Source organism: Ranitomeya variabilis, chromosome 4 (genome assembly GCF_051348905.1).
Source record: "Ranitomeya variabilis isolate aRanVar5 chromosome 4, aRanVar5.hap1, whole genome shotgun sequence".
Classification (NCBI taxonomy): Eukaryota; Metazoa; Chordata; class Amphibia; order Anura; family Dendrobatidae; genus Ranitomeya; species Ranitomeya variabilis.
In genome coordinates, this window is record NC_135235.1 from 567,676,890 (window position 1) to 567,965,247 (window position 288,358).

Here is a 288,358-nt window from a genome sequence, read left to right on the forward strand (position 1 = left end):
ATAGAGGAAATTAGGGGAGGCAGTAGGAAGTGAAGGACTATGGGGGTGAGAGTAGAAACAAACAGAAACATTGTTTACTGTGACTATTGTGATGCAGTGACCCCTGTTGCAGCTAGGGGGCTCTGTGTGTGCTCTTCGGGATATGCATGGAGGCGTATCTGTGGTTATAATGGTGGTGAAACAGCGACTGGCAGAATTGTAAGTGGCCGATATGTGTCGCAGAGGGAGTCTGCAAGGTAAGTCTGAAGTAATGTTGTTGTTCTGGGACCTGTAGTCTTTAGTGTAGTGTTTATATAGTTGTAAAGGGAGACTTACTGGGCTAGTTATGAGAGATGGGCGGGTCGAACCAGCCACACACACACACACTCCAACCTGTGGGAGTGGTTACAGGTGTATAATGTGACCAGGGTGTGGGTCACATGGTCTCTGAGTGTGGACCTGAATGGTCTATGCTGGAAGGTCCTGGAGAGCCTATGTCTTGGGAGTGCTATCTCCCTGAAGAGCACATGGTGGGGCTTTGGACCTGGTGGCCTGGGGTGTTGGACATATGTCCTGAATAGCACCCGGACAGGTCACATGCCTGTGTGTTGGACGGTCCCCGGTAGGGACGGACGTCCTGAATAGCGCACTGAGTAGCCTGTGTTGGAAGTCCTGGGAGTAGGCTTCCTGAAGAGCACAAGCTGTGTTGGATGTCCTGGGAGTAGGAGTCCTGAAGAGGACATGCCAGTGTGTTGGACGGTCCCAGGTGGGATGGACAGGCAGCTTCCCTGAGAGAAAGGACTGACAGGAGGTCAGCGTGTGGAGCAGGAGCTCCAGAAAGGTAACACCCGGGAAGGGGGGCTATCATAACGGCAGAGACATATCTGCCAGTGGAACAGACTGTTGGTGCTTGTTGTGTTCCATGGATGAACTGTGTGGTGTCCCACAGTAACTGGATGAAGTGAGGTCCAGCGTGTTTAGAGACGGCGAACCAATGTCGTGTGCGCTATATGACACGGACAATGATACGGCGTACGGACACCCCCGGGAACTAGTCAAGGAGTGCTGGCGGTTGTAGTGTCTGAACTGTGAGTTAAAGTCGTATATGAAATATCTGAGCCAAAGCTGCAACTTAATGTCACCGGTTGGTGCCTATTGTGTTCTATGAAGTTTATAACAAACTGTGCATAACACAGCTTATGATGCTATAATAAACCGCATGGACTGTATTTGTGTTAAAAACGTGCCTGTGTGACTGAATCCTATTCCTAAGCAAGCGTCCCCCAAACACATGCAGTAAGCACAATCTTACACTATGTATCCAGTTACATAGTTACATAGTTACATAGTTATTAAGGTTGAAGGAAGACTTTAAGTCCATCTAGTTCAACCCATAGCCTAACCTAACATGCCCTAACATGTTGATCCAGGGGAAGGCAAAAAAAACCCATGTGGTAAGAGTAAGCTCCACCATGGGGAAAAAAATTCCTTCCCGACCCCACATACGTCAATCAGACTAGTTCCCTGGATCAACGCCTTATCAAGGAATCTAATATACAGTATATACCCTGTAACATTATACTTTTCCAGAAAGGTATCCAATCCCCTCTTAAATTTAAGTAATGGATCACTCATTACAACATCATACGGCAGAGAGTTCCATAGTCTCACTGCTCTTACTGTAAAGAATCCACGTCTGTTATTAAGCTTAAACCTTTTTTCCTCCAGACGTAGAGGATGCCCCCTTGTCCCTGTCACCGGTCTATGATTAAAAAGATCATCAGAAAGGTCTTTGTACTGTCCCCTCATATATTTATACATTAAAATAAGATCACCTCTTACCCTTTGTCTTCGTTTTCCAAGCTAAATAGCCCCAAGTGTAATAACCTATCTTGGTATTGCAGACCCCCCAGTCCTCTAATAACCTTGGTCGCTCTTCTCTGCACCTGCTCCAGTTCAGCTATGTCTTTCTTATACACCGGAGACCAGAACTGTGCACAGTATTCTAAGTGTGGTCGCACTAGTGACTTGTATAGAGGTAAAATGATGTTCTCCTCATGAGCATCTATGCCTCTTTTAATGCATCCCATTATTTTATTTGCCTTTGTAGCAGCTGCCTGACACTGGCCACTGAATATGAGTTTGTCATCCACCCATACACCCAGGTGTTTTTCATTAACGGTTTTGCCCAGAGTTTTAGAATTAAGCACATAGTTTTACATCCTATTACTTCTACCCAAGTGCATGACCTTACATTTATCTCCATTAAAGCTCATTTGCCATTTATCAGCCCAAGCTTCTAGTTTACATAAATCATCCTGTAATATAAAATTGTCCTCACCTGTATTAATTACCCTGCAGAGTTTAGTGTCATCTGCAAATATTGAAATTCTACTCTGAATGCCCCCTACAAGGTCATTAATAAATATGGTAAAAAGAAGAGGGCCCAATACTGACCCCTGTGGTACCCCACTGCTAACCGCGACCCAGTCCGAGTGTGCCCCATTAATAACCACCCTTTGTTTCCTATCCCTGAGCCAGCTCTCAACCCACTTGCACATATTTTCCCCTATCCCCATTATTCTCATTGTATGTATCAACCTTTTGTGTGGCACCATATCAAAAGCTTTTGAAAAGTCCATATACACTACGTCCACTGGGTTCCCTTGGTCCAGTCCGGAACTACCTCTTCATAGAAGCTGATCAAATTAGTCTGACATGAACGGTCCCTAGTAAACCCGTGCTGATATTGGGTCATGAGGTTATTCCTCTTCAGATACTCCAGTATAGCATCCCTTAGAATGCCCTCCAGAATTTTACCCACAGTAGAGGTTAAGATTACTGGCCTATAATTACCGAGTTCAGTTTTTGTCCCCTTTTTGAATATTGGCACCACATTTGCTATACGGCAGTCCTGTGGTACAGACTCTGTTATTATGGACTCTTTAAAGATTAAAAATAATGGTCTATCAATGACTGTACTTAGTTCCTGCAGTACTCGGGGGTGTATCCCATCCGGGCTTGGAGATTTGTCAATTTTAGTGATTTTTAGACGCCGCCGTACTTCCTGCTGGGTTAAGCAGGTGACACTTAATGGGGAATTTTTGTTATCACTGATCATATTGTCTGCCATGGGATTTTCTTTTGTAAATACCGGTGAAAAAAAGTCATTTAGCATATTGGCTTTTTCCTCATCCTCATCCACCATTTCACCCAGACTATTTTTAAGGGGGCCAAGACTTTCATTTTTTAGTTTCTTACTATTTATGTAGTTAAAGAATATGTGAAAGGTAATTGTCTCTCATTGTTGTCAAAAACCGATTTCCTTTGCTGAAACTGCAGGTTTCTGTTCCCCAATCTATTTCAGGGTAGTTGAAGTCCCCCATAATAATGACTTCTCCTTGAGTCGCAGCTTCATCTATTTGCTTTATGAGGATATTCTCCATTGCTTCCATTATTTTTGGCGATTTATAACAAACCCCTATCAGTAATTTAGTATTTTTTCCCCCTCCCCTTATCTCCACCCACAGGGACTCTATATTTTCATTAAATTCACCTATATTATCACGCAGGATGGGCTTTAAGGACGATTTTACATACAGACACACCCCACCCCCTCGCTTATCTGTACGGTCATTTCTGAAAAGGCTATAGCCTTGCAAGTTAACAGCCCAGTCATGGCTCTCATCCAGCCATGTTTCAGATATCCCCACCATGTCATAATTATGTAAAAGGAAAAAAAAAAAAAAGAGAAGCCAGCACTGCTTATGGTCAGAGCGCAATACAAATGGTGCATATGCACCTACTGAATTCTAACTGTAGTTCAAATATGAGACATTTAGCAAATAATTGATCAATTCTTTGAGCTACCCCGCCACTTCACGGCAAGGGAGTGATTCTGAAAATGCTCCAGGTACAGCTTGCATGTCATAGTAAAGTAATGGTGTCTTTCTTTTTATGCTTTTTTTATACATCTAGGAGGCCGTAATGGCACAATGTTAATAAAATACGTAGCGTAGGACTGCCCCATTATGAGATTGCCGTGAAGTGGCGGGGTAGCTCAAAAAATTGATCAATTATTTGCTAAATGTCTCATATTTGAACTACAGTTAGAATTCAGTAGGTGCATGTGCATCATTTGTATTGCGTTCGGACCATAAGCAGTGCTGGCTTCTCCTTTTTTTTTTTTCTATGTCATAATTATGCTCCAACAACATTAAGGCTAGGTTCACATTGCGTTAGTGGGTGATCGCTAACGGACAGCGTTGCACGGCAAAAATGTCGCAATTAACGCCGTGCAACGGGTCCGTTAGCGCACCCATTGACAGCAATGTAAATTTCGCCTGCAGCGCATCACTAGCGCGTGCCTTTTTCGGCTCGCGCTAGTGATGTGCCGTTCTTCTGTGACGCGCCTCGGACGCTGCTTGCAGCGTCCGCGGCGCGCCCGAGGTCCGTTCCCCGCTCTCGCAGATCGGGGATCTGCGAGAGCGGGGACGTTAACGCGACCCCTGAACGCGGCACCTAAATAAACATTGCGTTAGCGCAATCCGCTAGCGCTAGCGCTAAACGGATTGCCCTAACGCAATGTGAACCTAGCCTAATTCTAATTCGTCCATTTTGTTGGCGAGGCTTCTGGCATTAGTATACATGCACTTGATGTTCCTCTCTGTGCCTATCTGTTCCTTATTTGTGCCCAGGTCTCTATCTGCACTATCTTCCCCTCCTATAAATTGAAGACCCTCCCCCCAATCCCTAGTTTAAACACTCCTCCAACCTTCTAGTCATTTTCTCCCCCAGCACAGCTGCACCTTCCCAATTGAGGTGCAGCCCGTCCCTAGCGTAGAGCCTGTAGCCCACTGAGAAGTCGGCCCAGTTCTGCAGGAACCCAAACCCCTCCTTCCTACACCAATTCTTGAGCCACTTATTAACCTCCCTAATCTCCCGTTACCTCTCTGGCATGGCACGTGGTACAGGCAGTATTTCGGAAAATACCACGTTGGAGGTCCTTGCTTTCAGCTTGCAGCCTAATTCCCTGAAATCATCTTTAAGGACCTTCCACCTACTGTACCTCTAACTTTATAATTTGTGCCAATGTGCACCATGACCGCTGGGTCCTCACCAGCCCCTCCCAGTAATCTGTCAGCCCGATCAGCGATGTGTCGGACTCGAGCGCCAGGTAGGCAGCACACCGTCCGACGATCCGTGTCTTTGTGGCAGATTGCCCTATCTGTTCCCCTAATAATTGAGTCCCCCACTACCAGCACCTGTCTGGCCTGCCCTGCTCTCCGATTTCCCTCCTTACTGGAGCAGTCACTCCTCCGGCTTTCAGAGGACATGCCTGGCTGCAGCAGTGCTACCCCTGTACTGGCAGCCCCCTCATCTGCCAACTTAGCAAACTTATTGGGGTGTGCCAGATCAGGACTAGCCTCCCTGGCACTCTTCTCTCTACCCGGCCTTCTAAGTGTCACCCAGTTAGCTCCAGTTCCCTTCTATTTCAGGTCTGATCTAATTAATTGCAGTACACTTAGATGCTACACTTGGATGATGCAGAGCAGACTACATCTATGCACATTGCAGACGTATTACTCAGTATATATGCTTACAAATGCATTCAGGTATGAAACAGAGGGCCGTGGCTTGTACTCATTTTCTTGATCAGTTAATCAAAGCTGAGCCAGATGTAGGATATTTCAGCTAGAGTAAACAAGCAGTTTGTAAAGAAAAGTGGGGAGGAGGTAAGCAGCAGAGGCAAAGAAATATCAGAGTTTGGGAAAGCTGGAGAGAGGTATCATGCATACCTGTGCAAAGAATAGATATCATATTATTTGTAGGTACTTTATACTCTGAGCAAACAGCCATCTATTATCTATAATTCATTTTCACTCTTTCTCAGCAGACAAAATCTGGGGAGAAAAGTATTGGGCATTTTGTATAACATCTCCCAATCCTTTAGTGACAATGGCGTTAAGCCACCTTTACACTAGACACTATAAGTGTCTGGCAGTGACTTAGTTCCTTCTTCCCATTGAAAGCACATGCACACTTGGTCAACTTAAAGTGGTTGTCCGATCAAAACTAATAAGTCTGCAGACTTATGATTTCCCCCAGTGCCCGCACTGTGCACTGCAGGGATTTGCCGGTTTCAAACCCGGGACGAGAGGATATGTATGAGTTATACATACTCTTGGCCAGTGGGTGTGGCCTTGATAATATACACTTGTATTGAGCCGAGGCCGCACCCCGACCAGTGACACGGCGACCAGTGGACGTGTCTGACTATAGGGTGCAGCCTCCCTACATACAAGTGTATGGAGAGCGAGGCCGTGCACACTGCCCGGGAGTATGTATAACTCATAAATACCTCCTGTTCCCAAGTTTGAAACCGGCGAACCCTCGCAGCACACAGTGCTTGCACTGTGGGGATTCATATGTCCGCAGTCACACAGAGTCCAGTCCTGACCTGACAACCCCTTTAAGCTCAGTGTGCACAAAGTCTTTTTCACCAGCTCATGTATACATCTGTTTTAATATCAAATAGCTATGGAGTTATAAAATGACTAAGGTGTACAAGTTTAGATATTAATGATCTTTGCTGTATATTACTACATGGTGACAATGATCTGCAAAAGTTTTAGAAGATCATTTTGGGGGCCTAGATTATGATACAATAATGGGCCCCAAAAGCGCAGCGGAAAACACAATGTAACAGTGATTTTTGAGTAAATCACTTGTCAATGGGGTCTATTTTTTTTGTAATGATTCACTCATCTTATTGATGATATGTCCCTTGAGTACAATTATAGAAATTAAGATAACAACTTAATAATGTACAAGTTCTGTATGGATGGAGGGCAGGGTTACCAATTGCTCAGAAATTCCTGGACAGTCTATAAAAATAGGGCACTTTTTTTGCCCTGTCCTTAAAAAAATTTGAGGCGTCCATAATTTTTTGGCATCTAAGAAACTTATGCAGACTATTATGACTGTAATTATCATTTTTCAGGTCACAATGAATGCAGCTGATGTATTCATATCAGAATTATGGGCTGCAGACATGTATCACTTATAATCATAATGATTTATTATGGTTTTCCAATATGTCCATAAAAATGTTGTCTGTCCCTGATTTTTTTGCTAAGTTGTCCAGAAAACATAAAAGTTGGCAACCCTTATAGAGGATGACATTCAGTGTCATCACCTTTGGTGGACCCAATGAACCCTGTTCTGAGACTGTACACCTCATTGCATTAAGACAACTCCTATAGTCTGTGGAACATTGGATCAGAATAATTAATGAAATGTGGAAAGATAGACTAGACTTATTTTGCCTTAGTATCTTCTGTATATAAGGGTTTTGCACTGTATGTAAGCGGTTTACTCTCTCAATGACATTTGAATGACCTGAACTGAAACTTTCATGGAAACATTCAAGAATATAGCCTAAAAGAGATATGTTGGTACTTTTAATCTAAATGAGAATTTGCGATAAGGCCTAAGGCAACGTCATGGAGACTTACATTTTTTCTTCACTTACACAATGATGGTTATTGTTAGTATACTGTAGGTCAATACAAGATTCAGTATTGCCAGAATTAAATAATACCAAATTCTACTGATTGCTTTACATAATAGGGTCATAAATGTCAGGGACTACAGAGTTAATAGCTAATAGGCCAAATTTCCCTAACTATGAGTTTAGAAAGGTTGAGGGAATATAGTAGAGAATATTGACATGACTCAAGAAGGAAGTCTTAGGATGACTTGTCATCAGGACAAAAGTGTCAAGCTTTTGCTCTTCTTTTATACCTGCTGCACTTCTGAGTATTTTTACGGTTCCAGATATATGAGCCTTTTCATAGTCTTCACAAGGGGACGTTGCCCACAGGACTATACAGAGATATATCTTTAGACTGCTCTGCATAATTACCCTGTCAGCAATGCACCCTTAGAAAAGAGCATAAAAATTAGGACTAAATAAAAAGCAAAAAGCAATAAAAAGTAAAGCATTTGATAAAGTATCTCATACTATCCTTATTGAAAAAATGACCAAGTATGGGATTGACAAGGCTACGGTTAGGTGAATTCATAACTGGCTCAGTGATCGTACTCAAAGGGTGGTAATAAATGGTTGCACATCCAATTGGAGAAGTGTTTCAAGTGGGATACCACAAGGCTCTATCCTGACCCCAGGGTTCTTCAACATTTCTGTAAATTATCTAGGTAAGGTAACTGAAGGTAAATTAATCAAATTTGCAAATGATGTAAAGCAAGGTAACACTAGAGAAGACAGAGAAAGGATTCAGAAGGAGCTAGATAAGCTTGAACAATGGGCAACGACTAATAGAATGGTATTTAACAGGGAGAAATACAAGATTTTATATCTGGACAAGAAAAAGAAATTACATCTTTAGAATGGGAGGAATAGAACTAAGTAACAGCACGTGTGAAAAAGACTTGGATATACTGATAGATCACAGAGTGTGCATCAATCAAAAGTATGATGCAGCAGCAAAAAAGGCAAATACAGTTCCAGGATATATTAAGAGAAGCATAGAGTCTAGATCACGTGAAGTGATTATCCCCCTCTACTCCTCCTTGGTCTGGCATCATCTGGAATACTGTGTCCACTTCTGGACACCACATTTAACCCCTTCACCCCCGGAGCTTTTTCCGTTTTTTCGTTTTCGTTTTTCGCTCCCCTCCTTCCCAGAGCCATAACTTTTTTATTTTTCCGTCAATTTGGCCATGTGGGGGCTTATTTTTTGCGGGACGAGATGTACTTTTGAACGATACCATTGGTTTTACCATGCCGTGTAACAAAAAACAGGAAAAAAATTCCAAGTGTGATGAAATTGCAAAAAAAGTGCAATCTCACACTGGTTTTTTGTTTGACTTTTTTGCTAGGTTCACCAAATGCTAAAACTAACCTGCCATTATGATTCTCCAGGTCACTACGAGTTCATAGACACCTAACATGTCTAGGTTATTTTTTATCTAAGTGGTGAAAAAAAATTCTAAAGTTTGCTAAAAAAAAAAAAATTGCGCGATTTTCCGATACCCGTAGCGTCTCCAATTTTCATGATCTGGGGTCGGGTGAGGGCTTATTTTTTGCGTGCCGAGCTGGCATTTTTAATGATATCATTTTGGTGTAGATACATTCTTTTGATCGCCCGTTATTGCATTTTAATGCACTGTCGTGGCGACCAAAAAAACATAATTTTGGCGTTTTGATTTTTTTTCTCGCTACGCCATTTAGTGGTCAGTTTAATCCTTTGTTTTTATTGATAGATCGGGCGATTCTGAACGCGGCAATACCAAATATGTGTATGTTTAATTTTTTTTTAATTGTTTTATTTTGATTGGGGCGAAAGGGGGGTGATTTTAACTTTTATATATTTTTTATTTTTTTTATATTTTTAAACCCTTTTTTTTTAATTTTGGCATGCTTAAATAGCCTCCATAGGAGGCTAGAAGCATGCACTACACGATCGGCTCTGCTACATAGAGGTGAAATACAGATCACCTCTATGTAGCAGAAAGGCAGGTGTACTTTGAGCGCCGACCACAGGGTGGCGCTCAAAGCAATCGGCCATCAACAACCATAGAGTTCTCAAGGAGACCTCTGGTTGTTATGGCAATGCACCGCTGACCCCCGATCATGTGACGGGGCAGCAGTTCGAGCACTACCGGCCGCGCGGCCGGGAGCGCTAGTTAAATGCCGCTGTCAGCGCTTGACGGCGGCATTTAACTAGTTAATGGGCACGGGCGGATCGCGATTCCGCTCACGCTCATTGCGCGCACATGTCAGCTGTACAAAACAGCTGACATGTCGCGGCTTTAAGGTGGGCTCACCGCCGGAGCCCACCTTAAAGCAGGGGATCTGCCAGCTGACGTACTATTCCATCAGCTGGCAGAAAGGGGTTAAAAAAAGACATTGAAAAACAGGAGCAAGTTCAGAGAAGAGCTACCAGGATGGTAAGCGGACTGCAAAGTATGTCCTATGAGGAACGGTTAAAGGATCTGGGAATGTTTTTCTTGCAAAAAAGAAAGCTAAGAGGAGACTTAATAGCTGTCTACACATATCTGAAGGGATGCTAAAGTGTAGCGAAATTATCATTATTCTCATTTACATATGGAAACACGAGAAGCAATGGAATGAAACTGAAAGGTAGAAGATGCAGATTAGATATTAGAAAAAACTTTTGACAGTGAGGGTGGTCAATGAGTGGAACAGGCTGCCATGAGAGGTGGTGAGTACTCCTTCAATGGAAGTCTTAAAACAGAGGCTGGATAGATATCTGTCGGAGATGGTTTAGTGAATCCTGCATTGAGCAGGGGGTTGGACACGATGACCCGTGAGGCCCCATCCAACTCTAACATTCTATGAGTCTATAACCTATATCTTTGGAATGACTTGGCACAGTTTAAAAATCAAACAAACACAAAGTGCAATGCTCAGGGTAAAATAAGCTAAGAACAAAAATGGTAAACTTTTGACCTTTCTGACAGATCCTCTTAGATTCTTACTGAAAAAACTGAATCCTTAAACCACAAAGTTTGAAGTTAGCTAAGTTAAGGTGCAAAGTGTAGGTAATCTCCCAGCTGCATTTCCAGGTCATGTACCCTAAAGTATTCACTTATTGGTGGCGGGTATACTAGAAGGAACATCTGTAGCAAAAGTCAAGGAAGAGTCAGGAAAAAAGTCAGGGTTTGTCACTAGGACTAGTGCCAGATTGCAATAAACCAAAGAATGGTGTGAAGATGGAAGCAGAAGACCAGAAATCTAGGCAGCCAAATAAGAATTGGCCAACAAATCTGAGTATCAAAGAGAAGGCAAAGCACAGTGGTTCAGAGTCAGGCAAATCAGAAGTAAGGATTGTACATTACAAAGCTGGTGACTGAAGATTTAATCAGTGTGGGCATGTAGTCCTGTACACTTGACACATCTACGACTGCATGCGGAGAGAATTAGGTCGTGGACAAGAGAATGGCACTAGGATTGGGTAGGGTGAGTAACAGCAATATGAAAATGTCATGCTAAAGGTGCTGTGTTGTGACAATTGTATTACCCGTATGCTCTTCCATGTTGGCTCTTCCATTAAATATGACTCTGGGGACTTATCAATACCCACCTAAGTGTGTTTCCACCATATGTGTAACCAAAATCTTTAAGGCTTTACATTTTTAGGTACCCTCCTTCCCGCAGCTATAATGACCCAAGATCCTCCTTCAACTCTTGGAGACCACAAGATTCAGTGGTGGCATCTGACAAGTGCCAGTTTTGGTTTCAACACTATATTAAGTTTTGGAGCCTAGGTCTTTATTAGCTAACTAGATGGTAGCCTGATTCTAATGCATCGGGTATTGTAGAATATGTATGTAGTTTATTTATGAAGATTTTAGAATAATACATTGAATACACAGGATTCGGCCAAACGCGACCTAGTAGCGAAGTGTGGTTCAAATCCCACGCCAATTCGCGGCCGGACTGCGCCTGTCGCTGATTGTTCGCGTCCGGCCACGTAGTATATAGCACAGCCACGTAGTATATAACAGCCCACGTAGGAAATAGCACAGACACTTAGTACATAGCACAGCCACGTAGTTGTTATGATCTGGTGGCTTAGGAGCAGCATCAGACGTGCTCTGGAGGAGGTGGTACCTGTACTGACCGCAGACCCTGAACTTAACACCGCAACTAGCAGTAGCCGTGGGATGTACCTACCAGACCTAGACACCTCGACACAGCCGGAGAACTAATAACCCCTATAGATAGAAACGGGAAACTATCTTGCCTCAGAGAAAATCCCCAAAGGATAGACAGCCCCCCACATATATTGACTGTGAGAGAAGAGGGAAAAAACATACGCAGACTGAAAACAGAATTTAGCAAAGGAGGCCAATCTAGCTAAATAGACAGAATAGGACAAAGTACTATGCGGTCAGTATTAAAAAACACTAGAAAAATCCACCACAGATGCTTCTCCAGAGCTTCCAGCTTGACTGAATAAATCCACACTGACAAAGCTGGACAAGAAAAACATAGAAATGCACTGAACAATAAAGTCCACAGTATGTGGACTGCAAAAACCAAGCCAGGACTTATCTTTGATGATTTGAACTGATAAGCAGGAGAATCCAGGAAGAGATGTGAATCCACCCAGGAACAATGAACAACTGGCACTAACCAAAGGATCTGGCCAGACTAAATAGCCCAGTCAGAATTGGTAATACGTGGAAGCACCTGATGACTGCTGAAATCCAAAGGAGCAGCAGTACCACTTAAAACCACCGGAGGGAGCCCAAGAGCAGAACTCATAACATTACCACTTATAACCACCGGAGGGAGCCCAAGAGCAGGATTCACAACAGTAGTATATTGCACAGCCACGTAGCATATAGCACAGCCATGTAGTATATAGCACAGCCCACGGAGTATATAGCACAGCTCATGGAGTATATAGCACAGCCACGTAGTATATAACACAGCCCACAGAGTATATAGCACAGCCCATGGAGTGTATAACAGCCCACATAGCATATAACACAGCCACGTAGTTTATAACAGCCCACATAGCATATAACACAGCTCACGTAGTATATAACAGCCCAAGCACGCAGTATATAACATAGCCCACATAGTGTATAACACAGCCCACGTAGTGTATAACACAGCCCACGTAGTATATAACAGCCCACGTAGTGTATAACACAGCCCATGTAGTATATAGCACAGCCCATGTAGCATATAACAGCCCATGTAGTGTATAACACAGCCACGTAGTATATTGCACAGCCACATAGTATATTGCACAGCCCACGTAGTATATAGCACAGCCCACTCAGTATATAACACTGCCCACGTAGTATATAGCACAGCCCACGCAGTATATAACACAGCCCACGTAGTATATAGCAATGTGGGCATCATATCCCTGTTAAAAAAAAAAGAATTAAAATAAAAAATAGTTATATACTCACCTTCCGTTGGTCCCCGGATCCAGGCGAAGCATTTACCGATGCTCCTCACGCGCTCCGGTCCCAAGAGTGCATTGCGGTCTCGCGAGATGATGATGTAGCGGTCTCGTGAGACCGCTACGTCATCATCTCGCGAGACCGCAATGCACAGAGCGGTCACCGGAGCATCGCGAGGAGCGGGAAAGGCCTGTTCTGGATCCGAGGGGCCGACGGACGGTGAGTATATAACTAGTTTTTATTTTTTTTTATTATTTTTAACATTAGATCTTTTTACTATTGATGCTGCATAGGCAGCATCAATAGTAAAAAGTTGGTCACAGAGGGTTAATAGCAGCGTTAACGGAGTGCGTTACACCGTGGCATAATGCGGTCTGTTAACGCTGCCATTAACCCTGTGTGAGCGCTGACTGGAGGGGAGTATGGAGCGGGCACTGACTGCGGGAAGTAAGGAGCGGCCATTTTGCCGCCGGACTGTGCCCGTCCCTGATTGGTCGTGGCTGTTTTGCCAGGACCAATCAGCGACTTTGGATTTCCGTGACAGACAGACAGAAGAACAGAGAGAAAGACGGAAGTGACCCTTAAACAATTATATAGTAGATATCTTACATTGATGTTATTAAACTGACCTTTATCCTTTCTTTGCATTTAATGACTTGACTGTACAAGATAAAAAAAATCTGAAAACGATGAACCATTTTGTGTTTTAGGATGCAAAATTTGCAGAAATAATAAAGTACCTCCTTACACTATATGAAATCGAGCTATATTCCCTCTGGGGAGCTTCGTTGGCCAAGACCCAAACATATGAACATCATCTAGAAATTATGTATGGTTATCACCTGTTCGTTATTAAATGCAAGCAATTATCTAGGCTTTGTGTCAGCAACATGTTGAAGCGATGCAAGGGTTTGATCAGGTATCTTCAGACAGAAATCCAGCCAAATACTAAGGACAGATGAGCTGGTAGACCTGGGTCTCTTGAGATATAGCATGACATAACACAATAATACAGCAGATTCTCCAATGATTGGAGATGCGGAGTAGTGCTGGAGGTCTTTGAAGACATTACAGCCATTACATTGTGCGTAGCAGTGGTGGGAGCTTATAGATTGATCCCTGACACTCCAAGGGTTAAATGAATTTGATGTTCATGTATGTTATGAAAGGATGATATCCACTGGGGCTACAGATAGCTGAGGCAGAGTTAACTGTAATGGCTGGCCCAGTTTGGGAGGGGGAACTGAGAGTTAGTAGTAGGTCCAGGAAGTGAGAGGGCCAGTCAATGTGTGGACAGCAGTGAGAAAAGTAGCAGGCCTGCACAAGAGGCTACTAAGGACAACATGGGTCTAATACCCGGGGCAGTGGATTGCCAAAAATAAACTTCAATGTGATTCCGTCTAATGGCCTGGGGCCACCTCGAGATGGACATCGGGGATCTGGGGCAAACTCAGCTTGTGAAGCTACAGGAAAAGATGGACTCAGACTACATGGAGCAGAAGGTCCTGCAATCCGAATATACTGCTAATGTTGGAGAAGACTCCCTAGGACTATGAAAGCCAGTGAGAGGGACATTCTACCTATTATGAGAACCAGGGCTGAAGTTGTATCTGGTACTTGTGGGAAAGATGATAACCCATTGGGCCTTATCCTCTATATCTGCCTGTAAATACTGTACATAGTGCTATTGTTTTTATAAACCTCATGTCTCCTGGATTTATTGCTGCCCTTGTTCCAGAAAAAGGATTCCTGGACTCAGAAGAAGAAGAGGCCTGCTGCCCTAAAGTAAGTGTGCTGCACCTAACACACAGCAACACACCGGGACTGGGACACGAGATGTCTGTAGAATGTCAAAGTGAGTGGGAACAGAAGCTCATCCACAACTACATCGCTTGGGCATCTTACATGTGAATAGGACGTGGCTCCTGGTTATGCATTCCACTTGTTTGCTCTAGTGTTATTAATATTATTATCAGGTCTGAAGAGATCTACAGCCCTTTTATTCAGCTCAGAAAATTTCCTTAGTTAAAATGTCTGGTTGTTTGTTTAAGTCAAATGTATGTGAAACTCACTGCACAAAATTCAACATCAGTTCTGTCTGAAAGCCATACTAAAACTACACCATTAATGAAGGGAAAGGTGCAGAGGCCCAAAGCCTCCACACGTGTTCATTCTCAATTCTGAATTGAGCTTTGTTCCATTTTCAGGCTGTAAGAGCAGGGTCGCACTGGATTCTCCGGTGGGCCCAGGCAGTGACACCTGCTGGCATACAGGGCTGGCAGCTGCCTAGGGCCCCCATAGCTACAGGGGCCCCCAGCTAGTGGCGTGTCACTAATAGTGGCACACCATGCAGCTGCTATGGGGCCCGCGAGTAAGGGAGGCCATCCCGGTGCCAGCAAAGCTGCAGCGGGAGACAAGAGGCAGAAGCCTGTCTCCACTGCTAAAGAGAAATGAATATTCACTTTTCTCTACACCCTTATGGGTGTGGAGAGGGGTGAGTATTCATTTCACTATAATAGCTGGCAGTGTTGCCGCATCTGAAGCCGGTGTGGCTGCACTGGAGGTGGAGGTGGGCCCTGCAGGCAGCTAACACTGAGGGAAATCTGGCCTGTTTATCCGGCTTTGAGGCTCCGGAGGGCCCCTGGTCAGATTGCCCTCATGTGCGGTGGGCAGGGAGCGATGCCTGCTAGGGTTGAGCGACTTTTACTTTTTTGGGGTCGAGTCGGGTTTTGCGAAACCCGACTTTGTCAAAAGTCGAGTCGAGTGAAGTCGGCCGATTATCGCGAAAAGTCGGGGATCGACCGAAACATGAAACCTAATGCAAGTCAATGGGGAAGCATAGTCGGCAGTGAGTGGAGGCCAGGAAAACACCTACAGTGCCCATTTTAATGGCAAACACATCCATTCTTGTTACTGAAGCTTGTCAATCTTAATTTACTTTATAATAATAGATAGGCATTGGAAATTGGGGGTCATTTGGCTAAAGTTGTGGGGGGTAGGGCTGGTTCAAGTTTTTAGTGGGCCCAGGAAACGTGGACTATGTCACGGCGGTGGAGCAGTGAGAGGTAAGTATGTCAAGTTTGCAAGTGCTGTGATCCTGAGCAAGCAGGGGGGGCCCACTAGTTGGCATTGGCACTGGCACAGGGCCCCTCAAAGTACAGCGGTGTGTTTGCACGGCGGGGGCGCCTCCCACCGGCAGCGACACTTTTGCGTACTCTGAGGGGCCCTGTGCCAGTGACGTCGCCAATGAGTATGCCCCCCCATCTGATGAAGGAACCTGCACTTTCATCTGCACCTTCCTCTTTGTCCCTGTGTAAGGTGGTATAGCATGCGGGAAGGGGAACCTTACTTTCAGCAGGGTCAGATTCTGGCTGTATAGTTGCTCAGCGAACGTGAGTCTCTTTTCTGTAATCTTACTATTATATAAACTATAAACTTTTTAAAAAAATGTTTTTCTATTATTTTGCACACAGAACCTGGTGCAGCACAACGCAACCTGGATCTTCCTCTGTTGGAGCGGCCCCTCATCAACCAGCGAACGAACTGTCCCATTCATCCACCAGTGATGGAGCAACCAGGCAGGCTTCACAGGCTGGGAAACAGGCAGCCGGTCCATCAGCTTTTCCCCTCTCCCAGCCCTCTGCACTGGTTTTGTTGGGACTTCTCATCAGTGGCAGAGGGCCTGGGATAGGTCAGTCATGCCCGAGTTTATTCAGCTGAAAGTCATGGAGGCCTGCCAGGCTGCTTACAACCAAGCATTGCAGCAGTCCCGAAGCTACCATCCACAGGCCGGATTTTACCAGCAGGCGAACATTTCATTTCCAACACAGCAACAAGGCCAAGCACAGCATCAGTGGGCAAAGAAGCCAGCACCGAACTATCCTCCACCACCAACACTGGACATTACAGCTGTTCCCCCAGGTCACAGCTACACCATGGTTCAGAGTGCAGCACCCCTGCAGAATGCAGCATCCACCATGCTCCAGAGTGCATCACCCCTGCAGCAAGCAGCATCCACCATGCTGCCCAGTCCAGCACCACACCAGCACACTACTACAGAGGCCACCACTCCCACTCAGCCAACCAAGAGACGCAGAGGTAGCCCCAAAAAACAGACTACCACTAGTGCCTCTGCACAGGAAAAAGACGACATGGAGCCAAAAATGTCCAACAAAAGTGGACCCACCACCTCCCCCCTCATCTCCCAATGTGTCTATGTTGTCAAATCTATCACTACCTTCCCTTGGTACTCTCCCTTCCAATTTGTCTATCCACTCCCACGAATCAACTCCTAATGTCTCATTTACTCCCAATGTGTCCAGTCCCATCCAGGAGCCAATCCTGCAATTTATTGCCCCTTCCCCTGTAACCCTTTCATCATCGAATGCTACCCATTCATCACAGCTCAACATCCCCAAGGTCCACAATATCTCACCGTCAGACAGACCCCAAACATAAACCCAAATTTTGTTTAATGCAAAATAATCACTTGTTTGCTGTTGTTAAATAAATTTTTTATTTTGTTTGCATAATCCCTGTGTTTTCTTTGTCTCTTTATGTGAAAACACACACATGTGTGTATTGTTTTGTTGAGTGAAGTTGTAATGGGTGTTTAACTGGAGGTGTTTTATTAGTAGTAAAGTCAGCAAACATTACAGGTACATTTACTTAAAATGTATTAAACCGTATCGTCTTGCCATGCAAAACGTCCAATATCAGAAACAAAGTAAGCAGCAAATTTATCCCTCATCTGGGCAACTTCCACTGTAGTCCTCAGAGGGTGATCATGGTAATCCTACAAAGTGGAAGCAACAGGTTCGTCAAGTTCTAATTGTTGTCGCTTTTTTGCCAGGATGTAATTGTGCATAACAACACACGCTTTGACCACATCATCAATTGTCTCAGTTTTGTCTCAGATTGAATGGTATTCCCAAAATGCGCCATTGAGATGCCAGCAAACCAAAGGCACACTCCACAGTTGTTCGTGCTGTTGTCAGTCCGTAGTTAAAAATCCTTTTGGCGTGATTCAAGTCCTGACTCAAGTACAGTTTTATGAGGTTGGCACACATTTGAAACGCCTGATCCCCAACAACAATAAATGGCATTGGCGGTCCTTCAGTGTTTGGAAGAGGTTGTTGCGGTGCAAAATTGAAATTATTACCATACAAATGTTGGCCCATGTCAGAGTTTTTGAAATTCTGTGAGTCATTTCCTCATCCAAATGAGCCAACGTCAACGGCGACAAATTGACACTCAGCATCTGCAGTCGCCATGAGAACAATCAAAAAGTATTTTTTTGTAATTGAAATACTCAGATCCATTTCCAACAGGTTTCAGAATCCGAATGTGTTTGCCGTCCACAGCATCCAAACAGTTTGGAAAATTACAAATTTCATGGAATTTTGCAGCATTTTTCAGCCAGAGTTCAGTTGTGGGTTGGGGGAGGAATTCTGCACGCAGAACGTCAGATAAAGCACGGCAGGAGTCTACAACAATCCCAGAAAGGGTGGACACTTCAATCCGGAATTGAAAATGTAGAGATGATAAGGTCTCTCCGGTAGCCACAAATCTGTGGAAAAAATGGAAAACAAAATCAGAACATGGCTGTTAAAACAGTAATACAAACGACGTGTTTAGTTTTCAAAATTACATACCTCAGGGTCACCAACAGACGTTTCTCAGCAGGGAATTGCTCGACATAGTTGTGTGCCCTGCCTGTGATGGATCCTCGGACACGTTGCAGCAAGTCCTCAAAGCTCTGTTCCAACATCCTCGTGTAGTTGAAAAACTTCTCTGGATTTTCATGCAGCTCGCTGTACGAGTGGTAGGCTTCATGACTCTCTTGGACTTCAACGATGGGGTGTTGCCAGTAGCACCAACGTTTTCTCCGTCTTGCTCTTCTTTTTTCTTCTTCACAAGCCACAGCAAACACAAAAGCCAACTTAAATTCCAAATCCAGATTACGATAGCAGCTCTCCATGCCAAGATCCATCTTGCAGCTGGATACAGTATCAAAAGATGAGGATTTCTTCTGTGTAGGGTATATATGCAGAATCCCCATGAGACACACCCATTGTGTGTGGCGTTTGTCAAGGAAATTCTCTTGGAATAACAAAATTCATGGAAATTTCGAACGCATGCGCAGAAACAACGCAAATGCATGCACAAACGCATGCACAAGCAACGTAAGCTGATGCGGATAAAAAATGCAATGTAACCATGCGTTTGAATGCGTTTTGGCATGCGTTTGTGCATGCAGATGATACGCTGCGGACAGACACGCAAATGTGTACTTAGCCATATGGAGCAATATATGGGGCCCATTACAAATGGAGCAGTATATGGGGCCCATTATATATGGAACATCTTATGGGGCCAATTACATATGGAGCATCTTATGGGGCTAATTATATATTGAGCATCTTATTGGGCCAATTACATATTGAGTATCATATGGGACCAATTATATATGGAGCACCTTATGGGGCCAATTATATATGGAGCATCTTATGGGACCAATTACATAAGGTTCAGTATATGGGGCCCATTATATATGGATCATCTTATGGGGCCAATTATATATGGAGCATCTTATGGGACCAATTACATATGGTGCAGTATATGGGGACCATTATATATGGAACATCTTATGGGGCCCATTATATATGGAGTATCTTATGGGGACCATTACAAATGGAGCAGTATATGGGGCCCATTATATATGGAACATCTTATGGGGCCAATTACATATGGAGCATCTTATGGGGCTAATTATATATGGAGCATCTTATGGGGCCAATTACATATTGAGTATCATATGGGACCAATTACATAAGGTTCAGTATATGGGGCCCATTATATATGGAGCATCTTATGGGGCCAATTATATATGGAGCATCTTATGGGACCAATTACATATGGTGCAGTATATGGGGACCATTATATATGGAACATCTTATGTGGCCCATTACATATGGAGCATCTTATGGGGCCCATTATATATGTAACATCTTATGGGTCCAATTACATATGGAGCAGCATATGGGGCCAATTAGATATGGAGCATCTTATGGGGTCCATTATGTATAGAGCATCTTATGGGGCCCATTATATATGGAGCACCTTATGGGGCCAATTATATATGGAGCATTATATGGAGCCCATTCTGTTTAGAGCAATATATGGGGCCCATCTTATACTGTATGGAACAATACATGGTACTCATTATTCTGTATGGAGCACTATGTGGTGCTCATAATAATGTATGGAGCAATATATGGAGCACATTACTCTGTATGGAGCACTATGTGGTGCCCATAATACTGTATGGAGGACTATATTGTCCAGTTTCTGAGCTATTGATATCACTCATGTTATGTAAGAAGTTAAGTCTTTGGCATTGTACTATCCCTATATTTCTCTGCTGTATCTGTGCATCATGACTTGTAGTATGTGTTAAAGGGGCCTACTGAGACTCTTTTGACCTGGACCCACGAAAACCTGGAGCCAGCCCTGACTGTAATGCTGCATTACTGTTTAGCAATGCTACTGTACTATGTCGATGTTGTGACATAGCTATGACACATTAAAAATGTGCGATCCATTATACACTGCTCAAAAAAATTAAGGGAACACTAAAATCCCACATCCTAGAAAACACTGAATGAAATATTCCAGTTATAAATCTTTATTCATTACATAGCGGAATGTGTTGAGAATAAAACCTAAAAATTATCAACATAAATCACAAAGAAATATCCCACAGAGGTCTGCAGTTGGAATGATGCCCAAAATCAAAGTGGAAAATGAAGTTACAGGCTGATCCAACTTCAGTGGAAATGCCTCAAGACAAGGAAATGGTGCTCAGTAATGTGTGTGGCCTCCATGTGCCTGTATGACCTCCCTACAATGCCTGGGCATGCTCCTGATGAGGCGGTTGATGGTCTCCTGAGGGATCTCCTCCCAGACCTTGACTAAAGGATGACTTAACATGCGCTTTCGCAATTGTGCGGAAATCCGCCCACCGGTGACCCCATCACGTGATCGCGGGTCACCGATGGGTTGGCATGACAACCAGAGGTCTCCTGGAGACCCCTATGGTTTTTACTGCTGGCTTGCTGTGAGCGCTTCCCAGTAGTCGGCGCTCAGAGCAAGTGAGTGATTCAGCTACATACAAGCGAACTGATCATTACTTGTATGTAGCTGAGTCGATTGAATTATGGCAGCTTCTATTCTCCCATGGAGACTATTGAAGCATGCCAAAAGTTAAAAAAAAAGTTTTTAAAATTAAAAAAAAAAAAAGTTTCACACCATTTAAAATAAAACAATAAAAAAAAAACGTACACATATTTGGTATCGCCGTGTTCAGAATCACGCAATCTATCAATAAAAAAAGGGTTAACCTGTTAAACGGTGTATTGAGAAAATACGTCAAAACGCCAGAATTATGTTTTTTTAGTCGCCGGGACATTGCATTAAAATGCAATAAGGGGCGATCGAAAGATCATATCTGCACTAAAATGGTATAATTAAAAACAACAGCTCAGCATGCAAAAAATAAGCCCTCACCCAACCCGAGATCACGAAAAATGGAGACGCTACGAGTATCACAAAATGGCACTTTTTTTTTTTTAACAAAGTTTGGAATTTTTTTTCACCACTTAGATAAAAAAAGAACCTAGACATGTTTGGTGTCTATGAACTCATAATGACCTGGAGAATCATAATGGCAGGTCAGTTTTAGCATTTATTGTACCTAGTAAAAAAGGAAAACAAAAAAGCAGTGTGGGATTGCTCTTTTTTTGCAATTTCACTGCACTTAATTTTTTTTTCCCATTTTCAAATACACGACATGGTAAAACCAATGGTGTCGTTCAAAAGTACAACTCTTCCAGCAAAAAACAATCCCTCACATGGCCATATTAACGGAAAAATGAAAAAGTTATGGCTCTGGGAAGAAGGGGAGCGAAAAGAAAACTCAAACACAAAAATACCTCCCGGGGTTAAGTGGTTAAGAATGTTTCTGAGGTTTAATAAACCTGACTGTACATTTTTATGAAAACTGCTTCCTGTGCCTGAGTGAGTAAAACCCTACCTTATATTAATTCTTTACATCTTCAAACTTACAAAAAGGGCTAATGCAAAAGTTTGGGCACCCTGCAAGATTAGCACCTAGTAACACCACCTTTTGAAATTATCAGAGCTTGTAAACATTTTTTGTAGCCAGCCAAGAGTCTCTCAATTCTTGTTTGAGGGATTTTCTTCCATTCTTCCTTGGAAACTTCTTCCAGTTCTTTGAGATTCCTCCATCGTCTTGCATGCATTGCTATTTTGCGGTCGAGCCACAGATTTTCAATGAAGTTCAGATAAGGTGGCTGTGAGGGCCATTATTAAACCTTCAGCTTGCACCTTTGAGGTCGTCTATTGTGGATTTTTACGTGAGTTTAGAATCTTGATACATTTGTAAAAGATATCCTCTTTTCAACTTCAGCTTTATTACGAGATGGTGTTGTTTGCATCAAGAATTTGTTGAAATTTCATTGAATCCATTCTTCCCTCTACCTGTGAAATGTTCCCTGTGCCATTGGATGCAACATAACCCCAAAGCATGATTGATAGACCCCCATGCTTAATGGTTGGCGAGATGTTCTTTTCTTGAAATTCTGTGCCTTTTTTCTCCACAAAAGTTCTATTTTAACCTCATCGGTCCACAGGACTTGTTTCCAAAATGCATCAGGCTTGTTTAAATTTTCTTTCGTATACTTCTGACTAAATTTTAAAGTGATGACGCAAGAGAGATTTCATCTGTTTACTCTTCCATAAAGGCTAGATGTCTCTGAACAGTAGAACGATGTACCACAACTACAGAGTCTGCTAAATATTTCTGAAGGTCTTTCACAGTCAAGCGGGGGTTCTGATTTGCCTTTCTAGCAATCCTATGAGTAGCCCTCAATTAAACTTTGCTTGGTCTTCCAGACCTTATCTTGACCTCCACTGTTCCTGTTAATTTCTTAATTATATTTCGAACTGAGGAAAGGGCAACTTGAAAATGCTTTTCTATCTTCTTAAATCCTTCTCCCGTTTTGTGGTCTCCACCATTTTCATTTTCAGAATACTAGGCAGCTGCTTATAAGAACCGATGGCTGCTGTTTTGGGCACTTATGATGATGGTGAACCAGCCATAGCCCTAACAAGTAATTAAGGTCTGAAACCTTGGTCAAAGTTATTTGAACACACAAATCTCCAAGGGTGCCAACATTTTTGCATTGGCCCGTTCTCCTTTTGGTAATTTTTAAAATGTAAAGAATTACATTTTTTTTAATGTAAAATACAAAGGGAACATGTCATCTTTAACTTTAGGCCTTTTAAAGATCATTTCATGTTCAACTTGCTTAACTGTAATAACAGTAATTTTGACCAGGGGTGCCCAAACGTTTACAGGCCACTGTGTGCATCAGCAGCCAGAAGGAGAGATAGAGAAACCAGGAGGAGGAATGGAGACAGCAGAAACAATGCCTATTTTTCTGGACCCACAGGGTTAACATTCAACGCAGGAGAACTTCAAAAGGTTTTTGAGGGTTATACAGGGGGAATCATGGTGTAATTTAACCATTGATAGACTGTAGTACAGGTGCTGATTAAGGTCATAGTTTTAGTTGACACAGGAAAAAACTGGTGACAGGTTCCCTTTAACGAAGGGAAGGCAGAACCTCCCCAGCGAACTATGTCTTCCAAGGAATGACAAATACAGAGACCCAAACTTTCAATTTAATTAGCTCCATGCTACGCCTACATACCTCCCCTTGATGACCTCATTTAGGGGCTATTTGCGGGATGTTCTCAGTCCTTCAGAATTTTATGCGGTCCCCAACTTACAAAATATCTTTGCCTCTTAAGGTCCCTGGTGTTAGATATTGACGTCATATTTTTTTAGCATGGTTTTACCTTTTCATAGAATTCAAACATGAGATGGTATGTATCATCTATAGGAGTGTTATTAAGTTGGAGAAGTTCTTGTGCCCCCCCCGAGGGAATGTGTTCCGTTTGTCCCTTCGCCACAACGACAAAAATCTATATCCCATATATCCAATATCGGATCAATACAAACCCCAATATTCCTATGTGAGCCCCAAAGATGGACCGTTTAGCTGCACTGTCATGCAAATTCTTTGAATCCCTATGCGTAAACAAATATCAATCTTGCTGTCCCTTTCCCAGCACAAATCTCCTATTTTAGTTACCTGGCTACGACAGGAGGTCTCTGCTTCAAAAGGAGCTTAAAGCTTGAACTTCCTGTGTTTTAATTAGTTTTCTCAGTACCCCATGTGTTAAATGTGAATGCCTACTTCATGAGGTTGAATTGTCAGCTCTTCTCCTTCTTCTGCATGAATTTTTTTTCTCTATGACAGTTCCCATACCAGTGTTTCTACAGGACCCCATGTTTTCTTGTTACACCACTGATTACACACAAGAGCTTAGTGTACTATATACAGTACTGTGATATTGCGCTTGTGGTTGCTAAATGTTCTGTTTTCAATCTTGAGATTCATCAATTTAAATAAATCACTTTCCTTTTAATTAATCACGTTGACATAAATATGCATCATTTCCACTCTGTAGTCAGTGTGGGTGGTAAGTGAGGAAAACATTAATGTAGCGAGTCACTGTCAGGCAAGGTGATGTGACAGGTAGACACATGCTGCTGCTGTAATTATCTTATCACATAGGACAGTGGCGCTCCTTCTCCGCAACTTGTGAACAGAACCAGCTTGTTTTCAGCATTACTCTAATGTAAAGAAGGTTGTCTGACTTTTAAAATAAAAATCACAATCATGGGATGGTTAAAACAATATAAATGAATGTGTAATGATCCACCTGAACCACCATAGCTAAAAACGTAAGCGGCTCCTGTGGTCTCCAGCACGACATGAGACAATGATCATATCTCACTATTCTTTTACAAACAGAGAAATGACAAATGAATGAGATAATATAAAAAAATATTCAAAATCTCAGTAATGATAAGCTATTTCATTCCTCAGATTCAATCTCAAAGGAGAATGAGTACCCAAGTTAAAAATGCAGAATGCCTCCCTCACCAATAGATGCCTTCGCATATCACCACCCCGAGCCGGTCCGGTAATTTTTTCAAAACCAAAAACCTTGATAGATGAAAGATTGCCTCTATGTTTGTCAATAAAGTGTTTGGATGCAGAGGATATATATCTATTGTAATGATTATTACCTGTAATAACATTAATATGTTCTGGATTTTTAACTTGGGTACTCGTTCTCATTTGGGATTGAATCTGAGAAATGAAATAGCTTATCATTACTGAGATTTTGAATATATATATTTTTTATATTATCTCATTCATTTGTTATTTCTCTGTTTTCATTTATATTTTATATTTGGATTTTAATACTCATTCATTGTATTTCCTTTCTTTTTCCTTCCTTCCACAGTGCTTTAGTTTTAATTAGTCAATTATTTTTCATGTATGTTGTTTAATTGCACCTGTGTATTTGAGACTGGTGTTTGGTGATTTTTAAGTAAGCTTGATAAAGAACAACCGTGTTCGAAACGCATCGCTTGCTCCTGTTCCCGTCCACCATATTTTTTTAATTGTTTTTTGATGGAATAAAGATTACTCAGAAAATTTTACCAGAACCTGCAACATTTTTTCTTTTTTTGCAATTGCTACACATGAGTGGTCGGCTCGTGGTTCCGTGCACGCTGGACTCCTATAAACTTCAGCGGTGAGCTGGCATTATCCTTTTCTGTTTTCTGAACTCCATTATCTATCTACTGCTGGACTTCATGGGTTTTGTTGGAGATGAGCTACATTATTTATCTAGTCCAAAACCTTAATGGGTTTTTATGGGGCCAAGTTCCTTTATCTAATTACTATCAGATCTCATGGATCTTGTTATGGCTGTACTGTAAAATATGTGGCCCCTTGGACCTAATGGTATTGCTGTACATGAGCTTCCTTACAGTAGCTTGCAAAAGTATTCACTCCTCTTGGTATTTTTTGTGTTTTGCTACCTCAAAACCTGGAATTTCACTGTTTTTTTTGCAGCTTTGCATCAGTTCATGCAAAGAACATGCCTACAACTGTGAACATTTGTTTTCCTTTTGATTGTGAAGCAAACAACAAATAGGACAAAATAACCAAAAACTTCAATGTGCATGATTATTCATTACTTTGCCTCCTTTCACAGCAAAATCAGCTGGAAGTCGCTTTGGATAAATCTCTATGAGCTCTCCACATCTTGCCACTGGGATTTTTGACCACTTCTCAAGGCAAAACTGCTCCAGCTCCCTCAAGTTAGATGATTTTCTATGGTGAAAAGCACTCTTCAATCTGACCACAGGTTCTCAATTGTATTAAGGCTAGGCCACTCCAAAACATTTACACGTTTCCCCTTAAAGGTATCCTGTCAGCAGGATTGTGCACAGTAACCAACAGACAGTATCAGGTCGGCGGCGTTATACTAACGCCTGCTCAACTCTGATAAAACCCAATTGCAGTTGGAGGTGGATGAGTTCTCGTTGTGTGTTTGGCTGGTGACGAGGACAAGATGGTGATCAGTGAGGCCGAGATTCCTCGACTGGGGGTTTCTGGTGGAAATTTTGGGACGGCTCAAATGCGGGATCTTACCCTAAAAGAGGCATTGGAAAATGTGACTCTGATAAATAGGGTTGCCCAAGAGCCGGGGGCTGACAACAGGTTTCCACATTTTGCTTTAATTTAAATGGAGAGCTGTTATATTGAGTCATTAAGCTGAGAGAAAGTGGTAGAGCAGTTGTCAGTACCAAGTCTCTACAGGCGTAGGGTATTAGACATGGCCCAATTCCCATGTCTTGGGTGGACATCTAGAAGTAGACAAAACACAGGAGTGGGTTCTTAGAGGTTCTACTAGCCTGGATGTCACAGAAAGATTGTTAACTACTGCCAGTCCTGCCCTACTTGTCAGCTTACTTCTCCCGTGTCCCATTTCCGAAGTCCCCTAGTACTATTGTCCATTATAGAGGTCGTATTTGACCGGATTGCCATGGACCTTGTAGAGCACCTTGTTAAATCCGCCAGAGGGCACCAATATATTCTAGTGGAGATGGACTATGTAACACGGTACCCAGAGGTGGTACCCCTTAGTAACTCCTCTGCCAGGAGCATAGCCCAATAGTTAGTCCATATTTTTTCTTGGACGGGCCTGCCAAAGAAGATCCTAACAGACCAAGGCACACCGTTTATTACCCAAATTCGCACGTCGATGTACCATCTGCAGACAGATGGCCTGGTGGAGAGATTTAACAAAACATTGAAGTCTATGCTTAAGAAGGTCATGGAGAGGATGGCCAAGACTGGGATTGCCTACTGCTGTACCTGTTATTCTCTATCAGGGAAGTTCTGCAGGCCTCTACGGAGTTCTCACTGTTCGAGCTGTTATACAGATGACATCCTCGGGGACTTCTAGATGTTGCAAAAGAGACCTGGGAAGCAGAAATTACATCCCACCAGAGCATCATCGAGCATATTGCCCAAATTCAGGATCGATCGAAGCGCAGGCGAGGGTCTACAACTGAGCTGCGAGGCTAAGACAATTTAGCCCTGGAGACCGGGTGTTGGTATTTATCCCCACTGTGGAAAGTAAGTTCTTGCCGAAGTGGCAAGGGCCATACGAGGTGGTCGAGAAGTTGAGTGACATCAACTACAAGGTCCACCAACCAGGGAGAAGAAATCCATACCAACTTTACCACATCAACCTGCTCAAACCGAGGCGAGACCAGGAACCGGGGAATGCTTCATGCATTGGAGCCAGTCCATAATCCAGGGTTGAGGATGTCACAGTGGCAGAGACACTGTTACCAGCCCAGAAACAACAGTGCTATAAGCTGTTTCAGCGGAACCAGGACCTGTTTACGGAGCTACCAGGTTATACGTGGAGCACGAAATCCTGACTGAACCACATGTGAGGGTGAATTAAAAGCCGTATTGGATTCCCAAAGCCCACAACGAGGTGATCTCCAAGGAGGTGAGGAGAATGTTAAATAACCAGAAAAAACGTACTATCCTTTAAAACGATATTTTATTACTATTAACTTATCTAAAATTCCAATAAATAAAACTCAATTGTATGCAATCAACATCAGCCAACTGGGTTGGGTAAGCTAGAAAAATAGGGAGAAATTAGCAAATATGCCTGACACAGTCCCTGTAGGTGGCCCTAAAGTGTCTTAAACCTACCTACCAGCGGAGGTTGGCACCCTAGAATTCGATATGGCGCCCCCGCTCACCGTCGACTGTCCCTTCTCACCCTAGTAGGGTCCTACTTGCTACCCACACCCAGGTACCCACAGACATACACACACAAATTGACCAATAGGTCACACTAACCAAAAAACGTGAAAAAGTGAAAAAAGAAAAAAGTGAACGAAAAATTCTAAAAACACTGCAGACATTGCTGCATAATTACACTAAATAGCATGTACCCCACAGTTACCTCAAAAAACTTTTTTGAGGTAACTGTGGGGTACATGCTATTTAGTGTAATTATGCAGCAATGTCTGCAGTGTTTTTAGAATTTTTCGTTCACTTTTTTCTTTTTTCACTTTTTCACGTTTTTTGGTTAGTGTGACCTATTGGTCAATTTGTGTGTGTATGTCTGTGGGTACCTGGGTGTGGGTAGCAAGTAGGACCCTACTAGGGTGAGAAGGGACAGTCGACGGTGAGCGGGGGCGCCATATCGAATTCTAGGGTGCCAACCTCCGCTGGTAGGTAGGTTTAAGACACTTTAGGGCCACCTACAGGGACTGTGTCAGGCATATTTGCTAATTTCTCCCTATTTTTCTAGCTTACCCAACCCAGTTGGCTGATGTTGATTGCATACAATTGAGTTTTATTTATTGGAATTTTAGATAAGTTAATAGTAATAAAATATCGTTTTAAAGGATAGTACGTTTTTTCTGGTTATTCAATTTAATATATCCTTTCAATATTCTAGCTGGTTTTCTATATGAGGAGAATGTTAAGCCTGGGTGTCATCAAGGAGTCGAAAAGCGGTTGGTCCAGCACTATTGTCCTGGTGCCGAATCCGGATGGAGAGGGGCGCTTCTGCAACAATTACAGAAAGCTAAATGAGGTGTCCAAGTTTGACACATATCCAGTGCCCTGGGTTTATGAGATGGATAAGGGAAAAGAAAGGAAAAAATGCCCGGGTAGCTAGGTGGTTTCTGGCGCTCCTGGACTTTACTTTTCATATGGAGCACAGGCCAGGGAAGTTGCATGGGAACGCAGATGCCCTGTCCAGAGTCCCCTGCTTAGCCAGTGAAGGTGCCAAAACCCCCAGCTTTGTGCAGAGGGGGGATATGTGACAAAGTCACAGGTAAAGTAGTGTAGGAGAGATGTGTTACTATGCTTAATGGCGTCAGTGATGTAAAACCCAAAGTATTTTCCTCAAGCACACTATGTGCTGTGAGGTTTTAAGCTAAGTTGCATAATGGACTGGTTTTTATGTGGACATCCATAGAGTTGGTGGGAGGATGTCCACCTTATATCCACCTGCAGAGCCGGCACCGCCGTGTGCTGACAGGACCTGTGTGGTGTCACAGTCATGTCATAGTGTCACATGGGCAGAGGAGTCACATGGTCTGGAGTTTAAGTTCCTGGCCTCCAAAGGCAGGAGGGTGTCAGTGGCTGGAGAGGAACACTCCAGAGAAGTGGTTTGTGTTTTGTTTATGCCTAAAGCGTGAGTCTTGCTAACCCTGAGTGGGCTGACCCCCACTAATGCAAGGACTGTCTCCAGAGCTACAATTTTGTTTTGCTGTTTTGCCCAGAAGGCCATGTTTATTTTTGTGCTTAAATTTGGTTAATGTCGTGTCTAATAAACCAAGTGCATCTTTAAAGCCGCAGGGTTCCTGTGACTACCTCCACATGCAGCCGAGTGAGCCGATCTACCATAGGATATATGTATATAGATTTATACCAATGTATATGGACGCAGGCTCACATATATACTTACAATTACACAAACCTCCCCAAAAGTAGAGGACACAAACACACAAATGTACACACTAACATAATGTACATATGGATGCTGTAACAAAAACCTACACTCAAACTTTATATCAGTACACCTGTAGAAGCTTATAAAGTGTCCCCAAAAACCATTTTTAGTAGATGAACAATGCCACCAGTGCTTTAGCTGCTGACGCCCAGCAGGTTCTGACAGGTTAATACTGGTAGTTGTACTTTCCCAGCAGCTGGATGGCTGAAGGCTATTCACCACGGCATAATATTAAAGAATTGCAGAAATCAGCTGGTACTTTATTACTGTGAGGCAAAATTGATGAGGGATTTCTATCGCTTACAGCATTAATACCTCGGAGCATCAGGCATGCTTCTTATCTGCTCAAGAATGAGCACAATGGACCAATGAAAAGTAGGCCATACACATGAGATAACTGAATCTTCCTTTTGAAGACATCTATTTCTCCTGACTCCCCAATACACATGAGTGTTCAGCTCGCAAAGTGTTCATGTATTTTGAAAACAAAAGAATAAACCGTTTAAATTCCAAGGGCCGATCTGTCTCTCTTGCAACATCAATTGTTGGGGAAGAGGGTCGAAGTCCCCCATATACATCAAATGGTCAATCAAAATTATTTGATTCAGCCTATTTTCATCTAGTGTATGTGAGCCTTTAGCATGCTAATTACATAATGGGCCACAAAATAAACCCAATGATTCTCATACGCAAACTATACAAAGCAAGGGTGAGGAACCGGTTACTCCTGAGCTGTGAATGTCATCTGGTCCAGATCTTAGGTAGATCCCTTGTGAGCTGCAGTGCTTGGGATTCTGGCCTTGTTTTTCTGGCCGTCAGTCCTTTATTACTTCTGTTGAGTGTGTGCACATGCATGCAGCGTTCACTACTGAATTATGTTGCGGTGCAGGAAAAGCTGGATTACAATTGATGCTGACCAGTAAAAGGGTCAGGATATTCTTTTTGGGGACAGTAGTGTGCTCTGTGCTTTTGTCCTGCTTTCGCCTCTTGTGCAGCTTTTGCACGGTCTCCTGTATGATCTATCCAGCAGTTGCAGTGTCTCCTATGCGATGTATATAGCAGTCTCAATGTATCCTATGTGATGTATATACTGCAGGTTCGGTGTATGTTATGTGATGCAAATACAGTAGTCTCAGTGTATTCTATGTGATGTATATACAGCAGCTTCGGTGTATGCTATGTTTGTATATACAGCAGTCTCAGTGAATCCTATGTGATGTGTATATACAGCAGTTTCAATGCATCCTATGTGATGTATATGCATCAGATCAGTCTCAGTGTATCATATGTGATGTTTACAGTAATCTCAGTGTATCATATGTGATGTATAAAGCAGTTTCAGTGTATCCTATGTGATGAATACAGCAGTCTCACTGTAAGTGTATCGTATGCGATGTATAGACAGCAGTCTCAGTCTTTCCTATTTGATATAGTCTCAGTGTATCTTATGTGATGAATATACAGCAGTTCCAGTGTATGCTATGTGACGTATATATACACTACCGTTCAAAAGTTTAGCGTCACTTAGAAATTTCCTTATTTTTGAAAGAAAAGCAGTTTTTTCCAATGAAGCTAACATTAAATGATTCAGAAATACACTCTATACATTGTTAATGTGGTAAATGACTATTCTAGCTGCAAACATCCGGTTTGTAATGCAATATCTTCATAGGTGTATAGAGGCCCATTTCCAACAACCATCACCATATTCTAGCTGCAAACATCTGGTTTGTAATGCAATATCTTCATAGGTGTATAGAGGCCCATTTCCAACAACCATCACTCCAGTGTTCTTAATGTACTTTTTGTTTGCTAACTGTGTAAGAAGGATAATTGATGGTTAGAATACCCTTGAAAACCCTTGTGCAAGTATGTTAGCACAGCTGAAAACAGTTTGGCTGATTAGAGTACCTATAAACCTGAACTTCCTTTGAGCTAGTTGAGAATCTGGAGCGTTACATTTGTTGGTTCCATTAAACTCTCAAAATGGCCAGACAAAAAGAACTTTCATGTGAAACTCCACAATCTATTCTTGTTCTTAGAAATGAAGGCTATTCCATGCAAGAAATTGCCAAGAAACTGAAGATTTCCTACAATGGTGTGTACTACTCCCTTCAGAGGAAAGCACAAACAGCCTGTAACCAGAGTGGAAAGAGAAGTGTGAGGCCCCACTGCACAACTGAGCAACAAGAAAAGTACATTAGAGTCTGTAGTTTGAGAAATCGACACCTCACAGGTCCTCAACTGGCAGCTTCATTAAATAGTACATGCAAAACGCCAGTGTCAACATCTATAGTGAAGAGGCGACTTCGGGATGCTGGCCTTCAGGACAGAGTGGCAAAGAAAAAGCTATATCTGAGACTAGCTAATAAAAGGAAAAGATTAATATGGGCAAAAGAACACAGACATTGGACTGATAAGGACTGGAACAAAGTGTTATGGACAGACGAATCCAAGTTTGAGGTGTTTGGATCACACAGAACATTTGTGAGATGCAGAACAATTGAAAAGATGCTGGAAGAGTGTCTGATGCAATATGTTAAGCATGGTGGAGGTAATGTGATGGTCTGGGGTTGCTTTGGTGCTGGTAAAGTGGGAGATTTGTACAAGGTGGAGTCTTCCACTGTCTTCTAATTTTACTTGCCATTCTTTTCTTCCCCTGCTCTTTAATCATGCTCACATTTGCCCTCACTGTTTTTGCTCCACTAATCCTCACGCTCCTTCGCTATCCCCAAACCCCTGCACCCTTGAACCAAATAACTATCTCCCCCTCTCTCTTACCCCCCACCTTGCTTCATCTGCAGACCTGCTCCTTAACCTCAGACCTCTCCTACTAAAATATAATATAAGCCGATCACTCTCCTTCACCCACCCGCTTTCCCTCTCTCTGTTCCTTCTCACTGCTGGCGACATATCCCCCAATCCTGGCCCCCCGCCTCATACTTCCCACTAATCCTCACCCCTATAATTCTCACACAAAGAGAATCTACCGCAATCCCTCACACTTAAAATCTGTGCCACTGACCCCCACCCCCCTGCTTTCTCTCTCTGAGGCACTTTGGAATGCCCGCTCCGTCAGCAACAAGCTCCACGTGATCCACAATCTCTTTACTTCCCACAACCTTTCCTTCCCGGCATTCACTGAGACCTGGCTGATGCCCGATGACACGGCCTCCCCTGCTGCACTGAGTTACGCTGGCCTCCAATTTACCCACACTCCTTGTTCTGGCAACAGACATGGCGGAGCAGTGGGTTTCCTTCCCTCCCTTATCCTCCCTTCTTTCGAGGTTCACTCTGTCCGTATCTACTCTCCCTCTAATCTCCATTGGCTGTCATATACAGACCACCGGGCTCAACCACTGCCTTCATTGACCAATTTTCCACCTGGCTTCTTTATTTTCTCTCTGCTCACATCCCCACCATCATCATGTATGACTTTAATATCCCTACTGACACCTGCCGGCCAGCAGCCTCCAAACTTCAGTCCCTTACCTCATCCTTTGGACTTACTCAGTGGTCATCCACAGCCACCCACACAGACGGACATACACTAGACCTTATCTTCCCCCCCCTGTGTTCCCTATCTAATCTCACAACCTCTCCATTCCCCCATCTGACCACCATCTACTCACCTACTCATCCTTGTCCTCCTCACCCGCCCCTATGTCCAGCCACTAGCACATCCCCGCAGAAACCTCGCTCACCTAGACATTCACAGACTCTCTGACTCTCTTCTACCTCTGTCCTCCATATCTTCACTCCATGACACGGACAGTGCCACCCCTTTCTATAACACCACCCTCACATCAGCCATAGACTCAGTCACCCCTCTCATGCATGGCAAAGTGTGACAAATCAATAGGCTACCCTGGCATAACAATCTCACAAAAAAACTTCGACAAGCATCCAGGGTCGTGGAGCAGCGTTGGAAGAAAACACGCCTGCCAAACGGCTTCACTGCTTTCAAACAAGCTACACTTGCCTTCAAATTAGCCCTTGCCTCTGCTAAACAGACCTATTTCACAAACCATGTATTTTCATTACCCTACAAACCAAAACAACTGTTCAGCACATTCAACTCTCTCCTCCCTCACCACTGCCACCTTCAACTCCCCTCATCTCTTCCGAGGACTTTGCTACCTACTTCAAAAATAAGATCGACCAAACAAGGCAAACCTTTACTGTTCCACCACCCCAACCACTCCATATACCAGACCTCTGCCCTTCCCTAATGACCTCCCTCTCCAACATCACTGAAGGAGAGTTTACTCACCTCCTTTCTAAATCACACCTCACCACCTGTGCACTTGACCCCATCTTTTCCCACCTGCTCCCCAACCTCATTAACACACTCATTCCAGCCCTAACCCATCTCTTCAACCCAGAGGCATAGCTATTGTTTTGGTTCAGGGGCGAAGCATCTGAGTGGGCCCCTAAACAGGTAACCTTCATTACAATTCGGTGACACACCCTAATAGTGGAGGAGAACCTCAGCAGATGACCGCATTGTTACTGAAGATAATCTCTATATAACGACCAACATGAATATTACTGCCATATGGTCAGTGGTAGATACCAGCCCTACAGAACATGTAAGAGATCACAGCACAGTTACAGATAATGTCTTACCGCTGATGTTCTCTGATGGAATCGTTCACTTTTCCCGTCTTTTCCATCTGGCACAGGCGGACATGACAACTTCTTCCAGCCACGACTCGTCTGCAGAGAATACAACATATTTTTCATATTCCAGCCTGTTGTGAACTCTATTTTTGGGCTCCCTCTAGTGGTCACAAGCGGTACTGTGTAGTGTTGTCTTTCTGCAGGTTGGCAGCATCAGCTGGTTCGTTATCCTTGGTTGGTTTCCTATTTAGCTCACCTGGATACTCAGTTCCTTGCCTGCTCTCAATGTATTCAGTGCTCTTCAGATTCCTTGTGACTACCTTGCTCCCAGTCTCTCCAAGACAAGCTAAGTTTTTGTTTGTTTATTTTTTGATTATCAGCATTCATCATGTTTCTTGTCCAGCTTGCTAAAATGTGATTTCCTCGCTTGCTGGTTGCTCTAGGGGACTGAGTTTCTCCCCCCACACCGTTAGTTGGTGCGGGGGTTCTTGAAATCTCAGTGTGGATATTTTGTAAGGGTTTTTTACTGACCACACAGACCCCTTTTCTATTTTCTGCTATCAAGTATTAGTGGGCCTCATTTGCTGAATCTGCTTTCACCCCTGTGTATGTGCCTTCCTCTTACCTCACCGTTATTATTTGTTGGGGGCTTCTATATCTTTGGGGATTATTTCTCTGGAGGCAAGTGAGGTCTTTCTTTCTCTCTAGGGGTAGTTAGTTCCTCAGGCTGGCTCGAGACGTCTAGGATTTTAGTCACGTTCACCGGCTACCTCTAGTGTGTTGGATAGGTTCAGATTTGCGGTCAGTCCAGTTTACCACCTCCCTAGAGCTTGTCCTATGTTTTGTTACTTAGCTGGAGTATTTTGTGATCCTCAACCACTAAGGATCATAACACCAGCCCCATCACCATCTATTCCCAACCTGCACAAGCTCCTCATCCTGCTGATACCAAAATACTGAGCCACTGCTGCCGTATGTGTTGTGGATTCTGTTTGTGGGCTCCCTCTGGTGGTTACTGCTGGTACTGGGTGACTTTGGTGGGTTGCGGCCTTTGGTTTCCACCTGTCCATCAGAGGCTGGGTGTTTCCTATTTTACCTGGCCTTTCTGTCATTTCCTTGCCGGCTATCAATGTATTCAGATGTGCTCTGTTTGGTTCCTGCCTACCTGCTCCCAGATCTTTCAGGATAAGCTAAGTGCTGATTTTCAGTTGTTTGGTTTTTTGTCCAGCTTGCTTATTATGTCTCTATGCTAGCTGGTAGCTCTAGTGGACTGAGGTTCTCCCCATGTGCCATGAGTTGGCACATGGGTTCTTGTAATCTCAGGATGGTTTTTTGATTAGGGTTTTTTGCTGACCGCTCAGTCCCCTTTTGTATCGTTCTGCTTTCTAGTTTACAGCGGGCCTCAATTTGCTAAATCTATATATATCATCTCTATGTGTGTGCCTTCCTCTCATTTCACCGTCAATACATGTGAGGGGGCAACTATATCTTTTGGGGTTCATTCCTCTGGAGGCAAGTGAGGTCTTTATTTTCTCTGCAGTACTAGTTAGCTCTTAGGCTGGTGCGTGGCGTCTAGAACCAACGTAGGCACGCTCCCTGGCTATCTCTAGTTGCGTTTGTCAGGCGTAGGGCAGTGGTCAGCCCAGGTTCCATCACCCTAGAGCTCGTCCGTTATTTATTTGTACTTTGCTTGTCCTGTGCTATCCCTAGCCATTGGGGATTCATGACAGTATAGCCGGCCCACAAAGTGTTAATTGTTTGGGCTGAAGCAGGAGAAAAAGAAGTGTTTAAGGGAAATTTTTTTTTTTTTTTTTTTTCCCTTCAGAGTTTTGCTGCCTAGCCCTTAATTGCTGTCTAGCTGCTTCTTACCTCCTCTTAACCCTTGAATGGCTCTGATCTTAGCTGTTTAACATGGATGTCCAGAGTTTGGCTTCCAGCCTGAGTAATCTCGCGGCAAAAGTTCAAAACATACAGGATTTTGTTGTTCACACTCCCATGTCTGAACCTAGAATTCCTATTCCAGAGTTCTTCTCTGGAGATAGATCTACCTTCCTGAATTTCAGGAACAATTGTAAATTGTTTCTTTCTTTAAAATCTCGCTCCTCTGGAGACCCTGCTCAACAGGTCAGGATTGTAATATCTTTCCTGCGGGGCGACCCTCAGAATTGGGCATTTGCATTGGCACCAGGGGATCCTGCATTGCTCAGTGTGGATGCGTTTTTTCTGGCATTGGGATTGCTCTATGAGGAACCCAACCTGGAGATTCAGGCTGAAAAGGCTTTATTAGCCCTCTCTCAGGGGCATGATGAAGCGGAAATATATTGTCAAAAATTTCGGAAATGGTCGGTGCTTACTCAGTGGAATGAGTGCGCCCTGGCTGCAAACTTCAGAAATGGTCTTTCTGAGGCCATTAAGGATATTATGGTGGGGTTCCCTACGCCTACAGGTCTGAATGAGTCTATGGCTATGGCCATTCAGATTGATCGGCGTTTGCGGGAGCGCAAACCCGTGCACCAGTTGGCGGTGTCTTCTGAACAGGCACCTGAGACTATGCAATGTGATAGAATTCAGTCCAGAAGTGAACGGCAAAATTATAGGCGGAAAAATGGATTGTGTTTTTATTGTGGTGATTCAGCTCATGTTATATCAGCATGCTCTAAACGCACAAAAAAGCTTGATAAATCTTTTGCCATTGGTACTCTGCAGCCTAAGTTCATTTTGTCTGTGACTCTGATTTTTTCACTGTCTTCCATTTCCGTTGATGCCTATGTGGATTCGGGCGCTGCCCTGAGTCTTATGGATTGGTCATTTGCTAAACGCTGCGGTTTTAGTCTGGAGCCTCTGGAAGTCCCTATTCCTCTGAAGGGAATTGACTCTACACCATTGGCTATGAATAAACCGCAGTATTGGACACAAGTGACCATGCGCATGACTCCCGTTCATCAGGAGGTGATTCGCTTCCTTGTACTGTATAATTTACATGATGTACTAGTGCTGGGTCTGCCATGGTTACAAACTCATAATCCTGTCCTGGACTGGAAAACAATGTCTGTGTTAAGCTGGGGATGTCAGGGGGTTCATGATGATGCACCTCCGATTTCTATCGCTTCATCTACTCCTTCTGAGATCCCTGAGTTTTTGTCTGACTATAGGGATGTTTTTGAGGAGCCTAAGCTCAATTCGCTCCCTCCTCATAGAGATTGTGACTGTGCTATAGAATTGATTCCTGGCAGTAAGTTCCCTAAGGGTCGTTTATTTAATCTGTCACTGCCAGAGCATACTGCTATGCGGAATTATATTAAGGAGTCCTTGGAAAAGGGACATATTCGTCCATCTTCGTCCCCTCTGGGAGCAGGTTTTTTTTTCGTGGCAAAAAAAGATGGTTCCCTGAGGCCTTGTATAGATTATCGCCTTCTGAATAAGATTACAGTCAAATATCAGTATCCATTGCCATTATTGACTGACTTGTTTGCTCGCATTAAGGGGCTAGGTGGTTCACTAAGATAGATCTTCGCGGTGCGTATAATCTGGTGCGGATAAAACAAGGTGATGAGTGGAAAACCGCATTTAATACGCCTGAGGGCCATTTTGAGTATTTGGTAATGCCTTTTGGACTCTCCAATGCTCCGTCAGTCTTTCAGTCCTTTATGCACAATATTTTCCGTGAATATCTGGATAAGTTTATGATTGTGTATTTGGATGATATTTTGGTGTTTTCTGATGACTGGGAGTCTCATGTTCTACAGGTCAGGAAGGTGTTTCAGGTTCTGCGGGCCAATTCTCTGTTTGTGAAGGGCTCAAAGTGTCTCTTCGGAGTCCAGAAGATTTCTTTTTTGGGGTACATTTTTTCTCCTTCTACTATTGAGATGGATCCTGTTAAGGTTCAGGCAATTTGTGACTGGACACAACCTACATCTGTTAAGAGCCTACAGAAGTTCTTGGGGTTTGCTAATTTTTATCGTCGGTTCATTGCAAATTTTTCCAGTACTGTTAAACCTTTGACTGATTTAACTAAAAAGGGTGCTGATGTTGCTAATTGGTCTCCTGCGGCTGTGGGGGCCTTTCAGGAACTTAAGCGCCGGTTTTCTTCTGCTCCTGTGTTGTGTCAACCAGATGTTTCACTTCCTTTTCAGGTTGAGGTTGATGCTTCCGAGATTGGAGCGGGGGCGGTTTTGTCACAGAGAAGTTCTGATGGCTCGGTGATGAAGCCATGTGCGTTCTTCTCTAGAAAATTCTCGCCCGCCGAGCGCAATTATGATGTGGGTAATCGGGAGCTTTTGGCCATGAAGTGGGCATTTGAGGAGTGGCGTCATTGGCTTGAGGGTGCTAAACATCGTGTGGTGGTCTTGACTGATCACAAGAATCTCATTTACCTTGAGTCTGCCAGGCGTTTGAATCCTAGACAGGCTCGTTGGTCGTTGTTTTTTTCTCGTTTCAATTTCGTGGTTTCATACCTGCCAGGTTCAAAGAATGTGAAGGCAGATGCTCTTTCCAGGAGTTTTGTGCCTGACTCTCCTGGAGACTCTGGGCCTACTGGTATCCTTAGGGATGGGGTAATATTGTCCGCCGTATCCCCAGACTTGCGACGTGCATTGCAGGAGTTTCAGGTGGATAAACCGGATCGTTGTCCACCAGAAAGACTGTTTGTTCCGGATGATTGGACCAGTAGAGTCATCTCCGAGGTCCATTCTTCTGTGTTGGCTGGTCATCCTGGAATATTTGGTACTAGAGACTTGGTGGCCAGGTCTTTTTGGTGGCCTTCCTTGTCTAGGGATGTGCGTACCTTTGTGCAGTCTTGTGAAGTGTGTGCTCGAGCTAAGCCTTGCTGTTCTCGGGCCAGTGGGTTGTTGTTATCCTTGCCCATCCCGAAGAGGCCTTGGACGCACATTTCCATGGATTTTATTTCTGATCTCCCGGTTTCACAGAAAATGTCCGTCATCTGGGTTGTGTGTGACCGCTTTTCTAAGATGGTTCATTTGGTGCCCTTGCCTAAGTTGCCTTCCTCCTCTGAGTTGGTCCCTTTATTTTTTCAGAACGTGGTTCGTTTGCATGGGATTCCGGAGAATATCGTTTCTGACAGGGGATCCCAGTTTGTGTCTAGATTTTGGCGGACGTTTTGTGCCAAGATGGGCATTGATTTGTCTTTCTCGTCTGCATTCCATCCTCAGACGAATGGCCAGACGGAGCGAACTAATCAGACCTTGGAAACTTATTTGAGGTGTTTTGTTTCTGCTGACCAAGATGACTGGGTTGCTTTTTTGCCACTGGCCGAATTTGCTCTTAATAATCGGGCTAGTTCTGCCACGTTGGTCTCTCCTTTTTTTTGTAATTGGGGGTTTCATCCTCGTTTTTCCTCTGGTCAGGTGGAGTCTTCGGATTGTCCTGGAGTGGACATGGTGGTGGACAGGCTACATCAGATTTGGAATCAGGTGGTGGACAATTTGAAGTTATCTCAGGAGAAGACTCAGCAGTTTGCTAATCGCCGTCGCCGCGTGGGTCCCCGACTTCTTGTTGGGGATTTGGTGTGGTTGTCTTCTCGTTTTGTCCCTATGAAGGTCTCTTCTCCTAAGTTCAAGCCTCGGTTCATCGGTCCTTATAGGATCTCGGAGATTCTTAACCCTGTATCTTTTCGTTTGGATCTCCCAGCATCGTTTGCTATTCATAATGTGTTCCATCGGTCGTTGTTGCGGAGGTATGAGGTGCCCGTTGTTCCTTCGGTTGAGCCTCCTGCTCCGGTGCTGGTGGAGGGAGAATTGGAGTATGTTGTTGAGAAGATCTTGGATTCTCGTGTTTCCAGACGCAAACTCCAGTATTTGGTTAAGTGGAAGGGTTATGGTCAGGAGGATAATTCCTGGGTGATCGCCTCCGATGTTCATGCGACTGATTTGGTTCGCGCCTTCCATAGAGCTCACCCTGATCGCCCTGGGGGTTCTCGTGAGGGTTCGGTGACCCCTCCTCAAGGGGGGGGTACTGTTGTGGATTCTGTTTGTGGGCTCCCTCTGGTGGTTACTGCTGGTACTGGGTGACTTTGGTGGGTTGCGGCCTTTGGTTTCCACCTGTCCATCAGAGGCTGGGTGTTTCCTATTTTACCTGGCCTTTCTGTCATTTCCTTGCCGGCTATCAATGTATTCAGATGTGCTCTGTTTGGTTCCTGCCTACCTGCTCCCAGATCTTTCAGGATAAGCTAAGTGCTGATTTTCAGTTGTTTGGTTTTTTGTCCAGCTTGCTTATTATGTCTCTATGCTAGCTGGTAGCTCTAGTGGACTGAGGTTCTCCCCATGTGCCATGAGTTGGCACATGGGTTCTTGTAATCTCAGGATGGTTTTTTGATTAGGGTTTTTTGCTGACCGCTCAGTCCCCTTTTGTATCGTTCTGCTTTCTAGTTTACAGCGGGCCTCAATTTGCTAAATCTATATATATCATCTCTATGTGTGTGCCTTCCTCTCATTTCACCGTCAATACATGTGAGGGGGCAACTATATCTTTTGGGGTTCATTCCTCTGGAGGCAAGTGAGGTCTTTATTTTCTCTGCAGTACTAGTTAGCTCTTAGGCTGGTGCGTGGCGTCTAGAACCAACGTAGGCACGCTCCCTGGCTATCTCTAGTTGCGTTTGTCAGGCGTAGGGCAGCGGTCAGCCCAGGTTCCATCACCCTAGAGCTCGTCCGTTATTTATTTGTACTTTGCTTGTCCTGTGCTATCCCTAGCCATTGGGGATTCATGACACGTATGTGTCCCTATTACTGCCCCTGATACCCCAATACTGAGCTACTGCTGCCTTATGTGTCCCTATTACTGCACCTGATACCCCAATACTGAGCCACTGCTGCCGTATGTGTCTCTTTTACTGCACCTGCTGTGTGGTTCTCTGTGCCCTCTAAATTCTAAAGCACTGCTCTATAATATAGGAATGCCGGGTTCAAGTGCCCTAGAAAACAGTGCCTACATTTTGCTCCCTAGAAAGTAATATTGCCATGTGTGTCCCTTTGATAGTCACAGTAACCTGAGATCCCCTATAACAAGAAGTGCCCACTTTACATTTAATAATGTCCCAAGTCTGCCCCCCCTGTACAGCTCCCCTATACAGTATAATGCCCCCTCACTGTATAGTACCATCCACACAGTATACTGACCCCTTAGTAGCCCCCAAACTGTTTGATGGCTCCAACACTGTATGATGGCCCCTTCACTGTAATCTCCACACTGTATGATGGCCCACTAGATGGCCTCCAAATGGTATAATGCACCAGATCATCCTAAATATAGTATAATGCACTCCTAATAGGTCTCCATATAGTATAATGCACTCCCCATAAGCCTCCATATAGTATAATGCACTCCCCATAGGCCTACTATATAGCACAAGGCAGTACCCATAGACAGACTCTATAGCACAAGACAGCACCCCCATAGGCAGACCCTGTAGTATAAGACAGCACCCCATAGGTGGACCCTGTAGCATAAGACAGCACCACATAGGCAAACCCTGTAGTATAAGGCAGCACCCCATAGGCAGATCCTGTAGTATAACGCAGCACCCCATAGACAGACCCTGTAGTATAAGGCAGCCCCCTTAGGCAGACTCTACTAAAAGCAGCACACCATAGGCAGACCCTGTAGTATAAGGCAGCACCCCATAGGCAGACTCTAGTAAAAGGCACCACCCCATAGGCAGATCCTGTAGTATAAGACAGTACCCCATAGACAGACCCTGTAGTAAAAGGCAGTACCCCCATAGGCAGATTCTGAAGTATATGGCAGCACCCATATAGGCAGATCCTGAAGTATAATGCAGCCCCCCATAGGCAGATCCTGAAGTAAAAGGTAGCCCCCTATAGGCAGATCCTGAAGTATAAGGCAGCACCCATATAGGCAGACCCTGTAGTATAAGGCAGCCCCCCATAGGCAGACTGTAGTAAAAGGCAGCACCCCATAGGCAGACCCTGTAGTATAAGGCAGCACCCCATAGGCAGACTCTAGTAAAAGGCAGCACTCCATAGGCAGACCCTGTAGTATAAGACAGCAACCCATAGGCAGATCCTGTAGTAAAAGGCAGTATCCCTATAGGCATATCCTGAAGTATAAGGCAGCCCCCCTATAGGCAGATCCTGAAGTATAAGGCAGCACCCCAATAGGCAGATCCTGAACTATAAAGCAGCCCCCTATAGGCAGATCCTGAAGTATAAGGCAGCACCCCTATAGGCAGATCCTGAAGTATAAAGCAGCCCCCTCTAGGCAGATCCTGAAGTATAAGGCAACACCTCTATAGGCAGATCCTGAAGTATAAGGCAGCCCCCTAAAGGCAGATCCTGAAGTATAAGACAGCCCCCTATAGGCAGATCCTGAAGTATAAGGCAGCACCCCTATAGGCAGATCCTGAAGTATAAGGCAGCACCCCTATAGGCAGATCCTGAAGTTTAAGGCAGCCCCCCTATAGGCAGATCCTGAAGTATAAGGCAGCCCCCATAAAAAACAATGAATAAATACCCACCTCTCTTTCTCCTTGTTCCAGTGGTGCTCCGACCTCCCGCTCATCTTCTGACAGCGGGCACTGGGTGGTGACGTCATCGCACCCACTGTCAGCGTTGGTGTCGGTGATGCCAGATGCTGACAGGGGGATGAAGGGAGTAGGAGCGCAGCACAGCGCTCCTTCCCCCATCAGTGCGGTGATGGGTGAGGGGCCCACTACTGGCACTGGGCCCCTCCGGCCTGCTCAGGGGCCCCATAGCGGGCGGCAGAGCAGGGAGATCAATTCTCCCTGCTTTGCCACAGAAGGTAACTGTATTTGCACGATACAGTTACAGTAGCGTAGCTCCGGGTGAGCCCCTCTGAGCACCGGGCCTGGGGCGATGGCCCCCTCTGCCCCCAGGTAGCTATACTACTGCTTCAACCTATCCCAATCATCTGCTATCTTCCCCTCTGCCTTGAAACATGCCACCATCACACCCATCCTCAAAAAACAAACCTTGACCCAACTGCTATGCCCAGCTATCGCCCCATATCACTGCTGCTGTTTGCTTCAAAACTCCTTGAGCAGCATGTCCATGCTCAACTTTCCTCCCACCTCTCATCTAACTCTCTCCTTGACAACCTCCAGTCTGGCTTCCGCCCCACCACTCCACCGAAACTGCCCTGGCAAAAATTACTAATGACTTACTCACAGCCAAAGCCAACAGACAGTTCTCCATCCTCCTCCTTCTTGACCTATCCTCTGCCTTTGACACAGTCGACTACTGCCTACTGCTACAGATTCTTTCTTCCCTTGACATCAAAGACCTTGCCCTGTCCTGGATTGCCTCATACCTTTCCGACCGCACATTAAGTGTTTCCCACTCCCATACTACCTCCTGATCCCACCCTCTCTCTGTTGGTGTCCCTCAAGGCTCTGTCCTGGGGCCCCTACTTTTTTCCATCTATACCCTTGGCCTAGGACAACTCATAAAGTCCTATGGCTTCCAGTACCACCTCTAAGCGGACGACACTCAGATCTACCTCTCTGGCCCAGATGTCACCTCCCTGCTGTCCAGAATCCCGGAGTGTCTATCAGCTATATCCTCCTTCTTCACCTCTCGCTTCCTAAAACTCAATGTAGACAAAACCGAACTCATCCTCTTTCCTCCACCTCGCGTATCTCCCCTACCCGATCTACCTATTAGGTAAACAGCATCACGCTCTCTCCCGCACCTGTAATCTGCTGCCTCTGAGTAACTCTCGACTCTGCCCTGTCCTTCAAACCACACATCCAAACTCTTGCCACCTCATGTCGCCTCCAACTCAAAAATATTGCCAGAATTTGTCTCTTCTTCAGACCTCAATCTACTAAAACTCTTGTGCATGCTCTCATCATCTCCTGCCTCGACTACTGCAACACCCTTCTCTGTGGCCTCTCCGCTAACTCTCTTGCACCACTCCAGTCTGTCCTCAACTCTGCTGCTCTCCTAATCCACCTCTCTCCTCGCTACTCCCCTGTTTCTCCCCTCTGCAAATCCCTCCACTGGCTCCCAATTCCCCAACAAATCCAGTTCAAACTACTAACACTGATCTATAAAGGCATCCACAACCAGTCCCCTCCCTATATCTGTGAACTAATCTCCCAAAATCTTCCCTCACGCAATCTTCGATCCACCCAAGATCTCCTACTCTCCACCACACTTATTCGTTCCTCACACAACCGCCTCCAAGATTTCTCCCAAATATCCCCCATCCCCTGGAATTCCATGCCTCAACACGTCCAATTATCCACCACCCTCGGATCCTTCAGATGGAACCTGAAAACCCATCTCTTCAGGAAAGCCTACAGCCTGCAATAACCATTCTGCTGCCTTACCACCACCCGAGCTGCCGCCTCACCACCTCCAGAGCTGCTGCACCCCCGACCTTCTGTCTGATCCCCATTATCCCATAGAATGTAAATCTGCAAGGACGGGGTCCTCTCCCCCCTGTACCAGTCTGTCATTGTAAATTCATTTACTGTAAACGATATCTATATCTCTGTATGTAACCCCTTTTTCATGTACAGCACCATGGAACTAATGGTGCTATATAAATAAATAATAATAAAAGGTAAAAGGGATTTTGAGTAAGGAAGGTTATCACTCCATTTTACAATGCCATTCCATACCCTGTGGACAGCGCTTGATTGGAGCCAATTTCATCCTACAACAGGACAATGACCCAAATCACACCTCCAAATTATGCAAGAACTATTTAGGGAAGAAGTAGGCAGCTGGTATTCTATCAGTAATGAAGTGGCCAGTGCAGTCACTAGATCTCAACCCCATTGAGCTGTTTTGGGAGCAGCTTGATTGTATTGTACGCAAAAAGTGCCCATCAAGCCAAACCAACTTGTGAGAGGGGCTTCTGGAAGCATGGAATGACATTTCTCCAGATTACCTCAGCAAATTAACTGCTAGAATGCCAAAGGTCTGCAATGCTGTAATTGCTGCAAAGGGAGCATTCTTTGAAGAAAGCAAAGATTGAAGGAGAAAATTATTATTTCAAATAAAAATCTTTTTTTTTTTAACCTTGTCAATGTCTGGACTAGATTTTCAATTCATTTGGCAACTCATTTGATTAATACAAATATGAGTTTTCATGGAAAACTCAAAATTGTCTGGGTGACCCTAAACTTTTGAACGGTAGTGTAGCAGTCTCAGTGTATCATAGCTGATTTGCAGCAGTCTGTGAATCGTATGTGATGTATATACAGCAGTTTAAAAGCATCCTATGTGATGTATATACATCAGTCCCAGTGTACCCTATGTGATGTATACAGTTATCTCAGTGTTTACTATGTGATGTATACAGCAGTCTCAGTGTAAGTGTATCGTATGTGATCTATAGACAGCAGTCTCAGTATCTCCTATTTGATATCCATTACTACAGACCCTCTCATCCCTTGGCATAACAGACTTGGCCCTATCCTGGATCTCATCATACCTAACAGACCGAACATTCAGCGTCTCCCATTCACACACCACCTCTTCACCTCGCCCCCTATCTGTCGAAGTCCCGCAAGGTTCAGTTCTAGGGCCCCTGCTCTTCTCCATTTACACTTTTGACAGCTCATAGAATATCACAGTTTTCAGTATCATCTCTATGCTGATGATACACAGATCTACATCTCTGGATCAGATATCACCACCCTACTAACCTCTCAATGTCTATCCGCTATTTCATCCTTCTTCTCTGCTAGATTTCTAAAACTTAACATGGACAAAACAGAATTAATTGTCTTTCCCCCATCTCATGCGACCCCCCCAACGACCCTATCCATTACAGTAAACGGCTGCCCACTCTCGCCAGTCCCACAAGCTCGCTGTCTCGGGGTAATCCTCGACACTGATCTCTCCTTCAAACTGCATATCCAAGCCCTTTCCACTTCCTGCTGCCTTCAACTCAAAAATGGATCCGTACATTCCTAAACCAAGAATCTGCAAAAACTGTAGTCCATGCCCTCATCATCTCCCGCCTCGACTACTGTAACCTCCTGCTCTGTGGTCTCCCCTCTAACACTCTCGCACCCCTCCAATCTATTCTAAACTCAGCTGCCCGACTAATCCACCTGTCCCCCCGCTATTCCCCGGCCTCTCCCCTCTGTCTATCCCTTCACTGGCTCCCCATTACCCAGAGACTCCAGTACAAAAGCCTAACCATGACATACAAAGCCATCCACAGCCTGTCTCCTCCATACATCTGTGACCTCGTCTCCCGGTACTTTCCTGCATGCAACCTCCGATCCTCACAAGATCTCCTTCTCTACTCCCCTCTTATCTCCTCTTCCCACAATCGCATACAAGAGTTCTCTCGCGCATCACCCCTACTCTGGAACTCTCTACCACAACATATTAGACTCTCACCTACTATCAAAACCTTCAAAAAGAACATGAAGACCCACCTCTTCCGGCAAGCCTACAACCTGCAGTAACCACTGATCGACCAAACCACTGCACGACCAGCTCTATCCTGACCTACTGTATCCTCACCCATCCCTTGTAGATTGTGAGCCCTCACGGGCAGGGTCCTCTCTCCTCCTGTACCAGTTGCGACTTGTATTGTTCAAGATCATTGTACCTGTTTTTATTATGTATACCCCTCCTCACATGTAAAGCACCATGGAATAAATGGCGCTATAATAATAGATAATAATAATAATAATATCATCTCAGTGTATCCTATGTGATGTATATTCAGAAGTCTCTGTGTCTCCTATGGGATCTATACACAGCAGTCTCAGTGTATTCTATGTGGTGCGTGTACAGGAGTCTCAGTGTATACTATTTGATGTATAGACCAGACCTCCTACTGCTTGAGTTCTGTAAACAGTCCACGAGCAATGATGAATTTCCCACTTTGAGACATACAGTGATGCATATATCTGTGTGCGGAATAACTGACTTCTACGAGTTCTTTTCAAAATGTAAATGAAATAATTGAACATTTTGAAGTGATAACAGAGCATAAAAATCACAACCACAATTAATGCATTATCTTTGAATATTCAAAGATGACTTAATGATAAAGAACAAGAGATAAAAGGAAAAAAACACTCTAAATTTACAAGAGATGAAATTCCATATATCTATGAAAATGACTATAATAGAAAAATTATTTATGAAGGAAAACCAAAGTCAAGAGATAACACTTATCAAACACTTGATGAAATACATACAAATTGAATACAGCGGTTTCTGTTAGTCATAACTATACATATAACCTCATCTCAGGACTCTTTTCATACATTGGAAGACAATAGAAATACAGAAGGGGACAATGTTAACCCTATCACATGCAGAAATCACGAAAATTGGAACACTAGTGGTATTGGGGCAGTATCCAATATACCAGAAACACCAGTCGAACTGAAGCCTATCACCACATAAAATAGATTTGAAATTTTGGAGAATACCAATATTGAAACAACACCACAAGAAAGAACAGCAAGATCAAAGTCATCTAGGAGTAATCCCTCCCCAATGACTACAGGATGCTTTTAATAACAAAAACAAATCCCAGTTAATAAGGATTTTTTCTTAAAGATGAACAAAAAAAAACAAAAACAAAAGGGAAGGTAGAGGAAGGAAATTATCCCAAACAAACATAAAAAAAAATATCCAGTCAAAAGGACATAGGACAAAAAAGATTCAATTTAAGCAAATATAATCCAATCGAAGCGGAATTGAACCTATTACAAAAAAGACTGAAATTTGCCACTTCAGCAAATGTAATGCCTTCATAGGCATAATAAAGTTATGCGTAACATCGCTAAAAACATATTTAAAAAAAACAACAGTCTGTCAAAATATAATGAAAACAGATATGACTGATATAACTAATAGACACATATCCCAATATATACACACAAAACTCAAAAATAATCTATTAAATGAATATTCAGAAGCTTTTCATACCTTCCAAAATGTAGTGATTAGGGATATTAAAATAAAAAGTAAAAAACATTACAATAACCTAACACGAATGGAATATAGGGCATTAAAATAATTACAAAAAAAAAAAATTGTTATACTTATCAGCAGACAAAGGCGATAGTATTGTTATTATGGATTAGAAAGCCTACCATGCTGAATCCATACGATTACTGAATGATGGTATTACATACAAAAAATTAATGTGGGATCCTACAGAAGAGTACAAGATAGTTTTTTTTAATTCAATTAGATATAGGAAAAAATAAAAAATATTATCTTATCACGGGAATATAAATGCGTCAATACTTTAAACCCATGTATAGCTCCAAGATCAATAAGGATAATTGCAATCCACCAGGAAAACACATAATTTCGGGTATCAACTCCTTGACATCAAATTTATCGGAATATTTGATAACATCTTACACAAATATATCCCCTCTATATCCAAATATGACAAAGATACAAAACATATATTATAAACATTAAAACAGATTCCGTGGAAATCTGTTTACATTATGAGAACCTTGGACATATCATCTCTATATACAGTAATGAATAATCAGAAAGGATGTGAAGCGGAAGAAACTTTATTAAAAATGGGTACAGGAGATCTATAAATTCTGTTAGAACAAATCAACTCTATTAAAAACGATTTATTTCAGTGTTGTTTCTTTATATCCCTTTTGTGTAATTTTTTTTAATCACATTTGTAGCTTCCTCCCAATAGTCCTCTATTTTAGTGCAGTTTCTTCAAATTCGCATCAGTTGCCCCAGTTGGGGATATCCATATTTTCTTTTTTAGAGATTAATAAGATTTCTGTAAGGTTTCTGTGGATAATTCTTCTATATACCGTAATTATTTACTACACTACCGATTTTGCATGTTTTCCTACAAAGAATGGAAAGGTCTGTAATTTTTATTGTAGGTATACTTCAACTGTGAGAGACATAATCCAAAAATAAAAACCAAAAAAATCACATTTTATGATTTTTAAATAATTAAATTGAATTTTATTGCATGAAGTAAGCATTTTATCACCTACCAACCAGCAAGAATTCTGGCTCTCACAGACCTGTTCACTTTTCTTTAAGAAGCCCTCCTACTCTACACTCATTACCTGTATTAAATTTGAAGGAAGAAGGATGAGTATTGTCTCAATCATGAAGCATGGTGGGGGAGCATCATACTTTGGGGTGGTTTTCTGCAAACGGGACAGGACGACTGCACCGTATTGACTGGAGGATGGATAGAGTAATTTATCTTGAAATTTTGGTCAACAACCCTCTTCCCACAGTAAGAGCATTGAAGGTAGGTCATGGCTGGGTCTTCCAGCATGACATTGACTCGAAACACACAACCAGGGCAATCTAAGGAGTACCTCCGTAAGAAGAATTTCAAGGTCCTGGAGTGGCCTAGACAGTCTCGAGACCTGAACCCAATAAAACAGAGCTGAATCTCAATGATGCCCATTGACAGCTCCAAAACCTGAATGATCTGGAGAAGATCTGTATGAAGAACTACAGGAAATGTCTGGCCTTTGTAATTGTAAATAACGTTTTATGTACCAAATATTAAGTTCTGTTTTTCTATTGTATCAATTAATTATTTCATGCCATAAAATTCAAATTATTTATGTAAAAATCATACAATGTGATTTTCTGGATTTTTTTTAGATTGTCTCTCACAGTTGAACTGTATTTTTGATAAAAATTACAGACCTCTCCATTCTTTGTAGGAGGGAAAAGTTGCAAAATCATCAGTCTATCAAATACTTATTTTCCCCACGGTACATTTTTGTTTTTTAAAACTTACCATTACAAAGATTTGACTGCTCTCCGGACCGACGCAAACCTGGAAAAGCAGTTGCAAGTAGCAACATCATCAATATCACCTTACATCATATGTCTTACCAAAGAGAAGCAGCTCCAGCCATCACATTAGGGGTGAGTTAATTAATTGTTTGACAAAAGCTAGAAGGCTAATTTTTAAATTGATAATTTTGTATGGCCTTTGAATGATGTTATTAATATCAAAATGGCCATTGGCAGGAAAAAGATTCTCTCGTAAAGGAATAAGGGTACTTGCTTTTTGGATGCAGTTTTTCAAGCCTAAACAGACAGTGTATTAAAAAAGTAGAATCTTCCTGTTCTACTGCCTGTTGATATACAGTCAGCTATACAGTACCCCATCTTACTTGGTGGGTTTCTACGGAATAATGCTTATTGGCTCTCATTCATCACAAATGTCTTCATTGTGAGGGGTACACCCAGAAATTTAACCATCCATGCCTTCTAATGTTTTAGGCTGCTTTGGTGTCCAAACAGAAGTAATGAAAGCAATGTCATTATTCCATTGCTTATTTAGCTTTTATCTCCTCATTAAACTACCATGTAATGTACAACACAGTGATTTACTTGTTAAATTTGGAAAAGGACACTAAAAAGAAAAAGCTGTGTTTTTACCTCCTACATTGCACATTTATGTATTGCATTATTGTTGGCATTTCATTTACAAATTGTTCGTATGATCTCATTCAGCCCAATTAAAAATTAATACATAGCACATGTCAGACCCCTTAAACAATTACAAACCACACATGGAGGCATCATTTGTTGTTTATTATAACTAGGGAGGACACTGTACATGATGTTAAGGGAGGATACTACAGCCTTAATAATGGTACATTTGGAGTCGTTGTTTCACAAACAAGAGTGTTACCATCACCATCGCCTTGCAGATCTTACAAGAAATATATTACTGAAAATAATAAAGATGAGTAGAACTGCACTAGAGTATGTTTCCGTTCACGCCTGTCGATGTTGGTCTCCTAATTTAACTGAAACGTGGTAGCCAATTTCAACAAACAAAACGGTACCCAGCTTGAAAAATACATTGATTCCATATAGTCAAAAAAGAAGAAAAACAGCGGCACTCACCGGGTTGAAAGCAAGTGTTCAGTCCTTTAAAGGGAACCTGTCACCACGTTTTTGGAAGATGGGATAAAAATAGCGTTAAATAGGGGCAGAGGTGGGCGTTACATTAGTGTGTGTGTTATGCGTTTATTACCCACCTAAGTTGCCGAAATAACTTTGCAAAGTCTCCGTTTTCGCCTGTCAATCAGGCTGGTCAGGTCACATGGGCGTGGTGTCTTCACCCAGATTTGGCGTAGTTTTCCGTTGGTGGCGTAGTGGTGTGCGCATGCCCAAAGTCCGGAATCCTCTTCCAGGGGATTTAAAATAGCGCGGTGTTCGTTATTGCATTGGTGATCGGTGGGCGCGGCCATCTTCCTTTGGCCGCGCGTGCGCAGAAGCGGCGCTCTGCTGGCCGCGGCTTCAGGAAAATGGCCGCGGGATGCCGCGCGTGCGCAGATGGATATCGCGGCGGCCATTTTCCTGAAGCCGCGGCCAGCAGAGCGCCGCTTCTGCGCACGCGCGGCCAAAGGAAGATGGCCGCGCCCACCGATCACCAATGCAATAACGAACACCGCGCTATTTTAAATCCCCTGGAAGAGGATTCCGGACTTTGGGCATGCGCACACCACTACGCCACCAACGGAAAACTACGCCAAATCTGGGGGAAGACAACGCCCATGCGACCTGACCAGCCTGATTGACAGGCGAAAACGGAGACTTTGCAAAGTTATTTCGGCAACTTAGGTGGGTAATAAACGCATAACACACACACTAATGTAACGCCCACCTCTGCCCCTATTTAACGCTATTTTTATCCCATCTTCCAAAAACGTGGTGACAGGTTCCCTTTAATTTCACCATTCACGGTGTATACAAGAACAAGTGGACGTGCAGGATCAAGGAGGCATGCGGGAGAGACAGGTGAACTATGGCCGTTTCGCGAGTGTGCGCTTCAACGGGTCTAGTAAATAGATCAACTGACCGAACAATGTATATATATATATATAAATAATTTGTAGCCAAAAAAATTCAAATACAAAAATAGATCAATGACTACATTAGTCTGTGCTAAAAACTAAGGAAAATGTGAAATATGTGAAATAGGAAATAGCATACTGGCTTATGAACTTTATGAACAAACACATGAGATTTTTAGCACAAGATTTGCAAACATTGTGAGCCCATTCAGTCTATACTGGACCTGTTGAAATGCACACTCGAGAAACGGCCACTGTCCACCTTTCTCTCCCACATGCCTCCCTGATTCTGCATGTCCACTTGTTCTTGCATACAATGTGAATGGTGAAAATAAAGGACTGAACACTTGCTTTCAACCCAGTGAGTGCCGCTGTTTTTCTTCTGTTTTAACTATACTACTGATTATTTGCAGTTAAACATGTAATAAAATTTACATCCAGCAATTTACAGCTAATGTTTATTCTGATATGAGTCTATTTTATTCTCCCCTTGATTAACTTTGTGTTTCTAACAACAAATATACTGTACAAGGTGTCACATTAATAAAGTAAAAATTCCTCTAACTGTGCCCCTTGAACACAAATATACCCCAAAATGTACCCTTGGCTAAAAACTGTACCACAATGAACCCCTTGAATATAATGTGAAGGAGGCTGTGGCATTCAAAACCAAAGGGTAAAGTGGTGCAATGAGCCTCTTGGCCACACCAAAGGTGCACCAAGCACCCAAATTAATATTTATTACACTTCAGTTTCTGCAGAGCAGAACCAGTGGTTAGAACACTAAAAGTGTGAGTTTCAGGGGCTATATTTCCTACAAGGCTATATACTTAGATATTATTTTTTTCCATCTGTAAGGGAAATGTGTCCTTCAACGTCTGTTTAGCCTCATCCCTAGAGTCATAATAAAACATTTTAGGAAGTAGGGCCTCCAGCCATGCCTTGTATCAATGTCTCTACACTAATGGTGAAAGTTGAGTTCTTGCATATGATTACCCCCCACATCCTACATGGTGATTAGTGCTTGGCTGTTAATATAACCTCTCCATTGGGATTGTGTTAATGGCACTTCAAATGCTGAGCTTCAGGCAAAAATCCTTCTATTATTTCCTTATACAAATGACTTCACCTTTCATGACATAGAACAATGTATTGCACTGGAGTTAAAGGAAACTTAGAGATGAACTCAGGCCTATAATTTTCTTTCTACATTCATTTGTTCATTAATTTCGCAAAATGGAGCTACTAATAGTACTAGTAAAGTGGAGAGCATGGAGCTACCATAGACATCAATGGTTACTATACTTCCATGCAATCACCCAGTACAGTTTGATAGTCCAGCCTGTGTTCTGCTGAATACAGATTGTCAATGCTGAGTTATGTTTATGTATCACATATATTCCAGAGCAACTTGGATAAGAAATACATTGAGTGAGGGTAGAAACACATGAGAACACATTGGCAGCATGGAAATTATATGACTATTCGTAAAGAAAGTGAAAATAAATTCTGGAAAATTCACACTAAAATGCATAAAATACCAGAAATAAAGGCATACATACTGTATACATTGTCTTATACATGTCCATACACAAATACATTCATACATGTACTCACACTGAACAGTATATACAGGGTTGTTCTATGCTTGTAAAACTAAAGGTTTGAGTAGTACTGCAATACACGCACACATACACACATATACACCCCCCCCCATATACACACCTTTACACACACATACACCCCCCTACACACATATATACTCCCCCCACACTCGCATATACACACCACACACACACATACACCCCCCACACACGCAATCAAAATTAAGAAAATAAAAGTCATACATACTGTATACAATCTTTTGTACATGCCCATACACATGCAGGCGTATATATTTACACATACTGTGCAGTATATACAGGGCTATTCTGTCCTTGACAAATCACAGGTTGGAGTGCTACTGCAACACACACATATAGACCCCCTACACACATGCACACACGTACACCCCCCCACACATATACATCCCAATATACACACATACACCCCCTGTACACAAATATGTATATATACACACTTGTAATCAAAAATAGTTAACCTCCGCTCAAAATTTGGTTCATTAACAAAATTTCCAAACTTTGTGCTGCTTGCAATAAACCATTTAAACAAGAACAGCTCAACACAACTAATATAACACGTGTTTGTTTCAAAACTCTTCATAAAATGCCATAACTACAGCAGTTTCAGAAATATTCAACCCCTTGAATAGAACTCCTCTTAAGAGTGCACATTTGTCCTCAATATCTGATGTAATGCTCAAGAGATTTGCATCAGGCGATGAGATAAAAGAATCAAATACCCTCACAGGCTAGACGAGTATTGTCTGTGACTTGATTTCAAGATAGGCCTCCAAAAAGTTAAGACAAGAGATAATTGCCTCTCATGAATAATTAAAAGTATACAAAAGATACAAAGGCCTTGAAAGTTATAGATATAAATGGAAGCAGAGTTAAAGATAAAAGAAAACTGACTACACTACCTGGATGTCACAGAATGAAGAAACTGTCACCAAGTGCCTTCAGATTCCTGAAGCAACAGAAAAACCCTCAAGTGACTGTCAAAGATGTACATCAAGATTTGGCACTGAGTTTTCAGTTTACATAGTAAGAAAAAAGGTGAAAGTCTCCATGCCACAACTACAAGATGTAGCCTTAACTGATCCAAAGGCACAAGCAAAGTAATCTCTTAAATGTTCAAAAAAATATTAATAGGCTATAGAAGTTTTGAGATTCTGTTTGATGCAGAGATGAGACAAAACTGTGACTTTTTGGGCTTAAAGTTTAGAGATATGCCTGGGGAATGAAGAATGAAGCTTCCGCTCAAAAGAATATCCTGCATACAGTGAATCATATCAGTGGCTTGGTGATGCTCTGAGACACTGGAAACCGTCAGCATGTGGAAGTCAAGATGGATTCGATCAAGTATCTGGAAATTCTATGAGAAAACATCAAATCTTGTGTGAGGAAGCTGAAAATTGGATGTCATTGGACCTTACAACCCGACAAGGATACAAAATATACCTCAAAATCAACCAAAACTTGGTTTCAAAGGAAGTCCTTGAAGACTCTGGAGTGGCAGACAGTCACCTGACTTGAGCAACATACAAAATCTTTGGTTGACTTTAAAGATGACATTTGCACCAGTAAATTCAAGAATATTGCAAAACTGGAGGCTATTGCCCATGAGAAGTTGGATAAGGTTCCTTAAGAACACTGACAGAAGCAGGTGTCTGGATATGCATCACATTTTTCAGCAGGTCATAACAACCAAGGGGTTCTAAGTACAAAAGGCTCTTGTCATAAAAAAATTGGATAATTCTGAGACTGCAGAAATTAGCATTTTGTGTTTATGTCAGGTGGGCTGATATAACCCATTTGTTATGTACCCCACTTATCAGTCAAAGGAGACTTAGTCATATACTGTATATAAGAGGTTTTTACCCTTGATCAGATATTAGCCTTTCATGAAATTCTTTTTCAGCATCTCTTTGCACTATATTTTCATAAAGTTTCATAGCAAGCATTCTTATAATAATCTGAATTTTACTTACATGGCCTAAAGTCAATCCCCAGTAGCCACAGGCCACATGAATGACGTAAATACAGAAAACCAACAGACTTAAACATCTTTACCCAGTCACCCAACTGGTTTTACTTTGGGGCCCAGAGTTTTCTGAAAAATTATTACTATATTCTTAGTGGTAAAAATGTAATTTTTTTTAGCTATAAACGTAAAAGAGGACATATTTTTTAAGGGGGTTGTCTGGTTTAGAAGATATTCTAATTTACATATATTTTGGACCCTCTTCTCCTACCTTTTGGGGGTATAGTATGGCCAACTTTACATCTATAAAAATAATTTTATTTCTATAGCGCCAATATATTCTGAAGCACTTAAACATTAAGACACTTAAAAAGAATATAATGACCAGCGAAAACCTTATCAAGGAAAAAAGGCTCCTATCATGGACAAGTGGATACAGAACAAAGGGGTTATAACAGCTATCCTGGCACATACATAGCCCTTTGAATTCCAACTTCCAACAACGTCCAATCGGCTATTTGTTTCCTGTTCAGCTGTCATTTACTAGCCTGTTCACATGGGAGACCCCAGTTGAGATCTGTGCTGAACAATCTGTAATTGATCATTCACTGCACATATGTTGCCATCATTCTCGACAGTACGGATCCTGTTTACACCTATTAAACTGCCACAATCATAGTAGACGTCATGTAATGTGCATCCCTAATGCGTCTGTAAAGCTAAACACCCCAGCATAAAATATAAAAAACACTTTAAATATTTATACTTTCCATGTAAATCACTGACTTCAAGTCATGTAGGTAGTGCTGGATATTGGTCCAGTCACGCTTCTCAAGCCAGCAGTCATACTCCTCCTGGTAGCAGTCACACTTGTCCGGACAGTATTCATGCTTCAACAGAGTTTGAATGATGGACTGAACTACTCCAAAGTCACAGCCCTTTCCAAGGAAATTCCATGCCTGTCCACTGATCATCAAACTCCCGGGCATGCCATTGAAGCTGGGTGTACGTCTCCAGCTAAATTTTTTATTTGTGAATGCTTCAATAGCCTCTGGTACTCAGAGGAATTCGCATAAAAGGTAACTAAAGATTTAATGTGTTTTTTTAATCTATTGTGGTATAGCGACCCCTGTGGCAGCTAGGGGGCGCTGTGTGTGTGCTCCTTGAGATATGCATTGATGCATATATATGGTGTGCAAGGACCTGTGGTGATGTCACGCTCACCTGACTAGCCATGTGACAGGTACCTGGGTGTGGTTACACCTATGTAAAGGAGGTGTGTGGAGCACATGGTGGAATGTGAGTGTTAGTGGGTAAGTGTCCGTCAGGGTGGACACACTTTCGTGTGTCCTGGCAGGACACTGCAAAGTGGCCTGTGTGCTGGACGGTCCCAGGTGGGGACAGACGTCCTGGAAGCACACAGTGACCATTCCAGGCTGGAGAGCCTGCGTGCTGGACATAGCACGGACGGTTGGTGTTGGAGGCTCCGGCGAGTGGAGTCGTCCTGGAAGCACCTGGAGACCGTAGACCTGGGAGGTCTGTGTTGAGGATCTGGGACTGACCTGAAGTCAGTGTGAGTGAGAAACGTCTGATGGATACCTCTGTGGAGAAGAGGGATCCGGGAAACCTGTGCGGCACCAACAGGTAACGGGAAGGAACCGTGTGACACTGACCGGGGTCAGAGTGAGAGACATTGTGTATGGGCACCTCGGAGGTCAAGGGGTGTCCAGGAACCCGTAAAGGTTGCCAACGGGTAACGGTCTGAAAACCGTGTATAATGCTGACCGGGGCAAGAGACGAACTGTGGTAAAGATGAATATATGCAGACTGTGTTCAAACTGTTACCAAGTTCCTGTGGATGTGGTTTACATTGTGTGAAATAAACCGAAAAGACTGTTTTTGATAGAAAACCGTGCCCGAGTGCTTTGATTCTGCTGCCAAGCGAGTGTTCCCCAAGACACGTAGTAGGCGCTATGCTACACTATGTACTGGGCCAATTAGCTTAGCAAACACATTTGGCATGCATATTACATGACCTGTTTGGCAATGGGTGAAGTTTAGTAGGCCAAAATACATTGACAGGTTCCCTGTAAAAGATTCAAAGTGCAGATACCATTCATACTGCGCAAATATCCATCCATGTGTATATCTCATCTACATATCACAGGTTGTAAATAGCTTTATTGGTGTAATGCTGCTGCGGTTCAGTATAGCGCAACCTCCACAAGGGGATGCTGGTGAGGGAAGAGAGGTTGCACACACAGCGTAACACCACAGAGCAGCAGCACAAGCTCCACCAAGTGGCGAAACAGTGATCTGACGAGCCGAGTCAGAAACCGTCAGGACATGAAGTACCAGAGGTCACAGCAATATACGTGGTCAAATACGAGCCAGAAGTCAGAGCCAGATGGGAGCAGATATAACCGAGACAGAGACAGTAAACAGGTCAGAAGACAAGCTGGGTCACATAGCAAGTGGTCCAAGCACAAAGCAGGGAGGCAGGAAAGGGAAGTTACAGGAACAGGGTACACAGGCAGAGGACAAAGCACAGAATCAAGGGGTCTGCTGCTCTAGCCTGGGAGCATGAACTATAACTGACATTGGTCTGCAGGCCACAGCAGACTGAAATAGCCACATAGAACCCAAAACGAGGCAAAGAAGGTTAACCTCCACATGATCAGACTGAGGAGAAAATAACAAGAAACAAACCCCGCCTGCACCATGACAATTGGCATCTGGTTTTAGATAGCACTTAACATAACCATACATGCTGATTTGACCATTTTTACCAAGAGTCCTCATTTTGCCAGGAAAATTCTACAGCCTGATCCAAAAAAAATGATGGGGCTTGGACTTGCTACACCCAAAGTAGTTGTTTTGGGGAGTTTCTAAATGTTTTAAAGATGTTCCTGGCCTGGGGACGAGGCCTACATATCCAGATTGTGGACTTTAGTAAGTTATTTGATGATGCCTGTATTGACGTTCTGTCAAACTGCTGATTATCCTGTATCATTTCTTGTAGAATGAATCCTTTGTGTAGGCCGCAGTCTAAAGTACCAGAGTTTATAACTCATATTAGGTGGCACTGAGGCTCAGATGTATGGTGCAGGGCGGCATATTTAATTCTGCTCTCTACAGTAGTCACAAAAATTGTGTGCTGCACAAAGGTCTCTGCAGAAGTCAATGGGGCCGAAGCTAAGAAAGGCTCTACCCGTTTTATTATTGAAGATTTCCTTTCAATCTGACTTGTAAGTTTAGTAAACAAGGGTTATGGGATCTTGCTTTGGGTCTCAAGCTAAGCATATGGCAAGGACAAGGGTTTGAAGCAGTAGAGGATGTCACAAGAACCTCAGCCACATTGGGTATTCCAGGTAGGTAAATGGGGTCCTATTTGCAAGTTTTGCACTGTGGTCCAGGAGCTTCATATTACAAACTGTATTTGGGGGTGGGATGCAATTCTTGGTTTCACATATAAGAGTAGGTAATGGATGGAGGCAGGCGAGGAGCTTCAGGACTTGGAGTATTCTACTACAGATAAGTGGGACCTCAGCATTGGAGGGACTGAGGAACATGTATTGTACATGCTGCAAGACCAATGGGAATTAGTAGAGAAGAGGATGATAATGGGATAACTTCTGGGGCCATTGATGATGGTGCAAACTTTGGCCTCAAAGCAAGAAAAGCTACTCATGTGCCACATGCCATACTGCTCTGCCTGTATCTCTTATGCTTTCTCCATAAGCATCAGCAACTAATAACCATCGCTCCAGTTGGGCTCTACTGCCTATTAGCATTAGAAATTTTCTTTCTCCAATTACTAATACAAATGTCATCCTGTCAGGGAGATAACAATGTTCTAAATCATCACTTATATTTCTGATGATCAAAGTGAACAAGACAACTCATCCCTGCAGCTAATGAGTGATGCCAGGCAGCGGGCCCAACCACAGGTTCCTTCTATTCATGAAACAATCTATCTGGAATTTGTCATTTAATTGTTTTCAAAGAATTCTCCTGATGCAGAGATGTGAACCTGACTCAATTACATAGCTGAAACACAACATGAGGCTTTGCAAGGAGTTAACAATTTAATGGCCGCTGTGTGCCCACTGCAGCAGACAAGGAATTATAGGGCTGAAGCTTAGCCCTTTATGCTGGGACAGGCGGATTATGGACTTCTTTGTGTTATTAATTGACTAGGTCTGTGCCCCCACAGATTCCCTTGTAACAGTGTACCTGTCTTAGGTGCCCCAATATAAGTTTGCTACCCACAATCCCCCATATAACACTGCCCATAACACTGGTGCACCATAACTGTTACTGCCACAGGTTAACTGCCACCATAACAATGAGCTTCTCAGAGATGCCCTCATAATAGTGGGACTGCCATAGATGCCACTATTACAATATACCTGCCATCAGTGTACTGTCCACAGGTCGTTGGATAATTTTCTGCAACCCATATGCCCATAACAGTGTGGATGTTATTGATGCCCCATAAGATATAGAGATAATTTGGCACTCAAGTACCACAATTTCCCTGCACTGAATGCTATACTAATTTCAAACACCTTTCTGTGTCTTTTATTCCTTGAGCAAATCGTGTATCTGAGGAAGGTCTGTGTGAGATTGAAATGTCATATGTTTGCTGTGGACTTCAATTAAATCACTTCTTCATGTATTACCTCAGTGCCAAGTTCTCTATATGTCATATTACAGGTTGGGCCCCTACTTGAGCATCAAACCGATTAGGAATGCTGTGTTCTATTTGTACATGCAGTGCCACTCACATAAGAGTCCATGTGTCACTGATGCCCTATAATAGCATTGCTGTCAATGATGCCCCATAGCAGTGCTTCTCTCACTGATGCCCCATAAGAGTTCTGTCTGTCACTGATGCCCCATAACAGGTTGGCTGTCAATGATGTACCATAACAATACAGCTCTCACTGATGCCCCATAACAGGTTGGCTGTCAATGATGTACCATAACAATACAGCTCTCACTGATGCCCCATAACAATCCGACTATCACTGATGCCCTATAACAGTATAGTTGTCAATGATGCCCCATAACAGTGCTTCTCTCACTGATGCCCCGTAAGAGTCCTATCTGTCACTGATGCCCCTTAACAGGTTGGCTATCAATGATGCACCATAACAATACAGCTGTCACTGTTGCCCCATAACAATGTGACTGTCTCTGATGCCCTATAACAGTATGGTTGTCAATGATGCCTCATAACTGTGTGGCTGTCAATGATGCCCCATAACAGTGTGGCTGCCAATGATGCCCCATAACGGTGTGGCTGTCTCTGATGTCCCATAACAGTGTGGCTGTCAATGATGTCCCATAACAGTGTGGCTGTCAATGATGCCCCATAACAGTGTGGCTGTCAATGATGCCCCATAACAGTGTGGCTGTCAATGATGTCCCATAACAATGTGGCTGTCAATGATGCCCCATAACAGTGTGGCTGTCAATGATGCCCCATAACAGTGTGGCTCTCAATGATGCCCCATAACGATGTGGCTGTCTCTGATGTCCTATAACAGTGTGGCTGCCAATGGTGCCCCATAACAGAATGAATGACACTGATGCCTCATAATAGGAGGGTTGTCACTGATGCACCATAACAGTGCAACTGTCATTAATGCCTCATATCAGTGCAGCAGTCAATAATGCCCCCTAACAATGTGACTGTCATTGATGCCCCATAACAGTATGGCTGTCAATGATACCTTATAACAAGGTGGCTTTCACTCATGCCACATAACAGTGTATCTGTCAATGATGCCCCATAACAGTGTGGCTGTCAATGATGTCCCATAACAGTGTGGCTGTCTCTGATGTCCCATAACAGTGTGGCTGTCAATGATGCCCCATAACAGTGTGGCTGTCTCTGATGCCCCATAACAGTGTGGCTGTCAATGATGTCCCATAACAGTGTGGCTGTCAATGATGCCCCATAACAGTGAAGCGATGGCCGGGGGACCACCACGGTGCAGGAAGACTACTGTACACAAGACGAGGTGCAAACAACAAAGGGTAGATTTATTGGGAGGCAAGGAACGAAGTGAATGAGGAAGATGCAAACAGGGGTATACAATGGCAAAAGACAATTTACAAGAGTTATAAACTTTATCTTTTCCATAAAATAGCACAGTACTCCAACTATTACAGACTCAAAATATGTCTAACCAGCAAATGTAAACAATAAACGAGTGATGATGCTACTCTACATATAACCTCCTTGGCCTTTACTAAGTAGGCCACACGGCTCCCGTGTACTGACTATTGAAGCCTACACTAGGCCCTAACAGGTACACCAAACAGGAACAAACTCACGGTGATGTTGGAGAATCAGCTCCAGTCCCAGGGGGGCCCCCAGCAGTTTAATATGGTGGTGCGCACGGCTCTCTGTCAGCTCCGTGAAGCGTGGTCTTCTCCCTGCTTCTGGATCCTAGGGATGCTCCTGGAAACTGTAAATCCCTTTCTCTGTATCTTCGTGGCTTTCTTGCAGCTATATCAGGACACAGTTCCTCTCTTTTTCAGCTATCAGCGCGAAAAGTGCTCTCTGCAGCAGCCTCAGCTCACACGCTGCGCCAGCTCCACACCTGCACTCTGCACAGACTAGTTCATCACACCGACTATTGCAGGGGAGAAGCAGAACATTCCATCACGCCAGACAAGGGGGTGCAGCCTCTTAAAGTGACAGCGTGTTCTTTACTGTCCATAACAGCACCACCCTCTTACAACAATGTGGCTGTCTCTGATGTCCCATAACAGTGTGGCTGTCAATGATGCCCCATAACAGTGTGGCTGTCTTTGATGCCCCATAACAGTGTGGCTGTCAATGATGTCCCATAACAGTGTGGCTGTCAATGATGCCCCATAACAGTGTGGCTGTCTCTCATGTCCCATAACAGTGTGGCTGTCAATGATGCTCCATAACAGAATGAATGACACTGATGTTTCTGTGAGGAGCTGTCTAGAGACTAAAAATTATTGGAGCAATGGACACAGAGCGGAGTCCACTGGTCTAAGGGATCCAGACTTTTTCCAGCATGGAGCATCGGTTACGTCGAGCTTATTGTTGTGTTTTATTAGAGATTTGCTTGCTCGTCAGTTTAAATGCACTATTTTCATCTGGAAAGTGTTCAGCTTCATGAATCAATGTTTCCATTCAGTAACAGTAAGCAGAAGAAGACATACGTGCTGGCTGGATCTTATGCATACATAGGGTCAGACACAAGATTGGTAATCAGGTGAAGCAATCATTACATTACTCTTGTTAGTGTCTTAAGGTACCGTTACACTAAAGGACTTACCAACGATCACGACCAGCGATACGACCTGGCCGTGATCGTTGGTAAGTCGTTGTGTGGTCGCTGGGGAGAGCCTCCCTGCACTGAATGTGTCAGCGCCGGAAGTAACAGCGGTGACGTCACCGCTGTGCTCTGCTTTACGGCCAGCGCTGACACAGTCAGGGCAGGGAAGCTCTCGGCAGCAGCACGTGCATATTAGCAGTGCTCCTGCCGAGAGCAGTTTTAACCCTGTGGACGCCGGGGGACGTGACAGACATCAGAATGTGAGTATGTAATGTTTTTTTTTAACTTTTACAATGGTAACCAGGGTAAATATCGGGTTACTAAGCGTGGCCCTGTGCTTAGTAACCCGATATTTACCCTGGTTACAAGTGAACACATCGCTGGATCGGCGTCACACACACCAATCCAGCGATGACAGCGGGTGATCAGCGACCAAAAAAAGGTCCTGATCATTCCCATCGACCAACGATCTCCCAGCAGGGGCCTGATCGTTGGTCGCTGTCACACATAACGAGATCATTAGCGGGATCGTTGCTACGTCAACAAAAGCGTGACGTTGCAACGATATCGTTAACGATATCGTTATGTGTGACTCAGCCTTTGGGGTCCTCAAGCCATTGTTCTTCCAGCTACTAGTCCCATTATGTGGATAGGGACAGAAGACTCAGCGGAGCCTTCACCACAGTGGGTCTCACATGCAGTCCCAGGTGATGGGCTTGGCATCAGGAAAATACCTCCACCAATACACAGTTAGCTGTGGGGGAAGTGTTTCCAGCATGCCGGGCTCAATTTCGGGGGGAGGGCGGGTGCTTGTCGTATTTAGGACACTGAAGAGGGAATGGGTGGATTGTTGCTGCCTGGAATTGGATACATGTGCTACGGTCATGGAAACCGTCACCTGGAGGAGCTTAGGCTGTGACTGTAGACTATAATGGAGGGAGATACCAAAGCTGTGAGCCAACCAAAAGATGGGAGACAGTGGGTATCGCCTGGCACAGGGGCAGTGGAATTACCGGTTCTGGGTTGAGATCTTGTGGACTGGGGCATCTCATTGTGGCCATCTAACTGAAGTTGCTGTATGACCATGGATGGAAGAAATAAAACTAATTGAATTGTTATCCTGCTAGATGATTAATACAACCCACAACCTCAGATCTTCACAATCTCATATCAGAATGGCTGTTAATAATGCCCCAATCAAGGTCACTGTCATTGATGTCCTATAACAGGGTGGCTGTGACTGATAACCTATAACAGTGCCACTGTCTCTAATGACTCATATCAAGGTGACTGTCACTGATATCTTATAATGGTGAATGTTACTGATGCTCTTGTAACAATATGGCATAGGTTGTTCTCTGCTGTTTAGACTCCCACCAATTGGCTATAATCTACACTTGAATTGGGTTTGCAGATGTTTTATTTTAATGTAGTGCCACCATTGGTCAAATACAATATTATATAGTTCATTTCTTAATCAATGGGCTGTTCATTTAATGCTCAAATATGTTAGGTCCTCCAGAAAGAAATGCCCTTTGTAGTGGGCTGGATCATTTAGAAATCACTATTGGGGACTTTCTCCTGTGCAGGCAGTCAAAAGCATTACAAATAACAGAAATTTTTCAGAGATGAGCAGTGATGATCACCTTATAATCTAAATCAAGGAAAGCTCACTGATAGAGTTACTCAATGGATGAGGTATCAAGTGCACTGGTTGGACTCTGCCCAAAAATACCCCAATAGTAATATGACTGATATACCAGCTCGCCCAGCGCTCCCAAAAGTGGAATAAACACAAATATTGTATAAACCAAATGACTGCTTAATTTGCATTCAATAATCACAATAGATAGTTGCTAAATATTACCTTGCTCTAATAGTGCACCACTAATCTTCTAAAAAAACATAAAAATAAAATTGTATCAAAAACTGAATATTAACAAATCTACTTCAATTCCTCCTAATAGATATTAGAATTTATGTTATACAATTCTGGCAAAAATGAAGAGACCACTGCAAAATGTTCAGTTTGTCTGATTTTTCTCTTTATAGGTATAGTTTTGAGTAAAATGTAAATTGTTCTTTTATTCTATAAGCTTCTGACAACATGTCTCCGAATTACCAAGCAATAAATTTTGTATTTTTTTTTCTGAAAAGGTGAAATAGTGCAAATTAAAAAACACCCAGTGCTTTCAGACCTCAAATAATGCAAAGAAAACAAGTTCATAATCATTTAGAAACAACAATACTAATGTTTTAACTCAGGAAGAGTTCAGAAATCAGTATTTTGTGGAATAACCATGATTTTTAATCACAGCTTTCATGCGTCTTGGCATGCTTTCCACCAGTCTTTCACATTGCTTCTGGCGCAAAAATGTAAGCGGTTCTTCTTTGTTTGATGGCTTGTGACTATCCATCATCCTCTTGATTATATTCCAGAGATTTTCAATGGGGTTCAGGTCTGGAGATTGGGCTGCCCATGACAGGGTTTTGATCTGGTGGTCTCTTCATTTTTGCCAAAGCTGTACATAGCATCTCAAGTTCAGGGGATAAAATACTGTACAAACTTCAAGGGGGTCCTCATGGGGTACAAAGATAGTCAAAATAATTGTATATACAAAATGAATCAAATAAAATATGAACAATCATTACAGTAAACATGTTTTTGCCTTACCAATCCATGGTGGGACCAGTTTTCATGTATAGCTGTTTTTGAGACAGGTTACAACGGCCGATGATGTGCACCCTGCACTTGCATACTGTATCTACGAGTACAGCGTGTTGACGTAGATTATGCTTAAATTGCTTGCTAGTTGCCTGCATGTGTTCTATTCAGGCTTTCCAAGACTTATAGTTCAGTCTTTTCTCCCATTGTTGAACATGCACAGTGCTTCGTCCAAGTTTGCAAGGACTAGGTGTTGAACATCTTAGAGTCGGCACACCTTATAATTCAAGGAAGGTACTGTTAATGGGCTCAGTTGAGAAAATTACACTTATGGAAAAATGTAAAAAATGAAGAATCTCGTATTAAGCTATTTTCTAAACACATTTCGTAGCTCTCTTAGCAACTTCTTCAGATAAGTGACGTTCTTGTGTAGCCATAAAAGCATCTTCAGAATTCATCCCAGCAATGTTTCTCAGTAAAACATCTTGTGCATTCTTGCATTATTTATTCTCTGAAGAAAATGTTCACAAAATATGGAGACAAAGATTTACAATGTATTGTCAAAGAAAGCATGTTTGTATTTACATGTGGTGAGGTGTGCAGTTTCTACACATGTACAGACCACATTCTTTCAAAGAGATGTTTTGTTCTCAGGGAGATCTACTGTATGTCAAAGGAAAGGGGGATAACATTTCACCTGTAGTGTATGGGGTCTAACCAACCAGTTGTAGAGGTGAAAGAAAGGCTTTTATTTTAAGTTTGAGAAAAAGAAATTATAAAAAAAATACAAAATGAAGAAACGTATAAATAGTACTAAAACTGTAAAACTCAATAAATATAAAATAAAACATGCACAAAAGATAAAAAATAGCAATAATATTAAAATTAAAATTAAACAAGGTAAATAGAAAGTGAAACAAGCATTAAGATAATTTAAAACACATTCTAGAGAGATACAGCTAAAATAAAACCAAAGTATAAAACAAAAAAGACAAAACTAAAATAAATAATATTAAAATAGATTGATCTAAAATACATTTAAAATAAAATAGAAGAAAAAATAAGGAGAGAAATGAATTGCAAATATTAAAAATAAAGAAATACGTAAAATATAAATTAAGTAAAATAACGATCTGCATAAAAGGAAAAAAATGTAATGATAAAATCTTACTCTTTTCCTAAAATAACATTTTTCAGAAGACATCTAAAGGAAAGATCCATATTTGATCATTAATGAATCTTCAGCTTTCATATGGTATATACGGTATAGAGTATATTTGTCATATATGCTTTTTTTTGCTTTTCTTCTTATATTCTTCAGTATTCTAAGTATTATTTAGTATTGCAGCTCAGCTATAATCACATGTATATTGCAATGCCAGACACTGCCCATTAACAAAAGTGGTGATGTTTCTGGAAAAAACATACAACAATGTGGACAGAAAAATAAAAAAAGTTATGGCTCTTGGAGGAAGGGGGGTAGTGATGAGCAGACTTGTTCGGAAAACATTAGGACTTTGGCTGGGATAGTCGTGCTGTATAATGAGTGGGGGGATGTGTTTGATGAGGGGTGGGGGTTGTGAGATATCAGAGTAGCAGCGGATTGTATTTTTTTTTAGTTTTTAGTTAACTTAGTGTGTGGAAATTCCGGTAGCCAATTAAGGTGCAGAAACCGTCCACAACGTGCAGATACAAGGGCTCCTGTCATTGGCTGCCAAAGTCACAAGTCCCTCTCCATATAAAATGCGGACACTTTGTTTCTGTCCCATTTTTTCAGTGTAACAGCGCAGAGAGGCTGCTCCTGCTGTTGCAAGTAGTCAGATAGTTAGCTAGGTGGTTTATTGTCAGCTAGCTCACCTAGATATGATCTTGTGCCAAATCGACCTTCCAGCATCTAAAATTGTTTGTGCTAATAGAGTGATGCTGTCAAGACTTGGTTGTTGGGTGTCCCCAGATCAGTCAGCAGTGGTTCTCAGTCTGGGCGGTCGCATCTTGGCACCATCCAGGTTGAAAACTGTTTATCCCCCAGACATAGATTATAGCGTGGGACAGAACGACAGACAGGTATGGTATATTGTTTTTTTTCATTTTAGTTTTATTACAGTAGAACGAGGGCTTCAGTGGAATTAGGCGTTAGGTGAGTATAACTGTGTTTGCTATTTTTAAATAAAAAAGTGTGTTTTGTTTTATTTCTAATGAAGGACTTTATACTTGCTGTGTCTTTATTTACCACATAATATAGGATTAGTAATGCATAGGTGTCTTATAGATGCCTCTCCATTACTAAGCCATGGGCTTGATGTCGCCTGACAATACAAATGTGACATCAACCCCACAAATATGAACCCCACTTGCTACCGCTACAGGGCAAGTGGGAAAAGCCAGGCAAAGAGCCAGAATTGGTGCATCTAATAGATGTGCCTTTTCTGGGCAGCTGCGGGCTGCTATTTTTAGGCTGAGGGGCCAATATCCATGGCACCTTACCAGCCTTAGAATACCAGCCCCTAGCTTTCTGCTTTAGCAAGGCTGGTTGTCAAAAACGGGGATGACCCCACATCTTTTTTTGAATATTTATTTAAATAATTAAAATATATGGCGTGGGGACCCCTCTATTCTTGCTTGATAACAAACCTTGCTGAAGCTGACAGCTGAGGGATGCAGCCCCCAGCTTTGAGTTTTGCCTGGCTGGTCATCAAAAATACAGGGAAACCCATGCCATTTTTTTTTAAATTATTTATTTACAACACAGGAGCCAGCTAATGAATACACCCATCAGCCGCTCCAGCTCTCCCTGTTATTAGCGGCAGCAGGTGTCGGATGATGTGAGTTGTAGTCCCATCAGCTGACACCAGTGACTGGAGGTAACCTTTATACCTCCGATCACAGCTGAGTGGTCACGCTGTCTTTTGACAGCGTCGGAATCATGGCTCTCTGACCAGCAGGGATGATTTCACCGCTGATCAGAAGCGGTGTTTGCCACGCTGTCATACACATGACAGTGGGACAAACATCACATGTTTGGGCAGCCGAACCCGAATAATAACATGAACTTAATGGTGAAGTCTATGTTCGGTGTCCGTGCCCGAACAGTAGGTGTTCGATATGGACACCGAATTTTACTGTTCGGGTTCGCCAATCTCTAGTCCACATTTCAGAATCTAAATCCTTTCTGCTAATAGTATTGTCCAGACACCATGTCACATTTCTGAATCTAAATATTTTCAGCCAATAGTTTGTTCCAGACACGTGGCCACATTTCAGAATTAAAATCCTTTCTGATAGTAGTGTGGTCCAGCCAAAAGTCCATATTTCAGAATCTAAATAGTTTGTACTAATACTGTGGTGCAGCCAGGAGTCCACATTTCAGAATCTAAATAGTTTGTGCTAATAGTGTGGTCCAGCCACTAGTCCACATTACAGAATTTAAATCCTTTCTGCTAATAGTGTGGTCCAAACACAAGGCCACATTTTTAGAATCTAAATTGTTTGTGCTAGCAGTGTGGTGCAGCCAGGAGTCCACATTTCAGAATCTAAATACTTTGTGCTATAGTGTGGGCAAGACACCAGGCCACATTTCAGAATCTAAATTGTTTGTGTTAATAACGTGGTCCAGCTAGGAGTCCACATTTCAGAATTTAAATCTTTTCTCCTAATAGTGTGGTCCGGACACCAGGCCACATTTCAGAATCTAAATTGTTTGCTCTAGCAGTGTGCTGCAGCCAGGAGTCAACATTTTAGAATCAACATAGTTTGTGCTAATAGTGTGGTCCAACCAGGAGTCCACATTTCAGTATCTAAATAGTTTGTGCTAATAGTGTGGTCCAGCCAGGAATCCACATTTCAAAATCCTTTCTCGTAATAGTGTGGTTCAGCTAGGAGTACACATTTTAGAATTTTTACTTTTACTTTTTACTGTGTTTTTTCTAGAATAGTGGAGGTTTTTTCCTCCTGTTGTGGTTTTTGCTGTTAGACTAGGACTGGCAAGCGTGAGGACCCGTGACATGGGTTGCCAGCTTACGTATTGTGGCCATAATATTAGCTAACACCTTTCATATTTTGATATGTTCTTGTGCACTTTTTTAATTTAACTTTTTGATGTGCAGTTGGGCCCTGATGGCTATGTATGTTGTGGCCTCTGTTCACACGTGACGCATTACAGCTAGCACTGGGCAGCCCACCACAGGGCGTTACTAATAGGCTATGATCCAGTTGTTGTGCATACTCTGTGTGAACACTGCTACAGATTATTTGTTTGCACTGGTGTGCCAAGCAGCCAATCTCTGATTGTAGGCTGGCTGTCTCATTTGGTATTACCGCACCTGTGTAGTCGCCATCTTTACTTGGGCCCACTGCACCATGATAGTGCATTTGATTTGAGGCCAAGACAGGTAAGCACCTGTTAGGGGTCGAGTTTCCCCCTCTGCACAGGGGGAATCTCGGGCCATCTCCGCTGCGGTCTCCCATTCTCCTCCTGCCGCAGTGGAGCCTGCTCAGCGGAGACGTCGGTCCCAGCGTCTTGCTCAGGCTGACTCTGTACAAAGAGTTACTGCTGCTTCTCCTGCTTCTGCCATTGAAGCCAGTGTTGGGCAGTGGTGAGCAGACGCTTCTGGGACTAAGTCCTGCTTTTCCCGCTCTGAGCATGCCCAGGGTAAGATCTCTCAGTGGAGATCGAGGGTCACATGTTCAGATACTGCAGTCTAATCTATTGGTCCTTCTAGGAAGGTCCTGTAGGTGTGCAGGCTCTGTAGCAGCCTCTCATTGGTCTTCCTAGGAAGGTCCTGTACGTGCTGCAACTATTTAAGGCTCGCATGGCCGCATGGCCATGCGCTAATGTCTTTCTAAAGTTATGTGCTTTGCGCCAGTGTGGTCATGTGAGTGTGTGTTCAGGGACCTGGCTGAAATAAGCCCCTAGAATGCTGGCACCTCTGGCGAGGAGATTGTGTGTGTATGTATTCAGGGACCTGGCTGAAATAAGCCCCTAGAATGCTGGCACCTCCGGCGAGGAGTTGTGTGCATGCATGACCACTGACTGCTCTCATTTCGGTAATTAGCCTGTGCCTCTGTGAAGTCAAACAGGACACAGAGCTTTGCTTTCTCGGCTACTCTGTGAAACAAACAGAGCTAGTTCATACCGCCATATAGTGCCGCCGTTTACTAGCAGCAGGTTCTCCTGCATGGTGGACCCCGGGCTGCGAACGCATCTACTTCAATAAAACATTTATATTTACCCGATGCGTTCCGCTAGCCCTAACAGCACCTTTACCTGTTTTTCTGTGGTGTTTTTTTCTAGAATAGTGGAGGTTTTTTCCTCTTTTTTTTCCTCCTGTTGTGGATTCTGCTAATAGTGTTGTCCAGACACCAGACCACATTTCAGAATCCACATCGTTTGTGCTAATAGTGCATACCTCCCAACTTTTGAAGATGGGAAAGAGGGACAAAGTTTGCGGCGCGCAAAGCGCGCCGCGGCAAATTTTAGGCCACGCCTCTGACCACACCCATTCATAATTAGTCACACCCATATCCACGTCCCAACCACACCCATTTAGCACTGCCGATCACACTGTTTCATATACAATAATTATAAACAAAAAAATATGGCCACACAGTGCCCCATACTGTATAATGGCCACACATGATGCTCCATACTGTACGATGACCACACATGACGCTCCATACTGTATACTGGCTGCACATGACGCTCCATACTGTATAATGACCGCACATGATGCTGCATACTGTATAATGGCCGCACATGATGCTCCATACTGTATACTGGCTGCACATGATGCTCCATACTGTATAATGGCCGCACATGATGCTCCATACTGTATAATGACCACACATGATGCTCCATACTGTATAATGACTACACATGATGCTCTATACTGTATAATATCCGCACACGATGCTTTTTACTGTATAATGACCGCACATGATGCTCCATACTGTATAATGGCCGCACATGATGCTCCATACTGTATAATGACCGCACATGATGCTCCATACTGTATAATGACCGCACATGATGCTCCATACTGTATAATGACCGCACATGATGCTCCATACTGTATAATGACCGCACATGATGCTCCATACTGTATGATGACCGCACAAGATGCTCCATACTGTATAATGACTGCACATGATGCTCCATACTGTATACTGGCTGCACATGATGCTCCATACTGTATAATGACTGCACATGATGCTCCATACTATATAATGACTGCACATGATGCTCCATACTGTATACTGGCTGCACATGATGCTCCATACTGTATAATGACTGCACATGATGCTCCATACTGTATACTGGCTGCACATGATGCTCCATACTGTATAATGACTGCACATGATGCTCCATACTGTATACTGGCTGCACATGATGCTTCATACTGTATAATGGCCACAGTTCTCCATACTGTATAATGACATACAGGCACGCAGCTCACACCCACGCTCACACACACGCACACAGCTCACACACATGGCTCACACACACGCAGCACACACAGGCACGCAGCTCACACCCACGCACACAGCTCACACACAGCTCACACACGCACGCAGCTCACACACATGCAGCATCACACACACACGCAGTATCACACATACACATGCAGCATCACAAACGCAGCTCACAAACACATGCAGCTTTGACACAAATGCATCACACACGCAGCCATCACAGACACACACGCAGCCATCACAGACACACACGCAGCCATCACAGACACACACGCAGCCATCACAGACACACACGCAGCCATCACAGACACACACGCAGCCATCACAGACACACGCAGCCATCACAGACACACAGACACACGCAGCCATCACACACACACACGCAGCCATCACACACACACGCAGCCATCACACACACACCAGATACCTCATACACACACACTCACACACACACAATCTCCTCTGTAGTGCAGGGGCGGCTGCTGTCCATGTGCAGCTCTTCAGTTTTTCCTGCTCACAGCTCTGCACTGTCCCTGCACCTCCCCCATCTCTCCTTCTCTGCCGGGATAGCAGATAAGAGCAGGAGAAGCCGGAGCTCCGTGCACACACAGGAGGTAGTGAGTCGCTGACCTTTCATCTTGATTGCTGCTGGCTCTCTCCCTCAGCGTGGCAGCGCCGCACAGGGGGGGGGGGCGGTGTCGGTCGGGAGGTGAGACCCAGCTTTTATTAAAAAAAAATAAAAAAAAAACAGACACAAACCTTATTCAGATGCCGCCCCCTGCTGCATTGTCCCCGCCCTAGGCACGTAATGCGGGGCAACTAATGTCCCGTCCGGGATCCCGGGGCAGACTGTCAAAATCAGGACAGTCCCGCGGGATCCGGGACGTTGGGAGGTATGAGAATGTTTAAAGGAGTATGCAAGTCACATACTCAAAGTCATATAACCGCCTGCTGCCGTGTCTGGAGAATCCTCACAGCGTGCGATGTGAACGCTGTGAAGATTCAAATGTCTACAGTCACATAGAGCAACCGAGAACAGCGGCATAAATAGAGTGTGATGGGTTGTGGTGCAAGATTTGAACCGGACCCCCGCATCATATCTATCTATAATATAACACTGGGAGCATCACTGTGTCCGAAGCCTTTATAAACTGAGCAAGCGCCTGTGCAGTCTGGACTCCACAGAGTTATGCATCCGGGGATGAGAATTGTGGCCCAGGAGATCGCAGTATGCGTAAGCACTGAACGCATACTGAGATCTCTGACGGAGAAGCACGGACGTGCCAGGAGGGCAAGTATGCGATATTCCCCTGTCCCCATTCAACCACTGGGCTACGGCTTCCGCGTCCTCTGGCTGTGACGTTCAGGTCAGAGGGCGCGATGACGTGCTTAGTGCGCGCCATCTGACTGAACAGTCACAGCCAGAGACCCGGAAGACAGACTGGAGCACAGCGGTGGAACGGGGACAGGTGAATTTCGCAAGTGTCGGGGGCCTGAGCCATTTTTTTTTTTTATTGCAGCAGCATACGGGGCATATTATGCTATGGAGCATCTTATGGGGGCCATCAACCTTCATGGAGCAGCATACGGGGCATATGGATGGGAGCAGCACATGACAGAAAGGGGCCGCAGGATGGGAGCAGCACATGACAGGATGGGGGCGCAGGATGGGAGCAGCACATGACAGGATGGGGGCGCAGGATGGGAGCAGCACATGACAGAATGGGGGCGCAGGATAGGAGCAGCACATGACAGAATAGGGGCACAGGATGGGAGCAAATGACAGGATGGGGCGCAGCACATGACAGGATGGGGGTGCAGGATGGGAGCAGCACATGACAGAATGGGGGCGCAGGATAGGAGCAGCACATGACAGAATAGGGGCGCAGGATGGGAGCAGCACATGACAGGATGGGGGCGCAGGATGGGAGCAAATGACAGGATTGGGACGCAGGATGGAAGCAGTACATATCAGGATGGAGACCATATACCAATATAAATGCTCGCCACCCGGGCGTAGAACGGGTTCAATAGCTAGTCTATCTATATACACACACTGGTATATGTCCCTTATACTGGGCCTCATCTTGGTATATATATCCCCATCCTGGTAATATATCCCTTATCTTGGTATATGCCCCCCCCCATTCTGGTGCTGTTCTTTAACTGCTTTATTACCTATGCCGTAATAGTACGACATAGGTAATAAACCCTGTTTCAGCGCGGGCTCCGGCGCTGAGCCCGCTCTGAACTGAGCATCTCAGCTGATCTATACAGCGGAGCCGCGTGTGTGTACGAGGTGTACTGAGCGGAGCCGCGTGTGTGTACGAGGTGAACCGAGCGAAGCCGCGTGTGTGTGTACGAGGTGTACCGAGCAGAGCCGTGTGTGTGTGTGTGTACGAGGTGTACCAAGCGGAGCCGCGTGTGTGTACGAGGTGAACCGAGCAAAGCCGCGTGTGCGTGTACGAGGTGTACCGAGCGGAGCCGCGTGTGTGTTTGTACGAGGTGTACCAAGCGGAGCCGCGTGTGTGTACGAGGTGAACCGAGCGAAGCCGCATGTGTGTATGTGTGTACGAGGTGTACCGAGCGGAGCCGCGTGTGTGTACGAGGTGTACCAAGCGGAGCCGCGTGTGTACGAGGTGTACCGAGCGGAGGCGCATGTGTGTACGAGGTGAACCGAGCGAAGCCGCGTGTGTGTGTGTGTGAGCGAGGTGTACCGAGTGGAGCCACTTGTGTGTGTACGAGGTGTACCGAGCGGAGCCGCGTGTGTGTACGAGGTGAACCGAGCGAAGCCGCGTGTGTGTGTGAGCGAGGTGTACCGAGCGGAGCCACTTGTGTGTGTACGAGGTGTACCGAGCGGAGCCGCGTGTGTGTGTACGAGGTGTACCGAGCAGAGCCGCGTGTGTGTACGAAGTGTACCAAGTGGAGCTGCGTGTGTGTACGAGGTGCACCGAGTGGAGACACGTGTGTGTCTGTGTACCGAGCGGAGCAGAGTGTGTACCGAGCGGAGCAGAGTGTGTACCGAGCGGAGCTGCTTGTAATTTTTGTGTAGAGCAATGAATTAATTGTGCCATGATTTGCTGTCTCATAGCATATGATGATACAGTGTCAGACTGTCACAGGGGCTTTGGTAGCCCTTTTATGCGTGGGGAAATAGCAGCCACAATAGCGTCGTGTCCTCACCCTCCCCGTGGGAGCTGCAGCTGCTCCTCCTCAAATGCCACTGACTGGAGACAGACATGTCAGCGAGTCATCGATCTGTGACATCGACTACTCACGCACACTGGGCGCTCTGCAATAAGAACACAGCAGTGAGCACTGAGCAGCCGAGGCAAACAGAGGGAGGCTGTGAGTGTGTGTCCGTCCCACCCTGCTCAGCCCCACTCTCATTCCGCACGATTATTATTAGCCAGGCATTATAATTAGCAGCTCCAGCAGTCCACTCACACTCTGGTCTGCTGCTTACATTGCCGCTGGCACCCAGGCTGTGTTCGGCTGTGTTACTAATTACGTACCTCAAACTGAAACTAGAAGTGAGTCACTCCCCTCTCTCCCTCTCTGAACAGTGACGCTGGGAGACTCAGGAACATACAGGGGAAGGGGTGTGGCCTAACAAAAGGGGGCGTGACGGGAGGTCTCCTGCTGTCTCCCGGGATCACAGCGTCCTGCGCTGGACAGCAGGACAAAGAATGAAATCCGGGACAATCCCGCACAATGAGGGACGGTTGGGAGCTATGATAGTGTAGTCAAGAGACCAAGCCACATTTCAGCATCTAAATAGTTTGTGCTAATAGTGTGGTGCAGCCAGGAGTCCACATTTCAGAATAAAAATAATTACTGTTAAAAATGCTTCCTTCTCCCATCCTAGTGATCACATGATAGCTAGGTGATAGCAGGAAGCAGAAGCTGATGGATCGAAGCTGTCTCAGATCAGCTCTTCAGTGCACAAAAGGCTTGATTTGCCCTATAACTGGGGCTAATATGTCAGGTATAGGTATAAAAACTACCTATGTATTAGAGATATAACAATATTTATTATAGAAAGGGGAACACAATTTGAAAGGTATGTTGGAATCTACCATACATTAAATAAAAAATTTGAAAAATGGACACGGTCCTTTTTTCTGTGATATCGACGTGAAAGAATGTTTTAGAGCGCTTGAAAAAAAAAAAATATATTGCTTGATCATGAAAAGGGGTAAATAAGTTGATCTTGGGCTGCAGTTCTTACATAGTCAGCATTGTCCAGATACCACATCCACATGACGGGCTGTCATCTCTCGGATGCCTCATCTTATTAGTGGTGATTTGAGTTGTTCAAAGTAATAGCAAGCTAACATATTTAGTGACAATCACTAAGATGTGTCTGTACCTGCGCTTCTCAGAAATGACGACAAGAACGCCCAGGCAGGGTGCGAGGGTGATAAGCTCATGTTCACATCTACTTAACGAATCCTGGGAAATGGGTGAGACTCAGTACAATATGTCAGTCTGAAAATCAGAGCGGTCTGAAACTTCATGTCTATTCTGTGAATGTGTGTTACAATGTATCAGCGATGACGCTGTTCATAAGAAAAACCTCATCATGGACAATGGAGAATTTACTTCTATTTGATGTAACCCGTGACTGCTGGATTAGACCATGCACGGTTTATTTGGGAGCTGTATCCATAGAGACACATAGGTCCGCAAAGAAGCTGTAGACAAAGAATGACAGAGATTGTTAAAAATCAAGATTATTAGCAAAATATCTTCCTTTATATTGGTGCAATCAAAAACACAGTATATACCTGTTTTTCTTATCCAGAACTCCATATTCCATGGATAGACACAGCATTATATAATTTTAGAAGTCCACATATTGTTTTTGTTAAAGGGGTTGTTCTTCTTTCAGGAGGTGTGTTATATAAAACCAAACTGTGCATTAATAACCCTCCCCATGTCCAGCGCTGTCCTCCACCGCTGCTCCCGATTGCAGCATTAAAGTCATGACAACAGAGCAGCAGCCAATCAGTGAGCGGGGGGCTCTGTGCAAATGTGCCTTGTCGCTGAGCTCAGGGATTGTCTGTCGCTGACAACGTAATGTCAGCGATGCAGCCAATATCAGATACAGTGGGCAGAGGAGGAGGCTCTGTAGTGGACCTGGGGAGGGTGATTGGGCCCATTTTGTTTGTTTTTATAACAAAGTGCAGCCAGGGGACCTGGATTTTTCTGAACTAGGATAATCCCCTTAAGTTAAATGTATCAGCAGCATCAAGTAAACTCCTAATCTTCTTCCCTTTGTTTTTCTGATACAGAGATTCAAACCTCTGTTTCTTGATAGAGTAAAATGATGAAATTCTTACATCCAAATTACCCTGATCAAAATTTCACATACCCTGGTGAATTTGGCCTGAGAAAATGCACAGTATTTTACACAAATGGGTTTGAATGGCTTCTAAAGGTAACATCCTCACCTGTGACCTGTTTGCTTGTAATCAGTGTGTGTGCATAAAAGCTGAGCGAGTTTCTAGGATCCAGACAGACTCTTGCATCTTCCATCCAGCCACTGACGTTTCTGAATTGTGAGTCATGGGGAAAGCAAAAGAATTGTCAAAGGATCTACGGGAAAAGGTAGGTGAACTGTATAAAACGGGAAAGAGATATAAGGTCAGGCGGGAAATCTGCACATGCTCAGTGACGTCAGCGGTAGTCGGCCCCGCCTGACCTGAGGTGAACTTGACAGAGTGGGAAAATGTTCAGAAACTTTCCCACGCTAATGAGTTCATGTCCAGTCAGGTGGGGAGGCTGCGCAGGCAGCTTTTCATTCATTCCTCTGTGGTTTACAGCCGGGTGGTTAGCATTAGCACTGCTCCTGGCTGTAAACTATTTAACCCCTTAAGATGAACTGCAGCGTGGGACTTGACTGTACAGTGGACAGGTATGGGATATTGTTGCTTTTTTATTTTGGATTTTTTACAGAAGAACGAGGGCTTCGCTTGGATTGAGAGTGTAATAAAGATGGTAAACCTGTGTGTTTCATTAAAAGACTTTATTCTTAATGTGTGTGTGTTGATTTAACCCTTTACTAACTATAGGATTAGTAATGGATATGTGTCTTGCTGACACCTCTCCATTATTAACCAGGCTTATTGTCACCTTACAATAGAAGGTGACATTGACACCTTATTACCCCATATCCCACCTCTACAGGGCAATGGGAAGAGAGAGGCTAAGTGCCAGAATTGGCATATCTCACAGATGCGCCTTTTCTGGAGTGGCTGGGGGCAGATGTTTTTAGCCAGGGGAGCCAATAACCATGGTCCCTCTCTAGGCTATTAATATCTGCCCTCAGTCACTGGCTTTCCCTCTCTGGCGGAGAAAATTGCACGGGAGTCCACGACAGTTTTTTCCATGAATTAATCCTTTAATTTAACACCTACAGCTCCAAAATTTGACACACACACACACACTACTAACATAATTAGTGAGGGATATATAAACATCTAACGGATATGCAATGGTTTACTGTATGTAAGCCATGTCTCATATCCTGTCGGGTTCTGTAATTATTTTACAGATGCCGACAATTGAATTATCAGCTATTCTGCTATCTAGCTCTGTATGAAATTGTGAAGAGCGGAACAAAAATGGTTACCTCAATGAACCAAAAAGAATTTGTGATCAATATTGACCTGTCCATTCAAGGACATTTTAGCCATAGTGTGAAATCCTATTTTTTGTTTGTGAAACTGCCACTTAGGCGAAACTGTACTGTTTTGTTTGTTGTGAAACTATCACATAGCCGAAACTGTTTTTTTTTTGTCTTCTCTTTTCTCTCTTTGTTTAAACAAGCAAAACTTGTATAACCACTGAAACTACCTGTACAACTATATAAAGAGGGGATAGCACCTTGAAGGCAGGCGTGCTTCAGAGGCTTCCCAGTGATATACTATACGAGACGTGTCTTGTGTATTATTTCTGGTGATTCCCCACTTCCAAAGGCTGCTCCGACTGAGTGTGGTCCCGACATTTCCTGGCGCCTGAACAGGGACCCGAGGTCTGTGTACTCCTTCAAGAACACCGGCAGAATACGAACGAAAAGAGAATCTGGGATAATGGACGGCAGATGAATAAAAACCTGGCCAGGTAAGAGACACTGTTAGATCTCTTATATCTGCCCTGCACTGTCCGTAAGATTTTCTGTGTCGTGTCCTTTAGCGGGTAGTTCTAGTGGAGGAGGATACCTATAGCTCGGGTTCTTGAACTACTTAGGAATTGACCACCTCACGGAGTACGGCATTGAATGAGAGTGAATGTGAATAGAAGGTGTGTGGAAGTTGGGAATAGCCCTATAAGCCGCCCAGGGTGTTGAAACAGAAGAAGTGACTGTCCCACTGGGCAACGTGGTTGCGTCCTTTCGGGGAGACCTCCGCGCCTATGTTCAATCTCTGATCCTGTCTTTGACGAAAACCTGGTGACGGATAAGTGTATGATAGTATGAGCCCAGGACAGATAAATTAGCCTGGGACAAGATACGTTGTATTTTGATCCTCTGTCTGGTTGCATTTGTGTTGTTTGCTATAGGTGTAGGAATCAGGATTTTCTTACATCAGCACGGTACGCAGAAGCCGTTAAACATCCTAGCTCCTTAGGAAGAAGGTAACGAGGTATTCTCATACCCAAACGCCACCTAGGGCAAGAAAAGAAAAAAGCTCAGGATAAGAAAATGGGGAATAAGCAAACAAAGTCGGAACCAGAAGAATTAGATATCTATACTATCATAAAGGAGAGAAGTGGTGAAGATGCCACTAAGGGGCTGAGAAAGATTTTTAGTAAGTTTGGAGTTACTAAGGCAGAAGCATTTAGTAGAAAAAAATGGGAAGGAATTCAGGAAAAAAAAAAAGGCATAATCAGAGACAAGAAATGGATAGATCAGATCCAAGCGTTGATTGATGTCTCTAGGGTAGCAGAAAAAGAGGGATGGACATATAATCAACAGAATAAAAAGTGGTGTATTAGACCCGCAGGCTATGGAGAAAAACAAAATGTGGAATATAAGAACACCCCACCCCCATACCTTAACCCACATGCCCCATCTTTTCTCCAAACACCACCTCAAAGTTTAGCCGGACCAGGAGGATGGGTATGTCCGCACTGTGGACAACAAAATCCAGACTGGAGAAATGATTGCCTAGCCTGTAGTACACCTAGACATGGCGCTGTACTTGCCCCTGTTAGGGTAGTACCAAGACCCCTTTAGGGAACCTGGTGCTGACGGAGTAATGGGAACTAGATATCACCAAACTCGACAATATTTCCCTTGGTCCCCCGCTGAAGGCATGTCTCTCTTGCATAACGCACCAGATCCCACCCAGTGTCCAGTTAGATTTGCACAATATATACAGCAAATTATGCAGACTCACGCTGGAGTTTGGGCAGATGGAGAAGAATTATGTAGAATGAAAATGACTCCTGGACTCTTCCAGGAGCTATTAGCAAATCTACAGGTACATAGGCCCCAGGCAGGAGATGGTGCCTTACAAACGATAGAATCAGGTACGCAATTTGTAGATCACTTAATGGTTTTCATGAGGGAAAAACAGAGGCAGAGAGGAACAACGGGAGTGGTGGCTCAGAAATCTGGACAATCAGTAGACGAATATTATCTAAGTGTAGAAAATAATTTCAGAGATGAAGGCATGGATCTAACCGCTTCAGGAATGATGAGGTTAGTTACAAAAACCTTTATAGATGGATTGTCTCCAAAAGTGAAGGAAAAGCTTAAGGCCGCAACCCCTGATTGGAGGACATTGGAGGACCTTGGAAGACCCACACCTGGCTAGACAGAAAGCTGTAGGGATAGAAATGGACTTAAGAGAAAATTCTAAGCCAGTAAGAATTGCACAGGCTAATACTGGCTCTGCTAATCAAAAGTTTACTTGTCATTACTGTAAGAAGCCAGGACATTTCCAAAGGGAATGTAGGAAGAGAAAAGCAGATATAGATTCAGGAACCTTTGTACCCAAAAATAGGATAAATAACCCAGCGCCTGATCAAACAGACAGCTCAGAATGACTGAAGGTTATGCAGGTCTCTCTTCCTTCTAGAAGACCAATAATACAAGTTGAGGTTGAGGGTAAAAATGTACCTTTTCTGATAGATACGGGAGCAACATCCTCCATTTTAAATCAAGACTTTTTACCATATCCTGACAATATATCCTCAAAGGTAACATATGCAGAAGGGTATGATGGTAAAATTCAGGCGTTGCCCTTTACAAAACCTTTAAATGTGAGCTTTGGCCCTAAAACCTTTGTACCCAAATTTTTATTTGCTAAAGGTGCACCTACCTGCTTGCTGGGTACTGATGTCTTAAGTAAAATGCACGCAAACATCCATTTTAGAGAAAATGGCACAGTTATGCTGACCATCCCTGAAGATGCAGAAACTCTGGAACAATATGTTAGAATACAGGCAATGGAGGATTTTCCCGAAATTTACACTCAACAAGCAAAAATTGACTTGTCTCGGGTTCCTGACAGCCTATGGGCAAAAGGAGACACTGATGTAGGATTCTTATCAGTAGCTCCTATACTGTTAGAAACTGCCCCGGGAACCATTTTACCTCAGCTTAGGCAATACCCCATCAGCGCCCAGCAAGAACTGGCGATTTCTCAACAAATTCAGGATTATGTGTTACAAGGTGTTTTGGTAGAAATCAGGTCACCCGCCAATACACCCTTATATCCTGTTAAAAAGAAAGTTTCCTCCAAAGAAACTATGGTGAAATATCGCATGGTGCACGACCTACGGGAAATCAATAAGGTTTTGGCACCGGTCACCCCTGTGGTACAGAATCCTCATACCTTACTGTCTCAAATTCCCAGCACTGCTGCATATTTTACGGTAATTGACTTATCAAACGCATTTTTTTCTGTGCCACTACATAAGAACTGTTGGCATTTGTTTGCCTTTACATTCAAGGGTAAACAATTAGCATGGACAAGATTGCCACAAGGTATGGTACACTCACCAACTTTGTACTCTGAAGCAATGCAGACCGTGCTGAAAAATTTCACCCCAGAACCAGGAGTAGTCATTCTACAGTATGTAGATGACTTACTTATTTGTTGCCCTGATGAGCAGACGGCAGTTACCTCAACTGTTAATTTCTTAATTTTCCTAGCGCAAGAAGGCTGTAAAGTAAATAGACAGAAACTCCAGGCTTGTCAACAAACAGTCGTGTTCTTAGGTCACTGCATATCACAGGGCATCAGACACCTCACACCTCAACGTACGGAAGCCATACGTAACATGCTTGAACCCAGGAATCACAAACAGCTGCGTGCTTTCCTGGGTATTGTTTCACACTGTAGACAGTGGATCATACATGCAAGTCAACTCATGCAGTCTTTATATGACTGTATTGCCAACACGCCATATTCACTCAGTGAAGAGGCTAAACAGTCATTTTCCTCTTTGAAAACAGCACTGGTATCAGCTCCGGCTCTGGGACTCCCAGACTACACTAAACCTTTTCAATTGATGGCAGCTGAGATATCCTCACATGCTACAGGGGTGCTCACACAAAAACATGGAAACAAACAGAGACCTGTGGCATACATATCAGCTCATCTGGACCCTGTAGCTAGAGCCGCACCTTCTTGTGTAAGAGTAGTAGCCGCAATTTCACTGTTATTAGATAAAGCTTCTGAGATTGTTCTTGATCACCCACTTCTAGTTCAGACCACTCATGATGTACATGGCATTCTTAACCAGGTCCAACCTAAACACATTTCAATGGCCAGACACCTCCGTCTCCAATGTTCCCTACTACTGCCGCCCAACATTTCCTTTGCCAGGGTTCAGACTCTTAATCTCGCGTCTTTGCTCCCTTTAGAGTCTGAGGGGGGTACCATACCTGAGGAAACTGCACTCTCCAACTCCTTTGACCCACCAGAGTCAATGCATGATTGTGTACAATTAATGGAACAAGAGACTTAGGGCTTACGTAATGTACGTGACAAGCCACTCTGTAATGCTACATTTGAACTTTTCATAGATGGCAGTAGATATGCAGATATGAATGGACAATTTCATACAGGTTATGCGGTAGTAACTCAGCATGAAGTGCTGAAAGCAGAACCTCTCCCTGCTAATCAGTCTGCACAAGAAGCAGAACTTACGGCATTAGTTGAAGCTCTAAAAATAGCCAAAGATCAGACAGCAAACATATACACTGATTCTAGATATGCACATGGCATTATTTTCGATTTTGGCGTAATATGGAGAGCCAGAGGTTATATGACTGCTTCAGGCCAACCTGTTAAACATGCCTCCCTCATTAGACAGATTCTGGAGGCAGCACAAGAAACTAAAGAAATAGCGGTGATAAAGGTAGCTGCACATGTGAGACTCGACACCGAGGAAGCCAGGGGTAACGATAAAGCCGACAAAGCAGCAAAACAGGCAGCACGTAAACCCTTACATCATGCCCACACACTAGATAGCTCTGAAGATGATGAGGAGAGATTGAAGGAAGCTCAGAAACAGGTAGACGACGAAGAACGAGGGCAGTGGCAGAAAAAAGGGGCAGAAGATCAGCAAGGATTATGGAAAAAAGGAACTTTGTTGTGTTTACCCAGAGCCTGGTACCCCGCAGTGGCGAGTGACCTCCACCTACCTACGCATGTATCGGCAAACGGTATGACGCTCAAGGTAAAAGAAAGGTGGTTGGCTCCAGGCTTTGGTAATTTCGCTCGGAACATGTGTGCTGCATGCGCTATATGCCTGGCACACAATCCAGGTCAGACCATTAAAACCCCAACCAAGCATCATGTAAGACCACTGTATCCCTTTCAAAGACTCCAGATCGACTACATCCAGCTTCCTAGGTACAATGGATACGAATATGTGCTTGTGTGTGTGGACATGTTCTCAGGGTGGCCAGAGGCTTATCCAGTTCGTAAAGCCTCAGCAAAAACTACTGCCATTAAAATAGCACATGAACTGATACCCCGTTACGGCATGCCTGAGGTGATCGAGTCAGATAGGGGTACCCATTTTACTGGAGAAATATTCCAGAATGTTATGAAAATGTTGGGAGTAGAAAACCAGTTTCACACTCCGTATCACCCACAGAGTTCAGGTAAAGTGGAAAGATTAAATTGAACAATAAAATTAAAAATCCAGAAGGCCATGGCAGAAACAGGAAAGCCTTGGACCGAGTGTCTACCACTTGCCCTGTATTCCATCCGAAACGCCCCAAGGGGGAAGGCTAAGCTGTCACCACATGAGATTCTTTTTGGTAGAGCAGCAAATTTGGGTTGTTATTTTCCACAACAACTGATGTTGAATACTGAGACTTTAACTGCTTATGTACAAGAATTACAAAAACGTTTAACTAAAGTGCATTCGCAAGTTTTTGCTTCCCTTCCAGATCCAGAAAATCTCGAAGGAGGCCACAAGTTGGAACCTGGTGATCAAATCTACGTGAAAAGACACACCAGAAAGACTCTGGAACCGAGATTTGACGGACCTTTCCAAGTCCTGTTAACAACTCCAACAGCAGTCAAGCTTGAAGGAAAGGCATCATGGATACATGCAAGCCATTGCAAAAAAGCAGTATAAGACTCATGATATTGATTAGTGTTGAGCATTCCGATACCGCAAGTATCGGGTATCGGCCGATCCTTGCGGTATCGGAATTCCGATACCGAGATCCGATATTTTTGTGGTATCGGGTATCGGAATCGGAAGTCCCCACAGTGCTAAAATCACTATAATGTAAAGTGGGCGGTGCGTGGGCGGAGACTGCGTGTCTCTGTGCGGGCGGGGTCTGTGCGGGCCTGCCAGAGATCTCATTCTATGCGGCCGGCGCTGTATGCCCAGGCTTGATGCGGCGTGCCGGGGCTTGATGCGGCGTGGGAGGGCTCTGCGGCGTGCTGGGGGGGTCTATGCGGCGTGAGGGGGTCTAAGCGGCGTGCTGGGGGGTCTATGCGGCGTGAGGGGCTCTCTGCGGCGTTCTGGGGCGTCTATGTGGCGTGCTGGGGGATCTATGCGGCGTGAGGGGCTCACTGCGGCGTTCTGGGGCGTCTATGCGGCGTGCTGGGGGGTCTATGCGGCGTGCTGGGGGGTCTCTGCGGCGTGCGGGGGTCTCAGCGGCGTGCGGGGGTCTCTGCGGCGTGCGGGGGGGTCTCTGCGGCGTGGGGGGGGTCTCTGCGGCGTGGGGGGGGGGTCTCTGCGGCGTGCGGGGGTCTCAGTGCGGGCATCGTCCGATGGGACTACAAGTCCCATCGGGCTATGCCTGCTACACTGACAGTGATTGACACATTAGCCAATGATGGGACAGTAGTAGTCCCATCATCCGGCTAATGTGTTGAATGAAAAAAAAAAAAAAATACTCCATACATACATTCTACATACATAAATACATATAGACATACAGTACATTCATACATTACATACATGACATACATTACATTAAACATAGATTACATACTCACCATTACTTGTCATTTTGATCCCCGAAGCCAGTGTCATCTATAAAAAATGTGAAAAAAACAAACAACCAATATACTCCCTGTCTGCAGAAATCCACGAGTGTCCCACGACGATCTCCCGTGGAGAGCAGCAGCATCAAATAATGCGACCGCTCTCTAGGGGCTCAGAAACACAATGACGGGAGGAAGGTATCCTTCCGCCACTGTATTCCTCCGCCGCTGTAAAAAAAAAAGTCCCTAGTCTCACTTTATGGCATTGCTGTATGAGACATTTTCCCATGCAGCAATTATATAAAGTGACACTTTGAACTCAGGTAACCTCAGTGATGCACTGCAGGAGCCATTGTCTCCTGTCAGTGTGTCACTGAGGGTCCTATAGAACAGTGACGTCACCCGATGTCACTGTTCTCTAGGGGAGATCGTCGTGGGACACTCGTTATTAATTGGACTACGGCGGACAGGTAGTATGCGGTTTATTATTTTACGTTTTTTGCAGGCGCTGAAGTATGGTAAGTATGGTGAAATGAAGAATATTAAAATACTTTTTCCTAATGTGTGCGTGTTTTATTAACCCTTTTCTTACTATTGGATTAATAATGGATAGGCGTCTTATTGACGCCTCTCCGTTATTAACCCGGCTTAATGTCACCTTACGATAGCAAGGTGACATTAACCCCTTATTACCCCATATCCCACCGCTACACGGGAGTGGGAAGAGAGGGGCTAAGTGCCGGAATTGGCGCATCATCTGGCGGAAAAAAATGGATCCGGCAGGAAAAAACGGATCCGACTGAAAAAACGGATCTGGCGGAAAAAAACGGATCCTGCAAATGTGCTCGCAGGATGCATTTTTTTCCCCATAGACTTGTATTAGCGACGGATCGCGACGAATGGCCACACGTCGCGTCCGTTCTGCAAACGGATCCGTCGAGTTTTGGCGGACCGTCGGCATGAAAAAACGTTCAAGTGAACGTTTTTTTGTCCGTCGCGTCTGCCATTTTCTACTGCGCATGCGCAGCAGAAACTCTGCCCCCTCCTCCCCGCACTTCAGAATGGGCAGTGGATGCGTTGAAAAACTGCATCCGCTGCCCACATCGTGTACAAATTTCACAACGTGCGTCGGTACGTCGGCTCGACGCATAGCGACGGACCCGTACTGACGCAAGGGTGAAAGAGGCCTTTATGAGCGTTGAATTTAAAAAAAAAAAAAATGGAAAAAAACGGCGTGGGCTCCCGCGCAATTTTCTGTGCCAGAGGGGGAAAGCCGACGGCCGGGGGCCAATATTTGTAGCCTGCTATGAATATCAGCTCGCAGCTGTCTGCGTAGCCTTTACTGGCTATTAAAATAGGGGGACCCCCCCAAAAAATGACATGGGGTCCCCCTATATTTTATAGCCAGAAAGGCTACGCAGACAGCTGCGGGCTGATATTCATAGCCTAGAGAGGGGCCATGGATATTGGCCCCCCCCCGGCTACAAATACCAGTCCGCAGCCGCCCCGAAAATGGCGCATCCGTAAGATGCGCCAATTCCGGCACTTAGCCCCTCTCTTCCCACTCCCGTGTAGCGGTGGGATATGGGGTAATAAGGGGTTAATGTCACCTTGCTATCGTAAGGTGACATTAAGCCGGGTTAATAACGGAGAGGCGTCAATAAGACGCCTATCCGTTATTAATCCAATAGTAAGAAAAGGGTTAATAAAACACGCACACATTAGGAAAAAGTATTTTAATATTCTTCATTTCACCATACTTACCATACTTCAGCGCCTGCAAAAAACGTAAAATAATAAACCGCATACTACCTGTCCGCCGTAGTCCAATTAATAACGAGTGTCCCACGACGATCTCCCCTATAGAACAGTGACATCGGGTGACGTCACTGCTCTATAGGACCCTCAGTGACACACTGACAGGAGACAATGGCTCCTGCAGTGCATCACTGAGGTTACCTGAGTTCAAAGTGTCACTTTATATAATTGCTGCATGGGAAAATGTCTCATACAGCAATGCCATAAAGTGAGACTAGGGACTTTTTTTTTTACAGCGGCGGAGGAATACAGTGGCGGAAGGATACCTTCCTCCCGTCATTGTGTTTCTGAGCCCCTAGAGAGCGGTCGCATTATTTGATGCTGCTGCTCTCCACGGGAGATCGTCGTGGGACACTCGTGGATTTCTGCGGACAGGGAGTATATTGGTTGTTTGTTTTTTTCACATTTTTTATAGATGACACTGGCTTCGGGGATCAAAATGACAAGTAATGGTGAGTATGTAATCTATGTTTAATGTAATATATGTCATGTATGTAATGTATGAATGTACTGTATGTCTATATGTATTTATGTATGTAGAATGTATGTATGGAGTATTTTTTTTTTTTTCATTCAACACATTAGCCGGATGATGGGACTACTACTGTCCCATCATTGGCTAATGTGTCAATCACTGTCAGTGTAGCAGGCATAGCCCGATGGGACTTGTAGTCCCATCGGACGATGCCCGCACTGAGACCCCCGCACGCCGCAGAGACCCCCCCCACGCCGCAGAGACCCCCCCCCACGCCGCAGAGACCCCCGCACGCCGCTGAGACCCCCGCACGCCGCATAGACCCCCCAGCACGCCGCATAGTCCCCCCAGCACGCCGCATAGACCCCCCAGCACGCCGTATAGATGCCCCAGAACGCCGCAGAGAGCCCCTCACGCCGCATAGATCCCCCAGCACGCCGCATAGACGCCCCAGAACGCCGCAGAGAGCCCCTCACGCCGCATAGACCCCCCAGCACGCCGCTTAGACCCCCTCACGCCGCATAGACCCCCCCAGCACGCCGCAGAGCCCTCCCATGCCGCATCAAGCCCCGGCACGCCGCATCAAGCCTGGGCATACAGCGCCGGCCGCATAGAATGAGATCCCTGGCAGGCCCGCACAGACCCCGCCCGCACAGAGACACGCAGTCTCCGCCCACGCACCGCCCACACTCTCCCCCCCTCCAGAACCCCATATAGAAGGACAGAAAGGGCTGATTTACCGTCCGATACTTGAGTCCCATTCACTTGTATTGGTATCGGGTATCGGTATCGGATTAGATCCGATACTTTGCCGGTATCGGCCGATACTTTCCGATACCGATACTTTCAAGTATCGGACGGTATCGCTCAACCCTAATATTGATGTTAATAATGTTAACCTCAACGGAGGCATGGGAAAGATTGAATTCTCTAGCCCCTTTGAAGAATAGATTCGTACAACATCATAGAAAATTAGTGCATGATTTGTTAAATAATACGCAACCCCTGGCAGATTGTTGGATCTGTACCCATTCACCAGTATCAGCCACAAGTATACCTTTTCTAGCAGTTCCCGTGTCAGCTGAAGAAATATTCGCTTGGCCTAATTGTTCAGACAACCTGGCCAACAACCAACCTGGCAATACTAGACTATGGAATACTACAATCGCCATACCAGTTGTGGGATGGGTAGAATTTCCTTGGTGGCAGGGCAATCTTACAGGAAAAATAGGCAACTTACAATATTTAGCACTCAGAGGAGGAGCATGGGTACCTAGGAATAAGACTGGATTAACTGATTTAGGACAGGTCCCCACTGAAAATCTACAGCTCAGTTTCAGTACAACCACCCCTTCCTCTGATGCTTTCAAACCTACAGTATTGGAAAGGTACATACATAATAGAAAATGGGAACATTCCGAGTTGTTCCCCCAAGGTGATGCAAACAGTTGTACAAGTAAGCCGGGGAACCTGGTTTGTAATGAATCCGATGAGTATGTCAACGGAATGCATGTATGTGGGAATCCCGCAGCCGGGTACTGTAGCCCCTTGGGACAAAAACCCTCTTGGTGTATGCTTCAGAATGTATCTAGTTTTGTGGATTTGGCTCACAGATTGGTATTGCAGCACTCAGCTTTGTGGGATCTGCCTGAGGGTACATTTTGGATATGCGGAGAAGGAGCATATAAATGGCTTCCCGTAGGTATAAAGGGTACTTGTACATTAGGACGCCTAACCCCGGCTACTTTCATAATTTCGAACAAACAAGTGAATATGCAAGCCGTGCCCAAGCACACACTGTATAAAAGAGCTGCAGATAACTCACCACGTCCCTCGGGGAGGCCACATATAGTACAAATGGGAATTCCCAACAAAATTGCTAGTACCATTTTTATTTATCCTATGTTAACACAGATGTGGGATAAATTAGTTAGAGCCACGGATTATCTAGATGACCAGATTTGGGATATATTGGACATATTAAATACTAGTATAGCTGTACAGAATCAGCTTATAATAGTCACTAACCAACATACCCTGGTATTGGATTACCTAACTGCCTCACAAGGGGGTATGTGTCAAATCATCGGACCCACCTGCTGTCATTATATAGACCCGAATAGTACTATGAGTATGAGATTTAAATTAGAAGACGTACAACGACTCAGGGATCAGTATGACAAAGACAATGACCAAAATAAGGATAGCTGGTGGTCAGATACCTTTTCTTTTCTTAACCCGGCCAATTGGTTCAGGGGGATCGGTGGGTGGGTTACCGGGATTATGCAAAGCCTAATACATACAGTTATAGTTATTGTAATTATATATGTATTATTCAAGGTTGTACTCAAGGGTATCTCGGTATGCACAAATAAATTTTGTGTAATGGATGCGAGAATATAAAGTTTTTTTTTTGTAATATCACAAAAAGAATGACTAAAATAATCGTCTATACGACAAGGTTTTGAATGGAATATGTCAAAGGGGGGATTGTGAAGAGCGGAACAAAAATGGTTACCTCAATGAACCAAAAAGAATTTGTGATCAATATTGACCTGTCCATTCAAGGACATTTTAGCCATAGTGTGAAATCCTATTTTTTGTTTGTGAAACTGCCACTTAGGCGAAACTGTACTGTTTTGTTTGTTGTGAAACTATCACATAGCCGAAACTGTTTTTTTTTTTGTCTTCTCTTTTCTCTCTTTGTTTAAACAAGCAAAACTTGTATAACCACTGAAACTACCTGTACAACTATATAAAGAGGGGATAGCACCTTGAAGGCAGGCGTGCTTCAGAGGCTTCCCAGTGATATACTATACGAGACGTGTCTTGTGTATTATTTCTGGTGATTCCCCACTTCCAAAGGCTGCTCCGACTGAGTGTGGTCCCGACATAATATAAAGATATACACTCACCAGCCACTTTATTAGGTACACCTGTCCAACTTCTTGTTAACACTTAATTTCTAATCAGCCAATCACATGGCGGCAACTCAGTGCATTTAGGCATGTAGACATGGTCAAGACAATCTCCTGCAGTTCAAACCGAGCATCAGTATGGGGAAGAAAGGTGATTTGAGTGCCTTTGAACGTGGCATGGTTGTTGGTGCCAGAAGGGCTGGTCTGAGTATTTCAGAAACTGCTGATCTACTGGGATTTTCACGCACAACCATCTCTAGGGTTTACAGAGAATGGTCCGAAAAAGAAAAAAAATCCAGTGAGCGGCAGTTCTGTGGGCGGAAATGCCTTGTTGATGCCAGAGATCAGAGGAGAATGGGCAGACTGGTTCGAGCTGATAAAAAGGCAACAGTGACTCAAATCGCCACCCGTTACAACCAAGGTAGGCCTAAGAGCATCTCTGAACGCACAGTGCGTCGAACTTTGAGGCATATGGGCTACAGCAGCAGAAGACCACACCGGGTACCACTCCTTTCAGCTAAGAACAGGAAACTGAGGCTACAATTTGTACAAGCTCATCGAAATTGGACAGTAGAAGATTGGAAAAACGTTGCTTGGTCTGATGAGTCTCGATTTCTGCTGCGACATTCGGATGGTAGGGTCAGAATTTGGCGTAAACAACATGAAAGCATGGATCCATCCTGCCTTGTATGGAGCATCTTTGGGATGTGCAGCCGACAAATCTGCGGCAACTGTGTGATGCCATCATGTCAATATGGACCAAAATCTCTGAGGAATGCTTCCAGCACCTTGTTGAATCTATGCCACGAAGAATTGAGGCAGTTCTGAAGGCAAAAGGGGGTCCAACCCGTTACTAGCATGGTGTACCTAATAAAGTGTCCGGTGAGTGTATATATACTGTATATATATATATATATATATATATGTGTCTCACTGTATGTGCGCTGAATGCTGACGTCATCCAGTCACGCTGCTGTGTCAGACAGGAAGCATGGGCAAGGAGCACAGGACAGGTCCCTGCAGCTCTGCTCTGCTGCCATCTTCTCCTGTAAGCAGAGATGAGCTGCAGGCATCGCTCCCTGCCCGCCGCACATGAGGGCAATCTGGCCAGGGGCCCCCGAAGCCTCAGCGCTGGATAAACAGGCCAGATTGCCCTCAGCGTTAGCTGCCCTGCAGGGGCCCCCCTCCACCTCCAGGCCCTGGTGCAGCCGCACTGGCTGCACATGCGGTATGTCCGCCTATGGGCATGGCTACGTCCACCTGTCAAATTCATGGAAAGTGGCTGTGTTTGACAGAGTAATATTTCTGGCTATGCAAAAGAGAAGCATTCCACTGATTAGATGCACTGAATTTATTAAGTGGCGAACACCTTTTAATGCATTTGGCGCATTTTATGCCTGGACGCCCATTATTAAGACTGATATACGAAACGGCAGCTTTGCCCAAAAGTGGTGTGTAAACTCCAAAAGTTGCCAAAACTTTGCAAAACTCAGTGTTGAACAAAAAATGTGTGACTTTACAAAGTGATTTATGCCAGTGTAGTAAATAATGGAGTAAGTAATTTGACGAATTTGCCCCTCAGTGTGCACCTATCCCAAAAGTGACTCACATCATATATGCACTAGTCCTGCGGTCCTTTTCCCCATTGTACAATACCCAGTACAGGGCTAGGCAGCCTCATAATAATTTACAACCTTCAGAATAGTTATACAATTTGCATAACCAGCTAGTTTTCTCACTTAGTGGGGGTGGGAGAGTCCTCCTGAGATGGATACAGTCACACACAGATGAAAGGAATGTTTGCTGAGGTTTAAGGCTGCAGAAGACACTGACTGTGGTAGAACTTGCCCCTGGACTTGCTGGTTTTCACTTGACCATGGAGGGGATTACTGGGAAAGTCCTTGTGGTAAGAACTAATCTTTTCTCATAATCTTATCTAAGAATTTACTAAATATAATCAAATTGTGGGGTATTTTGAATGGCTCCTCCGCTGCTGTCAAATCACAACTCTCAGCATATTCTTACTCAAACCTTAGAGAGCGACATGTGCGATCATAGGACTGACCCAATTTAGAGATTCATTATAGATGACGCTTATCATTCTGTCACTTAGAAATGTAGCAGAGTTGAATCCCTTCTTTAAACTCTTTGCGACAGCATTGGCTACAAATTCATCTGCAGTCCCATGTAAAACCCACAAAGACAGTACCGTTTACACATATACATATGTAGCTGTCTGATTTTTTTTTTTTTTAGAGGGGGCTACATTGTTTGTAAAAGGTATTGTAAACCAATTATAACACTAAGACTATGTTCACACGATGTGTTTTAGCTGTGCTTTTTGCAGCATTCTTTATTGCAAATATTCAGCTGTGTTTCACAGTACCAGCAAAGTCTATGAGATTTCAGAAATGTGATGCACACACCTTGTTTTTTTTTTCCTGTTTTGTCAAAGAGCTTGGTTTTGCAAACTGCAGCATGTCACTTCTTTCAGCATTTTTTCAGCTTTTTCATCCATTGAAAGCAATGAGCCCTGCTAAAAACTCTGCAAAAACTAAGTAAAAACAGAGATATCACATTTTGCTGCGTTTTTGGTGCCAAAACCTGATGAAGTTGTAGAAGATTATTTTAAAGCACTAAACTTTATCGGCATGTAGAAGAGACAAATGTACCCTGACAAAATCACAGTAAAAAATGCACCAAAAACCTAAACAAAAAAACACAGCAAAAACTAAGCAAAACCAACGAAGCTTAAACTTTGCATAAAAAAAACGCAGCAAAAACGCAACATGTGAACTTAGCCTTCTGGGTTCTAAGGACAAACTCCACTATACTATCTATTCGGGTACAGCATGGATACATTTTGGAACCTTGGCTCTGCATTGTTTGTAGGTTTACCTGCAGTCCTATGTAAACTGATAAATACATAAATGCGTTATTACAATTCGCTATGCCAAGTTAGAAATAGCAGAGTTTATTTTAGCTTTAACCCTTTGGTAAGACATAATTTGTAAAATAAGGTGACATATTAGGTAACATGGAGACCTAAGTAGTATAAATGCAATCACTAAGACCCGTGTCCTATGACAACCTCAGCCGCACCATCGTATAGAGGAATATGCCAAGACGTAGAGTTGAAGTTTTCAGTGAAACTGTTTCTGGCTGCCTCTCCTATACTGTATGTTTTCTTGTAGTCCTATGTAAAATGACAAGTACAAATGCAATTATATTATGAGTTTTCGTATGGGGTGCAAAGTTAGCGCTCACACCAGGGTGCCTAAGGGGGTTCTACGGTTTCTCTGCAGAAACCAGTGTTATATCAATGGCACTTTTCTTTTGGAGATTTTAGGCTTTGCCTTTATAGATGTAGTAGAGCTTGATTTGTCACCAAAAAAACAAACCCAGCTCTGCTGCATTTCTACGGTCGCATATTACATTCACAGTGTTTTGATTACCGTACATCTAGATTACTATATTGATGTCAGCAACCCAATTCATTGGTGTTATGTGACCCTCTGTACCTTTGTGGGCCAGAACTGCATGGGAACCATACCTAGTAATGGGGCCTAGACTCCTACAGTGAATGAGATAATGGAAGGGTAGCTTCGGCAGGCGGTCAGGCAGGGTATGTCCGTGGCTCAAATGCCCTTCTGTAACATAAAAAGCCACCGATTAAAGATGTAGCTGTTAATTTTTTTTAATTTCTTCTGTTAATTAAATGACAACCTCAGCTCTGCTACATCTCACATATTACCGAATGAACATTCACAGCCCTTTGAAAGCATCAATATACTGCACAAGGCGTCTAGATGACTGCACTGATGTCCACCGGTCCCGTTTACTATCATTGGCTTTGTGTAACCTCCTGTACCTGCTGCGGGCTCTTATAGTGAATGATTTATTGGCAGGGAGGGATTTGTCAGGGCGTTGTAAGTTGGAACAATACCAAAACTTGTATGTGTCGAACGTATACGTGCTGCACTTAAGTGATCTTAAGCAGACATTAGTTTACAAATCCAATTCTTCTCTCATTGTACGAAGATGAATCATAAGTCGGTGTAAAGTAAACTCTCAATAATTGTCTGCCCTTCAGGCCGCTGAAGCACAATTCATTTTGTTATATACAGGAGATTATTAGGCTATGAAAAGCTGTTCAAACAGAAAAACGCTTCAGGAAACGCTATTATTTTGGGGGAGTTTTTGGAAGCTTTTTCTTTTCTTGAAATTGAAGAGTTTTTGCAGTCTTTTGATTGGATGGTGACTAGTTTGTAGCGGATTACATCAGGAGACCCTTCTAAGAAGTGACGTGTACTTATTTTCCAAGAAGCCAGAAATACTTATTTTTCATCGCAAAATACAAATAAATTTATATAATTTATGTGATTTTCTGGATTTTATTTTTGATATTCTATCTCTCAATCTGTCAATGTTAAAATAATGTTAAAATATAGAGGAGGCTCTCTGGTTGGGTGCTCTAGATGCTGATGATGTGGTTGCTCTCTGGTTGGGTGCTCTAGATGCTGATGATGTGGTTGCTCTCTGGTTGGGTGCTCTAGATGCTGATCATTTAGTGTCTTAATGGTGACCCAGGAGATTATCTGGATTGATTTTGGAGCAAAATGATCTGGATTTATTTTGCGGTCTGTTTTAGGGGTTACATTTATGGTTACGTACAAGTACACAAAATGGTCGCTCGGTTCTGATGAAAAATGTTGACCGACAATAGTCTAATGGCCCACATATGATGGACACATACACATATTGCCATTAGTTTAGGTCTCTATCCATGAATCAGGCTTGAAAAAGAGGTAAAGAGAAGCTGAATCCAATGATGTATTACTTAGATTACTGGGTGCAGCTGTTCTGACAGAATCAGAGCTTTTAGATTTAGCAATGCATCAGAGCTGAGAACGCTAACCCTGCCCACACCTCAGCTAACCCCGCCCACACCTCAGCTAACCCTGCCAACATCTCAGCTAACCCTGCCCACACCTCAGCTAACCCTGCCAACATCTCAGCTAACTCTGCCCACACCTCAGCTAACCCTGCCCACATCTCAGCTAACCCTGCCCACACCAAAGCTAACCCTGCCCACACCTCAGCTAACCCTGCCCACACCCCATCTAACCCCGCCCACACCTCATCTAACCCCGCCCACACCCAGCTAACCCCGCCCACACCCCAGCTAACCCCGCCCACACCTCAGCTAACCCTGCCAACATCTCAGCTAACTCTGCCCACACCTCAGCTAACCCTGCCCACACCTCAGCTAACCCTGCCCACACCTCAGCTAACCCTGCCCACACCTCAGCTAACCCTGCCCACACCTCAGCTAACGCCGCCCACACCTCAGCTAACCCCGCCCACACCTCAGCTAACCCCGCCCACACCTCAGCTAACCCTGCCCACACCTCAGCTAACCCTGCCCACACCTCAGCTAACCCTGCCCACACCTCAGCTAACCCTGCCCACACCTCAGCTAACCCTGCCCACACCTCAGCTAACCCTGCCCACACCTCAGCTTACCCTGCCCACACCTAGCTAACCCCGCCCACACCTCAGCTAACCCTGTCCACACAAGGCTCTGTATATAGACAGAGAGCTGCTTATCACAGAAGGGGCAGAGTTGGACTAGGACTAGGGCTCAAGAGGTCAGCTAGTCACAACAATGTTAATCACAAGGTAATTAACCCCTTCAGCCTAAGTAAACAACACCACAAAGCCTGACATGTGACACATTGTTGAGTTCAGTCTTTTAACTCCTACCTCAAGCTGTCCTCAGATTAAATACCAGGTAGGTTATTTTTAATGTTTTGCACTGGGACCTATGAGCCTTTAGTTCCCCCTGGTGCTGCAATTTTCTGATATGCTTTGTGTTTTAAAGGGAACTTGTCATTAGTTTCATGCTGCCCGAACAATGGGCAGCATAAGTCAGAGCCTGGCGGTGCGATTGCGGCCAGCTATGCCTTACTCTAAAATACCATGCTGTTTCATAGAAAACATAATTTGATGACTCAATGACTATAGGGAGAGACACGACCAATCCGCTGAAGTGCAGGGCCGGCTTCTCACCGCAGTTAACTAACAGGTCTTTACCTGTGTACATAGATGGAAGAGACCTATCAATCACATGGAGTAGCATCAGATCTCTTCCTATAATCCCCGGTCAGCTCATCAAACAATGTTTTCTCTTAAACGCCACAGGTAGTGGTTCATAGTAAAATATACCTGACTAAAATCACACAGCTAGGCCCTGATTCATTCCGTCCATGGTTCGGGCAGCATGATTCAAATGACAGGTTCCCTTTAATACATCACCATTACTATCAGTGAAAGGGAATATTCCTTTTTCATAAACCAAATATTACAGACGTTACAGGATATACTGTTGTATATTCTGTGGGTCACATACCTAGGCATGTTCCAACAGTGTTAGTATACTGTTCCCTTGTCCATGGACATCCGACAATAAAACACTACAGATCATAAGTTATTGCATGGCTGATGCCCCAAGGGCTGCAAGAACCAGAGAGTCTTTTCTGAGGATTCCATATTCTATCTATCTATCTATCTATCTATCTATCTATCTATCTATCTATCTATCTATCTGATATCTATCTATCCCATAACTATCTATCTATCTATCTATCTATCTATCTATCTATCTATCTATCTATCTATCATCTATTTATCATTATCTATCACTATCTATCTATCTATCTATCTACAGTATCTATATCGTATCTATCTAGCTCATATCTATCTATCCATCCATCCATCTGATATCTATCTATCCCATATCTATCTATCTATCTATCTATCTATCTATCTATCTATCTATCTATCTATCTATCTGATATATATCTATCCCATATCTATCTATCTATCTATCTATCTATCTATCTATCTATCTATCTATCTATCTATCTATCTATCATTATCTATTTATCATTATCTATCACTATCTATCTATCTACAGTATCTATATCGTATCTATCTAGCCCATATCTATCTATCCATCCATCCATCCATCCATCTATCTTCTATCTATCTATCTATCTATCTATCTATCTATCTATCTATCTATTTATCTATTTTCTATCATCTATCTGTCTATCTATCTATCTACAGTTGTGGCCAAAAGTATTGACACCCCTGCAATTCTGTCAGATAATACTCAGTTTCTTCCTGAAAATGATTGCAAACACAAATTCTTTGTTATTATTATCTTCATTTAATTTGTCTAAATGAAAAAACACAAAAATAATTGTCCTAAAGCCAAATTGGATATAATTCCACACCAAACATAAAAAAGGGGGTGGACAAAAGTATTGGCACTGTTCGAAAAATCATGTGATGCTTCTCTACTTTGTGTAATTAACAGCACCTGTAACTTACCTGTGGCACCTAATAGGTGTTGGCAATAACTAAATCACACTTGCAGCCAGTTAACATGGATTAAAGTTGACTCAACCTCTGTCCTGTGTCCTTGTGTGTACCACATTGAGCATGGAGAAAATAAAGAAGACCAAAGAACTGTCTGAGGACTTGAGAAACCAAATTGTGAGGAAGCATGAGCAATCTCAAGGCTACAAGTCCATCTTCAAAGACCTGAATGTTCCTGTGTCTACCGTGTGCAGTGTCATCAAGACTTTTAAAGCCCATGGCACTGTGGCTAACCTCCCTAGATATGGACAGAAGAGAAAAATTGACAAGAGATTTCAACGCAAGATTGTGCGGATGTTGGATAAAGAACCTCAACTAACATCCAAACAAGGTCAAGCTGCCCTGCAGTCCGAGGGTACAACAGTGTCAACCCATACTCTCCGTCGGCATCTGAATGAAAAGGGACTGTATGGTAGGAGACCCAGGAAGACCCCACTTCTTACCCCGAGACATAAAAAAGCCAGGCTGGAGTTTGCCCAAACTTACCTGAAAAAGCATAAAACGTTTTGGAAGAATGTTCCCTGGTCAGATGAGACAAAAGTAGAGCTTTTTGGGCAAAGGCATCAACATAGTGTTTACAGGAGAAGAAAAGAGGCATTCACAGAAAAGAACATGGTCCCTACAGTCAAACATGGCGGAGGTTCCCTGATGTTTTGGGATTGCTTTGCTGTCTCTGGCACTGGACTGCTTGACCGTGTGCCTGGCATTATGAAGTCTGAAGACTACCAACAAATTTTGCAGCATAATCTAGGGCCCAGTGTGAGAAAGCTGGGTCTCCCTCAGAGGTCATGGGTCTTCCAGCAGGACAATGACCCAAAACACAATTCAAAAAGCACTAGAAAATGGTTTGAGAGAAAGCACTGGAGACTTCTAAGGTGGCCAGCAATGAGTCCAGACCTGAATCCCATAGAACACCTGTGGAAAGATCTAAAAATGGCAGTTTGGAGAAGGCACCCTTCAAATATCAGGGACCTGGAGCAGTTTGCAAAGAAGAATGGTCTAAAATTCCAGCAGAGCATTGTAAGAAACTCATTGATGGTTACCGGAAGCGGTTGGTCGCAGTTATTTTGGCTAAAGGTTGTGCAACCAAGTATTAGGCTGAGGGTGCCAATACTTTTGTCTGGCCCATTTTTGGAGTTTTGTGTGCAATGATCAATGTTTTGCTTTTTGCTTCATTCTCTTTTGTGTTTTTTCATTTAAGACAAATTAAATGAAGATAATAATAACAAAGAATTTGTGATTGCAATCATTTTCAGGAAGAAACTGAGTATTATCTGACAGAATTGCAGGGGTGTCAATACTTTTGGCCACAACTGTATCTATCATTATCTATTTATCACTATCTATCTATGTATGTATCTATCTATCCAATTCTTGTGACACTTGTATAAACAGAGATTTGAGCATATCTCTTTATTTTACTGCATATTTTCCCTCTATAAAAGGGGCGCCTGCACAGCTCAGGCTCTGTAGCTCATTCTGTGCAGATTAACAAACAGATGTAGCCATCAAATATTTATCCTAATTGCATATTACATAACTTCAGTTGGGCTGTTGTCTTCGCTTTCAATAATCCATGCTGACATTGTGCCCATTGTAAACTCATTACAGGCTTATAGATGATTTTCTATGTCATTGTAGGTACAGTCTGGGTTTAATAGGTCAAGAACACTAGATTTCTATAGTTTTGAAGCAGATTTCACACTTTGTGACAACAAACCCAGTGTCATGTTATGATTAAAGCAGATCTGCCATCAGATTTCACTAGCCAACATGCATATATTACTAAACAGATCTCTTAGACCTAATAAAGATGTTGTATTGATGCATTGATAATCCACATCAGAAAGGCACTTTAATCCTTTATGAAAGTTTAACTCAATTTCCAACTGCCAAGCCTGGTTGACAGCTCCTCAGTGTCCCTCCTCCCCGCTGCTGATATCTCACTCTGCTCAGTACAAGCTGCAGCTGTTAGGCTGGGTGGATGTGGATGAAATACACTTGCTCTCATAAGATATTGGATACATAAAATGCTCATTTTAAAATGAGCTGAACTTCATTCATCCATTTTTACTGTTGTATTGCAGTATATAGTATAAGCAACCAGACAATTGCAGTCTCAAGTCCCCTAAGGAGATTAAACAAATCCAAGTAATATATGTTGAAAATGTTTTTAAAAACATTTTTTAAAATATAAACATTTGAACCACCCCCAGTTAGCCCTTTAAAAATAAAGAAATTGCAAAAACAAAAACAAACGTAAACGTACAGTTTTCAAAATAAAAAAAAATACCCATAGGGCACATGAGATAAAATATGGCTACACAAACCCAGACTTTATTTATTTTTTTACAAACTAATGATTTTTTTTTCACCCCGTCTTACTGACCTGGAAAATGATACTAGCTGTTAATTTTTTACTATAAAATAAAAGCTAAAAACAAAACTTTAAAAAAATTGCAGATTTGCATTTTTTTTCTAACATATTATCCCTCATGTATTTTTTTTCTGTTTTTCTGTACTTTGTATGGTAAAAAGGATTGTGTCCTCATCTCACAAAAAAACAAGCCTTCCTATGGCTGTGTCTACATAAAAAGAATAAAAGTTATGGCTCTTGGTAGAAGGGGAGGAAAAAATAAAAATGCAGAAACTAAAATTTGCTGCGGATGCAAGGGGTTAACCTTTGCATTCCAAAAGCCATACTTTATTTTTTTGTCATTTTAGCTATATTGAGAGTGATTTCAAGAACAGTTGTATTTTATAATGGCACCTTTTTGGGGAACATATTACTTGCTTTTTGTCTTTCATTAATTATCTGTGGCGGAATTAATTTAAAAAAAAGCGATTCCACCATTGTTTTTTGCACCATAATTAAGATGTTAAATATATTCTACTGGTCATCGAATGATACCAAATAAATAGATTTTTTTTTATTTACTATTTTTTTGATTTGTTTTATGTTTGCTTTTTAATTGTATTGCAAAAAAAATTGTGGAAAAAAAACAATTTTGTTTGTGTCACCATATTCTGAAAATCTTGTTTTTTCACAAATTGAATCGACAATGACATTGGTACTATCTTGGATACATATGAGTTTTATCACTTTTCATTCAGTTTATTTTTTGGGAGGTAGTAGGAACAAAAAAAACCTATTTTGTCATCTTGTACTTTTTTCTTTTCTACAATTTTTGCAATGCTACAAGAAAGACATGATAACTTTATTCCATGAGTTATGACAACTACAGTTATAGAAAGTGTATACATATTTTGTCATATCTAATAGGACTATTATGGTGGCAGCCATTGGGAGCCATTGCTACACCGGAAGACGCCATTGCAACTCAAGTGCAGTCAACAATCCTGGCTGTTTCTTCTGGACTTCAGCTGGCATTAGGCACATGCCCCAGCTGCCACCCCCTAGATACGCTTCTGGCTTTAGGGGTCATAAGCACAGGTAAAAGTGGGATAGGTTGCAGAACATTGGGAGTCCATCATGATGATCAAGCATACATGGTCGATTGAACGTTTTTTTCCATGTCTTTGGACATTTGGGTCAAGCCGTGTTTTAATATTTGTAAAATAACTCTTTCCTGATTATTGGTCTGCATAAACATGCCACCAATCAGCTAACGAATCATCTGAATCTTCATTTGTAATGTGATCAGATCTATGCTGGCATGAAAATCATTGTTGTCGACAGCACATTTCCCCATGCATACAAATGAAGTGCTACAGTTAGGTCCATATATATTTGGACAGAGACATTTTTCTAATTTTGGTTATAGAAATTACCACAATGAATTTTAAACAAAACAATTCAGGTGCAGTTGAAGTTCAGATTTTCAGCTTTCATTTGAGGGTATCCACATTAAAATTGGATGAAGGGTTTAGGAGTTTCAGCTCCTTAACATGTGCCACTCTGTTTTTAAAAGGACCAAAAGTAATTGGACAATTGACTCCAAGGCTATTTCATGGACAGGTGTGGGCAATCCCTTCGTTATGTCATTCTCAATTAAAGGGACTCTGTCACCTGAATTTGGAGGGAACAATTTTCAGTCATATGGGCGGCGTTTTCGGGTGTTTGATTCACCCTTTCCTTACCCGTTTGCTGCATGCTGGCTGCAATATTGGATTGAAGTTCATTCTCTGTCCTCGTTGTACATGCCTGCACAAGGCAATCTTGCCTTAAGCAGGCGTGTACTATGGAGGACAGAGAATGAACTTCAATCCAATATTGCAGCCAGCATGCAGCAAACGGGTAAGGAAAGGGTGAATCAAACACTCGAAAACCCCGCCCATATGACTGAAAATTGTTCCCTCCAAGTTCAGGTGACAGAGTCCCTTTAAGCAGATAAAAGGCGTGGAGTTGATTTGAGGTGTGGTGCTTGCATTTGGAAGGTTTTGCTGTGAAGTAAACATGCAGTCAAAGGAGCTCTCCATGCAGGTGAAACGAGCCATTCTTAAGCTGCGAAAACAGAAAAAAAACATCCGAGAAATTGCTACAATATTAGAAGTGGCAAAATCTACAGTCTGGTACATCCTGAGAAAGAAAGCACTGGTGAACTCATCAATGCAAAAAGACCTGGGCGTCCACGGAAGACAACAGTGGTGGATGATCGCAGAATAATCTCCATGGTGAAGAGAAACCCCTTCACAACAGCCAACCAAGAGAACAACACTCTCCAGGAGGTCGGCGTATCAATATCCAAATCTACCATAAAGAGAAGACTGCATGAAAGTAAATACAGAGGGTTCACTGCACGGTGCAAGCCACTCATAAGCATCAAGAAGAAAAAGGCTAGACTGGACTTTGCTAAAAAACATCTAAAAAAGCCAGCACAGTTCTGGGAGAATATTCTTTGGACAGACGAAACCAAGATCAACCTCTACCAGAATGATGGAAAGAGAAAAGTATGGCGAAGGCTTGGTACAGCTCATGATCCAAAGCATACCACATCATCTGTAAAACACGGCGGAGGCAGTGTGATGGCTTGGGCATGCATGGCTGCCAGTGGCACTGGGCTACTAGTGTTTATTGATGATGTGACACAGGACAGAAGCAGCCGAATGAATTCTGAGGTATTCAGAGACATACTGTGTGCTCAGATCCAGCCAAACTGATTGGTCGTCGTTTCATACTACAGATGGACAATGACCCAAAACATAAAGCCAAAGCAACCCAGGAGTTTATTAAAGCAAAGAAGTGGAATATTCTTGAATGGCCAAGTCAGTCAACTGATCTCAACCCAATTGAGCATGCATTTCACTTGTTAAAGACTAAACTTCAGACAGAAAGGCCCACAAACAAACAGCAACTGAAAACCACCGCAGTGAAGGCCTGGCAGAGCATCAAAAAGGAGGAAACACAGCGTCTGGTGATGTCCATGAGTTCAAGACTTCAGGCAGTCATTGCCAGCAAAGGGTTTTCAACCAATTACGAAAAATGAACATTTTATTTAAAATTATTAAATCTGTCCAATTACTTTTGGTCCCTTTAAAAACAGGGTGGCACATGTTAAGGAGCTGAAACTCCTAAACCCTTCATCCAATTTTAATGTGGATACCCTCAAATGAAAGCTGAAAGTCTGAACTTCAACTGCATCTGAATTGTTTTGTTTAAAATTCATTGTAGTAAAGTCTATAACCAAAATTAGAAAAATGTTGTCTCTGTCCAAATATATATGGACCTAACTGTACAATATGTACACTACAGTGGGAGAGAACAATCATATAAACAATCAGTTTATGTTGGTGCGTGGGAACTGCCCATTATTCCAGTGCCGATCAACTTGTGTATTGGCAATAGTCGCTTCTGTATGACCAGAAATTAGTCAGTGAAAATAGATCTGTACTCTGAAAAATCTAAACTTTGTGATGGTGGAGCTATGAATCCATCCTCGTGGCGGGAACTCACAGTGTTACCTAATTACCTCAACACACCCTCAAGAACAGTTGAAAAATGCAGTAGAGTTGTTACTGAAACTTGTGTGGAGGCCCAACCCCTTCTCCTTTCCTTACCCATACATAGCACTCCACATAATGGACGATGATGGGAATATTACATTATTTACACTTTATGTCACCTGTATAATGTTTACGGCTCATCGAGTTTTGGTTGTTAATCCAGCTTGACCACTGATTATACCCCTGGAGGTTGACATTTGGCCATTTAGTTCAGTGTCTTCTTGCTGAGTCTTGTTTGGAAGCGATGAGAGTGTTTAAGTTTCTACCTAGGGCTGTTTGTGAAGCTCTGTTGATTCTTGCTATGCTGGGCCCAGAATGCAGCCCAGGGCTTATTCCAAAATCTATTCAAGGTCACAGCCAGAATACACATTGTAAATGAACACACACAATATTAACCACTTCAAGACCAGTCGAACCATTTCAATTCACTAATGCAATGAGGCCTTTAGATTTTTCTGTTGGCTACCATGGTTTATTGATGAAACGCTTGGATGCAAATATTAAAGACAGCCGATGGGGGATATATAAATTACATTTTTTTACATACGTATTATTATTTTGTATAGTTTCTAGTGATGAGCGAATATACTCGTTACTCAAGATTTCCTGAGCACGCTCGGGTGTCCTCCGAGTATTTTTTAGTGCTCGGAGATTTAGTTTTTATTGCCGCAGCTGAATGATTTACATCTGCTAGCCAGCATAAGTACATGTGGGGGTTACCTGGTTGCTAGGGAATCCCCACATGTACTTATGCTGGCTAACAGATGTAAATCATAAAGCTGCGGCAAGAAAAACGAAATCTCCGAGCACTAAAAAATACTCGGAGGACCCCCGAGAGTGCTCGAGAAATCTCGAGTAACGAGTATATTCGCTCATCACTATTTGAGACCATTGGAGGAAACATCTTGTAGGCTAAGCTAAGATTCTTATAAATCAATGATCGTCAGGAAAAATTTAAATCATAATAAATGTTCCAAGCTTCTCTATACTGGACCACAAGACCTTGCATTCTTGTTTGTAACTGTAAAATAAAGATTGGGTAACTTACTACCTTTTTTCTTAATAGAAGAAGATGATGCCTACGGAGAGGGGGAACCCTACTCAGGTTCGCACAACCCATAAGAAGGAGCCTTGGATCTAACAAGTTGATTCCCAATGATTCCCTAATGAATCCTAAATAATTGTGGTGGGATTGGCTGCCAATCTATATGAGGGCTCGTAACTGTTACCCTACAGATTATTACAAGAGACAGAAGAGTCTGGCTATTGTAACTTCAATGGCCGATTGTTTTGTTTAATGGGAAGATAAGCTGCAGCCGGATGATTCCCTTGTATTTGGAAGCGTTGGGAGAGATAAATGTAGATGTCTGCCTAAAGGTACCGTCACATTAAGCGACGCTGCAGCGATATCGACAACGATGCCGATCGCTGCAGCATCGCTGTGTGGTCGCTGGAGAGCTGTCACACAGACAGCTCTCCAGCGACCAACGATGCCGAAGTCCCCGGGTAACCAGGGTAAACATCGGGTTACTAAGCGCAGGGCCGCGCTTAGTAACCCGATGTTTACCCTGGTTACCATTGTAAATGTAAAAAAAAAAACAATACATACTCACCTTCTGATGTCCGTCAGGTCCCTGGCCGTCTGCTTCCCGCACTGACTGTGAGCGCTGGCTGGCCGTAAAGTAAAAGCAGAGCACAGCGGTGACATCACCGCTGTGCTGTGCTTTACGGCCGGCCGGCGCTCACAGTCAGTGCGGGAAGCAGACGGCCAGGGACCTGACGGACATCAGAAGGTGAGTATGTACTGGTTTTTTTTACATTTACAATGGTAACCAGGGTAAACATCGGGTTACTAAGCGCGGCCCTGTGCTTAGTAACCCGATATTTACCCTGGTTACCATTGTAAAACATTGCTGGCATCGTTGCTTTTGCTGTCAAACACGACGATACACGCCGACCTGACGACCAAATAAAGTTCTGGACTTTCAGCAACGACCAGCGATATCACAGCAGGATCCAGATCGCTGCTGCATGTCAAACACAACGATATCGCTATCCAGGACGCTGCAACGTCACAGATCGCTATCGTTATCATTGCAAAGTCGTTTAGTGTGAAGGTACCTTTAGGGCATGTGCACACGTCAGGATTTCTTGCAGAAATTTCCTGAAGAAAACCGGAAATTTTCTGCAAGAAATCCGCATTTTTTTTTTGCGTTTTTTCCCGTTTTTTTCGCAGTTTTTTTAGCATTTTGTAAGCGAAATTAGCTTGCAGAATGCTAAAGTTTTCCAAGCGATCTGTAGCATCGCTTGGAAAACTGACTGACAGGTTGGTCACACTTGTCAAACATAGTGTTTGACAAGTGTGACCAACTTTTTATTATAGATGCTGAAAACACACCAAAAACAGGCAGAGATGCTTACCTGTCTGAATAGGCCTCAATACAAATGCACAAGCAGGGTGCAGCGGACCCAAATAAAATAGCAAATGCACAGGTGCAATACCTAATGAAACAGCCAGCCTTCAATCAGGGATTGGCCGTGTGGTACACCAATGCACTAATATAAAAACTGTATGTGGCGTGTTCACACAAGGAATGCTAGCATCTGTACACTGTGGCCTCTGTTCACACAGGATGCATTTTAGCACTGGGCAGCCCGCCATAGGGGGCCATTAATAGGCTGGAGCCTGGCTGTTTCATTAGCTATTGAACCTGTGCATTTGCTATTTTATTTGGGTCCGCTGCACCCTGCTTGTGCATTTGTATTGAGGCCTATTCAGACAGGTAAGCATCTCTGCCTGTTTTTGGTGTGTTTTCTTGAATTTTTCCTTTTTTGGTGTTTTTCATGTTAGAGTAGGACTGGCAAAAAGTAAGGACCCTTGACGTGGGTTGCCAGCTTCCATATTATGGCCAGAATATCAACCAATACCTTACATATATTTATATGTTTTGTTTTGCACGTATATTTTTTTGCAGGGTGCAGTTGGGCCCAAATGGTTCTGTACACTGTGGCCTCTGTTCACACAGGATGCATTTTAGCACTGGGCAGCCCGCCATAGGGCATCATTAATAGGCTGGAGCCAGATGCTAGCATTCCTTGTGTGAACACACCACATACAGTTTTTATCTTAGTGCATTGGTGTACCACACGGCCAATCCCTGATTGAAGGCTGGCTGTTTCATTAGGTATTGCACCTGTGCATTTGCTATTTTATTTGGGTCCGCTGCACCCTGCTTGTGCATTTGTATTGAGGCCTATTCAGACAGGTAAGCATCTCTGCCTGTTTTTGGTGTGTTTTCTTGAATTTTTCCTTTTTTGGTATTTTTTACTATAGATGCTGCCTATGCAGCATCAATAGTAAAAGATAGAATGTTTAAAAATAATTAAAAAAATTAAAAAAATGGTTATACTTACCTGCAGACAGCCGATCTCCTCAGCGGCGTCCGTTCCTATAGATGGTGTGTGTGTGCAGGACCTTCGATGACGTCGCAGTCACGTGAGCGGTCACATGAGCAGTCACGCGACCAATCACAAGACCGCGACGTCATCGCAGGTCCTTCACACGCACCATCTATAGGAACGGAAGCGGCAGCATGCACCGATGAGAGGCGGGAAGACTCCGGGGCCATTAGAGGGTGAGTATATCACTATTTTTTATTTTAATTCTTTCTTTTTTACCAATTATACGGTGCCCAGTCCGTGGAGTCTCCTCTCCTCCACCCTGGGTACCAACCGCACATAATCTGCTTACTTCCCGCATAGTGTGCACAGCCCCATGCAGAAAGTAAGCAGATCAATGCATTCCTAGGTGTGCGGAAACCCCGCAATTCCGCAAATTTAATGAACATGCTGCTTTTTTTCCATGATGCGATTTTTTTCGTGTAAAAAAAATGCAACATTTGCACAAGAAATGCGGAATACACTGTAAATAATAGGAGGCATATGTAAGGGTTTTTTTCGCGTTTTTATCACGTTTTTATAGCGAAAAATACTGAACGTGTGCACGTGGCCTAACAGTTGTTCGGTCAACAGCTATTTGACTATGACCAGCTTAAGTTGGTTACATATCTACGAACAGTGTTGCAATGATGCCCTTGGGCATCATGGCGACTCAATTGTTAGCATTGTTTCCTGCAGCGCTAAGATCTTTTTGCAAATATGACCAAGGCAACGTTTGCCTGTTCTTCACTCGTGTTTTTGTGGGTTTACTCTTACAGTGCAGAAATGTAGATTAGGACCTCTCCTCAATAATTTTACCCTGAAATTGATACGTGTGTATTTAAAATAGAGGGCGTAATTTACAAAACCCATTGGAGTCACCGACTGATTTGGATAGTGCTAATTCTGTACAGTACTGTGGCATATGTTTACCCTATATATGCAATGTAAATAAATACAAATTCTTAAATTATTCTGTGGGCTCCATAAACCCTTCCTTGGCATCTGCAGCTTTGCAAAACCGCATGCCACTTTTATATATATATGGCATGCTCATTCAGTAGGCTGGAGAGTAGCATAGGTTATACCATGTAATAGATGCATGAAATATACAATATCGTGGATAGAACATACAGTACATATTCTATAATGCTTTATTTTAAAGGGGGTTTCCAGATTAATATTAATAGGGCTTAAAATGAATGTTACAAATTTGTAATATGCTTTCATGTACTGTATTAATTTCAAGATCTGTCCTTGCACTTAGAGAATAACAGTATTTATTTAAAGTGTTATTCCCACCTTCATATTTGGGTATTGTAAGATAGTAATAGTAAATACAAGCAATTTTGCAATATATTGCTTATTAAAATTTTCACCTGTTCTTGAGATATTAGTACTTTTCCTTTATTTACAGCTTGTTGTTTTGGAGACCGACCATCCCTGCTAGACAGCAGAGCATGAACAGTGCTTACTGGCTTTTTTCTATTGAGTTTTTTGACACTAGCCAGGATCACTGGAGCGTGATGTTACCTCTTAATCCAGGCCAGCTTCAGTGCAGTGCTTACGAGCTAGTACTAGTGGTCGGTTTCCTAGGCAACAAGCTAAAAAGAAAAGAGCACTGTTGATATCTGTTACTGGTTTACTGCAACAAAGAGGGGCCAGAAGACCGCAGTGGAGGAGTATTGCTCCGAGGTGGTAAACTGATACAAGGTGGTATGACCCCGCACTCCGTAGCCAGTTCTCTCAAGTGTTATCTGTAAGGGTAAAGGATGCTTTTGCCCTGCAGGAGATGCCAGGCTCCATTGAGGCGGCCATGTCTCTGGCCATCCATGTGGACCCCCGTTTTCATCAGTGACATTCGGAGACACTCCAATTTGTGGTGGGTCTGGAGTCTAGGGAACCTGGGTCTGAGACTACTGAGGAACTCATGCAGTTGGGTGGGGTGGTACAACTGTAGTTTGGTGTAAAGGGGCAGTGTTTCTTCTGCAGTGGAAGGATCATTTTCTGGGGGTTTGTCCTTGCATATTCAATTGTAAACAGCCCCTGGAAAACTAAGGAGACTGGGTTGCGGGGAGCTTAGCAACCTGTGTGTAATTGTTTCCTCCATTGGTAGATCTAATTTTTTTCTACTGGCCGAGATCTATTTTGGCAAAGATAAGGTGATCATTTCTGCCTTTCTGGACAGCGGGGTTTAATTTGATCAATGTTAGGTCATCCCGGCTCTTGACTTCAAACCACAAATATCGTGTAGATCAATATCTACTATCGATATTGACTCTGCACCCTTGAGCCAGGGGTATTTTACTCAGGTCATTCCTAAGATGCATTTACCAGTAGGAGCTATGCACTTTGAATTTATAGACTGTTATGTGCTAAAGGGCTTGGTCTCTCTTGTGGTTCTTGAACTACTTTGGCTTACTCTGCACAACCCTGTGGTAAACTGGCAGACTCGTGAGGAGGTGAAATGGAGCTAGTAATGCCAAGAACACTGCTTGGGTACCCAACTAGCCAGGGTAGGTATCCAATCTCTACCTGAATACCTGTCTGACTTCGGAGATGTGTTTTCAAAACAAGGGTGTCAGGAACTTCCTCCACATCGTTCTTTCAATTGTAGCATTAATCTGATTACAGGGGCCAAGCTGCCAAAGAGCAGGTTATACAATATCTCTGGTCCAGAGCGGCAGGCCATGAAGGACTATACCGCTGCAAAGGGTCACATCGGACCTTCTTTCTCTTTCGTTGCTGCACGGATTTTCTTTGCTAAGAAAAAAATGGGGGTTTCCGCCCTTGCCTAGACTTTCGTGAAAACAATCGAATCACGGTCTGGGATCCATGCCCTCTCCCTCTTATCCCGGGCCTCTTTAATCAGATTGTGGGAGCAAAATGGTTTTCTAAGCTGGATCAAGGTGGGCTTATATTCTCATTTGTATCACTTTGCTAATTAGATTTCTAGTCACCTGGCAGTTAGGTTTGTTGTGTTCTACCTTGATGACCTTTTGATTTATTTGCCTGACCTCGAATCACACCAGGTACGTATCAGGCAGGTATTCCAGATACTCAGGGACAATAAATTACTTGCTAAACCAGAGAAATGCTTCTCGGTTCAGGAGATCGTTTTTCTGGGTAATTTTTTTATCTTCCACCGGTTTTTGGACGGATCCTGCAAAAAGTCTGGGCAGTACTGGATTGGGATCATCCTGAGGACCTAAAGGCCTTACAAAAGGTTATTGGGTTTTGCCAACTACTACTGAAAGTTCATCAAAAACTTTTCGGTAGTGGCCAAATCCCTGACATATATGACCAAGAAGGGACAGACGTTTCTAAATGGTCCAGTTCTGCTTTTGACACCTTGAAAAGATGTTTTGCAACAGCGCCAATCCTTATACAGCCTGATTTTACTCAGCCATTTATTGTAGAAATTGATGTGTGTGAAGTGGGGGTGGGGGCTGTATTATCGCAGGGTGCATCTCCTAGTAAACGGCGTCTGTGTGCATATTTTTCTAAGAAACTATCGTGAGAAAAAATATAACCTCGGTAACAGGGAACTCTTGGCAATTAAGTGGGCTTTTGAAGAGTTGCATCATTTTCTGGAAGGGGCAGTTAATCTTGTCATGGTAATCACATATCATAAAAATATTTTTTATTTAGAATCAGATTTACTTTTTTGTAACGTATAGGCCAGGGAATAAGAATGTTAAAGTCTTATCCCATTGTTTTCCTGGGGGTGAAGATAATTATGAACCAGTTCCTATACAACAGAAAGGGTGGTTATTGCTGCTATAAGATCTGACCTTGAGAAAGACTTTGTAGAGGCTCAAGGGACGCCCCTGCTGCCTGTTCTTTAGGTAAACTGTTCGTACCTATGAATCTCCGTATTAAAGTGATAAGTGAACATCATGATATGGTCTTGGCCGGTCACCCAGGTAGAAGAGCCACCACGTATATCCTTACCCAGCATTTTTTGTGTTCTGGGGAGCATCAGGATGTTTGGGAATATGTAGGGGCCTGTAGTGTGTGTACGCGCTTTCTAAGATCACTCATATTCGTCCGTCTGGGTCATTGGCGATTCCCAGTAGATCTTGGACTCATTTATCAGTAGATTTCATTACATATTACAGTTATACAGTTATTTTGGTGGTAGTGGACAGGTTCAGTAAGATGTCCCATTTGAGCTTTCCTTATTACCCAAGAGCCAAGACCTTGGCGCAAATTTTCATCAAAGAGATCATGAAACTACATGGGGTTCCTACCGATATTGTTTCTGACCAGGGGCTGCAATTTATTTCTAAATTTTAAAAAGTCTTTTGTGCTCGAGTGGGGATCCATCTGTCCTTTTCCTCAGCCTTTCATCCACAGTCTAATGGGCAAACTGAACGTGTTAACCAGAATCTTGAAACTTATCTTAGGTGTTTGTGTCTGAGGATCAGGAGGATTGGGTTACTTACTTACCTCTAGCTGAATTTGAGGTGAACACCTGTGGTCATGAGTCTACTGGTAAGTTCTTTCTTCGGGGAATACAGGTTTCATCTTCAGCTCTTTTAATAGGAATCATTCCTTGGGAATACCTAAAGAGGAATGGTTTTAATCATCAATTACGTTCGGAGTGGCATGGAGTTCTTAATAGTTTGAAGAAGATGGGATGCAAGTATAAGAGTATGGCTGATTGTAGTAGGTTGATGGATCCGGACCTGTGTGTGTTATTAATGTGGTGTGATTGTCCTCAAGAAACATTAAGTTAAAAGTTCCCTCTTGGAAACTGGGTTCCCGGTTCATCGGTAGTGTTGAGCGATACTTTCCGATATCGGAAAGTATCGGTATCGGAAAGTATCGGCCGATACCGTCAAAATATCGGATCCAATCCGATACCGATACCCGATCCCAATGCAAGTCAATGGGACGAAAATATCGGAATTAAAATAAACCCTTAATAAACTTGTAGGTTCATTCTACATGAAGGAAAACAACTAAGAATAATGTAGGATGTATTGGGGGACGTGGCGGAGATATTAAAGGGACAGAGGTTTAGCCCAATGTAATAGAATAGCAGGATTTTTTATTTTTTTTTATGAAGTTCGGCGTTAGAAAGAATTTGACTATGTTATTTTTTTTTTTTTTTATGTCAGATATTGATGTTTCACTACTTCCACGCCCTTCACCTTCTTTTTTACTTCTCCCACGCTTTCTTCTTAATTATCCTCATCATCAGCTTCTTTGACATCAACTTCTTCACCTTATTCATCTTCTTCTTCATCTTCTACCTATTATTTTTTGGGTTACATTGTTCATATTCTTTTTATTTTACTATTATCTTCATCATATTCAACTTCTTCATCATATTCTTATTTGTGACAGGCATTCCCGTAGTTGTTATCTATAAAAGTTTGAAGATTACACCTTCCGTTCTGCCTGTCACAAACCAGTTACATTTGTCCGCGTTCAGTTTGGCCTGCAGCATCAGGCTTTATCCAGGGGCACCACGAGGAGGAACGGACTCACCCCCATACACTGCTTAGTCTTCTTCTGCTTATAATTTACATAATATTTTTTTGCTCTGATATTTTGTGTTATGCTTAATGTCCTTCTGCTCTTTGTTCTGCAGCCTCTTGTTCTTCTGCTTCTCGGTCTTCCAGGTCGTCGTCGTCTCCAGGGTCGTCGTCTCCGGGGTCGTCGTCATCGGGGTGGTCTCCGGGGTCGTCGTCATCGGGGTGGTCTTCAGGGTCATCGTCTCCAGGGTCGTCGTCATCACGGTGGTTGTCGTCTCTGGTGTCGTCGTCATCTTAGGGGTGTTCTTCCGGGTCATCGTGTTTAGTCTCTTGAACTTGGAAATGTAGCAGAAGGTACAAGAAGGCTGAGAAAATGCCGAGAACCAGCTGATGGAACTGGAACTCGGATGGCTACCCGAAGGTCCAAGAGCCAATGGAACTACCGAGGACCAGCTGACGTTACTGGAACCCGGTTACTAAGCAGGAGGTACCCGTGCCTGAAAGCACTACCAAGGACCACCTGACGTTGGTGGAACTCGGATACCCAGAGGGAGGCACCTAAGCCAAAGGCTCTGCCCGGAACCAGCTGACGGTACTGGAACCAGGATGGGGAGCAGAAGGTACAAGAGCAAAAGACACTGCCGAGAACCAGCTGATGGTGCTGGAACCCGGATGGGTAGCCGAAGGTCCAAGAGCCAATGGAACTACCGAGGACCAGCTGACGTTACTGGAACCCGGTTACTAAGCAGGAGGTACCCGTGCCTGAAAGCACTACCAAGGACCACCTGACGTTGGTGGAACTCGGATACCCAGAGGGAGGCACCTAAGCCAAAGGCTCTGCCCGGAACCAGCTGACGGTACTGGAACCAGGATGTGGAGCAGAAGGTACAAGAGCAAGTGTCTGCGTGGCTTTTGCAGGACACGTTGCCGGCTGCACAGCAGGGGAACAGCTGGCGGTGCTGGACCCCACTGACACATTGGCGAGGTGTTTGGCTCTGTGCAGCCAGCACTTCCGGACAGCAACGAGCGGTGTTGTAGCCCGGGCTCTGCAGGGGGAGCAGAGTGTAGGCCGAAGCCTACTTGAACCAATTTCAAAGGTAACCTTTAACCCCCCCTCAGGGGTTAGAAAGTAGAAGAGCCACAGCTTATGCAGCAGTAGTGCTGCACAAGTCAAAGGTTGCTCTTTTAATTTCGCTCCTTGCACACGCTGAATGAAACACGTATAACATTTAGCCCTTTATACAGTCAAACTGTGTTGGAGGCGCGAGTTCCCTTTGTAATGAGACGCAGCACAGATGTCAAGAATCCCACCTTGGTGCTGGGTGCAGCCTCCTGAGCGTTGTTATTTGCTGTACAGGAGTCTGCGCTGTCGTGTTATCCCCTGGCCTAGCGCCGTTAGCGCTGCCCATCTTCTGACCTCATTTAATGTTGGCCGGTGCGGTTCGCGATGCCCATGAATCACAGCCCCGCAGTGTATTGACATAGTTTAAACACTGCGGGGCTGGGATTCATGGCCTGGCGCAGTACATATGTTCGCCTCTCGCTTGGGTTCTTACACCCGCTTCAGACTATGCGGCGTCATCTGATCCCTTATCGCATGCCACGGCCATGAAGCCGCACAGTCCGAAGAAGGCGGAAGGAGAGGAGGGACAGGCGAACTGATGCACTGATCCTGCCCATCAATCACACCCTCGCAGTCCCAATAAATAAGACACCGAGGGGTGTTGTGTGGGTCAGGGCGGCCGCAGAGGCGCAGGCAGCCAAACCATGATGCCAGAAGACGGGCAGCGCTACCAAGGGGGTTGCAGCGTGTCATTACAAAGGAAAGTCACACCACCGGGACGGTTAAATGGTCACACAGAGGACACATTGCAGACGTGTTTTCAGTTCCACATGTGCGAGGAGAATACGTTTCTGAGCCACCTTGCACACATGCAGCATTACCGCTGTACAAGGTGGCTGGATAACGTAAAAACGCCTGGGGGAGGGGGGACAGGTTCCCTTCAATTTCAGTTCTTGTGTCTGCGTGGCTTTTGCAGGACACGTTGCCGGCTGCACAGCAGGGGAACAGCTGGCGGTGCTGGACCCCACTGACACATTGGCTGGTGTTTTTCTCTGTGCAGCTAGCACATCTGGGCAAAAACTGGCGGTGTGTTAGAGCCCAGGGACAGCAGGAGGAGGAGCAGGAGGAGGAGGAGCAGGGGGAGGGGAGTGTAGGCCGAAGCCTGCACAGGCGGCAGCTTTGGGTGTGTTGTGTCTGCGTGACTTTTGCAGGACACGTTGCCGGCTACACAGCAGGGGAACAGCTGGCGGTGCTGGACCCCACTGACACATTGGCGAGGTGTTTGGCTCTGTGCAGCCAGCACTTCCGGACAGCAACTAGCGTTGTTGGAGCCCGGGCTCTGCAGGTGGAGCAGAGTGTAGGCCGAAGCCTAATTGAACCGATTTCAAAAGTCACCTTTAACCCCCCCTCAGGGGTTACAAAGTAGAAGAGCCACAGCTTATGCAGCAGCAGTGCTGCGCAAGTCAAAGGTTGCTCTTGTAATTTTTCTCCTTGCACACGCTGAATGGAACACGTATAACATTCAGCCCTTTAGACAGTCAAACTGTGTAATGGAGGCGAGAGTTCCCTTTGTAATGAGACGCAGCACAGGTGTCAAGAATCCCACCTTGGTGCTGGGTGCAGCCTCCCGAGCGTTGTTATTTGCTGTACAGGAGTCTGCGCTGTCGTGTTATCCCCTGGCCTAGCGCCGTTAGCGCTGCCCATCTTCTGACCTCATTTAATGTTGGCCGGTGCGGTTCGCGATGCCCATGAATCACAGCCCCGCAGTGTATTGACATAGTTTAAACACTGCGGGGCTGGGATTCATGGCCTGGCGCAGTACATATGTTCGCCTCTCGCTTGGGTTCTTACACCCGCTTCAGACTATGCGGCGTCATCTGATCCCTTATCGCATGCCACGGCCATGAAGCCGCACAGTCCGAAGAAGGCGGAAGGAGAGGAGGGACAGGCGAACTGATGCACTGATCCTGCCCATCAATCACACCCTCGCAGTCCCAATAAATAAGACACCGAGGGGCGTTGTGTGGGTCAGGGCGGCCGCAGAGGCGCAGGCAGCCAAACCATGATGCCAGAAGACGGGCAGCGCTACCAAGGGGGTTGCAGCGTGTCATTACAAAGGAAAGTCACACCACCGGGACGGTTAAATGGTCACACAGAGGACACATTGCAGACGTGTTTTCAGTTCCACATGTGCGAGGAGAATACGTTTCTGAGCCACCTTGCACACATGCAGCATTACCGCTGTACAAGGTGGCTGGATAACGTAAAAACGCCTGGGGGAGGGGGGACAGGTTCCCTTCAATTTCAGTTCTTGTGTCTGCGTGGCTTTTGCAGGACACGTTGCCGGCTGCACAGCAGGGGAACAGCTGGCGGTGCTGGACCCCACTGACACATTGGCTGGTGTTTTTCTCTGTGCAGCTAGCACATCTGGGCAAAAACTGGCGGTGTGTTAGAGCCCAGGGACAGCAGGAGGAGGAGCAGGAGGAGGAGGAGCAGGGGGAGGGGAGTGTAGGCCGAAGCCTGCACAGGCGGCAGCTTTGGGTGTGTTGTGTCTGCGTGACTTTTGCAGGACACGTTGCCGGCTACACAGCAGGGGAACAGCTGGCGGTGCTGGACCCCACTGACACATTGGCGAGGTGTTTTTCTCTGTGCAGCTAGCAGTACCGGGCCCCAACTGGCGGTGTTGGAGCCCAGGGTCAGCAGGAGGAGCAGGGGGAGCGGAGTGTAGGCCGAAGCCTGCACTCGAGCAAGTTGAAAGGAAACCTTTAACCCCCCCCCCCCCAGGCGTTTGTAGCTGAAAGAGCCATTGTGTACAGCACTAATGCTGGAAAAGGTAAACTTAGCTCTTTTAATTATGGTCCTTGCACATGCGGAACCTAACAGTTATGAAATGTGTCCCCTCACAGCGTTAAACCGTCCGGTAGGTGGAACTTTCCTTTGTCGTGTGACGCAGCACAGCCATCATTTTTACCCCCTTGGCGCCGTGCGCCGCCTCCTCAGCGTTGTTTTAATCTGTCCCGGAGCCTGGGCTGTTAGGTTAGCCCTTGGCCATGCACACATTTTGCGCTGCCCGTCTTCTGACATCATTTGGTGTCAGGCTGGCTGCGCCTGTGCGGGTGCGCTGGCCGAGATCCCGCCTCGCAGTGTCGTCTAATGTAATCCCACCGCGGGCCTGTGATCCGTGCCCGTGCGCAGTGCATATCCTCTCCTCTCACTCCCCTCCCTACGGCTTTTTCAGACTGTGCGGTGTCACGGCCGTGGCATGCTATTAGGGACCAGCTGACATCGCACAGTCTGAAGAAGCCGTAGGGAGGGGAGTGAGAGGAGAGGATATGCACTGCGCACGGGCACGGATCACAGGCCCGCGGTGGGATTACATTAGACGACACTGCGAGGCGGGATCTCGGCCAGCGCACCCGCACAGGCGCAGCCAGCCTGACACCAAATGAGGTCAGAATACGGGCAGCGCAACATGTGTGCATGGCCAAGGGCTAACCTAACAGCGCAGGCTCCGGGACAGATTAAAACAACGCTGAGGAGGCGGCGCACGGCGCCAAGGGGGTAAAAATGATGGCTGTGCTGCGTCACACGACAAAGGAAAGTTCCACCTACCGGACGGTTTAACGCTGTGTGGGGACACATTTCATAAGTGTTTGGTTCAGCATGTGCAAGGAGCATCACGAAAAGAGGCACTTTTTCCCTTTGCATCATTACTGCTGCACAAGGTGGCTCCTTCAGTAACAAACGCCTGTGGGGGGGGGGGGGGGGTCAGGTTCCCTTACATTTAACTTGTTGTGCCTGCGTGGCGGTCGCAGTACACGTTGCCGTATACACAGCAGGGGAACAGCTGGCGGTGCTGAACCCCACTAACACATTGGCGAGGTGTTTGGCTCTGTGCGTACAGCACTTCTGGACGGCAACTGGCGGTGTTGGAGCCCAGGGGCAGGTGGAGGAGGAGGAGGTTGGAGGAGGTAGGAGGAGGTAGGAGGGATTGCCACACACACAGCAGGGGAACAGCTGACGTTACTGAACCCCAATAACAGAGGAGGGACTGTTGACTGTGCGTACAGCACTTCTGGACGGCAACTGGCGGTGTTGAAGCCCAGGGACGGGTGGAGGAGGAGGAGGTTGGAGGAGGTAGGAGGGATTGCCACACACACAGCAGGGGAACAGCTGACGTTACTGAACCCCAATAACAGAGGAGGGACTGTTGACTGTGCGTACAGCACTTCTGGACGGCAACTGGCGGTGTTGGAGCCCAGGGGCAGGTGGAGGAGGAGGAGGTTGGAGGAGGTAGGAGGAGGTAGGAGGGATTGCCACACACACAGCAGGGGAACAGCTGACGTTACTGAACCCCAATAACAGAGGAGGGACTGTTGACTGTGCGTACAGCACTTCTGGACGGCAACTGGCGGTGTTGGAGCCCAGGGACGGGTGGAGGAGGAGGAGGTTGGAGGAGGTAGGAGGGATTGCCACACACACAGCAGGGGAACAGCTGACGTTACTGAACCCCAATAACAGAGGAGGGACTGTTGACTGTGCGTACAGCACTTCTGGACGGCAACTGGCGGTGTTGGAGCCCAGGGGCAGGTGGAGGAGGAGGAGGTTGGAGGAGGTAGGAGGAGGTAGGAGGGATTGCCACACACACAGCAGGGGAACAGCTGACGTTACTGAACCCCAATAACAGAGGAGGGACTGTTGACTGTGCGTACAGCACTTCTGGACGGCAACTGGCGGTGTTGGAGCCCAGGGACGGGTGGAGGAGGAGGAGGTTGGAGGAGGTAGGAGGGATTGCCACACACACAGCAGGGGAACAGCTGACGTTACTGAACCCCAATAACAGAGGAGGGACTGTTGACTGTGCGTACAGCACTTCTGGACGGCAACTGGCGGTGTTGGAGCCCAGGGACGGGTGGAGGAGGAGGAGGTTGGAGGAGGTAGGAGGGATTGCCACACACACAGCAGGGGAACAGCTGACGTTACTGAACCCCAATAACAGAGGAGGGACTGTTGACTGTGCGTACAGCACTTCTGGACGGCAACTGGCGGTGTTGAAGCCCAGGGACGGGTGGAGGAGGAGGAGGTTGGAGGAGGTAGGAGGGATTGCCACACACACAGCAGGGGAACAGCTGACGTTACTGAACCCCAATAACAGAGGAGGGACTGTTGACTGTGCGTACAGCACTTCTGGACGGCAACTGGCGGTGTTGGAGCCCAGGGGCAGGTGGAGGAGGAGGAGGTTGGAGGAGGTAGGAGGAGGTAGGAGGGATTGCCACACACACAGCAGGGGAACAGCTGACGTTACTGAACCCCAATAACAGAGGAGGGACTGTTGACTGTGCGTACAGCACTTCTGGACGGCAACTGGCGGTGTTGGAGCCCAGGGACGGGTGGAGGAGGAGGAGGTTGGAGGAGGTAGGAGGGATTGCCACACACACAGCAGGGGAACAGCTGACGTTACTGAACCCCAATAACAGAGGAGGGACTGTTGACTGTGCGTACAGCACTTCTGGACGGCAACTGGCGGTGTTGGAGCCCAGGGACAGGTGGAAAAGCAGAGGAACACAATGTAGGCCGAAGCCTGAGAAAGTCGAAAGGGAACCTTTAACCCCCCCCCAAGGCGTTTGTAGCTGAAAGAGCCAGCTTGTGCAGCACAAAAGATGCAAAAGGAAAAGGTGGCTCTTTTCATCATGCTCCTTGCAAACACAGAACTAAACACTTATAAAATGTGTCCCCTGCAACCGTAAAACCGTCCCGGAGGTGGGACTTTCCTTCGTAATGTGACGCAGCCCAGCCGTCATTCCTACCCCCCCGGCGCCGCGCACCGGCTCCTCAGCGTTGTTTTATTCCGTCAAGGAGCCTGCGCTGTTATGTTATCCCGTGGCCAGGCACACTTAGCGCTGCCCGTCTTCTGGCATCATTTGGTGTCTGGATGGCTGCGCCTGTGCGGCCGCGCTGGCAGAGAGCCCGCCTCGCAGTGTCTTCTGATTTAATCCCACTGGGGGCCTGGGATCCATGGACATGCGCACTGCATATCTGAACCTCCACCTCTCACTCATCTCCCTATGGCTTCTTCAGACTGTGCGGTGTCACGGCCGTGGCATGCTGTTAGGGACCAGCTGACACCGAACAGTCTGAAGAAGCCATAGGGAAATGAGTGAGAGGTGGAGGTTCAGATATGCACTGCGCATGTCCATGGATCCCAGGCCCCCAGTGGGATTAAATCAGAAGACACTGCGAGGCGGGCTCTCTGCCAGCGCGGCCGCACAGGCGCAGCCATCCAGACACCAAATGATGCCAGAAGACGGGCAGCGCTAAGTGTGCCTGGCCACGGGATAACATAACAGCGCAGGCTCCAGGACGGAATAAAACAACGCTGAGGAGCCGGTGCGCGGCGCCGGGGGGGTAGGAATGACGGCTGGGCTGCGTCACATTACGAAGTAAAGTCCCACCTCCGGGACGGTTTTACGGTATCAGTGGACACATTTTATAAGTGTTAAGTTCTGCGTGTGCAAGGAGCTAAACAAAAATAGCTACCTTTTCCTTGGGCAGCATTACTGCTGCACAAGGTGGCTCTTTCAGTAACAAACGCCTTGGGGGGGGGGGGACAGATTCCCTTACATTTCAGTTGTTGTGTCAGCGTGGCGGTCGCATGACACATTGCCGGCTACACAGCTGGGGATCAGCTGACATTACTGAAACCCAATAACACTGGGTCGTATGTTTTGACTGTGCAGACGGCACGTCTGAGCCTCAACTGGCGGTGTTGGAGCCCAGGAATTTAAGTTCAGGTGGTAGAAAGATGAACACAACAGGAGACCTGGATAACGTATACAGTGACCTAATTATTCAATCAGGAGGAGGAGTGGCAAATTCCGGCGAGATCCAGGCCTTGTTCATTTTCAGGAAAGTAAGCCGGTCAACGTTATCGGAGGATAGTCGCATGCGACGGTCAGTTAGTACACCACCTGCAGCACTAAAGACACGTTCCGATAATACACTGGCCGCAGGGCAAGACAGCACCTCCAATGCATACTGGCTTAGCTCTGGCCATGTATCCAGCTTTGAGACCCAAAACTTGAAAGGGGAAGAGCCGTCTGGGAGTACAGCAAGAGGGCAAGACATGTAGTCTGTCACCATCTGACGGAAACGTTGCCTCCTGCTGACTGGAGCCGTCTGTGATGGTGTAGACTTTTGTGGCGGGCACAGAAAACTGTGCCACAGTTCGGCCATACTGGTCTTGCCTTGGGCAGAGGCACTGCTTCTGCTCCCTCTTTGTGCAGAGCCTCCACCACGGCCTGGACGCACTGAGCTGCTTTGGAATGCACTAGCAGCACTTCTCTCAGTTGGAATGGAGAAGATGATGGAATTGACCAGTGTGTCTTGGTACTCCCGCATTTTTCGCTCCCGGTTCAACGGTGTGATGAGGCTTTCTACGTTGTCCCGGTAGCGAGGATCGAGGAGGGTGAACACCCAATAATCAGACATGTTGAGAATGTGGGCGATGCGGCGGTCGTTTCTCAGGCACTGCAGCATGTAATCCACCATGTGCTGCAGACTGCCAACTGCCCAAGAAACGCTGTCCCCTGCTGGAGGCGTGATCTCTGCCCGCTCGTCATCACCCCACCCTCGCTGTACACACTGAGTACTGGACAATTGTGTAACTCCCTCCTCTGGACGGATGTCTTCCTCCTCCATTGACTCCTCCTCATCCTCCTCACAAACGGTCCCCTGCCTACGCGTTTGTGAGGAACCACGTGGCGCTGACTGTCCAGAAGATGATGGAAATGGTGAATCCTCATCCTCCACCTCTTCCACAACATCATCCCTTAGCGCTTGCAGTGATTTTTCAAGCAGGCAGATAAGGGGGACAGTCATGCTGACTAGTGCATCATCTGCACTCGCCATCCGCGTGGAATAATCAAAGGGACGCAAAACCTGGCAGACGTCATTCATAGTGGCCCACTCTGTGGTTGTGAAGTCTGTACGGCGCTGACTGCGACTTTTTTGCGCCTGAAGCAGCTGGTACTCCATTACAGCTTGCTGCTGCTCACACAACCGCTCCAACATATGTAACGTGGAATTCCACCTGGTAGGTAGGTCACATATGATGCGATGTTCCGGCAGGCGGTGTCGGCGCTGCAGAGCCGCAATGCGCGCTTTTGCCGTGCTGGAACGCCGCAAGTGAGCACACTCTAGGCGGACCTTGTGCAGCAGTGCATCAAGATCCGGATAGTCCCTCAAAAAGCTCTGCACGACCAAATTGAGCACATGTGCCAGACATGGGATGTGAGTGAGGTTGCCGAGGCCCAGAGCTGCCACCAGATTTCGGCCATTATCACACACTACCATGCCTGGCTGGAGATTCGCTGGCACAAACCACACATCGCTCTCCTGCTTGATGGCATTCCAGAGCTCCTGCGCTGTGTGGCTACGATTCCCCAAGAAAATTAATTTCAAGACGGCCTGTTGACGTTTGGCCACGGCTGTGCTCATGTCGGTCGTAACAGGTACACGTTCATCACGGGTCCATGTGGAGGTGGACTGTGACGGCTCCTGCAGCGATGATTCTGAGGAACTGGTGTAAGAGGAGGAGTCAATGCGTACAGAATGGATTCCTGCAATCCTTGGAGTGGGCAGGACACGTCCTGCGCCACTCGCACGGTCTGTACCCGGCTCAACGACATTAACCCAATGGGCAGTGAGGGAAAGGTATCGCCCCTGTCCATGTTGACTGGTCCACGCATCGGTGGTGAGGTGGACCTTGCTACTGACGGCGTTCAGTAGCGCGTGTTTTATGTGTCCCTCCACATGCTTCTGCAGGGCAGGGACGGCTTGCCTGCTGAAGTAAAAGCGGCTGGGCACTTTGTACTGTGGGACTGCCAATGACATGAAGTCACGGAAGCTGTCAGTCTCCACCAGCCTGAATGACAGCATTTCCAGTGACAGAAGTTTGGCAATGCCTGCAGTCAGAGCCTGTGCTCGTGGGTGGTTTGACGAGAAAGGCCGCCTTTTCTCCCATGCCTGTACTACCGATGGCTGTAGACTGGGCTGGGAGTGTGTGGATGACTGGGAAAGTGGCGCTGCGGGTGGAATTACAGCGGGTCTCTGGACAACAGGGGCAGAGGTTCTTCCACGGCGATCCTGGGAGGACGCCGAACCAGCTGCGTGTGAGGTAGAGGAAGAGGCAACACGAGCTGAAGAGGTGGTAGCTGCCGCTGTTGGTTGGCCTACCTCTTCAGTGTGTTTTTCTAACTCCGCCGGGTGCCTGTTGCGCACATGTTTCCACATGTTGGAGGTATTGAGGTTGCTGACATTTCGACCTCTTTTGACTTTTTGATGACACACGTTGCATCTGACATAGCAAATGTCATCTGCAACTGTGTCAAAAAAGGACCAGGCACTGCAAGTCTTGGGAGCGCCCTTTTTGGCTTTTGGAAGAGACATGCTCCTAACGGGTGCCAAAGCGGAGGCTGCAGGATCCGCAGTCTTCCCCCTCCCTCTCCCTCTTTGGGCCGTACGGGGAATCTCTTCCTCAGAGCTGCTCCCACCACCTTCCTGTCCCTCACGCCAAGATGGGTCGAGGACCTCATCATCTACACTACCCTCTGCCCCCAACTGCTCCTCCTGGGTAGTCTCAGCAGCAGAGCACGCACCAGTAAGTGGCACCTGAGTGTCATCATCAGCTGATGCGGCCTGCGATGTGGTGACCGGAGCCACTGGCCCACCCGCCTCTTCAGAGGAAGACAGAAAAAGCTGTTGGGCATCACTGCACCCTGCCTCTTCTTCCATTTCTCCAATGCTGCTTGGCTGGCCCCCTGTTTCCAAGCCAAGAGATTCAGAGAACAGAAGTAGAGACGGCTCCTGTCCTGGGCTCTCTGTCTGCCTGGGCAATTTGGCAGGTGGTGAAGAGACAGATGGCTGCTCTCCAGTGCTCTGTGTCTGAGAGGATGTGGCACTAATGGAAGTTGATGCATTAGCTGCCATCCATCCGACAACAGCTTCAATTTGTTCTTCACGCAGCAGCGGTGTACGGCGCTCGGACACAAAGCTTCGCATGAACGACTGTTGCCTGGTGAAAGTGGGTGCTGATGAGTCACCGGTGCCCGCAGCAGGCACAGAATCCCCACGTCCCCTCCCTGCTCCGCGACGGCTCCCACGCCCCCGTGCCTTACTCACTGCCTTCTTCATCTTGGTTGACTGATAAAGATAAGCAGAAAAGTACTAACGGATTTGTGTGCTTATTCCTGAGCAACTCCTCCTAACAGGTATAAGAAGCACTAATTATCTAAAGTGTGGACTAGACACAAATATGAGCTAATGTGGCCTACAGAAATGTAAAGTGGTGTAACTGGTGTGTTTGGTGAACTTTATTATTTATTTATTTTTTGGGGGCTGAACTGACAACAGATAGAGCTGCAGTCACACGGAGACCGTGCAGACAGACGTAAACGGCGCTACAAGGCCCAAAAACCCTCCTCTACTTTATCCTATGTAGTGTTTTTCCACAAATTAGCTGGAGACGGGTGGAAAGACACTAATAGGATTTTTTTGAATAAATTAGCAGCAGACTACACTAGTTTGAAAAAAAAGAAAATTGATTTGGCGGTATGACGCAGTGAAAAACCCTGAGCTGGAGACAACCAGGCTATAGCTGCTCACAGATTACAGGGCGAGCTGCAGTCACACGGAGACCGTGCAGACAGCCGTAAACGGCGCTGCAAGGCCCAAAAACCCTCCTCTACTTTATCCTATGTAGTGTTTTTCCACAAATTAGCTGGAGACGGGTGGAAAGACACTAATAGGATTTTTTTAAATTAATTAGCAGCAGACTACACTACTTTGAAAAAAAAGAAAATTGATTTGGCGGTATGACGCAGTGAAAAACCCTGAGCTGGAGACAACCAGGCTATAGCTGCTCACAGATTACAGGGCGAGCTGCAGTCACACGGAGACCGTGCAGACAGCCGTAAACGGCGCTGCAAGGCCCAAAAACCCTCCTCTACTTTATCCTATGTAGTGTTTTTCCACAAATTAGCTGGAGACGGGTGGAAAGACACTAATAGGATTTTTTTAAATTAATTAGCAGCAGACTACACTACTTTGAAAAAAAAGAAAATTGATTTGGCGGTATGACGCAGTGAAAAACCCTGAGCTGGAGACAACCAGGCTACAGCTGCTCACAGATTACAGGGCGAGCTGCAGTCACACGGAGACCGTGCAGACAGCCGTAAACGGCGCTGCAAGGCCCAAAAACCCTCCTCTACTTTATCCTATGTAGTGTTTTTCCACAAATTAGCTGGAGACGGGTGGAAAGACACTAATAGGATTTTTTTAAATTAATTAGCAGCAGACTACACTACTTTGAAAAAAAAGAAAATTGATTTGGCGGTATGACGCAGTGAAAAACCCTGAGCTGGAGACAACCAGGCTACAGCTGCTCACAGATTACAGGGCGAGCTGCAGTCACACGGAGACCGTGCAGACAGCCGTAAACGGCGCTGCAAGGCCCAAAAACCCTCCTCTACTTTATCCTATGTAGTGTTTTTCCACAAATTAGCTGGAGACGGGTGGAAAGACACTAATAGGATTTTTTTAAATTAATTAGCAGCAGACTACACTACTTTGAAAAAAAAGAAAATTGATTTGGCGGTATGACGCAGTGAAAAACCCTGAGCTGGAGACAACCAGGCTACAGCTGCTCACAGATTACAGGGCGAGCTGCAGTCACACGGAGACCGTGCAGACAGCCGTAAACGGCGCTGCAAGGCCCAAAAACCCTCCTCTACTTTATCCTATGTAGTGTTTTTCCACAAATTAGCTGGAGACGGGTGGAAAGACACTAATAGGATTTTTTTAAATTAATTAGCAGCAGACTACACTACTTTGAAAAAAAAGAAAATTGATTTGGCGGTATGACGCAGTGAAAAACCCTGAGCTGGAGACAACCAGGCTACAGCTGCTCACAGATTACAGGGCGAGCTGCAGTCACACGGAGACCGTGCAGACAGCCGTAAACGGCGCTGCAAGGCCCAAAAACCCTCCTCTACTTTATCCTATGTAGTGTTTTTCCACAAATTAGCTGGAGACGGGTGGAAAGACACTAATAGGATTTTTTTGAATAAATTAGCAGCAGACTACACTACTTGGGAAAAAAAAAAAAAAAAGGAACAGTATGAGGCAATGAACCACCCTCCCTGAACTGAATACAACCAACTATGGATGGCCTATGTGGCTGCACTCAGACTGGAGACTGGGCTGCACTCACACACACACACACACAGACCCTGCAGATCGCTGTGAAAACAGCGCTACAAGGCAAAAGCAAGGTGAATAGTAGGTGAACACAGCGGTTGCTAAATTAGCCTTTGGAAAGCACAAAGAAGCAAATCGCTATCTCTAAACTGTCCCTCAGTCAGCAAACAGCGTCCTGTCACTAACTGAATTCACAGCAGAGTGATCGCAAAATGGCGCCAGCGACTTTTAAACTGCATCATGACATCATTACACCAGCCAATCACAGCCTTGCCAGTAGTTTCATGCCCTCCATGCTAAACAGGATGTGCCCACACTTGGAATCAATCTCATTGGCTGAATTTCTGCTTTTTGAATCTTAGAACTTCCGATTCCGGTATCCGATACGCGGCAAGTATCGGAATCCCGGTATCGGAATTCCGATACCGCAAGTATCGGCCGATACCCGATACTTGCGGTATCGGAATGCTCAACACTATTCATCGGTCCTTATAAGATTGTGGCCGTTGTCAATGCGATATCATTACGTCTTGCTTTGCTACCTACTTTTACGATTTATAATGTGTTTCACCAGTCCCTGCTAAAAATTATGTCCTCTGAACCATCACTACCACCTCCATCCCTGTCAATGTTGATGGGAATTTGGAGTTTCAAGTAGCCAAGATTGTGGATTCCCGCTTGGTTCGTCGGTCTCCTCAGTATCTGGTACACTGGCTACAGTCCTGAATAGAGAATGTGGGTACCAGCAAATGATGTCCATGCAGTCCTTTCACCCAGAAAACCCTGATAGATCTGGCCCTGAGGCTCCGAAGGTCCCTCTTATAAGTAGGGGTACTGTCAAGGGTTTTTCTGTGACAGAGAGGGCCCAGGAGACGGCAGCGTGTGATTTCATGTACTCGTGCACTGATTAAAAGCATGTTTCCATCATTTAAATGGTGCAGGTTGGAGTTAAACTGTTCAGCTTAGAGTCTCTGAATCTTTCCTTTTTGGATGATCTCAGTTGTTCGGTATTGGCCATTCACCTCTCTTATATATACTCGTGTTAGTTTTGCACGGCATGGAGTGGAGGTGCCGGTTGTTGTTAGAGGCGTTCGGAGTGTTGACTTGATTGGTGTCTCTACTATGTGCGACTCCTTATCCTCTCCTATTTTGTTTACCTCCCTTTTCTCCCTGGTAAACTTTCTGTTATCTGTGTATGTTTGGTATTTTCATTTAACCATGTATGTCCTCCTTTGTTAGTCTGAGTTGTGTATATACACACTTCCCTGGGTAGGGGAGGGGGACAAATATAGGGCTAATTCAGGAGGTTAGCAAAGTACGTAGCCCTGGTGTCTTCATCATCAGAAGTAATCCAGGAAGAAGGGATAGGTAGGGCAACCCTAGCGTTAGGGAAGGAGCCCCTGTCCCGGGTATTCCGACAACATAGTTGTGACAATATCCCAAATTTTAATAAGCAAGAAATATTTTTACAAACACTATCCAACCATATCCATTTAAGAAGATGCTTTTAACCCTTTAAAGGGAACCTGTCACCGGTTTTGTGATATATCAGCTAAAACTGTCAGCTTATTCATCGCCTATGTTGCATTCCATAAATACTTACATAAGCCCCTGATCCCCCTGTATGAGCTCCAAAAAACGTTTTTAAGTTCTCCCTCGCTGTATGGTATGGTAATCCAGTTAGTCCGGTCTGATGGGCATGGTTTTGGGATTCTACATTCCTCTAGAAATTGTGCCGCAATATGATTTGCCCTACTGTGGGCAGAGCAGAAAACATAAATGCACATGTGACTGCAGTAGGTCACAGCATAGTGTGCTGGAGCGAGTCACAATTTCTGTGGGCAGGCATGATGTTTTTCCCAGCAATGTAGATGACACAAGGCCTTATCCACGTCAATTAAAGAAGGAAGACAGTGAGCAGCAGCAGGGGAAAGGATGGAGATGCCTGATACTATGCCCATCAGACCGGACCGACCAGGTTACCATACAGCGCTGAAAAACTTAAAAAGGCTTTTGGGTGGTATACAGAGGGAGTCATGGGATTATATAAGCATTTGTGGAATGCAGCACAGGTGCTGAATAAGGTGATAGTTTTAGTTGATATATATGACAAAACTGGTAACAGGTTCCCTTTAAAGGCAATTAAATACCTGTACAAATCTAATGTATTATAGCTGTGGGTTTATTACAATTGATTTCAGTATAAACAATCCTTTATGAACTTCTCAGTCTAGAATCCAGATTGATATGCTTTTACCTGTACTGATACATTGCAGCAAGTGATCAGAATACAAGAGAAATACTGCTGATTTGTTAGGCTCAGAGAGGATTGCATTGCTAGAACGGATAGATTTGTAACAACGGGTACATTTTCTCTTTAAAAGATTGCCAGACTGGCAAATAGCCTTATAGGCCATGCAAGGCTTCCTGGGAAATGACATATGCAAATTACCTATTCATAAACACATGGTTAGGATCTCTGGTGCCACCTTTTGGAAGTAGCAATCCTTGCAGCATGACTTGGTACATGAAGCACTATCAAACAGCACACAAAAAGGAAAGACTTCCACTAGCAGACAGCTGTTATGGATCGTGCCCCTCGTCAGGCCCAAGGAGCATTAAATGGCGTATGAGTCTCCCTATGCCAATTGTCGGTTTGCTTAAAAACTTTACCCCTTCAAATCCATCGAAGACTTCCCACTTGGTCAACCAGTCTTCTATTTTATACTGATGACCGGAAAGAATCCTGATACAGCTGTTTGTAAATGGAAGTCTTTTTCTTTTGGGGTAAGATGTAGGTTTGGTTTTATATTTTATGTTATGTCAAGGTTTTTAAAGGGTCAATATTGATTTTTAGGATTCCAACTTTCACTAGGCGGCACTTGGAGTCCCTGATCTCTTTCTCCGTGAAGAGGATATTTGCATTATTGATTGGGGTAACGTTAAAAGGACCTGACACCTTCTAAAAAATATGATTTTAATACCATCTAAAAATCCTTGAGCTCCCGACTCTATTCCCTTTTGCTCTGCATTGATCCATTACAGAGATATTGAAACTGTTTTCTCTTGTAGCTCAGTATGTGAAATTTCTGCAGTGCAGCCCATCCAGGTATTCTTTCAGAGTCTGCTCTGGGGGCGTGTGCTTTCATCCTTCTCTCGCAGATGCAGCCAATGAGAGCTCAGCAGGTGATCCAGCAGTCTAGCTGTCTCAGACGCTACTGAGCTTCGACTGGCATCATCTGGGAGGGAGGGGTGAATGCGCACGCCCCCGGTGAAGACTCTAAATGAATGCCCAGTTGGACTGTAAAGCAAAGGTTTCACTTGGTGTGCTTAAGGAAAAAAGGATGAAATTTCTCTGTAATTAACTGACACAGCACAAAAGGAAAATAGCAGCAGAATCAGGGGTGCTCAGGTATTTTTTTCATAAGGTATTTACATTTTTTTTTGAGCAAGTGACTAGTCCTGTTTAAAGACAAATGACGGGAGGTATCACTTATGTGCTGCTGAGATGAGATCCTTAAAATCAAATCATTTATTGGAACAGGTTTACAAGTTAAGAACGTTTGTCTTGATGAAGAGGTCCTGCGTAACCTCAAAATGTGTTGACTTGTAAACCTGTTCCAATAAATGATTTGATTTTAAGGATTTCATCTCAGCAGCGGATAAGGGATACCTACCATTGTTTTCCTCATACCAGTGGTCGAACTCTCGACCGCTTTCTGTGCAGCAGATGTTACATGTGGTTCATGTGTTGCCATTAAGCATCTCAGCAAGGTGAGTGTATCTTACTTTTTCACCAACACCCTATTTTCATTGGATAAGACCCTATTGCACTTTTATTCTTCCCAGTTTTATTCGTATTTTCGTCCTCTTTAACTCATTTCTGAGCTAACTTCCTTAGTCAAAGTTGGTACATGTTGGATCCTTTGATGAACATGATAGGAATGGCCCTAGCTCAGCAGGCAGCAATTCCATTGACAGCATGAACCTATGCGGAACGTACCCCTTCGAAGGCACTGTTATATTAGTACTGAATTAACAGGGTTTGTTGGCCAGTTTTGCACTGGTCTTTTTGGATCTGAAAGTGGTGTTTGTATTTGAGGGGTCGATATGCCCAACAAGTGCTGCTCCCTTTTCACCTGGGAAAGGATGAAGGGGTTGTGTGATCAAACGATCATATCAATGAGAAAGTAGAGGGTTAGAGTATGGCACAGGAACACACTGTGGCACATTTGTTCTGTGGTTGTTTGGGGCAGGCTTGTCTGTGATCATTAAAGGAATTGTACACGATTAGGAAAACATGACTTCATTCTTCCTGGAACAACACCATACTTTTCCATAGGTTGGACAGGCCTAGTATTGCAGATCGGATTTAAGAAAGAAACAAAATTTTGCCACAATACCATACTATCAGTGGATAGTTGTAGCACTGTTTTTGTAAGAATACAGCCATGTTTTCTGCTAAACCACTTTAACTGAGTGAGTGAACTTGAAGGTTCACGCTTGAAGGTGCACGCTTGTACTGAACCAATTCTTTAGTTATACCTTAGAAATGTGAGCTGAAAACACAATTTTTAATATGTCGTAACATCTCAGACAATCAGAATACAGAGGCGGAACAAAAAATGTGGGCTTTGTAGTGACTGTATAAGTAATAATGAACCCGAATGGCCATGGGTGGCTGTCACTAGCGAGAATCAAGCTATGGAGCCTCAAAAACCTGACAGCAGAAGCAATGACTAAAACCTATTCTATGGTTTTACTACTCCGGGTCACCTGTCTATGGTGTGCAGAAGATGACATTTTCCCCAACCTGTTCATGTCTTGCAGATATCTTCATGAGAGATTCATGATGACACTTTTTGAAATGTGACCCGATTCAGCAATTGTTGGGTCACACCTGTTCCTGCATTGTTGTATTGTCTCTGAAAAGACCCCTATACATAGAAGAGATAAGCGATCCCCCAGGATGGTGGGGGGAAGCCTTCACAATTTGCTATATTACAAGGATTGACAATCTTTGCCTCTTCAGCTGCTTCCAAGCTATTACTCCAAGCATACTGATTCCAAGATAAAAGCATAATAAGCAAATACCCTGCAGTACATAAACACCAATAGTGCATGAAAATAATATAGGGCACTAAATTAACAGAATTTTGATAAAAAATATAAAAGCCAACCAACCACGCCACGGTGACCCTATTCGGGACGGTCCTAACCTCTAGTATTAAAACCTTACCATTTGTCAAGTGTCAAGGCATGTGAATAAGGGCTGAGAAGCACTGAATCCGGCTGGTAGACACACAGCCATGGGGAGACACCTGAATATAATGTCCAGCTCAAAGAAAAAAAGGCCACACCTTTATATGCATGGAGTGCAAAATACTGAAAAAACCTAAACAATGTTGGGAGTTGCAGTATTGCATTAGTTCGAAACTCATGGGTTGTAGACCAGAGCAGTTATAATGATTATTCATCCCTAAGTTTACCCGGTAAAATATGCTTTATGTAGGGCTCATTGTTACACATTTTTTTCATTTTAGACACTTCTGGTGCTGCTGTCAAGTGTTTGCCAATGTGAATCTTCTTCAAGGACTATAAGGAATATCATCAATAAGGTAAGAAAAATTTCAGTGGAGACACATTTTACAATTTGTATATAGATATAGTCTACATAGAAAGTTGAGTCATTTGGTAACGGTATTATATTACTTATACGGTATTAATTCTGAGTTACCTCCTGTATTGTACTTCAGAGCTGCGCTCACTATTCTGCTGGTGGAGTCACTGTGTACATACATTACATTACTTATCCTGTACTGATCCTGAGTTACATCCTGTATTATACTCCAGAGCTACACTCACTGTTCTGCTGGTGCAGTCACTGTGTACATACATTACATTACTTATCGAGTACTGATCCTGAGTTACATCCTGTATTATACCTCAGAGCTGCACTCACTATTCTGCTGGTGGAGTCACTGAGTACATACACTACATATCCTGCACTGATCCTGAGTTACATCCTCTATACTATAGAGCTGCATTCACTATTCTGCTGGTGAAGTCACTGTGCGCACACATTACATTACTTATCCTGTTCTGATTTAGACATATACAGCTCTAGCTAAAATTAAGAGACCACCACATCAAAACCCTGTCATGGGCAGCCCAATCTCCAGACCTGAACCCCATTGAAAACCTCTGGAATGTAATCAAGAGGATGATGAATAGTCACAAGCCATCAAACAAAGAAGAACTGCTTAAAGTTTTGTGCCAAAAGCAGAGTGAAAGACTGGTGGAAAGCATGCCAAGACACAGGAAAGCTGTGATTAAAAATCATAGTTATTCCACAAAATATTGATTTCTCAACTCTTCTTGAGTTAAAACATTAGTATTGTTGCTTCTAAATGATTATTAACTTGTTTTCTTTGCATTATTTTAAGTGTAAACATCAAATACACGGATGTCAGTCCATCCGAGATAAAGAAGAGATCCATAGATAAAATAGATACTTTTATTTCAATATATTAAAAAGAAAATACATGAATAAAAAGCAAGATGTCTTACATAAGTAGGGAGACGCCACCAACACAATTAATCATAGAGTTTAGATATCAACATCCATAGATGACAATATAAGGCTGTACGCTAAAATCCACAAAATAAACAAAAATTAGTAATGTATTTCCAATAACTCACTAGCAAAAAAATAAGTATACTAAAGTGCATGGTGCTATTAGTGTATCATCAATCATAGGGTAGAATCAAAATCCTACTCATAAATGGCTCTTATCAAGTATACCATCAGATAACAATAGTGACTACAAAGTCCACAGATAAGGAAACCAGTGGCGAAACGCGCGTCGAGGTGAGGGAACGCCACCACGATTTCTAGAAGGTATATTGGGCTCTTTCTATTTTCTATATACTTATGGTCTTTATACTTATAGCCCTCCACACAGTTTGGTATATGGCATTATGCCATTGGGTTAAGTTAGACTTTTTGGTGCTATTATTATATAATTATGACTTGAAATTAAATACCTTATACCTCTTTTCATGTTCTTTGTGAATTTCTCATAGGGTATGGCTATATAGTTACCTGCTATGTCCACATTTTTTGACTCTATATCTTGATCTTACAAGATGCATAGATTTTACATAGATTTGAATATTAGTGATTTGCATTCTTGGACGAAAATAATAATGACCATCACTCCAAATCAATGACTCAACTTTGTATGCAGATTATATCTAGAGGAGAGAAGATGGAATGTACTCATCATGACTTAATTGTACAATGCCATTCAAAGTCTAGAGCTCAGAGCAAAATCAAAATGTGGCACTGATTCCTAGGCTTGTGAAGTCACCCAGACTTATTGGACGTCACCTGAGTTTACGTCTATTTTACACCACAAATACCTGGTCAATGACTGCAGTGCCCCATCAGTCTGATTTCTCTGAATAGCAGCAATTTATGGATACTCTGTGTTATTACAGGGGGCTGTGAGGAAAGAGGGTGCGAGGGTTTCTAAATGAGTGACAGCCGAAGTGAACAATAAGCATGAAGGATGGAAAGGTATCAGCCGATTGAAAAGAAGCTTAGCTCAACCCATTTCCTATCTCTGCAGTCTATGACATGTGGGGGATGTAGAGACACCTTCAGGAATGCCCTGTTACTGTCTTGCACTGGACACCTGAGGGCTGAGTTGTACAGTGATTATCGGCTCTTTTTGGAGATCTGGATCACTTGGCTCCACTCAGTTAAAAGAATTTCTCTTTTGGATCCCAAATGAATCCCTAATAAATATGTGTTCACCCCAGATAAGCACAGTTTAAAGATAAAACCCTGCCCACCCGTGGCCAAAATCTTCCTCATACCTGCAGGCAGCCAATGAAATCACTGTGTGGGCTGGGTTTTGGCTGGCTAGGCCGAGGTTTTGCTGAACAGTATCATTTTACTCTCAGTGAGAACCATTCAGAGACTTTGATTGGCTCTCACTGGGGAGTCGGCTCTTGACTGCAGTATTTTAGAGGAATCCCTCCAACTGCCCCCTTACTATCATCCAGGTACAGACTGGGACTGAAATTCAGTCCTGGCATTTGAAATCACACAGGCCCATGCTGTCCCCATCCCCAAGCACCAGATGAGATATATATGACTAACATTACCTTGCATGGAGGAAAGTAAGATTTACTACAAGACCAATATTTCTAATGATACCTCCGTCACAACTCTTAACAGTATGGGTGTCTTGAGAACACCGATTCTGTTAACAACATAGCAGACAAGGTGGCCCACAACCAGATGGGCCCTGCTGTCATCCAACCATTTCACAACACCACCCAACTTCCACGTATCCTGACCGATAAACACTCGTACCTCCTTTCTTTGGATTAATTGCCCAAATAGGCCTTTTATTATACAATCAATACAACAATAAATAACTTGTCAGTATGGAGGTTCTTGGAGCTCCAAAACATGGCAGAAACCAATAAATAATAATGAACCATCCAGCATTTCCCCCAGATGCGACTCGGGGGGCACCTTTGTTGACAGAAAACTTTTTCCATAACACCGACTTCCAGGGACCCCACCCTGAAGAGTCCCAAAATTAGCCAGGCAATTAATCAAAATACAAATATAAAGGGCAGGTTACCATCCACCTGAAGAACCACAGTTTTGCGACCAACTCCAAGAACCCCCTCTGTTGTGAAATCTATTTTTGGGCTCCCTCTTGTGGTCACAAGTGGTACTGTGTGAGGGCTGTCTTTGGGCTCCCTCTGGTGGCTCTTTGTGTCTTTCTGCAGGTCTGTGGTTGGGATCAGCTGTCTCGTTATCAGTTAGTTGGTTTCCTATTTAGCTCACCTGGACTTTCAGTTGTTGCCTGCTGTCGATGTATTCAGTGCTATTTTGATCTCTCCTGAATTCCTTCGTTATCAGTCTCTCCAAGAGAAGCTAAGTTTCTGTTTGTTTATTTTGTGCTCATCAGTGTTCAATATGTTTCTTGGTTACTTATTTGTCCTTGTCCAGCTTGCTAGTATGTGATTTCCTCGCTTGCTGGTAGCTCTAGGGGGCTCAGTTTCTCCCCTCACACCGTTAGTTGGTGTGGGGGTTCTTGTATTCTCAGCGTGGACATTTTGTATAGGGTTTTCTCCTGACCGCACAGTTTCCTATCTGTCTTCTGCTATCTAGTATTAGCGGGCCTCATTTGCTGAATCTGTTTTCATTTCTACGTTTGTATTTTCCCCTTACCTCACCGTTATTATTTGTGGGGGGCTTTTCTATATCTTTGGGGTTATTTCTCTGAGGCAAGTGAGGTCTTACTTTCTTTCTCTCTAGGGGTAGCTAGTTTCTCAGGCTGCGTCGAGACGTCCAGGAATTTAGGCACGTTCACCGGCTACCTTTAGTGTGTTTGGTTAGGATCAGGTTTGCGGTCAGTCCAGTTACCACCTCCCTAGAGCTCGTCCTATGTTCAGTAACTTAGCTAGTCCATTCTGTGATCCTCAGCCACTAAGGATCATAACAGTACAGCAGGACCAAACAGTGTTTAATGCATCGCAGAAGTGGGATAAGAGAAGTCCTGAGTACAATTTTTTTTTTTTCTCCCTTTGCTGCAGTCTGTCCAGCTTCTCTCATCCCCTTAATCTCTGGGTGGCTTTGAGTTCAGCTGCAGATATGGATATTCAGAGTCTGACTTCTAGTGTGGATCATCTTGCTGGAAGGGTGCAAAGCATTCAGGATTTTGTTGTTCACAGTCTTATGTCAGAGCCAAAAATACCTATTCCTGAGTTGTTTTCTGGAGATAGATCTAGGTTTCTGAATTTTAAGAATAATTGTAAATTATTTATTTCTTTGAGACCTCGTTCCTCTGGTGATTCCGCTCAGCAAGTTAGAATTGTTATCTCTTTGTTACGTGGCGACCCTCAAGATTGGGCTTTCTCCCTGGCGCCAGGAGATCCTGCATTGCTGAATGTGGATGCGTTTTTTCTGGCGCTTGGACTGCTTTATGAGGAACCTAATCTTGAGAACCAGGCAGAAAGGGCTTTGCTGGCCCTCTCCCAGGGTCAGGATGAGGCAGAGGTGTATTGTCAAAAATTTAGGAAATGGTCGGTGCTTACTCAATGAAATGAGTGTGCCCTGGCTGCAAATTTCAGAGAAGGTCTTTCTGAAGCCATTAAGAATGTTATGGTGGGGTTCCCCACGCCTGCAAGTCTGAATGACTCAATGGCTTTGGCCATTCAGATTGATCGGCGTTTGCGGGAGCGCAAATCTGCGCACCATCTGGCGGTGTTTTCTGAACAGAAACCTGAGTCTATGCAATGTGACAGAATTCTGACCAGAATTGAGCGGCAAAGTCATAGACGTCAAAATGGGTTGTGCTTTTACTGTGGTGATTCTACTCATGTTATCTCAGCATGCTCTAAGCGCTTAAAAAAAATCGCTACATCTGTCACCATTGGTACTATACAGCCTAAATTCATTTTGTCTGTTACTTTAATTTGTTCTTTGTCATCCTACTCGGTTATGGCTTTTGTGGATTCAGGAGCTGCCCTGAATCTGATGGATTTGTCGTTTGCCATGCGCTGTGGTTTGGTCCTGGAGCCTTTAAAATTCCCTATTCCTCTGAGGGGAATTGATGCTACACCTTTGGCTGAGAATAAGCCTCAGTATTGGACTCAAGTGACCATGTGCATAACTCCTGTACATCAGGAGGTGATTCGCTTTCGTGTGCTGCATAATTTGCATGATGTTGTCGTTTTGGGTCTGCCATGGCTGCAGGCCCATAATCCAGTTCTGGATTGGAAAGCTATGTCTGTGTCAAGTTGGGGTTGCCAGGGGATTCATGGCGATGCTCCTTTGGTGTCAATTGCTTCTTCCACTCCTACTGAGGTCCCTGAGTTTTTGTCGGACTACCAGGATGTATTTGATGAGCCCAGATCCGGTGCCCTGCCTCCTCATAGGGATTGTGATTGTGCTATAAATTTTATTCCCGGTAGTAAGTTCCCTAAGGGATGACTGTTTAATTTGTCTGTACCAGAACATGCCGCGATGCGGAGTTATATAAAGGAGTCTTTGGAGAAGGGACATATTCGCCCATTCTCCTCCCCTCTTGGTGCAGGATTCTTTTTTGTGGCCAAGAAGGATGGTTCTCTGAGACCTTGTATAGATTATCGTCTTCTAAATAAAATCACGGTCAAATTTCAGTATCCTTTGCCATTATTGTCTGATCTGTTTGCTTGGATTAAGGGGTCCAGTTGGTTCACCAAGATAGATCTTCGTGGTGCGTATAACCTTGTGCGTATTAAGCAGGGGGATGAATGGAAAACAGCATTTAATACGCCAGAAAGCCATTTTGAGTACTTGGTGATGCCTTTTGGACTCTCTAATGCTCCTTCTGTGTTTCAGTCCTTCATGCATGACATCTTCCGAGAATATCTGGATAAATTTATGATTGTGTATCTGGATGACATTCTGGTCTTTTCTGATGATTGGGAGTCCCATGTGAAGCAGGTCAGGATGGTATTTCAGGTCCTGCGTGCTAATGCCTTATTTGTGAAGGGCTCAAAATGTCTCTTCGGAGTATAGAAGGTTTCCTTTTTGGGTTTTATTTTTTCTCCTTCTACTATTGAGATGGACCCAGTCAAGGTCCAGGCTATTCATGACTGGACTCGGCCGACATCTGTTAAGAGTCTTCAGAAGTTCTTGGGTTTTGCTAATTTTTACCGTCGCTTCATTGCTAATTTTTCTGGCGTGGTTAAACCCTTGACGGATTTGACCAAGAAGGGTTCTGATGTGACTAATTGGTCTCCTGCGGCCGTGAAAGCCTTTCGGGAGCTGAAGCGCCGGTTTTCTTCGGCTCCAGTTTTATGTCAGCCTGATATCTCTCTTCCTTTTCAGGTCGAGGTTGATGCTTCTGAGATTGGAGCAGGGGCTGTTTTGTCGCAGAGAAGCTCTGATGGCTCTGTGATGAAGCCTTGTGCTTTCTTTTCAAGAAAGTTTTCGCCTGCCGAGCGGAATTATGATGTTGGTAATCGGGAGTTGTTGGCTATGAAGTGGGCATTTGAGGAGTGGCGACATTGGCTCGAGGGAGCTAAGCATCGTGTGGTGGTCTTGACTGATCACAAAAATCTGATTTATCTAGAGTCTGCCAAGCGGCTGAATCCTAGACAGGCTCGTTGGTCGTTGTTTTTCTCCCGTTTCGATTTCGTGGTCTCGTACCTGCCTTGTTCGAAGAACGTGAAGGCTGATGCTCTTTCTAGGAGTTTTGTGCCTGACTCTCTGGGAGTTTCAGAGCCGGCTGGTATCCTCAGAGAGGGAGTGATTTTGTCTGCCATTTCCCCAGATTTGCGACGAGTGCTGCAGAAATTTCAGGCGGATAGACCTGACCGTTGCCCACCAGAGAGACTGTTTGTCTCAGATAGATGGACCAGCAGAGTTATTTCCGAGGTTCATTCTTCGGTGTTGGCGGGTCATACTGGGATTTTTGGTACCAGAGATTTGGTGGCTAGGTCCTTCTGGTGGCCTTCCCTGTCGCGGGATGTGCGTTCCTTTGTGCAGTCCTGTGGGATTTGTGCTCGGGCTAAGCCTTGCTGTTCTCGTGCCAGTGGTTTGCTTTTGCCTTTGCCTGTCCCGAAGAGGCCTTGGACGCACATTTCCATGGATTTTATTTCAGATCTTCCAGTCTCTCAGAGAATGTCTGTCATCTGGGTGGTGTGTGATCGTTTTTCCAAAATGGTCCATTTGGTGCCCTTGCCTAAGTTGCCTTCCTCCTCCGATTTGGTTCCTCTATTTTTTCAGAATGTGGTTCGCTTGCACGGCATCCCTGAAAATATTGTGTCTGACAGAGGATCCCAGTTTGTGTCCAGATTTTGGCGGATCTTTTGTGCTAAGATGGGCATTGATTTGTCTTTTTCGTCGGCCTTCCATCCTCAGACGAATGGCCAAACCGAGCGAACTAATCAGACCTTGGAAACTTATTTAAGATGTTTTGTTTCTGCTGATCAGGATGATTGGGTGACATTTTTGCCATTGGCCGAGTTTGCCTTTTTTCTGCAATTCTGGTTTTCATCCTCGTTTTTCCTTGGGTCAGGTGGAGCCTTCTGACTGTCCTGGGGTGGATTCTGTGGTGGATAGGTTGCAGCAGATTTGGAACCATGTGGTGGACAATTTGAAGTTGTCACAGGAGAAGGCTCAGCGCTTTGCCAACCGCCGTCGCGGTGTGGGTCCCCGACTTCGTGTTGGAGATTTGGTATGGCTGTCTTCTCTGTATGTTCCTATGAAGGTCTCCTCTCCTAAATTCAAGCCTCGCTTCATCGGTCCTTATAAGATTTTGGAAATCCTTAACCCGGTGTCATTTCGTTTGGACCTCCCAGCGTCGTTTACCATTCATAATGTGTTCCATAGGTCTTTGTTGCGGAGGTATGTGGTGCCTGTGGTTCCTTCTGTTGAGCCTCCTGCTCCGGTGCTCGTTGAGGGCGAATTGGAGTACGTGGTGGAGAAGATCTTGGATTCTCGTATTTCTAGACGGAGGCTTCAGTATTTGGTTAAGTGGAAGGGCTATGGTCAGGAGGATAATTCCTGGGTTGTCGCCTCTGATGTTCATGCAGCCGATTTGGTTCATGCCTTCCATGTGGCTCATCCTGATCGCCCTGGGGGTTTTGATGAGGGTTCGGTGACCCCTCCTCAAGGGGGGGGGTACTGTTGTGAACTCTATTTTTGGGCTCCCTCTTGTGGTCACAAGTGGTACTGTGTGAATGCTGTCTTTGGGCTCCCTCTGGTGGCTCTTTGTGTCTTTCTGCAGGTCTGTGGCTGGGATCAGCTGTCTCATTATCAGTTAGTTGGTTTCCTATTTAGCTCACCTGGACTTTCAGTTGTTGCCTGCTGTCGATGTATTCAGTGCTATTTTGATCTCTCCTGAATTCCTTCGTTATCAGTCTCTCCAAGAGAAGCTAAGTTTCTGTTTGTTTATTTTGTGCTCATCAGTGTTCAATATGTTTCTTGGTTACTTATTTGTCCTTGTCCAGCTTGCTAGTATGTGATTTCCTCGCTTGCTGGTAGCTCTAGGGGGCTGAGTTTCTCCCCTCACACCGTTAGTTGGTGTGGGGGTTCTTGTATTCTCAGCGTGGATATTTTGTATAGGGTTTTCTCCTGACCGCACAGTTTCCTATCTGTCTTCTGCTATCTAGTATTAGCGGGCCTCATTTGCTGAATCTGTTTTCATTTCTACGTTTGTATTTTCCCCTTACCTCACCGTTATTATTTGTGGGGGGCTTTTCTATATCTTTGGGGTTATTTCTCTGAGGCAAGTGAGGTCTTACTTTCTTTCTCTCTAGGGGTAGCTAGTTTCTCAGGCTGCGTCGAGACGTCCAGGAATTTAGGCACGTTCACCGGCTACCTTTAGTGTGTTTGGTTAGGATCAGGTTTGCGGTCAGTCCAGTTACCACATCCCTAGAGCTCGTCCTATGTTCAGTAACTTAGCTAGTCCGTTCTGTGATCCTCAGCCACTAAGGATCATAACACCCCTCACCACCACTCGTCGAAATGACCCAACAACACCCCCATCCACCATTTTCCATAATTCAACTTTACTTGAACCCCCAAAGGGCGGGACCTTTACTCTTGGTGCCTTGTGACGATTAATAGCCCTCACCCAATCTCAGATAACATATAGGCCTGCTCTATTATCAACACCCCCACTTCTCCCAACCCCCTTAAACTTTTGAGCCCATGTTTCTTTTACCTTTATTCATTTAACCCATGCTAGTTCTACAAAGCTGAGTCATGGATCACTATGCCCATGGGTCTGGTCTGGGCTTCGTTTATCCTTTACACTGGATCGTCTTGATACTGTCATGCAGCTGAGTTGTAATATGTGGGTGCTGGAAGGCATACAGCTGATCCTGCACGTTAGATCGTTCAGCTGACAGCTATCTTTCCCAACTCTCCCATAGGCAGGTGCGCTCTACTCTGTCAAGCGCTCTTGTGCTTTCTATAAGAGAGCGGCTGCCAGATTTATCTATCAGAGTGTTATCCCTCACTGAACAAAAGATCCACAGGGAAGAGTCTGGAGCACCCCTATAGACATTAGACTGTCAGCAGATCCTGCCAAAATACATGAGTTTGGTCAACTTTTATTTAATGTGTATCAGGACCATTAAGGGTTTGTCCAGGTTTATGATGAAAGTGTGCAGTCACCGTGTGTGCACCTTGTACTGTCAGGATTCTCCTGTGCCAGCGACAAGAGTGAGTTTCAGGTGACCGCAGTATACATACATCTGGTCACATTCCAACTAGATGTTCGTGGCTTCACTCAATTCATTTGTAAGTCTAGTCAGAATGTAGCCATACTGGCAGTCACATGTCCTCTCATTCTTGTCGCAGTGCACGCGCTGGGAGGATTCATCCCAAACCTGGACAACACTTTTAAGTAGAAAGAAGCATGAGACAGCAGGAACGCTAGTAACAGAAGCAGCGTAAGTTTATGTGTGTAACAGCAAGAAGGCTTGTGACAGAAGGAGCAGCATATGAAGATGTGTGACTGCAGGAAGGTTACTGACTGACGGCTGGAAAAAAGGGAGGTGTATGACAGCAGCAGGACCGTCAACGCACTGGGACTTCCTGGGGATTTCCCATTTTTCAGAGTCCCTCAAACAGTCACCATTGCGGATCTCATGGTCTGCTACCACTGATGTTGATTAGCTGGGCCCTTTCTATAAGCCCTTTCTCTCAAAAAGGTCACTTCCCAGCAGGTTGCTTCATTTTAATTTAATGACATCTTTCTAGATGGTCTATATAATCCCATTGTAAAAAAATGCTAAAGCAATCATGACTTTATAAGAGTTTGGTTCTTTTAGGAATCAAACTTGAAAGAAATATGGTAAAACTGCTCTAGAATACACATATGAACCGGCTAGTTTTCAAAGGAGAGTATAGAGGAGATGGCTATTCCTTCGTCTCAACTCTTGTTGATGAGACCTGACATTAGGTCTCTCTATACTGTATATTCTTTGGTACTATTGCGTTGGTAGGGAGTTGGAGACTGAGTAGGTCCATTCTATACAGGAGAATGAGGTCAGCTAAAGTTCATTAGTCAGATAACAGGAGGAGTTCCCTTTCTTTGGCCCTATCCTCCCATACCTTGTTGAATTAAAAGGCATCTTGGCATTTAGGAGTGTTCTTCATTAGTTCTATGGTAATATGGACAGTTGGAGGACAGGGAAACTTTGTATAGGTAATGGGACGAAGATGAGCTTAGGGTCCTTTTGTCAAGTGAGATTCTTTGGCACAAAAACATTACTAGTAGTGATGAGCGAATATACTCGTTACTTGCTATTCCCGAGCACGCTCGGGTGTCCTCCGAGTATTTTTTAGTGCTCGGAGATTTAGTTTTCATTGCCGCAGCTGAATGATTTACATCTGTTAGCCAGCATAAGCACATGTGAGGGTTGCCGGGTTGCTAGGGAATCCCCACATTTAATCAAGCTGGCTAATAGCTGTAAATCATTCAGCTGCCGCGATGAAAACTAAATCTCCGAGCTCTAAAAAATACTCGGAGGTCACCCAAGCGTGCTCAGGAAAACTCGAGTAACGAGTATATTTGCTCATCACTAATTACTAGCAATTGTAAGTAATGGTGGATAGTCCCATAAGTGACGACTGATAAAATAATCTGTTGGGATTTGGTCTGTCATTTAGGCAAACACAGAGAAGTGGCCCTTGTTGGCCTTTTCACTTTGAAAATCCTTCTCTGGATGAGGTGCAGTACCTCTGTGGTGACTGGACCCCAGGGGTGCCACAACTGACATTATTGTTAATGTTATAAAGTCCCAGCACGGGATCAAGAATGCATTGTTAATGTGTAATTAAATTGAATTTAAGAAACCCTGATTTTCTATGAATCCTCGCAAGCAACCATCAAATAACATCAATTGACCAACCTCTTACCAATACAGGATCTATTGATATTGAGATACTACTTTGCCGTATGTCTTAAGGTTCGAAGATGTTAGCCATTTAAAGCAAGTATAGAGTAAAAGTTGTCCATATTAACCACCTCCAATCTCATCTCTCAGCAAAAAAGAGTGTGTCTTTGGATGGACGACTTGTCTATTCTAAGGGAATCTTGAACTTTTGGTAGGCAGATGAAGATTCGTGTAAGGTCATACCACCTCTGGAATGGGACCACCTTGCCTTCACAGTCTGTATAGACAGTGCTTCTATAGAATGAATGCTTGCATTAGTCATTATTGGCCATTTGGGCATCTGTAGGTAATGGAAAATAGTCTCCATGTCTATGTCTTTACTATATACTGTTTACGATTAGATTTAGCTTGTGCTATTAGTCTGTTTTTATAAGAAGTTGAATCTTTCAGAGGTTATCTGGTCTTTGTAAGAAACAAATTTTGCTCATCAATTCGACATCTGTCTCCTCTAATCACATTAGCGCTTGCAGTCGTCCTCCTGCTAATTTGCTACCTTCTACCAGCCAATTTAGAATTTCTGTTTGATATATTTTTTTACATGTCTATGTTCTACGTTGTGGCTTTTTGAACAGTATTCTGGTAGATGCCTGCAGGGTCAGTAACTAATCTCCTAGGAAATATCTTACACTGTCAAGGTATTGCGACGCTGAATGTGCCATCATTCTACCAGGTGATGTGGACAACCAATTAGTCCTCCTAAGTATTAAACAATCTTTGGTGAGTGAGAAGAGAAGGAAAAAAAAAATCTTCCAGATATCACAGAAAAAACAGTGACTTATTTCTCACCTTTCAGTACCTTGAAAAAGTGATATTTTTTCTTGCTGTGCTGCAAACTTAAAAATAGTTCTTAAAAAGGAAGCTAAAGGATTATTGTTTCGCAATGACTTAATCAGAGTCTTGTTAACAAGTGTAGACTGTAATGTATGGAGATATTCTATTCCTACCTGTACTGATTGTAAGAGCTCCCCTATACACATTATGCTAACATTGGCTGGACATGCCTATATGGTCATGCTATGGAAGTAATTGGAGCTACATTACATCAGTGTGCCGCTGTATTTTTTGGTTTGTAGTTTTACAGAAGATTGGTAGGTAAGAGGCAGATAAGAACGTAGCCCAATAAATAAACAAGATGTCTTGCTACTGGGATTCCAAAGATTGTTAGTAATTTGCAAGGAAACTAGATTATTCTACAGTGCCGGTCTTGGAGAAATAATGCATTACATGGTGTCAATTGAAATCAATGAGCTGGATGTGCCAAGACCTACAGAGAGTGATGCCATTTGTAGTTGTTTTCTAATAATTAAAATCAGACACTTAATTGCAGAACTGTGTTTAGAGTTCATTCTGGAAACTGTTAGTGATCATAAAAGTTATGTAAGTAAAACCTCGAATCTTAGAAAACAATAATAGCACCACCACAAACACACTGAGGACCCTCCTCATTTGCTGAGAACCTAACCCCAGAGTACCACAGAACATCTAATCACTGATACAGGAGCTGCTCGCTGCTGCTGCCACACTTCCATCACGCGGTAGTTTAACAGTTCCCTTCTTTTGCTGCTGAAAATATCTGAGTTGTTCTCTCTAATGATGTCCAGAAGACATTTCATTTAATAGTTGCCTTTGTATCCTGTTTTTTGTAAATATGTTGAGAACAGTAGGTCTTAAAGACCTGAAACCTATTCTAAAACCTTTCGAAGAGCCCGATTTACCCTTGAGGCAAATTTGTTGCAGATTGGTGCAGTCGTTTTGGCTGTAAATTAATATTGACTACTGTGCTCCATTTTTGGAGGATTTATCTATGTGCCCAATTTGGTGCTGATTGGTCCAGCTATTTGGTCATGCATAGTAATATACAATAGAAATTCATTTTTATACATCTAAAGATGACTGGACAGAGGCAGCTATCTCCTAACATGGCTCCACCCATAATAGAGGTGACCAATTGAAAACCCCGCTTCCCCACATGTTGTCTGTATGCCTATTAGGGCATATGAAAAGAGTTGTAGTCTCAAGAACACCCCTTTTACCCAATGTCCTTTTATACAATTTGTTCTTCTAAGATGGGTTCAAGAGAAAGTTTGATTCAATATTGTGTAATTACGTGGAGTTTGATACCTGGAGAGTAGGGTGGGACCGACGAGTGACAACAATTATACTGAGTGCATTTTTTGCTTAAATATTGACGGGTGAGTAGAAAAAATGTGTAATTGCCCCTTCAGCTATGCTCCCTAGGCATTTGCCCTCTTAGCCTGACTGCCTTGGCCATGTGCTTCTGAGGATATTGTTCAAAGTATAAGCTTCTACCTGGGGCGGTGGAATAACAGGATCCAGCACACCTACCATTGTTTGCCATACATGCCTTCATCGTAGATACTTTCTTTTGTTCCTGCTCGGAGCATTTTTTAAATGACTCAAGTCAGTACCTAGAAATTAGAGAAGCCGAATATGCAGTATAGAAAGTCTTCATGCATGCCTAATTAAAGTGCAATGTGGTGCAATTACCTTTCTAAATGTGGAGCCCTAGGTAACAGCTGTTTACTTTGAGTCGTCACTAAATGATGACAATTAACAGATACTGTCATTATTTGTGGTTCTGATAAGGCTGCTCCACTGTCAGTAAATATGAAATATGTCTTCATGTTACTCTGTCACTACTCATGTTCCAACAGAGGTTGCAGCGCAGCATCGCACAAAGCCGCCAGAAGAGAGATTGGATCATCGACACCTTCACCCTTGAAGAAGAGTTGCCAGGTCCTTACCCCAAACTAATTGGCACGGTAAGAACTGCAGTATTTCCTTGTGTAAAATGACAATAAACACTTAAAGGGGACCTGCCACTTGCCATAATATGTAATTTTTTTTTATCTAGCAAAAATGACGCTATTCTCCTGAATCTTGTAATGATTTTATTTTGTCCCTATGCCTCTCCATTCCTGAGATATGGCCTCCTCTTCCCTGTATACAAATCTAGCTTTTTCAACCAAAGTGGGTGTGGCCCTCAAGAAGACTTCCTTAAAGAAGAGATAAAGACCACACCCCCATTGTAGAAAAGACTAGATTTATATACAGGGGAGAGGAGGCCATATCTCAGGAATGGAGATGCCTACGAACAAAGGAAAAACGTTGCCAAACTCAGAGGAACAGCAGCATTTGCAGCAGATAAAAAAACCATATGTATGGCAAGTGGCAGGTCCTCTTTAAAGAGATCCTACCAGATCTTAGGCATCCAGATGTGACCTGTTCAATTCCCTCCTGTGGTTAAAAAAAAATTAGACTCTTCACATGGCAGTGAGCGGGATATCCGTGTAATGCATGGATGTGCCAGGTTCTCCAAAGAATGATGCTCTACTCAAATACATGAGGGTCCTGAACAGGAAACGACTTCTATAACTTCAGGGTATTTTAAAATGGATTTTCTAACTTAGACAACAGACACCTTGATCAGAAGGTCACATTGTCGGATTAAACTAACCCAATGGGCCGCAATAAAAAATCATGAAGATCACAACATAAATATGTAACGGGCACTGATTCCATCTTTAGGACTCTCAAATATCAGGAGGATAGATGGCGTCTTCTCTTCCATTCACAATCCAGAAGTGAAGAGATCGTGGATTCAGTTTTCTCAATTGTAGTTAATGCGACACACTGACACAGTTGAGTCTTTCCATTCTCCCATAAACCACAATGAATATGGCGGCGTCATGCATTTCCACTTCTTTACTTCATCTATCCCTTACCTTGATGATGACTTGTTCACAGATGTGACCCCACAGCGCACCATTAATAGTCACCCAGCCTTACGGTGCTACCTGACTCTACTCCCTAGCATGGAAAATACACGTGAGCGGCCTCCAGACATTGTCAGGCAGTTCTGTGACCATGTAGTTTAAGGTCGTACAGAAAGGCATCAAATGTGATATGTAAACCCTCAGGTAACAAGCTGTGCACTCCCGCTATATATCCATGTAGGGTATATAGACATCATGTTGGGGAGGTGGAAGTTCTCTACATGTGAACCCCTGTTTAACCAAATGACACTTCATATGAGAAGTCAAACACAGGGATATATGATATTTTATAGCAGACACTGTACAGAAATCTAATATGTCAGTATAAAATCAGAGTTTTATCAAGAAGTGATTGTTTCTGTTCACTTTTTCTAATAGCAAATAGTTGAATTGTGATTGATTAAGAAAATTAATGTAACATATTCTGTCACCGATGTACGTGGGTGAGATGTGTCTGAAGGATGTGTCTGTATAAGCAATAGCAGATAGCATTAACTCACTAACTTGTGCTAATATTCCTGATGAACTGCACGTGATTAGTCCGGAAGGATGATGCAGTGATGAATTCAACAGATTTTATTTACAATACCTTGATGCGATGAGGTGAGCTATCAGGGATGATGAAGAAATGAAGATGAGGTAGAAGTAAGTACTGCAGGTTAGAAGCACGAAGTTAGTTGTAACAAGAGAATCATTTCTCCAGTCCTGAAGCATGTGTTATACAAGATGGCACTGACCAAGAAGACGGAAGTGAGATAGATAGGAGGAGTTGCAGAAAGGAAGGTATTATGGTTAAAGCAGAGTAATATTACATGAACTACACGATATAACAATGGCCAGTAGATGGCAGCAAAGTACAACAAATAGATGGAATTAAACCATATACATTACATAATGTCCTATTAATGACTAAATGTCTTGCAAAAGATTAGCTAAACAGCACATAACATACTGTATTTAGAAAGTGACTCCACCAGCATAACAGTGAGTTCAGCTCTGGGGTATAATACATCATGTAAATCAGGAATACTGATGTAATGTATGTACACAGTGACTCCACCAGCAGAATTGTGAGTGCAGCTCAGGAGTATAATGCAGGATGTAACACAGAATTAGTACAGGATAAGTAATGTTCAATATATAAAAAGAAGGGAAAACAAATTAAGGACCTCAAGTGTTACATGGGGAAGCACTGCTTATTTTTAGGAAAGAAATTAAATAGCTTAACAGCAATAGGCAACAGATGCTGAAGACTGTGGAATTAATTATGTTATTGTGACTGCAAAACAACCCATAAATGCCATTTTACAGCCACATAACATTCCAGCCATTTACCGGCTTTTATAATCAGGCACATCGCTCAGATGAAGTTACTGGCCCTTTTAATATCGCAGGAATGCACTTGCAGGAATCTTTTGTGATACTTCCCACATGCTCACCTTCTGCTAATTATTTTGGCATTTACCGTTCTTACTTCTTAATAAGCTTGCCGTACTGCTCAAGTAATTATGTTCTGCAATCATCTACTACCTGAGATACAATTGTCTCTGTTTCTTATAATAACACAGCGCTGAACATGTAATGTAAGGCAGTCCCTATTGTGTAGCTGGGGGTTGGTAAGATGTCTGGTACAGACATGACGAGTAATATAAAGCACATTTAGACAGGGGGCGCTACACACAAGTCTCTTATGCCCATGTGAACTATGAATAATAATGTTGGCATCATTATACTCACAATGCCTGAATGCAAAATGTGTAGCAATCTGTGCAATTAATAATACAGGTGACTTCTTATGGGAAAGAGGTGTTTGCAGTCCCCACAAACACCAGGCCCTGGTACCATGACTGAAGTTCCCATTCCCCATCCCCTTTCATAATAACCACCCCTACATTGATTCCAGCTACCTTAGCACCAAAGTGAATAGGCCCAAGAAAACTTACAAACTCCATGTCAAAAGTTGTCCAAATATTTAATGGCAGCTTGCTAAGAATGAAACCAAGAAAGGTCGGTCATGCTAAAGTGAATTTTCATCTTTAAAAACAATTTACAGCTTGTGTTATACACCAGAGCCTCGTCCACAATTCTGCAGACTTCAGAACTGAGATCTTCTAGCATTGCCTACTTACTTAAAGGGAATCTGTCACCAAGTTTTTGCCATCTGATTTGAGAGCAGAATAATGTAGGAACAGAGACTCTGATTCTAGTGATATATCACTTAATGGGCTGCTTGTTGTAGTTTTGATAACATCACTGTTTTATCAGCAACAGATTATCACTAGAGGACTAGGAAGTGTGACATGATTTACAATCATCCAGCAACTATAGAGGTTAAAATGGTAATAACAGACAGGGAGTGGTTAGCTCTTCTCCAGGGGATACTGGGAAAGTTGTTAGTGTGTCCTGGGCATCCAAGGTGTGTGTTAGAAAGTCTCCTGAATTCAGACAAACTGTATAGCCCAGTTCTTCCTGGGAAGTGATTGCTGTAATCATAGAATCACCAGGACAGCCAGAAGCATCTTTATTACCTCAAAATAGAATTGAGAGAGCTACAGCACCGGACTCATCCCCTCCCCCCATCTCACTGCATGAGAAAGGTACAGTTCTGCTTAGGGTAAGACACTTGTGTGGGAAGAGAAGTTATCTGTGAAGATAAATTATCTGTGAAATTATATCTGTTGCTAAAGCATTGCATAAAGCGTAGTGATTCTGTGTGATGAACAGAAGTTTGAATAAAATCCTTGTGATCAACTTCAGCTCAGAACCCTGTCATAGCTGTGTGCTTGTAAACCGTTACCTCCCCTCTATTGTGAAGAATTATAATTAATGGTAGCCCTGAGTAAGAGGATTCCAAAATAACTCATGTTTCCTCTGCATCGCCCTCATAGCCTTAGTGGCGTGCATGTAACATAAACTCGCTGCCATGTAATTCTCCGTATTCATGAGCTCTAGTTAAGCCCATCCCCACCACTAATTGGCAGCTTTATGCCTGTGCAGAGTGTAGACAGAAAGCAGCTTGTCAATGGTGTAGGCGGGGTTATACAGAGCTCAGCATTCAGAGAACTGGTATGTCTTCAACAGATAAAACAGTGATTTCATCAAAATTGCAGCAAGCAGCCTAGTAAATAATACATCACTGGAATCAAGGTTTCTGTTCCTTTATCATGCCGGAGTAGCAAAAACCTGGTGACAGGTACCCTTCAATGTTCCCACAGACTTTGGTCTGGTTCTAAACTGAGAATTTAGGGCTTTGTCAATGGTTTCTGACAAAATTTAGTGAGGGCAGCTCTGGAGAATAATACAGCCTGTCTCTCAAAATCAGTTCAAGAATAATAATGTAATATAATTACACACTGTCTCAACCTATTATAAAAATTATTTCTATTAATATGCAGATGGTCAACATGGATGTGGTCTTTTATTATAAAGTATTTTCCACTGTGAGTTATGCTTCCATTTCCAGTGTGGACTGTGACTACATAATATTTTGTTGCCATGCAGATAAAATCTGATTATTTCATGGTCTGTTTGATCACTCTTATGTAGCGTGGCGCATGGTGGTAGCCATAGGCGAGGTACTTGTGTTCCATGACTCAACACGCTACATAAAAACAGGGGTGTGTGTGGTTGTATTACTGCTGTGGACATCTTCAGGTTCATTTCTGCCACAATTTGTGCAGTGCCAGACCCCTTTAAACCCATGATGGGTAAACCACACAAAATTTGTAAAAATAAAGTCCTTTTTACTGTCAATTAAACTTATGTACAGAGGGTAGCAGGAAATAAGCTTGCTGTTTTCTTCTGCGCAATACAGAGGCATATTCTTGGTGGTCACGGATGGTGGTGAATGTTACAGATGAACAGCAGGGCAATTTGGGTAACTCAGTCTTACTGGTACAGACCCACACGGGTCAATGTGTTTCGCTGTGACCACTGCACCCAAACTACACTCTAGGACCCCATGGGTCAATTTGTGGCCACTGCACTCTTGTGAATCAGTGTAAGGAAGCACTCACTAGCTGCCACCTTACGACCCCAGCCTGACTGACCTTGCCTTCCTTCACAGCTGGTTTCCAGGTCTATGTGAGGGTGTCCTTTCTTGTCTCCTGCCTACTCCCTAACTATGGGCCAGCCCTACACTTAACCCTGTCACCCCTGACTAACAGGAACTGCAGTATCCAGAAGGATAACACCTAAAATATAGTACATGTTCATACATTTAAAAGAACATGGGTCTACAGACAGGTGTTACGCCATCTTCTCCACCTTCACACTTAGCCTAGTGATACACCTATAAATATCATAAGACCTACAGGCGACTAGGAGTCAAGAAAAGTCCAGAAACATACATATAAAAATATAACAAAGTTTATTAAACATGAGAAAATCACAATAACATGATATAAGCAATGTAAAAATAAGAAGTAAAACAGGAGAAGGTGATGGCACGGGATGTCACAAAAATGCAATCTGACATAAAACAATATAGGGCATGGGTAAGTCAAGAAACTATATCCGCATTAAAGTGGTATGCCAAGAAACCAATGTTCACAGAGTAAGCATAAAAGGTGTGAAAAATAGTTAGTGTCCAATTTCAATGTCTCATTATAATATTTTGGTACACTATACCCTAGCAGGTGATCTCCACAAGGAATATACTGTACATAGGTGGTACAATGGGTATCGGCCCAGTGCCAAAAAATGCAAAAGCAATAAGAACAAAAAAAATATGTGGTGGAAAGGAGATCAAATCATGCTGTGGTTATCTTACCCATTGTAGCCCACGTGAGAATGCACAGCAAAACAGGCAGCCCCAAGGGGACTGTGCATTCTCACGTGGGCTACAATGGGTAAGTTGGTACATGCATACAATGCAATTGGTCAGCTTTTTTACTATTTTCATTGCTATGTTATAACATAAAGGGCATAATTCCCATTCTACAACCTGTGTTACCCCAAGAAGTATACAAGTTATCTCCAGGGAGTACATTTACTGTCCTTGTGCTATATGGTAATATAGAGTTGGTAACATAAAATATAATAATATTTAGATAAAGTTAAGATACAAATAAATAAAGTTTTAACCCCTTAACGACCTTTGACGCATACGCTGCGTCATGAAAGTCGGTGCCAAAACGACCTATGACGCAGCGTATGCGTCATGGAATGATCGCGTCCCTGCAGATCGGGTGAAGGGGTTAACTCCTATTTTACCCGATCTGCAGGGAGAGGGGGAGTGGTGCTTCAGCCCAGGGGGGGTGGCTTCACCCCCCCGTGGCTACGATCGCTCTGATTGGCTGTTGAAAGTGAAACTGCCAATCAGAGCGATTTGTAATATTTCACCTAAAAAACTGGTGAAATATTACAATCCAGCCATGGCCGATGCTGCAATAACATCGGCCATGGCTGGAAATACTAAAGTGCCCCCCCCCACACCCACCGATCGCCCCCCCAGTGCTCCGTTAGTCCTCCGGTCCCCTCCGTCCGCCTGCCGGCTCCCCCGTCCTGCTGTCCGCTCCCTCCTTGCTCAGATCCCCCCCCCCTGTGCTCCGATCACCGCCCCTGTGCTCCGATCCCGATCCACCCCCCCACCACCCCTTCATACTTACCGATCCTCCCGGTGTCCGGCCGTCTCCTCCCTGGGCGCCGCCATCTTGGAAAATGGCGGGCGCATGCTCAGTGCGCCCGCCGAATCTGCCAGTCGGCAGATTCCTTACAGGTACATTTTGATCGCTGTGGTAGGTTCTATCACAGCGATCAAAATAAAAAAAATAATAAATAACCCCCCCCCCTTTATCACTCCCATAGGGACAATAATAAAATAAAGAATTTTTTTTTTTTTTTTTCCACTAGGGTTAGGGTTAGAACTAGGGTTAGAACTAGGGGTAGGGTTAGGGGTAGGGTTAGGGTCACGGGTAGGGTTAGGGGTAGGGTTATGGCATGTGCACACAGAGCGGATCGGCCGCGGATCCGCAGCGGATCGGCCGCGGATCCGCAGCGGATCGGCAGCGGATCGGCAGCGGATCGGCAGCGGATTGGCCGCGGATCCGCAGCGGATTGGCAGCGGATTGGCCGCGGATCCGCAGCGGATTGGCAGCGGACCCGCAGCGGATTGGCCGCGGATCCGCCGCGGATCCGCAGCGGATCCGCAGCGGATCCGCAGCGGATCCGCAGCGGATTGGCCGCGGATCCGCAGCGGATTGGCAGCGGATCCGCAGCGGATTGGCCGCGGATCCGCAGCGGATTGGCAGCGGATCCGCAGCGGATTGGCCGCGGATCCGCAGCGGATTGGCAGCGGATTGGCCGCGGATCCGCAGCGGATTGGCCGCTGCGAATTCGAAGCAGTTTTCCATCAGGTTTACAGTACCATGTACACCTAAGGAAAACCAAATCCGCTGTGCCCATGGTGCGGAAAATTCCGTGCAGAAACGCTGCGTTGTATTTTCCGCAGCATGTCAATTCTTTGTGCGGATTCCGCAGCGTTTTACACCTGTTCCTCAATAGGAATCCGCAGGTGAAATCCGCACAAAAAAACACTGGAAATCTGCTGTAAATCCGCAGGTAAAACGCAGTGCCTTTTACCTGCAGATTTTTCAAAAATCGTGCGGAAAAATCTCACACGAATCCGCAACGTGGGCACATAGCCTTAGGGTTAGGGTTGGAATTAGAGTAAGGGTTGGAATTAGGGCTAGGGTTTGAAATAGGGTTAAGATTAGGCTTGTGGTTAGGGTTACGGATAGGGTTAGGGGTGTGTTGGGGTTACAGTTGTGGTTAGGGTTGGGATTAGGGTTACGGTTGGGATTAGGGTTAGGATTAGGGTTGGAATTAGGGTTACGGGTGTGTTGCGGTTAGGGTTGTGGTTAGGGGTGTGTTGGGGTTAGGGTTGTGATTAGGGTTATGGCTACAGTTGGGATTAGGATTAGGGGTGTGTTGGGGTTAGTGTTGAAGTTAGAATTGAGGGGTTTCCACTGTTTAGGCACATCAGGGGTCTCCAAACGCAACATGGCGCCACCATTGATTCCAGCCAATCTTGCGTTCAAAAAGTCAAATGGTGCTCCCGCCCTTCCAAGCCCCGACGTGCGCCCAAACAGTGGTTTACCCCCACATTTGGGGTACCAGCGTACTCAGGACAAACTGGGCAACAACTGTTGGGGTCCAATTTCTCCTGTTACCCTTGCAAAAATAAAAAATTACTTGCTAAAACATAATTTTTGAGGAAAGAACAATTATTTTTTATTTTCACGGCTCTGCGTTATAAACTTCTGTGAAGCACTTGGGGGTTGAAAGTGCTCACCACACATCTAGATAAGTTCCTTCGGGGGTCTAGTTTCCAAAATGGGGTCACTTGTGGGGTGTTTCTACTGTTTAGGCACATCAGGGGCTCTGCAAATGCAATGTGACGCCCGCAGACCATTCCATCAAAGTCTGCATTTCAAATGTCACTACTTCCCTTCCGAGCCCTGACGTGCGCCCAAACAGTGGTTTACCCCCACATATGGGGTATCAGCGTACTCACAACAAACTGGGCAACAAATATTGGGGTCCAAATTCTCCTATTACCCTTGTGAAAATAAAAAATTGCTTGCTAAAACATCTTTTTTGAGGAAAGAAAAATGATTTTTTATTTTCACGGCTCTGCGTTGTAAACTTCTGTGAAGCACTTGGGGGTTGAACGTGCTCACCACACATCTAGATAAGTTCCTTGGGGGGTCTAGTTTCCAAAATGGGGTCACTTGTGGGGGGTTTCTACTGTTTAGGCATATCAGGGGCTCTGCAAACGTAACATGATGCCCGCAGACCATTCCATCAAAGTCTGCATTCCAAAACGTCACTACTTCCCTTCCGAGCCCCGGCATGTGCCCAAACAGTGGTTTACCCCCACATATGGGGTATCAGCGTACTCAGGAGAAACTGGACAACAACTTTTGGGGTCCAATTTCTCCTGTTACTCTTGCAAAAATAAAAAATTCTGGGCTAAAAAAATATTTTTGAGGAAAGGAAACACATTTATTATTTTCACGGCTCTGCATTATAAACTTCTGTGAAGCACTTGGGGGTTCAAAGTGCTCACCACACATCTAGATAAGTTCCCTTGGGGGTCTAGTTTCCAAAATGGAGTCACTTGTGGGGAGTTCCTACTGTTTAGGCACATCAGGGGCTCTGCAAACGCAACATGATGCCCGCAGAGCATTCCATCAAAGTCTGCATTTCAAAACGTCACTACTTCCCTTCCGAATCCCGACGTGTGCCAAAACAGTGGTTTACCCCCACATATGGGGTATCAGCGTACTCAGGAGAAACTGGACAACAACTTTTGGGGTCCAATTTCTCCTGTTACTCTTGCAAAAATAAAAAAATTCTGGGCTAAAAAAATATTTTTGAGGAAAGGAAACACATTTTTTATTTTCACGGCTCTGCGTTATAACCTTCTGTGAAGCACTTGGGGGTTCAAAGTGCTCACCACACATCTAGATTAGTTCCTTGGGAGGTCTAGTTTCCAAAATGGGGTCACTTGTGCGGGAGCTCCAATGTTTAGGCACACAGGGGCTCTCCAAACGCGACATGGTGTCCGCTAATGATTGGAGCTAATTTTCCATTCAAAAAGCCAAATGGCGTGCCTTCCCTTCCGAGCCCTGCCGTGCGCCCAAACAGTGGTTTACCCCCACATATGGGGTATCATCGTACTCAGGACAAACTGGACAACAACATTTGGGATCCAATTTCTCCTATTACCCTTGGGAAAATAAAAAATTCTGGGCTAAAAATCATTTTTGAGGAAAGAAAAATTATTTTTTTATTTTCACGGCTCTGCGTTATAAACTTCTGTGAAGCACCTGGAGGTTATAAGTGCTCACTATGCATCTAGATAAGTTCCTTGGGGGGTCTAGTTTCCAAAATGGGGTCACTTGTAGGGGAGCTCCAATGTTTAGGCACACAGGGGCTCTCCAAACGCGACATGGTGTCCGCTAACGATTGGAGCTAATTTTCCATTCAAAAAGTCAAATGGCACGCCTCCCTTTCCGAGCCTTGCCGTGCACCCAAACAGTGGTTTACCCCCACATATGAGGTATCGGCATACTCAGGAGAAATTGCCCAACAAATTTTAGGATCCATTTTATCCTGTTGCCCATGTGAAAATGAAAGAATTGAGGCTAAAAGAAATTTTGTGTGAAAAAAAAGTACTTTTTCATTTTTGCGGATCAATTTGTGAAGCACCTGGGGGTTTAAAGTGCTCACTATGCCTCTAGATGAGTTCCTTGGGGGGTCTAGTTTCCAAAATGGGGTCACTTGTGGAGGAGCTCCAATGTTTAGGCACACAGGGGCTTTCCAAACGCGACATGGTGTCCGCTAACGATGGAGATAATTTTTCATTCAAAAAGTCAAATGGCGCTCCTTCCCTTCCGAGCCTTACCATGTGCCCAAACAGTGGTTTACCCCCACATGTGAGGTATTGGTGTACTCAGGAGAAATTGCCCAACAAAATTTAGGATCCATTTTATCCTGTTGCCCATGTGAAAATGAAAAAATTGAGGCTAAAATAATTTTTTTGTGAAAAAAAAGTACTTTTTCATTTTTACGGATCAATTTGTGAAGCACCTGGGGGTTTAAAGTGCTCACTATGCTTCTAGATAAGTTCCTTGGGGGGTCTAGTTTCCAAAATGGGGTCACTTGTGGGGGAGCTCCAATGTTTAGGCACACAGGGGCTCTCCAAACGTGACATGGTGTGGGCTAAAGATTGGAGCCAATTTTTCATTCAAAAAGTCAAATGGCGCTCCTTCCCTTCCGAGCCCTGCCGTGCGCCCAAACAGTGGTTTACCCCCACATATGAGGTATCAGCGTACTCAGGACAAATTGGACAACAACGTCCGTGGTCCAGTTTCTCCTTTTACCGCTGGGAAAATAAAAAAATTGTTGCTAAAAGATCATTTTTGTGACTAAAAAGTTAAATGTTCATTTTTTACTTCCATGTTGCTTCTGCTGCTGTGAAACACCTGAAGGGTTAATAAACTTCTTGAATGTGGTTTTGAGCACCTTGAGGGGTGCAGTTTTTAGAATGGTGTCACTTTTGGGTATTTTCAGCCATATAGAACCCTCAAAATGACTTCAAATGTGAGGTGGTCCCTAAAAAAAATGGTTTTGTAAATTTTGTTGTAAAAATAAGAAATCACTGGTCAAATTTTAACCCTTATAACTTCCTAGCAAAAAAAAAAAATGTTTCCAAAATTGTGCTGATGTAAAGTAGACATGTGGGAAACGTTATTTATTAACTATTTTGTGTCACATAACTCTCTGGTTTAACAGAATAAAAATTCAAAATGTGAAAATTGCGAAATTTTCAAATTTTTTGCCAAATTTCCGTTTTTTTCACAAATAAACTCAGAAATTATCGACCTAAATTTACCACTAACATGAAGCCCAATATGTCACGAAAAAACAATCTCAGAATCGCTAGGATCCGTTGAAGCGTTCCTGAGTTATTACCTCATAAAGGGACACTGGTCAGAATTTCAAAAAACGGCAAGGTCATTAAGGCCAAAATAGGCTGGGTCATGAAGGGGTTAAATATATCATACTAAAATAAAATAATAATGGTGTTTTTAGTATTTTTATTTATAGAAACCCCACAAATAAACATCCATATATTTGACATACAGGATAATATTGTATCTAAAGGGGGAACCTCAGTGACGTAACTAGATTTTGATGTTACTCAAAGAAAACATATAAATGGAACCCAACTACTGGTCATTCCATGGTATCTCCCGAGGGGTGTATCTAGATTATAATGAGCCCCAATGCAAACTATTGAATTCCCCTCTTCTCTTTATTGCCCAGTACCCCACTCGTTGGCTTGTCATTCCGTACCATCTCTCCACGTCATTCCGCATAACCTCCCCACTTTCCACTGTCTGTTGGCTCATCATTCTGCACCCTGCCACTCCCATTCATCATTCCGTGGCATGCTACCCCTTCTAGAGTTCTTCATTTTACTCCTTTCAAGTCTTCAATCTGCTCCCTCCTTTTTGTAATTTCCTCACTGAAGGGTGACCTGTTGTGAATTAGACTTTTTTGGCTCCCTCTTGTGGTCACTAGTGATATGACTCTGGGATTGTCTTTCCTCAGTTTGGCACCCACCTGGGTCGTTAGTCCAGGGGCGTTGCTATATAAACTTCCTGGTTTCTCAGTCCTGTGCCTGGCATCGTTGTAATCAGTTCCTTTCTGTTTGCTCCTGTCTGCTGGTCTTGGATCTTGCAAAATTAAGCTAAGTCCTGCTTCCTTGTTTTTTTGTTATTTGCTTTGCTCTTATTTTTTGTCCAGCTTGTACTAAATGTGATTCCTGATTTTGCTGGAAGCTCTAGGGGGCTGGTGTTCTCCCCCCGGGCCGTTAGACGGTTCGGGGGTTCTTGAATATCCAGCGTGGAAATTTTGATAGGGTTTTTGCTGACCATATAAGTCATCTTACTATATTCTGCTATTAGTCAGTGGGCCTCTCTTTGCTAAATATCTAGTTCATTCTTACGTTTGTCTTTTCTCCTTACCTCACCGTTATTATTTGTTGGGGGCTTGTATCCAACTTTTGGGGTCTTTTGTCTGGAGGCAAGAAAGGTCTATCTTTTCCCTTCTAGGGTTAGTTAGTTCTCCGGCTGGCGCGAGACGTCTAGAACCAACGTAGGCACGTTCCCCGGCTGCTGCTATTTGTGGTGCTAGGATTAGATATATGGTCAGTCCAGTTACCACTGCCCTATGAGCTGTTTTTTTGTGTTTGCAGACTTGGTATGTACTTTTGAGACCCTCTGCCATTGGGGTCATAACAGTATGCCAGGCCCAGGTTGAATGTTTAATGCATTGCAGAAGTGGGATTACAAGAAAGGAAAGTCTGAGTTTTTTTTTTTTTTTTCTTTCCTCTCTTTTTTCCTCCCCTTTACCTCTGAGTGGCTTGTGCTTGCTGCAGACATGAATGTCCAGACTTTGATTACAAGTGTGGATCAGCTTGCTGCTCGTGTGCAGGGCATACAAGATTTTGTTACCAGTAGTCCAATGTCTGAACCTAAAATACCTATTCCTGAACTGTTCTCTGGAGACCGATTTAAGTTTAGGAATTTCAGGAATAATTGTAAATTGTTTCTATCTCTGAGACCCCGTTCATCTGGAGACTCAGCTCAGCAAGTAAAAATTGTTATCTCTTTCTTACGGGGCGACCCTCAGGATTGGGCCTTCTCGCTAGCGCCAGGAGATCCGGCATTGGCAAATATTGATGCGTTTTTTCTGGCGCTCGGATTGCTTTACGAGGAACCCAATCTTGAAATTCAGGCAGAAAAAGCCTTGCTGGCTATTTCTCAGGGTCAGGATGAAGCTGAAGTGTATTGCCAAAAATTTCGGAAATGACCCGTGCTTACTCAGTGGAATGAGTGTGCTCTGGCCGCAAATTTCAGAAATGGCCTTTCTGAAGCCATTAAGAATGTGATGGTGGGTTTCTCCATTCCTACAGGTCTGAATGATTCCATGGCGCTGGCTATTCAAATTGACCGGCGTTTGCGGGAGCGCAAAGCCGCGAATCCTCTGGTGGTGTTGTCTGAACAAACACCTGATTTAATGCAATGTGGTAGAATTCAGACTAGAAATGAACGGAAAAATCATAGACGTCAGAATGGGTTGTGTTTTTACTGTGGTGATTCTACACATGTTATATCAGCATGCTCTAAACGCCTAACTAGGGTTGTTAGTCCTGTCGCCATTGGTAATTTGCAACCTAAGTTTATTTTGTCTGTGACTTTAATTTGCTCATTGTCCTCCTACCCTGTTATGGCGTTTGTGGATTCAGGTGCTGCCCTGAGTCTTATGGATCTGTCGTTTGCCAAGCGCTGTGGTTTTATTCTTGAGCCGTTGGTAAATCCTATCCCTCTTAGAGGTATTGATGCTACGCCATTGGCGGAAAATAAACCGCAGTTTTGGACACAGGTAACCATGTGCATGACTCCTGAACATCGGGAGGTGATTCGTTTTCTTGTTCTGCATAAAATGCATGATTTGGTCGTTTTGGGTCTGCCATGGTTACAGACCCTTAATCCAGTCTTGGATTGGAAGGCAATGTCTGTGTCAAGTTGGGGCTGTCAGGGAATTCATGGTGATTCCCCGCCGGTGTCTATTGCTTCCTCTACTCCTTCGGAAGTTCCTGAGTATTTGTCTGATTACCAGGATGTATTCAGCGAGTCCAGGTCCAGTGCTCTTCCTCCTCATAGGGACTGTGACTGCGCTATAGATTTGATTCCAGGTAGTAAATTTCCTAAGGGAAGATTATTTAATCTGTCTGTACCTGAGCATACCGCAATGCGTTCGTATATCAAGGAATCTCTGGAGAAGGGGCATATCCGTCCATCCTCTTCCCCTCTTGGTGCGGGATTCTTGTTTGTGGCCAAGAAGGACGGATCTTTGAGACCTTGTATTGACTATCGGCTTCTGAATAAAATCACTGTTAAATTTCAGTATCCTTTGTCTCTGTTGTCGGACTTGTTTGCCCGGATTAAAGGTGCCAAGTGGTTCACCAAGATAGATCTTCGTGGTGCGTACAACCTTGTGCGCATTAAGCAAGGAGATGAATGGAAAACTGCATTTAATACGCCCGAAGGTCATTTTGAGTACTTGGTGATGCCTTTCGGGCTCTCTAATGCTCCTTCAGTGTTTCAGTCCTTTATGCATGATATTTTCCGGAAGTATCTGGATAAATTTATGATTGTTTATCTGGATGATATTCTGGTTTTTTCTGATGATTGGGACTCGCATGTAGAGCAGGTCAGGATGGTGTTTCAGGTTTTGCGTGAGAATGCTTTGTTTGTTAAGGGCTCAAAGTGTCTCTTTGGAGTACAGAAGGTTCCCTTTTTGGGTTTTATTTTTTCCCCTTCTGCGGTGGAGATGGACCCAGTCAAGGTCCGAGCTATTCATGATTGGACTCAACCCACGTCAGTTAAGAGTCTTCAGAAGTTCTTGGGTTTTGCTAACTTCTACCGTCGTTTTATCGCTAATTTTTCTAGCGTTGTTAAACCTTTGACGGATATGACCAAGAAAGGTTCTGATGTTGCTAACTGGGCTCCTGCAGCCGTGGAGGCTTTCCAGGAGTTGAAGCGCCGGTTTACTTCGGCGCCTGTTTTGTGCCAGCCTGATGTCTCACTTCCCTTTCAGGTTGAAGTGGATGCTTCTGAGATTGGGGCAGGGGCCGTTTTGTCGCAGAGAGGCCCTGGTTGCTCTGTAATGAGACATGTGCTTTTTTCTCTAAGAAGTTTTCGCCTGCTGAGCGGAATTATGATGTTGGCAATCGGGAGTTGTTGGCCATGAAGTGGGCATTTGAGGAGTGGCGTCATTGGCTCGAGGGTGCTAAGCATCTTGTGGTGGTCTTGACTGATCACAAAAATCTGATGTATCTCGAGTCTGCTAAACGCCTGAATCCTAGACAGGCCCGCTGGTCATTGTTTTTCTCCCGTTTTGACTTTGTGGTCTCGTATTTACCAGGTTCAAAGAATGTGAAGGCTGATGCTCTTTCAAGGAGCTTTGTGCCTGACTCTCCTGGAGTCGCAGAACCAGTTGGTATTCTCAAAGAGGGAGTTATCCTGTCAGCCATTTCTCCGGATTTGCGACGTGTGTTGCAGAGATTTCAGGCTGGTAGACCTGACTCTTGTCCACCTGACAGACTGTTTGTTCCTGATAAGTGGACCAGCAGAGTCATTTCCGAGGTTCATTCCTCGGTGTTGGCAGGGCATCCGGGAATTTTTGGCACCAGAGATCTGGTGGCTAGGTCCTTTTGGTGGCCTTCCTTGTCACGGGATGTGCGGTCATTTGTGCAGTCCTGTGGGACTTGTGCTCGAGCTAAGCCTTGCTGTTCTCGTGCCAGCGGGTTGCTCTTGCCCTTGCCTGTCCCGAAGAGGCCTTGGACACACATTTCCATGCATTTCATTTCAGATCTTCCGGTGTCTCAGGGCATGTCTGTCATCTGGGTGGTATGTGATCGCTTTTCCAAGATGGTCCATTTGGTATCTTTGCCTAAGCTGCCTTCCTCTTCCGATCTGGTTCCTATGTTCTTTCAGAATGTGGTTCGTTTACACGGCATTCCTGAGAATATTGTGTCTGACAGAGGATCCCAGTTTGTTTCCAGGTTCTGGCGATCCTTTTGTGCTAAGATGGGCATTGATTTGTCGTTTTCGTCTGCCTTTCATCCTCAGACTAATGGACAAACGGAGCGAACTAATCAGACTCTGGAGGCTTATTTGAGGTGTTTTGTTTCTGCAGATCAGGATGATTGGGTGACCTTCTTGCCGTTGGCTGAGTTTGCCCTTAATAATCGGGCTAGTTCCGCTACATTGGTTTCGCCATTTTTCTGCAACTCTGGTTTCCATCCTCGTTTTTCCTCGGGACATGTGGAGCCTTCTGACTGTCCTGGGGTAGATTCTGTGGTGGATAGGTTGCAGCAGATCTGGAATCATGTGGTGGACAACTTAAAGTTGTCACAAGAGAAGGCTCAGCGTTTTGCCAACCGCCGCCGCGGTGTGGGTCCCGACTTCATGTTGGGGATTTGGTATGGCTGTCTTCTCGATTTGTTCCTTTGAAGGTCTCCTCTCCTAAATTTAAGCCTCGCTTCATCGGTCCTTACAAGATATTGGAAATCCTTAATCCTGTGTCCTTTCGCTTGGATCTTCCGGTGTCGTTTGCCATTCACAACGTGTTCCATAGGTCTTTGTTGCGGCGGTACGTTGTACCTGTGGTTCCTTCTGTTGAGCCTCCTGCTCCGGTGTTGGTTGAGGGCGAGTTGGAGTACGTGGTGGAGAAGATCTTGGATTCTCGTCTCTCCAGGCGGAGGCTTCAGTATCTGGTCAAGTGGAAGGGCTATGGTCAGGAGGATAATTCCTGTGTGGTTGCCTCTGATGTGCATGCGGCCGATTTATTTCGTGCCTTTCACGCTGCTCATCCTGATCGTCCTGGAGGGCTTGGTGAGGGTTCGGTGACCCCTCCTTAAGGGGGGGGTACTGTTGTGAATTAGACTTTTTGGCTCCCTCTTGTGGTCACTAGTGATATGACTCTGGGATTGTCTTTCTTCAGTTTGGCACTCACCTGGGTCGTTAGTCCAGGGGTGTCGCTATATAAACTTCCTGGATCCTTAGTCCAGTGCCTGGCATCGTTGTAATCAGATCCTTCTGTTGCTCCTGTCTGCTGGTCCTGGCTCTTGCAAAATTAAGCTAAGTCCTGCTTCTTGTTTTTTGAGTTACTTGCTTTGCTTCTATTTTTGTCCAGCTTGTACTAAATGTGATTTCTGACTTTGCTGGAAGCTCTAGGGGGCTGGTGTTCTCCCCCCGGCCGTTAGACGGTTCGGGGGTTCTTGAATATCCAGCGTGGATATTTTAATAGGGTTTTTGCTGACCATATAAGTCATTTTACTATATTCTGCTATTAGCTAGTGGGCCTCTCTTTGCTAAATACCTAGCTCATTCTTATGTTTGTCTTTTCCTCTTACCTCACCGTTATTATTTGTTGGGGGCTTGTATCCAACTTTAGGGGTCTTTTCTCTGGAGGCAAGAAAGGTCTTTCTTTTCCCTTCTAGGGTTAGTTAGTTCTCTGGCTGGCGCGAGACGTCTAGAACCAACGTAGGGATGTTCCCCGGCTGCTGCTATTTGTGGTGCTAGGATTAGATATATGGTCAGTCCAGTTACCACTGCCCTATGAGCTGGTTTTTTGTGTTTGCAGACTTGGTATGTACTTTTGAGACCCTCTGCCATTGGGGTCATAACCGTGACCGCTGCTTCTGTGAAGGCCCTCCAAGCTCTCGGAACCCAGTTGCAGTCCTACCTCTTGTGACCACAGTTGTTACGCCCCCGAGGAGCCTCCTCTTTTAGCTCCCTTCTCTTCTCCTACCTGGAGTCTTGTGCTTGGGATTCCAATGTGATTTACTCAATTATAGATCTACAAAATATAAGGACCTCCCAGCAGTGGCCATGTCATTTTTGGAAAAAGTATTTTACAACAATGACAAGCTTTTATGTTGTGTCTGTACTCATTATACATATTGCTTGTGAGATGATGGAGCTCAACTAGCATTTCTACTTTTGTTGGAATACTACAACTCTCAGTATGCTGATTAAGGCCGGTTTAATATTCAGTAACATTTTCCTGATACTGCTGATTTCATTAGCAATATAGTATACCTAAAAATAATACCATTTGGTTGTCAAACTTATGAAAGATGACACAATGAATACACACATCACGTGAATTTTGGTTAATAGGTTTTGTTGCCTTAGGGGTGTACTGGAGTGTCACATGCCCTGTGGGCAACCTTGGCACGTACTGTATATTTTAATGACACTGCTTTATTTTTGTCTTTCTTTGAACCCTTCTCCTGGTATCTGGCAGGTGCAACTGGAAGACGATGATCAACTTATATATAAGCTGCAGGGTAAAGGAGTGGACGAAGAACCCAAAGGGCTTTTCCATATAAATGAAGATAGTGGAGCAATTTACGTGCATGAGAAAATAGACTATGAAGCCACTTCTTTATTCCAAGTAAGTGACAGTTCTCAGCCTCAGGAGGAGAGAGGATCTATTCACCCTGACATAGGCCAAGTCCTATGGATTTACATGGTATTTCAGGGACTAGGCAAATATTGTATCTATCTATCTATCTATCTATCTATCTATCTATCTATCTATCTATCTATCTATCTATCTATCTATCTATCTATCTATCCACCATTCCATCGATATATTGTCAACATATTTTACCTATCTATAACTTAGGTCTCATTCAGATGTCCATGATGCACATACGTGTTTTGTCTATTTTCTTCCCAGATAAAACATGTACCCATTATAATCTATGGCAAATTTTCAGCTGCGTTTTACCATACCAGCAAATTCTATGAGACTTCAGAAATCTCATACACACGCCTTGTTTTTTTTTCCTGACTGTTTTGTCAAAGAGCTGCGTTTTTGCAAAATGCAGCAGGTATCAGGTTTTGCTGCATTTTTGGTGCCAAAACCTGATGAAGCTGAATCAGATTGTTTTTTTATGCACTAAACTTTATCAGTATGCTAGAGACAAATGTACCCTGACAAAAATGTAGAATAGCAGGAACGTGGGATGCAGTGACGAGCAGGAGGCAGATCTGTTAAAGCAGAGGTGTCAAACTGCATTCCTCGAGGGCCGCCAACAGGTCATGTTTTCAGGATTTCCTTAGCATTCCACAAGGTGCTGGAATCATTCTGTGCAGGTGATTAAATTATCACCTGTGCAATACAAGGAAATCCTGAAAACATGACCTGTTGGCGGCCCTCGAGGAATGCAGTTTGACACCTCTGAGTTAAAGGGTTTATTACAGGGGATACTTTACGCAGGAAGAGAAAAATTTAAGAGGGGAGTAAAACTGGGGATCGTGTCAGGGTAAGAACAAATGGTTATGAAACAGGTAAACTTATCAGTCTGATGGTTTCCGGGCTGTGGAAGCTTGAAATCCCGTAAGTGACGTGTGAAGTCTCTGGCCTGTTCCTGAAGGAAGTTGATGCACTGTCTCCGGACGGAAGCGGCGTATCCTGGCTCTCCAAAGTCCTGGGTTACCGGAACAACGTACGTGATGTGAAGCAATCTCTGACACCGCCGGAAGATGTCTCAGTCCAGTGGCGGTGACAGGGATGAAGCTACCTGGCTCTAGATGATTAGCCTGGTCAGATTTAGGCCGCACAGTCGCGGCAGTCAGCGGAATGATGCGGGTCGGGCTCTCAGTGTCAGAGGTGAGCGGGCACACAAATATATGTCCCTCACAATCGGTGTGTGCAAGGTCTAAGGAGCTGCAGCGCAGGCCTGAACTATCGCGTAGCCCCATGGAGAGTGAGTCAACCTTCTCCTGCTGCGTGCTCTGTCTTCCTGCCAAGTGTCCCGCTTTCCTGCCCACCGTCCCTTTTATCCCTGACATGCCCCCTACAGTTGAGTGCAAAGGTCTGTCTGGGTCAGAAAGCTTTCCTCCCAGCAACAATGGTGACAGCCCCAATAGTTCCAGAAGCGACACGAGAGAGGCATCACCGGCCCGGTCCATCTTCCTACAAAAACACAGCAATAAAAACACAGCAAAAACTAAGCAAAAAAGACAGAAAAACCTGCTTTTTGTAAGTAGTTTAAACACAGCTTAATCTTTAAATAAAAAAAGCAGCAAAAACTCAATGTGTGAACATAGCCTATGGAGCTGTTCACAGGGTAATTTATTCCGGCAGCATATAAGAAAAGTGCCAAAACAAGTCTATGGGTCACTGAAAAATGTACAATCAAATGTATGGCATCCATAAGATATCCGATCTGCGTGCTGTTTGTTTTTAACAATGCAAAGGATAGGAGAAGCTTTGTCATTTATTTAAAGGGAACCTGTCACCCCCCCAGGCATTTTTAACTAAAAGAGCCACCTTGTGCAGCAGTAATGCTGCATTCTGACAAGGTGGCTCTTTTAGTTATTGGTGCTGTAATTGCAGAAATAATCCGTTTTGTAATTTGTCCTAAATATCTTTCTTCAGTCAAGGAGGCAGGACTTTCCCCCCCTGCTGCAGATGCCACACAGCTGTCATTCAAGTCTTCTTGGCGCCGAGCGCCGCCTCTTCAGCGCTGTTTTGAAATCAGCCGGCGCCTGCGCTCTTTTGTCATGCCTTGGGCAGGCGCAGTGAGCGCTGCCCGTCCTCTGTCCTCATATGCAGTCCAGCTGACTGCGCCTGTGCGGCCGCCCTGCCTGTGAATTCCAGCCCTGGGGTCTTCTGATTTATTCAGACTGCGGGGCTGGGATTCACAGGCAGGGCGGCTGCACAAGCGCAGTCAGCTAGACTGCATATGAGGACAGAGGATGGGCAGCGCTCACTGCGCCTGCCCAAGGCATGACAAAAGAGCGCAGGCGCCGGCTGATTTCAAAACAGCGCTGAAGAGGCGGCGCTCGGCGCCAAGAAGACTTGAGTGACAGCTGTGTGGCGTCTGCAAAATTACAAAACGGATTATTTCTGCAGTTACAGCACCCATAACTAAAAGAGCCACCTTGTCAGAATGCAGCATTACTGCTGCACAAGGTGTCTCTTTTAGTTAAAAACGCCTGGGGGGGTGACAGGTTCCCTTTAACCTTATCTGAAAACAGTGTTGTCACACTGAACGAAACACTGAAGACACACTGACCAAAAGGGTTCCCTCACACTGGCGAGTAGCCAGTGTATATTTTATCCGATGTTTCAAATGACCATACAACACCCCTCATGCGCGTTCAAAGGCCCCACAACCAGGAAGGCAGATAGTCCCAGTAAACCATAGGTAAGGTATACATTGCAGGTTTAGGATGCACTATGTCCAACCCCACCAGCTTGGCCTTGAGAAGGGAACCGTAGTGGATATACAGCCCAAAAAGGAAACTGGAACTACAGGAGTTGTGCCAGCTTCGATGGATCGAAAACAGGGCCACCGACACTCTGTCGTATTTGATACAGGAATTGGTCCTTTGGGATACCTGGAACGTCGAGGAGGACGATAAGTTTGATCAAAAGGAATTGGCTACCTGCCAAATCAAGGATCAAGTGGAAGCCTGGAATCAAGTACCCAGTCTCAAACAGCCTGAACATAGGAGCTGTTTGTCGCATTGGGACCTGGTGCCTCAAGCGGGAGAAGGAGCTGGAGAAGTTGTTTTGTTGGTATTGGCAGAACAGTATCATTGAGCTGAAGAATCGCAGGTGAGGCTGTGCCACACCAGTCTGCTTCATCAGCTTCCAAGAACCAAGGTATGCAGACGACACCATGTGTGGATGCAATGGTTCTCGTTAATTATGTGAGGAGTTACCCAGGTCAAGTCGAGGAACAGGAGAAGGATGATTGGAAGCCTGTTATAGACTGGTAATTTAGGAGCGACAAGCTACTAGCTCTGAGCAGGTGGTAACTATACAGACCGCAGTTCCTGATCTTAACACAACACTAGCAGTAGCCGTGGGATGTTCCTGTCACTCCCTGGACTGTTGTGAATTAGACTTTTTGGCTCCCTCTTGTGGTCACTAGTGATATGACTCTGGGATTGTCTTTCTTCAGTTTGGCACTCACCTGGGTCGTTAGTCCAGGGGTGTCGCTATATAAACTTCCTGGATCCTTAGTCCAGTGCCTGGCATCGTTGTAATCAGATCCTTCTGTTGCTCCTGTCTGCTGGTCCTGGCTCTTGCAAAATTAAGCTAAGTCCTGCTTCTTGTTTTTTGAGTTACTTGCTTTGCTTCTATTTTTGTCCAGCTTGTACTAAATGTGATTTCTGACTTTGCTGGAAGCTCTAGGGGGCTGGTGTTCTCCCCCCGGCCGTTAGACGGTTCGGGGGTTCTTGAATATCCAGCGTGGATATTTTAATAGGGTTTTTGCTGACCATATAAGTCATTTTACTATATTCTGCTATTAGCTAGTGGGCCTCTCTTTGCTAAATACCTAGCTCATTCTTATGTTTGTCTTTTCCTCTTACCTCACCGTTATTATTTGTTGGGGGCTTGTATCCAACTTTAGGGGTCTTTTCTCTGGAGGCAAGAAAGGTCTTTCTTTTCCCTTCTAGGGTTAGTTAGTTCTCCGGCTGGCGCGAGACGTCTAGAACCAACATAGGCACGTTCCCCGGCTACTTCTATTTGTGGTGCTAGGATTAGATATATGGTCAGCCCAGTTACCCCTGCCCTATGAGCTGGTTTTTTATGTTTGCAGACTTGGTATTTATTCCTGAGACCCTCTGCCATTGGGGTCATAACACTGGACACCTCGTCACAGCCGGAGAACTAGCTACCCCTAAAGGTAGAAATAGGAAAGCTATCTTGCCTCAGAGAAAATCCCCAAAGGATAGGACAGCCCCCCGCAAATAATGACTGTGAGAGGAGAAGGAAATGACATACGTAGTATGAAACAAGATTTAGCAAAGGAGGCCACTTCTAGCTAGATAGATAGTACAGGAAAAAACACTGTGCGGTCAGTAATAAAAACTAGAAAAAGTCCACCGCAGAAATATGCAAAAATCTCCACACCTGACTAAAGGTGTGGAGGGCAAAATCTGCAGCCCAGAGCTTCCAGCTTAGCTGAATAGTGTCCATACTGATAAGCTGGAGAAATGAGCGAAACATAGAATGTGCTGAACAATAAAGTCCACAACAAGTGGACTGCAAAAGGACAAGCAAGGACTTATCTTTGCTGAACTGGACAGAGTGTCAGGGAAATCCAAAAGAGCAGTGACTCCAAGCAGGAACAATTGACAACTGGCATTGATTGAGGAATAAGGCCAGAGTAAAATAGCCGAGCCAGAAAGACGATCAGTGGAAGCAGCTGCTGATGCTAAATCCAAGAAGCAGCTATACCACTCAAAACCACAGGAGGGAGCCCAAGAGCAGAATTCACAAAAGTGCTACTTACAACCACCGGAGGGAGCCCAAGAGCGGAATTCACAACAGTACCCCCCCCCTTGAGGAGGGGTCACCGAACCCTCACCAGAGCCCCCAGGCCGATCAGGACGAGCCAAGTGAAAAGCACGAACCAAATCGGCAGCATGGACATCGGAGGCAACCATCCAAGAATTATCCTCCTGGCCATAACCCTTCCACTTGACAAGATACTGAAGCCTCCGCCTCGAAAAACGAGAATCCAAAATTTTCTCAACCACACATTCCAACTCCCCCTCAACCAACACCGGGGCAGGAGGATCAACAGAGGGAACAAAGGGTACCACATATCTCCGCAACAAAGATCTATGGAAAACATTGTGGATGGCAAAAGAGGCTGGAAGGGCCAAACGAAAAGACACTGGATTGATAATCTCAGAAATCTTATAAGAACCAATAAACCGAGGCTTGAACTTAGGGGAAGAAACCTTCATAGGAACATGACGAGAAGATAACCAGACTAAATCCCCCACACGAAGCCGAGGACCAACACACCGACGATGGTTAGCAAAACGTTGAGCCTTTTCCTGAGACAACGTCAAATTGTCTACCACATGAGTCCAAATCTGCTGTAACCTGTCCACCACAGAATCTACACCAGGACAATCAGAAGGCTCAACCTGCCCTGAAGAAAAACGAGGATGGAAACCAAAATTACAAAAAAAAGGCGAAACCAAAGTAGCCGAACTGGCCCGATTATTAAGGGCAAACTCGGCCAACGGCAAGAAAGCCACCCAATCATCCTGATCAGCAGACACAAAGCATCTCAAATAGGCTTCCAAGGTTTGATTAGTTCGGTCAGTTTGGCCATTTGTCTGAGGATGGAACGCCGAAGAAAAAGACAAATTAATGCCCATCCTAGCACAAAAGGCCCGCCAAAACCTGGAAACAAACTGGGAACCTCTGTCAGACACAATATTTTCTGGAATGCCATGCAAACGAACCACATGCTGAAAAAACAATGGAACCAAATCAGAAGAGGAAGGCAATTTAGGCAAAGGTACCAAATGGACCATTTTAGAGAACCGGTCACAAACCACAAAGATAACAGACATCCTCTGGGACACAGGAAGATCCGAAATAAAATCCATGGAAATATGCGTCTAGGGCCTCTCAGGGACAGGCAAAGGCAAAAGCAACCCACTAGCGCGGGAACAGCAAGGCTTAGCCCGGGCACAAGTCCCACAGGACTGCACAAAAGAACGCACATCCCGCGACAAGGAAGGCCACCAAAAGGACCTAGCCACCAAATCTCTGGTACCAAAAATCCCAGGATGACCGGCCAACACCGAACAATGGACCTCAGAAATTACCTTACTTGTCCATCTATCAGGAACAAACAGCTTCCCCACAGGACAGCGGTCAGGTTTATCAGCCTGAAATTCCTGAAGCACCCGCCGTAAATCAGGGGAGATGGCAGAAAGAATCACCCCTTCCCTAAGAATACCAACCGGCTCAAGAACTCCAGGAGAATCAGGCAAAAAACTCCTAGAGAGGGCATCCGCTTTAACATTCTTAGATCCCGGAAGATATGAAACCACAAAATCGAAACGGGAGAAAAACAGGGACCATCGAGCCTGTAAATCAAAATTCTTATGATCGGTCAAGACCACAACGCGGTGCTTGGCTCCCTCCAGCCAATGTCGCCACTCCAAAAATGCCCACTTCATAGCCATCAACTCCCGATTGCCAACATCATAATTGCGTTCCGCAGGCGAAAACTTTCGGGAAAAGAAGGCACATGGTTTCATCAAGGAACCATCAGAATTCCTCTGTGACAAAACGGCCCCTGCCCCAAGCTCAGAAGCGTCAACCTCAACCTGAAAAGGAAGAGACACATCCGGCTGACGCAAGACAGGGGCAGAAGTAAATCGGCGCTTAAGCTCCTGAAAGGCCTCAACAGCCTCTGAGGACCAATTCGTCACATCAGCGCCTTTCTTCGTCAAATCGGTCAGGGGCTTAACCACACTAGAGAAGTTGGCAATGAAACGGTGATAAAAATTAGCAAAGCCCAAAAATTTCTGAAGGCTCTTCACAGATGTGGGTTGAATCCAGTCATGAATGGCTTGGACCTTAACAGGATCCATTTCTATAGATGAAGGAGAAAAAAATAAACCCCAAAAAAGAGACCTTCTGAACTCCAAATAGGCACTTAGACCCCTTCACAAATAGAGCATTATCACGAAGGATCTGGAATACCATCCTGACCTGCTTCACATGAGACTCCCAATCATTGGAAAAAATCAAAATATCATCCAAATACACAATCAAGAATTTATCAAGATAATTGCGGAAAATGTCATGCATGAAGGACTGAAATACAGAAGGAGCATTAGAAAGCCCGAAAGGCATCACCAGGTATTCAAAATGGCCTTCGGGCATATTAAATGCAGTTTTCCATTCGTCACCCTGTTTAATACGAACAAGATTATATGCCCCTCGAAGGTCAATCTTGGTAAACCAACTAGCCCCCTTAATCCGAGCAAACAAATCAGAGAGCAAAGGTAAAGGGTATTGGAATTTGACCGTGATCTTATTAAGGAGGCGATAATCAATACAGGGTCTCAAGGAGCCATCCTTCTTGGCAACAAAAAAGAATCCCGCTCCCAATGGTGACGAAGATGGCCGAATATGCCCCTTCTCCAAGGACTCCTTAACCTAGCTCCGCATAGCGGTATGTTCTGGCACAGACAGATTGAAAAGTCGGCCCTTAGGGAACTTAGAGCCTGGAATCAAGTCAATAGCACAATCACAGTCCCTATGTGGAGGAAGGGAACTGGACTTGGGCTCATCGAATACATCCTGGAAATCTGACAAAAACTCAGGAACATCAGAAGAGGGGGAAGAGGAAATTGACATTAAAGGAATGTCACTATGTACCCCTTGACAACCCCAACTAGTCACAGACATCGATTTCCAATCCAACACTGGATTGTGTACTTGTAACCATGGAAAACCCAGTACAACAACATCATGTAAATTATGCAACACCAGAAAACGACAATCTTCCTGATGTGCTGGAGCCATGCACATAGTCAGCTGAGTCCAATACTGAGGTTTATTCTTGGCCAACGGTGTAGCATCAATACCCCTCAATGGAATAGGGCTCTGCAAAGGCTGCAAAGAAAAACCACAGCGCCTGGCGAATTCTAAGTCCATTAAGTTCAGGGCAGCGCCTGAATCCACAAATGCCATGACAGAGAAAGATGACAATGAGCAAATCAGGGTCACAGACAGGAGAAACTTAGGCTGTACATTACTAATGGTAACAGATCTAGCGACCCTCTTAATACGCTTAGGGCAATCAGAGATAGTATGAGCTGAATCACCACAGTAAATACACAGCCCATTCTGACGTCTGTATCCCCTCTGTTACGCTCTAGTCAGAATCCTATCACATTGCATAGGCTCAGGACTCTGTTCAGAGGATGCTGCCATATGGTGCACCACTTTGCGCTCGCGCAGGCGCCAATGAATCTGAATGGCTAGAGACATAGATTCGCTCAGACCAACAGGCGTGGGGAACCCCACCATAACATCTTTAAGGGCTTCAGAAAGACCCTTTCTGAAAATTGCTGCCAGAGCGTCCTCATTCCATTTAGTGAGCACAGACCATTTTCTAAATTTCTGGCAGTATAATTCTGCCGCTTCCTGACCCTGGCACAGGGCCAACAAGTTTTTTTCCGCATGATCCACAGAGTTAGGTTCGTCATACAATAATCCGAGCGATTGAAAAAATGCATCTACATTAAGCAATGCCGGATCCCCTGACTCAAGGGAGAATGCCCAGTCCTGAGGGTCACCACGCCGCAGAGAAATAACTATTTTAACTTGCTGAGTGGGGTCACCAGAGGAACGGGGTTTCAGAGCAAAAAACAATTTGCAGTTATTTTTAAAGTTCAAAAACTTAGATCTATCCCCGTAAAACAAATCTGGAATAGGAATTCTAGGCTCTAAGGCTGGAGTCTGAACAACATAATCTTGGATACTCTGAACTCTTGCAGCAAGCTGATCCACACGAGAAAACAAACCCTGAACATCCATGTCCGCGCCCAAATCCACCCAGAGATTAAGAGGAAGGAAAAAGACAAAACAGACTAAAGAAAAAAAAAATGGCTCAGAACTTTTTCTTTTCCTTCTTTTGAGATGCATTTAACTCATTTGTGGTCAGTTGTACTGTTATGGACTGGTAATTTAGGAGCGACATGCGACTAGCTCTGAGCAGGTGGTAACTATACAGACTGCAGTTCCTGATCTTAACACAACACTAGCAGTAGCCGTGGGATGTTCCTGTCACTCCCTGGACACCTCTGTTATGGTTTCCAATGGCAAGGAAACATCAGAAGCATAGAATAAACGGACAAGCTCTCGGGTGATGGAAACTAGAGCTGACCGCGATGCTAAACCTACACACCACACTAGAAGTAGCCAGGGGGCATTCCTGCGTTGTCTCTAGATGCCGCGCGCCAGCCAGAGAACTAACTACCCCTGGTAGAAGAAAACACAGTCCTGGCTTGCCTCCAGAGAATGTCCCCACAGGAGATAGCAGCCCCCCCACATATAATAACGGTGAGAGCAGATGAAAAGACACACGTAGTATGAAAGCAGATTTAGCACAGAGAGGCCCGCTAACTAAATAGCAGAAAGATACAACAGAGGACTTCGCGGTCAGCTGCAAAACCCTTCAAAACACCATCCTGAAATTACCTTAACTCATGTGACAACTCATGCCACTGGAGTGGTAATTTCAGCCCAACAAGAGCTTCCAGCTGCAGAGATTCACATAAGTGCAAACTGGACAAAACATACAAAAATAGACTTAAGGACTAAAGTGTCCAACTTAGCTGAGCAGAAAACTGGGAGCAGTAACATGCAACAGAATCACTCTGGATACATTGATGGCCAGCATTAGAATGACTGAGGAGCAAGGTTAAATAGGATACTCCCACATCCTGATAGGAACAGGTGAACTGAGAAGGCAAAGCTTGCAGGACACCAGTACCACAAGAGACCACCGGGGGAGCCCACAAACCGAATCACAACAGTACCCCCCCTTAAGGAGGGGGCACCGAACCCTCACAAGAACCACCAGGGCGATCTGGATGAGCCCTATGAAAGGCACGGACCAAATCAGAAGCATGAACATCAGAAGCTGTAACCCAAGAATTATCCTCTTGACCGTAGCCCTTCCATTTCACCAGATATTGAAGTCTCCGTCTGGAAACACGGGAGTCCAAGATTTTCTCCACCACGTACTCCAATTCACCCTCAACCAGCACAGGAGCAGGAGGCTCAACAGAAGGCACAAGTGGTACCTCATACCTCCGCAATAATGACCGATGGAAGACATTATGGATAGCAAAGGATGCTGGGAGGTCCAAACGAAAAGACACAGGGTTAAGAATTTCCAAAATCTTATAAGGACCGATGAACCGAGGCTTAAACTTAGGAGAAGAGACCCTCATAGGGACAAAACGGGAGGACAACCACACCAAGTCCCCAACACGAAGACGAGGACCAACACGACGATGGCGATTAGCAAAACGTTGAGTCCTCTCCTGGGACAACTCCAAATTGTCCACCACCTGCCCCCAAATACGATGCAACCTATCCACCATGGTATCCACTCCAGGACAATCCGAAGACTCCACCTGACCAGATGAAAAACGAGGATGGAACCCTGAATTGCAAAAGAAAGGGGAGACCAAAGTGGCAGAACTGGCCCGATTATTAAGGGCAAACTCAGCCAACGGCAAAAAGGAGACCCAGTCATCCTGATCAGCAGACACGAAACACCTCAAATAAGTCTCCAAGGTCTGATTAGTACGTTCCGTCTGGCCATTTGTCTGGGGATGAAATGCAGACGAAAAAGACAAATCAATGCCCATCCTGGCACAAAACGCCCGCCAAAATCTGGACACAAACTGGGATCCCCTGTCGGAAACGATATTCTCCGGAATACCATGCAGCCGAACCACATTCTGAAAAAACAGGGGCACCAACTCAGATGAGGAAGGCAGCTTGGGCAAGGGCACCAAATGAACCATCTTAGAAAAGCGGTCACACACCACCCAAATGACGGACATCTTCTGAGAAACAGGGAGATCAGAAATAAAATCCATAGAGATGTGTGTCCAAGGCCTCTTAGGAACAGGCAAGGGCAACAACAACCCACTAGCCCGAGAACAACAAGGCTTGGCCCGAGCACAAACATCACAAGACTGCACAAAAGTACACACGTCCCGAGACAGGGAAGGCCACCAGAAGGACTTAGCCACCAAATCTCTGGTACCAAAAATTCCCGGATGACCTGCCAACGCAGAAGAATGAACCTCCGAGATGACTCTATTGGTCCACTCATCCGGCACAAACAATCTACCAGGCGGACAACGATCAGGCCGATCCGCCTGAAACTCTTGTAAAGCACGTTGCAGGTCTGGGAAGACAGCAGACAATATCACCCCATCCTTAAGTATACCCGTAGGTTTAGAATCACCAGGGGAATCAGGTTCAAAACTCCTAGAAAGGGCATCCGCCTTCACATTCTTAGTACCTGGCAGATACGAAACCACAAAATTAAACCGGGAGAAAAACAACGACCAGCGCGCCTGTCTAGGATTCAGACGTCTGGCCGACTCAAGATAAATCAAATTTTTGTGATCAGTCAAGACCACCACCTGATGTTTAGCACCCTCAAGCCAATGACGCCACTCCTCGAATGCCCACTTCATCGCCAAAAGCTCCCGATTACCGACGTCATAATTTCGCTCGGCGGGCGAAAATTTTCGAGAAAAGAACGCACAAGGTCTCATCACTGAACAATCTGAACTTTTCTGCGACAAAACCGCCCCCGCTCCGATCTCGGAAGCATCAACTTCCACCTGAAAAGGAAGAGAAACATCAGGCTGGCACAACACCGGAGCAGAAGAAAAACGGCGCTTAAGCTCCCGAAAGGCCTCCACAGCAGCAGGAGACCAATCTGCAACATCAGCACCCTTTTTAGTCAAATCAGTCAAAGGCCTGACAACGCTAGAAAAACCAGTTATGAATCGACGATAAAAGTTAGCAAAGCCCAAAAATTTCTGAAGGCCCTTAAGAGAAGTCGGTTGCGTCCAGTCACAAATAGCCCGAACCTTCACAGGATCCATCTCAATAGAAGAGGGGGAAAAAATGTACCCCAAAAAAGAAATCTTCTGAACCCCAAAAACACACTTTGAACCTTTAACAAACAGAGAATTGGTCCGCAAAACCTGAAAAACCCTCCTAACTTGTTGAACATGAGATTCCCAGTCATCCGAAAAAATCAAGATATCGTCCAAATACACAATCATAAATTTATCCAGATATTCACGGAAAATATTGTGCATAAAAGACTGAAAGACCGAAGGGGCATTTGACAGACCAAAAGGCATCACTAAATACTCAAAATGGCCCTCGGGCGTATTAAATGCGGTTTTCCACTCATCCCCCTGCTTAATTCGCACCAAATTATACGCACCGCGAAGATCAATCTTAGAGAACCACTTCGCCCCCTCAATGCGAGCAAATAAATCTGTCAGCAATGGCAAAGGATACTGATACTTGACTGTGATCTTATTCAAGAGTCTATAATCAATACAAGGTCTCAAAGAACCATCGCTTTTAGCTACGAAAAAGAACCCCGCTCCAAGAGGAGACGAAGAAGGACGAATATGTCCCTTTTCCAAGGACTCCCTAATATACTCTCGCATGGCAGCATGTTCAGGTACAGACAGATTGAATAGACGACCCTTAGGAAATTTACTGCCAGGGATCAAATCTATGGCGCAATCGCAATTTCTGTGAGGAGGAAGAGAATTAAGAGTAGATTCCTCAAAAACCTCACGATAATCAGACAAAAACTCAGGAATTTCAGAGGGAATAGATGAAGCAATGGAGACCAAAGATGTGTCCCCATGATTTCCCTGACATCCCCAGCTTAGTACAGACATTGTTTTCCAGTCAAGGACTGGGTTATGAGTTTGCAACCATGGCAATACCAGCACCAACACATCATGTAGATTATACAGTACAAGGAAGCGAATCACCTCTTGATGGTCTGGAGTCATACGCATAGTCACTTGTGTCCAGTATTGTGGTTTATTACTAGCCAATGGTGTAGAATCAATACCCTTTAAAGGTATAGGAACTTCCAGAGGCTCTAGATCAAACCCACAGCGCCTGGCAAAGGACCAATCCATAAGACTCAAAGCGGCGCCAGAATCCACATACGCATCCGCAACAATAGAAGATAACGAACAAATTAGAGTTACAGACAAAATAAACTTGGACTGCAAAGTGCCAATAGCAGAGGATTTATCAACTTTCTTTGTTCGTTTAGAGCATGCTGATATAACATGAGTAGAATTTCCACAATAGAAGCACAAATGATTTTTGCGCCTATAAATCTGTCGTTCGCTTCTGGACAGAAAGCTATCACATTGCATAGTCTGTGGTGCCTCTTCAGAAGACACCGTCAACTGGTGCACAGGTTTGCGTTCCCGTAAACGCCGATCAATCTGAATTGCCATTGTCATGGACTCATTCAGACCAGTAGGCGCAGGAAACCCCACCATGACGTCTTTTACAGCATCAGAGAGACCTTCTCTGAAAATTGCCGCCAGAGCGCACTCATTCCACTGAGTAAGCACAGACCATTTTCGAAATTTTTGGCAATATATTTCGGCTTCATCTTGCCCCTGAGAGAGGGCTATTAGGGCTTTCTCAGCCTGAATCTCCAAATTTGGTTCCTCATAAAGCAACCCCAAAGCCAGAAAAAACGCATCCACATTGAGCAACGCAGGATCCCCTGGTGCCAATGAAAATGCCCAATTTTGGGGATCACCCCGCAGTAAAGAAATAACAATTTTTACTTGCTGGGCAGGATCTCCAGCAGAATGAGATCTCAGCGAAAGAAACAATTTACAATTGTATTTAAAATTTAGAAAACAAGATCGATCTCCAGAAAAAAACTCCGGTATAGGAATTTTAGGTTCAGACCGAGGAGCATGTAACAAAAAATCTTGTATATTCTGAACTTTAGAGGCAAGATTATACAAATTGGTAGCCAGACTCTGGGGATCCATATTTCAACAGATAAAGTCTGAGCCATTCAGGGGTTAAGAGGAGAGGAAAACAGGAGACTGCAATTAGAGCTGGAGTGCAACTTCAGAGGAAGGAAAAAAAAAAAAAAAGTTTCACACAGTTCCTTTTCTCTCCTGCTTCAGCCTATAGATTAAACATTTTGGCTGGCCATACTGTTATGGTTTCCAATGGCAAGGAAACATCAGAAGCATAGAATAAACGGACAAGCTCTCGGGTGATGGAAACTAGAGCTGACCGCGATGCTAAACCTACACACCACACTAGAAGTAGCCAGGGGGCATTCCTGCGTTGTCTCTAGATGCCGCGCGCCAGCCGGAGAACTAACTACCCCTGGTAGAAGAAAACACAGTCCTGGCTTGCCTCCAGAGAATGTCCCCACAGGAGATAGCAGCCCCCCACATATAATAACGGTGAGAGCAGATGAAAAGACACACGTAGTATGAAAGCAGATTTAGCACAGAGAGGCCCGCTAACTAAATAGCAGAAAGATACAACAGAGGACTTCGCGGTCAGCTGCAAAACCCTTCAAAACACCATCCTGAAATTACCTTAACTCATGTGACAACTCATGCCACTGGAGTGGTAATTTCAGCCCAACAAGAGCTTCCAGCTGCAGAGATTCACATAAGTGCAAACTGGACAAAACATACAAAAATAGACTTAAGGACTAAAGTGTCCAACTTAGCTGAGCAGAAAACTGGGAGCAGGAACATGCAACAGAATCACTCTGGATACATTGATGGCCAGCATTAGAATGACTGAGGAGCAAGGTTAAATAGGATACTCCCACATCCTGATAGGAACAGGTGAACTGAGAAGGCAAAGCTTGCAGGACACCAGTACCACAAGAGACCACCGGGGGAGCCCACGAACTGAATCACAACACACCTCATCACAGCCGGAGAACTAGCTACCCCTAAAGGTAGAAATAGGAAAGCTATCTTGCCTCAGAGAAAATCCCCAAAGGATAGGACAGCCCCCCACAAATGACTGTGAGAGGAGAAGGAAATGACATATGTAGTATGAAACAAGATTTAGCAAAGGAGGCCACTTCTAGCTAGATAGATAGTACAGGAAAGAACACTGTTCGGTCAGTAATAAAAACTAGAAAAAGTCCACCGCAGAGATATGCAAAAATCTCCACACCTGACTAAAGGTGTGGAGGGCAAAATCTGCAGCCCAGAGCTTCCAGCTTAGCTGAATAGATCCATACTGATAAGCTGGACAAATGAGCAAAACATAGAATGTGCTGAACAATAAAGTCCACAAAGAGTGGACTGCAAAAGGACAAGCAAGGACTTATCTTTGCTGAACTGGACAGAGTGTCAGGGAAATCCAAAAGAGCAGTGACTCCAAGCAGGAACAATTGACAACTGGCATTGATTGAGGGATAAGGCCAGACTAAAATAGCCGAGCCAGAAAGATGATCAGTGGAAGCAGCTGCTGATGCTAAATCCAAGAAGCAGCTATACCACTCAAAACCACAGGAGGGAGCCCAAGAGCAGAATTCACAAAAGTGCTACTTACAACAACCGGAGGGAGCCCAAGAGCGGAATTCACACAGAAGCCTATCACATCTGGATAATTAAGATTGGAGAGGAATGTGATAACAGCATTTATTCTTAATTAGGCCAGACATATTTTTTATCGGTGTGTCAAGAGAAATAGACCATTGTTCATATGAGCCTATACGTTGACTCTTGAATTGATAGTTGTTGCAACTTATTGTGCTGCTATCCTTGGAAGACAGGGACGCAGGGTAATTGAACAATCAATGTTGCTAATATGTTGATTACCCATTGTATTAGTACATGCAGCTTGTTTACCTGCAAACAGTGAAGGACAAGCTATGGAGATTGAATACTCGAACAATGAAAGATAACCTCATTCCACCTTCTCCCTGGCCTGTGGATGATGGCCTGAAGGACAATTGTGAACTATAAAAGGGATCTGCCTCTGTTCCCAGAGACTCTACATGAGAGTATCTAATTTACCTTGGCTCCATCTGGAGGAATACAGATTTGAGACACTCTAAAGGACACTAGCTTAGGGGACCACGTCCCCAGCTGGAGGAATACAGAAATCCTCAATTGACCATCAGTGAATCCATGGAGATGTTAGGATAAGCCAGGCTGTGACAATCAGGTCCCCTGGCCCCATGGAGACATCTGAAGAAGCCAGGTTGGGATAATCAGGTCACCTGGACATGTATCTCAATGGACTGTCAGCTTCCTAACCTTGCCGCTACCCCCTCTGTGGGTGCCCACCAAAAGCGGGGTGTCACTTGCTGGGGTATTTGGCACTGGAAGCCTTGAAGTCACAGCTGCTTGTCACGACATTGTTGGGTGTCCCAGGACCAGAGGCTCCTTCCCTATTCCTAATGCTAGGGATGCCTTAGCTTGCCCTGTTCCCCCGATTACTTCTGATGGTGAAGACGCTAGGGCCACGTACCTTGCCTTAGCTCCTGAATCCATGCTCAAACTGTATCCTTCTTCCACCCATGGAAGAGAGGAGTAGTAGTGTACCGTAATACACCAACCAGACTAACAAGGTAATACGAGCAGTGATAAAGGAAAATACCAATCATACAAATATATTTACATAAACAACAGAGGTAAACATCAGGGAGTGGAGGATGGGGTTAAATCAAAGTAGGAGAAGAAAGGGAATTATCACACACTCCAAACCAAGCACCAACAATCTCCAGCCATGCAGCAAAAGCTACCCTGAAAATGAGTGCTAGCCAGGACACAGTTTGTATAGAAGATGGGAGTGGCTAACAGTGCACAGATGAGAGCCTTATGGCAGGAAAGCTTGCAGGAACTCTCAACTGAGCAGATTAACCCCTGCACTGATAAAAGAAACTTACACCATTTAATGTGAGGTTGAAGAGCTTCTAATTAATGCAAGAGTAGGAGAAATCAGACACTGCAGTCTTCTTGCTCCTCTCTGTCATGGTAAACCCCTGACACTGCTCTAATCCAAGCGAGCCAGTGGAAGAATGAGACTCTGTTATTTGCACCATCTTGTGCATTTACTGGGACTGTACTATGTGGTATTGTCTGTTGGTAGTTCAATAAAGTATTGCCACACTATTTTACCCTCACTCTGTGTTGTCTGAGTAGAATTCTGCCCACAGGAAAGGAGTGCGAGCATTCAGTAGGATGAGTCCTGGTTCATGCTGTCTCTCTAAAGACAGCTGGGCCAGCGGACGAGAGCAGACACTGACCCTCGTCTCCAGAAGATACTTACTAAATATCAATGACACACTGACCAAACACACATATCACACCCATACCATTTTTTTTGCATACATGAAAAACGCTGTTGTCTAAATCAGGTCTTACACGTATCTATCTATTTATCTATCTACCGGTATCTACACCTATCTATCTATCTATCTATCTATCTATCTATCTATCTATCTATCTATCTATCTATCTATCTACACGTATCTATCTATCTATCTATCTATCTATCTATCTATCTATCTATCTATCTATCTATCTATCTATCTTTATTTTCACGTAGAAAATTAGGTGTTGATTTAAATCATTTTAACACCCCAATTAAAAACAATCACCTTTCCTATAGATAATTGGCCAGAACTTTCTGCGGACCATATGCTCGGCAGCTGCTTTGTTATCTCTCACCATTGCCGCGTTTTGCTTTATTAGCACCAACTGCTGAAGTTCTCTGCAACTTTAGTAATCCTTTTTGTTTCTTTGCAGTGGAAATTCAATGCAATCAACAAAACTTCTATGAAAGTGGGTACAAGACTCGGGATTCATCTGAAGATCCTGGACATCAATGATAATGCCCCAGAGTTCAAAAACAAGACTTTTTACATATCAGTTAATGAATCCACTCTGCAAGGTACAGTATGGCGAGACAAGTCTCTGTACCATCTGCTTGCTGCTGTCGGGTCAGCTCATTTGCTCCATTCTGCTTGTTCCTAATTGCACAGCTAGGCACAAATTGCCATGTGATGTAGGGATAATAAACAGCTCCTGTCAGGCCCATGCTGCCGCTTATCTGCTGTTTCCGTACATTTTTTATCTTATTTTATTTCTATCCGTCACTATATTAATGTCTTACTTTGTTTTATACTGAGATGTCATGTATGGTTTTTACTGTGTGTATTAAGTGCAGAGTGCACAGCATCATATAAGGTGACAATAGCTCCAATATGGCATCTGAAATTGTATGGGAAATAGGAGCCGCACAGCAGTATAGTACGGCCCTGGAGGAGCTTATTAATGTTCGGAGGCGGTATCGAGTAATCAACTTAAGGCCTTAGTTGTGGCATCATAGTAGTTGGTGACCGGGAAGTATTCAACATATTCTGCAGAGATATGAGCATTGTCAATCATGGTAGCCATCATGCATGGTTGGCCTCTCAATGGGTATGAGATACATAAGAATCACCTGGACTAGTTTCCATGGGTCCTTTGGAGAAAATGATTCTGAGGTACATCCTCCGCTTAAAGGGAACCTGTCACCCCCAAAATGGAAGATGAGCTAAGCCCACCAGCATCAGGGGCTTATCTACAGCATTCTGGAATGCTGTAGATAAGCCCCTGATGTAACCTGAAAGGTAAGAAGAAGAGGTTAGATTATACTTACCCAGGGGAGGTCCCGATTCTGTTTGGGTCCGATAGGAGTAGCGGTCTGGTCCGGGGCCTCCCATCTTCATAGGATGACGTCCTCTTCTTGTCTTCACGCTGCGGCTCCACTTGATGTGGTTCAGAAATCAGCTGAGAGGAGCTTAAAAAAGATAAACAAGAGAGCTAGAAAGTCTCCCATTGGATTCTCAGATAACTCATTATGCAGCCATACACAGTGCAACACAAAGACTATAGAAAGCAAACAGTGCAACATTTTTAATTAAACCCCATTACAAATATAGATTTAGCCCAAAGTACAAGCATTTAGGTGAGAAAAAAATGTCTCCAAAAGTGGACAACCCCCCCATACACATTACAGTAAAGTCAGCCGAACTCACCAATATTAACTCGAACTCACCAATATCAACGGGATTGGCCAACAGTAATGTGTAAACAAACCTCCCAACTCTCCCCCACAGAATAAGCAGGCCTGTTGAGTGTAAATGGCCATTTTGTTTTGTAGCGGAGTTAAGCGTCTCTCAAAGAGAACACAGGAAGGCCTGGCTAAGCCAAACTGTGTATGAGGGAATCAGGGGAGATACCTGTTGGTCAAACTATTATTTAATGGACAGCTGTCTAATATATATGGGGATCTCCAATTTTCTGTGTAAGATTTTCTTGTGTACTACATAGTGAGTATTGGCCTCTAATTCTAGCTGTGCAGGCTCTGAGCCTAACGGCCAGCATCTCAGGTTAAAGCGAGGCCCAGACCATTCCTGTTGTGAATTTACTTTTTGCTCCCTCTAGTGGTTACTAGTTTTTTGACTCTGGTTTTTCTGTCATTCCTTTTATCCGCACCTGGGTCGTTAGTTAAGGGTGTTGCTATTTAAGCTCCCTGGACCTTCAGTTCAATGCCTGGCAACGTAGTTATCAGAGCTAGTCTGCTGTGCTCTTGTCTACTGATCCTGGTTCCAGTTATATCAGCTAAGTCCGCTTTTTGCTTTTTGCTATTTTGTTTTGGTTTTGTATTTTTGTCCAGCTTGTTCCAAATATATATCCTGACCTTTGCTGGAAGCTCTAGGGGGCTGGTGTTCTCCCCCCGGACCGTTAGACGGTTCGGGGGTTCTTGAATTTCCAGTGTGGATTTTGATAGGGTTTTTGTTGACCATATAAGTTACCTTTCTTTATTCTGCTATCAGTAAGCGGGCCTCTCTGTGCTAAACCTGGTTCATTTCTGTGTTTGTCATTTCCTCTTACCTCACCGTTATTATTTGTGGGGGGCTTCTATCCAGCTTTGGGGTCCCCTTCTCTGGAGGCAAGAAAGGTCTTTTGTTTTCCTCTACTAGGGGTAGCTAGATTCTCCGGCTGGAGCGTGTCATCTAGAATCAACGTAGGAATGATCCCCGGCTACTTCTAGTGTTGGCGTTAGGAGTAGATATATGGTCAACCCAGCTACCACTGCCCTATGAGCTGGATTTTTGTATTCTGCAGACTTCCACGTTCCTCTGAGACCCTCGCCATTGGGGTCATAACAGTTTGCCAGGCCAGTATTAAATGTTTAATGCATTGCAGAAGAGGGATTATAAGAAAGAAGATTCTGAGTTTTTTTTTTTTTTTTTTTTTCTTCTTCCCCTTTACCTCAGAGTGGCTATGCTTGCTGCAGACATGAATGTCCAGACCTTGATTACAAGTGTGGACCAGCTGGCTACTCGTGTGCAGGGCATACAAGACTATGTTATCAGTAATCCTAGGTCAGAACCTAAAATACCGATTCCTGAACTGTTTTCCGGAGACAGGTTTAAGTTTAGGAATTTTGTGAATAATTGTAAATTGTTTTTGTCCCTGAGACCCTGTTCATCTGGAGACTCTGCTCAGCAAGTAAAAATTGTTATTTCGTTCTTACGGGGCGACCCTCAGGATTGGGCTTTTTCGCTGGCGCCAGGAGATCCGGCATTGGCTGATATTAATGCGTTTTTTCTGGCGCTCGGTTTACTTTATGAGGAACCCAATCTTGAGATTCAGGCAGAAAAGGCCTTGCTGGCTATGTCTCAGGGGCAGGACGAGGCTGAAGTGTACTGCCAAAAATTTCGGAAATGGTCCGTGCTGACACATTGGAACGAGTGTGCACTGGCCGCTAATTTTAGAAATGGCCTTTCTGAAGCCATTAAGAATGTTATGGTGGGTTTTCCCATTCCCACAGGTCTGAATGATACTATGGCACTGGCTATTCAAATTGACCGGCAGTTGCGGGAGCGCAAAACCGCAAATTCCCTCATGGTGTTGTCTGAACAGACACCTAATTCGGTGCAATGTGATAGAAAAATCGCAAATTCCCTCATGGTGTTGTCTGAACAGACACCTGATTTAATGCAATGTGATAGAATCCTGACTAGAAATGAGCGGAAAATTCATAGACGCCGGAATGGCTTGTGCTACTACTGTGGTGATTCTACACATATTATCTCAGCATGCTCTAAACGTATAGCTAAGGTTGTTAGTCCTGTCACCGTTGGTAATTTGCAACCTAAATTTATTCTGTCTGTAACTTTGATTTGCTCACTGTCGTCTTTTCCTGTCATGGCGTTTGTAGATTCAGGTGCTGCCCTGAGTCTTATGGATCTGTCATTTGCTAAGCACTGTGGTTTTACTCTTGAACCATTAGAAAATCCTATTCCTCTTAGGGGTATTGATGCTACGCCATTGGCAGCAAATAAACCGCAGTATTGGACACAGGTTACCATGTGCATGACTCCTGAACACCGCGAGGTGATACGTTTCCTGGTTTTACATAAAATGCATGATTTGGTTGTTTTAGGGCTGCCATGGTTACAGACCCATAATCCAGTCCTGGACTGGAAGGCTATGTCAGTCTCAAGTTGGGGCTGTCGTGGTATTCATGGGGATTCCCTGCCTGTGTCTATTGCTTCTTCTACGCCTTCGGAAGTTCCGGAGTATTTGTCTGATTATCAGGATGTCTTCAGTGAGTCTGAGTCCAGTGCACTGCCTCCTCATAGGGACTGTGACTGTGCTATAGATTTGATCCCAGGCAGTAAATTTCCTAAGGGAAGACTGTTTAATCTGTCGGTACCTGAACATACCGCTATGCGTTCATATATCAAGGAGTCTCTAGAGAAAGGACATATTCGTCCGTCTTCTTCCCCTCTTGGTGCGGGATTCTTTTTTGTGGCAAAAAAGGACGGATCTTTGAGACCTTGTATTGATTATCGGCTTTTAAATAAGATCACTGTCAAATTTCAGTATCCTTTACCGCTGTTGTCTGACTTGTTTGCCCGGATTAAAGGTGCCAAGTGGTTCACCAAGATAGATCTTCGTGGTGCGTACAACCTTGTGCGCATTAAGCAAGGTGATGAATGGAAAACCGCATTCAATACGCCCGAAGGTCATTTTGAGTACTTGGTGATGCCTTTTGGGCTCTCCAATGCGCCTTCAGTTTTTCAGTCCTTTATGCATGACATTTTCCGGAAGTATCTGGATAAATTTTTGATTGTTTATCTGGATGATATTTTGGTTTTTTCTGATAATTGGGATTCGCATGTGGAGCAGGTCAGGTTGGTCTTTAAAATTTTGCGTGAAAATTCTTTGTTTGTCAAGGGCTCAAAGTGTCTCTTTGGTGTACAGAAGGTTCCCTTTTTGGGGTTCATTTTTTCCCCTTCTGCTGTGGAGATGGACCCAGTCAAGGTCCGAGCTATTCTTGATTGGACTCAGCCCTCGTCAGTTAAGAGTCTACAGAAGTTCTTGGGTTTCGCTAACTTCTACCGTCGTTTTATCGCTAATTTTTCTAGCATTGTGAAACCTTTGACGGATATGACCAAGAAGGGCTCCGATGTAGCTAACTGGGCTCCTGCTGCCGTGGAGGCTTTCCAGGAGTTGAAACGCCGGTTTACTTCGGCGCCTGTTTTGTGCCAGCCCGATGTCTCACTTCCCTTTCAGGTTGAGGTGGATGCTTCAGAGATTGGAGCAGGGGCCGTTTTGTCGCAGAGAGGCCCTGGTTGCTCTGTTATGAAACCTTGTGCCTTTTTCTCTAGGAAGGTTTCGCCTGCCGAGCGAAATTATGATGTGGGCAATCGGGAGTTGTTGGCCATGAAATGGGCATTTGAGGAGTGGCGTCATTGGCTCGAGGGTGCTAAGCATCGTGTGGTGGTCTTGACTGATCACAAAAATCTGATGTATCTCGAGTCTGCTAAACGCCTTAATCCGAGACAGGCCCGCTGGTCATTGTTTTTCTCCCGCTTTGATTTTGTTGTCTCGTATTTACCAGGTTCAAAGAATGTGAAGGCCGATGCTCTTTCTAGGAGCTTTGTGCCTGATGCTCCTGGAGTCGCTGATCCTGTTGGTATTCTTAAAGATGGAGTTATCTTGTCAGCTATTTCTCCGGATCTGCGACGTGTGTTGCAGAGATTTCAGGCTGATAGGCCTGAGTCTTGTCCACCTGACAGACTGTTTGTCCCGGATAAGTGGACCAGCAGAGTCATTTCCGAGGTTCATTCCTCGGTGTTGGCAGGTCACCCGGGAATTTTTGGCACCAGAGATCTGGTGGCCAGGTCCTTTTGGTGGCCTTCCTTGTCAAGGGATGTGCGGTCATTTGTGCAGTCCTGTGGGACTTGTGCTCGAGCTAAGCCTTGCTGTTCTCGTGCCAGCGGTTTGCTCTTGCCCTTGCCTGTCCCGAAGAGACCTTGGACACATATCTCCATGGATTTCATTTCTGATCTTCCGCTATCCCAGGGCATGTCCGTTATCTGGGTGATATGTGATCGCTTCTCAAAGATGGTCCATTTGGTTCCTTTGCCTAAGCTGCCTTCCTCTTCCGATCTGGTTCCTGTGTTTTTCCAGAACGTGGTTCGTTTGCACGGCATCCCTGAGAATATTGTGTCAGACAGAGGATCCCAGTTCGTTTCCAGATTCTGGCGATCCTTTTGTAGTAGGATGGGCATTGATTTGTCGTTTTCGTCTGCTTTCCATCCTCAGACTAATGGACAGACGGAGCGAACCAATCAGACTTTGGAGGCTTATTTGAGGTGTTTTGTCTCTGCTGATCAGGACGATTGGGTGACATTCTTGCCGTTGGCTGAGTTTGCCCTTAATAATCGGGCTAGTTCCGCCACCTTGGTTTCGCCTTTTTTCTGCAACTCTGGTTTCCATCCTCGCTTTTCTTCGGGTCATGTGGAGCCTTCTGACTGTCCTGGGGTGGATTCTGTGGTGGATAGGTTGCAGCGGATCTGGAATCATGTGGTGGACAACTTGAAGTTGTCACAGGAGAGGGCTCAGCGCTTTGCCAACCGCCGCCGCGGTGTGGGTCCCCGACTACGCGTTGGGGATTTGGTATGGCTTTCTTCCCGCTTTGTTCCTATGAAGGTCTCCTCTCCCAAATTTAAACCTCGTTTTATTGGGCCTTACAAGATATTGGAAATCCTTAATCCTGTATCTTTTCGTCTGGATCTTCCTGTGTCGTTTGCTATTCACAATGTATTTCATAGGTCCTTGTTGCGGCGGTACATTGTGCCTATAGTTCCTTCTGCTGAGCCTCCTGCTCCGGTGTTGGTTGAGGGCGAGTTGGAGTACGTGGTGGAGAAGATCTTGGATTCTCGCCTCTCCAGGCGGAGGCTTCAGTACCTGGTCAAGTGGAAGGGCTATGGTCAGGAGGATAATTCCTGGGTGGTCGCCTCTGATGTTCATGCGGCCGATTTAGTTCGTGCCTTTCATGCCGCTCATCCTGATCGCCCTGGTGGTCGTGGTGAGGGTTCGGTGACCCCTCACTAAGGGGGGAGTACTGTTGTGAATTTACTTTTTGCTCCCTCTAGTGGTTACTAGTTTTTTGACTCTGGTTTTTCTGTCATTCCTTTTATCCGCACCTGGGTCGTTAGTTAAGGGTGTTGCTATTTAAGCTCCCTGGACCTTCAGTTCAATGCCTGGCAACGTAGTTATCAGAGCTAGTCTGCTGTGCTCTTGTCTACTGATCCTGGTTCCAGTTATATCAGCTAAGTCCGCTTTTTGCTATTTTGTTTTGGTTTTGTATTTTTGTCCAGCTTGTTCCAAATATATATCCTGACCTTTGCTGGAAGCTCTAGGGGGCTGGTGTTCTCCCCCCGGACCGTTAGACGGTTCGGGGGTTCTTGAATTTCCAGTGTGGATTTTGATAGGGTTTTTGTTGACCATATAAGTTACCTTTCTTTATTCTGCTATCAGTAAGCGGGCCTCTCTGTGCTAAACCTGGTTCATTTCTGTGTTTGTCATTTCCTCTTACCTCACCGTTATTATTTGTGGGGGGCTTCTATCCAGCTTTGGGGTCCCCTTCTCTGGAGGCAAGAAAGGTCTTTTGTTTTCCTCTACTAGGGGTAGCTAGATTCTCCGGCTGGAGCGTGTCATCTAGAATCAACGTAGGAATGATCCCCGGCTACTTCTAGTGTTGGCGTTAGGAGTAGATATATGGTCAACCCAGCTACCACTGCCCTATGAGCTGGATTTTTGTATTCTGCAGACTTCCACGTTCCTCTGAGACCCTCGCCATTGGGGTCATAACACATTCCTCATGGTAGTGATAATCTCTCACAGGCTTTAGTACAGTCTGACCTTCAGACTTGGAGCCAATTGTCTGTCTAGATTTCTCCTTTTTAAATCAAATTTTTCAGCTGATTCTCCCATGTCCTGTATAGAGTCTTCCCTGAGCTCTTGCTGACTCTCCTGTGTCCTTTATAGAGTGTTCCTTGATCTCTTGCTGACTCTCCTGTGTCCTGTATAGAGTCTTCTCTGATCTCTCGCTGAATTTCCTGTGTCCTATGCAGTCTTCCTTGATCTTTTGCTCACTCTCCTGTGTCCTGTATAGAGTCTTCCTTGAGCTCTCGCTGACTCTCCTGTGTCTTATGCAGAGTTTCCCTTGAACTTTCGCTTACTCTCCTGTGCCCTGTATAGTCTTCCTTGATTTCTCACTGACGCTCCTGTGTCCAGTATATAGTCTTCCCTGATCTCTTGCTGACTCTCCTGTGTCTTGTATAGAGTCTTCCTTGATCTCTCGCTGACTCTCCTGTGTGTTGTATAGAGTCTTCCTTGATCTCTCGCTGACTCTCCTGTGTCTTGTATAGAGTCTTCCTTGATTTTTCACTGACTCTCTTGTGTCCAGTATAGCATTTCCCTTGAACTTTCGCTGATTCTCCTGTGTCCAGTATAGTGTCTTCCTTGATCTCTTGCTGACCCTCCTGTGTCCTGTATAGTCTTCCTTGATCTCTCGCTGACTCTCCTATGTCTTGTATAGAGTCTTCCTTGATCTCTTGCTGACCCTCCTGTGTCCTGTATAGAGTCTTCCCTGATCTCTCGCTGACTCTTCCATATCCTGTATAGAGAGCCTTCCTTGATCTCTCGCTGACTCTCCGGTGTCCTGTATAGTCTTACTTGATCTCTTGCTGACTCTTCCATGTCCTGTTTAGAGTCTTCCCTGATCTCTCGCTGACTCTCCTGTCCTGTATAGAGTCTTCCTTGATCTCTCGCTGACCCTCTGTGTCCTGTATAGAGTCTTCCTTGATCTCTCGCTGACTCTCCTGTGTCCTGTATCGAGTCTTCCTTGATCTCTCGCTGACTCCTCTGTGTCCTGTATAGAGTCTTCCTTGATCTCTTGCTGACTCTCCCATGTCCTGTATAGAGAGTCTTCCTTGATCTCTCGCTGACTCTCCTGTGTTCTGTATAGAGTTTTCCTTGATCTCTCGCTGACTCTTCTGTGTCCTGTATAGAGTCTTCCTTGATCTCTCGCGGACTCTCCCATGTCCTGTATAGAGAGTCTTCGTTGATCTCTCGCTGACTCTCCTGTGTCCTGTATAGTGTTTTCCTTGATCTCTCGCTGACTCTTCTGTGTCCTGTATAGAGTCTTCCCTGATCTCACGCTGACTCTCCCATGTCCTGTATAGAGTCTTCCTTGATCTCTCGCTGACTCTCCTGTGTCCTGTATAGTTTTCCTTGATCTCTTGCTGACTCTTCTGTGTCCTGTATAGAGTCTTCCTTGATCTCTCGCTGACTCTCCTGTGTCCTGTATCGAGTTTTCCTTGATCTCTCGCTGACTCTTCTGTCTCCTGTATAGAGTCTTCCTTGATCTCTAGCTGACTCTCCAGTGTCCTGTATAGTCTTCCTTGATCTCTTGGTGACTCTTCCATGTCCTGTATAGAGTCTTCGTTGATCTCTCGCTGACTCTCCTGTGTCCTGTATAGTCTTCGTTGATCTCTAGCTGACTCTTCTGTGTTCTGTATAGTCTTCCTTGGTCTCTCGCTGACTCTCCTGTATAGTCTTCCTTGATCTCTTGCTGTCTTTCCTGTGTCCTGTATAGAGTCTTACGTGATCTCTTCCTAATTCTCTTGTATACTGTACAGAATCTTCCCTGATCTCTTGCTGATTTACCGTGTCTTGTCCTATTTCTCTAAACTCCAACCAAATGCATCACAAATATTACATCTTGCCATACAAAATGACACTTTTGTTGTAATAAATATGCTACTTCAGCAGCTGCACTGCCACACATTGTTTATACAGACCCTGTTATCATTCAGATCTAACAGGTCTTTGTGAATCATTCCGTAAGGAATGGATTTAGTTTTAAAGTCTTCTCCTGGACCTTTTGAGCCCAGTATCAGATCAAAGCCTTGGCTCTTTGAGCAATACTCAGGTTCTCAACCCTAGAGATTGCTGATGTAAAAATTAGAGATTCAAGATGGCAGACAAACAGACTGACAGATAGATAGATAGATAATCAGATCGATGGGTAGATAGATTGTGTCTGGCGTTGCAGCTATGCCCTATTCACTTGAAAATTGCAGTACCATACACAATTTCCCTAATTTTGGACAACCCCATGACCATAGTAATTTAGTGTGTTTAAGACATTCTTTGGTAATAAAACACCTTTCTGTCTATTAACCCCTTTCTTTCTCTGTGAACAAATCTTAATTGGGTTGTCCTATAAACATTGCGTAACATGGATCCTACATGAATGTTCCTCTCCTTCCCGGAACCACTGACCAGCGGTGTAACATTCTTCTTTCCTGGAGTGATGAGTGGATGGGAAATTTCACAGCTGGATATGAAATAGGAGTCAGTAATATGAATAATGATGAGCGTAAGACTGAATTCCCGGTATATTTTCCTGGGCCTGAGGACATGTTTGGTTCCACCTGTGACACAAGAACGTATGTGTGTTTTAGGTAGCACAGTCTACACACTGCTGGCCTATGACAAGGATGAAGAAAACACCCCCAACTCTATAGTCAGCTACTACCTGAAGTCCCAGACTCCCAGCGATCCCAATGCTGAGTTCACCATTCACAAAGACAAAGGTTTCATCTCCTTCAAGGGATGCCTAAATTATGAGGTAGATAACCAAACACTGCTGAGCAAATCGTAGCCAAAAATGTGTTGTAATGGGATGTTGTAATATGAATATTTATAAGTGCAACTATCCAGAGCAGGTCCATGGTGCCACCTTTGTCCACAGACTGTGCGTGGTCTTGCAAGTAAGTGACGTTCATTTTAATAAATCCGATCTGTAATAACAAACACAACCCATGGACACAAGTGACGCTGTTTCTCGGGTTTTTCTAATCCTGGATCCTTGTTGTCTTGTGTTTCTATATGAGTAAAACCAATCAAGATGATTTTAGAAGTTTGTAGAGCAGCTATGTAAATTGCCCCTTAAAGGGGTTATCCACTAGTAGGGCGACTCCTTCTGCATCAGAGTGTAGAGTGTTTGCCCTTGATAAAATAAAAACACCTATACTCACCTCTTGTGGTGGCGCTGTTCCAGTCGTGTTGGCACTCACGTTCCTGGGGTTGACATGAGATTCTTGTATCACGTGAGCTCTGGGCCCAATCAGCGCTGGCGTCACTGTCCCTGCCTTTGGACATATAATAAATTAATAGGATTACCGCAGCTCTCTCTTCAACAACCTCACATGAGCCCCAGGATTGCGAGTGAAGACATCATTGGAATGCCGCTGGCACAGGAGGTGAGTATCAGTGTTTTTATTTTAACGGGGGGCAAACATTCAGATTGAGAAGGGGTTGAACTAGTAGTGGACAACCCCTTTAAACCCTTCTCGACATATAACACACTCGTACTGTACATTATGTTAGGTGCTGCTCTAGGGAGGTGGCATCTGCCTCTAGCAGCATAATTGTTGTGGTGCGATTGCAGTGGCACGCCATCCATCACCCCTTTGAAACGCGATTGTGGGTAGACATGCCAGAGAGGGGCCTCCTGAAGGTTCCCCCTTGGCTAACATTTTATTACTCCTGTGAAGTCCAAATTTTGCAGTCTCAGGGTATCTGCACACGCTGCGTATTTTGCTGGGGATCTGCAGCGGGTTGGCCGCTGCGGATTGGCAGCAGTTTTCCCTGAGTTTACAGTACCATGTAAACCTATGGAAAACAAAATCCGCAGTGCACATGCTGCGGAAAAAAACACACAGAAACGTAGCGTTGTATATTCCGCAGCATGTCAATTCTTTGTGCGGATTCCGCAGCGGTTTACACCTGCTCCTCAATAGGAATCCGCAGGTGTAAAACCGCAGGTGGAATCCGCACAAAATCCGCAAAAAAAAAATCACGGTAAATCCTTGGTAATTCCGCAGGAAATCCGCAGTGCGGTTTACCTGCGGATTTACCAAAATCAGTCTGGAAAAATCCACAGAATAATCCGCAGCGTGTGCACATACCCTCAGAAAAAGTTGGATAGGTAAAGTAAAAAGTAAAAAAAAAATTAAAAAGTGAAAACATTTTTTTTAATCAATCACCCTCCTTTCACAGTTTAGAAATAAAGAATTTAAAATAGACCACAAAAGTGTAAGGCTGGAGTCACACTTGGCGTAAGACAATACGCCACGTATTATACGTCCGTACTACGGCCGTAATACGGAGAAATGTTCCCAAAATATTGATCCGTAGTCAGGGTGTGTCAGCGTATTTTGCGCATGGCATCCTCCGTATGTAATCCGTATGGCATCCGTACTGTGATATTTTCGCGCAGGCTTGCAAAACCGACATCTAATGGATTTATGTGCTCAAATGTTAGGGAAAACATATATACAGTATATATATATATATATATATATATATATATATATATATATGTCATTGAGACACATATATATATATATTCTGTATTTATATTTCATTCAGCGCGATATCTGTGAAAAGTCGGTAATTCAATTGCCGGCTTTTCATTTCTCCTGCACAAACCCGACAGGATATGAGACATGGTTTACATACAGTAAACCATCTCATATCCCCTTTTTTTTTGCATATTCCACACTACTAATGTTAGTAGTGTGTATGTGCAAAATTTCAGCGCTGTAGCTGCTGAAATAAAGGGTTAAATGGCGGAAAAAATTGGCGTGGGCTCCCGCGCAATTTTCTCCGCCAGAATGGTAAAGCCAGTGACTGAGGGCAGATATTAATAGCCTAGAGAGGGTCCATGGTTATTGGCCCCCCGTGGCTAAAAACATCTGCCCCCAGCCACCCCAGAAAAGGCACATCTGGAAGATGCGCCTATTCTGGCACTTGGCCACTCTCTTCCCACTCCCTGTAGCGGTGGGATATGGGGTAATGAAGGGTTAATGCCACCTTGCTATTGTAAGGTGACATTAAGCCAGATTAATAATGGAGAGGCGTCAATTATGACACCTATCCATTATTAATCCAATTGTATGAAAGGGTTAAAAAAACACACACACACATGATTAAAAAGTATTTTAATGAAATAAACACAGCGGTTGTTTTAATAATTTATTGCTCTCTCAATCCATTTCCAGGCCCTCGCTTGGCAAAATAATAAACGCACAAGATACATACCCTCAGCTGAAACGTCACGTCCCACGAAGTAATCCATCTGAAGGGGTTAACTAATATTACAGGCACGAGCTGCGATAAACCACTCGCTCGTGCCTGTAATCCCCGGGTGCTGAAAGGAAAGCTGGATCTGTACTTACATTGAGTCGCGGTGAGGCGCCCTCTGGTGGATGTTCTCATGAACTGCAGCCTGGAAACTTTTTCCCATGCTCCAGGTCATATGAGGACATCCACCAGGGGGCGCATCACCGCGACTGAAGGAAATGTAGGTCAATGACCTACATTTCATTCATTCGCCGGGGAATTACAAGCAGGAGCACACCGCTGCATTAGCAGGGCTCCTGCCTGTAATATTAGTTAACCCCTTCAGATGGATTACCTCGTGGGACGAGACGGTTCACCAGAAGGTATGTATCTTGTGCGTTTATTATTTTGCCAAGCGAGGGCGTGGAAATGGATTGAGAGAGCAATAAATTATTACAACAACCGCTGTGTTTATTTCATTAAAATACTTTTAAATCATGTGTGTGTGTGTGTTTTTTTTTAACCCTTTCAAACAATTGGATTAATAATGGATAGGTGTCATAATTGACGCTTCTCCATTATTAATCTGGCTTAATGTCACCTTACAATAGCAAGGTGGCATTAACCCTTCATTACCCCATATCCCACCACTACAGGGAGTGGGAAGAGAGTGGCCAAGTGCCAGAATAGGCGCATCTTCCAGATGTGCCTTTTCTGGGGTGGCTGGGGGCAGATGTTTTTAGCCACGGGGGGCCAATAACCATGGACCCTCTCCTGGCTATTAATATCTGCCCTCAGTCACTGGCTTTACCATTCTGGCGGAGAAAATTGCGCGGGAGCCCACGCCAATTTTTTCCGCCATTTAACCCTTTATTTTAGCAGCTACAGCGCTGAAATTTTGCACATACACACTACTAACATTAGTAGTGTGGAATATGCAAAAAAAAAAGGGGATATGAGATGGTTTACTGTATGAAAACCATGTCTCATATCCTGTCGGGTTTGGGAAGGAGAAATGAAAAGCCGGCAATTGAATTACCGACTTTTCACTAACACCGCTGCGTATTTCTCGCAAGTCACACTGCTGGTCCGTGTGGAATCCGTATTTTTCTCGCCCCCATAGACTTTCATTGGCGATTTTTTTTGCGCAATACGCTGACAAACGCAGCATGCTGCGATTTTGTACGGCCGTAGAAAGCCGTATAATACTGAACCGTAATATACGGCTAATAGGAGCAGCCCCATTGAGAAGCATTGTGCCGTATGTAATGCGAGTTTTACGGACGTAGTTTCTGCGCTCTTACGTCCGTAAAACACGCATGTGTGACCCCGGCCTTTATGGTTCTTATGTGATTAGTAAAATTAAACCACTTTGTTTTCTTTTTTTAAGCGCCAGCGACCCGCTACAAAAAGCGGACCCTGTTAATAAAAGGTTATTATTGGACTTTGGTTGAATTCCAATTAATACGAAGATCTGAATCATTCTGTACTTTTCTTTTTACAGAAATGAGTCAACATTACTATGAAATGATTGAATTTATTTATTTTTACAGGCTAATAAATTTTACAAGTTGCTGGTTCAAGCTGAAGACAATAGTGCAGAAAAGCGACAGACGAGCACCTGTGAGGTCCATATTTCTGTGGTAGATAGGAACACGATACCTCCAACATTGTCAGAGAGCGAGGTGCGTAATGTATAGCTAAGTCCTCCATTAGTGATTGTATGCAGAGTGGTGGTCTCCAGTCTGAGGATTCTCAGCTGTTGCAAAATTATTACTATTATGCTACCTCCAATCCATACTGGGAGACCACTCACATGCTCAAATGCCATTGTTTGGAGACCACTGAGGTGATGCACGTCGTCCCCATGGCGGGAGTTTCTATCAGGAACAATAGCAATGAGATTTAGATAATTTTCCTTGTAGAGCCCTTTGTATCAATGTTATATGAGATGGTCCACCTGGGTGACCAAGCAAGTGACCACGTTTTATCGCCTCTCCGCCCCCTTTCAGCTATGAAGGGAATGATGGTTCTTCTAGGTTAGATTCTCATTAAAGGCTCGCTAAGCCTAAGGGCCCATCTCCATCACATGGCATTGATGGATGCTAGGAGGCCAAGGGAGTCACTACAGATGCATATTATGGCCATATAATGTAGCAAATGTTGCAGGGTCAACAAAGTCCTGGATCCTAGGGGGCCTAAAAGTACCCTTTGGTCCATATTAGAATACCATTGCTATTAACAGTATATCAGCAGGTTTTTATTATGTAATCTGACGGCACCATAATATATGAGCCGAGACCCTGATTACAGAGATTTGTCACTTACTCAGCTATATTTCACTGTTTCAATACAATCAGTGTTTTATCAGCAGACGATGATCACTAAAGGACAGGGTGTGTCATGCCTCTGGATCCAACCACGCCCACACCAACTGATTGTACGCAGTGGTTTGGGCGGGGTTATACAAGGCTCAACATTCTGAGCTCTGCAGTAGAGAAATCTGTGATTCTATTACAACTACTGCACCTGGTAAACTAAGTGATACATCGCTGGAATCAGGGTCTCCGTCCCTACATTACACTGCTGTCAGATTATGTAGCAAAAACCTGCTGACAAATTCCCTTCAGAGCCTTCTGATAGTTGAGGCTCCTATTGCAGACTTTTCCACTTCAAGTTATCTATCCACTGCCCACTTTTTGTGCTGCCATATGGTGCTTCCAGGTGACAGTACCCCATATACATATAAAGCTGGAGATGTATGGGCCCCTATCGGACTATAGGTCCTTAAAACACAAGCCACAAACATGATACTAAAATTTAGAGAGGGGAAGTCAGCAGTGTACGTTTGTCCAAAATTCTACATGTTCTATATATTCCCGTTAATTTTCTGTCAGACTGTACGAAAGATCATTTTATTCTTCTCCATATAGAAACGTGGTGAAGTGCTGGAGAGAGACGTCAATGTAACCGTGTTGCGAATTGGAATTAATGATGGTGATACCCCATACACCCCAGGATGGAGAGCAAAATATTCTATCATAGAAGGAGATGATAATGAGCATTTCTCAATTTCAACAGATCCAAAAACAAATGAAGGACTTCTCATGGTGATTAAGGTAAATTTAATATGTGGTATGATGTACAGGCCTAGACTGATATTGGTGGACATTGGCTCCATTGTTTTGTTTGGTGCCTCTCTCTAGTGATAATATTGAGAAGTTTGAAATATTTCTAATGGGGCCTGATTAAGGCCTTCTCCTGCCCCGGGTGGTGGAGGAATCACTTTGACCTCCCTATAATCAAGTACTAGTGGCCCAGCAAAATAATACAAATAAGACAATCCATTGATCCCATGGTATAAATTTGATGCCAACTCGTCCACGTAGGTGACAAACCTAGTGACAACCCTATTTTTTGGAATTCTCAGTCATCACCTCTCCATCCCAGCTCTGAAGGTAATGGTATCTCGACGAGCTTAGGGTCTCTGTATCTATGTAAACTTAGACCAGAGTCAGACAAATGTCTGAAAAATCGTCCTATTTCCATCCAAAAAACTCAGACATATGTCTGCCATCTGAGTGTCCGTTTTTTACCACCGTGTGGTATCCGATTTTATAAATCGACAGTTTAAAATTCACATGATCAAGAGCACCGTCCTTGGTTAACAATGGCAGAAAATTGAAAAATCTGATGCATTACGAAGGATCTTCTGATCAGCTCTATTGAATAACATTGGGCAGTTTACTATGCAATTTTCACTCGTTCAGCACATCCGTGTTATACGCTCGTCCATTCAATTGGGCAGTTCAGATTTCCACATGGACCGAGCGTCCGTGCGAGAAAAGTTGCAGCATGCACTATGCCCTTCTGAGTATCAGATGAGAATCGCCTATAGAAGTCTATTAATCGTATTCCATACAGATCATCTGTGTAGCATTCCATTTTTATGAATACATTGCCATTATTAACCTAAGAAACTGTATTTGATCATGTACTTTTAAAATGTTAAAGTATAAAATCTGATGTAACATGGATGTAAAAAACAGATGCACGGATGGCATATGGATGACAATATGGATGGTAGTCTGAGTTTTCTAGATTAACAATTTTTCATACTTTTGTCTGAACCTGGCCTTAATGGGAATCTGTCAGTAAGTTTTTGTTATGTAATCTGAAAGCACCATAATGTAGTGGGAAAAAAACCTGATTACATCGATGAGTCAATTACTGGGCTGTGTTTTGCTGTTTCAATACAATCAGTGTTTTATCAGCAGGAGTCTAGATTATTACTACAGGACAAGCTGCCTCATGCAGAGTAGTCCAACCAGACAGAAAACCTGAAGACAGATTTGCTTTAAGCTGCAGTCACCCAAATCTTTGGAGATTTGTATAAAACAGAGAAGACAGACTTGTTCCTTCAGTTTCCATCCAAGTATCATTAGTTTTTGATTGATAAATTATTCAGAGTCAATGGATTTTAAGTTCAGACAATTTGCCTGCCTGGATAAAACAAAAGTAACTAGGAGTGTAATACCCACATGGATGTGTGAATGTAGCCTTATGACTCCATTTACAGACAGTCTTTCCAGCATACATTGATATTTTTTGTATCTACAGCCCTTGGATTATGAAGAAAGTGCCTCGAGCAATCTAATCATTACAGTTGAAAATGAAGAACCAATGTATAGTTGCAAAATCCTTCAGAAGAAAGCAACAGGAAAATGGGATGTAGATGCAGGCACAATCCAACCACGGCAGTCCAAAGGGAGGAGCTCAGTCGCAGTAGATGTCATAGATAGGAACGATGCTCCGATATTTAAACCTCAGACCATCCTGGTAACGGCAGAGGAACACTACATTAAACCAGGCGCTGTGCTGGTGACCGTAGAGGCCAAAGACCCCGATATAGTTGCGCCCAATAAAATCAAGTAGGTATTTAAATGAGTTGCCAGGACTCAAGTTCTGATTCTGGTACTTGGAGGTTACTCAATGTGCAATTTTTCCAGGTACTTTTTGACTAATGATAGCGCAGAATGGCTATCTGTAAATGAAGACACCGGAGTCATCACCACCAAAAGAGAACTGGACAGAGAGTCTGATCATGTGAAGAGCAGCAAGTATGTTGTGGAGGTCCTGGCTGTGGATGACGGTGAGTATACAGTAGATAGGGCAGATTTGTAGATATAGTAATCTGGCATCTTTGCTCTGACATGCATGTGTCCTGTCTAGTGCATGCATTGGAAAACTGAATATGGTAGAGGAGGACAAAGACAGAAAAGGGCCAATTTGTGACATTTCCTACTTTACATGCTATACCTTATTCAACGCTCTAGTTACATACACCTTACTTACCAACTAGCAGTGAGTTGACTAATATGGTCTGTACATGGCAGCTTAATATGCGTCACTTAACATACTAGGCCTATCACCACATAGGTTTGTCTAGGCACCTATGGTTGTTACAGTGGCTCGAACGGGGGTCACAGGTACTTACCGTTAAGCCACAAGTCTTCAATATGTACGTTGCTTAATACCAAGTGTGTTCGTCTTGCTGGCTGCCTTCATTCTCTGAAGCGTGGCTCCAACCCACATCCTGTACCGTAAGTCTGCACTGGAAGTAACAGCCCGATTCATCCAAGGCTCTTCTAAGCAAGACAGATGCTCTGTCTCATCCAACCAACAGTGTATGACCTTTGGAGCTTGACCTGCGGAGTCTGGATGCTGGGTGTTGACTGGCGAAATCTGGATGTCGGGTCTTTATTGGCGAGGTCTAGACGTTGCGTCTTGACTGGCGAAGTCTGGACTTCGGTGCTTGACCAATGACGTCTCGCCTGCTCTGGTAACAAGTCACTCTTGACTATTTTTACTCTGCCCACATGCTTGTTATACAGCTCATACATCCTCCTCTTATCACATCCTGGCACCAACTACTTTCCCGCTTTGCCATCTTAGCCTTTTATCTTTAGCAACTCTGCCACAGCGGTCACCTTACTCAGCCCATACCAGTACCCGATCTCACTGTTGTAGCGGTGCTTCCTGTACTGGGGTCACATCTGGGTGGCCCAGCTCCCAAAATTTCTGTTCCAACAGCCGTCTCAGCGTCTGTAGCCAATGTGTATGTTCTCGCACTCAGGGACTTGGACTGCCTCTAGTAAAATCTTCCTCCGGGTTGAGCTCCAGTTCAGTGATCTTTTGGCCCTTATGATCAAATAGCAGCAAGTTTGGCATGTACCTGGTGGTGGTATGAACCTCATATTTGTACATCTACACTAGCTCTGAGACAAATTCAGGTTACCTCATCTTCCTGGGTACTTAACAGCTGCAGTAATGACCTGTTGAAGCGCCCACAGACATAGAGTCTGTGCAATTCCTCCATGACTTTCCCTTGAAAGTAGGCCTCCTGGTCAGAGTGGATCCTCTTTGGACATCCGTACACACAAATTAAGTCTTGGCATATTACCCTGATGGCCGCCTCAGCTGTCTAATTTCTGGCTGGAGTCATGATTGCGAATTTAGTGAAGTGGTCGGCGATTACCAGGCAGTATTCATAGTCATTATAGAGACAAACCAATCATCAGGTATTCGACCATTAGCACCTCCAATGGAGCAGAAGTCTAAATCACTTGGGTGAGGGCCCTTTGTTCTGGAGGCTTGGTCAGTTCACACTGCTGGCACCTTCCATAAACTTCTTCCACCACCCAGCGTAATTGGGGCCAATACACAAGCCTCTGTAACCACCGGAATTGAGTGCCCATTTCGCTGGCCTCTTTTGCCAAGCTCAATGCCATCAATTCTGGTATCACCAACTGCCATATGGTACCGAATTTTTGAGGCAGCTGTATCCACTAGTATAGTAAGCCACTCTTCATGGCGAGGTGTTCGCATTGCCCTTTTAACTGCAGGACATTGAGCGACAAGGTCCTTTTATTGATACATGTGCAGGTACAAAGGGAGGACGTGGAATAGAAGGACAACGGCCGTTTCGCGACCCGTTGAAGCGCAACAGCGCGAAACGGCCGTTGTCCTTCTATTCCACGTCCTCCCTTTGTACCTGCACATGTATCAATAAAGGAACTTTTTTGCAACTTGGACCGGTGAGTGCACTTCTACTTTTTTCTTTACTTTGGAATACTATGGACTTACAGATTGTGCACCCGTGTGTCCACCTGCAGGCTTTTTAGACACAGCAGCTTGAATCCACGTGGTGGTGGCGGAGGCATTCAGTAGCAGTGCCATGCGCTTTTCTCTGCATTTGTACATTGAGGGACAAGGCCCCACTCCCTGCTGGGTTGCTGACCTAGAGGTACCCACTTCTGCACTCCGCCAGTTTGGAATCAGATTGCATTTTTCAGGTGGGCGAGTGTATTGTTGTTGGTTCTCACATGAACTTCCGACCCCGACAGGTACTCCCCAAATTTCTCTGTCATGGCCCATACCATGGCTAGTAACTCCAATGAGATGAAGGAGCTGTAGTTGTCAGACTCAGAATTCTTTTCCGAGTCCTTTAAGGACCGACTGGCATATGCAATCACCCATTCATGTCTTTCATGGACTTGAGCCACCACTGATCCTAAACCATAGAGACTTCCATCCGTATATAGCATGAAGGTTTGGGTGACGTCTTCATATGCCAGAATGGGAGCAGGATTTATTTTTGTAAATATTACATGTTCTTAGAAAAGAGGAAAAATATCATACTCCAAGTCATAGGTGCTGTCTTCAAGAAACAGTCATTGTCATTAAAGGACTGTGTTTGATATGGCAGCTTAAAGGGGTATTCTCAAATTTGAAAGTTACGACCACAACATCCCCCACTGATCCTGAGAACTGGAGCTCTGAATAGTTCTTGATGAATGGAGCGGAGCGTGCTGCCGCTCTGTTTATTCCTAATAGGAGTGCCAAAGATCATCAGCGCGCAACACTCAGCAATCTCCGTGCGCGCTCATAAGAATGAATGTAGTGGCAGTGCGCATGATCGACTTCTGCTCCATTCATCCAGGGCTCTTCAGAGCTCTGGTTCTCAGGATTGGTGATGGCCTCAGCAGTTAGGCCCTCAGCGATTGGAAATGATCCCTTATCCGGTGGATAGGGGATAACTTTAAAACTTGAGAATATCCCTTTAAATATCTACACATTTTCTGCAATACCAGACACCGCAATAGGTGGACCCATTTCTGTAAAATAGCAGCCAGGCTTATCTAATGAGAATAACCTATCCTCCCTCTACTTGATACTGTATCATTTTTTATATAATCTTTAATGGCAGGTTCTCATGTCAATATTTTAGGTCATCCTGCAATGACTGGTACGGCCACCTTAATTATTAATCTAAAGGACATAAATGACAATGTTGCAAGACTGCAAACTCCATACATAACAACCTGTGAGAAGAATGAGGACGTCGTTCTCAGCACACCCATCATCGACAAAGACCTCAAACCCTACTCTGGACCCTTCTACGTCAACGTCGCAGACAAGGAACCTGAGAAGTTGCCCATCAAAATGATAGACTATGGTGGTAAGAGACAGATCGCCTGGCTATATATATTTGTTCCCTAGACCTCTAGCGTGTGCTTTCCCCTTTCTTCTTACGGATGGTCTGCTGTAGTGGACTTTCACCTTAGGATGGCTGTAGCTTTTTCACTGACTGATGGGTCAATATAGTAGAATTTTGATTTTTGTCCGTGGAGGGGGTTGTATAGTGGTCTTTCATCATTTGTGGGTAAGAAAATTGATTCCCTGTCCCGAATGAAGGACAAAGGGGCAATACCTTTATCCATGTTACTTTTTAAGGGTATGTTTCCACGTTCAGGAAACGCTGCGTTTTTGACGCTGCGTTTTTCCGCAGCGTCAAAAACGCAGCGTCCAGATGTTACAGCATAGTGGAGGGGATTTCATGAAATCCAGACTCCACTATGCGTTAAACGCATGCGTTTTTGCCACGAAAACGCATGCGTGGTGCGTTTTTTCAAAACGCAGCATGTTGCTACAATGAGCAAAACACGCAGGCACACCGCAGGTGACCTGCCAGTGACCTCAGGTGCAGTTTTGGTCAGGATTTTACTTGCATAAAATCCTGATCAAAGCCTGATGCAATCCTGAATGTGGACACATACCCTTAGAGTCCCAAAAGCTTCTAAGTTTTTGCTGTAGATTTGCTGTTTCTCCCAAAGCTCTGCACAGTAATCAATTGCATGAAGCAATTTGCATCGATTTCCTTAGGGTACGTTCACACAGGCAGGATTGGAGTGGGTCTGCTCAGAAACTTGCTTGAAAAAGATATCAGGATGAACATATGCATTTCTATGTAAAAAGTCACTTGCTGTGCATTTGTTCAGGTTTTTGTGAGTTTCCATAGATGTCATTCGGATGAAAGAAGTGACCTGACCATTCTTCAGGCATTTTCCGATTGGAAGATGTTCGGTACCTTACAATAGAAAAAGAACACTGTAAAAATGATCCAAAAAAGCACAAGTGGTCAAATACATCTAAAAAGTGCTTAGTAAACAACCAAACAAATGCAAAAAAAAAGAGGCTTAACATTTGCAAAACTACAGAGAAAAACAGCAATTCCTGAAGAACTGATGTTTTTGACCACCTGAAAAAGACTCTGGACCCAAGTTTTTTTTTTTTATTGAATGCTTCTCAATTAGTTACTTTTTGTTTTTGCGACAATTTAGTGACTATGATTCACAGTTTACCCGAAAACCGTCAGTCGTGCTGCCTGTATAGAGCTAATTAATGTCCATTTTTTTTCTTTATTCAAGTACCCCATGCCTATCTATTTCTTATTTTTTATTGCCCATTGGTCTGTAATTATTAAGCACCTGAATGAAAGCCATCTTGCTACCTAGAACCCATTAGCAAACTGCTGTTGACTATTCCGTAAATCAGATTTAAATCTTACAAGATGTTCTCCGGAACCTTTACATTGATGGCCTATACTTAGAATGTCATCAATGTTTGATCGGTGGGATGCAACTGTAAGGGGACCAGGGTGGTAGCCGTGGCAACAGGGGTTAATGTTCCCTCACCCTGGCGCCTCACAGGTGAAATATAAAGTTCTTTTAGGTGCATAACACTTACGGATTCAGACATTTTGACTTCAGGTTTCCAAGTTCCAAGAATCACTGGTGAGTCACAGTCCTTTGCAAACATATCAACTTTACTGAAAACACAGGCACAAGTCACTTCAGCAGTACAGTTCATACAGAGTTTCATTTCCTTTTCTCTCCCTGGCTTCCAGGCAAACTTCAATATTTCTGTGACCTCTCTTTTCATACTTTCAGTAATCCCAGCTGCATCTGTGGACACTTCTTGTCCCATCTGTCCTTTCTGCATCACCAGCTTCTTCAAATCCCCTTGTCCAGCTTCCATAGTAAAAGGTGCCGGGAGCAAAATCATAGCTGCTCCTGTCCTGGTCATAGACCCCGGATCTTTCCTGGAGATAGTTCCACTAAGCTGGTGCCCGCTCACATTATCCCTAGGCTTGAGGTCCCTCTCCTCCAAGCAGGTCTATCTTCACAGCCTGAGGCTGTCCCATAAGCAATATGCTCCCTGTCCTTGTGCAAGATGCAGGGGCTCAACTCACTCTAATCAGTAAGTCCTTCTTCTATATCTGTGCTCTGTGCTGATCTGCTCTGTAGTCCCTCCCAACTGCTTAACCCCTGTGCTGCCTGTATCTATTAACCCTCTCTATCTACACCTTATTCTAATGTGCCCTCCATAAACTAGCCCCACTATTTCAGCGCCCCAGAGTCCTGGTCGTTGCAGTAATGTCGTTCCTCCACCAGGGGGAGTGATGTTACGTCTGAAGGCAATAAAGGAGATCTTCCTACCAGGTATCACAAACCATACACCACACTTCACACTCCAGACCACCAGGGGGAGCCTTGCTCCTATCAGGGCACTCCTCACAGAAGGGAAAACTGGTGGGCTGGATAGAAAGTTAAGAGAAGCTGGCTTGGCTTGGCTTTGCCCAGGCAACACCTGTCAGGCAGACAGGGGGAAAGGAGGAACATCGGAGCTGCAGACAGAGGGTCCCTGACAGGGGTGGGATCCTGTCAGAGGTCTAGCTAGAACAGAAAGACACGGAGCTGCGCCTGGCCCACGTGCGGCAGCATCCTAAGAAAGGACACGAAGAGAACTGTGTTGTACAGGGTGAGAAACGAAGTCATAGCACAAGGAGAAAACACCAGGAGGAGTTCTGCCCTGAAATAGGCTGCCTCCTTCTGAGGCACGTAGCCGGAGGCCGGAACACCGAGGGAGTAATAGTCTCTACGCTTTACTTCAAAGACCGGCAGGACAGTCAATTCCAAGTTGGCTGCCCGACCTTAATACCTAAGAAGACACTGTGGCAACTTGTGGGGGTCGGGGCGTCTCTAGGGTCCCTATAAACAAGCCTCAGGCCATCAGTCATACAGGTTTGTCCTATCAACACCATCTGGGGGACAGAGAGGAAGAAATAACATCTAGAACATCTACGAGAGTTGTGAGGACCTTACCGGGAAGCTCAGCAGGGAGGTACTACAACACACAGGCGCTAGTAGCAAGGCTACTGATTTCCACCTGGATAAGGGGACTTTGGATTTGCCTTCGGACCGGCCAGACTCTGCCTACCCTGTGGTCTGTACCCTGGACTGTGGATGCTGAAGCCTCCAGTAAAGATAAAGAGACTGCAACCTTGTGTCCTCGTTATTCTCTACGCCTTACATCATCCACCATCACCATCTACACTACAGTGAAGCCCTGGGGATACACTTCACCTGTGGGAAGGTCTACCATCTTGCTACCATAACATCACCCCAGCGGACCCCTAAGCAGCGTCAGTCACCCTGACCGAATTTCACAGGTGGCATCACGAACTACCCCTTTAAAGACCTTTCCCAAAACCATAAAAACTATTTCCTTTTATTGGATGCCCCTCAAGGGGCCACGGACCGGGTCGTGCCACCGTGACATCCCCGCAGAGCACTGAAGGACCCGGTGCCGAGTACCCCATTGCCATTGACGTGGGGGCGATCCACTATTATCCTATGCAAACCTCTATGCTATCCCTAAATCGAGGCACAGTACAGGTCAAATATATTTACATTGTGGTACATACATAATAATAAAACATTCACATTAATTAAACGTCAGTGCTGCATGTATTACATGTGCACAGCAATAAAGGTGGAGGAGGCACGTGATGTACCTAGTCACCCCCTTACATTCCTCCCTTCTTAAATATGGTCTTTCTCGACCATAGTGACACCTGGAACTCAAAATGGTTAGAACACTTTTTTTCTACTTTTTAATATAACACATAAAACATCAATAAATTGCAGACAGTCTCTAATAACTTCAGTGGGTCATCCGTGACCCTGGCTCCACTCGGTTGAAGCCCTACAACAAAGAGTTCAAGTTCTTTAATATGGGCCATACTGACCCCGGTCCCTTGGCTCCTGGAACCTATACACATAACAACAATTTGGGGCCATAGGTCCAGTCCTTTCCTGCTTTGGGTATCCAAACACAGGAATCAGTAAAACACAGGAAGTCACTTTAAACACACACTGAATAAATGGCCAACTCGGCAACAGTTTGCTCAGTCCCGACCCGGCTCGCTCCTCAGCTCCTCCAAATAATACTGCGGGTCCATTTGACCCCGGTCCCTCCTTTATGGGGATCACGACACTTTATGTCCATGTTCACAATGGCCCACGGCCAACTTACTACAGTTCAAACCGTTCGTGTGGTTCTGACCCGGCTCACCCCTTGAGTCCTCCTGCACAAGTGCTTCCTTCTTTTGCAAATTATGGGACCACGCAAAATGAGTGGGCTGTTTATTTAACAGGGGACAGTTCAAGGTTAAAAGTAGGTACAGTTCAGGGTTAAACTGTCTTTAAAGCAGCCGCACTCACAGTCCATAGTAATTAACCCTTTCAGGGTCTTAGTCCCATAATCCAGCAGGGGGTAAAAGAAAAAAAAAACATAGTCTCTTATCTGTGACCTTTCTGGTCACCACTGATACTCAACTGCACCACCATCTGGTGCGGACTAGGGCTCCTCAGGAGACGTGAAACAGTCTCTCTCTTGGTGCAACTGGCACAACTCTTCTAAAAGGGGTCCTCACTAGTCAATGCAGGGCCGTGGATCATCCGGACAGACATACTTCCTCCCCTGGGGCATCGCAGCTCCTTTAAGATTCAGCGCTTCAGCTGCTTCTCTCCGATGACCCCTCTAATCCACCTGGCCTCCTCTGAAGTAGGCACCTGGGACTCCTCAAGGTACACACAGCCGGGTGTGACAGAGAAAGAGGCAGGTAGCAGGGCTGGCACAGGTGGTGGGGCCGAGGAAGGTATGGGACCCGGGATGGGTGGGGGCCGCTCATTCACCGAAGCCTTGGTCTGCGGCGATGATCCTCCTCGGCAGCTGTGCGGGTGGGAAATCTGTTATGATCCTTAGTGGTTGAGGATCACAAATTACTCCAGCTAAGTAACAAACATATGACAAGCTCTAGGGAGGTGGTAAACTGGACTGACCGCAAATCTGAACCTATCCAAACACACTAGAAGTAGCCGGTGAACGTGCCTAAAAATCCTAGACGTCTCGAGCCAGCCTGAGAAACTAACTACCCCTAGAGAGAAAAAAAAACCTCTCTTGCCTCCAGAGAAATAATCCCCAAAGATATAGAAGCCCCCAACATATAATAACGGTGAGGTAAGAGGAAGGCACATACACAGGGGTGAAAGCAGATTCAGCAAATGAGGCCCACTAATACTAGATAGCAGAAAATAGTAAAGGGGTCTGTGCGGTCAGTAAAAAACCCTTACAAAATATCCACACTGAGATTTCAAGAACCCCCGCACCAACTAACGGTGTGGGGGGAGAAACTCAGTCCCCTAGAGCAACCAGCAAGCGAGGAAATCACATTTTAGCGAGCTGGACTAAAAACATAATGAATGCTGATAATCAAAAAATGATCAAACAAAAACTTAGCTTGTCTTGGAGAGACTGGGAGCAAGGTAGTCACAAGAAATCTGAAGAGCACTGAATACATTGAGAGCAGGCAAGGAACTGAGTATCCAGGTGAGCTAAATAGGAAACCAACCAAGGATAATGAACCAGCTGATACTGCCAACCAGCAGAAAGACAACACTACAAAGTACCGCTTGTGACCACTAGAGGGAGCCCAAAAACAGAGTTCACAACAGTACCCCCCCTTGAGGAGGGGTCACCGAACCCTCATCAAGACCCCCAGGGCGATCAGGACGAGCGCGTGGAAGGCACGAACCAAATCATGAACATCAGAGGCGACAACCCAGGAATTATCCTCCTGACCATAGCCCTTCCACTTCACCAAATACTGAAGCCTCCGTCTAGAGATACGAGAATCCAAAATCTTCTCCACCACGTACTCCAATTCGCCCTCGACCAGCACCGGAGCAGGAGGCTCAACAGAAGGAACCACAGGTACCACATACCTCCGCAACAAAGACCTATGGAACACATTATGAATGGCAAACGATGCTGGGAGATGCAAACGAAAAGACACCGGGTTAAGGATTTCCAAGATCTTATAAGGACCGATGAAGCGAGGCTTGAATTTAGGAGAGGAGACCTTCATAGGAACATACCGAGAAGACAGCCACACCAAATCCCCAACACGAAGTCGGGGACCCACACCGCGGCGGCGGTTGGCAAAGCGCTGAGCCTTCTCCTGTGACAACCTCAAATTGTCCACCACATGGTTCCAAATCTGCTGCAACCTATCCACCATAGAATCCACCCCAGGACAGTCAGAAGGCTCAACCTGACCCGAGGAAAAACGAGGATGGAAACCAGAATTGCAGAAAAAAGGCGAAACCAATGTAGCAGAACTAGCCCGATTATTAAGGGCAAACTCGGCCAATGGCAAAAAAGTCACCCAATCATCCTGATCAGCAGAAACAAAACATCTCAAATAAGTTTCCAACGTCTGATTAGTTCGCTCGGTTTGGCCATTAGTCTGAGGATGGAAGGCCGACGAGAAAGACAAATCAATGCCCATCTTAGCACAAAAAGTCCGCCAAAACCTGGACACAAACTGGGATCCTCTATCAGACACAATATTTTCAGGAATGCCGTGCAAGCGAACCACATTCTGAAAAAATAGAGGAACCAAATCGGAGGAAGAAGGCAACTTAGGCAAGGGCACCAAATGGACCATCTTGGAAAAACGATCACACACCACCCAGATGACAGACATTTTCTGAGATACCGGAAGATCCGAAATAAAATCCATGGAAATGTGTGTCCAAGGCCTTTTCGGAATAGGCAAAGGCAAAAGCAAACCGCTGGCACGAGAACAGCAAGGCTTAGCCCGAGCACAAATCCCACAAGACTGCACAAAGGAATGCACATCCCGCGACAAGGAAGGCCACCAGAAGGACCTAGCCACCAAATCTCTGGTACCAAAAATCCCAGGATGACCCGCCAACACCGAAGAAGGAACCTCGGAAATAACTCTGCTGGTCCATCTATCCGGGACAAACAGTCTCTCTGGTGGACAACGGTCAGGTCTATCCACCTGAAACTTCTGCAGCACTCGTCGCAAATCTGGGGAAATGGCAGACAAAATCACTCCCTCTCTGAGAATACCAGCCGGCTCAGAAACTCCTGGAGAGTCAGGCACAAAACTCCTAGAAAGTGCATCAGCTTTCACGTTCTTCGAACCAGGCAGGTATGAGACCACGAAGTTGAAACGGGAGAAAAACAACGACCAACGAGCCTGTCTAGGATTCAGGCGCTTGGCAGATTCAAGGTAAATCAGATTTTTGTGATCAGTCAAGACCACCACACGATGTTTAGCTCCTTCGAGCCAATGTCGCCACTCCTCAAATGCCCACTTCATAGCCAACAACTCCCGATTACCAACATCATAATTCCGCTCGGCAGGCGAAAACTTTCTTGAAAAGAAAGCACATGGCTTCATCACAGAGCCATCAGAGCTTCTCTGCGACAAAACAGCCCCTGCTCCAATCTCAGAAGCATCAACCTCGACCTGGAAGGGGAGAGAGACATCTGGCTGACATAAGACTGGAGCTGAAGAAAACCGGTGCTTCAGCTCCCGAAAGGCCTCCACGGCCGCAGGAGACCAATTAGTCACATCAGAACCCTTCTTGGTCAAATCCGTCAAAGGTTTAACCACGCTAGAAAAATTAGCGATGAAACGACGGTAAAAATTAGTAAAACCCAAGAACTTCTGAAGACTCTTAACAGACGTGGGCTGAGTCCAGTCATGAATAGCCTGGACCTTGACTGGGTCCATCTCCACAGTAGAAGGAGAAAAAATAAAACCCAAAAAGGAGACCTTCTGTACTCCGAAGAGGCATTTTGAGCCCTTCACAAATAAAGCATTAGCACGCAGGACCTGAAACACCATCCTGACCTGCTTCACATGGGACTCCCAATCATCAGAAAAGACCAAAATGTCATCCAGATAAACAATCATAAATTTATCCAGATATTCTCGGAAGATGTCATGCATGAAGGACTGAAACACAGAAGGAGCATTAGAGAGTCCAAAAGGCATCACCAAGTACTCAAAATGGCCTTCAGGCGTATTAAATGCTGTTTTCCATTCATCTCCCTGCTTAATGCGCACAAGGTTATACGCACCACGGAGATCTATCTTGGTGAACCAACTGGCACCCTTAATCCGAGCAAACAAATCAGACAATAGTGGTAAAGGATACTGAAATTTGACTGTGATTTTATTCAGAAGACGATAATCTATACAAGGTCTCAAAGAACCGTCATTCTTGGCCACAAAAAAAAATCCTGCACCAAGAGGGGAAGAGGATGGGCGAATATGTCCCTTCTCCAAAGACTCCTTTATATAACTCCGCATCGCGGCATGATCTGGTAGAGACAGATTAAAAAGTCGTCCCTTAGGGAATTTACTACCAAGAATTAAATTTATAGCACAGTCACAATCCCTATGAGGGGGCAGGGCACTGGACCTGGGTTCATCAAATACATCCTGGTAGTCAGGCAAAAACTCAGGGACCTCAGAAGGAGTGGAAGAAGCAATAGACACCAACGGAGCATCGCCATGAATTCCCTGACAACCCCAACTTGACACAGACATAGCTTTCCAATCTAAAACTGGATTATGAGCCTGCAGCCATGGCAGACCCAAAACGACAACATCATGCAAATTATGCAGAACAAGAAAGCGAATCACCTCCTGATGTACGGGAGTCATGCACATAGTCATTTGCGTCCAATACTGAGGCTTATTCTCAGCCAATGGCGCAGCATCAATTCCCCTCAGAGGAATAGGAAATTCCAAAGGTTCCAGGACAAAACCACAGCGCCTGGCAAACGACAAATCCATCAGATTCAGGGCAGCACCTGAATCCACAAAAGCCATAACCCGGGTAGGATGACAAAGAACAAATCAAAGTAACAGACAAAATAAATTTAGGCTGCATAGTACCAATGGTGACAGGTTTAGCGATTTTTTTTTTAAGCGTTTAGAGCATGCTGAGATAACATGAGTAGAATCACCACAGTAAAAGCACAACCCATTTTGACGTCTATGACTTTGTCGCTCAATTCTGGTCAGAGTTCGGTCACATTGCATAGACTCAGGTCTCTGTTCAGAAAATACCGCCAAAGGATGAGCAGATTTGCGCTCCCGCAAACGCCGATCAACCTGAATGGCTAAAGCCATAGAATCACTCAGACTTGTAGGGGTGGGAAACCCCACCATAACATTCTTAACGGCCTCAGAAAGACCTTCCTCTGAAATTTGCAGCCAGGGCCCACTCATTCCATTGAGTAAGCACCGACCATTTCCGAAATTTTTGACAATACACCTCTGCATCATCCTGACCTTGAGAGATAGCCAGCAACGCTTTTTCTGCCTGATTCTCAAGACTAGACTCCTCATAAAGCAGTCCAAGAGCCAGAAAAAATGCATCAACATTAAGCAATGCAGGATCTCCTGGCGCCAGAGAGAAAGCCCAATCTTGAGGGTCGCCACGCAACAAGGAGATAACAATTTTAACTTGCTGAGCGGAATCCCCAGAGGAACGAGGTCTCAGAGATAGAAATAACTTACAATTATTCTTAAAATTTAGAAACCTAGATCTATCTCCAGAAAACAACTCAGGAATGGGTATCTTTGGTTCTGACATAGGGCTATGAATAACAAAATCCTGAATACTTTGCACCCGTGCAGCAAGATGATCCACATTAGAAGCCAGAGTCTGAACATTCATGTCTGCAGCTGAGCTCAAAACCACCCAGAGTTCAAGGGGATGAAAGAAGCTAAACAGACTGCAGCAAAGGAAAAGCGGGAGGAGAAAAAAAAATAATGTACTCAAGTCTTTTTATCCCACTTCTGTGATGCATTAAACACTTTTGGGTCCTGCTCTACTGTTATGATCCTTAGTGGTTGAGGATCACAAATTACTCCAGCTAAGTAACAAACATAGGACAAGCTCTAGGGAGGTGGTAAACTGGACTGACCGCAAATCTAAACCTATCCAAACACACTAGAAGTAGCCGGTGAACGTGCCTAAAAATCCTAGACGTCTCGAGCCAGCCTGAGAAACTAACTACCCCTAGAGAGAAAGAAAGACCTCTCTTGCCTCCAGAGAAATAATCCCCAAAGATATAGAAGCCCCCAACATATAATAACGGTGAGGTAAGAGGAAGGCACATACACAGGGGTGAAAGCAGATTCAGCAAATGAGGCCCACTAATACTAGATAGCAGAAAATAGTAAAGGGGTCTGTGCGGTCAGTAAAAAACCCTTACAAAATATCCACACTGAGATTTCAAGAACCCCCGCACCAACTAACGGTGTGGGGGGGAGAAACTCAGTCCCCTAGAGCAACCAGCAAGCGAGGAAATCACATTTTAGCGAGCTGGACTAAAAACATAATGAATGCTGATAATCAAAAAATGATCAAACAAAAACTTAGCTTGTCTTGGAGAGACTGGGAGCAAGGTAGTCACAAGGAATCTGAAGAGCACTGAATACATTGAGAGCAGGCAAGGAACTGAGTATCCAGGTGAGCTAAATAGGAAACCAACCAAGGATAACGAACCAGCTGATACTGCCAACCAGCAGAAAGACAACACTACAAAGTACCGCTTGTGACCACTAGAGGGAGCCCAAAAACAGAGTTCACAACAGAAATCACAGCCAAAACAACTTCTCTCCACACGATCTCCATCCTTTCCATCACAGCATGCAATGGAGTCTTCTCTTCAACCACGGTGAATAATTCTTCTGGTTCCCACCTCTTCATGGGTGGAGTCACTTCCATCTGCTCCACCCGTTTCTTCATACTCTGCTGCAGGGGTTGGGGGTCTCTTCTTCAGCCTCATTCATTTTGGGCAGGCATCAGCCTTCCATTTTTGTGCCTTTTTCCCTTGGAGACACCCACGATGGGCGGCATGGCGTGCAGTTTTTGCGCCATTAGCCAACTTGGTGCTATTTGGCACCATTACACAATTACTCTCAGCCGCGATCTTTGATGTACTCACAGCTATCACTTTTAAGGTTCCTCCGCTCTCAGCATGCGAGGCATCTTTATCCTGCCGACTATGCCAATTTTGTAAGGGGACCAGGGTGGTAGCTGTGCCAACAGGGGTTAACATTCCCTCACCCTGGCGCCTCACAGTTGAATTATAAAGTTCTTTTAGGTGCATAGCACTTACAGTTTCTGCCATTTTTACTTCAGGCTTCCAAGTTCCAAGAATCACTGGTGAGTCACAGTCCTTTGCAAACATATCAACTTTACTGAAAACACAGGCACATGTCACTTCAGCAGCACAGTTCATACAGAGTTTCATTTCATTTTCTCTCCCTGGCTTCCAGGCAAACTTCAATATTTCTGTGACCTCTCCTTTCATACCTTCAGTAATCCCAGCTGCATCTGTGGACACTACTTGTCCCGTCTGTCCTTTCTGCGTCATCAGCTTCTTCAAATCCCCTTGTCTGGCTTTCATAGTAAAAGGTGCTGGGAGCAAAATCATAGCTGCTCCTGTCCTGCTCATAGACCCCGGATCTTTCCTGGAGATAGTTCCACTAAGCTGGTGCCCGCTCACATTATCCCAAGGCTTGACGTCCCTCTCCTCCAAGCAGGTCTATCTTCACAGCCTGAGGCTGTCCCATAAGCAATATGCTCCCTGTCCTTGTGCAAGATGCAGGGGCTCATCTCACTCTAATCAGTAAGTCATTCTTCTATATCTGTGCTCTGTGCTGATCTGCTCTGTAGCCCCTTTCAACTTCTTAACCCCTGTGCTGCCTTTATCTATTAACCCTCTCTATCTATTATCCTTATTCTAATGTGCCCTCCCTAAGTTAACCCCACTATTATCCTATGAAAACCTCTATGCTATCCCTAAATTTAGGCATAATACAGGACAAATGCATTTACATTGTGGTACACACATAATAATAAAACTTTCACATTAATAAAATGTCAGAGTGCTGCATGTATTACATGTGCACAGCAATAAAGGTGGAGGAGGCATGTGACGTACCTAGTCACCCCCTTACATTCCTCCCTTCTTAAATATGATCGTCATCAACCATAGTGACACCTGTTACTTAAAATGGTTAGAACACTTTTTTTCACTTTTTAATATAACACATGAAACATCAATAAAATGCACACAGTCTCTATTAACTTCAGTGGGTCATCCATGACCCCGGCTCCAGTCAGTTGAAGCCCTAGAACAAAGAGTTCAAGTTCTTTAACATGGGCAATGCTGACCCCAGTCCCTTGGCTTCTGGAAGCTGTTGGCATAAGAAGCAACAATTTGGCCCGTAGTCCTTTCCTTCTCTGGGTATCCAAACACAGGAATCAATCATCAATTATGTGGTACACACATAATAATAAGACATTCACATTAATAAAACTTCAGGTGCCGCATGTATTACATGTGCACAGCAATAAAGGTGGGGGAGGCATGTGACATACCTAGTCACCCCCTTACACAACAACTGGTAAACCCAGCGATCAGCTGTTCCGGGCACCAGCCTGGACTGGTCGTGTTATGGAGCTACACAACTCAATCAACTGTATAGTGGTTGCAGTTGTCGACTCTGCATTTGCCCCTTATTGATTTGAATAGAGTGCGGACATGCAGTACCCTGCTGCGCCCACAATACAGTTGACGGAGCTGTGCAGCTCTGCCACTGAACAGTTTTGGCCATCGGCGGCAACGCTGGGAACAGCAGGGGTGTGCTGGGTGTTGCACTCCACAGATCACATATTGATGACTTATACTGAGGACAAGCTGTAATAAAGTCCTGGACAACCTCATTAACATTATGTAAAAATGAGTATTTAAAGGGCGGAGCAAGGGCATGAGATTGGCCGTATTCCTGTCGGCCTTATCCACTGGATTTTTACAAACGTTTTTGTTTTGTCCTTGAAGTACAGTATTAGATGACTGGTAAGGAGAATTATGTTATGTTTTCATGTCAGATGGGGTGGAGTTTTGTAACTACCCCAAATGTGACCTGTCAAAAATATGTACGGACAGTCGCTGATTATACCTGCAGAGCTGGTTACCCCAAGTATGAGACACACCTACAAGCTCCTTGTCATTCCCCGTAGGCAAAACTCCTAGTGAAGGCCTTGACGAGGCCTGACACTTTACACAGAAGTTCAGACACAGCTTAGAAATGGCATGTTTCTAGGTAATATATTAGCGAGTTCTTCAACTGTTTGTTAGACAAAAGCTAAAAATCACGTCACATTCCTTTGTCAATGAAGCCAACAATAAATCTAACGCTGCGGTAATAGGAAGATCAGAAATGTGTGCCGTGTTATGTTCTGTAAAGACATTTCACTTCTTAAAGCGAAGCTTCACTTATGATCAGAAAATGTGACAGCGATCATGCAGGCAAAAGGGTAGTTGCATACAGACAGCATCTGTCGGTGGACAACAAGGTGGCTCAGTGGTTAGTATGGTGGCTTAGCAGTTAGCACGGTGGCTCAGTGGTTAGCATGGTAGCTCAGTGTTTAGAACGGTCGCTTAGTGAGCAGTACAGTGGTTTAGTGGTTAGCATGGTGTCTCAATGGTTATCACTGTGGCTCAATGGTTAGCACAGTGGCTCAGTGGTTAGCACTATAGTCTTGCAGCGCTGGGGTCCTTGGTTAAAATCCCACCAAGGACAAGATGTGCAAGGAGTTTGTATGTTCTCCCTGTGTTTACATTGTGAGTTTCCTCCCACATTCCAAAGACATACTGATAGGGAATCTAGATTGTGAGTCCCATTGGGGACAGCGATGATAATGTGTGCAAACTGTAAAGCGCTGTGGAATATGATGGTGCTATATAAGAAGTAAAATAAATAAACTAAAGCATCATGTGGCTCAGTGAAGAGATTTCGTCAGTTTTACCCACAGCGACCACTTGGCTAGATTAATTTAAAAAGGAAGGTCGTCACAATGAGATGATATGTTTACATGTAAATATTTAATGAATAGAAATATGAATTAATCAACAGCAGCTTGTTAAAGGGATTACTTCTATCTTTATATATGGATATTGTTGTTAAATACAAGTAATTTTACCATTTGTTGCTTATTAAAATTTTCAGCCTTTCTTGAGATGCCTTACAATTTTCTTTTGTTTACAGCTCGTTGCCTTCGAGACCGACCACCACTGCTAGATGGCAGAATATGCACCATGCTTACAAGCTCTTTTCTGTTGCGCTTGTAAGCACTGTTTTGAAGTTGGCCAGGATCGCTAGAGTTCGCTATTGCCTCCTAATCCCTGCCAGCTGCAGCGCAGCGCTTACAAGCTAGAGAGCAGCGGTGGTCGGTCTCCTAAGCAATGAGATGGAAAGAAAAGTGTTAATATCTCAAGAACAGCTGCAAATTGTAACAAGCAGAAAAGCAGATTCCACAGGCAAAATCTGACAATGACCATTTATGAAGATAGGATTAACTCTTAGCTTCCTGACTGCAAAAATAGTTTGATTTATCTAATGCACATGTTAATACTAAATTAGACTCGAGGGAACATTTCGGGAAAAGCTGATGCACTTTGTTATGTGCAGGGCCTCGGGGGCAGGGCATGACTCCTTTCTTTGGTGTAGCTCCATGCGTCATGTTCTCATCCCTCAGGCCCTGCATGAGGAACAAGACGGTTTATCATCTTTGACTTGACTGTTCCATTACAATTTTTTTTAATTCTTTACATTTTTACTACTTGTCTATTGGTTCTTGACAACCAAAGTCTCGTAATCTCTGACAACTGTACAATATTGATCTTTCCAGATGATATCCTCAAAGTGAAGAAGGAGAAAGATGCTCGTCAAGGAAACTACACATTGCATCTGGAAATCTATGACCTCCAAGGAGTGGTCTCTCTGGAGAACATCACGGTGTACGTGTGTGACTGCTTGGGTGGCGATGTCTGTATAGAGAAAATGCCAGATCCCCCAACCCTAAGTGGAAGCGCCATTGCACTGATCCTCTTGGTTCCGGTATTCTTCCTCTGTGAGTAGCTTATTTCTTATGCATACTTTGTCCATAGAACTTAACCCAGCAGGAAGTACAGCGGCGTCTAAAAATCACTAAAATTGACAAATCTCCGGGCCCGGATGGGATACACCCCCGAGTACTGCAGGAACTAAGTACAGTCATTGATAGACCATTATTTTTAATCTTTAAAGAGTCCATAATAACAGGGTCTGTACCACAGGACTGGCGTATAGCAAATGTGGTGCCAATATTCAAAAAAGGGGCAAAAACTGAACTCGGTAATTATAGGCCAGTAAGTTTAACCTCTACTGTGGGTAAAATCCTGGAGGGCATTCTAAGGGATACTATACTGGAGTATCTGAAGAGGAATAACCTCATGACCCAGTATCAGCACGGGTTTACTAGGGACCGCTCATGTCAGACTAATTTGATCAGCTTCTATGAAGAGGTAAGTTCCGGACTGGACCAAGGGAACCCAGTGGACGTAGTGTATATGGACTTTTCCAAAGCTTTTGATACGGTGCCACACAAAAGGTTGTTACATAAAATGTGAGTAATGGGGATAGGGGAAAATATGTGTAAGTGGGTTGAGAGCTGGCTCAGGGATAGGAAACAAAGGGTGGTTATTAATGGAGCACACTCGGACTGGGTCGAGGTTAGCAGTGGGGTACCACAGGGGTCAGTATTGGGCCCTCTTCTTTTTAACATATTTATTAATGACCTTGTAGGGGGCATTCAGAGTAGAATTTCAATATTTGCAGATGACACTAAACTCTGTAGGGTAATCAATACAGGGGAGGACAATTTTATATTACAGGATGATTTATGTAAACTAGAAGCTTGGGCTGATAAATGGCAAATGAGCTTTAATGGGGATAAATGTAAGGTCATGCACTTGGGTAGAAGTAATAAGATGTATAACTATGTGCTTAATTCTAAAACTCTGGGCAAAACCATCAATGAAAAAGACCTGGGTGTATGGGTGGATGACAGACTCATATTCAGTGGCCAGTGTCAGGCAGCTGCTACAAAGGCAAATAAAATAATGGGATGTATTAAAAGAGGCATAGATGCTCATGAGGAGAACATAATTTTACCTCTATACAAGTCACTAGTTCGACCACACTTAGAATACTGTGCACAGTTCTGGTCTCCGGTGTATAAGAAAGACATAGCTGAACTAGAGCGGGTGCAGAGAAGAGCGACCAAGGTTATTAGAGGACTGGGGGGTCTGCAATACCAAGATAGGTTATTACACTTGGGGCTATTTAGTTTGGAAAAACGAAGGCTAAGGGGTGATCTTATTTTAATGTATAAATATATGAGGGGACAGTACAAAGACCTTTCTGATGATCTTTTTAATCATAGACCTGAGACAGGGACAAGGGGGCATCCTCTACGTCTGGAGGAAAGAAGGTTTAAGCATAATAACAGACGCGGATTCTTTACTGTAAGAGCAGTGAGACTATGGAACTCTCTGCCGTATGATGTTGTAATGAGTGATTCATTAATTAAATTTAAGAGGGGACTGGATACCTTTCTGGAAAAGTATAATATTACAGGGTATATACACTAGATTCCTTGATAAGGCGTTGATCCAGGGAACTAGTCTGATTGCCGTATGTGGAGTCGGGAAGGAATTTTTTTCCCCATGGTGGAGTTACTCTTTGCCACATGGGTTTTTTTTGCCTTCCTCTGGATCAACATGTTAGGGCATGTTAGGTTAGGCTATGGGTTGAACTAGATAGACTTAAAGTCTTCCTTCAACCTCAATAACTATGTAACTATGTAACTATGTAACTTTCCCACGGTTTTTGGATACCAGACTGCAGTACCTTATGCTCCCTTTAGGGGCGCTGTAGGAAAAATACTTTAATTCACTGCAGTTTAGAAACTACAATTGTTTACATTACGGGATTTTTAAGAAGCTGGAACTGCTTTACCATGGAAAGAAGTTTAATTTACCATATGTAAGTTCTCCAACTTGTGAATATCCAGCTCTTGTGAAACTAAAATGTCCAGATTACCCTGACAGCTGGAAATGCTAGACAGTTCAGAAATGTGACTTGATTAGGATTGACAAGCTGTATAATTTTCTTTTTGCACTTTTACTTTTAATGGAAATAACAGATTGAACATGATTGTTACAAGTGTTCTAATCATGATCTGATGCATTACCAGAGCTGTCCACTAGGGGGCAGTGTTACTTCTCGCAGCCTCTGCTGACATATAACTGCCTTCTGTTTCTGTTCGCCCATTATACAGGATATATGATATGGGATTGATGGCAGGAGGCATTCACTCCTCACTTGTCTTTTCTTAAGATTTACTGTATTTTACCAGTCCGGTCTCTGTTCTTGTTACAGTGCCCCCTGCTGCTGTGTCTCCTCCAAGCACTCACCTTGATTTTCCCTTTTTATACATACAGTACTATGTCTCCTGCTGTGCAAGATAGAAACTAAGAAAGTTATGGTTCCTGTGGAAAATGAACCTCTGAACTCACTGATTACATACAATGAGGAATCGGAGAATAAGGATTGCATGGTAAAGTTATCTTTGTAGTAATTGTCGACTATCTATAGTGGGGGAAATAAGTATTTGATCCCTTGCTGATTTTGTAAGTTTGCCCACTGGCAAAGACATGAACAGACTATAATTTTAAGGGTAGATTCATTTTAACATTGAGAGGTAGAATCTCAAAAAGAAAATCCAGAAAATCACAATGTATAAATGATATAAATTTATTTGCATTTTGCAGTGAGAAATAAGTATTTGATCCCCTACCAATCATTAAGAGTTCTGGCTCCTACAGACCAGTTACACGCTCCTAATCAACTTGTTACCTGCATTAAAGATAGCTGTCTTACATAGTCACCTTTATAACAGACTCCTGTCCACAGACTCAATTAATCAGTCAGGCTCTAACCTCTACAACATGGGCAAGACCAAAGAGCTTTATAAGGATGTCAGGGACAAGATCATAGACCTGCACAAAGCTGGAATGGGCTACAAAACCATAAGATGCTGGGTGAGGAGACAACTGTTGGTGCAATAGTAAGAAAATAGAAGAAATACAAAATGACTGTCAATTGACATCGATCTGGGGCACCATGCAAATTCTCACCGCGTGGCATATTCTTGATCATGAGGAAGGTGAGAGATCAGCCTAAAACTACACGGGGAACTTGCTAATGATGTCAAGGCAGCTGGGACCACAGTCACCAAGAAAACCATTGGTAACACATTACGCTGTAAAGATTTAAAATCCTGCAGTGCCCGCAAGGTCCCCCTGCTCAAGAAGGCTCATGTGCAGGCCCGTCTGAAGTTTGCCAATGAATACCTGGATGATTCTGTGAGTGATTGGGAGAAGGTGCTGTGGTCAGATGAGACAAAAATTGAGGTATTTAGCATTAAGTCAACTTACTGTGTTTAGAGGAAGAAAAATGCTGCCTATGACCGAAAGAATACCGTCCCCACTGTCAAGCATGGAGGTGGAAACATTATGATTTGGGAGTGTTTCTCTGGTAAGGGCACAGGACTACTTCACCGCATCAATGGGAGAATGGATGGAGCCATGTTCCATAAAATCCTGAGTGACAACCTCCCTCCCTCCACCAGGACATTAAAAATGGGCTGTGGCTGGGTCTTCCAGCAAGACAATGACCCAAAACATACAGCCAAAACAACAAAGGAGCAGCTCAAAAAGAAGCACATTAAGGTCATGGAGTGGCCTAGCCAGTCTCCAGACCTTAATACCATAGAAAACTTATGGAGGGAGTTGAAGCTCCGAGTTGCCAAGCGACAGCCTCAAAATCTTAATGATTTAGAGATGATCTGCAAAGAGGAGTGGACCAAAATTCCTCCTGACATGTGCGCAAACATCATCAACTACAAAAACGTCTGACTGCTGTGCTTGCCAACAAGGGTTTTGCCACCAAGTATTAAGTCTTGTTTGCCAGAGGGATCAAATACTTATTTCTCACTTCAAAATGCAAATACATTTATATAATTTATACAATGTGATTTTCTGGATTTTATTTTTGATATTCTATCTCTCAATGTTAAAATTAACCTACCCTTAAATTTATAGACTGTTCATGTCTTTGTCAGTGGGCAAACTTAGAAAATCTGCAAGGGATCAAATACTTATTTCCTGCACTGTATATCTACATATCTATCAAATATCTCTCTATCTCTCTATCTATCCATCCATCATCTATCTATCTATCTATCTATCTATCTATCTATCTATCTATCTATCTATCTACCTATCTATCTACCTAGGTAGAAAAAGAGGAACAGCACCAGAAAAAATACCTTAAAGCATGCACGCTTCCCTGACCAGCATTCCAATGGCCTTTCAGACAGTAAACAAAAAGGGAAACAGCACAAAAAGATGTAAAAAAGAGGACTTTAATGCCCTGTAGCGTGGCAACGTTTCTGATAAAACGGAGAAAGGATTTGTTTTCTCTGAAACGTTGCCACGCCACAGGGCATTAAAGTCCTCTTTTTTACATCTTTTTTTTTTCTATCTATCTATCTATCTATCTATCTATCTATCTATCTATCTATCTATCCCATATCTATCTATCTATCTATCTATCTATCCCATATCTATCTATCTATCTATCTATCTATCTATCTATCTATCCCATATCTATCTATCTATCTATCTATCTATCTATCTATCTATCTATCTATCTATCTATCTATCCCATATCTATCTATTATCTATCTATCTAACTATCTATCACATCTGTGTATCTCACATTAGGCTGCAGAAGTATTGAATGGAGTAGGAAACATACCTGATGGCACAACCAATGATCAGGTAATCTGCCTGTGACTTATATAAGACTTTATATAAAGCTATAATATTTATTACTTACGTACAGAATCTATTCCCTTGTATATCTAATGGTGTTTGTGTGTAGAGATGGTAGGAATAGTAGTAGGGCAGAAGCTATTAAGGTTGTACACTGGCCCAATACATGGCTATGAAAAGAGCATCATATAATGCCAGTGAATGATAGATGAACCAGTTTCTAAAGTGTGTGCCACTGTGGGATCACTCTTACCGAAACTGAAAGTTAGAATTTGGAGGAGTTACCCTGTTCATGGCGGTGTATGGTATTGCAGCACTTCCATGTAGCGGAGATGTAATGCCACACATAACCCATGGACAGGTGGCACGGTTTCTGGGAGAAACAGCCATGTTTTTCTTAACCTGTACAGCCGCTTTAATACGTTCATTTATTTACCAGAGCAGCAAGCGACTACAAGGAGCCGACTACAAAGAGAGTCCTGTTATCTGGAGAACGCAGCATGTCCATATATTACACAGAAACAACATTGGCGTCAATGTGAACTGTGTAATATTTCATTTCACCTGTGGGGGTGCTGCAGGGAAACTGAACTTTTACTGCTAGATTGCTCCACAGATTTCAGCTGACCTTAGGAGCTCCCAGAACATGGGAACCCAGTGATTACCTTATTTAAGGGAATCCTTCTCACAAAAAGGGAATGCCAAAAATCCCTTTAAGACATGTGCCTATCTCTTGGATAGGAGGAGCTTGACTCGGCTTTCCGCCGATCCAGTACCAGAAGGTTATCGGTAAGTAGAAGTTTCAACTTTCTGCATGTTAGCATGCATGGGGAGGGGAGAGGATTAAGGAGCGAGGTGATACATTGCTTCCGTTCAGGTTGTAAGCAATTTCACAATTTCCAATGAAAATCTCAAATCAGCAAACTTGTGAATTATTCTCAGGTCTGCAGCAAAGGCTTCAGGAATAAATTTACATATTTAGAGGTAAAAGGTAGAAATAGACTCCAGTAAAAGCTGACTAATTAGAAGGGAAAAAAAACAGCTCCCTATTTCTTATTTTTATTTTCAACAGACCAGCGAGCTCTGCTGTAATCCGTTACCCCAGAGACTTTGCTAGGATTATGAGAGTGGTGGGGGAGGGGGCAGAGTAATTTATGGTAATATTGAGTAAAACGTAAAAAATGGATCTGTTTATCCTATCATTGCAAAGGCAGGAGAGGAATTTTTAAGAGAGTTCATTAAGGAGAACTGCAGTTTTCCAGGCAGCACTGAGAAAGTTAAGGTGAATGTTTAGCAATTGCTGTAGCGATCAGTTGGGGTGTCCAACAAAAAACCCCTTATGTTGAGAAAGCTTATGTGGGTGTTTAGAAACTAGTCCCATCCTTAGGCCATATGAATTGATCCACACTAACTCTAAGGCCAGGGTCACACTTGCGTGTGCGATGCGAGAAGCTCACGCGAGTCTCTCACCTCAATACCCGGGACCGGAGCGTGCGGCTGCATCTATTTCTATGCAGCTGAATGCTCTGGTACCGAGTGCCGGTATTGATGTTAGAGACTCGGGCAAGTTTCTCGCATCATACTTGCAAGTGTGACCCCGGCCTTAGAGTTAGTGTGGATCAATTTGCTGGATCCACATGGTCACATTGGTAATCTGTGACAGCTGGGCAGGAGCCCTGAGAGCCACGTCCTACCTGACAGCATTCATGGCTCTTATTTTGATCATCCGGCCTGGTGAGATGTCACTTGTGCATCATACATCACTGATGACATCACGCAGAGTCGGCTGATCAGAAGAGCTGCAGATTACGTCAAGTAATGGTGGTTCTCAGGGCTCCTGTCCAATGACTACAGATCATCAACATGGCGATGGACCAGGTCCTTTGGATCGATTCTCACCACCAGTTGATGACACCCATTCATTTGTTTGTTGCAGGGGAAATTATGGGGTGTCAGATGTACAAATCTGAAGACCATGTATATGTATTGAGGAAATGTGCGTGGCTACTTAACAAAATGTTGGCACTACTGACTTTAATTTATACTGTGCCGATTTGAGGGAATCAACTGAATAGTATAGAAGACTCTTGTGTATGTATTGAGAGGGTTCACTCAGTTGTTTAGTTTAGGTAACTTGATGGCAACATGGGCCACCATGATTAGGTGGTGCTATGTCATGTCGATGCTGATGTGGGGATCTTGGTGTTCAACTTGAAGATAATAGAAGACTATACAGCATCTTTTGAAGGTCTTTAGGTGTCTTCTTAGTTTAGGTTGTTAGCAACTTAGTCCACTATCAGTCAGAACCAAAGATCATGCAGATATGGAGAACCCGGGGTGTCACTGGAATACAACCAAAAATCTGGTATATGTAGCCAGGGTGTTTAGATGACACATAAATCTAAGCACTTTCTTAGCAACATGTGTCACCATCAATCTCTGTGCTGGTGTGGATATCTGTAAGTGTCTACTGGTGACAAAGACCCTCCCTATCTGTTTTGGTCTATTAAAAACTCTGTTTGGTCTTGAGATGTGACCCATTCTTCATCCCTATGCCCATGGATCATTCCTGCACGAGATCAGAGGGGTTGTTAGGCCCGTCTGTTACGGTCATTGTGGGGTTGCATGAGGAATGATGTTGTTGTTGCTGTTGCTCTTGGTCCACTAACCTACTAATTACAATGTGGATGTATTGGCAGCTAGGTTCTCCAGCGGTAGAGACTGCCATTGTTTTTGGGCCCTTGTGTTATTGCCTGTCATACATCCTTGATGCTTGATAATTACCCAATATTTATCTCTCACATGCAGGCACCATCAGTGGTTGTCCATAATAAGACAAAAGTGGGTCGTTCTAACAGCATTCAGGTAAGTGTTCCTAGATTCTCAGACAGTTGTCAAGAAATTCTTTTTTCTTTCAGTTGGAGTAATTTCTCATTCCCTGATTTTTTTTGTTTCTCACAGGTTCATTCTTTGAAAAATAAAGATGAAAACCGAGTAGGAGCAGGAACAGGAGGTTTTGATCGATCAAACAGACGTCGACATTCGGTAATTTTAAAACACCATTTTGTTTGAGGTGTAACTGAACCTCAATGCAAAATCTATAACATCGTCAGCCCCCCACGGACCATGTACCATTTAGAATACTGGAGTATTTTTTTGTGGTAGTTCAGCCCATTACGTCTGTAACTGGAGATGTAGATGTAGCAGCTTCACCTAGGGTTTCAGATTATGACTCATGAAAATAAGAAATATACAGGCTTATGATTTTCAACATTCTCCAAAGAATTCTGTAGTGTCCGTTTAATTTATAACCTTCATGAATGTCAGCAAATAGCATACATACATGATACATGATAGCAAATAGCAGAATGCATAGCTGCATAATAAGTATAAAAACAATCCTTGTATCTACCCAGGTTAGGGCAGGAGCAGACTGCCGTAGATTCTCGGCAAAGAATCGGGTAAATTATACAAATAACACTCTGGTCAAAGTCTGATCAGAGTATCAGCATCGCGTGATCCGATTCTCTCGAAGCTCACTGTGAGGAGAAGATGGAGACCAACATTTCTCCATTTTGTCAATGTGTGGAAATTGGACTGCACTCATATGACTTCCGAGTGCAGTCTGATGATTCTCACTCACTGATTGACTTACTTAGTGCAATCTGTATCAGATCAAACTCGGACATGCACTGTTTTTTTTCCTCAGACAGACTCTGTTCAAGGAAAAAATTGGACATCTGCACAGCCCCGTAGACTTACATTGTTATGTTGCCAACCGATACAATGGTCGTTTGCATGAGTCCTTAGTCGCACCCCTTAACGAGTCTTTGATTAAGTGAGTTCTGACAATTACCACACCCTACACTATATGACTACAACCAAAGAATAAAGAGAGCACAAGAATCCAAAGATACAAATTACACATAGTTTATTCAATTTATATAAAAATAAACACAGTAGCAATACATTTAAAGATCATTGTATCGCACAAGGTCCACCTACATTAAGAAGGATGGGGGAGCAGACTAGGGTAATCAATTTTAAAGAAGAAAGTAATAAGGGAAAGGGAGAAAATCTTAAAGTGCCAGTGCAAATCAACACTTCCATGTACCCAAGACAAGTACAGGTGCCAGCCTGCACAAAATCCTATACTATATGGCAATTCTGAAAACATTAACCCCTTCCTTATTCTAATAATTGCCAAATGCATTTTTACTCTGTTGCGCTTTTTTTTTTGCTCCTAGCTTTAAAGGGAGAAGAAGTATACGGTTATTAGTCTGCAATTTGTCCCCTATGCAGCATTCACAATAAATAATATTTTTTATCTACAGATTCAAATATATCATTGAAACATCTGAGACACCCAGTTCCAAGAAGTATCGTTTCTTCTTGCGGAGAGTGACATGTTAAGCACGTCGAGATGAGGAGACTTAAAGCCGCAATGCTCCTCTGGGAAATATGCAAATTGTCTCTTCAGAGAGGAAGAGGACTAGAACTCTAGTGCCACCTATTGGAAGTAGCAATCCTAACAGTCAATGTCGACCCTTTAACGAGCCTTGTCACATGACTTAGGATAATAGCCAAACCAGAATCTCAATTTGCAGACACGGCTTTAAGTCTCCTCATCTCGACATGTTTATCATGTCACTCTCCGCAAAGAGAAATGATACTTCTTGGATCCCGGTCAGATGTCTCTCACTCAGCCAACCAGATCCCCACTTTGCACTGATGAAGGGCAGTACCCCGAAACACAGTGTCTGCAAATTGAGATTCTGCTTTGGCTTTTATCCTAAGTCATGTGACAAGGCTCGTTAAAGGGTCGACACTGACTTTTAGGATTGCTACTTCCAATAGGTGGCACTAGAGTTCTAGTCCTCTTCCTCTCTGAAGAGACAATTTGCGAGACACCCAGTTGAAAGAGCCATTGTAGCTAATAAAATGTATGATTTATATCACCAAAACCATCCAAAATATATAAAATGAATGATTTTGTTTTTCAAAGATGCAGAAACAAAAGCAAATAAGACTAGAATAAATCTTCCCTATGCATGAAACCCTTATGCCATAGTAACATATATCACTGCATTGGATTTTCTTGGTTGACCCCTGAAATGTGCATGTAATGCTTTTCAGAGCTATCACGCTGGAAGAAAACAAAGTTTTGAAAGAGTCAGCTCCCTGAGAATTCAGGTAAGTTTCTTTGGATCCAACGGGTTTCATGGTTGATGATATTTTAGTTAGTTCAGGGATACTCAAGGTTATTACAACAATATACTTTTATTGGTATATTGGAAAGGAAGTTGCCTAATAATTAAGCACACCTTATATAGGGTGTTGATGTCATTAGACAACACCCCTCCTCATTACAGAGATGCACATCACCTGATTTACTTAATTGGTAGTTGGCTCTCAAGCCTGAACAGCTTGGAGTAGGACAACATGTATAAAAAGTATCATGTGATCAAAATACAACTTGCCTAATAATTCTGCACACAGTGTAGAAAGATGTTTGGCATTGGAATTATACCCATCAAACCACTTGTTTATCTTGTGCCCTTTTATTTAATTGTTTCTATCCTTCTCTTACTTCTACCAGAACTGTTATGAATTAAAATATTTAATAAAATATGGAGCTGCATCTTTTCTCCACCACTATGTAAAATAAACTTGGCATCATCGCATAGGCTGTAGCCGGGCAAATATACTCTGATGACAAACAACAGAAACGGAATAATAGTGTACAAATGTGTTTTCTAGTGATCTAGCAAAATGCGTGCGCCAGGTATATATTATATACACGTGTACATAAAATGCTCGTGCATGCCCTAGTCATCTCCCGCCTCGACTACTGCAACATACTCCTCTGTGGCCTACCTTCTAACACTCTCGCACCCCTCCAGTCCATCCTTAACCCTGCTGCCCGACTAATTAATCTCTCTCCTCGCTACACTTCTGCTTCCCCTCTTTGCAAATCCCTTCACTGGCTCCCAATTTCTCAGCGTATCCAGTTTAAATTACTAACACTGACCTACAAAGTCATCCACAATCTTTCTCCTCCGTATATTTCCACACTAATCTCTCAATATCTTCCCTCACGTAATCTCCGGTCCTCCCAAGACCTCCTCCTCTCCTCCACGCTTATTCGCTCCTCACCCAATCGCATCCAAGACTTCTCCCGAATATCCCCCATCCTCTGGAATTCAGTGCCCCAACACATCCGGTTATCCACTACTTTTGGATCCTTCAAAAGAAACCTGAAAACCCACCTCTTCAAAGAAGCTTACAGCCTGTAAAGACCACACGGCCACCTCAACACTATTGGAGCTCCTGCAACCCCCAACCTACTGTCTCCTTCCCCATAATCCTGCAGAATGTAAGCCCGCAAGGGCAGGGTCCTCTTCCCTCTGTACCAGTTTGTCGTTGTTAGTTTTGTTTACTGTAAGTGATATTTGTATTTTGATGTAACCCCTTCTGATGTACAGCACCATGGAATTAATGGTGCTATATAAATAAATAATAATAATAATAATAATAATAATAATTGGTGGGTCAATAGTTAACTCTTTGGGGAACTGGGATTATTGTATTGAATTTAGTTTTAGATTTTGCGCAGTGCATATTAATATTATTGTCTTATTTTTTAGCATGCAAATGCTGGACATCGTACTTTTACTAATCACAGTTCTTTGCAAAGAAAATTTTCCAGGACACTGGAGACGACGCTAACAAAGGTAGAATGTTATATTAATACACTGACAGCAGGGTGGGCATAGACAGCAGAGGGTTTTTTACAAAGATGGTGTAGAGGTCTTTTGGTTCCTAATAACTTGTCACATACTGTAATACTCTTGTATGTCTTTCTTTCTACTGAACTAAAATGTATTAACTCAGTTCCTTATATGCAGTTTAAAGGACAGTATGCTCTTTATTCACTAGGGGCTATTTATTAGCTTGTTCGTTATGCAACTGCACAGGTTGCACAAATGGTATGTGTATCCCTGTAAGTTTAACCATAAATTGCAACTCTGTGTTTTACCTGCCACGGAATCAGGCCACAGAACTACAATAGGCTAATATGGTAGAGATATGTTGTCTAACTGCCCCTAAATATTAATTCCAGCTAAAAAGTAGCTTCTATTCAGTGAAACGCTTAGTCAAATAAAACAGCCATCCATGACTATTGGCTTATAGTGTTCACATATTTCCTTGTATGGAGTAACTGAAGACCCCATTACAGTCCCCAGGCTTCTAAAGAATTAAATATAAGGAGGCATATAACATTTTCCCATGATATTTAAATGGAACAGAAGTCTACATTGAGAGCCTTAACATTTTCCTCCGTAAAAAATCTCTACATTGTACCCTGTACCCTCGTTTAGATAGAGATCTTGTGTGTACCTTTATAATATTTCTGAACATTTAAATATTTTGTTTTAATTTTATCTTATAAACTATTTTTTCCCCTTTAAAAAAAAATAAATAAATAAAAAAAAAAATTGCTGTTCCAGTGATGTTGGTGCGTTGCCACCAGTGCTTGGATGACAATGATTTGTCATGTGAGTGCTGCAGTGCTCATAGTTTTCTCTGCCAAAATCCAGACCTCTGAGTGAGATGTGTGTGCTGCAGCCCATTATAGGCCCCTGATTGTTTTCAGCACTGGCATAATATCAAGGGGATACAGTATTTGGGAAGAGATTGTCCAAATACCCTTGAATAACTCACTTTTATATACAGTAATAGTGCACTTAAAAAATAAATTTTATCCTGAGGGCATTTGGAGCCATAGTGCAAATCTCTTGAGGCATTTTGAATGATAAGTTACCAAATCAAATAATATTTTGTCTCACTAATCATTAGAAATCAGTGTTGCCACAGCATCAGGTCGCAGTACTGAAGTGTTGTACAGTATTGTAGCAGTTATATAGCACTGATTTTCTCCTGAATGAGAGTTCTTGCTTTACCTCAGCTGCAGGCTTCTGACTTCTAGTCTGCCTTATTTCCTCACATGGAGTAATTGCAGACCCCATTACAGTCCCTTTGCAGCTTCTAAATATTGAGAAAAGTAAGTGCATGGCCACATCGAACATTTTATCACTAAATAAAAGAAGACAGAGAGAATGTGAGCCCCAAGAGTGCCTGTGCCTGTGAAAAAACCCTGCAGTCTTCATAGATGCCTTTAGTCTATATTGCACACACCTTTATCATATTTCTTTACATATAATTATTTTGCCTTCTTATTTTATTTAAATCTTACTTTCTCATTTCTTAGCAAGTATTTGTCATGACCATATATTCTAATTTTCAGACACAGGGAGGTTTAAGGATTTCAAATGATAAGGCTCTCTAAGTGGCCTGAATTGAGCCTAAGGGTACCGTTACACAAAACGATTTACCAACGATCACGACCAGCGATACGACCTGGCCGTGATCGTTGGTAAGTCGTTGTGTGGTCGCTGGAGAGCTGTCACACAGACCGCTCTCCAGCGACCAACGATGCCGAAGTCCCCGGGTAACCAGGGTAAACATCGGGTTACTAAGCGCAGGGCCGCGCTTAGTAACCCGATGTTTACCCTGGTGACCAGCGTAAACGTAAAATAAAAAAAACACATACTCACATTCCGGTGCCTGCGTCCGCTTCCCTGCACTCCTCCTGCATCCTGTGTAAGCGCCGGCCAAAGCAGAGCGGTGACGTCACCGCTGTGCTCTGCTTTCACTTTACGGCCGGCGCTCACAGTCAGTGCAGGGAAGCAGACGGCCAGGGACCTGACGGACACCGGAATGTAAGTATGTACTGTTTTTTTTTTTTACATTTACGATGGTAACCAGGGTAAACATCGGGTTACTAAGCGCGGCCCTGCGCTTAGTAACCCGATGTTTGTTGTGAATTCCGTTCTTGAACTCCCTCCTGTGGTCATGAATGATACTTCGGCGAGTTCTGTCCGTGGACTCCCTCTGGTGGCTGTGAGTGGAACTGCTGGTTCTGAGGTTGCTTTCTCAGCTGCCCTCGTTTGCGGCTAGGCTGGCTTCTCTATTTAACTCCACTCAGATCGTTACTCCATGCCAGCTGTCAATGTATCAGTACTGGTTCAGATCTCTCTCGGATCTTTCTGATGACCTGTCTACTCCAGCAGAAGCTAAGTCCCTGCTAGTTCATTTGTTGTTCATTGTGTACTGAATATATTTCTTAGTACTTGCTAAGTTCTAGTCCAGCTTGCTAACATGATATTGCCTTGCTAGCTGGAAGCTCTGGGTTGCAGAGTGGCACCGCCGCACCGTGAGTCGGTGCGGGGGTCTTTTTGCACACTCTGCGTGGCTTTTTGTAGTTTTTTGTGCTGACCGCATAGATCCCTTTCCTATCCTCAGTCTATCTAGTAAGTCTGGCCTCCTTTGCTGAAACCTGTTTCATCCCTGTGTTTGTGATTTTCCTCTTAACTCACAGTTAATATATGTGGGGGGCTGCCTTTACCTTTGGGGAATTTCTCTGAGGCAAGGTAAGGCTTATTTTCCTATCTTTAGGGGTAGTTAGCTCTTAGGCTGTGAAGAGGCGTCTAGGGAGAGTTAGGTACGCTCCACAGCTATTTCTAGTGTGTGTGTTATAGGATTAGGATTTGCGGTCAGCAGAGTTCCCACTTCCCAGAGCTTGTCCTGTCTTCTAGTTTAACCATCAGGTCATTCCAGGTGCACCTAACCACCAGGTCCATAACAGATGTTTACCCTGGTTACAAGCGAACGCATCGCTGGATCGGTGTCACACACACCGATGCAGCGATGACAGCGGGAGATCCAGCGACGAAATAAAGTTTCAAACGATCTGCTACGACGTACGATTCTCAGCGGGGTCCCTGATCGCCGCTGCGTGTCAGACACAGCGATATCGTATGGATATCGCTGGAACGTCACGGATCGTGCCGTCGTAGCGATCAAAGTGCCAATGTGAGACGGTACCCTAAGTCATCTACAAAATACTACAGTCCCATATTTTGTGCTTTAGATAAATGGGTGATTGTTCTATTCCGCAAACCCTTAAATAATTATATAATTTGATTTACCAATATGATATTCAGTGACATTTACCTTTAAATATTGCAAAGGGTTGCATACACCATTCAAACACTTGAATTATCTTCTTATTTTATCCTCTGTTATCTCTAACACCTAATAACGAATGTAATCTTTATGCTGAAGTACAGAGATATGAGAGTTACAACTATAAGCTGGATGAGAGGCTGCATTCTATTCTTGGCATTTAATGATCGCTCCCAGATCTCTAAAAACACAAATCAGCAAACAGAAAAAATAATGATTCTGCACTAACAAATTACTGTCTTTATACTGGAAAATGCTTTCCTTAAGTTTGATGTCTCCAGGCCGCTGTGTGCTAGGTGATATATATATAATTATCCAGCAAATATAAAAACTGCTGTGGCTAGAATGATGAAAAAAAGAACCATTGAATCATTGTACAGAATCCTAGCCATCAATGCACTATTAACAATAGGCTACAAATAATTTAATTACATCTCATTTTATACATTTATTTTTTTGAGTTGTATTAAGTGATCAGATTTTAAGTAGTCATTTGGCCACTTAGCAATATATGGACAGAAAGGTAGATTTCCAGCATAGTCCTCAGTTCCATGTACTATGATTTTGTTTTACCTCATAATCCAATTCAAATGGCACGTAAGCAGGGGCAAACTGACCATTGGGGCAGTGCCTAAGGACTCATGGTCCGAGGAGGCTGCAACCTCTAGGTCACTAATGTCACTTAATGTTCAAGTGCAGAGCTTGCTAAAAAAAAAGGCAAGTGACTAAGGCCAAATCAAAAATTTTCATGGACTACACTGGTGGCTAAATGGGTAGGTCACTACTTTTTTATTACTATAATCTCTGAACTCCATATAATTATGACGTTGAGATATTTGATGTTTATGGCATCTGATGTGACACATTTGTACAGAACATTCATGGAATTTATTCTAAGCATTACTTTTGTCTACAGAAACTGCATGCCCAGATGAACGTACATGACATGTACAAGCCACGAGTATATGCTGAAGAAGGAGATGTTTCTTACGCGTCTTCTCTGGAATCCATCAGCATTTCAGGCAGTAGTGTCAACATCTCGAATGACCACAGCTTTGGTTCCAAGTTCAATGTTCTGGAGAACATTTGTGAAGACCACAGGATGAAAGTTCCCACCACAACTGATCTATAAAAAAAACCATATTGTTTGTCTAGAAACAAACTTAGATATCTCTTGAACTGTGTTTAGTGAGATCTGATGTTAAAAATGGAAGATGAAGTATCAAGAAACAACTAAAGTCACTTTTCCCGAGAGGTTGCTCTTATTTTCTCGAGGGGGAAGGTGTCATATTCTGGATAGAGTATCCATAACTGTTTATGCAACTTGGACTCTTACATTGACCAAATATGATAGTCTCAGTCAACTGATTCATTTTAAGACTATATTTTCTATTAAGTCAAGATGGGATACTATTTCTTAACTTCATCTCGTAGAAGATCTTGGAGATTTTTCATAGCGTGTGTCTTTGATGGACACAATGAATGGTGTTGGGTTATCTTTGGAGTTGTAAAAGGTCATCCAGTTATGTACTGTATAGTGGACAAGTGTGTGGTGAGTGGTGAGAGACATCACATAATGTAGACCTGCAAGCACAATATGATCCATTCCTTTTCTGACATTTTTATTATGAATCTCCCATCATATCTCAATAGCTTTCCTCTATGCCCACTGCTGCCCCCCTCTGAGTGAATAAACAGAACAGAAATGTTTAGGCCCCAATATCTGTTGGTCTGACCAAAATTTGGTTTAATTCTATTTTTTTTAATACTGCCTGTATAGACAAGACTATAACTATTATAAAATTGTTTACAAGAATATTGCTCCCTATGGGGTAGAATATCGCTAATATAAAATTGCTTCCTTTGGGCCAGATTATAACTACTATAACACTACCCCCTTGGACAGGAGAATTGCCACCTACTGCTTGAATGATGGCTATGTGTTTAACTGGAATTATGCTTGAAGATAAGAATTAAAACTTGATTAATCAAATGTAAATATTGTTTGATATGGTGAAGCGGTGAAAGGGAGCACATATAACATACAACATCACAGCAGGCTACCATTAAAGGTTAACTGTACTTTCAACTAACATTTCAGAATCAGCTGTCCAGTGTGTCCATTATATGATTTGTTTCCTACATTTTAACCAGTTTACCTCATGGCAGGCTCTATCTCTAATTTGCCATCCACTCTGAGCTGCAAGGAAGAGACTAGTTGCTATGATGTGTCCCATTTACTGTGTGGCACACAGAGAGGGATTCCTAATCTTCATTCAGTTTTAGCTCACAGATAGAAGCAGCAAGGCAGAAATTATACAGAAGTACTGAGCTGTGTAAATGTGAATCCAGATCTACGATGAGGTAAAATACTTGTATGATATTTCTGTGTTTCCCTCTGCCTTTTTCTCACTCTGCTCCTTCTTCCCCACTCCTCTATCTATATAATGTAATAGGTTATATCATCTGGCACCCCACTTTGTTAGCAGACTGTCTTTTCTTGAGCAAAAACGAGCTCTTTTTTTCAGAATGAATGTTGAGGTTAGGAGGCAGGAGAGAGGAGAAAAATTGGCTTCTAGGGGGAGAAAGAAACAGGATTCTATGATAATATATATTACAAAGTGTCTTATATTCACATGTGCTATTGATTTTTTTCAAAGTTTGTTGAAACTACAGTTCCACTTTAAGATAGCCACAGATGTGAAACTTTCACCCGACTGGATCCAATATTTTTTCATATTTAGAAAACAAATTTTACTGGTCAGAACTAATTTACTTAGCAGCATAGACAATATATGGTAGTTATTATAATGGCATTGGTAGCATCCCCATAACTGTGTTATGTCAAATGCAGGGCTGGGAGTGGGTGGTGCATGACACAGGAATTCAAACAATACCAATGAGAAATTCAGGCTCTGCCCCTCAAGCCCTTCATTAGTGATTGCACAAAGGATCAGTTGCCTGGAGTGTTCCTTTAAGAGTCATCACATGGTTAAGGTATCTTCAGGTATTATATGTTGTAAATATTGTTTGGTGTTTTAGGAATTTTACTGATCAAAAAAATAATCTGTAAATATAAATGAAATACAAAATAATATAGTTTTTTTTGCCAACATTGGAATATAAAAGTTTTGCTTCTAACAAAGGAGTTGTTTTCTTCATTAGTCTTCAGACATATTTGTGGAAAGTGCAGTCAGAAATGTGTGTAACCTGCAGATTTTCCTCTTTTCTTGTTTTCTACTTTTAATAAGGGCCTTGCAAAACCGATTGCTCGGAGACAACTGGTATTATATGACCTGCAAACTGCTCTGACTGAAGTAACAAATATCTAGTACTGCTTTTCTATAAGTCAACACCATTTGATCATCCTTACATTGTGTCATTTCTTAAAAGGAGTCGTCTACAAAAAAAAAGAGATACCCTTATGCAGACAACTCTTTGGGGTCAGTGTCACTCATCAGTGAAGAGTAGGGTACTGGTTGTCTGGTCTTCTTCTTTTGGAGACCACCAGGTGCCGTACGGAGTCCTATAGACCAGGCATCATGGAAAAAAAATGTATGCAAATTACCTCTCCGCCAGAAAAAATAAAGCTAAGAATGATGTCTTACATTTGCCACCTATTGGAGGAAGCTGACAATGTCTGACCATTTAACGAGCCTTGCATCATGACTAACGATATATGCCAAACGAGAGTCTCCGCCAAACAAGGGCAGACAATGACAGTAGCTTTCCTTCTTCGGGAGGAGAGCTAATTTGTATACTTTTTTCCAGGAAGCATTGATTAGCCCTAGGTTCCCAATGTCAGGGGTCTGGGGTTCTTTACTCTTCCATATTGGTAATATCTGAATAGTAGACTTCAGTCAGAGCAATGACTCTAGTCTTGAGGTAGGCCATTTTGAATATCTCCATTGATGACTAAAGTCATTTCGGTTAGGAAGTTTTGTCTGGCTTCCAAGTAATTCGGCCACCCCTTTAGGATGCCGCCAGAGGTTGAGATGGTCATAATTTTGAAATCTATTGCTGTTACTTACATTTAGTAGAAGGGATGATGGATCACAAGCAATGACATCACTTCTGATAACCCGGCATGGAAACATGGCAGCTGGAAGATCCAAAGAGAAAAATAAACTTTTATCGCCAGCTAGAGTTTACCTTGAAACCAAATGTTAGCAGCCAGATTTATAGGGTAGGAATTCAGTCATTTTTAAAAGACACTTCATGATATTTTGCAGTCTTTAATGAAATGTGACTTTAACATATCGTTAGTGGAAAGGGTCATTTCTAAAATATTACAGTAACTTATCTCTGAAGTACTTTTAATTAGTCATATTTAATGTCTACTTCCTCCATCTCAGGTCAGAAGTTTTTTGTTTGGAAAATGGAATTTTAAGTCTTATAAGAATTTGTTGGTCACATTTAATAGTTTATTTTACTTCAAAGAAAATCAACAAATTAATTTTATGTTTCAGAGATAGAGGATATAGAAAAAGTGCTACTCTTGCATATGGGTTATGTCTGATACTGCAGATCATCCCTGCTTAAAGGAGCATTACTTAAAGTGGTTGTCCCGATTTGGTGCTCAAGTCTGCAGTCAGTGAATCCTCAAATCGCTCAGTGTGCACGCTGTCAGGATTCTCTGGTGATGCGCCGGGAGTGGGCATGTGACCGAAAGTATGCGATTTGGTGTGCTTGGCCTCGTTCAATACAAGTGAATTAAGCAAAGCAGCATCCTTCTAGTCAGAATGTGGTTGGTAGCATACTGATGGTCACATGTCCACCCGCTCCTGGCGAATCTTGACAGACTGCAGACTTGAGCCCAAAGCCTGGACAACCCCTTTAATGTACACATGAAACAAAAAATGTAGAGCTCTGCAACAGCCGGCTTGTCAGGTAACACAGAACCAAGAGAAGTGAACGCGTGGCACCCCTCGGCATGACACGGTGGTGCAGTAGCCACGGCAACCGATCACTGATACTGACTGCTTTGACCCCCCAACTGTGATCCAGAGGATACTGTGTGATTTTCATTTTGTATGCGTTTTTTTTTGGACATTAAACACGTTTGCTTTGAATTTTCCTGGGTCACTGCCTCATTACTGTACGGTGCGGACACCACTGCACTACAATAGCCATCTTTAGTCTCCAGCATTTTCTGTTTGATCCTGAAACAATCAGTCTTGTGGAGATCCTGCAAAGGGCAAAAGGGTTTATCTCCTGCTTGGTTGGTGTTTGACTTAAATAATCTTTAATAATCTTTATTTTTATATAACGCTAACATATTCCGCAGTGCTTTACAGTTTGCACACACTATCATCACTGTCCCCGATGGGGCCCACAATCTAAATTCCCTATCAGTATGTTTTTGGAATGTGGGAGGAAACCGGAGAACCCGGAGGAAACCCACGCAAACACGGAGAGAACATACAAACTCTTTGCAGATGTTGTCCTTAGTGGGGTTTGAACCCAGGACTCCAGCGCCCACCACTGCGCCACCGTGCCACCCACCACTGCGCCACCATGCCGCCCCAACCTTTTAATAAGTCAGTTATCTTTTGTTTAACGACACAATGGGCAAGTGGGGAGGATTATGCTGCAGACAGTTGCCTAAAAATGGCCAAAGACAACAGATAGCAGTTATCTCAACACTTGTGCTGACCACTCTCATACCTATAAATGATCAAGCGTGCATGTACGCTTTGTTGGAAGAGAAAGTTTAGCTGCTGCCAAACACCGCTAGCGGCTTATTTTCAGTAACAACAAAATGATTGTGCTGACTGAATTCAAAGTGCCAAAACCTTCTCTGTTGCATCATCATCTATTGAGTGGCAAGGAAGGGGGTTGTATATAGATATCCACAATGTGGCCAGTGGAGAAAGCATTTATAGTCTCAGAGAGGGCAAAGAAAACAGGCTAAATGTTAGGAGAAAAGCATATGAAATTGAAATAAGTTCATTAATTAGAGATGTGCCCATTTTTGAGCTAGTAAAGGCAGCAGCACCCTGTAATCTGGTAGCAGGATGAAGTAGGGAAAGAGACTGTGATGTATCATTTATTTTACTTGGTGCAACAGTTGTGATAGAAACACAGTTTTCTCTGTTGCAAATTTATCAGAGCTCAGATACTGAGCTGTATAACTTGCAAAACCACTGAGAGGTTGCTTTGTGTGTACAATGTATATTGACAGAAAGCTGCTAATCAGTGCTCGGGATGCGATTGGACTAGGAGACATGAGGCAACTTGTCTTCCAGTGATAATTTCCTGCTGATAAAACACTGATTGCATTGAAACTGCAAAACCCAGCCCATAAACATGACACATTTCTGGAATCAGGCTCTCTTCATCTATTGCTGATCTCAGATTACATAGCAAAAACCTGCAGACAAATTCCGTTTAAGTGAGTTGGGCTGAAGTGATATAACCAATGGATAGAATGAAAAGGGAACATAAACCCAACTGGAAAACTTCTTGAAATAATAAAAGGGAATGTTATTGAAAATGAGGGGAGGCTGGGACAGTTTTCCATTCATTTTATGATAGAAATGTGAATTGACATTATTCATAAATAGTAAGAATATTAATGAAAATTGGGCACGACTGTCACAAAGTTCTAATCATGAAAAATAGAGACATAAAATGGAGATAAATGGGTTAATCTGTGCTGCTGTGAAGAAGTAGAAGATACAAGTTCCAAGCCGGCGGTTTATTTGTCAATGTGTGATCATCATGGTTTGTTGTGATGAAGAAGTTGTAAACTTTGAAGGGCGTTGATGAATAACTCCCCTGCACTAAGAACTTGTATCTTCTATTTCTTTACGTCAGCGCAGATTAACCCATTCATGTCCATTTTATGTCTCAGTCTCCTTGTAGGTCTGCAGTAGCATCAAGCCCTATCAGTGGTTAATGGTTATGTGCACACAACTATAACAGGTGAGCACCATCGGGCATATCCTCCTCTAATACTTTGTACCCACAGAAGACCCTATTTGCACTTTTTTCCTCTCCAGTTTTACTACTCATTAATCAGGAGATGTTTTGGAAATGATAATTGACAGCTGAGTCCATACTGTCCTTTTTGGATCTCAGCTCCTGCGCCTACAGATCTGGATGCTGAAGAGGAGCCTTATAGGTGATGTATTGTGGCAGGAAATCTTCTGAACCGCTGTCATTTACATTGTCCGTCTTTTATATCCTACAACAAAGAGCTAATATTATCTGAATGTTTCATAAATGTCCGTTTTTGAGAGATAAAGCCGGCATGTCAGAGGATCTGAAGGTGAAGCCAATCTCCCATAGCCCAGCCGGGCTCCTGCCACTTTTCTTCTCTTTATCCTTAGGACTGTTGTAATCCAAGAATCGGATGGTTAGGCAGGGACATGTGTAGCTGCTGATGCACCCAGAATGGGAGATAAGGGGCCATCAGCAGCCTCCCACTACAGTACAAAGAGCAAAGATCTCACCGGCATAGCTTAAAAAAGAGAACCTGTCAGCAGGATTTAACACTATAAAGTAAAGGCCTGGCCATAATGGCGCCATTATGCCGATTGAATTGATACCTGCGGTGAAGGAATCCAATTAATGGTTGTTGTTTAGCGAGCCTCTAAAATTCTCTTCTGATTATATGTCTGAGCATTGGGGTGAGCCTACAGGGCAGGGTTTTTTCTACTCCTTCGCCCCTCTGCCAGCCTCCTGGGATTATTCAGTGACCTGCCTCCTTTACTAAATTCCGTGCCCATTGGGATGGGCGGTGCGTGGGTAGTCTGATTCCACAGACAGTCTTCAAGGCTTCAATAAGATGGAGCCAGAAGTGGCGCATGCTCAGATCGAGACTGAGGATTAATGAAGACGACATTGAACGTCAATCTGCTTCCGGCATCATTTTATTGAAGCCCTGAAGACTGCGTCAAATTGCACTACGCACGCGCCACCCACTCCAATGGCGGCAGTGTGGAATTTTGAAAAGTAGGCGGATCACGTAAAAGAATCGAAGGAGGCTGATTAAGGAGCAGAAAAGACCCTTCCCCCACCTATTAAACAACAAGCACTGCCAGATTTCTTCATCACAGGTATCTAATCAGTGCCATTATAGTCATGCCTTTACTTTATAGTGTTAAATCCTGCTGACAGGTTCTCTTTACAGAGTCCTGGCGACAGTCACAAGAATGTGCAAAGTAACAACTCTGATTTGACAGTAATGACCTTGATAGCAGGATTGAGCACAAGGACATTCCCATTTTTAGGCTTAAATAGTTGCAGTGAGAAATACCAGCAGATCATCAGATACGTGAACATGACCAGAGAGTTGAAAAGTAGAAATTCTTGAGAAAACTGTACTCCCCGGAATGATCAGCAGATGGAGCCGATAAACTGTACAATGCTTTTTTATAGCAGCGCTAATTTGCAGCTTTGGTCAGTTTTGGACAAAGGGGCAAGAAATTCCTAAAATCTAAGGTACTCAGGATACTATTAATTATATTTTTAAATCTATGTCTGAAAGTATTATTGTATCCCTTTGTAATATTTCCCTATGTTTTATTTCCAGTGTGTTAGAGAAAAGGAAAATTTTGAGGTTCTACTGCTTGATGGGACCCCATCTTTTAAGGAGGATCTTTCTCCAAATTTTTCATTTTGAACTGAACACAGGTAGCAATCGTAGCTGGGGAAGAAATCCTGTTTTTTTTTCTTCTTTTTTTCCTTGTGTGTTGGGCTCTCCATGCATGTGTCATGATTGTAACACAGCCGCGACACATGCTGCTGCGGAGCCAATCAGCTGATCAACCAGAGTGATGCAAGTATCTGGGTTCCCTCTGCAGCTTATTCGGTAAGCGCTATAGCTTGCCGAATAAGAGGGAACAAATTCGCTGAACTCTACTGCCTGGGAGCTGCAGTTCTAGAAGTCGGTGCCTGAGTCACTCTGTGCTGACCATAACTATCTATGGAGTCACAAGGAGGATTGTCTGAACCTGTGGAATCCACAGACTCTGATGCCGCGATCATAGTTAGATATGTTTGAGAAAACCTCCTTGTGACACTATTAACTATTTAGGGGCCATATACTTTGATTTCTAATATCTCAGTGTAACACCCCAGGTAACCGGTTGTTACAGAGATGTTGCCTTCCCTTCAGGGACGGTAATATCATGCTTGGAAGCAATGGAGTTCTCTTTACCAGGTAAGGCACTCACATACAACACATTCCGAATCCAGGCCAGAAGAGGGAGCTCAGAACCCGGATTCAGGGGAGCTTCCCTGAGCTATAGGCTTTTTGGTCTGGAGGAAGAGTTAGAGAGTTGGTCCAGGGAGACCAAGGAGAGCAGACGTCTAGAAGAGACGCATAGCTGGCAGCCAGGATTGAGCTATAGCTCCAGGAAAGACAGAGAACCCGAGGGGTTGAATGTGGTGGAGCTACAGAGGAAAGGAGCAGAGGAGAGATAAAGGGCTCTGAGGGGAACTGCAACCGGGCACCCTCAGATCCAGAGCGCAGCAACTGGGTACCAGGAGCCCGAGGCTTTAGTGGGACTGTAGGACACTTAGCAGAACCGGAGGGCTAAGAACTTTAAGTGATCGGCCAGCACCACGCCTGAGACGCAGCAGCACCTGAAGAGCCTGGGTCATGATAGAGACCCTGTAAAACAGCTCAAGCTGCCCGTCATGCAGGTACCTGTTCAGGACAGGAGAAAAGAGAACTTTGCCAGTAACAGTCAGGCAACAAGGACCTCAAACAACAGCGCAAGGAGGAAAGGCTCACGGACCTCAACTGGGAAGGAGATTCTCCCATTGCCTCCTAGCCGGCCGGACCACAGGACACCTGTACCTGGTACCCTGGACTGTGGACTTCTATCACCAGTTAACCAGGTAAAGACTTTACAACACCGTGTCCTCCACTTATTTACCGGCAAATTACCATCTCTGCCATACACCTTGGGAGCCCAGGGGACCCGCTTCACCTGTGGGAAGCGTTACCAACTGGCCGCCATTTCATCACCCCAGGGGACCCATTTAAGCGGCCTCAGTCCCTACTGACCGAGAACCACAGGTGGCATCACGAACAATAGACCTTATTCACAATTCCCCTTAAAAGACCGTTCCCATTTAATTGGGCGCCCAGGACCACGGACCGGGTCACAGCGACTGTGACATCCCCTTTAAGACTGGATCCGGTACCGAGTACCCCACTGTCCAGGTGGGCGACTCATCAGCAACAGAGATGAAATAAAAAGAAAAAAATGTTTTATTCCACTCTGCAGCCGCTATTATATCGTGTATCCAGTTCAACATGGAAAATTTGGTGAAAGATCCTTTCTAACCAGATCAGGGTAGCTAATAAAAATCATCTAACTCTAACAAAGCTTGCTAGCCCTTGAACTATGTGGTCCATTATTGAGCAGAAATAATTATGTGTAATGCCTCACTTCTACTGTAAATAGCGCTGCAGTGTGACCCAAGAAGCCTAACTACTTGCTGTTAATGAACAATAACTTTTAATTTAATGCTTGGTTGTCCAATTGTGAGATGATAATGAATAGACATTGTTGCAGTATAGGTCACAAGAGGCCACTGTTACCTCTTGAATAAACTCTACACGTATTGCAGACCTCATGGTGTTTTTCAGTTCAAGCTGGATGCTGACTGGAGTAGGATGATCGACTGCCATCCTGGGAGCTCAGAGTCCCTGTGTTCCAGAAACTGACCTGAGTACTGGCGAAGCGTGTACCTGTTCCCTTGACTCCTGTTAGAGAGAAATAATTACTTTGGGGGATGACTACAGTTGGATGCTGAGTTGGATTTCCCCCAAGGTATCTGCTGCGACATGAGGACCTCCTGCTAGCCTATCAGACTAAAACTATGCTGCAGGTGACAAGTCTTGGATCGGCCTCCCAGCTAATTGGCAGATCGGACGATCAGCCAGCCTCAACAGTGACAAGGTTACAGTTGGTAAGTCCTGAGCTCAGGCCCCACCACAGAGATCCCGGTGGGAAAGTGCACGCAGACTTAGAGAGAGTTTGGCACGAAACATAGACTTTCAGCTAGAGACATTGGTTCCTAGTACAACTGTATACTCACCTCATTAGGGGTAACTTATATACAAATAACCTAACAGAATTGTAATTTTAGACAATTGTTAAAGGGAACCTATCACCCCGTTTTTTTCGGTATGAGATAAAAATACTGTTAAATAGGGCCTGAGCTGTGCATTACAATAGTGTAGTTTGTGGACCCCGATTCCCCACCTATGCTGCCAAAATACGTTACCAAAGTAGTCATTTTCGCCTGTCAATCAGGCTGGTCAGGTCGGATGGGCGTGGCTTCTTCCCCCAGATATTGCGTAGTTTTCCGTTGGTGGCGTAGTGGTGTGCGCATGTCCAACGTCCCCAATCCTGCACGGGGGGGTGAAAATAGCAGCGATGTCCGTTATTCCATTGGTGGTCGGTGGGCGCGGCCATCTTCCTTTGGCCGCGCGTGCGCAGAAGCGGCGCTCTGCTGGCCGCGGCTTCAGGAAAATGGCCGCCGCGATCTCCATCTGCGCACGCGCGGCATCCCGCGGCCATTTTCCTGAAGCCGCGGCCAGCAGAGCGCCGCTTCTGCGCACGCGCGGCCAAAGGAAGATGGCCGCGCCCACCGACCACCAATGGAATAACGGACATCGCTGCTATTTTCACCCCCCCGTGCAGGATTGGGGACGTTGGACATGCGCACACCACTACGCCACCAACGGAAAACTACGCAATATCTGGGGGAAGAAGCCACGCCCATCCGACCTGACCAGCCTGATTGACAGGCGAAAATGACTACTTTGGTAACGTATTTCGGCAGCATAGGTGGGGAATCGGGGTCCACAAACTACACTATTGTAATGCACAGCTCAGGCCATATTTAACAGTATTTTTATCTCATACCGAAAAAAACGGGGTGATAGGTTCCCTTTAAGTTTGCGAATCTCTGCGCTGCACTTCTGCACAGACTGTCTCTTGCACTCATCTAATTACACCTTAGCCCTAGGTGAATTCTCGGTTACCGCATTATGTAGAACCACAGGTCAGGCAAATTATAGTTTACCAGATAGAACATCCTGGGTCTATCGACCTGGGATGGGTGTGTGGGAAATTTAACTGTGTTTCTATCTTGCATCGTCAGGGTAACTCAGGTTCTATTGTTAATAAAAACTAGTTCCTTGACAAATTGTTTGGTCGTGTTCTTTGGCTTCGGCCCGCTGTATTCTGGGAGAGACCACCCCGGTACACGGTCTACAACTTGGCGTAGTCGGCAGGATATAGCGATTGCCATGCCGAGGAACATGGAAAAAAGATCACTTATTGCCAGTGGCCCTGGCTCACATGCCGAATCCTTCTGCCACAGCCTTGGTTCCTGCAGGGTATCTTCCGGCTGAGTGACTATTGCAACATTTGCCAAAATGTGATGGTAAAAACATGACATTGCAAGACTGGACAGAAAAAAAAAATCATGGAATCATAGAATGTTAGAGTTGGAAGGGACATCCAGGGTTATAGTGTCCAGCCCCCTGCTCAATGCAGGATTCACTAAACCATCTCAGACAGATGTCTATCCAGCCTCTGTTTGAAAACGTCCTTTGAATGAGAACTCACCTCCTCTCGTGGCAGCCTGTTCCACTCATTGATCATCCTCATTGTCAAAAAGTTTTTTCTAATTTCTAATCTGTATCTTCTCCCTTTCAGTTTAAAAGGAACCTGTCCCCCCCCCCCCCCTGGCGTTTTTAACTAAAAGAGCCACCTTGTGCAGCAGTAATGCTGCATTCTGTCAAGGTGGCTCTTTTAGTTGGGGTCCCGTCCAGCGTTGAAATATTCGTTTTTATAATTTGCCCCTCATACCTGTAGCCTGTCCGGAGGGCATGTCTTTTCCCCCCGGACACATATGCCTCCCTGCCATCCCTCAGCTCCTCCGTGTGCTGGGTGCCACCTCCTCTGTCTTCATTAACGTCCCCGGCGCCTGCGCTGTAAGTTCCCATCATGTGATGGGAGTCGAACTGCAGCACAAAATGCGCATGCCCGAAAAAAAAAAACTTACAGCGCAGGCGCTGGGGACGTTAATGACTGCAGGGGTAGTGCCAAAGTGACTCAACTACAAAGTTTCTTTTCCCTTCACCCATGACGGCACATCTGAGAGAGGAATCCGCCCAGCCAGGACAGGAACGTACTGAAATAAAAGGGTAGTTCCTCTCTCCCAGTTGGGTTCCTGTCTTTGATGGGATTCCCGCGCTGAAATCGACAGTAACCTGTAATGGGTGAAAGGAAAAGGTCCCAGGCCCGTCTCGATATCAGAAGAGCAGGCTGTGTACCTGTGGTGCCGGCCTTCGGGTGGCTGAAAGCGCCATCCATGGGTCCCCTGGGGGCTCGGTGCACGTGCAGGTGCTGGCGGCACAGTCAGCGTTGTCCTGGCTTAATCCCCCATCACACTAAGCGAGGTCACTAGCGAGATCGCTGCTGAGTCACAAGTTTCAGTAGCGATCTCGCTATGTTTGACACGTAGCAGCGATCAGGCCCCTGCTGTGAGATCGCTGGTCGTGTCGGAATGGCCTGGACCTTTTTTTGAACGTTGAGGTCCCGCTGACATCGCTGAATCGGTGTGTGTGACATGAATTCAGCGATGTCTTCACTGGTAACCAGGGTAAACATCGGGTTACTAAGCGCAGGGCCGCGCTTAGTAACCTGATGTTTACCCTGGTTACCATCGTAAATGTAAAAAAACCCAAACACTACATACTCACATTCCGGTGTCCGTCAGGTCCCTTGCCGTCTGCTTCCCGCACTGACTGACTGCCGGCCGTAAAGTGAAAGCACAGCACAGCGGTGACGTCACCGCTCTGGTGTTAGGGCCGGCACTCACAGTCAGTGCAGGAAGCGGACGCCGGGGGACGCGAAGGTGAGTATGTACTGTTTGTTTTTTTACATTTTACACTGGTAACCAGGGTAAACATCGGGTTACTAAGCGCGGCCCTGCGCTTAGCAACCCGATGTTTACCCTGGTTACCCGGGGACCTCGGCATCATTGGTCGCTGGAGAGCTGTCTGTGTGACAGCTTCCCAGCGACCACACAGCGACTAAACAGCGACGCTGAAGCGATCGGCATCGTTGTCTGTATCACTGCAGCGTCGCTAAGTGTGACAGGGCCTTTAGTCTGCCATGCCGCTCTCCCCCTGCTGTGCTCCCCGGGCTGGCTCCCCACTGGTCTTGGTGTGGTAGAGCCGCCAGGGGATCTTTCGCTGAGTACCACTGATGTCACAGGTGTAGGGCACGCTGGGTATGTGTGTGACCTGGTGACATCAGGGAGGTGCACCGGAAACAAGATGGCGGTGCCCTACGAGACACCGGCTGAGATACTGGAACAGATCGAGTGCCCGGCCAGCTTTTGTGAGGGAGCGAGAGGGCAATCTTCGGAACTGGAAGGGAGGCCTCACAAGATGGCGCTGGCTACCCCTTCTTAAGGGTGAGCAGTGGACCAGGTGGCTGCTGAGGGCCAGATCATCGCATCAGGTGAACATGGAACAACGCAATCTTCAGCAACAGCAGCTGCAACAGCCAATACAGCCAACAGCTCACCATCAGCGTGGATACAAGGGAGGCAGCCATTCGAGTGGTAGGAGCAGCAGCCATCCCAGCCAGAGGAGCAGGGCATCCCATGACTCCTGTGTCCAAAGAGGATATGTTGTGTGTCCCACTGTAGCCTCTGAATCCGGTATCGTTGAGTGACAACGGGTGGTGAGTGATCTCTGTGAATGTCATCAATCATTTGTTAATAGGCACCTTATTGTTTGCTTAAATTATTAGGAGAGGCCTAGGAAAGCTATTATAAAGAAGAGGAACAAGGAGTGCACGCTATGCAAAGGCCCTCTAATGGTGGACTGGCAGAAGGACCTCTGCTCCAACTGTGTCCACAGAACCATTAGTGAGGAGACCCCTGATTTTGCAGCAAGCCTTTGGTCCAATATTAGATCCGAAGTGGAGGGCTCCTTTAAAACCCTGTTGAGAAGAGGGAAGAGGGAAGAAAAAGCATGGAGAATTTTCTTCTAACTCCTCTCCAAAATCATCACAGCGTCAATACTATACTGAGTAATCCTCCTCCTCCTCGGACAGTGAGACAGGGAGGCAGAATGTGCTTTACCGTGCAGGACACGGATAAGCTACTTAAGGTCATTAGTACAACTATGGGCCTAAAGGAGGAGAAAATGTGGCACCCCAGGAGTCCAGTTGCCACAGCGGCATTGCCTCCCCCACAGGGGGTGATGCCATGCCTGGAAGCAAGAAGGGAGGTGGGGTTAGTGAGGTCAGTGTGAGACAGTGAAGGGAGAGGAAGCATGTAAGGAGAGACTGGGAGTGGAGCTGCGACTGAGCTCACCCCAGGATTGAGCGCAACAGAGCAGATACAGGAGTCCATGGTTGTGTGGGAACTACATGCCCAGCAGCCAAATCCAGAGGACAGGAGATTGCAGGTCTCCTGGCCACAAATGTCACCCTAAGGCACAGCAGCAAACTAGAGCCTGGGGTCACCACGAGAGAGTGACACCTGGAAAAGGCTCAAGCTGCCTGCCATGAGGGTAGCGTTTCACTAAGTGGACAGACTGAGAGAGGGACTTGAGGAGATCTACAAGCATCAGGAACCCAGAGAGCAGCGTAGTAAGGAGGCTTCTAACCCCACCTGGCTTGGGGAATTCTGAACTGCTTCAAGGCTACCACCTGTTACCTGTGCTCCGGACTTCACTGACAATTAAAGGTAAAGAAACTACAGTCCCTGTGTCCTCCAATTATTCTTGCACCCCAACATCCACAACCCCTCATAGACTGTTCTGGTAGCCCTGGGGCCCTGCTCCACCTGTGGGGAGTCAAACCATCTCAGCTGCAACTCTGCATCTCTGGCCGAACTCTACAGGTGGCGTCACGAATAATCCCCTACAAACATTTCCCTCATCCCTTTTATTGCACGCCCAGGGCAACGGACTGGGTCATTGCTGTTGTGACCACCCCTTTAAGAGCCCTCTGACCCCACGGCCCTAGCGGGTGTTGCAAAAACAACCAAGTCTCTTGTGGATGTCATGTTTGGAGGATTAGAGGAAAAGAAAAAACGCACCTTTCCGGTCAACACTAAGGTCCAGACCCTCATTAATAGAGAGTGGAGGAGACCGGAGAAATCTGGGGCGCTGCCCTCATCTTCAAAAAGGAGATATCCCTTTGAGGAGAAGGATGCTGAGTTGTGGGACAAGGTCCCTAGAATCAATGGCGCTGTATCCAGGTCATCTAAGAGGTCAGCGCTTCCCTTGGAAGATTCAGGGGTACTCAGGGACCCATTAGGTAAGAAGGTGGACACTTATATAAGACACACATGGGAAGCGGCAGTAGGCGGACTAAAACCAGCAATCGCTGAAACTTGTGCCGCACGTTCCCTAATGGCTTGGCTACAGCAGCTGAAGGAGCAGCTTAAGTCCAAGGTGTCAAGCGATAAAATCTTGTCAAACATGTCTCTATTGCACGGAGCTGCAGCATTCCTGACAGATACATCCGCTGACTCTACGAGACTGGCAGCCAGGTCTGCTGGTCTATCAAACGTGGCAAGATGGGCCATATGGCTCAAAGGGTGTCCAGGAGATCTGCAGTTGAAGAACAAGCTATGTTCTTTACCATGTGATGGCCAGTTTTTATTTATGAAAAAGCTGGATGACATCATGGAGAAAGCGGGTGACAGGGAAGCAGAGAAGATATGTCTTTCGGAGGAAAATATTCAATAGGGGAAGTCCTCTGAGAGAAAGAAGGAAGTGGGAAGATAGAGGAAAAAGGGAGTCTGGGTTCATATTCTGCTTTCCTTCCTCCACTTCCAAGAAGTTCTCACAATGACGCCAGAACAGCAGTAGGGGGAGGATTTCCCTCTTTGTTCCTGCCTGGAAGAACATCTCCTCCACCACTTGGGTCCTGAATATAGTGAGGGAAGGCCTGAGGATAGAGTTTTACCATCTGCCACGTCAAACATTTGTAGTTACCCCCATCAGGAGATCGGCAGGAGAACAACTTGCCCTAGAGACAGAGATTCTTGGTCTAGTGGACAAACAGGTCTTATGCGAGGTTTTGAGTAGATAAAAAGGAAGGGGATTTTATTCAACCCTCTTTTTCGTAAAGAAGCCGGATGGTTCAATCAGAACCATCATAAATCTCAGAGGTCTCAATTGCTGGATAAAAAATCATCAAGATGGAGTCAGTGAGTACAGCCATAAAACTTCTCTATCACAATTGTTAAATGGTGGTAGTCGACTTAAAGGATTCTAACTATCACATCCCGATCATCAGAAATATATGAGGGTAGCCCTATACATTCAAGGCGAAGTCAAACATTTTCAGTTCCGAGCTTTTACCTTTGGGTTGTAAGTAGCCCCAGAGAATTCACCAAACTGGTAGCAGAGAAGATGGCCTTCTTCCGTATCCAGAAAACAGTTATCATTCCTTTTCTGTACGACTTTCTGATAGTAGGAAGGTCAGAGGACCACTGTGCTGCTCAGTTGAAAGAGGTGTCAGCAGTCTTACAAGAACTGGGCTGGATGATGAACACTCAAAAATCAAGGCTACAACCCCTAAGGATGCAGACCTTCTTGAGCCTTGTCCTGAACTCCGAGCTGCAAGCTTGTTTCTTACCCTGGGTCCCCAATTCCGCATTATGTCAGACAACCAGGCCACAGTGGCATACATTAATTAACAGGGGGGAACAAGGTCCCACTCCCTAATGGTAGCAGCAAACAACATCCTCCAGGTGGCAGAACAACATCTCTTGTCCCTTACGGCACTACACATAAGGGGAACACAGAACATCATGGCAGACTTTCTAACCGGAAACAGACTAAACCGGGGGGAATGTGCCCTAAACCCCAGTGTGTTCAAGGAGATTGTCCATCTATGGGGATTGCTGGAAATAGATCTGTTTGCCAACAAACACAACAGGAAGGTAAAAAGGTTCTGTTCTCTGAACCCCAGGGAAAACCCATTTGCAGTGGACTCTCTCCAGATTCCCCGGGACTTCAGGATTGCTTACGTCTTTCATCCAGTAGCCATGATCCCAGCTGTCGTGAGGAAAATCAGGGAGAATCAGTCAAGAGTGATTATAATTGCCCCCTTCTGGCCAGAAAGACCTTGGTTTTCCCTATTAAGTACAATGTCTCTATCAGACCCATGGATCCTGCCGAGATCCCGGACCTTCTTATGCCGCGGACAATATTACACACCCAAGTATAGGGCTTCCATCTAGCAGCATGGAATTTGAAAGGGCACTACTGAGTAGCAGGGGGTTTTCACCAGGGCTAGTTTCCACCTTGTTAAAAAGTAGTACCCTTAAAGTCCAGGTGTCTGATTTAGGTACATTATATAATTGTAACCTTGCAGCTAATACTTGGGTGGCAAGGTTTATAAAATTCTGCGATATATCCAGACCAGTCCCAATCCCGAAGGTTCCCCCATGGGATCTGAACTGGTATTAGAGGCTCTGACTGAGGAGCCATTTGAACCTGTACAGGAGTTATAGGTAAAATATCTAACCCTAATACCGATCATATTAGTGGCTCTAACATTCACCCATAGGGTGAGTGACTTACAGGCCCTTTCTATAAACCCTTGTCATACTCAGATATATGAGGATAGCATTGTGTTAAAACCTTATCCAGCTTATCTTCCGAAGTTGGCATTAAAGTTTCATCAAAGTCAAGAGATTGTCCTACCCTCCTTCTGTAATAACCCTAAGAATCCGGGAGAGAGGAGGTTTCATAATCTTGATGTTAGAAGGGCACTGTTAAAATATATATCTGTGACTAGCCAGTGGAGGAAGACCCAGACCCTAATTGTAGCCTTCCAGGGTAGCAGGAAGGATTACGGGGTGTCAAAGGGTACCATTGCCAGGTGGATTGGGGAGGCCATAAGTTTAAGTTACTCTGCTGTTGGTGCTCCGATCCCTGATGGCATCAAGGCTCATTCCACCAGAGCTATGGCGACCTAAGGGCAGAGAAGGCGGAGGTATCAATTGATCAAATCTGTAAGGCCGCTACCAGGTCCTCATCATCTACCTTCTTTAGGCACTATAGATTGGATCTATCCTCCTCTGCTGACTTAACCTTTGGTAGAAGGGTGCTGCAAGCGTTGCTCCCTCCCTAAGGTGTTTCAGATTCTCCAAAAGTCTCTCAGGTGTGCTGTCATGGGTGAAGGGAAAACACCAAGGTTACTTACAGGTAGCTGGTTTTTCCAGAACCCATGACAGCACCCGCATATTCCCCCCTTTTTACCTTATGGGTGTGCACTATAAGTATGGGTGTGTTTATAATGTGGTGTTGGTTATATGTGTAATTTAACTGGGAGGTACTCTCATGCTCTGTAACCAACTGAATTGGGGGAGAGGTACTGCTCTTTTATTTCAGTGGGTTCCTGTCCTGGCTGGGTGAATCCCTCTCTCAGGTTTGCTGTCATGGGTTCTGGAAAACCTTGGTGCTTTTTAACCGGTCGCAGTGAGAAGGCAAGGCTGTAATGCAATACTCCAATGTCTTGCAAGAAATGTTGAATGAAGTACAGTGGGGGGATCCTGAGGCTATGGGCGCTTTCCAGGAGGTGGATAGGCTATTGCGGGATCAGTTCATAGCTGGATTAGCCAACAAATTCCTGCAGGACAAGTTGCAAGAGATGATGTTTTACCATGTCTACCTTGCCGCAATAGAGAGGAAGGAGTACGCCACACCTGTGGTCGAAAAAATAAAGAGCAGCGCTCAAGTGATGGGAAGCCGGGTGAAGTCCAAAAGACTCAGAGACTCTGAAGGATGTGGTTCAGGCTCTGTGAGGAGAACTGAAGTGTCCCAGATGCAAATGAAACCGGTCAAACTTCTGGGAAGAGCTCTGGGTCCCCGATCTCCTTCATCTGTTCTGACTCGTGAGAGTAGGCCAAATGGAAGAAATGTATCTGGTGCTCAGAGACTCAGGAGGTCCCGCTGCAGAAATTGTCGATGAGTTGGTCACCTTGCCAGGGATTGCAATGCCAGGTCTGACCTTGAGATGATGGTGCCAGCTTTAAACTACCAACCGCTGCCGTAGCTGGGCGCCCTGCAGCGGCCTCTGATTTGTAAAGCCCACAACATGGAGAACACGATTTGTATTCATGTAGTCTGGTGCTAGAGGCTGATTTTGAAGGACAGAAAGTGAGGTCTTTGGTGAATACCTTGTCAGAATGCACCATTATGCCCCTAGAGATCTTCGAGAGCTATTTCGGCCATATGATAGAACCCGAAGATGGGAGTGTTATTTGTCTTGCAGCAGCTAACAATGGGCAGCTGCTCATGAAGGGAATCGTGTGGATGAGACTGAAGCTATGTGGCCAAGATATCGGAACAAAAGGAGTGCTTCTGGTAGACCACCTCCCAAGGAGGAGAATGGACATGACCTTGGGAATGAATATATTACAGGATCTGGATCATCGTCTGTTTGCTAAGGAAGGGCTGCAGTACTGACAATGCATGACAACCCACCGGCCCACTCAGAGGGTCCTGCAACAGGTGGTGAGAGGTTGCAGCTTTCAGAAAAGTGCCTCATCCAGTCGTCCCATGGGCCTGGTAAAAGTTCGTTCATGTATACTAGTGGTGATCGCACTGAAGAAGGAACAACTGCTAATATTACCTGTGGGGGGTCTATCGGAGGCTGAATGGACTGAAGGTGCTGATTGAGCCAATATTCGAGAAGGGGTCCCAGACCTTTGGTGGCCCTTGCACTAGTAACTGAAATATGGCTGTGTGCCCTTCCATTGCATTAACGTGCTGGATAGCCAAGTTACTATACCTGGGGATACACTGCTGGCTGAAGTACATGCGTCTTGAAAATTTAAAATCAGCCTGGACTTATGCTCTTCAAGTGGCCAGGAATGAAAACCAGATTGGAAGGATAGGGTCGACTGGAAGATACTGACCGCTGTGCAGCAGAGGCTTCTGGAAGATACCCTATGGGAATTTCAGGAGGCTTTCTCTCATGTAGTTGTAGTGTCTACTGGACTATCAGACTATCAAGGTAATACAAGCAGGAATAAAGGAAAATAGCAATCAATACATACAATACATACACAAACAACAGAGGCAAATACAGGGGAGTGGAGGATGGGGTAAAACCAAAGTAGAAGAAGGATGGGAATTAGCCCACATCGAAAACCGAACTACAGTCTCAGATAAATCCACCAAATGCCTTCTCAAACAACAACCACAAACCACTATCTTATAACCATGCAGCAAGGCAATGAATGCTTGCCAGGGCCCAGATGATATAGGAGATGTGAGTGGCTAACAGTGAACAGTGAAGAGCCTTAATGCAGGAAAGCTTTCAAGAGCTCGCAACTGAGCAGATTAACCCCTGCACTGCTAAAAGGAACCTGCACCGTTTAATATGAAGGTGAAGTGCATCTAAACAGAGCAGGAGTAGGAGAAATCAGAGACTCTGGTCTTCTGGCTCCTCTTTGTTGCGGTAAACCCGTGACAGCATAGCAAACCTAACAATTGACCAGTGTCCCTATTTTTTAATTGGATACTGAAGATGACAAATACAAAATTGTCATAAAATCAACGAAATATTATTTAGTGTTACATGGTGGTAATTTTTGAGAATTGAATTGCAGTAGGTCAGAACTATGTGTCAGTATTTCGTGTATACTATATTGCAGTACTATCTGTGCACTATATTATAGTATTATGTGAACTATATATCTAGTGTTATGTGGACTCTAAGACAGAATTTTGTAGACATCCTATGGCAGTATTATTTTAGCATTGCATGTAAGTTTTATTTGACATGGTATAATATTTTGATAACATTCTGTTTCACTATAGCAGTATCATGTGGGCTTTATATAGCAGCATTAACTTGACATTATAAAGTGGTATTATTTGTGCTGTATATAGCATTATTATTTTGTCACTATATAATGGTTTATAAGCTGTATATAGCAGTAATATCTTGACACTATGTAACTATGTAGTGGTATTATTTAGGCTACATATACACTGCTCCAAAAAAAAGGGAACACTAAAATACCACATCCTAGATATCTCTGAATGAAATATTCCTGTTGAAAATTTGTATTCATTGCATAGTGGAATGTGTTCAGAACAATAAAACATAACAATTATCAATGTAAGTCAAAATGAATATCCCATGGAGGTCTGGATTTGGAATGATACTCAAAATCAAAGTGTAAAATCAAATTACAGGCTGATCGAACTTCAGTGGAAATGCCTCATGACAAGGAAAAGATGCTCAGTATTGTGTGTGGCCTCCATGTGCCTGTATGACCTCCCTACTGTATAATGCCTGGGCATGCTCCTGATGAGGCAGCGGATGGTCTCCTGAGGGATCTCCTTCCAGACCTGGACTAAAGCATCCACCAACTCCTGGACAGTCTGTGGTGCAACATGGCATTGGTGGATGGAGGGAGACATGATGTCCCAGATTCGGATTCAGGTCTGGTAAATGGGCGGATTAGCATTAGGCGGATTAGCATTAGGAGGAACCCAGGGCCAACCGCACCAGCATATGGTCTCAAAAGGGGTCTGAGGATCTCGGTACCTAGTGGCAGTCAGTCTACCTCTGGCGAGCACATGGAGGGCTGTGCAGCCCTCCAAAGAAATGCCACCCTACACCATTACTGACCCACTGTCAAACCAGTCATGATGAAGGATTTGCAGGCAGCAGATCGCTCTTCACGGCATCTCCAGACTCTGTCATGTCTGTCACGTGTGCTCAGTGTGAACCTGCTTTAATCTGTGAAGAGCACAGGGCGCCAGTGGCGCATTTGCAAATGCCAAGCGTCCTGCATGGTGTTGAGCTGTGTGCACAACCCCTATCTGTGGACGTCGGGAACACAGACCATCCTCAAGGAGTTGGTTTCTAATCCTTTGTGCAGACACATGCATATTTGTGGCCTGCTGGAGGTCATTTTGTAGGGCTCTGGCAGTGCTCCTCCTGATCCTCCTTGCACAAAGGCGGAGGTAGCGATCCTGCTGCTGGGTTGTTGCCCTCCTACGGCCCCTCCACGTCTCCTGGTGTACTGGCCTGTCTCTTGGTAGGGCCTCCAGCCTCTGGACACTACGCTGACAGACACAGCAAACCTTCTTGCCACAGCTCGATTGATGTGCCATCTTGGATGAGCTGCACTACCCTCAGCCACTTGTGTAGGTTGTAGAGTCCGTCTCATGTTACCACGAGTGTGAAAGCACAACCAACATTCAAGAGTGACCAAAACATCAGCCAGAAAGCATTGGTACTAAGATGTGGTCTGTGGTCCCCGCCTGCAGAACCACTCCTTTATTGAGTGTGTCTTTATAATTGCCAATAATTTCCATCTGTTGTCTATTCCATTTGCACAACAGCATGTGAAATTGATTGTCAAACAGTGTTCTTCCTAAGTGGACAGCTTGATTTCACAGAAGTTTGATTTACTTGGAGTTATATTCTGTTGTTTAAGTTTTCCCTTTATTTTTTGAGCAGTGTAGTATTATGCTCTTGACAATATGTAGCGTTATTATTTGGGCTTCATATAGTATCATTATCTTGACACTATGTAGCGGTATTCTTTGAGCTGTTTATAGCAGTATTACTAGGTAACTGTGTTGTGGTATTATTTGGGCTGTATATAATAGTATTATCTTAGCTCTGTCAATTCCTCACAAGTGACTATTTAATTATTTTTGAGGGGGGAAGGCTGCATTTTAATATCCAATACCTCGATACATAGAGGAGACATGTCTGTAATAAAAACTGTCTTTATCTGTACATGTACTGTACGTTCCCATACATTAAATGTGTCAGGCCTCTGCAGATAATCCAGTGATGTACACTGCCTTGGATTATGGGCAGTGGAACCAATGCCGCTTGCAGTCATTTTATGCAAGTTATACCGCGCTTTGTCAGAGCTGCAGGATTGTTTTATTTTTGCTACTGAAAGGTTTCATTACTATTCTGATATGAAGTGCGTCTCTGAGCTCATAGGCTTTTAAAATGCCAATCTCCAGTGCAGGGAAGGGGCAAGGGATGTACGTGGATATGCTGATCGCTGTTTATAGTACATACAGTAGATGATACTTTATAGGATGGTGGGGAGGATAGAGTGCTGAAAATAAATCTTATGTATGCAGGGTGAAGATGGAAGAAAAGCTTAGAAAGATTAGATTGCACTAAAACTCTCATCTGAATATTAGTCAGGTACCTCAATCTATTATACAAATCAACATCTATCTATTTATCTGTCTACAGAATAAAGCACCCTATGTATGAGCTACACTATATGCAAATATTGAAGAGTTAAACTGCAATACTGTCATTTTACTGCCTTATAGACAATACTTACGAAATTATGGTATTTAGTGCCAAAATTATCCAATTATTTTGTGCCCACCAGTTACGGCAAGGTGATCTATCTATCTATCTATCTATCTATCTATCTATCTATCTATCTATCTATCTATCTATCTATCTTTCTACAGTCTTGGCTGAAAGTGTTGGCACCCTTGAAATTGTTCCAGAAAATGAAGTATTTGTCCCAGAAAATTGTTGCAATTACCTGTTTTTGTTGTAAACTTCTTGAATATGTTGCACACCATGGACAAAGGAACATCAAGATCTCTGGATATGGACTTATAACCTTAAGTTTGTTGATATTTTTCAACAATTTTTGTTCTCAAGTCCTCAGACAGTTCTCTTCTCCTCTTAGTGTTCTTAATGCTTGGGGTTTCACACAATGCAAAGATTGAGCCAACGTCTCCCATTTTTATTTGGTTTCAGGTGTGATTTTCATATTGCCCCACCTGTTACTTGCCACAGGTGAGTTTGAACAAGAATCACATGTTTCAAACAAAATTGTTTATTCACAAGTTTGGAAAGGTGCCACCAATTTTGTCCAGCCCATTTTTGGGGTTATGAGTCTAATTTGCCTTTCTTTCTTTGTTTTGTTCCAATACACACACAAAGGAAATAACAGTGCAGTGTAATTGCAATAATTTTCTGTGAGAAACTTTATATTCTGGAATAATTTTAAGGATGCCAACACTGTATGTAGGTATGTATGTATGTATGTATCTATCTAACTAGCTATCTATATTGTAAAAAGTGGAACAGCACATATACCAACTGGCGGGTGCTCAGGCCTCCTCAGCAATGTATCCAATACTTGCCCAAATCCAGATAAATGTAAAAAAAGCAAGGCAGCACTCCATAGAATTCAAGGTGAAAAAACCTAGACTTTATTCAAACCCACATAGCATGGCGACGTTTCGGCTCATGCTGAGCCTTTCTCAAGCAGTGAGTTTGACATACATGTGAGTATATATAGACATTATTCAACAATCATTCATTATAGACAATTATATTTTGTAGTGCAATAAAAAACATATTTCATAAGATTTATACAATTTTATCCACAGTGCAATGACAAAATGCCAAATTGGTCATTAAAAAGTGCTTTAGTGCAAAAAGTGCCTTATATATTCATATAAAACGATCCAATACATATTAATCGCCAATATTCATATGATAAGTGCAGCTGTGTACATAATTTGTGAATATAACTCCCCTCATTGGGATTATCAACTCTCACATATGGAGGACGCCATAAACGCTGTGTCCAGTGTTCCTTACTACCAACTGCGCATGCGTCAGTGCATCATTACTCTGTCATAAGCTGCCGGCCAATCAAAAAAGTTGTGTGGCATGTTTTGTGTGCGCATGCGCACTTGCACACTCCGGACATCTCAGCACCATTTTAGGTGGGGCACAATAACACAGAGCTTCCTATGTAGAGCATGTCGTCCTCCTACCAAGCGGCGGTGCTTCACAACTTCCATGATATGTCCCCAGCATGTCTTCATTATATATGGCCCTGCTGCGATGTGCCTGCACATAAAATCTCCATATTAAAACCCTGGTCACAAGTATATTCATAATGGTTCTATTATTCTCTTTTTACATTTGTAAGAAAAAAGGGTCTTTTTAATGAGGAAGGGGATATTTATGCATAAAGGATTTTTTGTTATTTTAAACTCACCCTGATGCACAAGACGGCACCCTATCCGGGATACCTTCAGCCATCAATAGTACCTACAGGAGGTGTCCAATTATTCCGGATCCAGATCCCTCAACCATGGTATCCATACCTATTCCAAAGCTCCTGTTTCCCCCTTGCCTATTCCAGAAAAAAACTTTTAGCACAGTTTAACATTTTTTTTCTCATTTTTGGCCGACAGTCCGATGCATTGTAATAATATAAAAACTCCTTTAAAAAAAATGGTAATAATTACATATAAACAATAATCACTGGTCCTCCATATGGTTATGTATTCCCCTGGGTGAGTATATAACATGATGGTGACTTGTGAATACAAGGGGTTATCTGTAAAAATAAATGCACATACTGTATTAGAATTTTTTTTTTAATTACTTTAAAAAGCAACAGGAAATATATTCCTAATACTCATTTCAGTCCCTTTATATACTAATAAGGACAAAAAGATTCACCTGGAGGAATCTTAGTCACGGTTAGGTAATAGAATGAGCTTTAAAATCTACATTGAGTCCCATTGGTTTGAGGGTATTTAACTCATATATCCATTTGAGTTCCCTCTTCTTCAGGAGGCGCTCCCTCTTCTTTGAACGGGGATTGTGTCTATTATTCTGAATCTCAGTTGTTTCTCTGTATGTTTAAATTCAACTAAATGTTTAGAGACAAGAAGATCCAAGCTCTTTTTCCTAATGGTATACCAGTGGTGATTTATTCGGGTTTTGAAATCACAGGTGGTCTCACCGATATACCACAGGTTACAAGGACATTGGAGAAGGTAGATAACAGTCGGAGTTCACATCAGATGTTTTATTGTATAAATCTTATGAGTAGAGTTGAGCGACTTTTACTTTTTCGGATCGAGTCGGGTTTCGCGAAACCCGACTTTGTCAAAAGTCGGGTCGGGTGCAATCGGCCGATTATTACGTAAAGTCGGGGGCCGACTGAAACACGAAACCCAATGCAAGTCAATGGGGAATCAAAGTCGGCAGAGAATGGAGGACAGGAAAACACCTACAGTGCCCATTTTAATGCCAAAAACATCAATTGTTATTACTGAAGCTTGTCAATCTTAACTTACTTTATAATAGTGGTTCGGCATTGAAAACTGGGGGTCATTTGGCTAAAGTCGTGAGGGGTAGGGCTGGCTCAAGTTTTTCGTGGGCCCAGGAAACGCGGAATACGTCACGGCGGTGGAGCAGGGAGAGGTAAGTATTTCAACTTTGGAAGTGCTGTGATCCTGAGCAAGCAGTGGGGGCCCACTCGTTGGCATTGGCACTGGCACAGGGCCCCTCATAGTACGGCGGTGTGTTTGACGGCGGGTGGCGCCTCCCAACGGCAGAGACACTTTTGCGTACTATGAGGGGCCCTGTGCCAGTGACGTCGCCAATGAGTATGCCCCCCCACCTGATAAAGGAACCTGCACTTTCATATGCACCTTCCTCTTTGTCCCCGTGTAAGGTGGTATTGTACGCGGGAAGGGGAATCTGACTTTCAGCAGGGTCAGATTCTGGCTGTGTAGAGTATAAGGGGAATGTAGTGGTCTGGGTCAATGTACCAGCAGACTCATCTAGCAGTGGCTGGGCAATGGGCAGGATGAGGAGGAAACACAGATCTAGGCCCAAATAATAAAGTGGGCTAAATGCACTTCAAAATTGGTAACAGGACTAAACTGGCGGCGTTGCTTTGTTCAGCGGAGGACAATTGTAAGGAGTGGCTGACACAGTGAGTAGGCCCAAATACGTAAGTAGGCTTAATGCAGTTCAAAATTGGTAACAGGACTAAACTGGCGGCATTGCTTTGTTCAGCGGAGGACAATTCTAAGGAGTGGCTGACACAGTGAGTAGGCCCAAATAAGTAAGTAAGCTTAATGCAGTTCAAAATTGGTAACAGGACTAAACTGGCGGCGTTGCTTTGTTCAGCGGAGGACAATTGTAAGGAGTGACTGACACAGTGAGTAGGCCCAAATAGGTATGTAGGCTAAAAGCAGTTCAAAATTGGTAACAGGACTAAACTGGCGGCATTGCTTTGTTCAGCGGAGGACAATTCTAAGGAGTGGCTGACACAGTGAGTAGGCCCAAATAAGTAAGTAAGCTTAATGCAGTTCAAAATTGGTAACAGGACTAAACTGGCGGCGTTGCTTTGTTCAGCGGAAGACAATTGTAAGAAGTGGCTGACACAGTGAGTAGGCCCAAATAAGTAAGTAGGCTAAATGCAGTTCAAAATTGGTAACAGGACTAAACTGGCGGCGTTGCTTTGTTCAGCGGAGGACAATTGTAAGGAGTGACTGACACAGTGAGTAGGCCCAAATAGGTAAGTAGGCTAAAAGCAGTTCAAAATTGGTAACAGGACTAAACTGGCGGCATTGCTTTGTTCAGCGGAGGACAATTCTAAGGAGTGGCTGACACAGTGAGTAGGCCCAAATAAGTAAGCTTAATGCAGTTCAAAATTGGTAACAGGACTAAACTGGCGGCATTGCTTTGTTCAGCGGAAGACAATTGTAAGAAGTGGCTGACACAGTGAGTAGGCCCAAATAAGTAAGTAGGCTAAATGCAGTTCAAAATTGGTAACAGGACTAAACTGGCGGCTTTGCTTTGTTCAGCGGAGGACAATTGTAAGGAGTGGCTGACACAGTGAGTAGGCCCAAGTAAGTAAGTAGGCTAAAAGCAGTTCAAAAGTGGTAACAGGACTAAACTGTCAGCTTTGCTTTGTTCAGCGGAGGACAATTGTAAGGAGTGACTGACACAGTGAGTAGGCCCAAATAGGTAAGTAGGCTAAAAGCAGTTCAAAATTGGTAACAGGACTAAACTGGCGGCATTGCTTTGTTCAGCGGAGGACAATTCTAAGGAGTGGCTGACACAGTGAGTAGGCCCAAATAAGTTAGCTTAATGCAGTTCAAAATTGGTAACAGGACTAAACTGGCGGCGTTGCTTTGTTCAGCGGAAGACAATTGTAAGAAGTGGCTGACACAGTGAGTAGGCCCAAATAAGTAAGTAGGCTAAATGCAGTTCAAAATTGGTAACAGGACTAAACTGGCGGCTTTGCTTTGTTCAGCGGAGGACAATTGTAAGGAGTGGCTGACACAGTGAGCAGGCCCAAATAAGTAAGTAGGCTAAAAGCAGTTCAAAATTGGTAACAGGACTAAACTGACGGCTCTGCTTTGTTCAGCGGAGGACAATTGTAAGGAGTGGCTGACACAGTGAGTAGGCCCAAATAAGCAAGTAGGCTAAAAGCAGTTCAAAATTGGTAACAGGACTAAACTGGCAGCTTTGCTTTGTTCAGCGGAGGACAATTGTAAGGAGTGGCTGACACAGTGAGTAGGCCCAAATAAGCAAGTAGGCTAAAAGCAGTTCAAAATTGGTAACAGGACTAAACTGGCGGCATTGCTTTGTTCAGCGGAGGACAATTGTAAGGAGTGGCTGACACAGTGAGTAGGCCCTAATAATAAAGTAGGCTAAATGTCTGCCAAAATTTTTTTTACAGGGCCCCTGTATATTTTAACTATCATCTATCATTTCAACAAATTTGTATTGGCAGTGCCATTGAAGGATTTAACAGCACAGACTACACAGTGGTGGAGCAGGGAGAGGCAAGTATTGCAAGTGGTAGAGCACTGTTCGAGCTGGGGGAAACACTCTCTCATGGGCTGCGGTACTGGCACAGGGCCCCTCATATTACGACGGTGTGTCTGACGTTGGTTGTGCACCACCACCGTCAGAGACACTTCATTGTACTATGAGGGACCCTGTGCCAGTGCCGTCGCCCAAGAGTGGGCACACCCACCTGTCCAGGCAAACGGCACTCGCACGGGTGCTTGCGCCAGGTGGTGACCACGGCCCTGTGGGGGGAGTCAGCCCATTTAGGGAGGTATAAAAATGGCCTATGGTGGACATTCAGCAGCTGCAAATGGAGGAATTGGAGAAGTCAGTAAGAGGAGGCCAAAAGCAAGACATTTTTCAGGCAAGCTACGTGTCAGCAGGGGAAGGTGGGGACAAATAATTTGAAATCCAAGATTGGTTCATTTTAATGAAGGTTAGATCATCAACATTTCGGGTAGCCAAACGTCCTTTTTTCAGTCAGTATTGAACCAGCAGCACTGAATACTCTCTGATAGCACACTAGCAGCAGGGCATGCGAGCTCCTGTAAAGCATATTCTGCCAATTCAGGCCAGGTGTCTATTTTAGATGCCCAGTAATCAAAGGGCAATGACCTGTGAGGGAGAACATCGATAAGGGCAGAAAAGTAGTTCGTAACCATACTGGAAAAATGCTGTCTCCTGTCACTTTGAATCGATGCAGCAGTACCTGTCGTGCCAGCGGTCGTTGCAAAATCACTCCACACCCTTGTCATAAAACCCCTCTGTCCAACGCCACTTCGGATTTGTGCACCTCTAACACCTCTGCCATGTTGCCCACTTCGGCTCGTGTGAGAACCATCACCGCCGCTGTGTGCTGGGAATGCCTGAACCAAACAGTCTACAAGAGTTGCTTGTTTGGTAGCCAATATTTGCTCAAGGTTCTCATGTGGCATGATATTTTGTAATTTTCCTTTATATCGTGGATCCAGGAGGCAGGCCAACCAGTAATCGTCATCGGTCATCATTTTGATAATGCGGGGGTCCCTTTTTAGGATACGCAAGGCATACTCAGCCATGTGGGCCAATGTTCCAGGTGTCAATTCACTGCTTGTGCTGGGTTGAGGAGCACTTTCTTGCAAATCAACATCACTTGTGTCACGCAAAGACCCTGTACCTGACCTTGCAATGCCACCAGTTTCTATTGCCCCCTGAGAAGCATCCTCCTCCCATAAATATTCATCCCCATCATCCTCCTCCTCCTCGTCTTCGTCCGCCACCTAGTCCAGGAGAGTTCCCTGAGCTGACAATGGCTGACTGTCATCAAGGCTTCCCTCCTCCTCGGCTGCAGACGCCTGCTCCTGTGGGATGCTCATGCTTATGATGGCGTCGTCTGTACTTACCAGCCGTGTGCATTCCTCAAAACACTGAAGGACTTGACAGAGGTCTTGTAGCTTCGACCACTGCACTCCAGTCAACTCCATGTCTGCCATCCAAGTGCCTGCCCGTGTATGTGTATCCTCCCACAAATAAATTACAGCACGTCTTTGTTCGCACAGCCCCTGAAGCATGTGGAGTGTGGAGTTCCACTTTTTGCAACGTCGATTATTAGGCGGTGCTGGGGAAGATTCAGCGATTGCTGATGGTTCAGCATATGGCTGGAGTGTACGGGCGACCGGCGGATGTGCGAGCAAAGTCTTCATACCTTCAGGGCTGGTAACCCCGGATAATTTTTCAGGAAGCACTGCACCACCAGGTTCAAGGTGTGAGCCCGGCAAGGTATGTGTTTCAGTTCTGAAAGGGCTATGGCAGCCATAAAATTCCTTCCGTTATCACTGACTACCTTGCCTGCCTCAAGATGTACACTGCCCAGCCATGACTGAGTTTCTTGCTGCAAGTACTCTGCCAGTACTTCCGCGGTGTGTCTGTTGTCGTCCAAACACTTCATTTGTAACACAGCCTGCTGACGCTTACCACTAGCTGTTCGATAATGGGACACCTCGTGTGCAACACTGGCAGCTGCAGATGGAGTGGTTGTGTGACTGCGCTCTGTGGACGAGCTTTTGCTTATCGAGGAGGAGGAGGGGTGGGGAACGCCTACAGCCAATTGTTTCCTAGACCGTGGGCTAGGCCGAACTGTCCCACTATGGCTGTCCCCAGTGGACCCTGCATCCACCACATTAACCCAGTGCGCCATGATGGACACGTAACATCCCTGGCCATGCCTACTGGTCCATGCATCTGTTGTGAGGTGCACCTTTCTACTGACTGATTGCCTCAGTGCATGGACAATGCGGTCTTTGACTTGCTGGTGGAGGGCTGGGATGGCTTTTCTCGCAAAGAAGTGCCGACTGGGTAGGTCATAGCATGGTACTGCATAGGCCATCAGGTCTTTGAAAGCTTTGCTTTCAACCAACCGGTAGGGCATCATCTCCAACGAGATTAGTATAGCAATGTGGGCGTTCAAACCCTGTGTACACGGATGAGAAGATGAGTACTTTCTTTTCCTAACGAGAGTCTCTTGTAGGGTGAGCTGGACTGGAGAGCTGCATATGGTGGAACTAGCGGTGGTGGTGGTGGTGGACATGGCGGATTGAGAGAGGGTTGGTGATGGTATTCTTGATGTTGGCCTACATACAGTGTTTCCTACCAAGAACCTTGTGATTCCCTGACTGCTTTGGCCTTGCGACGATACCTCCACATTTGCTGCTGGTGGTGTCCTAACCGGTGGGCTTACAGTGAGGGAAGCAATGTAGCATTGCTGACTACCTTCATTCTGAGCAGGTGCACCGACGGTACGTGATGTTTGGTAGTTAGTCCAGGCTTGCAAGTGCATGTTGGTTAAATGTCTACGCATGCACGTTGTAGTTAAATTTTGAAGATTCGTCCCTCTGCTAAAGGTCTTTGAGCATTTCTTAGAGATAACTTTGCACTGATCATTCGGATCTTGGTTAAAAAATTGCCACACTGCACTTTTCCTGCTATCGAATACCTTTTCAGGCATTGCACGCTGTGCTACTTTCACCGGATGGCCACGCTGTCCTAAAACTGTTTTTGTTTTTGACATACGTTTTTGGCCTGATACGGGCCTGCCAGATGACAGCTGTTGCGATGTAGATGGCTGCTGCAGATCATCCCCCTCCGCTTCAGAGCTACTGGCAGCGGCACCCTCTTCCCCCAATGGCTGCCAATCTGGGTCAACAACCGGGGGTCATCTATCACCTCCTCTTCAATGTCATGTGCACCTTCCTCTGTGTCACCGTGTAAGGTGCTATAGCGTTCGGGATGGGGCACCATAGTCTCATCAGGGTCAGATTCTGGCTCAGTACACTGCGAGGGCAATGTAGTGGTCTGAGTCAATGGAACAGCATAATAATCTAGCTGTGGCTGTGCATCAGTGCACTCCATGTCCGATTCATCTTGTAATGGGCAGTTAACAATTGCCCTTTCTAACCCAGGCACGGTATGTGTAAAGAGCTCCATGGAGTAACCTGTAGTGTCACCTGACGCATCCTTCACTTTTGGTTTGGGTGAAGGACACAAGGAAACGTCTTGTTCCTGACCGGGAGCATCCACTGACGACTCGCTGCTTTTATATTTGGAACTTTCTGAAGAGGAGGCGAAAGAGCTAGAGCCTGAGTAAGCAAGGAAAGCCAAAACTTTTTCCTGCTGCTCCGGCTTTAAAACTTGTTTTCCTACTCCCAGATAAGGGAGCCTTCGAGGCCTTGTGTAGCCAGACGATGACGCTGGCTCAACACCTCCAGCCTTAGGTGCTATTTTGCTTTTCCCACTACCACCAGATGCTCCACCACCACCACCACCATCAGTACAAGCTGGCAACAACCGCCCACGGCCTCTTCCACCAGACTTCCTCATTTTTGGGAAAATGTAACCAAAATAACAACCGTTATATGGTACTGTAAAACAAGGTAGAAGGTGTATATAAACTTGTTGAGAATTTAAATCTCCCTTTTTATTTTGGGGAGACTGAACCACAACTCAGGCCCAGTGTATTTTACAACACAGTGTGAGTGGCAGCAAGTGGCTGGCTGATACACCACAAACTAAGAGGACTGAGGTATATCCACTTTGTGAGAATTTCAATCTCACTTTTTTTGGGGGGACACTGAACCAAAACTCAGGCACAGTGTATAAAACAACACAATGTGAGTGGCAGCAAGTGGCTGGCTGATACACGACAAACTAAGAGGACTGAGGTATATCCACTTTGTGCGAATTTGAATCTCACTTTTTTTGGGGGGGAGACTGAACCCAAACTCAGGTCCAGTGTATTTTACAATGCAATGTGAGTGGCAGCAAGTGGCTGGAAGATATATGAAAAAATACAAGGACTGTAGTACAATTTCAATCTCCCTACAATGATCTCAGGACAAGTATGGCAGCAATAAAAAGGACTGCTGCACACAAACGTGTGGACAAATAAACAAGATAACTGTGCAGAAAGGAGCAACAGGATTTTTGCTTTTAAAAAAGCAGTTGGTTTGCACAGCAGCGGTGCAAACAGCAATGAGGCTATCAGGGAGCCTTATAAGGCAGCCTAATAAGCTACAGAGCTGATGCACAAAAATATAGCCTCCACTGTCCCTGCAAAAAAAGGTGGTGTTGGACAGTGGAAATCGCTACAGCACAAGCGGTTTGGGGGTTAATCTTCCCTCCCTAACTATGTCCTTTCTTCTGACGAAGCTGCAGCAACCTCTCCCTATGCGAAGATCGGCAGAAGTAAGATGGCGGTCGGCGTGCACGCCCCTTTATAGCCCCTGTGACGCCGCAGAAAGCAAGCCAATCACTGTCATGCCCTTCTCTAAGATGGTGGGGACCGAGACCTATGTCATCACGCTGCCCACACTCTGCGTCCTCCTTCATTGGCTGAGAAATGGAGCTGAACGCGTCATACGAAACGCGACTTTGGTGCGATGATCGCCGACCTCATGGCCGATCCCACACTAGGATCGGGTCGGGTTTCATGAAACCCGACTTTGCCGAAAGTCGGCGATTTTTGAATTTGTCCGATCCGTTTCGCTCAACCCTGCTTATGAACCTGGATGTTTAAGAAGTGTACCTTTTATCATGAGAGTACAAATTATACATGCTAGAGATGGGAAGCAACCTTTCCTCTCCCTCCCCGTTAGGGAGACCTGACAAGATTTCTTTAAAGGGCCAATGTCCGATCTTACCAAGTGGTCCCTAATAGGGTTGAGCGAAAACGGATCGGACATTTTCAAAAGTCGCCGACTTTCAGCAAAGTCGGGTTTCATGAAACCCGACCCGATCCCACTGTGGGATCGGCCATGCTGTCGGCAATCTTCGCGCCAAAGTCGCGTTTCATATGACGCTTTCCCCGCCATTTTTTCAGCCAACGAAGGAGTGTGGGCAGCGTGATGACATAGGTTCCGGCTTGCTTTGTGCGGCGTCACAGGGGGTAAAACCGCCATCTTAACGTTTGGGATATAGCGATTTGCACAGTGAAACACAAACTTTGCAGGGACGGAGGAGAGAGAGAGAGAGAGAGAGAAAAAAAAATAAAAAAATAAAAATATCACCATTGACCTGCACTGGGTTTCGTGTTTCGGTTGGCCCCCAACTTTTCACAATAATCGGCCGATTTCACACGATCCGACTTTCGAGACAGTCGGGTTTCACGAGACCCGACTCGATCCTAAAAAAGCAAAAGTCGCTCAACCCTAGTCCCTAATATTATTATTCCTCCTATTGGAAAGGAGTGGTGGGGTTCTAAATCCTTCTATATTGGGGAGACGTTTAGTTAACATCCACCAATGTTTATTAATGATATCTGCTATATCCCTACTTTCTTCTGTGTCTGTGGTTACAAAAGGGATTGGGGTGAGTTCTTTTTTCTTGGGTCTAGTCTGTAAATAGCGTAGCTCTTTCCTGTCCAAAGACCTTCTTTCTAGTTTCATCCAATAAATTCCTAGGGTACCCCTATTCATGAATTTTTTGACCAAGGACTCCATGATGCCATTCACCTCCCCTGTCTCTTTAACTGTCCACCGCACTCTTAGTAGTTGGCTCAGAGGTATTGATTTTACCATACTGCGTGGATGTTGACTGTTGTACATCAATAGATTATTCCTTTCTGTTTGTTTAACAAACAATGTTGTAGTTCGTTTGACATTATTTTGTTTAATTAGAACATCCAGAAACTGTATGTCTATTTTAGATGACACTAGTGTAAACTTGATTGTTTGATCTATTTGATTTAAATATACATGACAGTTCTCCAATTCCTCCTAGGTGCCCGTCCATAGGAGGAAGACATCATCTATGTATCTCCACCACACCAGCACATGCCGGAAGTGGTGGGGGCACATAGATGAGGTCCCCTCTGTATCAGTCTGTAATTGTTAGTTTGTTTACTGTAAGTGATATCTGTAATTTGTATGTAACCCTCCTCATGTACAGCACCATGGAATCAATGGTGCTATATTAATAAATAATAATAATAATGAGGTCCTCCTCCAAGACACTCATGACGCTGTTGTATATAGAAATTATCCCCAAATAGAAAGTAATTCTGTCTTAGAATTATATTTAACATTTTTAGTATGAATTACCTCCCCTCTACTGATACATTCTCTGAACTCAACTTTTTCTCTACCGCTCATATGCCACAATTGTGGTCTATTGATGTACAAAGGGAGATCACATCAAAAGATGCCAATATGACTTCCTCATCCAAATGTATTGTTTCCAACTTGTTTAAAAAGTCCTAGTGTCTTGGATGTATGATTTCAAATTTTTAGCTATTGGATTCAGAATCTTAACCAGAAATGTCGCCATTTTACTGAATACTGAATCCACCCCTAACACTATTGGATGCCCAGGTGGATTTTCCAGGGATTTGTGGATTTTAGGTGTCTATCTATCCAGTCATGATAAAAGCTAAGTATACCCTCTTTGAATTCTATGGTTTTACGTATCAGAACACAAGAAAACCATGAGGTATTATAATTAGATAAATGCAACTTCAGATGAATAACAACACATGACAAATTACACCGTGTTATTACTTAATAAAATTAGGGCAACATGCAGAAGCAGTGTATTAAGAATGAAATGGAATCCATCAGCAGGTGTTTACTATGCAATCTGAGGGCAGTATGAGATAGTGCCTGAGACACTGATTTCAGCAATGTGTCATTTACTAGGCTGTGTACTGAGATTATCACTGCCAGAATAGCTGACATTGTGCCACCTGATCCAACCACACTCCAAAAACCCTTAAATCAATACCTTTATTAAATAATATATTAAAAATTGGCACTAATAATAACCATAAATACAATAATACAAAATTACATAACACAAATTGGTTCAAAGGGATAAAAACAGGGGCTAAATTTACCCTAGACAATTGCGTTTCTAACTGTTGAGAGTCAGAAATTATTCTACATTCCTCTGGACCCCTTAGGATGTTCTTTCTTGCCAGCAGGCTAGATATTTTTAAAAAGGGGTCACCTAGGGAAATTTTCAACCATGTTGAAAGGGGGCGCTATGTCGCATTGTTAGGGTGACGAAGGGGATTGTCTTGGGTGAATTTTGCCCCATTTTTTCCTTTTGACCCAATTTGTGTTATGTAATTTTGTGTGGAGCCAGAATACTTGACGAAATAGGTAAGTAGTTTATTGTCAACTTGTTTTGAAGTTATACCAAAACTTCTTCCTCAGGACAAACTACAGATCAGCAGTTTGTCCTGAGGTACAAATTTTGTTATAACTTGGAAACGCGCTCCAAGTTCCACCCCTCCAGTCGTTAAACAACAGAAGGCATCACTGGGTGAGGACAGAATGACAGAGACTCAGCATGCAGTTCCATGTGACAAAAGCACTTCAGCCTCATTTCCATATCTGTCAGGCTATGTGCACATGGTGCATTTTTGATGCATTTTTGTGGTGGTTTTTCCACACAGAAATGGGCCAAACATGCTATGGAGTCCTTGTGCAAGCTAATTCAATGACAATCCTGAAGTGTTGTGCACATGATAAGTAATTTTCATTTTTCATTTTCATTTTTGCAGTATTTGCAGTGCATTTTTTTCTGCAGCATGTGAACTCTTTGTGCTGTCTTCCTAGCCTTTGCTGGTTAGATTTTATAGGGGGACCCTATGTACATTTTTTTCTGGGGTCCCCCTGTAAACTAGCCAATAAAGGCTAAGCCCAACAACTGTGAGCTGATATTAATAGTCTGGGAACCTTTATGGCTATTGGCTCCTTCCCAGAATATTAACATCAGCCCCCAGCCATTGGCTTTCCCTCTGCTGGTTATGAAAATTACTCGGGAGCCCACGCTCTTACATAGGCTGGTGACAATGTGTATGTATGTGTTTGTGTGTGTGGTTGTGTTTACATTCAGAATTATTAATAAGGGTGTCTTGGCTGACAGCTGACAGCTTCTGACACCAAGCCCTAATCCCCTTATTCTGATGCTTATTCAGAATGAAAAAGGTGGTGTTGAACCAAGAAATTACATCACAAAACGTTTTTTTAAATATCTTTATTAAGCTCAAAAAAGCCTTCATTGCTGTACAAAAGCTCATGCAAAAAATTGATACAAAACCGTGGCAAAAACGTACCAAAAATCACGGCAAAACGAGTGTTTTTGCCACAGCATTTTTGCTGCCAAGTGGTGCATAAACCTTGCAGAAATTTCTGCAAGCAAATACTCAACGTGCGCACAGCCTCAGGAAGAAAGGACTGTGTAACTAATGGAATCATTGGACTTGTCTTTGCAAACACTACACGTGCATATAAATAGGTTAAGGATGAAATCCTGCTGTCAGATTCTCTGTAAAGAAGTTGTCCATTACCCTTACTCAGTTATTAGATTTACCATAAATGCTTAAAGGGTTTGTCCATTCTAAATCAATAAGTCTGCAGTCACGCTGTATGACTGCAGACTTATGAATCCTCTCACTGTGTGCTGCGGGGATTCACCGGTTTCTGACCCAGGACCATAGGGTATGTACTGTATCAGTTATACATACTCTTGGCCTTGCTCTCCATACATTTGAATGGAGCGAGGCAGCGCCCTCTAGTGGGACACACCCACTGGCCAGTTGCTTTTATAGATGGGGTGTGGCCTTGACTCAATACAAGTGTATGGAGAGAGGCCACGACCACTGTCTATTAGTATGTATAACTTATACATACTCTCCGGTCCTGGGTCAGAAACCGGTCAATCCCCACAGGGAACAGTGCATGCGTTGTTAGGTCTCGAGTTCCCGCCGCTGCACAGGGGGAATCTCAAACCACCTCCGCTGCGGTCTCCCATTCTTCTCCAGCCGCAGTGGAGCCTGCTCAATAAAGACGTCGGTCCCAGTGTCTGGCTCAGGCAGATACTGTGCGCTTGGTTACTGCTGCCCTTCCAGGCTCAGCCATTGTAGCCAGTACTGGTCAGCGGCGAGCAGATGCTTCTGGGACTAAGTCCTGATTTTCTACTTCTGAGCATGCCCAAGGGAAGACCTCTCATTGGAGGTCGGGGTCACATGCTCAGATCCTGTTGCAGCTCCTATTGGTCCACTAGGAAGGTCCTGAAGAAGCTACAACTATAAAAGGTTTGCATGGCCGTGCTGCTAGTATCAATTGTGTTTGGCTGTTGCCAGTGGATACTCTACCACTCAGTCATATGTGGAGAGTCTGTTTAACTCTGGGGCTGTACACTCAGGCAGGCAGCTAGCCTCAGTGGGGGCAATTAGCCTTGGCTTAGCATCTGGTTCCTTCATGTGTGCGGTTAGCCCAGAAGAGTTCCAGAGCAAGCACAACCCTAGTTAGGGTAATAGTTTTCTGTGTACAGCGCGACTCTGTGAAGCAACAGAGGTCGCTTACATTTCACACGGGGTGAGGTTAACCCACGTGTGAGCTCAGTGTCCATCCGCCATTACTTAGCAGCAGCAGTCTCTGCACGGTGGACCCCGGGTTGCGAACGCACCTCGTATCTATCTCTCATTACTCGGTGCGTTCCGCTAACCCTAACAGCGCTGGGGGAATTTATAAGTCTACAGTCACACAGAGTGACTGCAGACTGATTGATTTGGACCCAACCACTCCTTTAAGGATAATGCCCCTAAAGATCCCCATATACCTTTTCTGTTAAGTTTAATGTTGTTTAATGATGTTATGCTTCACTTCCTGTGCTCTGGCACCAGCTCTGTAATCACAGTCATGATTTCATCTTCAGAATCCTTTCTCTTCCTTCTTAAGGTTGGACTTCAGAAAGGAAAAATTTAATGGACTCAGAAAGAGGGTATCAAAGATCCAATGGCTGGATATTCTAAAGGACAGGAATGCCAAGAAGGATGTGAGCTTTTGATAAATTAAATTCCTACTGCATAATCGGCAACAATCCTGAAAAGAAGGAAGCATTGGAAGCATTTAAAGAGACCTGGATGGATAAACACAAAACTTGAATACTTGCAAAAAAGAAAACATAAATATATATTCATTGGAAAGAGGGGGGCATATCTAAGGAAGAATATATTACTGTTTGCAGTGAATGCAGGGCAAGAGTTAGAAGAGGTAAAGCCAGTAATGAAGTGAGGCTTGCAAGGTAGACCAAAAGCAATAAAAAAGGATTTGGAGGGTATATCAAATGCAATAGAAGAGTCAAAGATGCTATGGGATTTTTACAGGATGAAAAGGGTGGAGTTGTCAAAAAATGATGTTGAGAAGGCCGAACTTTTAAATTCCTATTTTGCATCTGTGTTCTGTAAGAAAGCAATTTTAGCATTAACTGATCTTCATGGTGCCATCAAAGGAATAAAAGAATCCACTCTATCTATAAACAGAGAGATGGTGAGAGAACACTTAGCTAATTTAAATTAGTTTAAATCTCCTGGTCCAGATGAATTACATCCTATGGTACTGAAAGAGATAGCAGAGGAATTTGCAGAACCAATCTCCACAAACTTTGAATAATTCTGGAGAACAGGAGAAGTCCCAGAATATTGGAGAAAGGCAAATGTCCCTATCTTCAAAAAAGGAAAGAAGATGAAGCCAGGAAATCACAGGCCAGTGAGCCGTACTTCTTTGAACAAATTATTAACAGCATGAATATACAGTGGGGCAAAAAAGTATTTAGTCAGTCAGCAATAGTGCAAGTTCCACCACTTAAAAAGATGAGAGGCGTCTGTAATTTACATCATAGGTAGACCTCAACTATGGGAGACAAACTGAGAAAAAAAAATCCAGAAAATCACATTGTCTATTTTTTTATCATTTTATTTGCATATTATGGTGGAAAATAAGTATTTGGTCAGAAACAAAATTTCATCTCAATACTTTGTAATATATCCTTTGTTGGCAATGACAGAGGTCAAACGTTTTCTGTAAGTCTTCACAAGGTTGCCACACACTGTTGTTGGCATGTTGGCCCATTCCTCCATGCAGATCTCCTCTAGAGCAGTGATGTTTTTGGCTTTTCGCTTGGCAACACGGACTTTCAACTCCCTCCAAAGTTTTTCTATAGGGTTGAGATCTGGAGACTGGCTAGGCCACTCCAGGACCTTGAAATGCTTCTTACGAAGCCACTCCTTCGTTGCCCTGGCGGTGTGCTTTGGATCATTGTCATGTTAAAAGACCCAGCCACGTTTCATCTTCAATGCCCTTGCTGATGGAAGGAGGTTTGCACTCAAAATCTCACGATACATGGCCCCATTCATTCTTTCATGTACCCGGATCAGTCGTCCTGGCCCCTTTGCAGAGAAACAGCCCCAAAGCATGATGTTTCCACCACCATGCTTTACAGTAGGTATGGTGTTTGATGGATGCAACTCAGTATTCTTTTTCCTCCAAACACGACAAGTTGTGTTTCTACCAAACAGTTCCAGTTTGGTTTCATCAGACCATAGGACATTCTCCCAAAACTCATCTGGATCATCCAAATGCTCTCTAGCAAACTTCAGACGGGCCCGGACATGTACTGGCTTAAGCAATGGGACACGTCTGGCACTGCAGGATCTGAGTCCATGGTGGCGTAGTGTGTTACTTATGGTAGGCCTTGTTACATTGGTCCCAGCTCTCTGCAGTTCATTCACTAGGTCCCCCCGCGTGGTTCTGGGATTTTTGCTCACCGTTCTTGTGATCATTCTGACCCCACGGGGTGGGATTTTGCGTGGAGCCCCAGATCGAGGGAGATTATCAGTGGTCTTGAATGTCTTCCATTTTCTAATTATTGCTCCCACTGTTGATTTCTTCACTCCAAGCTGGTTGGCTATTGCAGATTCAGTCTTCCCAGCCTGGTGCAGGGCTAGAATTTTGTTTCTGGTGTCCTTTGACAGCTCTTTGGTCTTCACCATAGTGGAGTTTGAAGTCAGACTGTTTGAGGGTGTGCACAGGTGTCTTTTTATACTGATAACAAGTCTAAACATGTCACATTACAACAGGTATGAGAAGACTCTTAAAGAAGAAGTTACAGGTCTGTGAGAGCCAGAAATCTTGATTGTTTGTTTCTGACCAAATACTTATTTTCCACCATAATATGCAAATAAAATGATAAAAAAACAGACAATGTGATTTTCTGGATTTTTTTTTCTCAGTTTGTCTCCCATAGTTGAGGCCTACCTATGATGTAAATTACAGACGCCTCTCATCTTTTTAAGTGGTGGAACTTGCACTATTGCTGACTGACTAAATACTTTTTTGCCCTACTGTAAGTACTTGGATAACAATACAGTAATTATTCAGAGCCAGCATGGGTTTGTAGCAAACAAATCATGCCAGACTAATCTAAATTCCTTCTGTGATGGAATCACTGACTGAGTAGATCAGTGCAATGTGGTAGAAATAGTAAATCGTGACTTCAGCAAAGCATTTGATAAAGTATCTCATACAATCCTTATTGCATAAAATGACCAAGTATGGGATTGACAAGGCTACGGTTAGGTGGATTCATAACAGGCTCAGTGATCGTTGTCAAAGAGTCGTAATAAATGGTTGCACATCCAGTTGGAAGAGTGGGGTAGGACAAGACTTTGTTCTAGCCCCAGTGTTGCTCAACATTTTTATAAATGATCTAGGTAGGGGAATAGAAGGTAAGCTAATCAAATTTGCAGATGATGCAAAGCTCGGAAGCATTGCTAACACTAGAAAAGATAAAGGATTCAGAATGATCTAGGTAAGCTTGAACAATGGGCAGTGACAAATTTAATGGTATGTAACAGGGAAACATGCAAGATTCTACATCTGGGCAAGAAAAACTAAAAGCACATCTACAGAATGGGAGGAAAAGAACTAAGGAACAGTACGTGTGAAAAAGACTTGGGTATACTAATAGATCACAGACTGCACATGAGTCAACAGTGTGATGCAGCAGTAAAAAAGGCAAACACAGTTCTGGGATGTATTAAGAGAAGCATACAGTCTAGATCACATGAAGTAATTATCCCCCTCTACTCCTCCTTGGTCATATCTCATCTGTAAACAGCAAAAGCACAAAAAGAGGATTCAAAGATCCTCCAAAAATAGAAAATACAGCAAAAACAGGGCAGAGATGCTTACCTGCCTAGGCCACCAAACAAATGCACTCTCAGGATGCAGTGGACCCATATGGTAGAAAAAACACAGGTGCAGCATAACCGATGAAGCAGCCACTCACAACCTACCAAATTAATGGAGGGGGTGGCTGCTTGGCACATTGCTGCACATAAAAGACTTGTATGTGGCGCTGTTCACACAATGGAGATGCACAGCATCCAGGCAGGCCTAGTAGTGACACCCTTCTATTAGATCAGGCGGGCCTGCCCAGCGCTATCCAAATGCACCCCATGTGAACAGACACCACAGTTTACAAGACAGAAATGGGCCCAACTGCACCCTGGAAAAAAAAGTGCAAAAAACACATAAAAAAAAAAAAAAATTCTATGTGAGGTATTGGTTAATATTTTGGCCAAAATACGGAAGCTCATGACCCGCGTCAAGGGTCCCCACGCTCATGAGTCCTAACTCTAAACAGCAAAAGCACAAAAAGAGGATTCAAAGATCCTCCAAAAATAGAAAATACAGCAAAAACAGGGCAAAGATGCTTACCTGCCTAGGCCACCAAACAAATGCACTCTCAGGATGCAGTGGACCCATATGGTAGAAAAAACACAGGTGCAGCATAACCGATGAGTGCATTTGTTTGGTGGCCTAGGCAGATAAGCATCTCTGCCCTGTTTTTGCTGTAATTTCATATCTCATCTGGAATACTGTGTTCAGTTCTGGGCACCACATTTTAAAAAATACATTGAAAAACTGGAGCAAGTTCAGCAAAGAGCTACCAGGATGGTGAGTGGACTGAAAAGTATGTGCAATGAGGAATGGTTAAAGGATCTGGGAATGTTTAGCTTGAAAAAAAAAAGGTTAAGATGAGACTTAAGATCCGTCTACAAATATCTGAAGGTATGTCACAGTATAAAGGGATCATCCTTATTCTCACTTGCACCTAGAAATATGAGAATCAATGGAATTAGACTGAATGGGAGAAGATACAGTACATATTAAATACTATAGAAAAACTTTTTGAGTGATGGTGATCAATGAGTGGAACAGGCTGCCATCAGAGGTGGTGAGTTCTCTTCAATAGAAGTCTTCAAACAGAGGCTGGACAGACATCTGTCTGAGATGGTTTAGTGAATCCTGCATTATGCAGGGGGTTGGACACAATGACCCTGGAAATCCCTTCCAACTCTAACATTCTATGATTCTATCATTCTACTACATTTCCCATCGTCCCTTGTGTTGAGCTACAAGCCCGCAGTGAGCACAGACATGTAACTCCACCTGCACCCCTTCCTCTCCTCCCCAAGCTTTGCACATAGCCCCAGCACAATCTCCTGTACAGGACACTGCAGAGATTAGAAGTAATGCACAAAGCACCATTACACCAGCACTAACCACTCAGATTATCCTACTGCACTGCAACTTGACAATATCGCAATATGAAAAAAGTTAAAAGTTAAAATAAAACTTTATATTGGGAAAAAATAGAAAACTAATGCACATACCCATTACAAAAAAAACCCTGAATATATTAAGAGCATGTAAAAATAATCAAAAGTCAAGTGATAAAGAAAAAATCGATACAAACACATGCTGGACAACTTGTGAAAAAATTATTATAGCCAATATAATTCTTGCTAGGCAATATGGGAAAGTTGGAAGAGAAATTTCATGCATATTCATCAAAAATCATGCAAACCGATCAAAATTCTACTACATATTGATTTATTATGGATCTTTAAAGAAAGCAATATGTAAAGATTAAATTAATTCACACACCAGAAAGACATAATTAAGAATTAGTCTGTGTTAATTGTATTTATTATATCCATTCTCATATGTGAACTGCAAAGACAGTGCTTGAAAAAGACACAAAGAAAATCAGTTAGAGGAAACTGCATTTCATGAGGGCATAAGTGATCATATCATGTATTATTCACAGTTCACAAACAAATGGCAAATAACCACACTGTAGTTATATGACGTTGCATGTTATTAGATATATGATGTTCAAGGCTAGAAATAATAGTAAATGAAAATTAACATTGAACCACATCAATGAATGCTTAACTGGTTATAAATATAACATACCGTACCTTTTGAAAAAAGAAATTGATGTGATAATAAAAAATAACAACAGATAATATTACTTTATGTACGTTTTACTATTTATATGAACTTAAAAATATTTTTTTTGTGTGCAAAGTTTAACTTAATATTTATTTGAATGTAATATTTATCATATACTCGCCACTCTACTCTCAAGATCGCATCTCACCACCTGTGCACTTGACCCGCTCCCAACCCACCTCATCCCAAACCTCACCACAATCTTCATCCCAACCCTAACCCATCTCTTCAACCTATCACTAACAAATGGTGTTTTCCCCTCAAGCTTTAAACATGCCTCCATCACACCTATCCTCAAAAAGCCCTCTCTTGACCCATCCTCTGTATCTAGCTATCGCCCTATATCACTTCTCCCCTATGCCTCAAAACTACTGGAACAACACGTCTACCTTGAACTGTCCTCCCATCTCTCTTCTTGCTCCCTCTTTGACCGCTTACAATCTGGCTTCCGGCCACACCATTCCACTGAAACTGCCCTAACTAAGGTCACCACTGACCTTTTAACCGCCAAGAGCAAGCGACACTACTCTGTTCTCCTCCTCCTCGACCTGTCGGCTGCCTTTGACACAGTGGACCATTCCCTATTATTACAGACCCTCTCATCCCTTGGCATCACAGACTTGGCCCTATCCTGGATCTCATCATACCTAACAGACCGGACATTCAGCGTCTCCCACTCACACACCACCTCCTCACCTCGCCCCCTCTCTGTCGGAGTCCCACAAGGTTCAGTCCTTGGGCCCCTGCTCTTCTCCATTTACACCTTTGGCCTGGGACAGCTCATAGAATCTCATGGCTTTCAGTATCACCTCTATGCTGATGACACACAGATCTACATCTCTGGACCAGATATCACCTCCCTACTAACCAGAATCCCTCAATGTCTGTCCACTATTTCATCCTTCTTCTCCGCTAAATTTCTGAAACTTAACATGGACAAAACAGAATTCATCATCTTTCCCCCATCTCACGTGACCCCCCCAACGAACCTATCCATTACAGTAAATGGCTGCCCACTCTCCCCAGTCCCACAAGCTCGCTGCCTCGGGGTTATCCTTGACGCTGATCTCTCCTTCAAACCACACATCCAAGCCCTTTCCACTTCCTGCCGACTTCAACTCAAAAATATTGCACGAATCCGTTCATTCCTCAACCAAGAATCTGCAAAAACCCTAGTCCATGCCCTCATCATCTCTCGTCTTGACTACTGCAACCTCCTGCTCTGTGGCCTCCCCTCAAACACTCTCGCACCCCTCCAATCTATTCTAAACTCTGCTGCCCGACTAATCCACCTGTCCCCCCGCTATTCTCCGGCCTCTCCCCTCTGTCAATCCCTTCACTGGCTCCCCATTGCCCAGAGACTCCAGTACAAAACCCTAACCATGACGTACAAAGCCATCCACAACCTGTCTCCTCCTTACATCTGTGACCTCATCTCCCGGTACTTTCCTACACGCAACCTCCGATCCTCACAAGATCTCCTTCTCTACTCCCCTCTTATCTCCTCTTCCCACAATCGTATACAAGATTTCTCTCGCGTATCACCCCTACTCTGGAACCCTCTACCACAACACATCAGACTCTCGCCCACCATCGAAACCTTCAAAAAGAATCTGAAGACCCACCTCTTCCGACAAGCCTACAACCTGCAGTAACCACCGATCAACCAACCGCTGCACGATCAGCTCTATCCTCACCTACTGTATTCTCACCCATCCCTTGTAGATTGTGAGCCCTTGCGGGCAGGGTCCTCACTCCTCCTGTACCAGTTATGACTTGTATTGTTCAAGGTTATTGTACTTGTTTTTATTATGTATACCCCTCCTCACTTGTAAAGCGCCATGGAATAAATGGCGCTATAACAATAAATAATAATAATAATAATAATAATAATTTAAGGCAATAATACAACCGAATAGACAGAAAACAATGCTAGCCATATAAATAAAACCATCATTTAGTGCACAATGCATTTTGCGAAAAAGCTTGTGCCAATGAATGACAGAAATGGAAACATTAATAATCAATTATGAAACATGACATTTCTTTTAGAGATTCATGCCCAAAGAGAACCTAGTTTGTAGATTCAAAATCCCAAACGTTTCTATAGTTAGCGGTGTTGAAAATCACCTTCTCATTTTGGTTTACGTAGTTTTTCTATATTAAAAACTTGAAAGTTCTTTGTACTTCTTGAATGATGCACTGTAAAATGTTTTGCAGCATTAGAGGCATGATGTTCTGATGTATTTGCTAGATTAAGACCATTCTGGACATATGCTATACAGTTATGTCTAATGTCCGATCCCTCAATATGACGCAGGCTCGCAAGTCGAGCTTATTCTTTTAAGTTTGCAGTCAATCATAGTGACTGCAGACTTATTAATTTAGACTGCACAACGCCTGTAAAAAATCTTCTAGTCTACTACAATTATATTTAATGCATGTCAATTCACCTACTGGTATACTTTTATAACCAGAGGGGGGTGTGCACTAGTAGAATTTAAGATAGCGCTGCCCATGTTTTTTTTTACTATATTTTGTAGATATAATTATGATAATTGTACCCCAACACCCTCCAAAGATAAATAAAAAAAATATTTGATTGCAAAAATGATTGAATTTAGATTGAAAGGGTTATTAATGTAATTAATCAAAAGAGGTACGACAGATATATATCGTGATGCCATATAAATAGCAAGTTATTGATATCCTATATCTGCCGTACCAATGTACAGTACAGACCAAAAGTTTGGACACACTTTCTCGTTTAAAGATTTTTCTGTATTTTCATGACTATGAAAATTGTACATTCACACTGAAGGCATCAAAACTATGAATTAACACATGTGGAATTATATACTTAACAAAAAGTGTGAAACAACTGAAAATATGTCTTATATTCTAGGTTCTTCAAAGTAGCCACCTTTTGCTTTGATGACTGCTTTGCACACTCTTGGCATTCTCTTGATGAGCTTCAAGAGGTAGTCACCGGGAAAGGTCTTCCAACAATTTTGAAGGAGTTCCCAGAGATGCTTAGCACTTGTTGGCCCTTTTGCCTTCACTCTGTGGTCCAGATCACAACAAACCATCTCGATTGGGTTCGGGTCTGGTGACTGTGGAGACCAGGTCATCTGGCGTAGCACCCCATCACTCTCCCTCTTGGTCAGATAGCCCTTACACAGCCTGGAGGTGTGTTTGGGGTCATTGTCCTGTTGAAAAATAAATGATGGTCCAACTAAACGCAAACTGGATGGAATAGCATGCCGCTGCAAGATGCTGTGGTAGTCACGCTATTTCAGTATGCCTTCAATTTTTAAACATTCCCAACAGTGTCACCAGCAAAGCACCCCCACACCATCACACCTCCTCCATGCTTCACGGTGGGAACCAGGCATGTAGAGTCCATCCGTTCACCTTATCTGCATCACACAAAAATACGGTGGTTGGAACCAAAGATTTGGACTCATCAGACCACAGCACAGGTTTCCACTGGTCTAATATCCATTCCTTGTATTCTTTAGCCCAAACAAGTCTCTTCTGCTTGTTGCCTGTCCTTAGCAGTGGTTTCATAGCAGCTATTTTACCATGAAGGCCTGCTGCACAAAGTCTCCTCTTAACAGTTGTTGTAGAGATGTGTCTGCTGCTAGAACTCTGTGTGGCATTGACCTGGTCTCTAATCTGAGCTGCTGTTAACCTGCAATTTCTGGGGCTGGTGACTTGGATAAACTTTTCTCAGAAGCAGAGGTGACTCTTGGTCTTCCTTTCCTGGGGCGATCCTCATGTGAGCCACTTTCTTTGTAGCACTTGATGGTCTTTGCCACTGCACTTGGGGACACTTTCAAAGTTTTCCCAATTTTTCGGACTGACTGACCTTCATTTCGTAAAGGGAACCTGTCACCTGAATTTGGCGGGACAGGTTTGCGGTCATATGGGCGGGGTTTTCGGGTGTTTGATTCACCCTTTCCTTACCCGCTGGCTTCATGCTGGCTGCAATATTGGATTGAAGTTCATGCTGTGTCCTCCGTAGTACACGCCTGCGTAAGGCAAGATTACCAAGTTGTAAATACAGAAGAACTTATCAGTGAGGTTCTTGTAGCACACATCCCTGATTTTTTAAAGAAGGTGGTGGACCTCCACCCTCTTACAGGTACACAGCAGAATAGGGTTGACATATTGATAACGAACTTGAGTTTATATAATGTTGGAGCTTTATGTGTTAGAATGTGGCAAATAATTTTCTATCCTCTTACAGGCCTTTAGTACTTCAGACCTGGTTCAGACCAACATCAGTCCAGCAGATTTAGCAATAAACAATTAAGCAAAAAAAATCAAAATTTTATGAAAAAGCTTCATGCCCCTATTTTATGGCTGACATCTGTATTGTGCAAACCTAGACAGGACCCACAGGCCCACATCGCTCTGGTATACAAGCTGTATGCTGGTCACATTAGAGGCAGAGTATGAAGTTCACTGGGACTATCACTTATCATTCTGCATTTACCGGGAACAGTCTGTACCTGAACCTACATAAAATGTGAGACAGAGGATTACACCTCAGAAAAGAACTGAGTGACCTGCGATGCTTAAGAATGAGTACCGTAGATAATAAAATAAGGTACGGTAAATAATTACTGATCCGGTCATGGGGAACACTAAAAGGAATATGACTTTGAAATCAAAGAACCAGAGGCATAGCTAGGGATTCAGCACAGGTGGGAGTATTGGGGAGGCAAAACATCTGAGTAGTCCCCTAACCAGATAACCATGTTTTCAACTACAGTGACACACCCTATTTTTCCCTCTCATTAGTAGAGGTGACATTGGCTACAAAAACACTTCAAGAATTGACATGCTGCAAATTTGAATCTGTTGCAAATCTGTAATGACAAAAATAAGCAGCACAGTGGCTCAGTGGCTAGCACTGCAGCCTTGCGCGCTGGAGTCCTGGGTTCAAAATCCCACCAAGGACAACATCTGTAAGGAGTTTGTATGTTCTTCCCGTGTTTGCGTGAGTTTCCTCCGGGTTCTCCGGTTTCCTCCCACATTCCAAAGACATACTGATAGGGAATTTAGATTGTGAGCCCCGTCGGGGACAGCGATAATAATGTGTGCAAACTGTAAAGTGCTGCGGAATATGTTAGTGCTATATAAAAATTAAGATTATAAAGATTATTATAAGCAATATGTTCATGAAACTTCAGAAATCTCATTCCTTTTGCTGGTACTAAGAAATTCTTCAGTTTTTGTGACAGAGCTGTGCAAAAAATGTGACAAAAGCGCAACTTCTGCAATACCCTTAAAAAGTAAAATGCCTCCTTTGTTCCCTCTGGATGGGAAAATTGCAGCCTAGAAAGTAGTGCCCATATTTTGCCACCCCCCCCCCCCCCGAAGGCAATAATGACCCCTATGTACCCCTTTCGTGGCAAAAATCCCGAGTGTCCTTATAACAACAATACTTCTTAGGTGCTCAATTCAAATGTAATAATGTCCTGTGAATCCCCTGTGTACAGTAGTAATGTCACCTGAGTCCCCTGATGAAAAGTAATAATATCCCTTGAGTCCCCCCACGTACAGTAATAATGTCCCTTGAGTCCCCTATATACAATATCATGCCCTTAAAGTTTCAATGAACACAATGAGATCTTCCCAAATCTGCCTCATACAAGTATGATGCCTCCAGAACTCCTCTATGCAATGTAGGATGTCCCTACTGCTCCCCTATGCACAGTATCATGCTCCCACAGATCCCCTATAGACAGCATAATGCCTCCACAGGTACACTATTCGTAGTATGATGTCTCTACAGCTCCCCTATACACAGTATGATGTCTCCACTGCTCCCCTATACACAGTATGATGTCTCCACTGCTCCCCTATACACAGTATGATGTCTCCACTGCTCCCCTACACACAGTATAATGGTCTCCACTGCATCCCTATACACAGTATAATAGCCATCAAAACACCCCTATACACAATATAATGGACACAAAGCGCCCTTATATACTTTATAATGACCCTCCCACTGTATGATGGCCCCAACAGTAGTACTCACAGATTACATAGTATAATTCACAAAAGCCCCCAAAACATGGTACAAAACTCAAAAATCCCCCTTACATACAGTATAATTCCCCCAAACCCCTCATACACAGTATAGTACTCAAAAGTCCCCCTTTTTGGATATCATAGTTTCAGGTTAATAGGCTTATGAAGGTGCCCTGTTACAGTTCTGAAAGTGTGACACCCAAATAAATTAAATTAACTTTATCCCTCCTTGGAGCTGCTGGCTTTCAGTATTGCAGGCGTGCAGTGCAGCACGTGTAACTACATAACTGCTCACAGCATTACGAGTGGTTGCTGTAAGCACAACAAGACAGTGACTAACAGCCAGCTCTGCAGTGTTGGGGCTTGATTATAGCCATTGCTTTCAGTACTGTGAGCAGTAACTGGGCATGCCTGCATGATTGAAGGCCGACGGCTCCCAGGAGAAATAAAGTTCATTTTCTCCTGGATCCCACACTTTCTGTACAGCTGTTAAAGCACCTTCATGACGCTATGAACCTGCAGAATAGCCCTATATTTACAGGTTCCCTTTAAAATAATTATTATTCTGCCAAGTCTTGCACTATAATCATTTTGTTGTGAAAGTGTAGGTATGCTTGACGTTTAATCAAATATACTAATTAGGGTGCTTGGTGCACTCTTGGTGTGGCCAAGAGGCTCAGTGCATTGTCCCGCCATCAGATTTTGCATGCCCTGCCTCCCTCACTGGTGACTGACAGCGCTGGCTTGCTTGACTTTCTCTCTGCAGACAGTGCTCCATCCAGACAAACCAGTGCTGTCTGCTTTTATGGTAGGTACATCACTGCCAGCTGTGATCGGCTGAAATATGAAGAACAGCATAAGGAGAGTGGCGCTTAATAATCATGTTTAAGCATCATGTTTGTCTATCACGTTGCAGAGGGACTCATTAGAATCTGACAATGACCTCCAGTTCGACTGTTTTATCGACAGCGTTCTTGCTTCTCTCCAGTTTCAGATATGAAATCTTCTGACTGATTAAACTGAACGCTTGTCTGTAAATATTTCCTTCTCGCAGCTTATCCTATCTCCACACCTCTCTGCTAGCGATTTATTCCTTGCGGCTTTCAAATATTTGCAGGGGCGCACAGGGTTAAAGCGATAAATGTCTCCTGTGGAAGGTATTCTTATACCAGATGTTAATTGTCTGTAATGTGCAAATAAACCATAATTACACATGCAATCTGAACGATGTGTTTTACTGCACAGTCTGCCAAGAATCCTGAACACTATGTTTCGGAGAAAAAAGGGGTTAACTCCTTCTCGCCACTTTCAATTTTAGTTTTCACCATCTATTTCCTTTCCTTCATCCAAGAGTAATAACTTTTCATCTTTGTTTTTACGCAGCCGTAGAAGGGCTTGTTACTTTTGTGGGACAAGTTGTAGTTTTGAATGACACCATTCATTTTACCATTTAATGTACTGGAAAACATGAAAAAAGTCAAGCAACATGAAATGGTGAAAAATCTGATACAACCGTTTTCTGGGGGATTTTATTTCTACGATGTTCATTGTACGGTAAAAATTACCTGGTCAAATGATTCTCCAAGTTAGTTCAATTAGGGTGATACCTTGATACCGATACCTTGGCAAGGTAGAGAAGTACGCCTATGCAGGAACATAATGCCAGGGTACACTGTGTGGATGATGTAGGGACGCATCATCCACACAAAGTTAAAAGGAGGACAGCATCACAAAAAGGAGGGAGATGCTGGATCAAGACCAGCGACACCCCTTGGCCAGGACCACCCCCAGGTGAGTATCATCATAGCTGTTTTTCTTGTCTTGCAGGTCGGGTTGGGGACAGATATACCTCATTATAAAATGCTGTATATCAGCTGGGAAAGGTGATGGCGGTATCTCATATCTGTCAAATCTGGTGACAGGTTCCCTTTAAGTGCCAATTTAGTAAGTAATGATGTGTGCCTCAGCCCAAACACGGGTGTGATATGCAGTGAATCCATTGCTTCTTTTTCTAATATAGGTTATTGTGAAAGCCAGTACATATGAAAATGGCGCTCAGGAGCTACTTGGGCAAATAAGTTGGCACAGGTCTGGCCGTAACCTCTGGCTAGGCTACTGTTGGAGATATGAATATGGAAAGAAGAGATATCTAAATAATAGTGATTAGTGAACGTGCTTGGCACTGCTCGATAATCGATCGATCATCGTGGTGCTCGGGCTCGCTCGAGTCCATGTGTCACTTGTTTTGTGGCTACTACACCGTCAATAAACATGTGGGGTTTGCCCGCCATACACAGTAATGTCGTAGTCATGTTGACTACTGGCATTACTATGATTGATCGGTTGCATCGTGTCATCGGGTCTTATACAGGACCCGTTGATGCAATGCTCAGCACTCTCCTCCCACCCACTTCTCGGCGCCTGTGAAGATTTTTACTATCACTGGCCCGGCGCCGAGAAGTGGGCGTCGGGAGCTGTGAACATTCATATTCAATTTACATCTGTTAACTAGGCAACATGCGGCTTTCACTTCTTTGGTGCTGACAGAAGAAATAAATAAACTTAAAAAAATGCTGTGGGGTCCCCTTCATTTTTGAAAACCAGCAAAGGCAAAGCAGACAGCTGTGAGCTGATATTAATAGGTTGGGAACGTTCCTGGGTATCTTGCCTTTCCCAGTCTAGTTCTATCAGCCCCCAGCAGTCTGCTGCCCCTTAGCTGGCTATTAAAAACTAGATGGTGGCCCGATTCTAACGCATCGGGTATTCTAGAATATGAATGTAGTTTATTTATGAAGATTTAAGAATAATGCAATGAATACACAGGTTTCGGCCGGCTGGGCGTGACCAATCAGCGAAGCGTGGTTCAAATCCCATGCCAATTCGCGGCCGGACTGTGCCTGTCGCTAATTGGTTCAGTGAAGCCAGGG

The 288,358-nt window shown here is 44.2% G+C and overlaps 1 protein-coding gene across 3 annotated transcripts; it reads left to right on the forward strand.

Moving 5' to 3' along the window:
• Positions 1-92,981: 92,981 nt before the first annotated feature.
• LOC143765800 (cadherin-like protein 26) lies at positions 92,982-239,169 on the forward strand. 3 transcript variants are annotated; one of them, XM_077252844.1, is made up of 20 exons: positions 92,985-93,127; positions 132,417-132,491; positions 146,538-146,645; positions 165,054-165,203; positions 182,951-183,095; positions 193,024-193,190; positions 197,242-197,373; positions 198,622-198,807; positions 200,309-200,619; positions 200,698-200,840; positions 203,979-204,209; positions 218,977-219,198; positions 221,612-221,727; positions 223,958-224,014; positions 224,750-224,797; positions 226,817-226,873; positions 226,970-227,053; positions 229,145-229,201; positions 230,656-230,742; positions 235,014-239,169. In XM_077252844.1, exons 1-20 carry the CDS (start codon positions 93,098-93,100, stop codon positions 235,227-235,229), a joined length of 2,622 nt encoding a protein of 873 aa, XP_077108959.1. In that variant the 5' UTR covers positions 92,985-93,097; the 3' UTR covers positions 235,230-239,169. The 3 variants fall into 3 exon arrangements, with proteins under 3 accessions (XP_077108961.1, XP_077108959.1, XP_077108960.1); XM_077252846.1 differs by lacking the exon at positions 230,656-230,742 and having other exon boundaries at positions 92,982-93,127; XM_077252845.1 differs by lacking the exon at positions 224,750-224,797.
• Positions 239,170-288,358: the final 49,189 nt, after the last annotated feature.

What these genes read in the sequence shown, in the direction of transcription:
- LOC143765800 (XM_077252844.1), top strand. Translation starts at nt 93,098, where the DNA reads ATGGAGGGGATTACTGGGAAAGTCCTTGTG. An exon ending in ACCCCAAACTAATTGGCACG is followed by an intron (nt 146,646 to 165,053) that starts GTAAGAACTGCA and finishes GGTATCTGGCAG; the next exon opens with GTGCAACTGGAAGACGATGA. An exon ending in GTTGCGCCCAATAAAATCAA is followed by an intron (nt 200,620 to 200,697) that starts GTAGGTATTTAA and finishes CAATTTTTCCAG; the next exon opens with GTACTTTTTGACTAATGATA.